This window comes from Salvelinus alpinus, chromosome 10, assembly GCF_045679555.1.
Source record: "Salvelinus alpinus chromosome 10, SLU_Salpinus.1, whole genome shotgun sequence".
In the NCBI taxonomy this organism is placed as follows: Eukaryota; Metazoa; Chordata; class Actinopteri; order Salmoniformes; family Salmonidae; genus Salvelinus; species Salvelinus alpinus.
This window is the reverse complement of record NC_092095.1, coordinates 58,429,706-58,718,063: the sequence shown is the minus strand read 5'-3', so window position 1 is coordinate 58,718,063 and position 288,358 is coordinate 58,429,706. Positions and strand designations below refer to the sequence as shown.

Below are 288,358 nucleotides of genomic sequence, written 5' to 3'. Positions count from 1 at the left end.
ATGTTAGCGTACGTACCTAACGCTAACTAGAGGCCAAACTAGCAAGCAGGCTAACAATCATCAGCTCAAGTGAATAAATGCCAGATAAAAAATAAAAAAGTGAATGTCACCAACATTGAACATAGGGTTTAGATTGCATGTCTTAGAGGTATAGTTAAGGATCAACCCAATTGTGAGAAATACTGCATTGTTGAACGTGAAGCACCGCCATCGTCACCAACCATTATCACCCACCGGCCTCCATTTTACCCAGAGATTAGACAACACACGCAGTTACAGCTAACGTAGTTAGCGAGCAAAGCTAACCAGCTAGCTTGGTAGCCACGACTGCATTTTCAGACTCGTTCTACTCATTTCTACGTGTTATAGATATGAACACACAAAAATAAATACAGAAAACTCACCTGCTGTTCTAGACCGTGTAAATTTTCGACGGCCACATGACTCATAACTAAAGAATATTGAGGAAAAATGTTGTCGTCGAGAAGGGATCTCTTTGTTTGCCGGTTTGTCGACGTCCCTTAGGTTTCGCTCGTCTTTTCTTCTTTTGTCAATTTCCGAATGAATGAACCTTAAAGATACAGTTGATATATATTACTGTAAATTATTTTTGCTTATTTTCATGACACTATAGTTAGGTGGTCTAAAGCCTTTAAACCGACAACGCTTACTAACTGGTGGTGGTGCGTGTCGTTGTGTAATGGAAGCTAGAAGCAGGAACCCAGAGCGAGATTTTATTGGTTGAGACAACCACAAAGAGCAGAGGACATTGCGCATATCGCGACATTTTATCACCCTTTCCAAAAAGTTTTTAAAAGTCTGGCTACATTTGTATAATTTGCTTTACTATTTCATATTCAATTGTGATGTTGTAAAAATCGACAGCGTCATAGTTGAGTTAAAGATATTCAGTAGTATATGACAGTCAATACCTCATACAGTATCAGTCAAAAGTTTGTACATACCTAACATACTCATTCATTCAAGTCCTTTATTTTTTCCTATTTTGTCCATAGAGAAAAATACTGAAAACATCAAAACTATGAAATAATGGAATCATGTAGAAGTGTTAAACAACTCAAAATCTATTTTAGATTTTTCAAAGTGAAAAACATGAGCTGGCGCACACCCAAAATAATAGTTTGTGTGGAGGTGCTGACTAACTGCGAATAAACTATAAACTATCAAAATAAAGAAAGTCGCACACTCCATGTATAATCTCCCATCAATTTAATGGGTATTTACCAACGTTTCGGCATCACTGTGCCTTCCTCAGGGTAATGTCATGAATTATTGAACCAGGTTATGTAGACACACTACAATTAGTGTAACCAATGACAGTAGTGAGATTTTTCAAAGTAGCCACCTTTGCCTTGATGACAGCTTTGCACACGCGTGGCATTCTCTCAACCAGCTTCACCTGGAATGCTTTTCCAATAGTCTTGATGGAGTTCCCACATATGCTGAGCACTTGTTGGCCGCTTTTCCTTCACTCTGCGGTCCAACTCATGCTAAACCATCTCAATTGGGTTGAGGCCAGGTCATCTGATGCAGCACTCCATCACTCTCCTTCTTGGTCAAATAGCTCTTACACAGCCTGGAGGTGTGTTGGGTCATTGTCCTGTTGAAAAACAAATGATAGTCCCACGAAACGCAAACCAGATGGGATGGCGTATCGCTGCAGAATGCTGTGGTAGCCATGCTGGTTAAGTGTGCCTTGAATTCTAAATCACTGACAGTGTCACCAGCAAAGCACCCCCACACCTCCTCCTTCATGCTTCACGGTGGGAACTACACATGCGGACCAAAGGACAGATTTCCACCGGTCTAATGTCCAATGCTCATGTTTCTTGGCCCAAGCAAGTCTCTTCTTATTGGTGTCCTTTAGTAGTAGTTTTTTGGCAGCAATTAGACCATGAAGGCCTGATTCACACAGTCTCCTCTGAAGAGTTGATGTTGAGATGTGTCTGTTACTTGAACTCTGTGAAGCATTTATTTGGGCTGCAATTTCTGAGGCTGGTAACTCTAATGAACTTATCCTCTGCAGCAGAGGTACTCTGGGTCTTCCTTTCCTGTGGAGGTCCTCATGAGAGCCAGTTTCATTACAGTGCTTGATGGTTTTTGAGACTGCACTTGAAGAAACTTTCAAAGTTCTTGAAATGTTCCATATTTACTTACTTCCATGTCTTAAAGTAATGATGGACTGTCATTTCTCTATGCTAATTTGAGCTGTTCTTGCCATTATATGGACTTGGTCTTTTACCAAATAGGGCTATCTTCTATATACCCCCCTACCTTGTCACAACACTACTGATTGGCTCAAACGCATTAAGAAGGAAAGAAATTCCACAAATTAACTTTTGTTAAAAGTTTATCTTCAGGCTGTATCACATCCGGCCGTGATTGGGCGTCCCATAGGGCGGCACACAATTGGTTTGGCCGGGTTTGGCCTTCATTGTAACTAAGAATTTGTTCATAACTGACTTGCCTAGTTTTTTTAAACAAGGCACACCAGTTAATTGAAATGCATTCCAGGCGACTACCTCGTGAAGCTGGTTGAGAGAGAGTATGCAAAGCTGTCATCAAGGCAAAGGGTGGCTATTTGAAGAATTAACACTTTTACTACAGGATTCCATATATTATATCATAGTTTTGATGTCTTCACTACTTTTCTAAAATGTAGAAAATAGTCCAAATAAAAACCCTGAAATGAGGTGTGTCATATTTGTTAATCTTTTTTTTTTTTAAGAAAGCCTTTTAGTCAATCACCAACCTACTCTTTTTGTAGTATTCCCCTGCTGTTAATCCAGGTGTTTCACATTGTGACATAACAGGTGGCTGCCTGAAGGCTACTGTACTGACACTCCTTGTTATGTGAATGCAGGGTCCCAAAATGTAGGTGTCCTGAAGTCTCTGCCAGAAGTTCTGGACTTTTATGGCACAGGAGGTAGTGTGCATGGTGGATGCATCGAAAACATTAAGGTCACTGGCTCGAGGTTTTCCTGGCTGCATTGGTTTTAGTCAGATAGGCCTGAACACTGGTGCTGATAATTCTAGTCATGACTGACTGTCATATTAGGTAGAGATCGAGGAATGGATGACAGCTGTAAAGTCTCATTATGTCAACACCACATCCCCTTTGCCTTTCTAACAGTCCTTGAGAGAATCTCAATTGCAACTCCTCGCCCCCATTGGAGGAGAAGGTCAGAGGGGAGGGACCTCTGGCTTTCTCATCCAATTACTTTTGAGGAGGCGGTGAGGAGAAAGGAAGCGAGGTGTACGCAATTGAGATTCTCCCCTTGACATTCCTCCTGTGGGTGAGAATGCGCTAGAATAAACAGTGCCTGAGAGAATAGATGCCAGACATTGTTGCTTCAAAAGCAGATCTAGTATCAGTTTTCACCTACTGAAGGAGGATAGGGCTGGGGTAAAGTTGGCTGACTGTGGATCAGTGGCCGGAAGCCTACTGTGGCAGACCAGCTCATCCCTTCAGAGCGTCTGCTCAAAGTGGGGTTTATAAGCTGTGTTGTAAAGCTTGTCTGTTTGGTTCATTAGATTGACAAGTACAAGGTTAGAGGGGGCATAAGAAATAATATAAAGTAATTTCCTCTCCCTTGACTCCTCCCCTTTATCCATGCCAATCTAAAAAAAAAAAGACAGGTGAAAAAAAGATATATATGTAGGTTCCTCCTTGCATACAGGGCATAATAATTCAAAAGACCATTTATTTGTCCTTTTCTTAAAGTATAGTTTTACAGTGTGGTGTGTTTGTAGAGTGCTCCAAGGCAGATGGGGGGGGGGAATAACCATCCATGCATGTGTCACACAAAAAAAACGAGAATTATTCAAACAAAATAAGAAGGCAGATCTGATCCTGAAATAACAGCTTACACTAAGAAAATGCCAAAATAAACAACAACAAAAAACAATCTGTAAGGCCTTGCAGTCTAAAAAAAAATGGAAGTGAGAGGAGAGATGACCTGTAGTGCTTTAGGACAGGGCCTGGAAGGATGACATCAGTCCATACAGCATTCTAACCACACCCCCTCATTAGGTTAGAACCATCTACAGTCTTGTCCTCTCAGGAGGTTCCCGGGTTGCCCCTTTTTTCTCCCCAGTATGCTTTTTGTTTGGGGGACGGGGGGGGACCGGTTCCCTCCTCACTTTGCTCTTCCACAGCTTGTCTGTATAGGCCACAGTTTTAGCAGACATTTTGTGTCTAATCCATTGCAGTTTCAACCCAGTCCCTTGGGGTAATGCCATTTACTGTTGGATAATCCACTCAACGAGATATTGTTTCGTCACTGTCACGTATGTCCTGATGATTTTTTTGTTGTTGCGTGCATTAGGTATTTACAATGTACCAGATGAAATATGAAACCACTACAATGTAAAGATTGCATTTTCCATGTATTCTTGGTAGTGGGCACACTGCTGTACAGACAAAAACAGCAACTTCGAAGTGTGAACTGTAGCTCCAGAATTCAAAATCACACCATGGCCAAAACTATTGTTAGCAAAAACAGTTCAGGGCAGATGGAACTCAAAACAGTTATTAACAAAGTGTTAACAAAAAAATAAAAAATAACTGGACCAAAAAGTTCCTCTTCAATTACTTTCTACTTCCTTTCAAATCAGCAAAAACAACATCTAGGACATTCAAATAAAATAGCCTACGATTCTTCATATCAAGGGCTTCTTTTTTTGCAGGGATTTTGCTAATTTCAGACAATTCTCCGAGTAAAACAAAAAAGAAATTACAACAAACCACACATTCATGTTACCAACTGAAACACAGCCATCTACTTTCGTTGCAGATAGAATCCTAAAATAACAATCAGAAACGCTGGGCGAGTCAGTTAGCTTGTTTACCAGCAGTTACTGTAGATCATGACCCTGCTTTAGAATGCTTCTTCTGTTATTCTCAACGGGCAGACATTTGTAAGACTGTAGCTGTGTTCAAGTAGGACGAAAAGTGGAAGGGAAAAAAGTAAGAAAACCAAGAAGCAGAGTTCTTTTCACTTCAAGTGAGCAGAGATTAAACAAGCCTTCACCCACCCTGCCATTGTCAACTGGTGCACACGGGGTGATACCGGTTTTAGTTCTTTATTCAACATGTCCTCACTGCGAGAGGCGTTTGAAACCTACTATAGTATAGTGGTGGAACAGATGACTGCATCAACCAAGACCCGGTCAGCCAGTGACAGGCCAAACCTCACCTCCATGCATTGACTACAAAGCAGAGAAAACAATAGAAACGCTTATTATTTTCCCCATTTGATTTGACGTTGGTCTTCCTTTTCAGTTTTGAAGTCACATACTAGGGGCCAATCCAGGACAGCCTTGCTGCATCATCGCTGTAGGTTGGGAAGGAGGTCGAGGGAAGGAAGGTTTTAACGATTCCAAAACATTAACATACTATGTACACCTTCCCGTCACCATTTTGTTTCACTTCCTGTACACACATTGCACACAGATCATTGTCTTTCATCTCAAAGTTTCTCAAAAACACTGTACACACAACCCTGCAGACAGGGGTGTTTTTTTTCTCTGTCAGCAGTGACGTGTCTCTATGGGGCAGAGAAAGAGTAGGTCGAGACTCTTCCCACTCAAAGTTCTAGAAATCATAGAATTCCAATTCTACGATAGAAACAGAGACACTTGAAGAGCTTAATTGGCCCGATCCAGAGGGCAGGAGTCAAGGGTGACAAAGAGGACGCTGTTCCTCCTGGAGAGAAGAGAGCGCTCCGGCCTGGGTCTAGTCTTAAATCGACTGTTTGATCAACCGATCAATGAACTGGGTGTCTTGAAGGTATTGAGTGATATTAGTGTGCACAGAGATTTGGGGAGGTGAGTTGCAGGTTAAGGGGGTAGGTTGCCCTCGTGTCATGTTGTTACTCTTTTGTCGTCTGGACAGCGGGCGGGGGCGCCACGGGCACCACCTCCTCTGTGGTGCTCTCCCAGCTCTCCTGTGCTCTCTGTGGGGGCCGCTGGGGCGTGTTCATGTGCTGGGCAGCCGGACCCGTATAGGGCTGGGCGTGGGGGTGGTTGTTCTGCTGCAGAGAGACATGGAAACAGGGAGAAAGACGTGTCAGCATTCAATATGAGCATTCTGTCAATTCTGGAGCAGTGCCATACAGTGTGTGTGTGTGTGTGTGTTACCTGCTGAAACTGCGTGGCAGGAGCAGGGTTATGGGGGTACAGCGCTGTGTCCTCGGGAGGGGAGGAGTCGTGATCTTCTGTTGCCTCCTGATCATCTGGCTCCTGAAAGAAATACAGACAATGGAATCAGCCAAGGAGAGCTCTGTTACATTACCCCACACACACATACTGACAAAACATGCAAACACCCATCCCACGTGCACACACCTTCCGTACCTCCTCGGGGCAAAGTTCGCAGGCCTTGGCCAGGGTCATGCGTGCGGAATGCGAGCGCTCCAGGAAGTACCCGTTGGAGGTCTCGTTGCTCTGGACGGGGGGAGACCAGTTGTTGTAGGTGTACTGGGGGTTCCCTGTGTAGGGCCTCCTCTCCAGCTCGTCCCCCAGCCACTCCACCGCCCACGTCCACTTACGCTTCAGGTCCCCGTTACTCTGGGAGCACAACAGAGAGAGACAGTTCTAATGTTAACACAGTTCTATTCCTGATATCCAGACACAAACATACTGTACATACTTGAAACACCATTCTAAAATGACTGATCTGGTAGGCAGAGAGGAGATAGAGGTGACTACCATATCTAGTCTACTATTGTCATGTTTACCTGTAGTATCTGGTAGGCCACAGTACAGTTGCTGAACAGGGCCACCATGCACTTGATACACTGGTAGGCCCGTTTCTGGTAGTGGTTCTTAGAGCGCTGAATGGTGTCAAACAGGCCGTCCCTATCGTCTGGTATACCCTTCAGCACGTTGTGGATCCTGTGGGTCTGCCAGGAGTCCTCTATCAGCAGTATCTGCAGCAGCAGGTCCAGGTAAGGCCTCAGCTCGTACGTGTAGGAGTACGCTACCTAGGGGTCGAGACAGGTAGACGGGTGAGGGAAACGAAAACGCTGTGCGTGAGTGAGAGTCATCAGTGTTAACCCCTTACCTGCCAGAGCAGCTCAGACAGCACGGTAGAGGAGAACTGGGGGTTTTCCCAGCAGCTGAAGCGCAGCAGCTTGACTGTCTCCTCAGAGTTGCTGCAGTCCTCGATGATCTTCTTCACGTAGCTGGTCCTAACGAAGAGGATCTCTGACACCAGCTGTTGCAGGGGCATGATGGGGGTGGTCAGGTTGGCGTCTCCGTACGGATTGGCCAGGGCCGGGTTACCTAGAGGACAGTGAGATACATTTATATCTATTTGGACACTTCGCTTTATTCTAAGAACGCAAATAAGAGTAAAGAAACAGGAGAGAGAGAATGACAGACAGTGAACCCGAGAGAGAGAATGGAACCATTAGAGAATGAATGAAACACAGAGAGAGAGAACGAGAGAGAAAGAAAGGAGAGCAGAAGAGACAGCAACCACAAGGTGGTGACAGAGAGAGTGAAACATACCATTGATGGAGGACTGCATGCGTGTGGAGACATCACAGCAGCGCAGTAGCTGGGAGACCACAGCGTAGAGCTTGGTCAGTTCTGCATACTGGTACTTTATGGGAGGGCCAGGCCCCTCGTCTAGAGCCACCAGCATGAAGGTAGCAGGGACACTCAGCTTCAACAACTGGGTCTTCTCTGCCAGACCTGGGGAGAGAGGGAGAGAAACCATGTTTTATTCCAGCAAGAAACAAACCAATAGTGTTTCTCCTGCACACGCACGTCGTCTTACCCAGGTTGGCGTACATGACGAAGAGGTTGAAGAACTGCTGCAGGTGTCGGCCGTGCTCTGACACCTCTCTCCTAAGCAGGTTCAACACAGCCCTCAACAGGTGATCACTCAGACTCAGGTTATCACAGCCCTGATGCAGGAGGTCAAAGGTTACAGGTCATTTTTTTATTTACCCATGCACCCCCCCATCTAACAAATATATATATATTTTTCATACAGCATTTCTGCTACATATGTACATACATTTAGCATCCATGGGACTTTTATAGAAAGCAGTCACATAACAATACATTACCAACCATAAACTCTTTAATCCCGCCCCTCAGCCACTCTCAGCCCATCCCACCTATCACCATAGACCACCCTCGTTTGGTTTCCATATGCCATATATTTTTTAATTGTGCTGTTTAACATAATTTTCTAACCTTTCTAAAACGTATAGTATCCACAGGTTGTGAGCTAAAGATGAAAACCTTTCCTACGAGTATTATACACTGCTCAAAAAAATAAAGGGAACACTTAAACAACACAATGTAACTCCAAGTCAATCACACTTCTGTGAAATCAAACTGTCCACTTAGGAAGCAACACTGATTGACAATAAATTTCACATGCTGTTGTGCAAATGGAATAGACAAAAGGTGGAAAATATAGGCAATTAGCAAGACACCCCCAATAAAGGAGTGGTTCTGCAGGTGGTGACCACAGACCACTTCTCAGTTCCTATGCTTCCTGGCTGATGTTTTGGTCACTTTTGAATGCTGGCGGTGCTTTCACTCTAGTGGTAACATGAGACAGAGTCTACAACCCACACAAGTGGCTCAGGTAGTGCAGCTCATCCAGGATGGCACATCAATGCGAGCTGTGGCAAGAAGGTTTGCTGTGTCTGTCAGCGTAGTGTCCAGAGCATGGAGGCGCTACCAGGAGACAGGCCAGTACATCAGGAGACGTGGAGGAGGCCGTAGGAGGGCAACAACCCAGCAGCAGGACCGCTACCTCCGCCTTTGTGCAAGGAGGAGCAGGTGGAGCACTGCAAAATGACCTCCAGCAGGCCACAAATGTGCATGTGTCTGCTCAAACGGTCAGAAACAGACTCCATGAGGGTGGTATGAGGACCCGACGTCCACAGGTGGGGGTTGTGCTTACAGCCCAACACCGTGCAGGATGTTTGGCATTTGCCAGAGAACACCAAGATTGGCAAATTCGCCACTGGCGCCCTGTGCTCTTCACAGATGAAAGCAGGTTCACACTGAGCACATGAGCACGTGACAGACGTGACAGAGTCTGGAGACGCCGTGGAGAACGTTCTGCAGCCTGCAACATCCTCCAGCATGACCGGTTTGGCGGTGGGTCAGTCATGGTGTGGGGTGGCATTTCTTTGGGGGGCCGCACAGCCCTCCATGTGCTCGCCAGAGGTAGCCTGACTGCCATTAGGTACCGAGATGAGATCCTCAGACCCCTTGTGAGACCATATGCCGGTGCGGTTGGCCCTGGGTTCCTCCTAATGCAAGACAATGCTAGACCTCATGTGGCTGGAGTGTGTCAGCAGTTCCTGCAAGAGGAAGGCATTGATGCTATGGACTGGCCCGCCCGTTCCCCAGACCTGAATCCAATTGAGCACATCATGTCTCGCTCCATCCACCAACGCCACGTTGCACCACAGACTGTCCAGGAGTTGGCGGATGCTTTAGTCCAGGTCTGGGAGGAGATCCCCCAGGAGACCATCCGCCACCTCATCAGGAGCATGCCCAAGCGTTGTAGGGAGGTCATACAGGCACGTGGAGGCCACACACACACTACTGAGCCTCATTTTGACTTGTTTTAAGGACATTACATCAAAGTTGGATCAGCCTGTAGTGTGGTTTTCCACTTTAATTTTGAGTGTGACTCCAAATCCAGACCTCCCCAAATTTGATTTCCATTGATCATTTTTGTGTGATTTTGTTGTCAGCACATTCAACTATGTAAAGAAAAAAGTATTTAATAAGAATATTTCGTTCATTCGGATCTAGGATGTGTTATTTTAGTGTTCCCTTTATTTTTTTGAGCAGTGTATTATTTAGTGACTACAGCTTTCCAAATTGCCCAATCCTGCTATTTGTAAGGTTAATTTTAATTGCACGTTATGATTTTTTAACCATTCCTTGAACCTGTGACCAGAAACAAGCTACATTGTGGCAATACCAGAATAAATGATCTATTGATTCTGTCTCTTCGCAGCAAAGTCTACAGAGCTGAGATTGTTGTGTGCCCCATATATATAGCATTCTGTTGGTGGCAAGAATTGTATATAATTTAAATTGAAAAACAATAAGTGTTGAATCAAGTGTCGTTTTTTGTACCATGGAATCGGTACATCGAAAATCTCTTTCCATTTATTTACATCCTGTATGGCACAGCTGTCAACATTTTTGTCCTCAAATGAAACTGGTATATTTTTCTATTTATGCCAGTTCCTTTCAGTCAATTTCTATCTTTAATATATGGCAGACATACAAGTTCCCTACGTTCTCCCTTTTCCACTTGCCTCCTCCATTTTTGTGGTAGTGCAGTTGGTTGCAAACTTGGATTGAGCAGATATTGCCATATATTTTCGATAGCTGCATATGTGACATAACTCTTCCGTTTCTAATCATAATATCATTAATAAATATAATACTATTTTTAAAACATTTTTTCCATAAAGAATGTTTTTTTATTTTTTTATAATCTATATATTTGAGTTTAACCATAACATTTGTTCTATCTTTTCTGGAGGATAAAACTGAAATTGTAACCAGCTTTGTATGGCTTGTTTAACAAAGGGCAATACTTTAAACAAAATTTCATTTTCAATTAATCAAAAACGAGAATTTGTCATCTGTATAAACGCCGAAAGTCAATTTTTTAACAAAGGATGAGCCTTAATCTACTGGAGAACCATTTTGCGTTTAAGTAGAACATAAGTGAAGCTTTTAGTGAGCGGTTTAAAGCGTTAATATTTAATCATTTTAGCCCCCCAAAGTGATATTCATGATATAAATAGGTACGTTTAATTTTGTCTGGCTTAGCATTCCAAATAAAAAAAAATATTTTTTGCTCATATGATTTTTAAAAACGAGTCGTCTGGAGTAGGCAGTGCCATTAGTAAGTAAGTAAACTGTGATAGGACCAAAGAGTTAATCAATGTGATTTTTCCATAAATAGACAAGTATTTACCTCTACATGGTTGCAGAATCTTATCTATTTTTGCTAACTTTCTATTGAAATTGATTGTGGTAAGTTCATTAATATTTTTTGAGTTGTGAATACTAAGTATGGTCATTAGTATTACATCACACCCACACACCTTCTCTACTCTTTCCCTCCATCTCTCACTCCCCCTTTATCTCCCTCCCTCCCCCCCTTTTCTCCCTCCGTACCTGTGTGGACCCCTCAGGGGAGCTGGCGGGGGCGGGGCATGGCCCGTCTGCCAGGGAGAAGTGTGCGATGAAGACGATGAGTTTGGCGAAGGCTCCCCGGACCTCGGCACTGGGACACTCCAGCAGGTACTCAGAGAAACGCGTGGGGTACGCAAACAGAACGTTGTTGGCAAACCAGCAGCGGACGTTCTTACTGTGGCGTAGCAGGATGCACAGGGCGTCATACCTGAGAGAGGGAGAGAAGGTGGGGGAGGGAGGAGAGTAGACAGAAAGAGGGAAAAGAAGGAGAGACGAGGGAAAGAGAGTTACAAGGCTGTCTTGCAATATAAAGAAAGCACACACTTTCTCCCTCTCACAGACAACCCACTCACCAGTCACCGGCGGGCCCCCGGACTACTTTCTTAGTGTGAAACCCGGTGCTGAAGAGGAACCTAGCTGCTAGCTGGATGCTGATCATGGCTATCTCCTCTGCCTCTGGCAGCAGGTGGTCCTGACCCGGGGGAGGGTTGAGGTAGACGCTGTTGCAGGTCAGCAGCTTCTTGACGAACTGGAAGTACTCCAAGCTGTACTGCATGCGGCTGTGCATGAACTGGACATTCTGCTTCCTCACACTGCATTCAATGGCCCCCGGCATCGTCACCTGGGAGAGGAGGGGGAATTCATTAGTACGGTTATGAGCATTACGTCATTATACACACAAACAGACTCATTCACACCCACAGGTTCTTGCCTCTGCACTTTATCACAAACAAATACACACTATCACACACAGACAGTCCTGATCCCCACCTGTCGTGGTGTAGTGGGTGACACAGTCAGCTCTGAGATGCACCTGGCCAGCTCTCCGTCTGCCTCCACTGCGGCCCCTCCTTCTGCTGCGTCCATCCTCTCATAGAACAGGATGTAGGCGTTCCACCATCTCTTCTGCCTCCTGTAGGACATCTTCTTCATCATGTGGTCAAACACCTCTCCCATGTACTCCCCCCCGAAGCACTGGCTCTTCATCTCCTCGTCGTCGTCCATCTTGCACTCCGTCACGTCGCCGTCGTCAAACTTGTACCAGCGCTCCTTCTGCCCGCTGTCGGCGCTACCGCCGTCTCGCTGGCTGATATAGGAGTAGTAGTGGCCGCCGCTGGCCTGGCCCGAATGCACCAGCACCCCCACCAGGCGGTACTTAGAACTGCAGCCTGGTGGGTCGGGTTCCGATGGTTCGTTCTGCATGATCATCTGAGAGGAAAAGAAGGAGGGAGGAGTGACTGACTAGAGACAATGTTTGGACTAATGATGAGTTTCCTTGCCAATGATGCTTCTGTTTACTTTTTCGGGGTTCAGGCCATGGTTTCTGTTTAGAACTTTGTGAAACATTTATAGAGCTCTAATACACAAATCAAATTTGATATAAAAGTAATCTACCTGGCTCTCCGGGTTGCCGTCGTCTCCCTCCAGCTTGGCCACCCCGGCCACAGTGTAGGGCTCCATGTCCAGCTCCCTGGGGAACTCAAAGTAGTCGTTGAACTTGATGGCACACTCCCTCTCCCAGTCGTAGTCAAACCTCTTTAGCTGGATGGCCAGCACTGGAGGAAGCTTCTTTATCAGCAGACGCTTCACTGTGTCCACCTGTAGTGGATAAAACAGAACAATAAGAAATGTCATCCTAAAGTATGAAAACAAAGGACTGAGTACGCAACAGGAATGATGAAGGACAGGAGAAGAGTGAGGTACCTTCTTGTTACACTTCTCACAGTGGTATGCGTTGGCTCCCTCCAGCAGGTCTCCTTTGACGTACTGCTCCATAGAGTCCAGCAGGTTCTGGTGGTTCCTGATGTCCACGTTCAACGTGGTGAATGACTCCTCACACTCATACCTGGGAACAAGATGGTGGAACAGTTTCACTTATTATGTTTCATGCCTGTGATAACTGAGAACTATGTGGTGCCATTTTGCGTCACTAACCACGTTTCCATCCACATTTCTGAGAGTAGTCATACCGTATATACACACACTTAAAAAAAAAAAATTGATCACGACAGCTAGTTCCAGTACAATTTTATAAATGGCGACAGATAATTTGTTCGTTCAACATGGTGGGATCTTTGTTAAAAATGTATTATGCGAGAAATGGCGGTGGAAACATTTATATAATAATCATCATATGGAAGTAAACTTGGAGTCATGCGATGACACGGTGTGGGGTCCTCCCACTACGGTTCAGGAAACCATGCAGTTTATTAGGCTACAGACTAAAGGTGATGAGCTTGACGCTCCTTTCCAATAAATATCATGGGTCTTATTCTGGTGACAAGATGATAAATGCTTGACTGCCATTTTACAAATAAAAAAATGTCTCTCGCTTCTCCATAATAATGTCATCATGTAGACTAGCCGACCCACACTGACTCAGAGCTGTAAGCTAGAGCACACATATCAAGACCAGAGTAGGCACATTGTCTATTTAACACAACAGTTTTTGTGACAAAACTATTGGTCTAGTGGAAAATCCAATGGAAACACATTGCACTTCAGATTTTTATTCGATACACGAGAAGTTATGCGAAAAAGTACATTTTGTGTGCACTACGCCATCACGCACTGATTTTTTCCAAAACAAGTCCTTTGGTGGAAATACCACACAGGTGGGAAAAAGCATTTATTTTCTTTATGCAGGTTTTAGAATATTCTCATAATAAAAATATGGAGGATGAGTAGTCGTTCATTTGGTGCCACCAGTGTTAGTAAGTGGATGAAAATCACTCACCTGTGTGGACAGTCACGGCAGATTTTCTGGTCGGCAAAGGAGCCTCCCAGCACCTTGCTGAGTATGGAGGCGTGGCCCATGGCCTTCAGAGCCTCATCAAGACTGTCCACTAAAGAGTTGAAGAACTCCAGGGCATCGTGCTGCTCTCGCAGATTCACCGGCTCACCCCATAACCTACAGGAGAGAGAACGATAGAGATAGCTCTCAGTCTTCCAAGACCGTTTGTGTGAAATTGGTTTCAAAATAAACAGCTTGTAATCTGTATACCACTACATTCCTTGACATTTCATTGTTTTACCTCAGCCTGCTATCGTTAGCTCACCTGAACTGTTTCCAGAAGCCTCGGGGTACGTAGTACTGCAGTCGGGAGGAGGCCAGGTGACCAAAGATGACCTGTAGGTGGCGTAGCACCCCGATGTTGTACTCCTTCCTGTCCTCCGACTTACTCAGCGAGGGCTTGTCGTCAAACTGTTGTTGGTAGGCGAACACCTCGTCCCGCGCCGTTCCGTCTGCATTAGTCTGAGGAAGGAAAGTAACAATACACCGGATGGATTATTTAAGTTCAAATTGTACATCTTGGTTCTTCTACACAACATCCGTAAACACTCGGTAATATGAACTTCAGAGGGATTTCATTTCCCTAGTCCCTTAGCTCTATACCAAGTGGTGGGCCTGCCATAAAAAGCATCTCAGATTGTAGCTTTAAGCGAGTCATTTTGCAATTATTCAATCTGAAGAGTGAATACAGTTTCGATTGATTCCCAGTCAGCCCGGTCACCTCGCTCTCCTGCTTCTCGTCCCCGGACAGTTCATCGTCCACGTCGGTGCCGGTGCCCTCCACGGCCAGGACGCCGTTACGGATGGGCGGGATCATGTAGAGCTGCTGGATGACTGAGTTCATGTAGCAGGTGGCCCCCGCGTTCTTCAGCCCCACAAAGCCTTTGGTGGGCCGCGGGCCCACTGGGGGCAGGTATTCCCACTCTGTCAGAGCCTCACAACCTGAGAGACAGGGAGAGAGTTGTTCAACGTTTATCCATTCTACATATATGATCAACACAACAATGAATATCAGAAAAACATTTATAATTCATTGGGGAGAGGTACAATTTACCAGTATAGATAGAGGAACAAGTGAAATAAATAATAATTAGGAATTTCAGATTAAGTGACTATGTAGTACATATCTGTGAGTGTATAGTTGGTGTACCTAGGTAGTACATATCTATGAGTGTATAGTTGGTGTACCTAGGTAGTACATGTCAGTGAGTGTATCAACGATCTGCTTGAGGTTCCGGACACAGCCGACCGGCAGAGCCACCAGCAACTCGAAGCCAGCATTGATGGAGGCGGGGCTGCTACAGACAGGGATGGCCTGCTCCGTAGGGAACTCCCCACTCTTCACATACTGCAGGTACACGTTAGATGCCGGGAAGATGAAGTCATCTATCAACTCCTGGAGAAAGAGTGGGGTGAATTAGCAGAATGGACAAAGCATCATCCTATGGTGGCTTGTCCTGTGACTATATTGAGTGGACTATTTGGCAACCATATTGGATTTCATAAACAACACAATGACCCACCTTTATGAGGTTGGCCCCACCCTTCTCACAGCCAATGTAGTACTTCTTCTCTGGTGTCTGGAAGGCCAGCAGCTCCTTGGTGACCCCCAGGTGACCTTCTAGAATGGTCTCCTCCACCCCCGTCTCTCCTGTCCGCTTCACCTCATCCTAATGGTAAAAGCACCAAACTGCCATTTAGCGGTAATATTTATGAGAGATATGAAAGCCCATCTTAGGTCTTCTCTAAACTACACCATATTAAACTTCATTTAATTTTCTAACAATGAAAAGACTTCTTGTACAATACCCTGATCTTCTTGAGCCAGTCGATCTCGTTGTTGAGCAGCGCCTCAGCGTTGGGCAGGTTGATGTTGCTGTTGTAGGCGTAGTTCAGCAGGTGCCTCAGCAGCGTAAAGTAGTCCCCTGCGTGCTTCGCCCTCTCCTTCGCCGTGCTCTGGAGGAGCGAGGAAGGATACGGGTTACAACAACAAGGGGTCCCAATGGAGTGGGGTGAAGAGTTTCAGTGTGTTACATTTCCTCCTCTAATGATGAAGGCTGGGATTGAGAGATGGTAAGCTGATCCGAGGTCTGGCCTTAAGGGCAACTTCTACCCAGAGGCCGAAGAATGACTATTGTGTCAGTAGGGGAGAGTGAAGAGATGGAAGGATACTCACCCCTAAGACGGTGAAGAGGAGGGTGATGAAGAAGAGGAGGGGTCTGTGTCCCATACAGCACCTAGTGGCCATGAGGAAGAACTGCTCCTGAGCCATCTGACGAACTGACCTGGAGACAGACAGGAAGATGACAACAGGTTCATTTCACTGTCAAAAGGTGCTTTTAACATCGTCTGATGACAGTTTCATATTGGCTTGTTTTTGTGAGATTAAGTTCGAACACCAAGGGGCGGTTTTCCCGACACAGATTAATCCTAGTCCTATACTAAACTCAATGGAGAATCCATTGAAAATGCTTTTCAGTCCAGGATTAGTCTGTGTCCAGGAAATGCCCTGAATGAACGGATCCACAACACAGACATAGATTAACAGCCAGATGCAGACATACTTGCTGTGGCAGTGCAGTAGCAGGTCTATGATGTAAGTCTGCCAGGCCTTCTCCTTACTGAGAGTGTCCAGAGCGGTGGGCAGCAGGGCAAAACACAGGGTCATGATCTCCAGCGCCTCACAGCACACCATCTCATCCTCCCCGTCCGGCTCCTTACCCGCATTCGTCTGTAGAGGTGATGAACACACACCGCTGTGAGTTTATAGAAGACAAAGAAACTCTCCATACAAACCCCTAGAAGTCTGCAATACACACCTTAAGAACCAAGCACACACCATCTCAGTTTAGAAAGGGTTTTACCTTCTCATAGATCTGACTGATCTCTTCATTAGAGCTGAAGACCAGCTGTACCGTGCCACAGCCTGAAGCCCACACGATCTTCTGCACCGCCCGGATCACACAGAGGTCTGGGATGTACTTGGATGCTTGGAAGAAGTTCTGGGAGTTCGGGGGCAGTGACTGCCAAAAAAAGTGAGCAGACGTTTACGGTCTTACTCTTTTAGACTAGCCGTTGTTACCCGGTTGAACGCATGTGTAAGCACTCGTCTCAATAGATAACGCTGTCTCACCTCGTCAGAGATCTGTTGGGCCAGTCGTATGGCCACGTTGCGGAGCATGCACTCAGAGGCGGGGTTGGGGATATTCTGTAGAGCACTCTGGAGGACCAAGGCCTGGTCGTGGGTCGCCTGGTTGATCTGGAGAGGAACAAAAACAGAAGACAGTGGATTAAGAACACCAGTCATATTCAAGCTCATTCAACTACACAGTGAAGGTACATTGAGGTGATCATGGTCTGTCCATTCGGGGTCTGGTAACAAGGGTCCTGCTACCCTCACTGTTCTGCACTCATCTAAGCTGTAGTAATACAAGGTTTTCCCCGTATTTACAGAGGTAATATAACGGCAATACAAAAGCGTTATTTACCGGTGACGCGGGGCTGGTCCCCTCCACTACGGGCTGGCAGGCCTCGGCCACAGCTTTGACGTGTCCGAACCCCACGGCGGTCAGCAGCAGCTTGGCGATCTTCAGGGCATTGAGGTACGCCCCCCGTCGCGTCTCCATGTCGGCCGACGGCAGGAAGTTGTTCCTGGTGAGCATGCTCAGTACGAGCGGGAGGCCGCCGCTTTTCAGGAAGTTGTACTGGAAGTCGCTGGCGTCCTCGCCGAGGGTGCCGCTGGCCGGCATCAGCAACGCATACACCACCTGTGGAATCAATCCAATCAATGAAACGTGGCAGGAGGATGTGAAGAGGGTAAGGGGTAATGAATTGATCACGTATACCACCACATACACAGTGGTGTGTGTAACCAACCTCAGTGAGGTAGAGGACTTGTGAGGGCGAGGGGCCAAAGAAGCGGGAGTCCAGTGTGGGGCTCAGGCTGTTCTCTCCCAGCTTGGCATGATCCAGACAGATAGCGCGCAGGTTCTCCACGGTACCGTTGTCTACACACAGCTCAACCAGAACATTAGTCAGTCAGGACAAATCATTTCAAACCACAGTAAGAGAGAGAGACGCAGAGGAAGGATGAGAGATGCTGTTTTGGGGCCACAGTATAATGAGAAAGAATGAGAGCGTGAGCGAGAAAGACAGTGTACCTGGAGGCATAAGCTTCATGAGGAGCCTGGCTCCGTCTCGCAGCAGAGGCATGTTGAGGGTACAGCCCAGGTCTGCGACCTGCCACAGGAACGAGATGTAGCGCAGGTGGAGAGACATGATCTACAGAGAGGAAGACGTTACTCAGGAGAAGACGACACATTTGACATTTGTCAGATGAGGAAAGGTGTGTGTGTGACTTACCACTCCAGGCAGGCAGCCCTCCACCTCTGGGTTGGGCCCTTCGCTGAAGTGGTTGCCGTGGTTACTGGGCGAGCCAGTGGAGGAGTCTGAGGAGCTGTCAGGACTGGAGGGCACGGTGGCACTCACCTGGGTCAGCTTGGCTGTGATCAACTACACACACACAATATACCGATTTGAACCAAACGCTAACAGATACACTGTGCTTTCATCATCTAATCCTAGTGGATTAGTGATTCCAGGACGGAGTCAAATTGTATTTAAACACATCGGAACTAAGCCCCAATTGAAAACCAGAGCATGGGCCATTGATTACGAAATGACTTGCTCACTGCTTTGTCCTTGAGGTTCAGCTGTCCAATCAGCTTCCTGTCATCCGCCGGGTCGACGACCTCCCCGCCAATGAAGAGCTCTATCTTGGTGTGCGTGGCGTTGGCCTTGATGCGTGTGAGGATGCCGCGGCGCACCGAGCCGATGGTGTCATTGGTGTGAGACCAGATGTCCATGTCATCCACCTGACGACCCTGGTTAGGGAAACGCACAATCAACGTGATGTGCTTCCCCCGGAACGCCCTGAGCGAGAGAAAGGGGAGAAAGAAAGAGAGGGATTGGTCAGTCAAAATATTGGCGCTGAGACGCTGACAAACTAAGTTAGACCTCGCTTTCACAAGTGTGTGTTGGAGTGAGTCCGTGTGTGTGTGTGAGCCTCTCTCCTACCTGGACATGGGCAGTATGGACCTCTCCTCGTGGTAGTCGCTGTCACACTCGTTGATGTACTCCTTGAGCACGGTGAGCACGCGAACCATGCGGATGGCCTCCTGCCGGGCACAGTTGATGCTGTCCTTGTCCCCGTCTAGGACACACAGCGTGTCGTACGACGCCTTCAGACGGTCAAAACACAACTGGATGAAGTCCTCGTGGATCTCCACCTGGTTGACCTGCAGCTTGGGCCCCAGGTTGGTGTAGATCTCCTTCAGCAGGTCGATGGCTCGGCTGGCGATGTCATCAGTACCCTGGATCACCACCTGGTAGAACAATGCAAAGCTGTTTTGTGCACTCTCCTCCTCCAGGATTAATCCAGGAACCAGATTGTTGTCTATAAAAGCTTAAAACTCCTCTTATCGCTGTTATAACTCGAATGCCTCCCAAGGTAGTCCAGTCCTATGAGCTCCAGGTTTTACAGTATGTTCAGAAAGCTTTATAACATTTATAAGCTTTTTAACACTCACCCTCCACAGGTAGTCCAGTCCTATGAGTTCCAGGTCATCCATCATGTAGGCCCTGCGTTTGGCCACCAATTTGCCCTCGCGGCAGTTGACGGCCTTGAAGAACCTCTCGAAGCACTTCATGCCGTTCTCCGTGAGCAGGGACGGGTCCAGCTGCAGAACATTGTTCTCAAAGAAGTCCTTGTTGATGTCCGGGTCCAGGTCTGGCTCATCTCCCATTAGCTTAGAGTACCTAGAGTTGGAAAAGACAGTATAAAGACATTATAAAGGCTCATACTTGCTTATAACAAATGATAAAGTATGATCCCAGCAGGCTTTAAGTGAAGTGCTACCAATAACATTTGAGTTGAACTAACCTGGAATAATTCAAAAGGGAAATCATATTTAATATACATCAAAGACTGGTCTAAAGAAATGTGTACGTACCACTTGAAGCACGCCTCCCGGTCACACAGGAAGACGGCGCTCTCAGCCAGACACCTCCAGATCTGCTTGGCCTGAGGAGCACATAGCCACAACTGTCCGTCCTTCAACAGGAACCTGGAGAACAAGATGGTTCAAAGCAGTTAGACACTAACAGAGGACTCAGAATGGCCACTTTCATTCCCACAGACGGAGAAATGCCTCGCCGCCCAGAAAAGCAGTCAAGGGTCATTGTTTTCATCCTGAGATACCTGTAGACAGCTGCCTGCCTTACCTCAGGAAGTTGAGCCTCTCCTGGACCTCCTGAACATGACTGTAGCGACTGCCCACTCTGACCGTCTGAGGGTCAAAGTCTGCGTGTTCAGCTTTGGAGAACGGTCTCATGGTCTCCATGTAGGCAGACAAGTTCTCAGCCACCAGAGTGACCAGGGCATGGTTGTGCTGCAGCTGGTTGATCAGGTCATGACGATAGAACACATGAGGACTCCTCTGGGTCTGACTGTATGGGGAAGGGAGAGGAAAGGGAAGGAGAGAAATGTAACATTTCATCACAAGCTTTGACTCAATGGGAAAAAGAGATGAGACGAGAGAGAAAGGGAGAAAGACGGGGAGGTGGAGAGAGTCTTTTGTTACCTGAGGTTCTGAGGAGCTTCCCCAAACAGGCTGCAGATCTCTCTGATCTGCTTCAGGGCAGGTATGACCCACTTGTCGTTGGTGCGCAGCTCCTCGATGAAGCGGTCTATCCACTGGATCTTCTGGGTGTCTCTGTCCTGTTGGAACACACAGAAGCACAGAGCAGGGTCCTAGTCATTAGGGACCATCGTAGCAAAACATTTTGCAACAGAAAACAAAAGATTCTCATTTGACAAGTTCAGGTAGAACGTCCCAGTTTCAGTCTGTTTTCTTCCATTTGGTGCCTAATGAATACAACCCAGTAGCAGTAACAGTAGTTTTACCTGAGAGCAGCTGTAGTCCAGTATCTTGATGTGTGCACTGAGGGCCTGGTCCATGATGTCCACGGGGACGTCGTCACTGTGAGCCAGGTTCCACAGCAGGTTGAGCACCTTGTGGGCCATCACTCCATCCTTATCGTCCTCCGCCAGACGACGGATCAGCTCCAGCAGCTTCTCACGCTGCTTCTTACTCGCATTCGTCCAACTCTCCTTGAAGCAATCAAAGAGATGGTCGAGCTGCTCTGGAGAGAAGTCCCAGGCCAGTTTGGCCAGAAGGTCATGGACATTCTTCACTATGGCTTCGTGCTTACCAGCCTGACATAGAAACAGACACAGAAGACACTTAGGCATGGTTCTAAAAACAACCCCTTCCTTTTTATAAAGGAAAAGGTCTCTCTTGCAAAATATATATTTTTCACAAATGAGAATAACCTGTATAGGTTCAATGAATAGGAAGTACATTACAATTCAAAATGGAGCCATCCCCATATTGCTTAGACCCATTTTTCCATGACACGTTTAACTCAGTACCTGCGCTGCCCAGATGTTGTCCAGGTCCTGCATGGTGAGGGCTTTCTCCTTGATGACGAAGCGGAGTATCTTCTCTAGTTTCTCTACGTACTGAGGCTGGTGGAGGCTGTCCCTCAGCACGATGGAGAGGATGTGGTTCTGCTGGATCCACTCCTGAGAGAAAGGGAGAGAAAGACAAACGTCAGGCATAGCAGTTATAAATGAGAACGTGTCCTCAACTTGCCTACCTGGCTAAATAAAGGTGAAATAAATACAAATAAATTAGCATTCCTGTGGAGAAATTCCATGTCCAATTCCACTGACAGGAATTGACTATTAAACTCTGATGAGCAATTTAAAAGCTCTATACAAATCCAGTCCATTATCATTCATAAGGAGTAACTGTGGTGACTCACCGCCATGCGTTCTGCCGTCAGCCACTCCTCCTCCTCGGGGTTGCCATGCCGATGCGTGTAGTAGGACACGCTGGAGATGACCTTGTTGACCTCATTCAGAGCGTTCATCTTGCCGTTGAATGAGGAAATCTGCAATAACCTGGGGACCAATCAACAAATGAAAAGCATAAACATCTTATCGAAAAGGAAAATTCCACCCAAAAGCTATCTTTTGGTATTTGTTTCATTAGTCCATTGTTGACAGTCCCAAAATGTTTTGCATGTCAGAAAAATACCAGCTGTATTTTGAAAGTTATACATCTTGAAAAATGTTTTGCATGTCAGCAATCAAGTTTGGGATTATGTCAACAATGGACTAATGAAAGAAATATCAAAACATCGTTTTTGGGTGGAGTTTTCCCTTAATAATAAAACAGCAGCTGACTGGCCAAAACACTCGTCATACGAGGTGCTCAAACCCCAATGTGACAGTTTTAATTCTATACAATAACAACCTAAAAAGACAACAGCTGAAGGAATCTCACCTAAGGATCATTTTCAACCTAAATATCTCCAAGTTCTTGACGGTCTCCTCCTGACCGGGCACCCTGGAGGCCAGGTTCTTCAGGGACTTGATGATCATGGACAGGGCATCGTTCTTGGCCTCGTTCTTGGCCTCCTTCTTCAGCTCCTCGTCCGTCAGGTTCTCCAGGAACTGAGGAACCATCTCGATCACTGGCAGGAAGTACTTCTTCACTGTGTGCAAGGTCAGGAACTCATAGCACTGGCCGAACGGCCTGGAGGGAAGACATACACGGGTTAAGACACGCACACGTCCCTTACATTGGTCCATCTGAATTTAACATACTTGATGAGGGCAGCGATGATCTGTACGTTGAGTGCCTGTCCGCTCATGAAGCGGTCGTGAAGAGTCTGAAACCCGTTCAGTGTGCCAAACTTATTAATCAGGTCCACCAACCAGCCCTGAGAGGGAGATGGAGAGAGAACAATGAATGGCTAATCAATGACGACAGATTTACTCATGTTGAAAACTTGGATATACTGTATCAAGCGAGGAATCCTGAGTGAGCAAGGGTGAGTTGGGGCCTACCTTGGGTGAGCGAGGGTCGGGTGGGCGGGCGAAGAGCTCGTCGTCAGCCAGCGTGGCCCCGGTGGGGATGGTCTCAGAGGGCCGCGTGCCGTTGTAGATGTGGAACTTGCAGTGGGGGTTGGTGGCTGTGGCCAGTAGCTCCAGTAAGGGGAACCAATCCTGAGGAAGCTTGGTCACACACAGCTCCACCAGCCGGTGTGTGTTGGTGATGATACACCTCTGTGGAGGGAAGGACAATCAGCTGTAGTTCAAACAGGAAGTGCTAGTGTGCGCACGCACGCACGCACACACACACACACGAGGCCCTTACATGGATCTCAAACTTCCACCCGCTGACAGCCTCGTCTGTGAGGATCTTAGTGAAGGAGATGGTCAGGCCGTCCCTGAAAAACCTCTGGCACGCCTCACACTTCACATCAAGCCCTGCAGAAAGAGGCAACGATTAAAGGCAGAAAACAAAGAGATCAATAGAAGACAAATTAAAAAGATGTTGTCCTATACGGATGTATATTGTATACGATGGACACACCTTTTTTACATAAGTCTATAGCAGCTTCAAGTAGAACTTCTAATTCCCCCTTTGGCAGGACTGGGACTACCCATCGGGGCCTGTTGATCATGTCATCCAGCTTGGCCAGGTCAGTGTGAGGGAAGGCAGGCTCCTCCTCCTCCAGAGCAGGGGCAGAGTCTCCTTGGCCCTGCTCCTCCTCCGCCGCCGGTGGGCTAACAGGAGACGGCTCCGTGGACGACGGGTTGGGGGACACAGCAACGGGGACACCGTCTGCAACGCGCACACACATTAATACCAAGCATACTACAGACGCTGATTAAAAGAGATGAACGCTAGTCGGGAACACACACACAGTGAGGAAGGTAGGTAATTAGCCTTGGAACTTCACAGGAAGCACAAAGTCAAACAAACACAATTCATAGAGCATGAGGGACTAAATTCATTTAAAAAAACATCAGATTATAAATAAAGCTTATTCAATTATGTGACAGTAACTAGACTTACATCAGTGATCCTGTCCACAGCTCAGAAACACTTTTAAATGACAAAGAGCTTCTCTCATTGGAGAGCAGCCAGCTGTGGCCTCAACATGACTCATGCCGTTTCATACTAAAGATGAACTCCTACTACTGTCCTATGCTCCTCATGGGGCGATGGGCCTAAGTCAGTAAGTACTAAAGCATATGGCAGATCGCTCCATATTAGTCAGTCAACTTCACGCAGACATACAGTTGATATGCGGGTAACCTTGTTCACTGATAATTGGGAAACTATCCACAGATAGACACACGTCACCGCCACACTCACCTGGGCCTGTGTGGGTGGGGGCTGGCTCTGAGAATCAGCGGGTGCCTGGCCCTGGCTATCATTGCCCCCCACGGGGGAGCCACGGGTGGTGACCGTCATGATCGACACGGGGCAGATCTTGGCAGTCTTGTCCGCTTTAGGAGGCCCTGGCCTGGGGGGGAATCACTGCCTGGGTAGGGAAGGAGAACCAGAGGCCGGCTGAGAGGGAACGCTCCGGCTGCTGAGGCTCAGGGAGGGTTGCAGAGACCATCGCAGAACCTGTGGGACAGAGACAGGGGGAGAGAGATTTAGAATGGAATGGTTGATGCCCCATTTTTCCCATGCATTTGGGACTGAGGCATGTGCAATTCAGCTAATCTGTGTACAATCTAGTGAACATCACATGGTCAACTTCAGACCACTGTTGAGGTGTAAAAATAGCTGAGAAACAACACAGGTGCATCCAAAGGCCATGATTCCACAGTATGTTTGCAAGACAGGAGTCTTCAACTAAGCAAGACCAATTCAAATGACTCTCGCTCTGCCACTATCTGGGTCTAGACATTAAAATGCTAATACGCATGCTTGACAACGGGGTGGAATTATTACACAGACACACTCTAGCCCCAATACCGACAGACAGAAACCCCCCCCCCTCCCCCAATGCCATCACCTCTCCTATTTCCAGTTTAGCTGTGCTGTCTATCAACCATACGCCACACTGGCCTATTAATAGTAATTGCCCAAAATTATTAATAATATCATATTGGATTGAAATCAGGCCATCTATGCTTGGCTGTCAGTGCCACTGACAAAGTTGCGGTAGTCCAACAACGTGTCCCAGTACTGTAACAGTGTTTCCCAACTCCAGTCCTCCAGTAGCCCCAACAACACACATTTTTGTTGGAGCCCCAGACAAGCACACCTGATTCAACTTGTCAACTAATCATCAAGCCCTCAATGAGTGGAATCAGGGTTTTTTGTCCAGGCCTATAAGAAAAATGTGTGATGTTAGGGGGTACTGGAGGACTGGAGTTGGGAAACACTGAACTATAACATAAGTGAGTCTGTGTAGAATATTGACCTTACACAACAGCAGAGTGACAAAGCAAAACATCTTAAATCAGTATGAGTCAGGATGGAAGAGATAGCCTAACAACAGGTTTAGGGCCTGAGGCTCCTTCAATCCACTCAAGTGCCTATGAGGTAACATTAAGATTAGGGGCTAGGGTTTCTGGGTAGGAAAGGTCTGTGTGTCTAGTTGTGAGACACTGGAAGTCTTGAGACACATTAAGACAGTCTCCAGCTGAGTTGCGATCCTCTGGGCTCAGTTTACAGGTTTATTATTGGCCGTCTTCAGTTTCCCGTCTTCAGATGTATCCGCTTCCATCTAATGGAAGAGGTTAGTATTAGGGAAGGGGAATCTGATCCTAGATCTGTGGTTTGGGCCGACTTCTACCTCAAGCATCATCAGGCAAGCCGGCAGGAGTCGGCTACAGCTGACAGCTACAGTGTGAATGGAAGTTAACAAGCCAATAGTAATCACTGACCCAAGGAGCAAGAACGGTTGAGGAACCAATCAGATGAAAAGAAACCTTGAGTCTTGAGAAAGCACATGACCGGGCCATAAACCAGGGTTTCCCCAACCCTCTCCTCAGCACCCCAAGACGTTCCACATTTGTGTTCTAACCATAAACTGGCACACCTGATTTAATTAGTCAAGGCTTGATGATTAGTTGAATAACTGAATCAGTGGTGCAAGTTTAGGATTAAAACTAAAATGTGAAAACTTCTGGGGGGGTTGAGAAACACTGGTTTTCAGCTTGCTGAAAATATAGTAATTCCAGCTGGCCCAGCTGCCATGGCAGTGTGTATACACAGCTAGTATGCGACAAGTATTCAGGTCATCATGGTCAAGGCTTAGTTTTGCTGACTTGAGTAAAACTTGAAGTGAGCATAGCTAGGTCAAAACTGAGGAAACGCAAACCTTTCAGGTGGAATGAAGTCATTTGTATCCGGAAATGCACAAAGTAAGCATATTACCAGGCCTAAAAATCGGAAACAATGACTTATATTGACAATGCCTTGCTTGCAAATAACTCAAATCTAATCTTTGTCAATAGATCCAATGCCAGCCCCCACCTTGGCTAGTCTCAAAAACCGACACTAGGCAGAGGCAACTAGGGTCGGGTTGTCAAGACTGCCCTTGGCTACACCTTCAGTTTCCGTTTTGGAGACAGTTTGATGCAGACAGACATGTCAAGACATTTGGACATTTCTTGTGACAGCCGTTGGTTTACAAGGAGCTTGGCACAAAGGAAAACATTATTTAACGACAAATGACAAGGTTGCTTGCATGATGTGTGTGAATAAAAATGTACTTGGTCCTAGGCTTACTAATCATTCTTGTCACGATCCGCTATCCTCACCAGAACCTCTTTCTGTGAGGACACGTCATTGAGTAACATTGTGCAGCTAACTAATTAAATCACGTTATTTGGGGAAAGGAGTATAAGGAAAACTTGATTTAGTTACAGCAAACAACTCTATCTCAAAATAAGTGTCACTGTCACATTGTATGATGTATTCTAGATATGAGAGACCGCTAACGAGCCAGCAACTATCTAACTACACTTGCTAGATTACGTAGCATTAGCCAAATATTTCAAACAATGCGAAAATAACCAGCCTGCAAACACTGCCTGGAACACGGTTAATTGATGTGAAAAATAACTTAATGCAACAGGAGTCTGGACGATAACTAATGCATAACGTTAGACAAGGCCTGTAACGTTAGCTAGCTAGATACTGACAAGCATTGCAAGGGCCTTCTCCTTATTCAACATCGGTAGTAGCGCTAACGTGCTAGCTAGTTAACGTTAGCTAATGGCGCTGCCGTCGCCAGGGCCACAACAATCAACAGTCTGTGTGCATTGATAGGTTGTTGATCAAACACCAGCCCATATCTGTCAACACCACTAGTCCAAGAAGTTAGCCAACATCTTGTCTGGTTGAGACTGACCTTGAACTAGTTATGTGGAAACCGTTATATTTCAAAATCCAAACAATTAACAGGTTGGTATGGTAAACGTCAGCCATTTTGCCACAGACAAAAATAATAGCTAACTTAACTAGCCAACGTTACATACAGAAACAAACCGGCATTTCAGCATTCATTCTGTCGATGTCAGGCACCTTGCTTGCTATTACTCTCTCTTTATCCAATGAAAAGCATATGTGTAACGTTACACCTTGTAGCTAGACAGCTATAACGTTTCATTGTTAATGATTACTCAGATATGTCGTTATCTAGCTATACTAGCCAGTTAGCACCATTGTTGCTAGCTACCCAATGTTACTTACCCCAAAATTTGATGCAACTTCCTTGAGTTGACTTGTCCTGTCTATGAATCTTTCTATTCTGGGTTTCGCTAAGTGTCAACGTGTGTTACATAATATTTTCATGCATGCATCCAGATCTGCTACTATGATCTCTCTTCCTTGCTTATTTTTTTGTCTGCACTTGGGTGTTTTTCCTGCGTCACCATCAACCCCCCTCTACTGTAGTCTAGCACGTTTCCCAGCCAGTCCGTGGTAAGTGCAGCTGACGGAGGCCGTGTTCGAGAGGATCAAAACCGTCATGTATCATGGGTAAATTGTGACTTACTGACTGATCTACAAATAATAATGAGCAGTTATTTACGATGTAAAGTTCTTTGTAGATCAGTCAGTCGGTCGTCGCCTGCACTGTCAGCGCCAATGTCGAACAAGCCCATTAAGGTAACGTTTTACAATTAAAGTGATAGTTCACTTCACATTTTGTTTGTCAAAAAGGTGCCTTCAGAAAGTATCCACACTCCTTGACTCTTCCCAAATTTTGTTGTGTTACAGCTTGAATTTAAAATGTATTAAATTGAGATTTTGTGTCACTGGCATACACACAATACCCAATAATGTCCACGTGGAATTATGTTTTTAGACATTTTTACAAATTAATACAATTTAAAAGCTGAAATGTCTTGAGTCAATAAGTATTCAACATATTTGTTATGGCAAGCCTAAATAATTTCAGGAGTAAAAATGTGCTTAACAAGTCACATAATAACTTGGATGGACTTACTCTGTGTGTAATAATATTGTTTAACATGATTTTTAAGACACTGCATCTCAGTGTTAGAGGCGTCACTACATACACCCTGGTTCGAATCCAAGCTGTATCACAACCGGCCGTGATTGGGAGTCCCATAGGGCGGTGCACAATTGGCCCTGCGTCGTCTGGGTTTGGCCGGTGTAGGCCATCATTGTAAATAAGAATTTGTTCTTAACTGACTTGCCTAGTTAAATAAAACATACAATTATCTGTTAGGTCCCTCAGTCAAGCATTGAATTCTAAACACAGATTCAACCACAAAGACCAGGGAAGTTTTCCAATGCCTCGCAAAGAAGGGCACCTGGCCACTTTTCATCTATCAGTGAAGATCTGTGGACCGACCAAGGTCCACTGTCACCCAGGAGCCTGTGTCCATGACATCAACTCCCTCCTGCCCACGGTTCTGGCCAACTACTCCCATATTGACACCATCGTCACTCACGTAGGTTTTAACGACCTTTGTTTTAAGCGATCTGAGGAACTGAGTGAGGACTACAAACATTTTTAAACACCCTCGCTAGCACAGGGAAGAGATTAATTCTCTGGCCCCCTCCCGTGCTACTGAAGGGTTTCAGAAAGTTTCAGTTTACTCTTTGCCCTGAATGAGTACATGAAGAAACTTTGCAATGACAGGAATGTCTCTTTTTTCCCAGTAACATCGCAAACTGTTTTGGTAGTGCTCCAGTTCTCCCTGTCAGAATAAGCTACAGAGGACTTGGAAATCATATCAACTCCTGCAGAAAAGGCTCTATGGTTATTGTGAGTAACCTAATTGATGTTCCTTTAACTCCGCCTTCTAGTGAGTTTATTCAAACTGTTATCTCCTACCATTCTGATAAAACGTGGTTGTAATGATAATCATTTGGTTTTTATTCCATTGGTCACCTCGAGGCAGATGGCATTGAATATGGCGCTTTTAAATGTTAGAGCAATCACAAGTAAAAACCTTTCTTGTGAATTACCTAATTACTGAGCGCAAAGCTTATTGCATGTTACTCACTGAAACATGGCCGTCATCAGACTGTAGTGCTGCTCTTATTGAAGTCTCCCCCCGGACTACAGCTTTTCATGCTCTATCAGAAAAGGGAAAAGTGGAGGGGGACAGCCTCTATTTTCAGTAATGCTCTCAGCTGTAAGGACTTTTCGTTTGGCGACTTTGGGTTTTTTGCGCATCATGCTATACTGTTTAAATGTCAGCCACCAGTGCTGGCCATAAGACTCAATAGGCCACCAAAGCACTGCCCACTTTCTTTATTGATTTATCTGAACTATTGTCTATTGGTCTTGAGAACTATGATAAAATCATTGTGTTGGGCGATTTTAATATTCATGTTGACAAAGAGACTGACTCCAAGGCCATTCAACGTATTAATCTTTTAAGCTCTATGGACTTTATCCAACATGTTACTGGGCCCACCCATAACCGCGGCCATTCTCTGGACCTGGTTATTACCAAGGGGCTTTCTATTGACATATCCTCCATTGTTGGTGTTGCTTTATCTGATCACCACTTTCTATTTCTTGCTACCTTGTTGCCCATAGCACTGAACGCATTATTAAGAAATGCTATCTTACATTGCTGCAGATTTTTTTGAGTGTATGAACAATTCTCGACCACCTCTTGTGATTATTTAGTTTATAACTTTAATAGCAAATTAAGGGCAACCATTTCCACTGCTACGCAGACGATACACAACTTTACATTTGTGTGTCACCAAAGGATTTTAGCTCCAAGGATAAATTATTAGACTGTATTAGTGATTTAAATACTTGGATGGCTCACAACTTCCTCCAGCTAAATCATCATAAGATCAAGGTACTTATTGTTGGAGCCAAAGCACAAAGAGAGAATCTAGCCGTACATTTTAATTCATGGGCAATAAAGATAAAACACCAGGTAAAAAACCTAGGTGTTATTTTAGATTCTGAACTAAATTTCTAATCACACATTTGGAATGTGACCAAAATTCATTTTGCTGTATAAATAAAGCTTGATTGGATTTGATTTGACCTATTGGTAGATGGGTAAATTTTTTAAAAAGCAGACATTGAATATCCCTTTGAGCATGGTGAAGTTATTAATTACACTTTGGATGCTGTATCAATACATCCAGTCACTGCAAATATACAGGCCTCCTTTCTAACTCAGTTGCCAGAGAGGAAAGAAATCTCTCAGGGATCTGACCATGAGGCTAATGGTGACATTAAAATAGTTAGAGAGTTTAATGGCTCTGATAGGAGAAATCTGAGAATGGATCAACAACATTGTAGTTACTCTACACTACTAACCTAAATGACAGAATGAAAAGATGGAAGCCATTACAGAATAAAAATATTCCAAAACATGCATCCTGTTTGCAATAAGGCAAAAAAGTAAAACTGCAAAAAATGTGGCAAATACATTAACTTTATGTCTTGAATACAAAGTGTTATGTTTGGGCAAATCCAACACAACACATCACTTAGTATTATCTTCATATTTCCAAGCATGGTTTTATGGGTAACCTAAAACACAAGGCCAAATATACGCTGGAGTTGCTTACCAAGATGACATTGAATGTTCCTAAGTGGCCTAATTACAGTTTTGACTTAAAATCGGCTTGAAAATCTATGGCAAGACTTGAAAATGGCTGTCTAACAATGATCAACAACCAACTTGACAGAGCTTGAAGAATAAAAAAAAAAAAATGGGCAAATACTGTACAATCCAGGTGTGCAAAGCTATTAGACACTTACCCAGAAAGACTCACAGCTGTAATCACTGCCAAAGGTGACTCAAGGGTGTGAATACTTAAATAGAATAATTAGATATTTCTGTACTTAAATTTCAACACATTTGCAAGAATTTCTAAAAACATGTTTTCACTTTGTCATTATGGGGTATTGTGTGTAGATGGGTGAGGTTTAAAAAATATATTTAATACATTTTGAATTCAGGCAACAGACTTTGACAACAGACTTTCAGCACACTTATAGGGAAGGACACTCAACAAGCACAGCGCTTACACAAATGACTGATGATTGGCTGAGAGAAATTGATGATAAAATGATTGTGGGGGCTGCCTTGTTAGACTTCAGTGCAGCTTTTGAGTCTGCTGGAAAAGCGTATGTGTCATGGCTTTACACCCCCTGCTATAATGTGGATAAAGAGTTACTTGTCTAACAGAACACAGAGGGTGTTCTTTAATGGAAGCCTCTCAAGCATAATCCAGGTAGAATCATGAATTCCCCAGGGTAGCTGTTTAGGCCCCTTGCTTTTTTCAATCTTTACTAACAACATGCCACTGGCTTTGAGTAAGGCCAGTGTGTCTATGTATGCGGATGACTCAACACTATACACGTCAGCTACTACAGAAACTGAAATGACTGCAACACTTAACAAAGAGCTGCAGTTAGTTTCGGAATGGGTAGCAAGGAATAAGCTAGTCCTAAATATTTCTAAAACTAAAAGCATTGTATTTGGGACAAATCATTCACTAAACCCTAAACCTCAACTACGTCTTGTAATGAATAATGTGGAAATTGAGCAAGTTGAGGTGACTAAACTGCTTGGAGTAACCCTGGATTGTAAACTGTCATGATCAAAACAGTTTACAACAGTAGCTAAAATAGGGAGAAGTCTGTCCATAATAAAGCCTTCTTAACAACACTATCAACAAGGCAGGTCCCACAGGCCCTAGTTTTGTTGCACCTAGACTACTGTTCAGTAGTGTGGCCAGGTGCCACAAAGAGGGACTTGGGAAAATGACAGTTGGCTCAGAACAGAATAGTTTCAGAAGGCACTGTATGTTGTGCCCATATGAATGGTAGTAATCATTGAATAGTCTAGACTTGTTTTCTGGTGGAGTGACAACAGCTACTTTCAAATGAAATAAAACAGAGAGAATTTTAGCAAAATATGGTGTTCTGTTTCTAAGAAAAATTACTGAACATAAATGTACAACTAAATTTTACTCTCGTAAGTGCTTCCTTATGAACCTGGATCTGAGGGCAGTTATGGTAACTAACATCTACAGTATTTTCATAGACCTAGATAGATATTTCATAGACCTAGATAGATATCTTCATAGACCTAGATAGATATTTCATAGACCTAGATAGATATCGTCATAGACCTAGATAGATATCTTCATAGACCTAGATAGATATTTCATAGACCTAGATAGATATTTCATAGACCTAGATAGATATCTTCATAGACCTAGATAGATATTTCATAGACCTAGATAGATATTTCATAGACCTAGATAGATATCTTCATAGACCTAGATAGATATCATCATAGACCTAGATAGATATTTCATAGACCTAGATAGATATCTTCATAGACCTAGATAGATATCTTCATAGACCTAGATAGATATCTTCATAGACCTAGATAGATATCTTCATAGACCTAGATAGATATCTTCATAGACCTAGATAGATATCATCATAGACCTAGATAGATATTTCATAGACCTAGATAGATATTTCATAGACCTAGATAGATATCTTCATAGACCTAGATAGATATCTTCATAGACCTAGATAGATATTTCATAGACCTAGATAGATATCTTCATAGACCTAGATAGATATCATCATAGACCTAGATAGATATTTCATAGACCTAGATAGATATTTCATAGACCTAGATAGATATCTTCATAGACCTAGATAGATATCTTCATAGACCTAAATAGATATCTTCACTATCTGGAATGAACCTAGATTGAATGGAAAGGAATAATGATAAGAAACAAGTGCAGGCCTATTCTATCCCTATTTGTTAATAACATCAACACAGAATAGAGTACAGGATTCATTCCATGCCATCCTGTTACAGTGTTCCAGTGATGGTGAATGTTAAGGCTGGCTTCGTCTCCATCAATAATAAATAGTTGAAAGAACAATGTATAAACACTGCACATTTAGTCAATAAATGAACATCCTTCAATCAAACAAATGCAATAAGCAATAGGCCTATAGGGCTATTTAATTCACAGGAAGGGTTGAACAGGATATCAAGCACAGGTTATTATAATTTTTGTTTGTACTTTTTACCCCTTTTTCTCCACATGTTCGTGATATCCAATTGGTAGTTACAGTCTTGTCGCATCGCTACAACTCCCGTACCGACTCCAGAGAGGCGAAGGTCGAAAGTCATGCGTCCTCCAAAACAAGACCCTGACAAGCCACACTGCTACTTGACACACTGCTCGCCGAAAGCCAGCCACACCATTGTGTCGGAGGAAACACCGTACAACTGGCGACCGTGTCAGCGAAAAAGCACAGGTTATGAAGGATAGTGAAATGACATACAAAATAAATAACATTGTTCCATAAGCCACTGTTAAATATGTCCATGGAGAATGAAGAGGCGGGCTTTACACTACATAGTTTTTAGTGCGACTCTGTGAGAGACTTGGAGATAAAGTCTGACAGGGTACCAGTGTCCGCCCGGCTCCTGATGACTTCCCTCTCCCTGTTGGTCCAAACCGCTCTGTAGAATGGGGTGATGCAATATTCCTCACTAATTGGTCTCCTGTGACCAGTCCCTTTTCTTGATGAGCCGATCTCTGTTTCACCGCCTCTTTCCTTGTATGGTTTTCCATATTTTCACTGCCATCAACCTCGATGTTGGCGCATTCGGAGAGATGAGGGTAGAAACTACCCCGGTCTGATGTTGGCTCTGATAGGGACGCGTGAGGAGGAGTGAGTTCTCTTGCCAAGTCTTCATGGTGATCCATGCCCCAGAGTGCGCTTTCACACAACATCCCTGTGTAGAACAAGACAGTAAATATAGTATGAGTTTATACTGTATGTTCCGCTGTAGTTGAAGTGTTACTCGAATTACAACTGAAAAGCCTCCATGCTCTAAACTGTATTTTCGCTGTGTTTTAGTACCTCTACCTTATCAGTTACACCATTGTTATTTCATTGCTCTACATGTCAAATGACTCACGCTGATTACAAAACCCATATAACACAAAAAGCGTTGAGAATGGCTGGGATTTGTTGTCGATTGTAAAAACTCAGTATTTAAAGAAATAAACGTTCAAGGTCTTACCTGCTTCTCCTTTGGCAATGCTGCACTTGATTCAGCTGTAGGCTATTGATTATTCTCTTCCTGAAGTTACACCAGAGATGGTCTGGGAATGATTTCTCTGCTGTCTCTGGATACACACCGCGCATAAGCACTTTACTGATGGAGGGGATTTCTTTTGGAAAAGTACATTGAATTAAAGATTAACAGAAAATACTGCCAACTGTTATGATCATTGTAAAATAAAAATTGCTGTGACGTAATGTCAGAGCAATTTTAAGTTAGTTAGAAAAAGTAGTTCACGTGTTGGTTCACTCCAAATCAATGTTTGTTTGATTCCAAATCATCTTGATATTTGAACATGAACGTTACTTTGATCCTGAGCAAATCCACCTTTTACAGCAATGATCAAAGTAACTTTGCGTCAGTTTACACTTTATTTTAGGGAGCCATATAGAAAGCATATCAGGAAGTATTCGTTTTTACAATTTTGTGTCTTGTCTTGTCTTGTGTTACACGTGATGTGTTGTGACACTTGTAAAATTTTATTGCGGGAACAACAGCATTTATAGCTCGTGGGAAAGCATAGGCAGCGCAATCATAATTGTTTCTTTGAAAGCGTTGGGATTCAGAACACAACAGTGTAGTTTATATTGCCACTACAAAATGCAGGGCCTAATCTATGTGTTCAGTCATGAAAACGCTCGGAAAAGACAGACATCTAAACTTTACAACTGTTTATGGTTTTTGCAGACTATGTCAAGTAATAATATATTAGAAAAATAAAATAGCTTCCTTTTGCATCCAAGGACTGAAATGCGTTATTTACTTAAAATACACCATATTCCTATGAGGCTGTTAACCCTTAATCTCACATGCAGCCTGCAACATTGACCTGGACACTATTTCAGGACCACGGACAAGGACTTCCAACCAATAAAAGTTCAGGCAACTGTGTGTTCTATACTACTGATATACAGACCTACAAAACAATTAGGAACACCTTCCCACTATTGAGTTGCAACCCCTTTTGCCTTTAGAACAGCCTCAATTTGGTCGGGGTATGGACTCTACAAGGTGTCGAAAGCGTTCTACATGGATGCTGGCCCATGTTGACTTCATACTTCCCACAGTTGGGTTAAGTTGGCTGGATGTCCTTCTAGTAGTGGACCATTCTTGATACAGATGGTAAACTGTTGAGCGTGAAAAACCCAGCAGCATTGCAGTTCTTGACACAAACCGGTGTGCCTGGCACCTACTACCATCTCCCGTTCAAAGGCACTTAAATCTTTTGTCTTGCCCATTCACCCTCTAAATGGCACACACATACACAATCCATGTCTCAATTATCTCCAGCCTTAAAACCCCTTCTTTAACTTGTCTCCTCCCCTTCGTCTACACTGATTGAAGTGGATTTAACAGATGACATCAATAAAAGAACATGGCTTTCACCTGGATTCACTTTATCATTTTATGTAATATTTTGTACACAGTGTATATTGTATCCACAGGAGGTTGGTGGGACCTTAATTGGGGAAGACAGGCTCGTGGTAATTGCTGGAGCGGAATAGGCAGAATGGTATCAAATACATCAAACGTGTGGTTTCCATGTGTTTGATGTCATTCCATTCACTCCGTTCCAGACATTATTATGAGCCGTCCTCCCCTCAGCAGCCTCCACTGATTTTATCATCTACCAAGAGAAAGAATACACATTGAGAATAATAAAATAATTGGAAGAATTGAAGACAGGATTCATGCAACAAGAAGATGGGACTGGATGCCATGCAATGTCTAATTCTCACCATATGGTGGCAGAGTAATTCCATCGTGTGCGTGTGTGTGTGTGTGTGTGTGTGTGTGTGTGTGTGTGTGTGTGTGTGTGTGTGTGTGTGTGTGTGTGTGTGTGTGTGTGTGTGTGTGTGTGTGTGTGTGTGTGTGTGTGTGTGTGTGAGAGAGAGAGAGGAGTTAGGGGTTCTGTACATAGAGAGTACAAACCAGGAGGACGAGGACAGAGAGATACCAGAGAGATGGTGAGTACCAAGATGTCTGTTTGTTGATTTTAACATCAAGTCATTCTAGTTTTGCTTTAGACAACTATGATATCTCATATCGCTCTCTTCTTCTTCACTGTTTGTGTTCGCAGTACGGATTCATAAACACCTGTCTGAAATCTCTGGTCATTGAGAAATTTGGTGAAGAAACATGGGAGAAACTGAGGTCTGGTATTTTGTGTACTAAGTAACTGTTGATGTAAATTTGAAACGATTCAGGACATGAGTATGCCAATTCTCTCTATCTCTTCAGGACCCTGGCAGAGGTCCAGGACACGTTCATGACTTATGAGATATACGATGATGTCATAACTCTGCGTCTGGTGCAGGAGGCATGTACTATGCTGGGTAAGTACCAATCTCTACGTTCTTCACAATTCTATAACAGTGTTTAATCTTGAACCAGAAACACAGGTCAGTGTTTTTGATACCCTTATATCAGTGGTTAGGAGTGTCTACCTCCTCGTGGGAGGGGGTGTGTAAGGCCAGGTGTTAACAATGTCCCTGCTGAGGCCCTCCAGGTGAGGTCAGGTGTTAACAACGTCCCTGCTGAGGCCCTCCAGGTGTGACACAGGTGACCCAAGTGTGGCCCAGGTGTCCTGTACCCGAGGGGTCACCCCAGAGCCTGTGGACATGACACGGTGTCAGGGTTAGAATTACGGGACAGTCTACAGTCCCAAACTAAGGGGAGAGATAGGCACCATTTAGTTTGACAGTTGTTGATGATATAGTGATGACAATGATGATGATGTGGTGGTGTTGTGGCCACAGACATGTCTTCTGAGGTGGTGCTGAAGCTTTTCGGGGAGTACTTCTTCAGCTTCTGTAAGATGGCGGGGTACGACACCATGCTGCGTACGCTAGGGGGGAACCTGGTGGAATTCATTGAGAACCTGGATGCCCTTCACAGCTACCTGGCTCTCTCCTACCAGGTGACCTTCTCTTTACGGCCTCTACAATGGATCATCTACTACGTATTTCAATCCATTAGAGCCCAGATTTAAAAAAAGATGATGTATGCAATAAATATCCTTCTTCCAGGAGATGAACGCTCCCTCTTTCCGTGTGGAGAAGAACGATGATGGGAGGATGTTGCTTCATTACTACTCGGACAGGAAAGGCCTATATCACATTGTGCCAGGTACGGTAATCATCCATACCTAAAATGTACCTTTAATCCAAGGAGGTTATCTCTTTTCTCTCTGTGCAGGCATCATTGAGGCGGTGGCCAAAGACTTCTTTGACAGCGAAGTGAGCATGACCATCCTTAACCAATCAGAGGAAGACGAGCGCACAGGGAAGAAAGAGCATGTGGTCTTCCTGGTCTCTCAGAGGAGCAGAGGGTCAAAGAGGGATTTCCGGCCCCAAAGAGAGAAGGAGGTAACCAAGGAGGATGAGGAGATTGATAGGAGGGTGAGAAGTTTATTTTTTTATTTAAATTTGTCATGATTCAAAACAAGAGTCAAGTAGCAGTGTTTAACTATTACATGTTTTATAATGGAATGAAAATAGAATTATGTCTAGAGGGTTAAAAAATAAGAGCAAAGTAGTCTACACCCAGCAGACACTGTGGCCTCCAGGGGTTCAGTGTGAGATCTCTGGTGTATTCCTCTGGTCTGGTAACAGCATCAGGCAGAGGCATTGGAGAGGATGAGAGCCAGGTGTGCCAGTCTGCCCCACTGCCCTGCTGGGAAAAGATCACGCTGGGACATGGTTAGGAGCGTTGTCATGTTTGGAAAAGGTTGGGCTCTTTCTTTACTTGAAGTGTTTACTCCAAAAGCAAAGTTTGCTGGACGCTTTCATGTTGATATGAGAACATCTAATGAGAACGATTCTTCTGTCCCCCCCCCCCAGACAACCTTCTGAAGTCGTTCACACCCTGCTACCCAGATAAGCTGTGGATGGAGGAACAAGCATTCTGCAATGCCTTCCCTTTCCACATTGTCTTTGATAAACAGGTAAGGCAACTTGTATCTTTCTAAGTTTATGCAAAACGATAATTAAGCAGCTATTAGTCCTATTGGTACATTGTTACCAGTACTCTTCTCTGTGTGTGCCCAGCTCAAGGTGAAGCAGACTGGGATTAACATCCAGAAGTTTGTCCCTGGGCTGCAGACGATGGACATCCGTCTGGATGAGTACTTCAGCATTGTCCATCCGCAGGTGACCTTCAACATCGAGAGCATCAGGAAGTTCATTAACAGCCAGTTTGTCCTGAAGACCAGACGGGAGATGGTGCCACTGGCCTCTCAGCATCAGTCCATGCTCAAACTCAGAGGTTCAGTCAAACTCCCCTTCTCTGATCCGATGTCTGATTGTGCAGGTTGGCTCTGCATTGTGTCCATGGTATGACTGAATAACGCCCCTGTACCCAGGTCAGATGGTGTGGATGGAGTCTCTGGGCTGTATGGTGTACCTGTGCTCCCCGAAGCTGCGCAGCCTGCAGGAGTTGGAGGAGAGGGGTCTGCACATCTCCGACATCGCCCAGCACGACACCACCCGGGACCTCATCCTGCTTAACCAACAGCGTCTGGCCGAGATGGAGCTGTCCAATCAGCTGGAGCGCAAAAAGGCACATACATCTCTCCTTCTTTGTCCGTTTCTCATCTCACTGTTTTCTCATCCTCTTTGTCTATCATGTTGTAATTTCATAGGAGGAGCTGAGGATCCTCTCACGCCACCTCGAGACGGAGAAGAAGAAGACGGAGACTCTGCTCTACGCCATGTTGCCTCGCCACGTAGCCAACCAGCTGAAGGAGGGCAAGAGGGTGGAAGCAGGTACGATGGCAATGTCTGGCTAATTCCATATCTACCTGGTCCTCCAGACAGGGCCAGCATATCTGCTACCTTTTATTTTGTTCTACTCTTCAAATGAGCTAGAAGACCTGTGTAATGAAAAATATGGCCATTACAAACATCTCTGCTTCACCTTTCTCCCTCTATTTCAGGTGAGTTCCAGGTGTGCACCATCCTGTTCAGTGATGTGGTCACCTTCACCAATATCTGTGCTGCCTGCGAGCCCATCCAGATCGTCAACATGCTCAACTCCATGTACTCCAAGTTCGACCGCCTTACCAGCGTCCATGACGTGTACAAGGTATACAGAGAGAAAGAGCGAGGTACATGAAGGGGTAAATGAAAGGTTGAATGAAGGAGAGGAGATAAGGGAAGGAAAATACTTTAGATTATTGAGATGCAGCCAACCTTTCAACGAGTGCTATGAACGCCTCGGCTCTTCCAGGTGGAGACTATTGGAGACGCCTACATGGTGGTGGGTGGGGTTCCCATTCCAGCTGACAGCCATGCAGAGCGGGTGGCCAACTTTGCCCTGGGTATGCGTATCGCTGCTCGGGAGGTGACCAACCCTATCACTGGGCAACCCATCCAGGTGACTTTATAGTCCAAAATGAGCTGTTCTTTAATGAAGCTATGGAATTGTGATTTAAAGTGACAGTGTGTGTGTGTCTGTGTGTGTGGTGTGCGTGTACCAGATTCGGGTGGGTCTGCACACAGGTCCAGTGCTGGCTGGTGTGGTTGGGGACAAGATGCCTCGATACTGCCTGTTTGGAGATACGGTCAACACTGCCTCCCGCATGGAGAGTCACGGACTGCCTGACCACATACACCTCAGCCCCTTCACATACAGGTAGTGCCAACATGGCTCCCATTCAGATTTGCCAATAAAGTTGGCCGAAGAACTTAGTTCTTATGATTCTGATTCTCTCTAACTATACCTATCTGCAGTGCGCTGGAAGATAAGGGCTTTGACATACTGGAAAGAGGAGAGATCCAGGTGAAGGGGAAAGGCCTGATGACTACCTACTTCCTGCTGCAGAACCTGTGTGTGTCTGAGGACACCATCATGGCCAGAGGGACAGGAGAGCCCTGCGTGTACAGAGACAACCAACAGGGGGCGGGAGAGAGTGAGAGAGGTTAGGCAATTTGGGTTTGTTCGAATTGCTAGCTAGTAGGGAGAAAAAAAAGGTTATTAAACAACAAAATGTGTTTATTATTGGACAAGTTATACAGCCTTTATTACATATCAGAAGATATGAAAGACTCAGTTTCATATGATACAGCCAGATAAAGGAGTCTTTCTTGTCCCATTTAGACACAGAAGAACCAGACAATGTGAAAGAAACGACTGGCCAAACCACGGCATCTGCTTCTTCTTGCAGTGACCTCACCAACGAAGACACACCTTTTCTGGGAGACACTACACCTTTTCAAAAGGGCCATCTCAACGACGTGAACTCACGATTCTGCCGACTGCTCTAAGTATGTGGAGTTGGACTCCATTTGGAAGCACATCATTTGAAAATCTGAGACCATTTAGGAAATGAAATGTTGAACTCCACAAAGGCATGCTAGTTCTGACAGTTTTCAAAGAATCAACAATGTTTCTACACATGCTTGCTAACCCACTGGGCACAGATGTCAATTCAATGTCTATTTAATGCTGGTTCAACGTCATTTCATTGAAATGACGTGGAAACAATGTTGATTCAACCACTGTGTGCCCAGTGGGAAGTTTTATAAATACTGTAGACAAAAAGTGATAAATCGATATCTCAATTTTTTTGTCATTAACATGAGGATGTTTAGATATTATAAACAGGTTGATTCAATCTGTGGGAGACTCCGGGGTGAGCTCTGTGTTGTTGTCGTGACTGCCGCCTGCTGGGGGACACCTGGGGTTGCCATGGGGTGGGGACACCCTGTCGGTGCATCATTGCCTTTTCCTCATTAGCACTTTCCTGGGCCTTCAAATGAGTGTAAATGAAATAAGAGACGAGGAAAGGTAGCAGCCATTATAGAAAAGACAAGCTCCATGTGCAGCTGCTGTCAACACCAGAACTCTGCCATAGCTAATACAAGCCCCCCAGGCTTGTATTCGATAGCAGAAAGAAAGCAGAGAGACAGATCTATTGAATAGAGTTGCTGTAGTTTTGGGCTCCCGAGTGGCGCAGCGGTCTAAGGCACTGCATCTCAGTGCAAGTGGGGTCACTACAGTCCCTGGTTCAATTCCAAGCTGTATCACATCCGGCCGTGATTGGGAATCCCATAGGGCGGCGCACATTTGACCCAGCGTCGTCCGGGTTTGGCCGGGGTAGGCCGTCATTGTAAATAAGAATTTGTTCTTAACTGGCTTGCCTAGTTAAATAAAGGTTACATACATGTTTTATAGTCTGGGGTCTGCTAGACAACAGCAAGGAAAGTCTCCTTTCTCTCCTCTCAGCCTTTCCAGATGCTAATCATGAGTACACAGTAACTGTAATCTGCATAAGGAGGTGTTGATGTGTGATCTTATACAGTCTAAACCTTGTACAGTTGGGATGTTCTTAGACATGTTTAGTTTAGGTCTGGTTCCTCATTTTCCAACTCCCTGTGGCCCTTTTCGCTGACTAAAGTAAACAGATAACAGTTGAGAAAAGGGGTAATGTGGTGTGTGTGTGTGTGTGTCTATGTATGTGTGTGTATGTTGGGAAAGTGGCTGTCATTAACATTTAATTACCACAAATACCAGCGATAGCGCAACAATTGACGCGTGAGTGGGAGAGGTGGAGACTCTTGTGACTTAAGCGCACCTAGGTGCTCCCGAGTGCTACAGCGCTACAGCGCTACAGGCAGCGACACAGAGAGGGGCCCAAATGGAGACAGCAACGTTGCAGTACAGTCCCATGGAGCACCAAACAGAAGCACTGAAGTTGCTACAGAATGTGCGCTCCCACCAAACAGCGATTAGTAGGCCCACTAAACTTGGACTAGAAAAACAAGTGACAACCATCCAAGACTCGTCAGCAGCGGCCCACACAATAGCAGAAAAGGCGCGTGAAAGTGTCATTACGCAGCTAATCGATATTCTAACCCAAATACTCACAGTCGAGGAAGAAATCAGTCAACGTTCGTTTCAGGATCTGAGGACATTTCTGCGTCCTAAAGTGAGTGTTTTATCCCTTATATGAAATTCTAATTTCTTGGTGAGTGATGGTGTGCATCTGCTGGTTTGCATAATTTGTAAAAAATGTTTGATATCTTTCTATTTGGTTGATAGGCTAGAGATTAGAATAAAAATGATTATGAATGAGAAAACAATATTGTATGGTATGGATATCAAAATATTTTGTATATGTTAAAAAGAAACACTGAATTTGTTATGACTGACTCATGTTGGCTAGACGTAAAAGCTTACCATACGCTTCCCAGTCGAAACAGTTCACGGATATATTATGACGACGTTCTTGTGACGTTTTGGTCTTTTTTTTCGTGAAGGGTATAATTGCAGACCACAATTAGGGGCGTTTTCTTGATATCAAGTTACACCAATTGATGCTAGCCATTGGTCTGTGGCTGTTATTTTATTGTAACGACCCTGGGTTTATAAGCGCGGAAATCGACTCTGCCGCTCGAGCATGCTTTTGCGGCACAGTCGATAGCGCGCCGGACCTCGGGCTAGGAGGTCGAGGGTTCGAGACCTGCTCCCTGCCTGTTTCATTACATTATGTCGGGACAACAGCATTGTAGCTAAGCCTAACCCTTTTCCTAACTTTAACCGTTAATTATCCTAGCCTTTATTTTTTGTATTGTAAAGCAATTCAAAATGTCAAATATAGAAAGAACAAATAGTATACAAACAACATTCCTTGTTGGCCCTTGTTGGCTCTTACCAGAGTTTCTTAACGGTCGTCACTAGTTACCACAGCCACAAAGTCCTCAAAGTCCTCCCCCTATGAAGGCTTCATATTTCTACAATGTCTCTTCTTAAAATGGGATTTTGAACCTAACCATAACCACATTGCTAACCTTATGCCTAACCAAAAACTAAGACCAGTTATAGATCATTTGTAGTCAGCAATGGAGTGATTGCTTCCTACAAAAGCACAAAACATGTACATTTCTAGACATATTTGAAAGCAAATCTAGAGCCGATTCTGTAATAATGGTATGTTAATTATAATGCATTTTATTTTGTAAAGTGGTTTCTTGCATCAAACAACAAGAACATTTTCAGTCACCTCCTTGTCTAAAGGACAAGTTGATAAACAGGTTAATGTCAAACCCAGATTTAGTTTTTCAAAGGTCTCATGGAATGTAGGCCTACATTGAACACAACACATTGGCTGCTACTGTAGGCTGAATGATAGAACAGCCATTTCCAAGTTAAAATGTTATGGAATGCATTTTCTCAGTTGTTTTTGATGGTAGGCGACACTGGTAGGCCTATATTATGATCAAATAGCCACAGTAGCTTACTTGACCACTGTCTGAAACTGTAACTTAAAGCGGGTACAGCCTCAGTGTTCACAGTAAACTCGAGCTGGAAGTTGAAATTTGTTCAGTGGCAAAAACATTTTGAGGAAACATTGCTTCTCTTACTTTATTAGTTATCAAATATTTATGTGGATTAGTCCACATTAGTTATCCTAAACTGCGATGTAAACAAATCATCTGTGGCAAGAGCCCATCAGTCTAGTCTGACTAGTTTTCATGCACATTATTTCACTAGAGAAATACTGCACCAAACATCTAGATGTAAATAGACATTAAAAAAATTCAATTTATAACAGATTTCTTGATTTACCTTAAAACTGTATGGAGATTTGGTTTCATCAGCCAAAATCCATCTCGCTCTATCTTCTCCCACTGCCGGCCACTGGGTTTCCTCTCATCACCATATTTGGTAGTGAGTGGAAATGCTAACCTGATACTTCACATATATACTTCCGGTGAAATATCTGGCTCATTGTTCTATCTGTGGCTCTACTCTCTCCACCTAGGAAAGCATAGAGCTGAGGAACATCTGTATGCGCATGGCAATGAGGGACTCTGACTGTCAGAAGGACCGGGACCTTAGAGATCTGCAGGACTGTTTAAAAGCCATGGTGGACAGTCTGGTGTCTTCTCTCATCAACATGAACCATCCCGTGGCCATTCAGACATCATGCACGCTTGAAGAGATATATCTGAGCTTCCCTGAAATCTGAATAGCTAATATCTCACTTTACCTAATCTCAGGGTTGATAGCCTATTGTTCACTTGAATGTACTTTTTAAATAATTTATTTTATTTCAAATTATTGGAGGTGCAACTATGTAGGCCTACTTTGTAAAAAGGAATGTCAGAAGAAATGATACTGGGACAAAAATGTGTGTTATGCAAAGTGTTTTATACAAATCCTCCTTAAAGGCCTGAAGTTTCTGTCAATTTGAAAAACCTACCAGGAATTCCAGTTCCCAACAGTTGTGTACTGTAGACCTGCCCATGGTGGGTTGGCCTTTCCAAAGTATAATTATGTTTCATTGGGTAATAAACATTGATTGAATCGTTGTATGAAGTTGTTGCTTCACATTTTCGTGGATATATGTTTAGATCTGACCTTTTATACAAGGCGTGACTAAAACGGCTATGTGGATGGATGAGAAGCATGGGCATGCCAGCACACTACAGGGTGGATCCAAGCTGTTGTCACCAGATGGCGCTATTTATCAAGGAAGTAGTTCAAATCCATTATCTCAGTAGTTTGTGCTAGCCCAGCACTAAAGCACCTGATTCAACTAATTTACTATATATCAAGCCCTATAGCCCTTGTTTAGACTTTGTGGATCCCAGGACCAGGATTGAAGAGCACTGCTCTTAAGAAATAGTGGTTCTTAAAAGGCTACAAGTTGTAAAATGTTTTATAGTTAGACAGTTTTTTGATAGTACTACATACTCCTACTGTAGATAGATACTGCATTGAAGCAAGTTAGTCGACAGCCCTATCAAATATAGTTGTGAACGCGAGTTCTAATACCGGGTCGGCCGTTCACGGGTGGACTCCATTACACGGGCACATACAGAACTCTAAGCTTGTGACACATCATGTTCTCAGGGTCTCAGACGGTCCTAGACGGCTGAGTCAGGAGTCAGGGCTTGGGTCAGGGCCCACCATGTGGTGCGTGGGTGTCTGGAGCAGTCTGCAGTCTGGCGTTAGAAGTTGTCCCAGGATGTATGGACCCCCATCCCACTCGTTCCACTCTAGCATGTCTCCATTGTTTCCTAGGAGTTCTAGATAAAGTGCAAGATGATTAATTAAATAATTAATTAATCCATTGAGTCATCGTCTGTAATCTGAATTTCATTTATCACCAGTTGTGGCTAATTGAAGACAATGTAGCCTGGCAGGTAGCCTAGTGGTTAAGAGCGTTGGGCCAGTAACCAACAGATTGCTGGTTGGAATCCCCGAGTCATCAACAGGGTGAACAATGTGTCCTTGAGCAAGGCACTTAACCCTAATTGCTCCTGTAAATCGCTCTGGTTATTAAGAGCGTCCGCTAAATGACATTAATGTTCTGTGTACGTGTGTTGTCTTTATGTACACTATGTATTTGACTAATAGGTAATGACAGCCTTCTGAACTCTGATCCAATCTTTACTGCAACTCTGGAAGTATTACAAAAAGTATCCTTTCTTTTCAAATGATATTCTCTAAACCCTGCACCTGTATGGAGTGATGTGATGTGTGTATACTGTGTCTGTGTCCATTTGAATGGTTCCAGACAGCACCTGTGTGATAGCGGGAGAGCCATGCAGTGACTCACGATTGTGGGAAAACTGTCTGTTCAAGAATCAGTCCCACAACAGCATAGGACTGTGGAGGTGCTAGACAGTGGGCAGTAGGTGGTGGTCAGAGGGAATTTCCCACCCCGGTTTGATATGGGTCTAGATAGGCCCTGACAGCTGATTGGACCTGTAACATGTTCTGTTTTGGTAGTTTAGTGTTATCCCTGTAAACCACATAGAGGGTTGTTGAAACGTCCTGGCAGTCTCGGTACCATTATCGAGTTTCTACGTCTAGCTGAATGAAATCCCCGGGAAGAGAGTCACCGACTGACGGACAAGTCACGAGTCACCTTCTCCTCTCCTGGGGTGGGAAGGGTGATGTCATGGCTTAGATGTTGGTTGCCATGGTTGCTGCACACAGAGCGTATCGATGTGTGTGTGTGTGTGTGTGTGTGTGTGTGTGTGTGTGTGTGTGTGTGTGTGTGTGTGTGTGTGTGTGTGTGTGTGTGTGTGTGTGTGTGTGTGTGTGTGTGTGTGTGTGTGTGTGTGTGTGTGTGTATAAATGTATGCGTGGGTGGGGGACTGAATTGACTAGTGGGTTTTTGTCCATGATGTCATTCTTGCAGGGTGACTTTGGCATGTGTGAATATGTGACTGATTGGGATCTGCTTTTTACCCCACAGAAGCAGTCCAAGAAATGACGTGCCTGCTTCTTGTGTACCCTCCAGAGAGACTTAATAATGATTTGATTTATAACCCAGAGATGGTCATTTGATCAGCCGCACACCTCAACCCCTCATGCCCTCATGCCTCTCTCCCCTTCCTCCATCACTCCTCTAAGGCGCCGTTCACAAAGGTACCCAATTCAATTCTCACTAATTGGTCTTTTGACTAATCAGATCAGCTCTGAAAAAGAGCTGATGTGAAAATATCTGGCTTGATTGGTCAAAAGACCAATTAGTGCAAAAAATATCAGAATTGGGCTGTCTCTCTCAATTCAATTCAAAGGGCTCCATCTCTTCATCTCTCTCTCTCTCCCTCTATCTCTCTCTCCATCTCTTTCCATCTCTCTCTCTCATCTAGCTCTCTTTCCATCTCTCTCTCTCATCTCTCTCCCTATCTTTAGCTGGAGGGTAGTAAGGCTAGTACAGAGTCAGTGTACGCTTTTAGGAAGGAATCACATTCATTCTCATTAGATCTGGATTATGTCAGATGGAAGGAATCACATTCATTCTCATTAGATCTGGATTATGTCAAATGGAAGGAATCACATTCATTCTCATTAGATCTGGATTATGTCAGATGGAAGGAATCACATTCATTCTCATTAGATCTGGATTATGTCAAATGGAAGGAATCACATTCATTCTCATTAGATCTGGATTATGTCAAATGGAAGGAATCACATTCATTCTCATTAGGTCTTGATCGTGTCATATGGAAGGAATCACATTCATTCTCATTAGATCTGGATTATGTCAAATGGAAGGAATCACATTCATTCTCATTAGATCTTGATCATGTCAGATGGAAGTGGAGGGAGCATGACAGGGCAGAAATCCATAAAACCCAAACCACCCCCAGGCTTCATGATGACCTCATACAGATACAGAACACCCTGACGCCATCAGTCTGTCAGTCTCACCTTCACTTATTGAGGGGCAGGGCCGGCTCTAGCCTTTAGTGGGCCCTAAGCGAGATTTGGTAAGTTTTAGATTTAATTTCTTGCCATTCTACCCATTTTGCCATAGGTGTAGAGAAAATGTTGCAGTTTTATAACAGATTACATGCAATTCTACCCATTTGCCATGGGGCGGAGAGAAAACATTGCATTTTTATGACAAATTTCATGCAATTCTACCCATTTGCCATGGAGTGGAAAGAAATGGTTGCAGTTTTAAAGCAAATTTCCTGCAATTTCACAATTTCTTTAATGACTTATGCCATGCTAACATGATATCTGAGTGAGAATGACTAACAAAATTAATGGGGCCTCCTGGAGGTCAGGGCCCATGGGCAAGTGCCCTGTGTCCCCGGTCGGTATTCGGCCATGACTTACTACAAGTTTAGATACCATTCAAATCATTGTTAGCTGACATGGCTAATGGAGTGACTGACATACAGTAGCAAGAGAAAAACTGCTGATGCACAACTACATTTCAAAATTGCACCTGCTGTATTCTAGTATTCTTAGTATATTCAATAGTAAGTGGAGACCCCGGGGGCCCTAAGCAACCGCTTATGTCGCTTATGCTTATATCGCTTAGGACTTTGGCCCTGTTGAGGGGAAACATCTAATGGACATGAAACAGCTAGAGACGGTTCATTTAGATTAGGATTTAGAATAGACTACAAGGGAATCAGTGAGTCAAGTTTCACTGAGGGGGTTTTCCGTTTGTTGTCGTGTATTAACAGTAGTAGTTCCTTATTTTTAGTCGAGTACACTACCATTGCTAGCCAAGCAAAACTTTATGACTCTTATATCACTTTGTTTTCCCAAAGCAACTGCAAGAACAGATCCCAGCCCAGGTCTCTAGGGACTCACTGGTCTCAGTCTTTGTTTAGTCTACTACTGCACAACAGACAAAACACACCACTGGGGACGAGATGATGAGACAATCACTCGTCACTTCACTTCTGACCTCTCAGCTCTCTCAACACTATCTTTACCAACCGATACTGAGCCTAGTATCTGTGTTGTCATGACAACGGTATACGCTTACAAGAGATTTCCATGTCAACGGATGAATACGTGACAAGAAGCCTCAATGTGTATCTCTGTGTTTAACAATCCAGCAACGGTCGCTTAAGGTCGCTGCAATCATGAACCTTTGTTGCAATCATGATTTTTTTGTGACCTTACAACAAATAATGGTTTCTATGCTGACCCCAAAGACATCTGTGACACAGGAGACCAGACCCGGTCCACCAGTAGACCCCGGTCCACCAGTCGGAAAACTCACTCTCTGCACTAAAATGCCTGTCACACGATCCAATTTTCCAATCAGAGTGATTGATAACCTTGTCTATACCAATCACCCTGAGGGGCTCATTGTCTCATTCAGCAGATTAACAAAAGTCAGTGAGATGATACATTTTCTTTTCACTCAGTCAGTCTGCAAAGCGATGATATCATCCTATAGAATGAGTGTAATAAATGCTATGACAATATAGGTCCAGTATTCATCCCAGTAGTTCTATAATATACACTCATGGCTCATCTTCTGTTTTGATAAGCATTGCATTGCTTCAAAACACCCATATTGATTTGAAAACCATGTTGAACTGTTGTAAAAGGAACCAATGAAATGTATGACTGGGGAATAAAAGAGCAACAATCCAGGGAGATAATCAATGTCAGTTCTCTCAGTCTGAGACGTGATGATGTCACCCTGTTCTGTAGAGTGCAGTGGGAAGGATAAACTGAGGCAGACTGATAGACGGTATTTATCTCATTAGCTGTTTTTAGACTCAGGAATAATTTCAGACTCTGGGGATCAGGGTGAATTACAGGGGCATTCCAATTAAAACCTCAGACCTCAAAAGAACCTTCAAATGCACACACACACACATGCACACACGCACGCACACGCACGCACACACAAACACATGGTTTTTAGGTCAACCTGAGTCAATGTGTATGAAGCCCAGCTTGGGACATCATACCAACACTACTATCTTATATTAGCAGATAAACATTCTCCCTTCTCTTTGTCTGCCACAGACTGAATGTAATTTCTCTCCCAGTGCATTTGTCACAAAGGATGCTCATTCAGACATTCACAGTATATACACCAGGGAGGGGTCAGTTAAACTAATTTAGACAACAGTGCTAACTATCCACGCTTAATTGTACCATATATATACTGAACAAAAATATAAACGCAGCATGTAAATTGTTGGTCCCATGTTTCATGAGCTGAAATAAAAGATCCCAGAAATGTTCCATGTGCACAAAAGCTTCTTTCTCTCAAACTTTGCCAAGAGAATCCATCCACCTGACAGGTGTGGTATATCAAGAAGCTGATTAAACAGCATGATCATTACACAGGTGCCTCTTGTGACCAGATCCTGAGGACCATTTATTTAAGGTATCTATGACCAACAGATGCCTATCTGTATTCCCAGTCAAGTGAAATCCATAGATTAGGGCCAAAACATTTTTTTTTCAATTGACTGATTTCCTCATATGAACTGTAACTCAGTAAAATCTTTGAAATTGTTACATGTTGCGTTTACATTTTTGTTCAGTATATTTGGGTGACGACATTCCTGGGATGCTTTGTGGCTCTGTGTCATCACACCAGGAGCAGTTAATTGTTGGGAATGACCTCATCAGAATGCTGAGGTGATTGTATTCCTGTTTGACTGTCTTACGTTCTTGCGGTCAGGAACGTAAGACAGTCAGTAATGAATTCCGAGGTTGAGGAATGAATGGAGAAATACAGGCTTAAAGACCCCAGACTGCGACCGAAACGTTGACAGTCGGAATGAACGGCAGGATGTGTGGGTCATGTCTCATTAGACATTGCAGGTTAGTGTGACTCACTGAGACCCCAATAACTACTCATACACACATGCGCGCACACACACACACACACACACACAACACAACACACATACCACTGATATACAGACAGGGTATTGTGACCTGTTGCTCTTAGGTGACGTGAGACTTAACCGGTAACATGTCTTCCAAGAGGCCCAGAAGACTAACTGATTTTATTTTATATGTGGCTGTTTGCTAACAGTGTTGTATTCTAGGTTTCTAATTTCTCCCTGCCGCTCTCCTCAGAGGCTTTTTGGATATGTTTGCTGCAAGTCTTAATTGCGGTTGAGAACAGTTTATGTAAGAAGAGACATGGAAGAGTTTGTTGAAAACAATAATTACCGAGGCAGTTTGTAAAATGTAGCGTGAGATAGTTCATCTAACAAGGCCCATCTTTGATGATGTTCTCTCCTTAAAGTAACTGTTCAGTGTTTCCAGATTTCTATGCAATACGACCTAAAATGAACTACAATATGAGTGAAATCGTTTTCCTTTCAAACAATTGTAATGAAGTATGTTTAAAGATTTTATGTGTTTGAATGGTGTGGGCGTACCACAACAACAGAATGGTGTGGGCGTATACCGGTCGTTAAAAATATTTACGTGAGTAAACCACTGATTGGCCTGCTCAGCCAATGAGCCAACATGACATCATGTTCTATGAGGGAATAGCAAGCATTTTTTAAATGTTCTGTTTGAGATACAAGTTTTGAGGTGGAGTTTTTGAAGTGTTTTTTCTCCAATATATGCTTTGGCCACATATGAGTATAGGAAAAGTCAACAACATTATTTGGGTATGAGTTAACAGAATATGAACTTTTATAAGTATAAGCTAAGGAAACATGTAAACCTTCATGTACTGTAACTCACCAAGCCTTTTGGAAATGTGCTGAGGGCTTATGTCAGCATTCATTTAGTTTTTTGGTTGTAAGTCACAAATTGACGCTGGCCTGTTTTTCCAAAGGAAATATCAAAGGAAATGTGTTCTGTTCTTTCAAAATAAGGATGTTGTTCAGTACTACAAGTCACAGGTCACATACCTTTGATCCATCATGAAACAAAATAAAAGATTATGGAAATAGTTCCACAAACAACAGCCTGTTCTACTAACAACAGCCAGTTCTACGAAACATTTACTGTAGAGGTTGGGGGTCAGAAAAACAAGGCAGTCTTTAGGTATGAGAGAGAAAATACCTCTGTGATGATTTAGAGAATACCAGACATTCCATTCACGCTTTCCATTCATTCCTTGGCAGAATGTTGAGGCGACATTAGACACGGGCTCATCGTTATGAATGCACACACATACACACACACACACACACTGGATCACCCTGCATTCTTTCCTAAAACTACAGTAGGCCATTCTTCCTGCCTATATTTGGTCGAGTGAAGAAGGGAATACCCTGTGATGACATCATGACTTTCTCCTGCCAAAGGGGAGTTTACAATCCGGAGGAGGACTTTGTAAAGTAAACTACATCTGTATGTTTTTCCACCTGACATTCATTTGAATGGTTATCAATTCAAAGTTGCTTTTCCACTTAAATAAACCATGTTGATCTGTTAGTCAGAATGAAGCATGAAACAGTGTATACTGCAGTATTATAGATTCACCATGCATCTCAAGAAGACAGGTCATCAACCGTGCAGGGATGTTTTGGTGGGTTATTCTTTTAGCTCTGTCTTGGTCTTGGCAGGCATTTTCCACACTTCAGAGCTCCTAATGTAAACCTTGGTTGGTTTGAAAACAAACAAACAGCAAAGCCAGAGATTATAATCAGGGTGAATGTGGAGTTTAACAGCACTCAGATTCAACTGTTGTTTTTCCATTCTCTGGACACGCCCAATCCCGGAGGAATATGGTGATGCTGGCTCTTTTGTTGCGGGGTGGGCGGTGGGGAGGGTTGGAAAGCGGGGCTGTCTAGGGAAGTTTGTGGCCTGTCTGCCACTTTTTGGGGCACTGACCAATGGAGCCGACCAAGGGCTGTATGCCTTTTAATGCCAAATAGTTTCCCCCTCTACTCTGCTCTCTGCCCTTGTTCACTTCTTGTCACAGATCTGGCTAAACCAAATAGGTGAATTGCAATATAGCCTCAGCTAGGTGGACCTATCGCTAACTTACTTGAAGGGAAGTGACGGAGAATAGAGGGCATAGGAGGAAAGGGAGCAACTTTCGGGATTGAGACGAGGCCCTGGGCTTGAGAGCAGTGAAGAGAGAGAAAAAGGCCTGTTATTTCCCTGGCGCCCACGGGACTGAGCGGTGTGAGGGAAGGAGGGAGGGAATGACGCCTGTCCTTTAATTAACTTCTACTACAACTCCATCATCCACTAGAAACCAGCAGCAGCAGGCTGGTTGGGTACACAGATCAACAGACTGCTGTACTGTGGAAATGGTTTGTTTTCTAGTTGAGCTGTAGGCTATATGGCTATAATAATATTGCTATGAATTTGGTTTATTTGCTATTTAAAAAAGTACTTTAAACACTTAAATTAACAATCATGTGGATTTTAGAACTGTGTACACTTCTATTGGTTCTATTTCTATATTTGGAGTTCCCAGCCTCTCTAACCGACTCTCAGGATAAAGACTCCCTTTGTTCTCTTGCAGACATAAAGAGAGAGCGAGAAAAAATACGCGTTTTTTTTAGGAGAATATAAAAAGGAAGGCCTCCCGTAGTTCCTCTCAGACAGCTACTGTCACGGCGCATTACTAGCTTTCCCTGAAGATGAAGACATCGGGCCAGCGTCAGAGAGAGAGAGAGAGGTGGAGAGAGAGCGTCCACCTACGCCTCCATGTACAGTGAATGATTCACTCACCCATGGTGTTAGTAGCTCTTCAGAGATATTGTAATAGAATGACTTCAAAGCTGCCCTGATCACATGGTTGCCTTTCCCTAGCCTTGGGGTAAACAAGCTAGTTAGCTAACACCAAGTTAATAGGCCATGCCATTGAAGCCATTAAGATTAGTGGGCTTTACACACGGTGTTGGGCAATGGAGACATGTGGTAGTACAGTAATGTCGGTGGTTAAGAGACAGACACTTTGGGCTGTGGTGCACCTAAAGTGGTGCACAAGGGGGGCGATGATGACACTGCATGGTGAGGTCATTAAACATGACATCATTGTCTGGACAGCAGCCAGGAGAGATGGTAGGCTTTCATCTCTCTCTTTCTCTCTCTCTCTCTCTTTCTCCTCTCTCTGCGCCCATTTCTCTTAAGACAACACAGACTACCTCTGTCAATCAGTCTCTATTTTCTGTCTCTCTTTCTATCTCTTTGTTTTCTCTCTCTTTCTTTCTTTTTAAGTGTCTATATTCGGTGTAGCCATTTACCTAGCCAGGCTGCCTGACTGCTTCTACATTCAACAACGAGTTAGCCCAAACAGAAACGGAAAAGACTCTCAGGAAACCAGGCAAGCCACTATTCATACTTCTCCTCAATTCATACAAGTTGGGATTCACCCCTGAGGGCAGATTGTGACTGTTGGGCCTCTCTGGACTGTGTTCAGAGTCACGCGATGGGGGCAATGGTCCCCTCCAGAGGCCAGTGGCCCCCCTCTATTTATACAGAGCCCTGTTCTGGTGTGACGGGTGCTGTTGTCTGTGGCCTGGCTCTGTGAATAACCAGCTTTCTCCTCTGTAGGACCACCATGCTAATAGGGAGCATGGGTTATAGGGGGACAGAGGGGCACTGTGGACTGGGCGCTAATGGAACACGCTAATAGAATGTTAGACTGATCCTCTATCTCTTTCTGTCTCTTACACTCTCAATAAAGCTTTTTATCTCTCTTATTATTCTCAACCACACTCTCTCCCTGTCTTTCTTTTGCTTTCTGTCTCTTTCTCTCTTTCTTTCTCTCTCTCTCTCTCTCTCTCTCTCTCTCTCTCTCTCTCTCTCACATACTCTCTCTCTCTCTCTCTCTTTCTCTCTCTCTCTCTCTGGCATGTTATCCTTCTTGGATGTCTGCCGACATACAGTATGGTTGCATAGGTTTTTGATGTACTAACACACACACATACACACACACACGACTAATGCCATTAACGCGTGCCCAAACTTGCGCCATGCGTCAGATTACTTCGACTGGGTGGAGCATCTGCTGAACGAGGGAATATTCCAGAAGTCAGAATTTCAGGCATTTGCTGTCGTTTGCTCCGGCACCTTGGTTATGTAGGCAGGGAGCAGCTGCTGTCATTACAGACACTGTACTCTGTGTGTGTGTGTGTGTGTGTGTGTGTGTGTGTGTGTGTGTGTGTGTGTGTGTGTGTGTGTGTGTGTGTGTGTGTGTGTGTGTGTGTGTGTGTGTGTGTGTGTGTGTGTGTGTGTGTGTGTGTGTGTGTGTGTGTGTGTGTGTGTGTCTTTCCCTACCAACGGCTTGGGAGAAACACTCTTGCTGCATCAACCAGCCACTCCCACACAGGGAGGAATAGGAATAGGATGATGTTGACCCCAAGCCACTGATCTTTGTGTTTTATATAGAGTTTTTATTTACGTACATTTCCACATGAAGTAACAGAAAACTAGTACTAAAAAAACGAACCTAATTGGTCCATAAAAATGTACTCATAACAGAATACCTGAGAGACTAACTACAGGTTTATAACCATAATTAAAACTAAGGTTTGGTTTGGACTACATAGATATGAGACTACTTTTAAAACCTGACGATGTTCTCAGTATCAACACACAGACACACGTTATTCCCCATATCGCCTCTCACAGCCCCACACTGCACTTGCTGGACATTCCCCAAACTTAAAGAGTTAAGATCTGGTGACAACTTGTTCTGGCTTTATTTCTGTACATCGCGTTTGTCGGCCATATTTGTTTATGCTGTGGTGTCTGGTGATCACAACCCTGGATCTGGATTCTGTGTCCTGTTTTGTGTTGCATTGACGGGTTGGGCTACTGCTACTGCATGGATACTGTTAGGCCCAGTCCTAAAAGAAACTCTAGAACCTTTTCTCCCTACAGATGTAGGATCTTAAATTGATCAGCCTGTTGCAAGAGAACTTTCCTGCAGCCTCAACGCAGGGGGGGATTTAAAACTTGTGGTTTATTTGGGGTTTAAAATGTATTCTGAAGTTTGTAATTTCCACGGTTAAATTGCGGTCTTTTCCCTTCCAAAGAATGTATCAACCCCTACAAAAATGTATATTAATTATAATCCACATAATAATTCAAATGTCCTGATGCTGCAGGATTATTTTCTGGCTCAAATTAAGATCCTACATCTGTAGTTCCACCCTATGGTGTTTGTAGATCTGAGGGAAGTGGATAGTTGTAAGCAACATGGTGGAAGTTACCCAAGTCCATTTGTAAGACTAATAAAATCCTTACTTTATTGCTTAAACCTATCCAGCCCCTTCATATTTGAAATCACTAAATGGGAAGGGGCCTATGGCTAGAGGATAGGTCTCAGTATGGAAAGGGATGGGGACTAGTGTAATCGAAGAGGGTAGCAACTAGTCCTTTATAAATAGACAGGAAGCAAGCACACGTGGAATGATTGCTCAGAAATGCAGACAAACATTTAACCTGATGGGACATGAAGAAAGATAAAGATAGACAGAGAGAGATAAAGATAGACAGAGAGAGGGGTTGAGAGGTGCACAGGGGACATAGGACACCTTTTGCTCCTGTGTTGTCTTGTCTCCATGGACTTTAGTCCACCATTTTTACCTTATCAGTTGCTTATACAGAAATGAGCTTCATTATCTTCTTTAGTTTTCATAAACTAATCTATACTGAACAAAAATATAAACAAAACATGTAAAGTGTTGGTCCCATTTTTCATGAGCCGAAATTAAAGATCCCTGGATACCACGAATTTGCGGAGAAAAATGAAAAAAAATAAGAACAAAAAAGTTTTTTTTACATCCTATTAGTGAGCATTTCTCCTTTACTAAAGATAATCGATTAACCTGACAGGTGTGGCATATCAATAAGATGATTAAACAGCATGATCATTACACAGGTGCACCTTGTGCTGGGGATAATAAAAGGCAACTCTAAAATGTGCGGTTTTGTCACACAACACAATGCCACAGATGTCTCAAGATTTGAGGGAGCGTGCAATTGGCATGCTGACTGCAAGAATGTCCACCAGAGCTGTAGCTAGAGAATTTAATGTTAATTTCTCTACCAACATTGTTTTAGAGAATTTGACAGTACATCCAACCGGCCTCACAACCGTTGACCACGTGTAACCACGCCAGCCTAGGACCTCAACATCCGGCTTCTTCTTGTCTGAGGAGGGGGATGGGGGTGCTGAGTAGTATTTATGTCTGTTTGTGAGGAAAAACTCATTCTGATTGGCTGGGCCTGGCTCCCCAGTGGGTGGACCTGGCTCCCAAGTCGGTGGGCCTATGCCCTCCCAGGCTGCACCCCTGCCCAGTCATGTGAAATCTATAGATTAGGGCCTAATGAATTTACATCAATTGACTGATTTCCTTCTATGAACTGTAACTCAGTAAAATCTTTGAAATTGTTGCATGTTGCGTTTATATTTTTGTTTAGTATATACTTTATTCATACAGGGGATCCCCCACTCTACCACTTCCACTGAAACATGGGCTTTTAGTTGTCCCTGTAAACTGGGTAAATTTCAACACCATTGAATGTAGGCTATGTTTGTTGATAGGATCCACTGTCATGTTTTGTTTCACTTATGGGACATCAACTGTTTCTGAGGTTGGCCTTTTGCAGATACTGTGGGTCTTCTGTTGCAATAGTAGACATGTCTGTCATCTCTGATGCCTTTTGTCGATACAGACACATCAGAGAAAGTGATGCATCAGTTTGTCTGTATGCCATGTTGTTACTGTACTTTGGTAAGAATGTAGCCCAATTACTCAGCTGTAGTTGCAAGTAAAGTATAAGATAATGACTGAATTGTAAGAAAACTGGATGAATTTATGTTTCAAATTCGTTCCATGTAGAGTAAATAAAGTATTAAACATGAATACAGTCTTCGGGTCGCACGCGGACGGCAGGTGTCATAGATTAATGCGGGATTTAGTAATAGGCATGATATTTTACAGTATTTTATCCATAGTCCTATAATGAAGATTTGGATAAATGAAAAACACCTTTGTAAGATCAATGTTCCATTACATAGGCCTCCGATACATTACATACATTATTTCAAGGATTAAAAGGGTTCATAGACTATAACCTATATAATGCATTCCAAATATTAGCTTATTGTTATTTAAATGAAGACGACAAATTCAGAGTTTTGTTTTCCAACACATTTTTCTTTTCGATAATCAGACCGGGCTAACTTATTTCAGTGAGCACGCGAAAATACTCTTCCAAGCAGAGTTGATGATCGTTTGTTGAGTAGCCTTACTGTGTCTGACTGCAAATATTTTCGAAAACGAATTGTTTCTATTTCGTGTATATTCCTATCAGATAGACTTTCAGCCTATAGCTATAGCGTGTACATTAATTGAACTGTAATGAAACAAATTATGTTTTAATTTAACAACTAGCTAGAAATGTACTACATTTCATGTAGCCTAAGTAGTGTGACATCAAAATGTAACATTAAAATAAATTATTTCAAATAAATTAATAAACTAAGCGTGAAAATGTATATCATTTACGACTAAACACATGCACCTTCAAAATACTAAGTTTTGCTCTTACAATTTTGATCACAGAAAACGAGAAACAAAGTGATGATATTGAAAATGTGTGCTACACGGAACGAGAAGGATGTGGACAACTGTAAAAATTGAAAAGATTAAGGCAATTCCACCAACAACACTTTCACCTGCTATTTCATTGTATTAAGCAACTTTAAAACGACATTATCAACGAATGGAATATTTTCATCATCATTGCAATGCAGTGCAGCCAGCGTTCGTTGGCGTTGACGCGCGAGATACAATTCCCCACTGTAGGGCCTCGGCCTATCCAACCACGCAAAATTACGCCCCAAATAGTTCATAATACAGAGTTAAAGAAAAAGCCTGACAGCTCCTGACGACCAGCGGTGGAAAAAGTACTCAATTAGAACCTTAATAGAAAATGACTCAAGTAAAAGTGAAAGTCACCCAGGAAAATATTACTTGAGTAAAAGTCTAAAAGTATTTGGTGTTAAATATACTTAAGTATCAAAAGTAAATGGAATTGCTCAAATGTACTTAAGTATCAAAAGTAAAAGTACAAGTATAAATCATTTCGACTTCCTTATATTAAGCAAACCAGACAGCACAATCGTCCTTTTTTATTGGATAGCCAGGGGCACACTCCAACACTCAGACATAATTTACAAGCAACGCATTTGTGTTTAGTGAGTCCGCCAGATCAGAGGCAGTAGGGATGACCAGGGATGTTCTCTTGGTAATTATGTGAATTTGACCATTCTTGTCAAAATGTAACGAATACTTTGGGGTGTCAGGGAAAATGTATGGAGTTAAAAGTACATTATTATCTTAAGGAATGTAGTGAAGTAAAAGTAAACGTTCCATAAATATAAATAGTAAAGTACAGATACCGAAAAAAACGACTTAAGTAGTACTTTCAAGTGTTTTTACTTAAGTACTTTAAACCACTGCTGAAGACTATAGTCATCACTTAACCGAACTTCGAAATGTGACTTCTTCTCTCCCCGAGGCGCACGTCTTTGGAAGAGGGCTCGCCGATTATGGTTTTATAGAGATGGGGGGTGGTGGTTGCGCTCTGTCTATATATAAAGTCGATGGAGGATGCGTTGATGTATTGGTTCGTGTGTATTATCTCTTGTGTCGGCTGAGGTCAAGTGATCTCCCTTTTTTCTTCAAATGCCTTCGCCCCGCCTCCCTCGCAAAACTAGCGCTATGGGGTAGCTTATAAATAGGCTACTACAGTAGTAACAAAAGAATAGAACTTCCTTGAAGCGTGATGTCCGGCTGGTTAAACTCACTGGAATATTATGTTGTTTCAATCCGCAGCTTCCTGTGCACATTGGGAAGAGTCTGAACGGGATCATTGGCTATAGGCTACCGTCTCCAGGTGTCATACGCGCAGGTAAGTAGTACGATGTCTACTCATTTATTCTCACTCAGTCGGTCTGTAAACATTTTTTTTGTCAAGTCGGTGTGTGACAGTTGTTGTGACCGTTATTCTCACTCAGTCGGTCTGCACATTTTTTTGTCATCAAGTCGGTGTGTGCAGTTGTTGTTATGATCGCCGTGTGTGTTCCTCAATAAATACATTGCTTGAAATAGCCTACCTTAAAATATTATTACATTTCATAAATTACAATTATACTATAGCCTGTACACTTCCTTATTTGTATTTGATGTGGAGGGTCGACTAATTACAATAACAATGACCTCGTGTAACAGACAGTAGACTCAGCCACAGGAGAAAAACAACTTTTGAGGCATCAACAACTAGATCAATTTAAAAACGGGTTAAAAAAATAAAAAATAAAAAATAAAAACGGGTTACATCATCAACCGTAACCAATAAGAGGCGGGACTTCCGTTTCAGTTGCGGTGGAGTTCTCCACATCAACTGCTGTTTTATCACTGCCAGAGCCTAAGAAAATATGTAATAAGTGATAGAAATAAATAGAAATTATTTAAAAATATATACATTATATTATATAATGCAACAATACATGGGCTTGTCAATCTCAACTGTTCATTTCTGTATTATCAATAGTGGTGCTTAGGGTAGACCGAGGCTAAATTAACACTTTTTGCCTTTTACTTATTTCTGAAAAGATTGAGTTAGATTAATAATATTTTTATACAAACAACACACATGTCTCAGCTACCATTACACACTGTAACTAAGTTTCTAGGAATACACAGACGTTTACAGTTCAACGAGAGTGGCGGAAGTGAAATGTTACAAGTAAATGTAACATGCTGCAGGGTTCAATGTAACGTTCTCTTCAATTGTAAAAATAAGTGGTAATTGAAAAATGTTATGATTTGAAACTGATATTTAGATGGAAATACACTAAGTTGTCAAAAATATTTTGATTACATTTTTTGGGCATGTCATATTGGCCAACAACTAATTATCAGCATTCAAAAGTATGACCTGTACTTAAAATTTTTTTTTATTATCTTAGTTGTACTAGGAAACTTGATGTAAAGAAGTGAAATGTTATATCATTATGTGAATGTGTCTAAATACCATATAAAATACCAAATTATAAAATGTTTCATTTGACCACCAATTACTAATTTTATTCTAATCTCTTTTGAAAAAAAATAATACAATAATTATTGTCATCAACTAATCAAAAGATCTATTCTTACGGATAAATTATATATGATTAGATACATGGGGAATGTTCCACTGGTCATAACAAATGGAGGCATCAAGACTATTCACGTTAGGCCTCAAAACACTTTTTGGTCAATAAAATAAAAAATGATTGACTGGTGCTCCTAAAACGTCTCAGGTATGTAGAGACATTAACCAATTATTAGCACATTGAATAACAGCTTTCTAAGTGGTTTATGTAGCTGTTACAACTGACCCTGTGCATACTACCACTTGTGCCATAAAGGCCCATACTTCATGGCAGAGGACGCAGCATGCTGTTATTGTTCCATGACCATACTATCCTAACCTCATTGGCTTTTCTTGTCTTGTTTCAGATAGAGGAGAACTCTAGTCATCCTTCATACCCAGCTGATGGGTATGTGTGAATGTGTTAGTGTAGATGTGTCAGGCCTTGCAGTGCTGAAGCAGCACAGAATGGTTTGTGGGTAATACAGGGATACAGGCTGTACTGTGCTGTTGCAGTAACGCCTGGAGAAACATGGAAAAAAAGGATTGGAAGAGTGAAAGCAATACACAAATAGTTCCACCTGCTAAGCTAAGTCCTGGAGTGCCACGGTGTATGCAGGCTTTTGTTACAACCCAGCTCTAACACACCTGATTCAACTAATTGTGGTTTAAGACCACAATCAATTAAATCAGGTGTGCCGGAGCAAAAGCCTGCATACACCGTGGCCCTCCAGGACCAGAGTTGCCCAACCTGTGCTTATAACCATACTATCCTCTCAGACCTATGATAAGTGTCTAAGGCAAGGGCTTGAGAGTTCAGACTGGGTACAAGAGAGGATGGCTGTGGTGTTATGTGCATGTCTGTGACAACGTGAGCGAAGCCTGGACATCCGAGGCTTGTGACCGCCATTCTGTGACTGGCTGCCTTGCTGTAGCAGCACGTAAATATTGGAGTTCACCACTGCTGAAGCCTCCAGTATTGACGGTGCTGTTGAAGCAAAGCATTGCCGTTCGACATCAGTCTATGAGCTACCTGGTTGAATTAAACAAATAGTTTATTTTTTATGTTTTATTTGTGTTCTTGATCAAATACATTCTCAATTCTATTTCAATTTAGAGAATTGTACTTTTGGAAATAGGAAATTGATGTCAAATAAAATATACTGTATAAAATTGAGACTAATGGTGAGGTGAAGCATATTGACATTATGGCCCTCAACATTATTATCCTTTGTCGCCATCTGCTGGTCAATCCAGTCTGACTCAGAGAATGGATCCATCTCAATAGTCTGAAGTCCACTGATATTACAGAACTGGACATGGAAAGGGAACCACTTTAGACTTTTGAGATGCACCCTGACACCGAGTTCACTTTTTCTTTCCTTCACCAAGCAGGCTCTGTGTGTCCTCTCTTCTGAGATGTTCTGCCCTGGGGGTTTCACTCAGTACAACGATCTGGGTATTCCTGCTCCTTTCAAACATGTAGCATTCAATCTTCTCCTCTTGGGAAACTGTCCTTGTGTCGATCAGGCGAAACCCATCCTTCAGAAGGGTGTCTACCAGCAGGCCCAGGACGTTGGTGCTGTTGAGAAGCTTTCTGTCATCCGGCTCAATAGTTACAAACCTGTAAGAGTAAAACAATGCAAGTTTGGTCTTTAAAAACTGTGCATAATATAGTGCTTTGAATAAACATACAAGAGTTATTACAGATCCAGTGTTTCCCCTAACATTACACAGTCGAGTGCCTATACACTAGGCAGCTACCTGCTCCCCCTGTCCCCCTCCTGCCCCCCGGACTTCTCACTTCCCCTCTGCTGCTCCTCCAATGTACAATCCCTCAGGGACATTCTACCTGCCCCAATGGACATTTACCCTGCCCCCACCCCCCAATGGACATGTATTAGTGTTACAGTTGTAAATATGTGTATATTTTAATTATTATTTGTATTGTTTCATTCACTTCTCTTTTTGACCTGCACTGTTGGAGCTCGGAGCTTAAGAATTTCGCTGTACCCTGCAATTACATCTGCAACTCTGTGCATGTGACTAATAAACTCATCATACAGTATGGAGCCCTTGAGGAATTGGCCAATGGGAGACACTGAGATGGGTATAATAGCCTACAGGTGAGTGTAACTTCCCCTCACCTGGCAGAGAAGTCGTCCCTGGCTAGTTGGTCAGTCCCACATTGGAACACCATGTCGTGGTGAGAGGGTCTCTGGACCGGTACAGGATGAGGTGTGCTGGAGTTCTGAGGCAGGTGTGAGAAATTCCCATTCAGATTTGGATGTGTCACAAAAATGGATATCCTTGTCGCCAAAGCCTCCAGAGTTTTGTTGTTGGAGCAGAATATTTGGAAGAATCCGTGAGTTTCCTGGACAGAGAAGCGCAATTCTAGAACCTCAACTCTGGATCGATGGATGTTCCTCTCAACCCAAAGTGCCAATGGATACAAACCATAGAACTGTGCTTCTTGAGCCAAGCCATTGTAGTCAGAGAATTCTGCTGGCAAGGTGATTTGACCTGTCCTCATATAATCCAGGATGTATTTAAAGAAAGTCCAATCTCTATCTACAAAAACTTGTACACTGATAACTTTAAAATCTGTGTCTTTGCCATCCAGGATCCTAGCTATTCTTGAGTCTTGGTGTCTTCTGAGAGTTGACAGAGTAGTGGTGAATTTTTGACCTCCAATATTGAATGATATTAAGTCCTGGGCACTCATGTTTAGATGACTGACAGTTTAAATCATTGCAGACAAGAATGGGTCTAAGGAGAGGAGTGGTATTCAGTGAACATATCCTGGCAACACCAACTGTAAACAAAACAAATCTCATGCTAGGTGAGTGCAGTCACATAACTTCAGTTGGAGAGGCTGGTGACAGTACAGAATGTTACCATCAGGGGCTAATATGAGCCACAAATTGAGATTGATCATTGAGCCCCAATGGAGAAAATTGAGTAATAAAACACAGGAGGTTGGAGGCACCTTAATTGGGGAGGACGGGCTCTTGGTAATGGCTGGAGTGGAATAATATCAAATAAATCAAACAAATGGTTACCATGTGTTTGATGCCATTCAATTCATTCGGTTACAGCCATAATTATGAGCTGTCCTCCCCTCAGAAACCTCAGGTGGTACTAAAGTTACTAAATGGAGTAGTGAGGTTGGCCGCCCAGGTGGTTGGTTTGGCTCCAGACAGTAGACATTGGTCTAAAGTTACATCTACATTCATTCAACATGGGATTAGCATTATCCTTTTTTTGTTGCATTGTTTTTTATGTTTTAGCTTTGTGTCTCTTTTATTCAGACTACCCTCCTGTCTGTTTAGTAAAGTAAATGACAGTGAGTGGCACTTAATCTGCACTCATCTGAAAAAACAGGAGGGGTAATATGTGAGAATATGTTTCTGTAGTTTCCCCAAGTTCAATATGATAATGTTTATTTAGTTGTAGGTAGTAAATTAAAGCAATACTAAACAACAAAATGTAGTAGTGATTTTGTTTTTTGTTCAAATATTAGTGTAGCTACATTTGTGTGGATTAACAGTAAAGTCAATTCATTTTTTGTTTAATGTGTGAAGCATTGATCTTCAGTGATTCTTCATAATGAAGTCCTCCCTTTGGGCTCAAATCAAACCTATCTGTCAACAACAGCAAGCAATCAGTGTAAAGTAGCCAGCCATAGCATAGTTGATTAGCAAGTCGTTTGGTAATAATGTACAGTATCTTCATTTGAGACTAAAAAACAACTGGATATATTGCAGCAATTTAAGGGTATCAACTAGTAACATTGCGCAACAATGTTGCAAGGAAGTCGGTTACACCAGGGGATGCACACATACTAGCCATAGGTCCTCCTCCCCCAATTGACAGGATTCCGTGGCTCCTCCTTGACGAGATTATCCCATCGCGGTGTATCACGTCTGGCCAGCCACCCTTCGGCAAAACAGCAGTACGTTTTCTCTTTTCCCACCGGAGCTTCAAGCGCAGGACTAGCTAAACATCCCGAACACAGACAGTAATGGCAGAAAACGCCGACTTGGATAACCACCGAATTAAGAGCTTCAAAAACAAGGGGCGCGATGTCGAGGTGAGAATCTAGCTAGGCTAACGTTAGCTGGCTGGCTAACTAGCCGTTAGCAACGAGTGCTAGCGAACACTCGGGTTTACCTAGCTCTCAATTCGGTTTGGTTGCTGCAGTATTCATTGTCCGTCCTTGTTGACGTTTTCTTTTTCTATAATGTGTCGCTGGTTATGATATATCATCCACATTCACTAACTAGCTAAAGTTTATCATGCGGAGCGGGCGCGGCTTTCGCAAGAAGGCCTGCTAGCTAGCCAGGAAAGTTGCTAACTCTGTGCTAGCAGCTAGCTAGGTTGTGAGAAACATATATTTTTGGAAATTAACTCTTTTGGCATCAACTAAACTAAATGAAAGTAATAGTTATAATTGGTAAAAGGCACCAGACAACTAACTATCTTGATGTTGGTCATGGGCATGACATTTGATATTTCGAGTTGGCAAGTCAGTCACTGTAACTTAACTGAGCTAGATACACTTACCAGCTAACCAAACCAGCTAATTATAGCTAGTTGTATGTGTCAAAATGGGCGGATGATGCACATTAACTGTTACAAAACAACTAGCACAACTCAACTTCCACGGCTGCAACAGCTGAGATTCAGCGTTATTAATCAGTTTATAATAATATACCCAGCTAACTAACTCATATGTGAATAAACAGCTTGCAATTCAATATCCCAGTGACCGCAGGGTGGGTGTTTAACAAACAGTGAGTTAGAGCAGTTGCACCATAAACACCATAGCACATCTGGAACTAAAGCTAATGATGCTACTGTCACCATGCAGCGGTCTAAGGCACTGCACCTCAGTGCTAGAGGCGTCACGACAGACCCTGCTTCGAATCCAGGCTGTATCACAACCTGCGGTGTTTGGAGTCCCATAGGGCGGTGCACGATTGGCCCAGCGTCGTCCGGGTTTGGCCTGGGTAGGCAGTCTTTGTAAATAAGAATTTGTTCTTAACTGACTTGCCTCCTTAAATAAAGGTAAAATTAAAACCCGATACTCGATGATTAGGGCCACACATTTAATTCAAAGGGACATGCCATTTCCCTTGTATCTGTATTGATCACACATCCTTAACATAAATATTCCACTTTTGGGACTACATAACATGTTGACTATCCCATATTCTTATGTATTAGAAACACAGTAATCTCGGATGGAGGGCATGATGGATTACTGTCCATCTGGTATGTGCTATATTGAGCGGAGAGGAAACAGAAGTGCGACATGGTTGTTTTGGGGCCAGTGTGACTTGCACATGTCTGACGACCCACCAGCCCCGCTGACAAGCTTGCAGCAGCTAAGCCAAGAATACGAGATGGATCACTTGTTGTCAGAGACGAAAGGCCTTGTCCAGATACAGCCCCTATCCTTTAAGCACAGTAACCTATCAGATCTATAGAAGTGCCCCAGGCCAGGGCAACACACACTCACCCTGCTCCTATGGTGCTGAATTCTACTGCATCAGAGAGGACACACACACACACACAGCATCTTCAATGAGATTTAGGCTGTGTTTAGACTTCAAGGAATGTTAAAAGCTGTAGGTTACAGAACCACAGAGGGCCACAGTGACTGCCGTGTATGACGTTGTTACAATACAATAATAATCCCAACATATAACAGGATACTCCACAATCAACATTGGCTATGCAGAATTAGTAGTATTCAAATGTAAAGAAAGGTTGAAGACCTCTGGTGTGTTGTCCAGGAGCTGAGGCAGTCTTCCCTCTCACAGGAAGTCACCCTCTTGTCCCAGCATGGAGTGTCCCAGAGAAATGCCTGGAATTCTATAGATTTGATCGATCGTTGTTGAGTTTCAGAGGTCTCTGACTACCTCCTACCAGCTGGCCAGCTGAGCCACTCTCGGGTGTTCTCTCATGGCTGATTCACTATCCTCCCTAAACACAGTTCCCACAAAAGGCAGTGTTGACAAAACATTGTGTTCCGTCTTCAATAGATGGAGCGTTTCAAACACATACGGAACCACATCAGATTTTTACTGCGACCTTGAGTTCGGGTGTCAGGGCAGGGTTTTGCCAGCAGCAGCGGGTCACACCTTTGAGTTGGTGGATAAACGTAAACAGAATCATTGCTTGCATGAGGGAGGTTACACAGCGTTAGTAATATGAACCAGGATGCCCCGACTGGCAATCAAGTTAACATGATCCTCTGCCGCCTGTTGCCAACATGCAGCAGTACACTTGTAATCTAAAGCCCAGTCTGTAAACAAAATGGAGCCAGTTCCAATTGACTAACACTGCATGGGGTTTGTTTGAGTGTATGGGCTGTCTTTTTAATGCTCCAGTAGTTAGACTCTTCTCTGACTGTTCTCCTCTCTCTTACAGACTATGCGAAGACATCGCAATGAAGTGACAGTGGAGCTGAGAAAGGTGAGCCGAGCATCTCAATTGACTGTTTTATAGTTCAGCCGCATCCAATGGACTAATCCATTAGCCTATTTCTGCTCCTTCCCACACTGAAATTTGAAAGGCTAGATCTCCACTCTATCCTCTTGAGTTTCACCCTTCACCTTTCCCACCCTACCACACCTCTCTGGTCTCTGTTTGTGTCCTGGCCCACTCCACAGATGCCATTCCAGGGCTGCCGTGTCTGTCATGTACCTCTTCTTTTGGTATGCGTGGCACAACAGACAGGCACTGTCATTTTAATTGATACATGCAGGTCCTTTTTCCAGCCTGTTAAGTCTCTCTGGGACTTGGATGTTAGGTGGAAGCAGGGTTATATATGTAATTCATCTTTATTTTGATGGGAAATGTTGCAGTCTCTTTATCAAATAGGCGGAGACAGTCTGCTGAGTCGTTTTGTTTCTAAATAGGTATGTGTGAGGAAACTACCCCCCCTCTTATGCTCAGGTTGTTGTTGAAGAGTCAGGATGCCTTGGCTGTATTTAGGTCATCCCTCTCTTGCTCTCCCACCCTGTCAGAGAGGCCGGACTGGTCTTACCCCTCAGCCTTGGAGAGGGTTTCCCTCTCCTGGCCTGCGGAAGCGCAGAGCTCTGGCCAGGGGCCATTAAGCAGGTTCATCAGACACACAGGCTTGTCTTGGACGTATGACTCTATAACAGCTTTTCTGGGTAGAACCATGACCATTCCTCTGGATGTATGACTCTATAGCAGCTTCTCTGGGTAGAACCATGACCATTCCTCTGGATGTATGACTCTATAGCAGCTTCTCTGGGTAGAACCATGACTATTAGAGGGGATGGTGCCAAACTGAATTTAGGTCAGCGTCTGGGGGGGACTTTCATTCCACTGGAATATGACTCTGAGCTAGAGCTGAGATGATACAATAAAAATGATTGACACCGACCATACCGGTCACTTATTACAGGCATTTAGCTGATATCGTTCATTACGATAAGAAGCCTATATTAGAGAAAAGAGAAGTTTGAAATCAAATACATTTGCTAAAATGGGTGATTTGAGAAAATGTACAAGCATCATACTAGTAGTTTAAAGGATCATTTTAAACTGTGGTGTACATCAATGTTCTGAACTTATCATTATTGCATCAATTCAGACAATTTATTGTGGTATGGATTTTTGTCCATATCGCCCAGCTCTACTCTGAGCCCTTGGTTTTTGCACTAAGGCCCCAACGTGTCCTCTGAATGCGACTTGCAGAAGTGTTTCAGGAAATCTGAGCTGACCAGCAGTTTTGTAGAAACATATATACAGGCCTGTATGATTTGACGAGAAGTGCGAGAGAACTTCTGTTTCATTCTGCTAAAAAGCCATGTCCTACCCTTACAGAAGAGCAAACCACTAATGTAGGATGAGTGCCACAGCAGTTCTCTCATATAGCAGTATGTGTGCTGCAGAAGGGAACCGTCTGTGCAGAGATGGATGCATTCCTCCCTCGTGCTATCTGCCACTAACGTCACTGGGAGGTTATGGGAGCAGTCTTAGCCTGTAGGAGTCAAGCAGGGAATCTATTCCCTCACTGTGTGGGTGAATGTTTCCAATAGCATTCACTCCTATATTCCTTCTAGGATTAAACACTTAAAATGTATATATATATTTTTCCCCCAGAACAAACGAGATGAGCACCTTCTGAAGAAGAGGAACGTTCCACAGGAGGAGAGCCTGGAAGACTCAGACATAGACTCTGACTTCAAAGGGGTGAGTCAGTCCTCATTATCTCTCACACTACGACTTCAAGTTCAGGAATGACAGGAATATGTTTCCTAGCTCTAACCTTGCAACATGTAAACGCGTAGCTACAGAAAATCTCACAACTCTAGTTTTTTGTTTTGCAGCAAAATGTAACATTGGAAGCCATCTTACAGGTAAGCCTGCATTCTGTCAGTGTTGTTGATCCATCCCGTACATACATCTTGAACTGTTGGAGCTAATCTTGTGTTCTCGCTCTCCTTCCTGTCAGAATGCTGTCAGTGACAACGGACTCATCCAGCTCAGTGCCGTGCAGGCAGCCAGAAAACTCCTGTCCAGTGACAGAAACCCCCCCATCGACGACTTGATTAAGTCCGGCATCCTGCCCATCCTGGTCAAATGCCTGGAGAGGGACGACAAGTAAGTCTGCTTTATGGGGGGAGGAAGAGACTGTATGGGTCATGGGGCACCTTTGCCCTGGAAGAGTAATTGAAAGATGAGGGTGGTAAATTGCCCCTGTGGTAATTCTGTGTGATGCCCCCATTCAAAAGTCGGAGAAGTGCGAAAGGAGAGAAGGCTGAAAACCGGAGCGTGAATGAGTGGGTAGACTAGCCCCGTATGTGTCAGACTGCTCTCTCTCTATTCTCTCTCTCTCCATTGTCTCTCTGCATTCTCTGTCATGCTCTGGGGCTACTGGTGTGCCCTCCCTCTCCTCCGCATGGCTGAGCTGATGTGAACACTGTAGCAGGCTGCAGACACACAGACGGATAGGAGAGAAAGTGTGTGTTCCGCTCTACTGCTCTAGCGCTGCCCCACAGCTGACAGCTCTGTCTCTTCAGTGATGGGGAGCGATTAGGGGGGACTCCCCTGGACAGGGGCTGGTGGATGGGGGTGGGATGAGGGGGAAAATGGATGGACTTAATGTGCAGGGTGGGGTGTCAGGCTTGGACAGGCGCAGGGCTGCTGGAGACGTGGGGGATTTATGTGTTTTGTAGACAGGGGAGGTTGGGTGATAGAGGCAGGAGCGTGAGGCAACGCCAGAGAGAGACAGAGAGAGAGATAGATAGATATACACACACTACCGTTCAGAAGTTTGGGGTCACTTAGAAATGTCCTTGTTTTGAAAGAAAGCAAATTTTTTGTCCCTTCAAATAACATCAGATTGATCAGAAATACAGTGTAGACACTGTTAGTGTTGTAAATGACTATTGTAGCTGGAAACGGCTTATTTTTAATGGAATATCTACATGGGCGTTCAGAGACCCATTATCAGCAACCATCACTCCTGTCTTCCAATGGCACGTTGTGTTAGCTAAACTTGGATTATCATTTTAAAAGGCTAATTGGTCATTCAAAAACCCTTTTGTAATTGTTAACACAGCTGAAAACTGTTGGGCTGATTAAAAAAGCAATAAAACCGGCCTTCTTCAGACTAGTTGAGTATCTGGAGCATCAGCATTTGTGGGTTTGATTACAGGCTCAAAATGGCCAGAAACAAATTACTTTCTTCTGAAACTCGTCAGTCTATTCTTGTTCTGAGAAATGAAGGCTATTCCGTGCGAGAAATTGCCAAGAAACTGAAGATCTCGTACAACACTGTGTACTACTCACTTCACATAACGGTGCAAACTGCCTCTAACCAGAATAGAAAGGAGTGGGAGGCCCCGGCGCACAACTGAGCAAGAGGACAAGTACATTAGTGTCTAGTTTGAGAAACAGATGCCTCAAGTCCTCTACTATTTAATGAAGCTGCCAGTTGAGGACTTGTGAGGCATCTGTTTCTCAAACTAGACACTGCAATGTACTTATCCTCTTGCTCAGTTGTGCACTGGGGCCTCCCACTCCTTTCTATTCTGGTTAGAGGCAGTTTGCGCTAACACAAGGTGCCATTGGAACACAGGAGTGATGGTTGCTGATAATGGGCCTATGTAGATATTCCATTAAAAATCTGCCGTTTCCAGCTACAATAATCATTTACAACATTAATAATGTCTACACTTCATTTCTGATCAATTTGATGTTATTTTAATGGACAAAAATGTAGCTTTTCTTTCAAAAACAAGGGAATTTCTAAGTGACCCCAAACTTTTGTGTGTGTGTGTGTGTATATATCCAAACTTTTGTGTGTGTGTGTGTGTGTGTATATATATATATACACACACACACACACACACAAAAGTGTGGGGTCACTTAGAAATTCCCTTGTTTTTGAAAGAAAAGCTACGTTTTTGTCCATTATATATTTTTGTCCATATATATATATATATATATATATATATATATATATATATATATATATATATATATATATATATATATTAGACAGGGGTGGGGGTTAGTGGTGATGCAGGTTGATATGGATTGTTGATCATTAGCCATGTGCTGTTGATGGGCTTATTGGTCGTGTTTTGTTGTCTGGGGACAGCTTCTGTTTGTCTCGTCATATAGCTAGCCTCATTTACTCTCTCCTCTTCCCCAGTCCCTCTCTCCAGTTTGAGGCTGCCTGGGCATTGACCAACATAGCATCAGGGACGTCACAACAGACTCAAGCTGTTGTCAAATCTAGTAAGTAGTTTCTCGTTCTTCTGTGTCCCAGTTTCAAACTGACCCATCAGGCATACATAATGGACCTGTCTATATGAGCCAACCTATCCATCTGGTTCCTGGTATAGAAACGCCTGCTCTCAACTGTCTTCCCCATCTCTCTGTCTCTTGTCTGCCAGACCCTCACTCTACCTCTTGTCTAACTAATCTCTCTCTCTACCTCTAATTTATGTCTCTCTCTCTACATCTAACTGATGTCTCTAACTGATGTCTCTCTCTACCTCTGTCTAACTGATGTCTCTGTCTCTCTCTGTTGTCTGCAACGTTGTCTAACATATGGGTCTGCCTTTCTCTCTACATGTCCAGATGCTGTGCCTCTATTCCTGCGGCTGCTACAATCTCCTCACCAGAACGTATGTGAACAGGCCGTGTGGGCGCTAGGCAACATCATCGGTGAGTGATGGCTCACACACATGCATACACACACACACACACACTGCCGATGCCAGTCAATGACACACCTGTGTTCTTCCCGTGCAGGCGATGGGCCGCAGTGCAGGGATTACGTAATCTCCCTGGGCGTGGTCAAGCCCCTGCTGTCGTTTATTAACCCCTCCATCCCCATAACCTTCCTCCGCAACGTCACCTGGGTCATTGTCAACCTCTGCCGCAACAAGGACCCACCACCCCCCATGGAGACAGTACAGGAGGTAAGACAGACAGAGGTGTGAGACCCAGCACAGTCATTCAATCTAACTGAATTTCTTTGATATCCATCTTGTCTCATCGCTGCAACGGGCTCGAGAGAGGCGAAGGTCGAGTCAAGCGTCCTCCGAAACATGACCCGCAAAACCGCGCTTCTTAACACCTGCCCGCTTCACCTGGAAGCCAGCTGCACCAATGTGTTGGAGGAAACACCGTCCAACTGACGACCGAAGTCAGCCTGCAGGCGCCCAGCCTGCAACGAGTCGCTTTAGCGCGATGATCCAAGTAAAGCACCCCCGGCCAGTCCCTCCCCTAACCCAGACGACACTGGGCCAATTGTAAGGCAGGGACTCCTGGTCACGGCCGGTTGTGACACAGCCTGGAATCGAACCCGGGTCTGTAGTGACATCTCAAGCACTGCGATGCAGTGCCTTAGACTGCTGCGCCACTCGGGAGGCCAATCTGACTGAATTATGATCTTCACATAGACATTTGTATCGTAAATTTTAGCTGAACCCTTTGCCCAACAGTTCTGGCTGTGTTCCATGTGTTTGGCTCTGAGGACAATCAGACGATGGGGGGTTTGATATGGGAAAGTGGTCTGGCCTGGTTCTGGAGGTCTGCAGTGTCTGCCTGCTGAAACAGAAAACACCCTAGGTCGTGTCTGTTGATCTGCTCAATAGAGTCGCCTCATTATTAATCCTCCACTCATTATGCCTGACTCTCTCTCCTCTCTACCTCTTCCAGATTCTACCTGCTCTCTGTGTATTGATATACCACACTGATATAAATGTAAGTATCACCCTACTATCACAGCAGCAAAGCTAGTTGCTTTGCCATTTCCTATGGAAATTCCCTGGTTCTAACGCCGTCCTCTCTCTCTGTGGTCAGATCCTAGTGGATACAGTGTGGGCCTTGTCCTATCTCACAGACGGAGGGAATGAACAGATCCAGATGGTCATCGACTCGGGGGTCGTCCCCTTCCTCGTCCCCCTGCTCAGCCACCAAGAGGTCAAAGTTCAGGTATGTCTGCTTCCTTTCCCTTGATTGGAAGTAGGATTAGGGCTGTTACGGTGACCGTATTACCGCCACATCAATGGTCATTAGTCATGTCCGCAGTCAAATGCCACTTGACCGTTAGTCAGGGTAACTAGGCTTCTCAAGCTCTGATGCTGCTGCTGTTCATTAGTAGCCTACCAAACTTGCTAACTGCCTGGTACTTAGCACTCTATTGTCCCTCTAATCACTCTGAAATTAATGCAAATGTATTTGAAAATCTAATCAAACACTTCATGAGAGCTCATGTTGCGCAACATTTTCATAGGCTATGCAATTGCGTGAGAAAACAGTGATGGCTTCTATTAAAAAGAGGATCCCATCAGCTTTCTATTGGCTAGGCCTACTATATTTATTTCTCAACTTTCCTAATATTAGGCACATTGCTTCTCTTTACAACAGGAGTATAGCCTACCTGCCTGGCATGAAAATAAACCACGGGGAAAGCGTCCTTCATTCGCTATACAAGTGCATAGCTTGCATAATTTTTTTCCCCCTACACCTGTTTTTTTTTTTAATTGCTCAACACAGAATAGCCGCATTTGCAAACAACTTAAATTGTTTGGAGAAAATATCCTTTCTTTAATTTAGTTATGTTCAATTGTGTTCTTCATACTATAAAATAATGCCATGGAATTCTAAGTAAATCTAGTCTGCTAAACTAGTGTAGCCCACAGCCATATGGCATAGCCAGGTCAGGACCTAACATAAGGACAACTCGGGAGTATGCCATTCTGTTCTTCTGAAATAGACTACATTTTCTTTAGAGCTGTCTAAAATAGTGGATTTATTGTGAAGGTGTAGGCTATATTACATTGATTTATTAGATGTTCCAAAGGTCTGCATCAGTGTCTTGTAGGCTATGCGTGGAAGCCAGGAGATGCTAAATGTGTTTAAGTAAAGGTCAATTACCGTGTGAATGACCGTTTATTTGCTTGACAATCACCGGCTGACAAAATTTCATGACCGCCTCAGCCCTAAGTAGGATGAAGTCGCCCCTACTCTGATCTAAGGTCAGTTTCCAGTTTTCCCTCTAATGGTTGAGGTTAGGCTTGTGGGAAGGGTAATATACCTGGAACTTACTGTACGGAATGTGTGACGTCATTAATAACCACCTATGATGTCATATCCTGTAGACTGCAGCTCTGAGGGCAGTGGGGAACATTGTGACGGGGACAGACGAGCAGACGCAGGTGGTGCTCAACTGTGACGTCCTCTCGCACTTCCCCAACCTGCTCACACACCCCAAGGAGAAGATCAACAAGGTAACAGCCACACGTTTAGATGCTTATGGTGGCATATGTTTGTTTTGCTGTAACTAAGTCCTGTACCGTTGCAATGGGATGGACCCCAGTGTCGTTTATTTCCAACAGTATCTATACTTCTGTGTAACGGTCTCAGTCGTACTCATGTGGTCCATGGTGTGCGTGTCTGTGGGTTTCTCTCAGCTGAATGGCTTCCTGTGTGTGTGTATCCCTCCCGCCCACTAGGAGGCGGTGTGGTTCCTGTCCAACATCACAGCAGGCAACCAGCAGCAGGTGCAGGCCGTCATCGACGCTGGCCTGCTGCCCATGATCATCCACCAGCTGGCTAAGGTGAGTCACTGAGCCCTTATGTAGCCCTACGAAGCATTATGTAGCCCAAATGTCCTTGTGGAGATCTGTAAGGAACACTACCCTAACCACTGACAACCTCTCTCTGTGTTTGTCTGCAGGGAGACTTTGGCACACAGAAGGAGGCAGCCTGGGCCATCAGCAACTTGACAATAAGTGGAAGAAAAGATCAGGTATGTTCTACCAGGGCTGTTTCCATCAATACCCAATCCATACAGCGTTGTGTTTTATATGGTCCTGATTGGCTGGTTAAGTTCACCTGTCTGTAGGCAAAGCAAGGCCCTGAGGCTGATCTGCTATGTTCTACCCGACCCTATAGGTGGAGTACCTGGTGCAGCAGAATGTGGTTCCTCCGTTCTGCAGCCTGCTGTCTGTTAAGGACTCCCAGGTGGTTCAGGTGGTCCTAGACGGCCTCAAGAACGTCCTCATCATGGCCGGGGACGAGGCCAGCACCATCGCTGAGATCATAGAGGAGTGTGGAGGTCAGTGTGTGTGTTAGAGGGGGGAGTGCTTGTGTGTCAGTTCACCATGTTGCCATTGTATGACAGTGTAGTGTTGCTACTGTGAAGCACACATTCTAGATTGATTCACTGTGATGGACTTTCATGCTAATTTCTCTCTGCCCATCAGGTCTAGAGAAGATCGAGAACCTTCAGCAGCATGAAAACGAGGACATCTACAAACTAGCCTTCGAGATCATCGACCAGTACTTCTCAGGAGACGATGTGAGTACCTCTGCTCTGACAGAAGCCCTACAGTTTGCACACCGTTAGAACCCAGCGCTGTCCTGACAGTGCTGTGCTGGGTGTAGGATGTGTGCTACAGAAACGCAGGGCCTTTTTCCTCCACTTCCTCTGTCAATGGGGTAAGATGGAGGAATCGGCTATAGGCCTTGCTACATAATTCTATATAAAATCGAATGAAAAATGAACCTATGTTTTCTGTAGTGACAATGAATCTCGTCTCCACTCTGTGTGTTTGTTCATCTATGGCACCACCTTGATCCATTTCTTTTCCTTCTCTCTTTTTAGATTGACGAGGATCCCAGCTTGATCCCCGAAGCCACTCAGGGCGGAACCTTCAACTTTGACCCCGCCACCAACCTGCAAGCAAAGGAGTTCAAGTTTTAAAGGCAATCGTCCACCTAGTAGGTCTAACTCTCTAGCTGCTCTGAACCCTCCAGTCACCTCCTTCCCAACATCAATCACTGACTCACTAACAACAACAGTTCAAGCACTGAAGGAAGGATCATTGTTATCCATCTCTTTTCAAGCATCTCACAGCGATGCTTATAAATGTTCCAGAAAGAGAAAACGCCTCGTCCGTCATTCCTGCAGTTGCCAAAAAGTTGCTATTATCCCCTCTTACTCAGACATGTTCACACACACATACACCCTGAAGAGACTGAAGTCATCTGTGTGCATGGACCAATGATCTTGTTCTACCAATCATCATATCAGCAAAGAAGAGGAATGGTCTCATTTAAAGGCGTGCTCTTTCTCTGGAGTCTGGTCTCATGGTCTGGGATCAGAGCACGTTGGGCACAGCGACTGAAGACACTCAACCTCCGAGTTAATTGACTCTTTTGAGGAGTACGGACAGCATCTAGGCCGTCCTTTGTTAAACATTCTAATTGATGACCTCATCAAAGGGCTGTTAATTATTCAGTCCTCATTGAACTACAGTTTTTTTGGAACAGAACATTGAGAATGAATGCTCTCAAAACCCTTCTCAGAGGGTAGAGAAGTGAGCAGTCGACATATACCCAAGTGGACTGAACAGAATTCAACAACCACCCACCACTATAATATTATCCCTTTTTCCTTTTAGTTGTGAAATCATCATGAAAAACAATGGATTTAAAGTACAAAAAATATATATTTAAAATTATGCAACAGGGAAATTCTGAAATGAATAACAAGGAAGACTTTGTAGCATTGATCTATGGATGGCTTGCTGGTGGAATGGTTTTTGGGTTGAGAGGAGGGGGAAGGGGAATGGAGTTGAGCTGGAACCAAACGCACCTCTCCTCAGAACCTCTAAACTGGGTTTTGGATCAGTCCCTCTTACCAGGTTCTATCCTCTGAACGAGAAACCCCTCAACAACGAATAAGCCTTAAAAACCAGGCTTCAACTGGGCTTTTCCAAAAGACACATCTCTTGCAGGGGAGACATATCGTCGGACATTGAATTTAATGACTCAAGAATTTGAGGAAATATTTTGGAAAGTTATATCGGTAGAGGGACAGAGAAAGACAATGTAACACTGATTTCATCTGTGTAGATTCCACATCTGCAGTTTCTATTCAGTCTTATGCACACTTCAGAGTCACCCCTCCCTCTGCTTACTGTGTGTGGAAAGCAATGTTTGCTTCAATAAGTCAAAGCTATGGTTGCATTGCAATGGTCCATTGACCATACAGTTGTTCTATATGCTACATCTAATTATACAATTTAAGAGTATTTCCCCAACTGTCTGAAGTTCGGTCTGTACAAAGCAGCTGCATTTTGCCAGTCATCCATCGATCGGTTCACTTTGCGAGGCTGTAATGTTTTTACTGTTAAAAGATTAACAGGGAAGTTTGTTTTTAAACGTGTAACGTGACCGATGACTTGATTGAAAATTCTCTTGTGAACTGGACTTTTGTCTTGATTTCCCTCAAGCATTTATTTGTGAAAGGACCGGAAAAAACTAAAATTACATTTGGACTAATGTAGTTATGTTTTGGCTGCTAACTACTGAGAAGGAATGGGGATTATTTCAGGGGAGCAGCCCACGCCTTTTTGGACTAGCCATTCACAACTGATGAACAAAGTCTAGCTGGTGTACAGTCATTGATCTAGATTCTAGAGACATAGAATGAGAGCCACTTTAAAGAATGGAATTTTTTGTCTTGTATCAGAAACTGATACAAGCTTATGCTTTTGGGCAAGATTTTTACTTGCTAACGAAACATGTACTAAAGACGAAAAAGCAACAGATAGCATTTTGGCCTCTGTCTTACTTTTTATACATTTTAGAATCCATATCTCTTTAAGGTGGCTCACAATGTTCCTTTCAACTCTTGTGCATATTAAAGAAAATGAGTTGAAATCCATTTTGCCTTTTGTTTTTTAATTTTGGTAACTTATGTTTATTGCACTAGGTAGACTGAGAACCATGGCAAATGCACACTGTTTATTTGGATCCCCATTTCGTTTTTGCAGAAGCAGCAGCTACTCTTCCCGGGGTCTACAAAACTGATAGAGAAGGACAGTCGCACACATGTAAAATACCAGTGGTGGAAGAAGTACCCAATTGTCACACTTGAGTAAAAGTAAAGATACCTTAATAGAAAATGACTCAAGTGAAGTGAAAGTCACCCAGTAAAATAATACTTGAGTAAGTCTAAAAGTATAGGTTTTAAATGTACTTAAGTATCAAAAGTATAAATAATTTCAAATTCCTTATTATGTAAACCAGACAGCACCATTTTCTTTTTTTCTTAAATTTACGGATAGCCAGGGGCACACTCCAATACTCAGACAATTTAGAAATGAAGCATTTATTTAGTGAGTCGGTCAGATCATAAGCATTAGGGGTGACTAGAGTTGTTCTCTTGATAAGTGTGGGAAATTAACAATTTTCTGTCCTGCTAAGCATTCAAAGGGTAATGGGTACTTTTGGGTGTCAGGATAAATGTATGGAGTAAAAAGTACATTATTTTCTTTAGGAATGTAGTGAAGTAAAAGTAGTCAATATGAATAGTGAAGGACAGATACCCAAAACTACTTAAGTACTTTACACCACTGTAAAATACGATATACAAACAATATAAAAAGTTTGACTATTCAAATATACTATGCTTTATTTATACTATTGTCAATCGCTGTCCAATCTGCTGTCCGAGGTCCTGATTCCTGACTCTCCTGGCTTAATCTACATTCAGCGTGGCAAGATGGTCGACTGACCGCTCTAACAATTTCGAAAGGCTTGCGGCAGGCGAGAACATTCTAGCCAATGAAAGTGCAGAGACCCGTGTGAACTGGCACAACTGATTTAAAAAAATCGTCGCAATGTCACGTGCAGGACACAAGTACACTCTTATTAACTTAAGTATTATGAAACTTATATTTGATCAAATAAGCCTCACCTATAAAATTAGCAATTAACTTGTATCTTCACTAGATTCGACACTCATTGCTGCCCCCCTCCCCCATACAAAAACTCACTTGGTCTGCTTAAACGCTTATTTTCACGCGGACATATTTTGGGCGGAGTCGACATTCGCTTCGCCTCTGGTTCACCAACTTCAGCTCCCCCTTAATTTTCTTTTAGGAGGGCCCACAAGTGTAGATTTATCCGACAGCCAATCCTGTACTTCTCACAGCGTGACACTGTGGGTCAGGGGGAAGACGACTACGGAATCCATTTGGGACAAGACCATAGAGAATGATAGAGGCCTCTAAGTGGCCCAAAATATTTATTAGGATGGGAAGTGCCATTGAGGACTTTCACCATTGTAATGAAGTCAACTGGGTGGGACTTACAACTTCATTGAATGATCCCGCCTGGGGACTCTGTTAGCGTCATGTCCAACCGGGTCATCAGGACGGATCAGCCAATCATGAAAAAAATGTACTACTTCAAAATTGAGATTGAAAGCATCGGCAGGGCAGGCAGACGCTATAATGGCACAGATACAAAGATGAGTCCTCTATCTAGCTTTATGGACGAGACAATAGTTGCAAGTTCAAAGAGTAATTTGCATGGTTTGAGTCGAGTTTTCTGTGAAAATGGTATCAGCGGCGTTTAAAGAAGCCCAATCGCTCTTTACTCCCGTGACGGTTTATTCTCTGCTGGCCTGCGCCGCTCAATTCGCCGTGGGATACATCCTCGCGCAGATATGGGGAAGAAAATGCTCTGGCACTGATAGATGGGTGCTCGTGTGGCTTTTCTACGACGCAATTGTTCACATTACCTTGGTGAGTGTGTGACGTGAGTGAGAAGGCGTTGTCAATATAGAAAGTTAATTTGCAGCTCTTATTTGGCTCTTTCTACTGTTTGTTCATACAGGAAGGACCCTTTGTTTACATGTCACTTGTTGGAACAGTGGCAACTTCAGACAATATTTTTAAGTTAATTTGCAGCTCTTATTTGGCTCTTTCTACTGTTTGTTCATACAGGAAGGACCCTTTGTTTACATGTCACTTGTTGGAACAGTGGCAACTTCAGACAATATTTTTGCTGAACTTTGTAAGTAGGCTACCTGTGCAATGTAAAAAAGATATATACATTTTTTTTTAAATGGATTAAACAAAATAATTTATAGTACTGTGTATTGAACATGTTTTTTATCATGCAAAATATAAATTAAATTAACAATGGTGTGTGTTTGAGATGGGCTTTGGAGCCTGGTTGTGGGGAGACATCTAGTGGACATAGTATTAAAATGCTCACATTAAACTGAATAATATACAGGCATGGACTATCAATCACGGTTAGTGCTGGAGTAGAACAAAAACGTGCACCCTCTGGCCCTGGGGTCCCCCAGGAATGAGATACTGCTCTAACAGATATCCTGTCCATGTAGGGAAGGAGTATGGAAAGGCAGATGAGCGCTGGCTCCACTCTGACCCCACCATCGTCTCCTTGGAGCTGCTGACGGTGGTCCTGGACGGCATCCTGGCGCTGGTGCTTGTCTATGCCATCGTCAAGGACAAACACTACAGGTAGGAACACTGGTACTAAATATGCTTCATTCTCAGGCTTTTCTCATGCTTTATGCCATTCATTTCTATATTGGAACCATATTTCTTTATGGAGAACACTTATTATATTCAGAATTGTCCCATTACACAAACAAGTGTTTACATCCCATAGCAAGTCACAATTTACATTTTTATAGCGTCTGTCTTCAGCATGTGATGTGTTGAATGACCTATTACCATATACATAGATGCATTTGGAAAGTATTCAGACCCCTTTTGTTACAGCCTTATTCTAAAATTGATTAAATACTGTTTCCCCCTCAATCTACAAACAATACCCATAATGACAAAGCGAAAACGGGGCAAACATTTTTTTAAACATTTATTAAATATAAAAAGATACCTTATTTACGTAAGGATTTTTTGCTATGAGACTCGAAATTGAGCTCTGGGGGCGTCCTATTTCCATTGATCATCCTTGATGTTTCTACAACTTGATTGGAGTCCACCTGTGGTAAATTCAATAGATTGGACATGATTTGGAAAGGCACACACCTGTCGATGTCCCACAGTTGGCAGTGCATGTCAGAGCAAAAACCAAGCCATGAGGTCAAAGGAATTGTCCGAAGAGCTCCGAGACAGGATTGTGTCAAGGGACAGATCTGGGGAAAGGTACCAAACATTTTCTGCAGTGTTGAAGGTTGCCAAGAACACAGTGGCCTCCATCATTCTTAAATGGAAGAAGTTTGGAACCACTAAGACTCTTCCTAGAGCTGGCCGCCCGTCCAAACTGAGCATTCAGGGGAGAAGGGCCTTGGTCGGGGAGGTGACCAAGAACCCGATTGTCACTGACAGAGCTCAAGAGTTCCTCTGTGGAGATGGGAGAACCTTCCAGAAGAAAAACAATCTCTTCAGCAATCCTCCAAATCAGGCCTTTATGGTAGAGTGGCCAGACGGAAGCCACTCCTCAGTAAATGGCACATGGCAGCCCGCTTGGAGCATGTGTAACTTTAGTACGTCCCCTCGCCCCGACCTCGGGTGCGACTAACTAGCTAGCCATTTCACATCCGTTACACATGCCAAAAGGCACCTAAAGACGATCAGACCATGAGAAACAAGATTCTCTGGTCTGATGAAATCAAGATTGACATCTTTGGCCTGAATGCCAAGTGTCACGTCTGGAGGAAACCTGGCACCATTCCTATGGTGAGGTATGGTGGCAGCATGATGCTGTGGGTATGTTTTACAGTGGCGGGGACTGGGAGACTAGTCAGGATTGAGGGAAAGATGAACGGAGCCAAGTACAGAGAGATCCTTGATGAAAACCTGCTCAGGACCTCAGACTGGGGTGAAGGACTGGGGCAACAGGACAACCACCCTAAGCACACAGCCAAGACAACGCAGGAGTGGCTTCAGGACAAGTCTCTGGATTTCCTTGAAGCCCAGCCAGAGCCCAGACTTGAGCCCGATCGAACATCTCTGGAGAGTCCTGAAAATAGCTGTGCAGTGACGCTCCCCATCCACCCTGACAGATCTTGAGAGGATCTGCAGAGAAGAATGGGAGAAAAACACGTGTGCATTTGCAAAAATTTCAAACCTGTTTTTGCTTTGACATTATTGGGTATTGTGTGTAGATTGCTGAGAACCCCCCCCAATTTAATCAATTTTAGAATGTGGCATTAACGTAACAAAATGTGGAAAAAGTCAAAGGGTCTGAATAGTTTCCTAATGCACTGTACATGGAAAGTATAGCCTGGGCGCAAGTTGGTTATCAGCCTACGTAAACTTGTCATTGTTTGTTTTTAATCTCAACGGTCAACATGTGTTTTTAGCTTGTCTTGTTGTTGCACAATCTGTCTCCCCGGGTGAATAGTTCTCCATGTTTGTTTTCAGGCACTTTGTCCAGATCACGTTGTGTGTGTGTGAGTTGTACGGAGGCTGGATGACCTTCTGTCCAGACTGGCTGGCAGGCAGCCCCAACCTCAACACAGACCACTGGCTCTACTTATGGATCTACCTGGTCTTCTTCAATGGGGTGTGGGTGGTGGTGCCTGGACTGCTGCTGTGGCAATCATGGCTGTCACTCAAACGACTTCACCTCTCCTACCAAGCCCCGAAGAAGCAGAAATAGACATTATTTTGTATGTACATAATAGGCATTAGCACGCCCACTACACAGAAAAGCCTGGCTACACACAAATAATAATGCCATTTAACAGACAGACATTTACATTAGGTTTAGCATGTTTTATTAGTTTATCATTAATATAAATAAAGTTATGGATCTGCAAACAAAAGTTAGTTTCCCTAGCTATCTTTCCCCACATCTCCACAGTGTAACAATACTCTCCAGTCTCCCTTAGCAGGCACATTTAACTGCTGTGATGTTAAGTGTTAAATCTCAACCATGTTGATCGCACAATTAAAATGCCCAAATATGGATCCTGCGCTTAGTTCATAATTGGATTGAGATTCCTGGCTCTTCCACAATCATTGTTCCGTTATAATCTGCATTTCAAATGGCACCCTATTCCCTTTATAGTGCACTACTTCTGAGGTACTTTAATATTGTTCTAGTTTAAGGTAGTGCACTATATAGTCAGTATCTCCGACTTGTCAAGAGTCTCTCACACAGTGATATCTCCACTGACGTGTCTCCTCTCAGCTCCTCTTGATGAGTTTGGCCACAGAGAGGAAGGCTTGCTGGAGCCCCATTCCCTTCAGGCCGCTGCATGCCTGGATCTGCCAGGCTCGGTCTTTGTAGCTGGGCAGCTCCAGCTGGTTGGACACCTCTCTGATGTTCATGGTGTTGGGGAGGTCCTTCTTGTTAGCCAGCACCATCAGAGGTATTCCCTTCATGTTGTTGTCGGACAGGACATTCTTCAGAGCCTTCTGAGCGTCCCCTATACTGGCCCGGTCACTACTGTCCACCACGAACACCATAGCCTTACAGCCCTCCAGGTAGTACCTGCCAATTATAGAACTAGGGTAGTGTCTAGCTAATGATATTGCAATTTTAGCAAGTCATTAGTTGAGGATAAAAGGTTATTCTATTCCAGTACTCTACTAACCTGATCATGGGACTGGAAACAGAATGTGCATTTGTTCTAGACTTTAACTGTCACACCTGATTAAACTACACTGAACAAAAATATAAACTCAACATGTAGTGTTGGTCCCATGTTCCATGAGCTGAAATAAGATCCCATACATTTTCTATACGCACAAAAAGCCTCATCTCGTGCACAAATTTGTTTACATCCCTGTTAGTGAGCATTTCTTCTTTGCCAAGATAATCCATCCAGCTGACAGGTGTGTCATATCAAGAAGCTGATTAAACAGCATGATCATTACACAGGTGCACCTTGTGCTTGGTACAATAAGGCCACTAAAATGTGCAGTTGTCACAAAATTCCACAGATGTCAAGTTGAGGGAGCATGAAATTGGCATGCTAACTGCATAAATGTCCACCAGAGCTGTTTCCAGAGTATTGAATGTTCATTTCTCTACCATAAGCTGCCTCCAACGTCATTTTAGAGAAATTGCGTCCAACTGGCCTCACAACCGCAGACCACGTATAACCCCGCCAGCCCAGGACCTCCACATCCGGCTTCACCTGCGGGATCGTCTGAGACCAGCCACCCAGACATTAGCTGAAACTGTAATAAAGCCCTTTTGTGCAGGGATTTTTTCCCCCCCGATTGGCTGGGCCTGGCTCCCCAGTGGATGGGCCTATGCCCTCGCAGGCCCACAGCCCTGCCTAGTCATGTGAAATCCATAGATGAGGGCCTATTTAATTCAATTGACTGATTTACTGTGACTAAGTAAAATTGTTAATTGTTTATTTTTTGTTCAGTCTAATAACAGGCATTATGATTAGTGGAATGAGATGTGTTTGTAGTACTGGGCTAAAACAGAAATAGAATAGCACAGAACCAACAACTCACCTCCAGTTGGCCCTCATCTCCCTCTGTCCGCCCACATCCCACACGGTCAAGGCCGTTTTCTTGTTCAAATCCAGGGTCACCACGTTGAAGCCCACGGTGGGGGAAGTATCCATCACCAACCCTGTCTTGAGCCTGAAGAGCAGGGTGGACTTCCCAGATGAGCCCAGGCCCATCAGAACAACCGTGGGAGTCCTCTTGATGTCCCTCTTGGATAGAAGCAGCCCCATGACAGACATACTTGGCTAGGCAAAGCAGGGTCTGAGGTAGAAGGTAAAGAGGAAGTACGGCAGTCCCACCTCTGCTTCTGAACAATGTTGGGTCTTCCTCGGTAGTCACTGATTTGCATCCACAAAAGGAGATTCGGTGATATGTGCAACCAGTGGCTCTTCTCGATTTTTAAATAGTTTTTGTATTTTTGTCTGGGAGTAGGTGTGAAAGCGTCAGGTGTGCCCACTTGCTGCTGCCCTCCAGTGACTAGAGACTCACTCAACGTGAATAAAACTGAGTTTGAGTTTCAGAATAGAAACATGGTCACATGAGAACCAGTCTTTTCACATTCTTCTTTTAGAGGCTGTACCAACAGGCTTTCTCAGTTTCTCTATACTCAAAAGGCATCCTCCCTCATTGCGCAGGTCTAGGGTTTGATTGGTGAAAGCAGTGGGGTGATTATTACCGCAATTGGGCCTATGTTTTTTTAATTCTTTTTTTTTAAACACCAGAGGGCTTTAAACTGTTCTTCTTATTTCCCATTTCTTGCGTTAGGAGTTGGCAAGAGAACAATAGACTGGCACCCCGGCTAGGCGCATGTGTCCTAAAATCTTCTCAACCGTGGACTCTGCCCACGGAGTCCGCCGATGACCTAAACCAAGCGCACCTTCTTTCAGCCCATGACGTCAGTGTGTCCATCTGGACCAACGATTTGGACTGGGGCTCGAGCGCAAAACTATCGCTAAACTCAACTGTTGCTTGGTACGTTTGGCATCCTTACATCAGCGACGACAACAACGAAGTGACAGCTTTATTCTGGTAATCGTGCTTTCAAATCATATTTACTTGAGGTAGGTTTATTAATAGGCGAGAGGTTAAATGTGTATTTCTTGTTTTTCTCCTCAGTTTTCTTGATGATATGGAGCGATGCTTTAGGTACAGTAACGTTACAACTTGCTAGCTATTAGTCAGCGCTTAATCTAGCCAGCTAGGTGCTAGGCTAGCTTGCTTTGTAGATAGCCAGCAAAGGGAGACTGCCATGGGTGCAGCCTTCAACGTAGCGCATCGCTAGCTTGACCAGTCACTGTTAGGTGAACGACCATGTCGCAAGCTAGTTTGCTACCTGGCAGAAGGTAAGCTAACTACTGTTAGCCAGCTAGGAGGCTAATAAATGCCGCATCTGTTGTGGCTGAGATTCACGATTGTAATCCCAATGGTCAACAGAGTGCCTGGCCAGAGATGCGTTGGCTCTGCAGTACTTACGTAGTTAGCTACCTAGCTGGTCATCCAGTTATTTAACCAACTGTATGAGACAGTTAAAAGATCTGGATGGGAACGTTTGCCAAATAAAGTAGCCATTCCATCTCCATCTGCATGTTGTCTGTATGGCCCAATACTATTTAAAACCATGTCGATATCATCGTGAGAATCCAGAGATGGCATTATAAAGTCCTGAAGTCATGTCTAATTTACTGCTTTGAGCAATTATTAACATATTTATGAATACCTTCATTGAAACCAGGGTACCTCACCACTGAGGTTTAGACTAAGACAGTGTTTTGTACGTGTCTGTCTTTGATGGTTGTCTTGTAACAGTGTTAGCGGGGACAGTGGTGGCCTCACAGCCCCTGCTTCTCCCTCCCCTGTGCCCCCCGCCCTCACCCCGACCCCCCCACCGCGGAGAGCCAGAGTGAGGTACCCAGCCATGGTGGACGTGGGGAAGTGGCCCCTCTTCACCCTGCTGGGGGCTCAGGAGGTCTCCTGCATCAGGCAGGCCTGTGTCTTCGGAACCTCAGCCAACGAAGCTATCTACATCACCCAGGACGATGAGGTGAGACTGGGGGTGTCTCGATTGTATAGAATAACTTTATAGTTTTTATGTAGTGCAGATCTCTCTGGAAAGCAGTGGAAATGGTTACTGAGTGGAGTTTCTTGGTTAAATAAATATAATTACATGTAATGGCATCCTCTCCCTGCCTTTTCATCTTTGTCGCTGATCTCCCTGTAGGTGTTTGTGTTTGGGCTGAACTGCAGTAACTGTCTGGGGACAGGAGACAGTCAGAGCACCATGGTCCCTAAGAAACTAGACTTCCTCCGAGGCAAGAAGGTGGTCAGTCTCAGCTATGGCAGTGGACCACACGTCTTACTGGCCACAGAAGGTATGCTGCCCATTGCCTTACCTGTTTTTACCACCACCAAATGGCAACGTTGGCACGTTACTAGAACTTTACCAAAAGCCAGTATAATTGTCATAGTGCAGCTTACTTAAATAGCTCTGTGTTACTTTGGTGCGTTTGTCTCTCAGGGGGAGAGTTGTTTGCCTGGGGGCACAATGGATACAGCCAGCTGGGCAACGGGACCACCAACCAGGGGGTGTCACCCATCCTGGTTTCAACCAACCTGCAGAACAAGAAAATAACACACGTGGCCTGTGGGTCCCATCACTCTCTGGCCCTGACACACGATGGAGAGGTGAGGGGATAGAAGAGAGGAAATACTTTTACAGGGGAAGAGGGAAAGTCCTTTTACATGCACTTGTAATCCTGAAATAAGCCTGTGTCTTAATGCTACTGCTACAGTACTACTGCTAGGTACATAATGTTTAAGAGAATAAAAACACTGTTGATGAACATGAGTGGAGTATTGGTGGAGGTCGTGTGTAGCCTGTCAGTGTGTGGAGTGGACTATGGAACCATGTCAGGTTCAAGTTTTCTAACCAGAGCTGATCAGTGGTCACTTGTCTTGGCTGTCTGTCTCTTTAAGTGGTTTATGTTTGTCCCAGCAGCAGGTTAGGGAGGTATTATCTCAGTTCACTGTGTCCAGGCGGGCTGCATCTAACCCAGGCCCACTGGCCTGGTCTCACACACGATCTGTTCACTGTGTCCAGGCTGGTTGTATCTAACCCATGCCCACTGGCCTGGTCTCACACACGATTGAAGAGTTGATGTAGAAATTACTAATGATTTCCAAAAGTAGATATTTAGGGCTATCTTGGATGTGTTGAAATATATGTTACTCAGCACTGTAAAGGGATAGTTACAACATTACCTAATATCATGGTTACCTAGGATCACTGGTCACAAGGTGTGATTGTGTATAGGGTTGACAGTCGGTGTGTATATGATTGTATCTGCTAGGTGTTTGCGTGGGGTTACAACAACTGTGGCCAGGTGGGTTCAGGTGCCACAGCCAACCAGCCAACCCCCCGCAGGGTGACCAACTGCCTGCAGGGTAAAGTGGTGATGGGCATTGCCTGTGGACAGACCTCCTCCATGGCTGTGCTCGACAACGGGGAGGTGAGAGACCAAGCCCATGGGAAGGATGGGTTTATATTGGATAGTTCCCTCCGGTCCAGTGAAAGTCAAAGCAAAATGTTATATAGCACCATATACATAAAGGAAGATATTGCTGACTACCGTGGCCTGTGTGTGTTGCAGGTGTTTGGCTGGGGCTACAATGGGAATGGCCAGCTGGGAGTGGGCAACAACGGTAACCAGCTGACCCCCTGTCGCCTGGCAGCCCTCCAGGGTCTCTGTGTACTACAGGTAAGACTGGACAGTAGTGTACACTACTACCACCTGTATGTCTCTGTCTGAATCGTCTACTCATGTCTACTTCAACTCAAACTAATACAAAACAGAATTGAGCCCAGAGCCTTGTTGCTGTCCACTCCCACTGTGTAAAACTCTTCAGGACTTGTCTTCTAGATCGCGTCAGGCTACGCCCACTCCCTGGCTCTAACAGACGAGGGCCTGCTGTATGCCTGGGGGGCTAACACTTACGGACAGCTGGGTACTGGCAACAAGAGCAACCAGCTCAGTCCTGTACACATCATGGCTGAGAAGGAGAGGTAAGGGAGTGAACACACTCATAGGATTGTGATGTAACTCTGGTGGCTGCTACCGCCCACTAAAAGCCCCAGTTGATACTGTCATCTTTCAAAGACTCATGGTTAGTTCTCTTTTCTCTTCGTCTTCTCTGTTGTATTCCATCCAGTGTGGGTCCATACGGTAATACTGCATAGTCCAAACATTGGCTCACACACCAGATCTGGAATAATCTGTCTCTGAGTTTACATTGTCCCTGTCACAATGAAGCAAAACTAGAATGGAGGGGAGAGAGGGGCCATTATGTTGTGGGCTGGGGTACAAATGGTTGTGACACTTGACAAGCATGAACTTTCACTGAAAACATGCAAACCAGTTATTGAGATTTAATTCGGAATAGATCGTGGACATTTGTCATGTTCATTTCTATCTCTGAACGTTGTGTAACATGTCATAACACTCTTGAATGAGCCTCAGGTTGGCCTTGAGATCAAGCTACAAGACAGAGGGCACAATAAAACCAGCAACCTTCTGTGTCCATGGAATACGGTCATGGCTAGACAGGATACAGTTTATGTCAAATTGACGTCAAAGTATAATATTTTAGCTAACACTAACCTGCTACGTTAATTTTCCTAACCTGCTGCGAAAATTCAATTCTGACATAAGCTACACTACATGACCAAAAGTATGTGGACACCTTCTCATCAAACATCTCATTCCAAAATCATGGGCATTAATATGGACTTGGTCCCCCCCTTTGTTGCTATAACACCCTCCACTCTTCTGGGAAGGCTTTCCACTAGATGTTGGAACATTGATGCGGGGACTTGCTTCCATTCAGCCACAAGCATTAGTGAGGTCGGGTACTGATGTTGGCCGAATAGGCCTGGCTCGCAGTCTGCGTTCCAATTCATCCCAAAGGTGTTCGATGGGGTTGAGGTCAGGGCTCTGTGCAGGCCAGTCAAGTTCTTCCACACCGATCTTGACAAGTCATTTCTGTATGGAACTCGCTTTGTGCCTGGGGGTATTGTCATGCTGAAACAGGAAAGGGCCTTCCTCAAAGTTGGAAGCACAGAATGGTCTAGAATGTCATTGTATGCTGTAGTGTTAAGATTTCCCATCACTGGAACTAAGGGGCCTAGCCCCAACCATGAAAAACAGCTCCAGACCATTATTCCTCCTCCACCAAACTTTACAGTTGACACTATCCATTGGGGCAGGTAGCTTTCACCTGGCATCCGCCAAACCCAGATTCGTCCACCTGACTGCCAGATGGTGAAGCGTGATTCATCACTCCAGAGAACGCGTTTCCGCTGCTCCAGAGTCTAATGACGCTCCAGCTGACGCTTGGCATTGCGCACGGTGATCTTAGGCTTGTGTGTGGCTGTTCGGCCATGGAAACCCATTTCATGAAGCTCCTGATGAACAGTTATTGTGCTGATGTTGCTTCCAGTGGCAGTTTGGAACTCGGTAGTGAGTGTTGCAACCGAGGACAGATGATTTTTACGCACTACACGCTTCAGCACTCGGCAGTCCCGTTCTGTGAGCTTGTGTGGCCTACCACTTCGCGGCTGAGCCGTTGTTGCTCCTATATGTTTCCACTTCATAATAATAACAGCACTTACAGTTGACTTGGGCAGTTCTAGCAGTGCAGAAATTTGACGAACTTACTTGTTGGAAAGGTGGCGTCCTATGACAGTGCCAAGGTTGAAAGTCACGGAGCTCTTCAGTAAGGTCATTCTACTGCCAATGTTTGTCTATGGAGATTGCGTGGCTGTGTGCTCGATTTTTATACACCTGTCAGCAACAGGTGTGGCTGAAATGGCCAAATACTGAAATGGGTGTCCAGATACTTTAGTACATATAGTGTATATCCCATCTAGTTAAATTCATGGAACACCAGCGACTTCAGCAGTGTCCTGTCATTCTTCCTTCTCTTTTTGTGTTTCCTGTCTTCGTCTTAAAGGAGAGAGGTTCGCCATAGGCAGCAAAAGGACAAGGGAAAACACGGAAGAGGCGTGGCACAGAGAGACAGAGTAGGGAGACGTGTAAAGAAACAATGCACTCAAGAATCACAGAACTTCTTATAGCGGTCAAAAGACACAGGAGAGTACTGTTACTTGGTAGAGTGTGTGTGTGTGTAACACACTCCCTCCCTCCCCCCCAGCAGGATAGTGGAGATTGCGGCGTGCCACTCCACACACACATCTGCCTGTAAGACCCAGAGCGGCCAGGTGTACATGTGGGGCCAGTGTAGGGGTCAATCCATCGTGCTGCCACACCTCACACACTTCTCCTGCACTGATGACGTCTTCGCCTGCTTCGCTACGCCGTCTGTCATGTGGAGGCTACTCTCCATGGGTGAGTTAATTGAATCATTTATTAAATGTTATTTAAAGGTGCAGTATGTAACTTGGTTATAATATGTGTTTTTTTCTTTTTCTGATCTCTAAGTAGGAGGTTCCCCTAACCAAGGGTCTAGGATAACCCTCTCTCACACACACACACACACACACACACACACACACACACACCATGATTCCCAGCTAAGGCGTTGTGTTCTGTCGTAGAGCATGATGACTTCCTGACTGTGGCCCAGTCTCTGAGGAAAGAGTTCGACAGCCCTGAGACGGCTGACCTCAAGTTCAGCGTGGACGGGAAATACATCCACGTACACAAGGCTGTGCTCAAGATCCGGTATGTGAATTTTTGTTTAAAAAAAAATAATATTTTTTTAAACTGCTGAAGCAAGCGCACACATTTTCTTTTAAGTAATGTAGCTTTTCTAGTTTTAGCCTTTCCAACAGGACCAACCAGGTACAATAAAACCTGTCTATAGACGTAACACGACAACATAAGTGTCCATTGTTTCTGTCAGGTGTGAACACTTCCGCTCCATGTTCCAGTCCCACTGGACAGAGGACATGAAGGAGGTGATTGAGATCGACCAGTTCTCCTACCCCGTCTACCGCTCCTTCTTGGAGTTCCTCTACACTGACAACGTAGACCTGCCCCCAGAGGACGCCATCGGTGAGTTGGACTGAAGCAGGAATCCTGTTTAGGATCCATACGGGGCCCCAGAATCAAAACAAATGACTTTATTGCGTTAAAGTCCATCCATAGGAAAGCCGCTGTGTGTACGAACTATGTCTCTGTTTCAGGCCTGTTGGACCTGGCCACATCCTACTGTGAGAACCGTCTGAAACGTCTGTGTCAACACATCATTAAGAGAGGAATCACCGTGGAGAACGCCTTCTCTCTGCTCTCTGCTGCCGTGCGATACGACGCTGAGGTGAGACACACTGTGACTGTCACTACTAAGGGTTAACCGCTCAGATTCTTACTGGTTACCACAAGCTTCTTGAGGCTGCCTTCTACGAGAGACGTTAGCCGTGTCATTATGGACATATTAGTCAGATGACCTCGTATACCATCTTATACATATTTAGGTACTGTATACCAGGGGTAGGGAACTAGATTCAGCCGCGGGCCAATTTTTGATGCGTAGCGGATGGTCGGGGTGCTGGAACATAATTATAATAAGTTGTACTCTACAAATTGGATAAAACTAAGCCCCAAAATAGATTTTTATTTGAAAATAATAAAAATACCTTGATTACCTTACGTTAAACAATTTTTTTTCTGGATTCCTGGTGACTTTACAGTCTTTTCTGACCCAAAACTAAGGGTGCCCCAAAAAATCACTTGGGGGCCGGTTTTGGCCCGCGGGCCACTTGTTGCTGACCTGCTGTATACTGTACCCGTGTTCATACTGTGACTGGATGTGATCGCTTCCCTGTAGGACCTGGAGGAGTTCTGCTTCAAGTTCTGTGTGAACCACCTGACAGAGGTGACCCAGACTGCAGCCTTCTGGCAGATTGATGGCAACATGCTCAAAGAGTTCATCTGCAGAGCCAGCCGCTGTGGGGCCTTCAAAAACTGACTGACCACTAACCAGCCCCGAAGGAAGGACGAGGAAAGGGCTAGCATGAACTGGTTTGGCTTGACACTACTTGGCCATGGTAGAAAGGACAAAGAAGGAAATGGTATGAACATGGAAACGGCTAGCTTGAACCGGATCTCTAAATTGCCATATTATTAATCCATTGAGACAATGTCTGGCGTGGTCATCTGGTGACTATGGCTCACCTCGTTACACAGCCAAAGAAGCCAAAGCCAGTCCCTGCCTATGCACCTAATATTCCACGCGGACAGGTGGCACTGTGGGGAGGAAGTTCCTTTACCAGTCAAAACAGTGACATCAAAGTTCATTGTCTGTCACTGCATGTTTACAAACCTGCTAAATGCATCAGACTGCTCATTTAGCGTCAGTTTAATTTGAGGACCATAGATCTAGCTTAAGATGGACACTGTTACATGCCTGACAATGTCTGGTGACAGCCGAGGCAGGTCATGGCAGTCAACCCCCCAATTTGCAGATTATTTTATTTTTTTGCATCAAAGCTGTGTACATTGCTCTACTGTTGAAGGGTTGGATGTAGCTGGCCAGAAATATATTTTACAGGGTTTGTGGATGTTTTGAGGAAATGACAGTTTCAATATGAATTGTTAATATGCTGTGTACTGACAAAGTAGAGCAGAGCTTGTCATTTATTCATTCAGGCACGTTAATTCTCGAGACTTGAGATGACCATGGTGATGCAATGCAACAATGAGCAGGAACTTGGTTTTCAACTCTTCAGTTCTTTTACCAGACAGAAAACAAAACATTTGGACCATATACAACTTGTTACTCTTTGAACTTTTTTATTCTTACAAAAATAGATATTATCTAAATTGTTTACTATTACTTATTGCATTCCTTTGGTTGAGATTACCCAAGCATTTCCAATCATTCTGCTGCTTTGAATATTGTTTTAATGGTTTAACGTTCATTACTACATTCTAATTTACTTTGAAGCGAGTGTTTGTACTGAAATTTAAATTCAACGCATTGTATTCTTAGATTATAATTTTTTCAGAAATAATTTGTTGCTTATGTTTATTTTTGAAATATTTACAATTATTTAGGATGGAAACAGTTGCTATTGGTGCCACAATTCAACATGTTTATCGACTTGCAAGTCATGAGATGCAACCACTTTGAAATAAACAAAACTACATTATTGTATACAATTCTGGATGATGCATTAGAAATGACTTCACATATTCTTGTTTTGAACATTCATATGAGCAATGACAGATAATTACAAACATGTCCTTATGCTGCCATCTAGAGGCCATCACATACATTCTCTAATCCTAGAGACACTAGCCTAATGAATATCATTCTTTATTATAAACTGGGTGGGTCAAGCCCTATGCTGATTGGCTGATAGCTGTGGTATATCATACCCTATACCACGGGTATGACAAAACATTTCTTTTTACTGCTCTAATTACGTTGGTAACCAGTTTATAATAGCAATAAGGCACCTCAGGGGTTTGTGATGTATGGCCAATGTACCACGGCTAAGGGCTGTGTCCAGGCATTTCGTTGTGCCTAAGAACAGCCCCTAGCTGTGGTACCTCCACGGGCCTTATTGTTTAAGATTATCACGTCATGAATGAAATGACATACTAATAATAGAATGCAGATGTAATCTGACAATTGTTTTTTAATTGCAACCAAGAATGCAGAACATATACAACAAACACTGCGTTTGACATTTCTGGGAGTTAGGTGCAAGACAAGCTCCGCCTATTTGTTCCACGTCAGAAGATATAGGGCCTAGCTTAGCTGTTCAGAAACCTACAACATCAAATCATCATACGTATTTGCCTTGTCTGGAGACGTTCGCTACATTTTACATTCAATTGATTGAATGGCAACGACGGATACTGTACAGTCGAACCAATATTTGAAACCAACCTGTGCCGCTTCATGCAACTGTAAAGGATATCGCGATGTAAGGGAAGCCAGCACACAAACCGACACCAAAGTACAAGGTGAGGCTACTGCGCTGTCAGTTACTGGCGAGTTGACAGCTTTACAGAGAATGCTGCGAAGGATTTTACTGTTCGATATAATATTGCTACTCCACACGGAATAATGAGCTTTGAGGCATATTAAAAATTAAGACGTAATTGTGTCACCGTCTAGGCTTTTATTAGTTTAAACCCACACGTCTGTAGCCTACCTAGTGACTGTCGAGAAACGTTCAAATGGGATCCTTGGGAAGTCCCAACTGTCTGACGTCACCCCGTTGAAGATTTTTTTTTTTATTATATAAAAAAATATATATATATTAACAAATATCAACAAACAAAAGAGGAATAGTCACATGCAAACAAGCATACAAAAAAACTATTTACATTGCCAGGAATCCTAAACAAACAAATCATATTCATGAATAATACAAGTTCGAATTGTCTTTTTGTTTTTAATTTTAGTTAAAGTAGTGCCATATTGTTTAAACTCATTTATAAAGTGAAAAAAGTTAGGTTTTGAATTAGACCATTTGTGAATATGAAATTTACCTAGTATTATTAGCAGTTGAATTAAATATACTACATCTTTATCTATGTCAGAATTTCTGAAATTAATCATATCAAAACCATTAAATAGTACAACCAGTCCTATTTTTTTTTTTTTTTTTTTTTACAATTCTGTCACCCCATTGAAGTTGAAACTGAAATGGTAGCGGTTTCGTGTAGTGACGTTCCAAGGATAACGTGACTGGTTCTGCAAAGAGGTCTTGAGCGTTATGGCACCGGACAGGTAAGCTGTGCTTGCTCTGTAATAGTAGGGTTGCTGGATCAAGCATCCGTTTGGTTGTTCTCCCCTATGAATGCCAGAGTCACATACATGTTTTGAAGAGAAATGTACTGGCCAACAGTTTCACATTCTATGTCAGTGCTCCAGAGTTGCAGTGGGAAGAGGAAGCAAATGTCTGCCCAATGTTTGCTTTAACCTAAATAATTTATTTGAGCTCAATGTGTTATCACTTGGGAGCTGCAAAGATCTAGTGGACAAAAACTCACTTGCCTTCCCTGTTTGTAATCCTGTTTTTCTATGGTGTGTTTTTAGGTCATGGACCCAGGCTGTCCAAGGTTAACCTCTTCACCCTGCTGAGTTTATGGATGGAACTTTTCCCCAAGGAGGAACCAGAAGACATAAACCAGAATGACTTTGTAAGTTTGACCTACAGTGCACTCAGAATGTATTTAGACCCCGTCCCCTTTTCCACATTTTGTTATGTTACAGCCTTTTCCCCTCACCAATCTACACACAACACCCCATAATAACAAAGTGAAAACAGGCTAAGAATTTTTGCAAATGTATTAAAAATTAAAAAACAAATGCCTTATTTACATAACTATTCAGACCCTTCGCTATGAGTCTTGAAATTGAGCTCAGGTGCATCCTGTTTCCATCGATCATCCATGAGATGTTTCGACAATTTGATTGGAATCTACCTGTGGTAAATTCAATTGATTGGACATGATTTGGAAAAGCACACACCTGTCTATATAAGGTCCCACAGTTGACCGTGCATGTCAGAGCAAAAACCAAGACATGAGGTCGAAGGAATTGTCCATAGAGCTCAGAGACAGGATTGTGTCGAGGCACAGATCTGGGGAAGGGTACCAAAACATTTCTGCAGCATTGAAGGTCCCCAAGAACACAGTGGCCTCCATCAGTCTTTAAAAAAAATATATATATTTTGACCTTTATTTAACTAAGCAAGTCAGTGAAGAACAAATTCTTATTCTCAATGACGGCCTAGGAACAGTGGGTTAACTGCCTTCTTCAGGGACAGAATTACATTTTTTACCTTGTCAGCTGGATTCGATCTTGCGACCTTTCGGTTACTAGTCCCAACGCTCTAACCTGCCGCCCCATTCTTAAATGGAAGAAGTTTGGAATCACCAAGACTCTTCCTAGAGCTGGCCGCTCGGCCTTGGCCAGGGAGGTGACCAAGAACCCGATGGTCACTCTGACAGAGCTCCAAAGTTCCTCTGTGGAGATGGGAGAACCTTCCAGAAGGACAACCATCTCATCATCACTCTATCAATCAGGCCTTTATGGTAGAGTGGCCAGGCGGAAGCCACTCAGCCCACTTGGAGTTTGCCAATAGGCACATAAAGGACTCTCAGACAATGAGAAACAAGATTTTCTGGTCTGATAAAACCAAGACTGAATTCTTTGGCCTGAATGCAAAGCATCACGTCTGGTTGAAACCTGGCACCATCCCTACGGTGAACAGTGGATCTGCAGAGAAGAATGTGAGAAACTCCCCGAATACAGGTGTGCCAAGCTTGTAGCGTCATACCCAAGAAGACCTGAGGCTGTAATTGCTGTCAAAGGTGCTTCTACAAAGGTATGAAAACGTATGTAAATGTGTTATTTCAGTTTATTTTTAATACATTTGCAAACATTTCTAAAAACCTGCTTTTGCTTTGTCATCATGGGGTATTTGGTAGATTGATGAAGAACATTTATTTAAAAATAAATTTTAGAATAAGGCTGTGATGTGGAAAAAGTCAAGGGGTCTTAATACTTTCCGAATGCACTGTATAGCGGCCATTACATATTGTTGTTAGAACGTTGGGCCAGTAACCGAAAGGTCGCTAGTTTGAATACCTGAGCAAACAAGGTGAATAATCTGTTGCTGTGCCCTTGAGCAAGGCACTTAACCCTAATTTGCTCCAGGGGCGCTGTACTACTATGGCTGACCCTGTAAAACAACACATTTCACTGCACCTATCAGGTGTATGTGTCAATTTTTTTTATATTTATATAGATAACATGCAATAAATGACCATATTGAGCATCATCAATTATATGATATGCATCATCACTTTTCTCCCTTATCTCCTGTCTGTTTCTCTGTGTCAGACGCGGGGTACAGGCCTGGTGGTGGTTCGGGACCAGAGGGTGGTGGGTCTCCACTGCTCCGGTCCAGAGCTCCACGTGGGGCAGGTAGCTGTGATCAGACACGGGCCCAGGCTGGCTGCCTCAGACCTCTACTTCTCTAGGAGACCCTGCGCTACCTGCCTCAAGATGCTTATCAATGGTGAGGAGATATATATACACTGCTCAAAAAAATAAAGGGAACACTAAAATAACACATCCTAGATCTGAATGAATGAAATATTCTTATTAAATACTTTTTTCTTTACATAGTTGAATGTGCTGACAACAAAATCACACAAAAATTATCAATGGAAATCAAATTTATCAACCCATGGAGGTCTGGATTTGGAGTCACACTCAAAATTAAAGTGGAAAACCACACTACAGGCTGATCCAACTTTGATGTAATGTCCTTAAAACAAGTCAAAATGAGGCTCAGTAGTGTGTGTGGCCTCCACGTGCCTGTATGACCTCCCTACAACGCCTGGGCATGCTCCTGATGAGGTGGCGGATGGTCTCCTGAGGGATCTCCTCCCAGACCTTGACTAAAGCATCCGCCAACTCCTGGACAGTCTGTGGTGCAACGTGGCTTTGGTGGATGGAGCGAGACATGATGTCCCAGATGTGCTCAATTGGATTCAGGTCTGGGGAACGGGCGGGCCAGTCCATAGCATCAATGCCTTCCTCTTGCAGGAACTGCTGACACACTCCAGCCACATGAGGTCTAGCATTGTCTTGCATTAGGAGGAACCCAGGGCCAACCGCACCGGCATATGGTCTCACAAGGGGTCTGAGGATCTCATCTCGGTACCTAATGGCAGTCAGGCTACCTCTGGCGAGCACATGGAGGGCTGTGCGGCCCCCCAAAGAAATGCCACCCCACACCATGACTGACCCACCGCCAAACCGGTCATGCTGGAGGATGTTGCAGGCTGCAGAACGTTCTCCACGGCGTCTCCAGACTCTGTCACGTCTGTCACATGTGCTCATGTGCTCAGTGTGAACCTGCTTTCATCTGTGAAGAGCACAGGGCGCCAGTGGTGAATTTGCCAATCTTGGTGTTCTCTGGCAAATGCCAAACATCCTGCACGGTGTTGAGCTGTAAGCACAACCCCCACCTGTGGACGTCGGGCCCTCATACCACCCTCATGGAGTCTGTTTCTGACCGTTTGAGCAGACACATGCACATTTGTGGCCTGCTGGAGGTCATTTTGCAAGGCTCTGGCAGTGCTCCTCCTGATCCTCCTTGCACAAAGGCGGAGGTAGCGGTCCTGCTGCTGGGTTGTTGCCCTCCTACGGCCTCCTCCACGTCTCCTGATGTACTGGCCTGTCTCCTGATAGCGCCTCCATGCTCTGGACACTACGCTGACAGACACAGCAAACTTTCTTGCCACAGCTCGCATTGATGTGCCATCCTGGATGAGCTGCACTACCTGAGCCACTTGTGTGGGTTGTAGACTCCGTCTCATGCTACCACTAGAGTGAAAGCACCGCCAGCATTCAAAAGTGACCAAAACATCAGCCAGGAAGCATAGGAACTGAGAAGTGGTCTGTGGTCACCACCTGCAGAACCACTCCTTTATTGGGGGTGTCTTGCTAATTGCCTATAATTTCCACCTGTTGTCTATTCCATTTGCACAACAGCATGTGACATTTATTGTCAATCAGTGTTGCTTCCTAAGTGGACAGTTTGATTTTACAGAAGTGTGATTGACTTGGAGTTACATTGTGTTGTTTAAGTGTTCCCTTCATTTTTTTGAGCTGTGTATATATATATATATATATATACACACACACACACACACACACACACACAGAGAGAGAGATCACTTGTAAAGTCTTGTCTCTTGTCTGTCATCTCCAGCTGGGGTGAGCCGCATGTCCTTCTGGCCTGGTGACCCTGAGATGAGTCTGCTAGCGGTCAGGCCTAATGGGACGGACTCCACTTCCCAGGAGGCCATGCTGGACGCCATTGCGTCCGAGAAGCTGAAGTCCAACAGCCGGCCCCACATCAGTGTAGTGGTGCAGCCCGTGGCCCCTGGCCTGCAGCAGTTTGTGGAGGAGACCTCCAGGGGGTGTGACTTCATGGAGAGGGTGTCGGGGGATGACCCCGAATTGGACGCTGGGGACTTCTACTGGAAGCAGAGGAGACGGAACCTGGACACTTTCTCAGAAGAGTTCCTAATCCCACACGAACAGTGCCACCGTGACATTCTCACCAAAATAGGTCAGTAGTACAATCATTCAACCATACTTGTTAGCTAGCTTTTGTTCACCGGCTAGCTGTATTTGGGCTATATTGGCTAACTCAAGATGGGTAGGTTTGAGGATCTCCTTTGCTCAAGAGGCCATGTGCCACGCCATCTGTTGTGTAGATTCTGTTAAATTAATATAAACAGTATGTTTAACAGATGAGGATTTGACACTGTCTTGCTACAGGTCTGGAGAACTTCTGTATGGAGCCGTACTTCTCCAACCTGCGTCAGAACATGAGGGAGCTGGTCGGTGTTCTGGCCTCAGTAGCTGCTAGTGTGCCTCTTCTCCAGCATGGATTCTACAGGAAGGACTCCCAGCCTGCAACCTCGGAGCAGCCCCAGCCTCAGGGGGTGTCCCAGGAGATTGCCAGACACTGCATCGTACAGGCCAGACTGTTGGCCTACAGAACAGGTATCGGAAATATCTGTTTGAGTAATCTGGCTAGTATATAGACTACTATTCAAACTAGGAAGTCATTTTGTAAAGGTGACATGTCACCACATTTTGTGGGGAATCACATAAAGGAGTTCCAAGTAATAAAAATTTAAAAAATGCAGGAGAGAAGACTATTGTTATGACGAGACTATTGTTATGACATAACGTCCCATGGTTGACTGCACGTTTGTTGGAGAGATGTGTTGCCCTGGGGGGGGTATCGGGTGAACAGAAAGTATCCCAAAAGACATTCTAGTTTCATTAGTGGTTAGCGACAGCTACTATGAAAAGGAGTTCTCTGATTGGTTGGTCAGCCGATCACTCAAGAAATCAACATTTTATTTTTTGAAAGGGTTAATTATATGTTCATGTTTTAAGGCTAACAGGACAAGCTGTGATGGGTGGTTCAACCTGTCTGAAGGTTGAAACAGATGAACATGTCTGAGTGTTACTTGTTTGTTGATATTCCAGAGGACCCTAAGGTTGGGGTTGGTGCTGTCATTTGGGCAGAAGGGAAATCAGTGAGTAAACCATTATTGTGTTTTCTAAGCTCATAACTATACATGAATATTATGTATTTTGCCTCTGTAATATAATGACAAAAATAAAGTGGAAAGGCTGGTAACAAAGATTTCAATGTGAAAAATGAATAAGGTCAAACTGGCATTCACTGTGTTCTGTGCTCACCTGTTTTAGGGTGGTTGTGATGGCACGGGGCGGCTGTACCTGGTGGGTTGTGGGTACAACGCCTACCCAGTGGGCTCAGAGTACGGAGAGTACCCCCAGATGGACAACAAACAGCAGGACCGCCAGAGGAGAAAGTACCGCTACATCATCCACGCTGAGCAAAACGCACTCACCTTCAGGTCAGGAGGAGAGGGAAGACATGGGCTCCATCTCAATACTCCTAAGTGACTTCCTCCCCTTATATCCACCCTTCATCTCCACTGATATGAGAGGACAGGATACAGATGTAGGAGCTTAATTGCAGCAACAGGAAATGTGAATTATGTGGATTATAATTAATGGACATTTTTGTAGGTTTTGATACATTTTTCTTAAGGTATTGACATTTTTAAAGTGGAATTGGCAAACTTCAGAAGCCTTTTTAAACCTCAAATACACTACACATTTTACATTTCTTGCCTTGCGGGAACATTTTTCTGCAACAGGGTGATCAAATTAAGATCCTACATCTGTAAATGAAGGAAATACAGGGAATGTGTACATGGGTATATTTGCTCTTGACCTGTCCAGTCCTTACAGGTCAGCGGAGATGGCAGAGAGGAAGCAAGGAGGTACATCCGAGAAATCGGACCAGGGGGCAGGAATTAGTAGCTGGGCATGAGGATTTATGACGTAAATAAATGTGATTGACTGTCGTTTCTAGGAGTGACGAGATCCGCGAGGAGGAGAACACCATGCTGTTTGTGACTAAGTGTCCGTGTGATGAGTGTGTCCCTCTGATCCGAGGAGCTGGGATCAAGCAGATCTACACCACTGACCTGGACAGCGGTAAAGACAAGGGAGACATCTCCTACCTCAGATTCCACGGCCTCCAAGGAGTCCTGAAGTTCATTGTGAGTACCTACATTGATTGACGGATTAATAGTTTTTCTATGGGTGTAGCAGCATCTCAATAGTCTATTCCTCTCATATTTTCTTCATCTGTACTGATGAGGGAAAAAACTGGATGGATTCCTCGTAGATGTTTTCCATTCAGCTTTTACCTATCCTTGTGTTTTCTTTGTTAGGCTATTGAGGTATACTTATAATAGTGCTTTCTACAGATGCAATTTTCCTAGTGTGTTTACATGTTTTCATCACAGTGGCAGAAGTCCTCTCTGGCCAGGAGAGCCTCTGAACATGCTGGTCTTCATCTAGCCAGTGAGTTGTCCTTCTTTGTACCATTAGTTAACATGACATTTGTAGAGAGTGATGTCACGTCTTCTCCTTCTCTAATAAACTCAGCAAAAAAAGTAACGTCCCTTTTTCAGGACCCTGTCTTTCAAAGATAATTTGTAAAAATCCAAATAACTTCACAGATCTTCATTGTAAAGGGTTTAAAGACTGTTTCCCATGCTTGTTCAATTAACGAACATGCACCTGTGGAACGGTCGTTAAGACACTAACAGGGACACATTATTCCAATTGTTAGTCACATGTCTGTGGAACTTGTTCAGTCTATGTCCGTTGTTGAATCTTATGTTCATACAAATATTTACACATGTTAAGTTTGCTGAAAATAAACGCAGTTGACAGTGGGAGGACGTTTTCTTTTTTGCTGAGTTTATATTGCCATTCGCGCAAATGTAATGTGCATGCCGCCACCTAATCACCACAATACTGATGACGGATCAGCACTTCTAACCGTCTCTGATTTGACTGTGCGATGTGTCCCACCTCTGACCATGTCTTGTTATGATTACAGATGGATGTGTGGGGAAGCATGGGAGACAGCCTGAACAGGCCCTTCAATCCAATAAGAGGTTACGGTCAGCAACAAACCCAGACCGTTCCCCTGTTTGTTGAACAATGGTACCTGTAGCTTTCAGTCTGGTTTCACCAGGCTACGGTCCCCAGGCTCTTGTTGGCATTGGAAACGTTTCATTTATCCAATCGCATATTGATCAGTGATTCAAGTAAGGAAGGATGCATTTTAACAATGTTGGAAATTCAAAGGCCTCTTTATACTCCCCTGTAATGGACAGTTTCAAGGAGTAAACTCAAGGTGATTTTAAAGGACTGACTGTATAGATATTTTAAAAAAGTTATTGCAAGGCTTGTATGTATAAGTGAACTGTAAATGTGTGTTTCCTAATTGTTTGTCTGAGGAGTTTACAATGAAAGTTGTATGAAGGCTACTGTTGATTGTAGCTTTAAGTTTACTATAGTTCTTCCAGACTTGAAGAATCCAAGTCACATCCCAGCCAGTGCAGGCTACCGCCACTATATTGCACTTTGCCTCAAAGGATAATAACTCCTAGACCCATGCAACTGTGCTTTGTTTTTTTGTTACATGGTTGGCTCCTACATCCTTGAATTGTTTCATCCTGTTTTGCCAAACTGCTTTTAACTGATAACAATAAGCATCTAGCAGCAAAAAAACATGACAAACCAGGAAAACAATGTATGCATTTCTTTTATTGGTGTTGTGGTACAGTAGTATCAATGTGATTACATTTTTTTTTAAATGAAATCCCATGGTTGAAAAGGGTCAATATTACTTTAGTACAGTATGTTAAGTAACTCTGTTTTGGCTTGGGTGTAAGTTCCTACTGATACAGCCTGAATCTTTTAAGTCTCTTATTTTAATCCAACGTCACAGTTTATGCCATTCGAAAGCCCCGTTTATACCTGGTGTTAACATGGGTCCTGTGTCTTGATATTGTCCATATTCTGATTGTGACCATTTCTAGACCTGTGTAGAATATTACAATTATTGATGATTCTTCCTACCTCCAGAGGTCATCGAGGACTAATTGTATCTTGATATCTTACAAGTGTAAACAGATCTGGATTGTCAAACTATTTTAAATAGTCCCTCTAAAATCAATGATTCAAGGGATCAATATGTCTTAACATTGGGAATCTCATAATTTGAATACAGGGAGGGACTAGGGTTCAAAATATCACTTTTGAGAAAGGTCATTGGCATGGCAAGACTTGAACCTGTGACCTTGTGGTCCTAGTCCACAGCACCAGCGGGTGGGAGGGCATCATTATTGTTCTTGTACATTTTATAAAGCTGTTCATTCCTTTCGTCGTTTTAGTATGTCAGATATGTACTAAAACATTTTAGGTTGGAAAACAAAAGCCGCATTGGGATTCAAACTGGCAACACCATCTGTCGCAACCTGTTTAACACCCTCCCACAAGCACTCCACCTCCCTGAAACACTTGTCTTTACTTGTAAACTCCACCCACTGACATGTCACTCTAAGCTCTGCCCACTGAACTTTCATCCAACCAATCAATTTGTCCCCGGCTACCTCGAGAGGGTCAGGAAGATCTGTTCACAATTAATTGTCTACACTGGTCTAGAAATGTGGTCAAGATCAATATTGCATGTTAGCACCAGATATAGAACAGGGTTAGAATGACTGAGTTTCACCAAAACGACAAGGGCATTGAGGTTACTATCCCTTGTGTGTGTCAAGTCCAATCTACCAATTGCAATTTAAAGAACAATCACTTGTCCGTGGCATGGTGCCCATCACATTTATTATTCAATATTACATTGAAGAGCCATATTAATTAGTTCATATTTTCAATTTAGATGTGATCGTAACTTACAAATTCAAACACCACGATTAAAATATGCATTGGCTCAATTTGTCTTAAGTTTTAATTTAGATTTCCCCAAAACAAGCTACATAAAAAAAGAGCAAGATGCTTCTACCTTATCCAGTTTACTGGTATGTTAACTTTCCTGGACAATCATAGTCCTGGCCTCCTCGTTCCTAGTTTTATGATGCAATCAATGAACTGCAACAAGTTCTCAAAGTAAAATATTCCTTCAACTGCACAACTCAAATATAGTGAGTTCAAGGTTCATTGCTTAAATCACGACTAATATGTTCAACCAGACCATATTTTTCTAAATAAGAATTAAGCTCCGCCTAGAAAAGTATTTAAAATACAAAAAAAGGAAAGACAAAGACACCTCTGTATGTACCCCTACTGTTAATGTGTTCCACCAACCATCCCCCTCCACCATCTAAATAAGAAAACAAGTTAAAAGAAATCACTTTCGTACAGAAAAACAATCTGAGGATTTTTCTGTCACCCGCAATGGCACTCACTTATGGGTTAAAACCAGCTTTTATACACAAGACAAACTTTTTTTAATCATCATGATAGAATCCTGTTGAACAGGAAACTACTTCATCAGCTTAAAATAAACCAAAAAGGAATACATCCTTTAGCGTTGAATGATACAGAAAATGCTACCAGCCATCTGTGGAGAATCAATTATCAAAACTATTGATAAGTCATATTCTATACGAAGGTTAGCAGTAAAATAATGGCCCTGCTGATCACCAGACATCTAATATGTTCCTTGTAAGATCACATTTAAAGTTGTCATGTCAGAGGACCTACTACAGCGTTGAAACATAACTTAAGTGTAAATAGTGGAAGTACAACCACAGGAGTAAGACTAGCAGGGAGTCTGAAGAGGAGTTTTACGAAACATTTGAGAATACCATTTAGATCCTCTAATAGAGAAATAGCAATTCCTTCTATGATTCTGGATACTTCAGTTGTACTGTGGTTAGATTAGGAGAGTATTAGAAGTCAGAACTATCTAGATGGCTCGTGCCTGCAAGTGGCAATGAAAAGAAGAGAACATTTTCCAAATAATATTTGCGCAATTAAAGTGATGACCAGTGGTCTCCACAGCTCACTCAGCCAATCACCTAGAGGTCTCTAACCATTGGTTCCCCCCAAGAGAGGAAATCCCCTTCCCGTTTTGGAACACTACACACTAATAATAAAAGGGTTAATTTAAAAGTAAAAACAATGAAAAAAAATCTGTGATTAAGAACTATTCTCAGCAATGTTTAAGGAACCAAGAAAAAGACAATGTCTTTGATATTAATAAATTGAATCATTATTGTCAATGTATTTTTGTCGACAATAAAAAGTAAAGGTTAGGGTAAAGGTCATAACTAAGGGGAAGGGTTTTGGGGACGAATGGGGGTAAGGTTTTAAGAGGCGGGTTTCTTTAGGTCTCGGATCTGTTTGATTAGGTAGGTCTTCTCGTCGTTGAATTGCTCGTCGTCCATGCGGTCCTTCTGGAAGTTGCTAAGGAAGTCGATGAGTTTGGGCTGGTTCTTCAGCAGGATGTCTATGATTGGCTGCGTCTTGTTGGGGTTCGCCACAAACACCTGGGTGGAGGGGTCAGCCTGTCAGCACTGTACATTACATTGATATCGGCAATTACATTCTAGTAAGAACCCAATGGTAATGCCATGGAATGTTTGGGGCCAACATGGGTGCCAGTTTGCCAGACTTTGTATATGAACGGCTCAGGGAACGGCTTTTGTGTCGTACCTTGAAGACGTGGAAGGCCTCAAATTGTATGTTAGGGCTCTTGTCCCTCAGTAGGTTCATCATCAGCTTCAGGTTCTCAGGCTTGCTGATGTACCGGGTCATCACTGTGAAGTTATGCCTGTCCAACAGAAGCTCTCCCAACAACTACACAAACAAAGACCAGAGTATGCAAATGTTTACTATGAAGTGAGATAATCAACACCATAATAGCATGCAAAGTTTTAGTCTATAAATAATCCATGTAAAATGTGAATAATAGAACACACCTTTAATGACTGTCTCTTTGTCACATAGTTATCAGAGTGTAATAACTTCTCATACTGGTCAAAGATCTGCAAAGATATAAAGGAACAGGCTGAGGGGTGGCTGCATCTCAACAGTCAGAAGTGGCTCAAAATAAATTCACAATATGTTTTTTTTAAAATAAATGTTCATAGAATTAACTTGGTGTTTCAGATAGTTAAATGGGATGGAATGTCTATTGAAGTTGATATATTTTCTAACATCTCTCAGGTCTGAAATGGCCCTTATCAGGTGTGCTGTTTGGGCCAGTCTGTGTGTGAGAGATAGGCCTCAAGCGGCCTTTGGCATGAAAGCAGCCTTCTGTAACCTAGTGCGGCCCAGTGTAGGGTAGTGTCTGGCCTGTAACCCGAGCAGCCTCCAGCCGGCCTGTCTGCTCTCCCCTGGGGTCTTCCCTGAGCCCCACACTACAACCAACAGACACAGTGGTCTTATGCAAGCGGGGAAAGCCAGTGACCACAGATGCCTGGAGTGTGTGGCTAGTGTGTTAAGGGTGCTATAAATGCACTCATTCATTGTAGAGTATGGGTCATCAATCAACATGTTTTGTTTATCGGCACACACGCACTTCAGTGTATTCATCTGGTAAATGGCAATGAGAGTTCGAGTGTGTGACGTCGTAAATGCATTCATCCATTCCTTCATGAATTCTGTCAAGAGGCAGAGGGTGGATGGTGTAACAACAAAAAAACATTTTCTTTCCATGAAGTCCATCTGATAAAGGTAAATGCTCCCAGGGCAGCAGAATGTTGAACATGTCACTTACGGCATCATAATTCTGTTCTAGATATTCAGCTACCAGGACCTTGTGTCTTGTGAGCAGGTCCTGTGAATGGGGGAGGAAACGTGCTCACTTTAATTCACACAAAAACAAACATTGTAGATTGCATATCATCTGCTGCATCGAATCATTTCTGATCTATACATTTTGTCAACTCTCAAACAAATAGGCATGGACAGATACAACAGTAATGTAAAGATTAGCATATCATCACGGGCCCATCCTAGTCTTATTAATATGGGTTTAATACAAGGTTTTTCCAGGACCCAAAGATGCTTTCAAATCTTGTGTAATCTGACCTTGAAGGTGGCGAAAGCGTCTGAGGCGATGTCGAAGGTCTCCATCTCTACGTAATTGAAGAAGTCCTGGAAGTGTTCTGAGTGGAGAACCAGCTTGGCCAGTGGCTCGTGTCTGATACACTCCCTCAGCATGATGCCACAGTTCAGCGCCGACCCAGGAGTCTCATACCTGCAGGAAGAGGGACACACGCAGACGTCACTGAGTATCATACCAATGGCTCTGGTCAGCTTTGGTACATGAAGAGAGAGAGAGTGTGTGTGTGTGTGTGTGTGTGTGTGTGTGTGTGTGTGTGTGTGTGTGTGTGTGTGTGTGTGTGTGTGTGTGTGTGAGAGAGAGAGAGAGAAACTCACCCTTTTTGCAGCACAAACAGCACCTCTTGGTGAGAGCAGAAGTACTCGACGGTGGGGCTGCGGGTGCCGATCTGCCTCCGCAGGATGTTGTTGAAGATCTGACACACGTCCTTCTTCCCCTGGGGACATGCAATGGAAAACGTTTAAAAACGGTGCCTAATGAATTGGTGCCTAATGAACACGACCCTGATGGTCCGGCTTTGGCTCAGTCTCACCTCAAAGTCGATGACCTGCAGGTTTTCCACCAGGGAGATGAGCAGGCCGCTGTTGTAGAGCTCCTGGGCCAACTGGGCCACCGTCTCTGTGTGAGGCTCCTTGTCACCGGTCCCATATAGTATCTCCTTCATGGCCACAAGACACTTAGACACCTCCTCTGATGCCTGGGACAGGGACACCAGTTAGACACACAGGCACAATATGTACTTCTAACAGTATTGCTGCTAATAATGTTATGCTGTTTATTAAAAAAAAACTGCCATGGTATTATACTTGAGTTGACCACTAGAGGGAGACATTTAATTGACTACCTATGGAGGTACATCTCTGTAGACACTTATGTCTCAGCCTCAGGCCCAATCACAAGACACATTATTATTGACTTGCTCTGGATATCAGCATTGCATATGACAGGAGTGGACTGTATTGAGATCACTATAGCCGGGCTGTGTGTGGAAGCAGCCTGGTTAGAGCTGAAGCAGTTCCAGCACACAGCCAGGTTACTGCGAGTTCTGTCTGGACAGAACTCTCTAACAGTCCCGTGGTGGCGAGGGCCTTTACAGCTGGGTGTCAATGAAGGAACGGCCAGGCAGCGATGCTACTTTCACAGCCCAGTGTCAGCTAGAGGCGCACCGTAATAATAACCACACCAACTGACTGATCGGATCAAATAGAAGAGGTACACCGAGGCCCCAACAGCAATGTTACACAACACCTGCTTGTGGGCCTTTTCTAAGGGAAGTACTGGTTTGTGTGGTGAGGACTATTATAAGGACTTGTGTTGTAAGGATTTGTTTAGTGAGGATTCGTGTTATGAAGATGCGTCACACCTTATCTGTTTTCTTGTCATGTTTGACCAGGATGGCCATGTTCTCCTTCAGAGTTCGGACGATGTCGGCGGGATTCTTGTGGGATTTACCGAATAGCGGCATGGTGGCTGGGCCTCTCCTCGTGTCTCTCCTGACAGCCTTAAAAACACACACAGGACACACACATTATACCCTATCTATCGATAACATATAAGTTACACAACTGGGTGGTTCGAGCCCTGAATGCTGATTGGCTGACAGCCGTGGTATATCAGACCGTATACCACAGGCACGACAAAACATGTATTTTTACTGCTCTAATTACATTGGTAACAAGTTTATAATAGCAATAAGGCACCTCAGGGGTTTGTGATATATGGCCAATATACCACAGCTAAGGGCTGTATCAGTGTTGTGTCATGCATAGGTATATTGGCCATATACCACACCCCCTCAGGCCTTATTGCTTATTTATACCGTCCGTCCGATTGAAACTCTGTTTTTTCATGCTAAAAAAAACAACTATCAGTGGCAGATCATTTATTTAAAAAGTCCCAATTCAGAAAAAATGAATTGGAAGATGTGATGCTTCTCATTTTCTCAGATAGGATAGGACACGGTTTTGATCTGAGAATCCTTCAGGAGAATACATACACACACTACCGTTCAAAAGTTTGGGGTCACTTAGAAATGTCCCTGTTTTGAAAGAAATGTCCCTGTTTTGAAAGAAATGTCCCTGTTTGGAAAGAAAATCAATTTTTTTGTCCATTAAAATAACATAAAATTGATCAGAAATACAGTGTAGACATTGTTAATGTTGTAAATGACTATTGTAGCTGGAAACGGCTGATATTTCATGGAATATCTACATAGGCGTACAGAGGCCCATTATCAGCAACCATCACTCCTGTGTTCCAATGGCACGTTGTGTTAGCTAATCCAAGTTTATAATTTTAATAATAGGCTAATTGATCATTAGAAAACCATTTTGCAATTATGTTAGCACAGCTGAAAACTGTTGAGCTGATTAAAAGAAGCAATAAAACTGGCCTTCTTTAGACTAGTTGAGTATCTGGAGCATCAGCATTTGTGGGTTCGATTACAGGCTCAAAATGGCTAGAATCAAATAACTTTCTTCTGAAACTCATCAGTCTATTCTTGTTCTGAGAAACGAAGGCTATTCCATGTTTACAAACACTACAGGAACAAGTATCCGTACCCATTGAATGCAGTGATCACAATATAGTGGCTATATCCAGGAAAGCCAAAGTTCCAACAGCTGGCCTAAAATTGTGTATAAGAGATTTAGCTGTGACTTATGTGGATGATGTTAAAAATATTTTTGGGTCTGATGTGATTAATGAGTAGCATCCAGACGCTGCACTTGATGAATTTATGAAATTGCTTCTTCCAATTATTGTTAAACATGCACCTGTTAAGAAACTGACTTAAGGCTCCATGAGGAATTGAAAAACCCTATGGTTGAAAGAGATTGGGCAAAAGGAGTGGCTAATAAGTCTGGCTGCACATCTGACTGGCTGACTTACTGCAAATTGAGAAATGTGACTAAACTCAACAAAAAGAAGAAACTGCATTATGAAGTGAAGATCAAAAATATAAAGAATGATGGAATAACTTTAAATAAATTTATGGGCAGAAAGACAAATTCAACTCCATCTTTCATCTAATCAAATGGCTTATTCATCACAAAACCATTTAATTTTGCCAATTATTTTGAATCATTACTTCATTGGCAAAGTGGGCAAACTTAGGCAGGAAATGCCAACAACGAACAGTGAGCCATCATATTAATGCATAAAAAAAACAAAATAATGAAAGAAAAGCATTGCAAGTTTGAATTTTGTAAAGTTAGTGTGGGAGAGGTGGAAAAAATTAATGTTATCGATCAATAATGACAAGCCTCGTGGCATTGACAACTTAGATGGAAAGCTACTGAGGATGGTAGGGGACTCTATAGCCACTCCTATCTGTCATATCTTTAATCTGAGCCTAGAGGAAAGTCTTCGTTCTCAGGCCTGGAGGGAAGCCAAAATAATTTACTTATTCAAACAGCAGACCTATAAGCTTGCTCCAAACTGTTGGAAAAAATTGTGTTTGACCAAATACATTGCTATTTCGCTGTAAACAAACTAACAACAGACTTTCAGCATGCTTATAGAGAAAGAAACTCAACATATACTGCACTGACAAATGATAATATGAAGATTGTGGGAGCTGTACTGTTAGATTTCAGTGCTGCCTTTGATATTATTGACCATAAACTGTTGTTGAACCCCAGCTCAGCCTTCAACCTCCGTTCTAAATCCACGATATGGCAATCTAATATAAAACAAGGGTTTTCTTTAAATGGAAGCTTCTCTAATGTCAAACATGTAAAGTGTGGTGTACTACAGGGCAGCTCTCTAGGCCCTCTACTCTTTGTTTTTGAAAATCCCAAATTGTTTGCATAGTCAATTTACACAAGCTCTGACACACACTTACCCCACCAGACATGCCACCAGGGGTCTTTTCACTTTCCCCAAATCCAGAACAAATTCAAGAAAACGTACAGTATTATATAGAGCCATTATTGCATGGAACTCCATTCCATCTCGTATTGCTCAAATAAACAGAAAACCCGCTCGCCCCTATTTGACCTAGATAGTTTGTGTATGCATTGATATGTAGGCTACTTGTGCCTTTATTTTTTTTATGTAGTTCTGTTCTTGTCTATTAATGTTCTGTATTATGTCATGTTTCAAGTTGTGTGGCCCCCAGGAAGAGTAGCTGCTGCTTTTGCAACAGCTAATGGGGATGCTAATGAAATCCCAAAATACCACTGCGGTCCAGCTCATCCCAAACCATCTTAATTGGGTTGAGGTCAGGTGATTATGGAGGCCAGGTCCTGTAATGCAGCACTCCATCACTCTCCTTCTTGGTCAAATATCCCTTACACAGTCTGGAGGTGTGTTGGGTCATTGTCCTGTTGAAAAACAAATGATAGTCCCACTAAGTGCAAACCAGATGGGATGGCATATTGCTGCAGAATGCTGTGGTAGCCATGCTGGTTAAGTGTCACCAGAAAAGCATCCCCACACCATCACACCTCCTCCTCCATGCTTCATGGTGGGAACCACACATGCGGAGATCATCCGTTCACCTACTCCGCATCTCACAAAGACAGAGCGGTTGGAACCAAAAATCTCAAATTTGGACTCCGACCAAAGGACTGATTTCCACTGGTCTAATTTCCATTGCTCGTGTTTCTTGGCCCAAGCAAGTCTCTTATTGGTTTACCTTTAGTAGTGGTTTCTTTGCAGAAATTCAACCATAAATGCCTGATTCACACAGTCTCCTCTGAACAGTTGATGTTGAGATATGTCTGCTACTTGAACTCTGAAGCATTTATTTGGGCTGCAATCTGAGTTGCAGTTAACTCTAATGAACTTGTCCTCTGCAGCAGAGGTAACTCTGCGTCTTCCTTTCTTGTGGCGGTCCTCATGAAAGCCAGTTTCATCATAGTGCTTGGTTTTTGCGACTGCACTTGAAGAGTTCTTGAAATGTTCCGAATTGACTGACCTTCACGTCTTAAAGTAATGATGGACTGTCGTTTCTCTTTGCTTATTTGAGCTGTTCTTGCCATAATATGGACTTGGTCTTTTACCAAATAGGGCTATCTTCTGTATACCTTGTCACAACACAACTGATTGGCTCAAACGCATTAAGGAAAGAAATTCCACAAATTAGCTTTTAACAAGGCACACGTGTTAATTGAAATGCATTCCAGGTGACTACCTCATGAAGCTGGTTGAGATAATGCCAAGAGTCTGTAAGCTATGATCCCTTATTGATGTCACTTCTTAAATCCACTTCAAATCAATATAGATGAAGGGGAGGAGACAGGGTAAAGAAGGATTTTTAAGCCTTGGGACAATTGAGACGGATTGTCTATGTTTGCCATTCAGAGGGTGAATGGGCAAGACAACAGATTGAAGTGCCTTTGAACGGGGTATGGTAGTAGGTGCCATGCACAGTGGTTTGTGTCAAGAACTGCAACGCTGCTGGGTTTTTCACACAACAGTTTCCTGTGTGTTTCAAGAATATTCCACCACACAAAGGACATCTAGCCAACTTGACACAACTCTGGGAAGCATTGGAGTCAACATGGTCCAGCATCCCTGTGGAACGCTTTCGACACCTTGTACAGTCCATGCCCCGAAGAATTGAGGTGCAAGCCAATATTAGGAAGGTGTTCTTAATGTTTTGTACACTCAGTGTATATCACACATTATAAACTGGGTGGTTCGAGCCCTGAATGCTGACAACTGTGGTATATCACGGGTATGACAAAACATATTTTTACTGTTCTAATTACGTTGGTAGCCAGTTTATAATAGCAATAAGGCACCTCGGGGGTTTGTGGTATATGATCAATAAACCACAGCTAAGGGTTGTATCCAGGCACTCTACATTGCGTTTTTGCATAAGAACAGCTTTTAGCCGTGGTATATACCACACCCCCTCGAGCCTGATTGCTTAATTATACCATATATCAGTGTACCACAGGCATTTCTCCCCTTACTTGCCATGGGGTGCATCTCAATAGTCTGAAGTATCTTCTTCTAATCTCCTCTCGTTCATCTACATTGATGTGAAATAAACAAACAAAAGCCTGCATCCCCTGTGGGTGTCCCAGACCAGGACTGAAGAACATTAGTAGTGATGGAGGAGAGGAGACAAGGAGAGGAAGGCAACTGTATTGAGATACACCCACAGAAAGAAGAGTGCAGTCTTCCCCCTGGGATCTAGCAGTGATTTATAAAAGGGCATAAGCAATACCGCTTACGCTGAGTCAGACTACACTCTGCACACCTCACTGCATTCAGCATGGTTGTCATGACGACAAAACAAAAGGCAGCCAGACGACAGATAATAGGTGTGTGCGTTTCATCACTCAAGAGGATGTCTCAACAATGTGCGTCCGAAATACTGAAATAGCCTACTCATGGCCAGTGTAAAGTTAGGCCAACTCCGTTTGAGATTTAGGATCCCAATGGTTCGCCATGTTGGCACCTAGAGTTCTAATACAGTTTACATTCTACGAGAGAGAGAGAGAGAGGGGGTGAGTGAGAGTGGGGGTGAGTATAACTTGTGACTGTTAATCCTTAGTGCTGAGCGTGACGGTATTACCTCCATTCCTCCCAGAACAGAACAGACAGACTGATGCCAGGAGCTTGTCACTTTGATCACAGTCCAGAGCAGGAGACTAGTCAGTGGACTGCATCGCTCACAGCCTTGCACATCATGTAGAGCAGATGGGATTTCCTATTCCTATTTTCTTCATGCAAGAGAATGTCTGTTCTACACTATCCATTTCTATCTGGATGTTTGGTATGCTTGCAGTCACCCCTGAAAAAGCTCCAGCGCAAAACGCAGGACAGTGAACCCAAGAAAATCCTATTCCTATCCCACTCACTGACTACAAGCAAGAAAGGAGCCCCCTCTCTACCTCAACCCTGCTCTCCCCACCCAGACCTGCTCAGAAAACTGCATTTCCCATGAAGCTGTGAGGTAAACACAGTATAAGTAGTATCTTTGTCTCTGCATTGTTGGAAAAGGACCTGTAAGTAAGCATTTCGCTGTTAGTCCTACACCTGTTGTTTACGAAGCATGTGATGAATGACATTTGATTTGATTAATGCAACTTTAATAACAACCCATCAATCAGAATTAAACAGGAATGAGGCTAAATGTCTCTGGACAGGCAACTGCATGAGTTCATAATGGAAGGGATAATCCTGATTCAGACACGCCACAACATGCTCAACCAGGAAATAAAAGGCTGCTAGCCTACTTTATAAACATACCACGAAGCCTACGGATATGAGGAGCGATTGGATGAAACTAAGGGGCCTGGATGTAGCCTAGGCGTAGTTGGACACAATTCACAGACTTGGGTTCATTATCGGACCTCTAGTAACAGACTAGGGGCCTACAGTATGCAATATTTTACAAATAAACTGATTTTCCCTGGATTATCTGTAACCTTAACCTGGTCTAATGTAGCCTAGAAGGACATAGTTAGGTAACAAAAATATCCTATCTATACAATCTACAGTATATGTGATCCTTTTTAGAGCATGGTGCTTGTGATGCCAGGGTAGTGGTTTCGATTCCCGGGACCACCCATACGTAAAATATATGCACGCATGACTAAATTGCTTTGGATAAAAGCATCTGTTAAATGGCATATATTTATATTGATTTCCCCCATGCTAGATTACGGAGACGTAATTCATAGATCGGCAGGTAAGGCTGCTCTCGAGTGGATAGATGTTCTTTACCATTCGGCCATCAGATTTGCCACCAATGCTCCTTATAGGACACATCACTGCACTCTATACTCCTCTGTAAACTGGTCGTCTCTGTATACCCGTTGCAAGACCCACTGGTTGATGCTTATTTATAAAACCCTCTTAGGCCTCACTCCCCCCTATCTGAGATATCTACTGCAGCCCTCATCCTCCACATACAACACCCGTTCTGCCAGTCACATTCTGTTAAAGGTCCCCAAAGCACACACATCCCTGGGTCGCTCCTCTTTTCAGTTCGCTGCAGCTAGCGACTGGAACGAGCTGCAACGAACAATCAAACTGAACAGTTTTATCTCAATCTCTTCATTCAAAGACTCAATCATGGACACTCTTACTGACAGTTGTGGCTGTTTTGCGTGATGTATTGTTGTCTCTACCTTCTTGCCCTTTGTGCTGTTGTCTGTGCCCAATAATGTTTGTACCATGTTTTGTGTTGCTACTGTGTTATCATGTGTTGCTGCCTTGCTATGTTGTTGTCTTAGGTCTCTCTTTATGTAGTGTTGTCTCTTTTGTCGTAATGTGTGTTTTGTCCTATATTTATATTTTATTTATTTTTAATCCCAGCCCCTGTCCCCGCAGGAGGCCTTTTGGTAGGCTGTCATTGTAAATAAGAATTTGTTCTTAACTGACTTGCCTAGTTAAATAAAGGTTAAATAAATACATTTAAAAAAATAAGGAGGAATCCTTTTAGCCTTTCCTAAAGGGAGTGGTTGTATTTCTTGTCATGGGCCTAGAACAGCAAGGTTGTTATCCTATACTGACACTAGAGCTGGGACGATAAACTGAAAATGATCGACACCGACCACTTATCGTGAACATTTTGCTGATATCGGTCATTACATAAATAACCTATAGGGTCCTACTAGAGAAATGGGAATTATGAAATTAAATAAGTTTGCTAATATGGGTTATTGTTTATGGGACAAGTGATTGCTACAACATTCAAAGTAGTTGTAGTAGTTTTAAGGGTAATAAAATAAAAAAATAACTGTGGTACACATTAAATGTTATAAGCGTATCGTTAAATGTATTGTTATCATGATAATTCAATGAATTTAGCTTGATATGGATTTTTGACCATATCGCCCAGCGCTAACTGACAAGCTGGTATTACAATTAAATAAACTTACCTCATCTAACCGACACGCTGGTATTACAATTAAATAAACTAACCTCATCTAACCGACACCCTGGTATTACAATTAAATAAACTTACCTCATCTAACCGACACCCTGGTATTACAATTAAATAAACGTACCTCATCTAACTGACACCCTGGTATTACATAGCTTATTAAATTAACCTCATCTAACTGACACCCTGGTATTACATAGCTTATTAAATTAACCTCATCTAACTGACACCCTGGTATTACATAGCTTATTAAATTAACCTCATCTAACCGATACCCTGGTATTACATAGCATATTACATTAACCTCATCTAACCGATACCCTGGTATTACATAGCATATTACATTAACCTCATCTAACTGACACTCTGGTATTACATAGCATATTAAATAAACTAACCTCATCTAACCAACACCCTGGTATTACATAGCATATTAAATAAACTAACCTCATCTAACTGACATCCTGGTATTACATTAACCTCATCTAACTGACACCCTGGTATTACATAGCATATTAAATAAACTAACCTCATCTAACTGACACCCTGGTATTACATAGCATATTACATTAACCTCATCTAACCGATACCCTGGTATTACATAGCATATTAAATAAACTAACCTCATCTAACCAACACCCTGGTACTACATAGCTTATTAAATAAACTAACCTCATCTAACTGACACCCTGGTATTACATAGCTTATTAAATAAACTAACCTCATCTAACTGACACCCTGGTATTACATAGCTTATTAAATAAACTAACCTCATCTAACCAACACCCTGGTATTACATAGCTTATTAAATAAACTAACCTCATCTAACTGACACCCTGGTATTACATAGCTTATTAAATAAACTAACCTCATCTAACTGACACCCTGGTATTACATAGCTTATTAAATAAACTAACCTCATCTAACTGACACCCTGGTATTACATAGCTTATTAAATAAACTAACCTCATCTAACTGACACCCTGGTATTACATAGCTTATTAAATAAACTAACCTCATCTAACTGACACCCTGGTATTACATAGCTTATTAAATAAACTAACCTCATCTAACCAACACCCTGGTATTACATAGCTTATTAAATAAACTAACCTCATCTAACTGACACCCTGGTATTACATAGCATATTACATTAACCTCATCTAACCGATACCCTGGTATTACATAGCATATTAAATAAACTAACCTCATCTAACCAACACCCTGGTATTACATAGCATATTACATTAACCTCATCTAACCGATACCCTGGTATTACATAGCATATTAAATAAACTAACCTCATCTAACCAACACCCTGGTACTACATAGCTTATTAAATAAACTAACCTCATCTAACCAACACCCTGGTATTACATAGCTTATTAAATAAACTAACCTCATCTAACCGATACCCTGGTATTACATAGCATATTAAATTAACCTCATCTAACCGATACCCTGGTATTACATAGCTTATTAAATTAACCTAACCTCATCTAACCGATACCCTGGTATTACATAGCATATTAAATAAACTAACCTCATCTAACCAACACCCTGGTATTACATAGCATATTAAATAAACTAACCTCATCTAACTGACACCCTGGTATTACATAGCATATTACATTAACCTCATCTAACCGATACTCTGGTATTACATAGCATATTAAATAAACTAACCTCATCTAACCGATACCCTGGTATTACATAGCATATTAAATAAACTAACCTCATCTAACCAACACCCTGGTATTACATAGCATATTAAATAAACTAACCTCATCTAACTGACACCCTGGTATTACATAGCATATTACATTAACCTCATCTAACCGATACCCTGGTATTACATAGCATATTAAATAAACTAACCTCATCTAACCAACACCCTGGTATTACATAGCATATTACATTAACCTCATCTAACCGATACCCTGGTATTACATAGCATATTAAATAAACTAACCTCATCTAACCAACACCCTGGTACTACATAGCTTATTAAATAAACTAACCTCATCTAACCAACACCCTGGTATTACATAGCTTATTAAATAAACTAACCTCATCTAACCGATACCCTGGTATTACATAGCATATTAAATTAACCTCATCTAACCGATACCCTGGTATTACATAGCTTATTAAATTAACCTAACCTCATCTAACCGATACCCTGGTATTACATAGCTTATTAAATGAACCTCATCTAACCGATACCCTGGTATTACATAGCATATTAAATAAACTAACCTCATCTAACCAACACCCTGGTATTACATAGCATATTAAATAAACTAACCTCATCTAACTGACACCCTGGTATTACATAGCATATTACATTAACCTCATCTAACCGATACCCTGGTATTACATAGCATATTAAATAAACTAACCTCATCTAACCGATACCCTGGTATTACATAGCATATTAAATAAACTAACCTCATCTAACCAACACCCTGGTATTACATAGCATATTAAATAAACTAACCTCATCTAACTGACATCCTGGTATTACATAGCATATTACATTAACCTCATCTAACCGATACCCTGGTATTACATAGCATATTAAATAAACTAACCTCATCTAACTGACACCCTGGTATTACATAGCATATTACATTAACCTCATCTAACCGATACCCTGGTATTACATAGCATATTAAATAAACTAACCGATACCCTGGTATTACATAGCTTATTAAATAAACTAACCTCATCTAACCAACACCCTGGTATTACATAGCTTATTAAATTAACCTCATCTAACCGATACCCTGGTATTACATAGCATATTAAATAAACTAACCTCATCTAACTGACATCCTGGTATTACATAGCTTATTAAATTAACCTCATCTAACCGATACCCTGGTATTACATAGCTTATTAAATAAACTAACCTCATCTAACCGACACCCTGGTATTACAATAGGCATATTAAATAAACTAACCTCATCTAACCGACACCCTGGTATTACATAGCTTATTAAATAAACTAACCTCATCTAACCGATACCCTGGTATTACATAGCATATTAAATTAACCTCATCTAACCGATACCCTGGTATTACATAGCTTATTAAACTAACCTCATCTAACCGATACCCTGGTATTACATAGCTTAATAAATGAACCTAACCTCATCTAACCGATACCCTGGTATTACATAGCTTATTAAATGAACTAACCTCATCTAACCGATACCCTGGTATTACATAGCATATTAAATTAACCTCATCTAACCGAAACCCTGGTATTACATAGCATATTAAATTAACCTCATCTCACCAAATATCTAGCATTGGTTGATTAGATGTGAAACTGGAAAATAGTTGATCTACAGCCAGACAGGTTAGCTGACAACGTCACGAAAACAATGCACTAACTCTTTTTGACTCTATGCATACACACTGGACTCTACCCACACAGACACTCCAACACATACACACGCTCACAGGCACACTGTCGCCACACACACACACACTCATCACATATCATCTATCCTGTTAACAAGTCACTTTACCCCTACCTATAAGTACATATCTACCTCGATTACCTCGTACCCCTGCACATCGGCTCGGTACTGGTACCCCATGTATATAGCCAAGCCATCATTGCTCATTGTGGATTTATTCCTTGTGTCACAATTTGTTCTACTTTATTGTATTCTGCATTGTTGGGAAGGCCCCGTAAGCATTTCACTGTTAGTCTACACCTGTTGTTTACTAAGCATGTGACAATAAAAAGAAGTTTACATGTCATCGATCCATTGATTCTAAGCCAACCCCGCCTGTTTTGCTCCATGGTTGCGAATGCATAGATTTTTTTGCTAAACAAGCTATAGGGAGTCATTTATGGAGCTATAGGGAGTCATTTATGGAGCTATAGGGAGTCATTTATGGAGCTATAGGGAGTCATTTATGGAGCTATAGGGAGTCATTTATGGAGCTATAGGGAGTCATTTATGGAGCTATAGGGAGTCATTTATGGAGCTATAGGGAGTCATTTATGGAGCTATAGGGAATCATTTATGGAGCTATAGGGAATCATTTATGGCGCTATAGGGAGTCATTTATGGCGCTATAGGGAGTCATTTATGGCGCTATAGGGAGTCATTTATGGCGCTATAGGGAGTCATTTATGGAGCTATAGGGAGTCATTTATGGAGCTATAGGGAGTCATTTATGGAGCTATAGGGAGTCATTTATGGAGCTATAGGGAGTCATTTATGGAGCTATAGGGAGTCATTTATGGAGCTATAGGGAGTCATTTATGGAGCTATAGGGAGTCATTTATGGAGCTATAGGGAGTCATTTATGGCGCTATAGGGAGTCATTTATGGCGCTACAGGGAGTCATTTATGGTGCTACAGGGAGTCATTTATGGCGCTATAGGGAGTCATTTATGGCGCTATAGGGAGTCATTTATGGAGCTATAGGGAGTCATTTATGGAGCTATAGGGAGTCATTTATAAATTATGAGAATGGTTACGGTAGTAGGAGAGAGACTGAAGCAGGAGAGGAGAGAGGTACTGCCCTTCACAGGGCCTGACATGATTCCATCTCCATCAGTCAAGATGGAGTCCAGTCCCAGAGCTCCATGAACAAACACACTCACAACCTCATCACAGAAAGAATAGAGACAGAACAACTCAGAACTCTCAGACTGAATGCAAACGGAACCCAGACAAAACAAAAAGACTGATAGAACACTCCAATGGGTTGTTCTATTTCAGGGAATGTTCTGCAGCCATTTTGCCTGTTATCTTTATCATCAAACCACCATCATCATTCTGGCCTCTAATCACCTCTAACCACAGATAGAGGGTCAGATATTTTCCAACCCCTAATGGTGAAGGCTATGATTGGGGGTAGGGTAATCTGGTCCTAGATCTGTGGTTAGAGCCAACACACAGTACATGGTGCTGCTGCTGAAATAAAACTCCCATAAGGCCTAGAGTTACCTAAAGTGTCACTGAGCATCATGATTGTCCCTGCACTGACTACATCACTGATGACATAAGCCTATGCAGCTTGTCAGACATGTCATAGGGTACTCTTTAAAAAAAATGGTGAGACACAATCTATCCTATGTGAGGTGCAGTCTGGGTGACAGTTGTTCGCACCTGTTCTAAGATTGTGAATGTTGGTAGCCAACCTGACACTTTCAAAACATACATTTACATCACACATCCTGTCTAATGACACGGGCTGTCTGATTTAAAAATATGGAGGCACAAATAATTATGCATTAAAGCTGGAGAACACCAAACTAGTCTGGCTGGATAAATACATAAATAAATGAATAATAACAAAACAAGGAGCCAAACTAAAAATGTAACATGTTAGGTCAAGGTCCAATGTCTTTAAATTAAGTAATTATTTATAAGACGAACATTTCAATCAAGTTGTTACTGTATGCGTAATAGAGAATGACAGCTGGCTAGACAGAATAGCAGCCTATGCGACGGTCTCTCTCCGTCTTCACTGTTCATTGGTGTTCCTATCCTACTGCACGGAAAGCTAAGCTCTGCTAGTGTTAAAGCAAAACAAACACTGTACAAACAAAGCCAGACTTGACACATTCGATGCGTGACATTACGCATACACACTCTACTTGTCCTGTGTGTTAAAGGACCATCAAACATGTTTAGGGAAGAGCGTTCCCGGATGAAAGCTTCACAAGACATGTAGATTAATGTAGACACGCAGAAATAAAACAAATAAGCCATGTGCGAATATGTCAACTATGGGATACACCCGTTTGGGGTTTTAAACTCCCTTTATCAGAATGGATGTCACATGCATAAATCGGACCGTTTTAGCAGCTAATGGTTTTACAGAAAAGCAGCTAAACAGATTGGCAATGGCTGCATTTAATTAAAGTAGAAAGATTGTTTCAAACTTGAATCGATTGAAAACAATGTTAAGGGCAGCGTCAATTTGAAACATTTGAACAATAATCGTGGGATAAAATTGCCTAACTTTACCTAGCTAGCTATCTCGTAAGGATCTAATAAATTACGAATACTTACGGTGCAAGAGTCTATTTTGTATTTTTTCTCTCGGATGTCTTAGCTGCTGTCTCGATTCTCAATGTAACCGAGCAGCTTTTTCTGGTCACGCCAGCGGTGTGTTGTATGCTGGGCAAAACGTCAGAGGAATATGTGTATGTGCGAATTAAAATGTACGGAATCTTTTAAGAAGGCAGTGCAGAATTCCATTTGGTCTGATTCGATATGAGCCACAGTCCCGGGATAGGCGGCGCACACTGAATATTTATCTACCAGCCCATTGGTCCTTTCCCCTGTGACTTTGAGGGATTTTCATATCCGGATCACAATAGTTTTTTTTTTTTTTTTAGATTTCATGGATAATAGCAGCTATGCTCTAGAAAAACATGCTCGAACGATTTTTTGATTATGGCTGTGTTTTTTTGTGTACAAATTATTATTTGTACACAAAAAGGATTATTATCAGGATTATTTCCCATTATAAATGGGAAAAAGTCAATTTGACCCTTAAACCGGTGAAAAAAGATGGCCCGACTGTAGGTTTATCAGTTACAGCTCACAAAACAGGTATTCACCAAACCTCCGCGAACGCTGGAAATCACTCTTCTAGAGTTTAGCAACTAGGGGTGAATCAATCTTTTCTAGTAATATACACTCAATAAAATATTTTTGGTAGAAGCCTAACTTGAGTTGTGCGTGGTGTTTTCTATTCATATACTGTACTGTTTTTATGTTATGTCAAAATCACAAAAAGATTGAAAATATTAAACAATTTCAAATGTATACATTTTCAAACATGTCTAGGCTGTGAGTGTGAAAATCGACATTAAAATAAGACAGTTTGTTTTAAATTATTTAACGTTGCAGCTACTAACGACCACACAGTGAGCAATGATTGGCTACATCATTTAATGATATCTGATGGTTTTATAAAGAGAAAAACAAAGTCATTGGATTAAAGCAAAGAATGCTTGTCTTTATTCAGCAGCTTTAATAATACACCTCAGAGATACATATTTACACATATACACAGATATGAATGCATATCATTAATTATATAAGATCTGTATCAATACTTGTTACCGTAGGAAAATAAAGAACTAAATCATTCGGCAAGGTGCTGCATAACAATGTGACACACAGTAACAACATTGTCATCTCACTGGGTGCAAATCGAAAAATATATACAGTAGAACAATAAGTTATAAAAACAGTTATAACTAAAACGGTTATAACCAAAACAGTTTAAAACCTTTTATTGTGCGTGCTGAAATTTGAGACAACCATCATTCTGAGTTGAACTCTCAGCACAGGACGTATAGTTAACCTCCATCTTCGGTTTTCAGTGTACAGACTGCATTCTCAAATGAGGAAAAGGATGATATCTCTATTAATATATGTCCTCTCAGGAGTTTGAAGAAATGACCATGGAAACATGCCCCGCCAACCAATTAATAAAATATCTTTGATATACTTAGACCCACGAATACATATCCATGGTCCTCATACACAACATACACATATTCAATGAAAAATACGAGGTATAGGATAATAATATCTGTACACATCTTTCTCAAATAAATGAACTTATACACATTGATTAACGCATACAAACAATTCATTTTAAGTTTATACTCTCTGGTACAGTACACAGTTATTTCAACATCAATCGACCTGACATGAATCTTTTTATGGGAATCTCAATCTTCAGGGGATTTCTGTGTAGTGTATAAGATTTCACTTTGAGCCAAGAGAAAATGATTCAGAAGAACATCCTGAGCACTGTTATTGTTGAAGTATCTATGATATCTGACCGTCCTGTAATATCACCCCTGCCTAAAGAACACCTGGTAGTTTAAAGCCCAGCTCTCTCAGATCACTGGGAACAAAGCCAAGAGTTCACTAATAGCTCAGACAGCACAGGTGGAGGAAGAAGAAACAGGGAGGGAGGGAGAGGGACTGGAAATGTACTGGAGGGCCTCTGGACAAAGCCATAGATATACAAAGTTGACCAAACTCAAAAAGTATTTCTTGACAATTCCATTCTAATTTGCATTCTTGCTAGAATGTGATTGTCTCGACACTTTTACAGTTTAGTTTGTCTTGGGGGATCCAGTAGAAACATATGAAATATAAATCCATCTATTTTTAAAGTCACTCAGGAGAGGACTGAGGACATACTGAGGAGGTTGACTGCCTGACACAGAGAAACATTATGACACAACTGGTTACCAGAGTCCACAGGAGAGAGACTGAGGCGTCTGTTTGTTTGTCTGTTGAAGTGTTTTCAGTAGAGGAGCTCCTGGCCTCATATCACTGTCACCTTGTTGGAGTGGGAGGAGCGGTACCACGCTAGGCTAACAAAGCCTGCCTGTGTGTGTGTGAATGGAGCGGGTGTATCCTTCCTTGTTCATCTCTGTCAAACAGGTAGGGGAGAGGCCTGAACTTCCTGTTCTCAATGTGTGCTCGCCTTCAATCACAGTAAAAGACTAGGACACTACCTCTTCTCCCTGAGAGTAGAGTATGTTCAGAGGAAAGCAGTCCTTCATTACCTTCCCTTCACATTGACAGATAAGCAGCTATTAGACTGCTTTCTGCTACATTCCAGGCAGCCTCCACTTCAGTATGAGTGAAGTATCTATGGACTGTAATGAAAACTAACGTGTGCAAGCATTTCACTGTAAAGGCTACACCAGTTGTATTCGGCGCATGTGATAAATACAATTTGATTTGAACAGTAGTAGAGGGGAAAAGTGCACATGTCGTTTTAACAGCCAACCACTGGGTGGCGCTGTAGCTGTGTCTCAGGGCTTAGATGGGGTGGGACTTTAGGGCTTGATGTCAGAGAAACTTGTGTAGGTTTCACTGCAGCTGGAGGAGGTGCTGAGGTTGCCAGTTACACTGCCCTCTGTAACACAACAAAACACACACAAGTTAGTTTCCATTAGAGTCTACAGATACTTCTAAAACAAACTAAAATACAGACACACTCCTGTTACTTTTCAAAATAGCTATTTGGGTTGCAAGATACAGTTCCCTCTTGCACAAACCGAGAGAGAGAGACTGAAGAGAAAGAGGCAGACAGACAGACAGATGGAGCCAGTGTACCTGAGCTGCAGAGGGACTGCGAGGACTTGGACTCTGTGATGAGGGTGAGAAGGTTGGCTGCTGCTACCCAGCCATCTTTGTTGCTCCCCAAGTTTCTAACAAACCACTGTCCGTCATCTCCCTCTTTAATGAGCTGCACCATGTCTCCACTCTTCACTGACAGGTCCTGAGGTCCTCCTTTCTCCTTCTCATAGTCCACCACCACTGTGAACCTGTCGCCGACAGCCTGGGGTCACAGGGTAAAGGGCAAAGTTCATATGTTTGCGTCCAGTGTGTCATGTTACCATGTGTGTTGCTAGGGAATAACAAGTAACTTTCACAACATGTTGTAGACATGTTGGCGACCATGACTCACCAGCTTCCTGCCTCCCTCATCCTCAGGGTCAGAGTTCATGGGGTCCTCGGCGCTAGAGTACCCATCATGCACTTCTGGCACGTCCATGGAGAAAGAGGCCTTGTTCCAACCTAGGGGGAGGAGGGAAGGAGAGTAGGAAAGAGAGAAGGAGAGTAGGAAAGAGAGAAGGAGAGTAATAGAATTCAGCAAACTCGATTTGATATCTAGATTAAGATTTAACAGTGGCACCAAAAATTCCAAGACACATCCAAGATAGATTGCAATTTAGAGAACGTTACTGTCATGGAATGTTTGATCCCAACATGGAGGATAGTTTGTCAAACTAGAGAAAGGGAGTGACACTCAAGAGGAAAGGAAGAGTGGATACTAACACAATCGTACACAAGACAAGGTGATATGTACAGTGATAGGGGACGTGTGTGGTGAGAACTTGATGCAAACATATCCATTGACAGAGTACACTGTAAATCCTCAAACAGAACCACAAGAACCAGATTAGAACCCAAAGAACGTGATTGAATAACCAAGAAGAACAGACGTGGAGTCCTAGCATCCAGTGAGACCTAGATCAATGCATTGTGATCCGTCAGAAACATAGACACACAGCAACCAACACGACAACACATGCCACAGAGAGAGACACACAGTTTGCCTTACAGTAAACAAACAACCCAAATCAGTATTTTCCGGCTGTGAATATCACACAGATATTCAACAGCAAATCTCAGAGAGAAGATTTGTCTGTGATTGTGGAACAAGCTAGTGATTTGTGACTATGTGTTGGGGGGTGTGTGGAAGAAGCAGAGCAGGGTCCAGGCCAACCACACAGTGCAGCAGCGTGTTCCTCCCAGGCATGTTGTCACACTACCTCTCCTTTTGGCCTGTAAGAGACTAGAGGTGCTGAGCCACTTGGCCCTGCTCAGAGTGATGTGAGGAGTCTGACCAGGCTCTGAGGAGAAGAAGAGCAGTCAGCAACATCGTCCAGGTGAACGCTGTGTCTGCCACTCAGGTGGCTTTGAAGTACACAGGTGTAGGTTGACTCATCCATCAAACTGTCTTACAAAGGCCTTTGAGACCAACAAAGCATGTCATAGATTTTTCACTTGTTTCAATCAAGACATTGTTGTATGCATCTTCTGTGTCAACGATCGTCAAATTTGAATTCTCTTATCTGGTTAATCTCCATGTTGCAGTCCCTCGTCAGTCCAGTGTCTTTAGCTAGACAGTACCAATGCACTCAGCGGGCCCTGGTGGCTGAATGTCTTACATTGATCTACCACAATTCATTCCCTCTCCAGTTTACTCAAATAATGCTTGCATGATGGTCACACAGAGATATATTTTGGGATGATGGGGAGTTGACATGGTGCTGAGATGACTACAGTGAGGGAGAGTCAGGATGGCTGGATGACTACAGTGAGGCAGGGTCAGGATGGCTGGATGACTACAGTGAGGGAGAGTCAGGATGGCTGGATGACTACAGTGAGGCAGGGTCAGGATGGATGACTACAGTGAGGCAGGGTCAGGATGGCTGGATGACTACAGTGAGGGAGAGTCAGAATGGCTGGATGACTACAGTGAGGCAGGGTCAGGATGGCTGGATGACTACAGTGAGGCAGGGTCAGGATGGATGGATGGATGACTACAGTGAGGCAGGGTCAGGATGGATGGATGGATGACTACAGTGAGGCAGGGTCAGGATGGATGGATGGATGACTACAGTGAGGCAGGGTCAGGATGGATGACTACTGCGAGGGAGGGTCAGGGTGGCTGGATGACTACAGTGAGGGAGGTTCAGTATGACTGGATGACTACAGTGAGGGAGGGTCAGGATGGATGGATGACTACAGTGAGGGAGGGTCAGGATGGATGATGGATGACTACAGAGAGGCAGGGTCAGGATGGATGGATGGATGACTACAGTGAGGCAGGGTCAGGATGGATGGATGGATGACTACAGTGAGGCAGGGTCAGGACGTATGGATGACTACAGTGAGGCAGGGTCAGGACGTATGGATGACTACAGTGAGGCAGGGTCAGGACGTATGGATGACTACAGTGAGGCAGGGTCAGGACGTATGGATGACTACAGTGAGGCAGGGTCAGGACGTATGGATGACTACTGTGAGGCAGGGTCAGGATGGATGGATGACTACAGTGAGGCAGGGTCAGGATGGATGGATGACTACAGTGAGGCAGGGTCAGGATGGATGGATGACTACAGTGAGGCAGGGTCAGGATGGATGGATGACTACAGTGAGGCAGGGTCAGGATGGATGACTACTGTGAGGGAGGGTCAGGGTGGATGGATGACTACACTACAGAGTCAAACACAGGTATGACATGGACTAGATAGAATACCTTTACACCCAAAGGGAGTTGGGTCACTCTTAATCTCGTGGCGTTTGGCTTTATGGTCAGGGCTAAGGAGGGATCCTGTCGGCCGAAGAACAGAGACAGGAGAGAAGGAAACAGAGAGAAATGATAAAGAGAGCAATAGAAAAACAGCTGTGAGAGAGGGAAGAGCTTCCTGAAACTGACTAGAATAATTAGCTACTTGCTAATACTATTGGAGACATCTAAATAATGAGGCTGGGGGACAGGCCTACTAAAACAGACACTAATTCTAATATTTGATGTATTAACCGCAAACTATACTGTAGTATACCTGGTTGAGAGAATACCATTGGTAATGTTAGACTTTTACCAGCAGGGTGAAGAAATTCTGCAAAGGAAAGCATGCCAAAATATCAGTCTTCAAAAGCCCTGATGCAGTCGACTACTGGAAAGGATGTGTCCTGTCTAAAATCATATCAGGGGGTTAGGTTAAGAGAGCTTGGGGTTGACTTCAAAATGGAGAACATATCTTTGCCATATATGATGACGACAACATGGGGGCTGCCTCCAGGACACTAGTGTTACCTTTCTGACTCTTCAGATTGCTGAAGCCTTGAAGGGTAAAACGCTTTTTAGCCACTGATGCCCTGTCAGTGGTGGGACTGGTGACTGTCTCCTCTACAACCACGGTAGAGAAAGAGGGACAGGAAGGAGAGACAGAGTAAAGTGGTTTGAAGAGGAAAAGAAGAGAAAGAAAGCTCAGATTAAAGGAGGAACAAGGAAGAAGGAAGTAGGAAAAGATTCAAGGACGGCTTGGCTACCTAACCAGACGAGGGGGGGTCACTAAAACTGCAACAGAAGTTTGCGTTCTTGTCATGAGCATTTGATAGAAGTAAAAAACATTTTCTTTACTCAACAAAATAGGGCAACTCACCTTTGTGTTTTGGGGAGGAGGGGGAGTTGGGGTCAGAGAAGACAGCATCTGTCTTCTTCTCATCTCCCTTCCTCACGCTCTTCTGACAGTTCCTAAATGGACTAAGAGGGAGAAACAAACAGGTGAAAAAGAGAAGAACCAACCATGTTGATTCCTTCTCTCTAACTGGCTCTAGCCATGGTCTCTCTGTAAAATCTGACCTGAGACACATCGGTGGGCTGTTGCTGGTTGGACTGGGAGACATTGTGTCTGACGCCTTCTTTTGACTAGATTCTGGAACAAATCATCACAGTTACTAACAGAACACAGACACAACAACAGAGAATTTAGCATCCAGATGTGTATCACCTCTGGAATGTGTGTGCGTGTGTCTGTAATGCCGCAGATCCCCCATCTTACCCCTGCAGGCCTTCAGCTGGCCAGTCAGAACCTTCCTGATCTCGTTCAACCAAGATGTTTTGATCTCAGGTGTCGCAGCCTGGATGATAAACACCTCCTCTCTGGAATTACACCAGATCTCAAACTTCTTGTTGTCACCCTTGGCGCTCTCCGTGATGCCCACCGCACTCATCTGTTTGAGAGAACCAAAGAATTATACACTTCGATTTCACTGTTGAACTCATAACATACTAAAGATCCAAGTAAAAATCCAAGGAGAGCCAGCCAGACAGCCAGCCAGACAGACTGGCAGACAAACTGCCAGAAAGTCAGTCAGGACATTGAGGAAGTGTTTGAAGCTGTACGAGGGGGCTTTCTTGTAACCCTCCCCCAGACAGTGAGCCAGCCAGCCAGACATTAACAGACTCACGTTGAGGGAGTGTTTGAAGCTGTAGGACGGGGCTTTCTCGTAACCCTCCCCATTCTCCTCCCGTCTCTTACAGAAGAGCAAGGCTTTTTCATGCAGGAACAGGTGTCTCTGCATGGGCTTGAAGCGGGCCAGGTCCTTGACCTTAGCGTGACCTTTCTTGTGTTCTGTCCACACGCTGAACGACCCCTGCATTAGCAGCCTGCCCAGCTCCGTCAGGCTCCCCTGGGGATCAATAAATTAACACAATCAATCACAAGTAGGACAGATAACTGAGCGTTGTCTGTGGTACAGAAGATGTTACACGGTTGGTTAACTTTTTCCTCTCCACCCTAAAGCATGAGGAGAATAGGGGTGTCGTGGTTAGCTGACCTCATATCCTGTGATGGCGATGAGGTGCATGGAGTCGTTGACGGCCTTCAGGATCCCCAGGATGGAGGACAGCGCCTCCTGCAGGTCCTCTGAACCCTCACAGCCCTTACTGTACTTCAGTAACTCCTTCAGTATCAGCTGGTATTTGGTTATCCTCTGGACTGGCTTGAGGAGGTACGAGTCCAACCCCAGTTTGTGTTCCAACTTTCTCTGGCACTCCTTCGTAAAAACAAACAATCACACATCAATAAAACATTTTTTTTTTTTTACAAGCTTACAGTATACTGAGCTTGAGGATCCTATCCAAGATACACTGAGGGCCCTGGAAGAAAGGTGAAAGGTTACCTGGAAGAAGGCGCAGTCGGAGCACTGTCTCCACAAGCTCTCGGAGCGAGGTTTGTTCTGACAGTACTTCTCATAGATCTGCAGGTCGCCCATCCTCTCCAGGAAACAGCGTCCCACCAGCTCAGGGACGTCTGTGTAGGTCTCCAGCTCCCTGAGGAATGTCCTGATGAGAGACACAGACAGACAGCGGGATACAGGTTAGTACTACCGAGGTTGGGAAGCACTGGGGGGGCTTGAGGTAATGTTAACCAAATGAAATATTGTTAAAATTGGACCCTATAAATCGATATGGTTGAATGAATGTGCCTCTTCTGTAACAGCTGTTCACAATGACAGGACATTTCTCAGTAAACATTATGTAACATGGGTGTTGCAGTGGAGTAAAAGTCACCTCTTGTGGAACTGGTAGATCTCTGGCATGTTTCCAAACAGGACATCCTTCCTGTTGAGCAGCGCACTGGGGAGGAGGTGGGCCATGGCTGGGTTGTCCATCTCTGCAGCATAACCCTGGAATAACAACATATACTAAAATGTTAACACAGGACAATCTGAAAATGCACATCTGTGATATGTTTTTGTTGAAAATTGACTTAAATATATATATTACTACATTTAGGACAGTAAGTGAAGTAGTGGCGACCTCTAGTGGTCATAAGTGACACACCTGCAGTACACAGAGTAGCTCCTCTACGTACGCCCTCTCAGTCTCCAACAGCTCGTTCATTACATGTCTGTAGGAACAGAACAACAACATTCTATTTAACATCAACATATTGTATTATTATTAGAGGTCGACCAATTATGATTTTTCAAAGCCGATATCTATTATTGGAGGACCAAAAAAGGCCGATACCGATTAATCGGACGATTTTTATATATATATTTGTAATACTGACAATTACAACAATACCGAATGAACACTTATTTTAACTTAATATAATACATCAATAAAATCGATTTGGTCTCAAATAAATAATGAAACATGTTCAATTTGGTTTAAATAATGCAAAAACAAAGTGTTGAAGAGAGTAAAAGTGCAATATGTGCCATGTAAAAAAGCTAACGTTTAAGTTCCTTGCTCAGAACATATGAAAGCTGGTGGTTCCTTTTAACATGAGTCTTCAATATTCCCAGGGAAGAAGTTTTAGGTTGTAGTTATTATAGGACTATTTATCTCTATACCATTTGTATTTCATATACCTTTGACTATTGAATGTTCTAATAGGTACTTTAGTATTGCCAGCCTAATCTCGGGAGTTGATAGGCTTGAAGTCATAAACAGCGCAATGCTTGAAGCACAGAGAAGAGCTGCCTGCAAATGCAGGAAAGTGCTGTTTGAATGAATGCTTACGAGCCTGCTGCTGCCTACCACCGCTCAGTCAGAGTGCTCTATCAAATCATAGACTTAATAATAACATAATAACACACAGAAATACATTAATATGGTCAAATCCGGAAACTATCATTTAGAAAACAAGACGTTTATTCTTTCAGTGAAATACAGAACCGTTCCGTATTTTATCTAACGGGTGGCATCCATAAGTCTAAATATTGCTGTTACATTGCACAACCTTCAATGTTATGTCATAATTATGTACAATTCTGGCAAATTAATTACGGTCTTTATAGGAAGAAATGGTCTTCACACAGTTCGCAACGAGCCAGGCGGCCCAAACTGCTGCATATACCCTGACTCTGCTTGCACAGAACGCAAGAGAAGTGACACAATTTCCCTAGTTAAAAGAAATTAATGTTAGCAGGCAATATTAACTAAATATGCAGGTTTAAAAATATATACTTGTGTATTGATTTTAAGAAAGGCATTGATGTTTATAGTTAGGTACACATTGGTGCAACGAAAGTGCTTTTTTCGCGAATGCGCTTGTTAAATCATCACCCGTTTGGCAAAGTAGGCTATGATTCAATGATAAATTAACAGGCACCGCATCGATTATATGCAAAGCAGGACAAGCTAGGTAAACTTGTAATATCATCAACCATGTGTAGTTAACTAGTGATTATGTTAGATTGATTGTTTTTTATAAGATAAGTTTAATGCTCCTTACCGTGGCTCTTTGCTGCACTCGCATAACAGGTAGTCAGCCTGCCACGCAGTCTCCTCGTGGAGTGCAATGTAATCGGCCATAATCGGTGTCCAAAAATGCTGATTACCGATTGTTATGAAAACTTAAAAATCGGCCCTAATTAAATCGGCCATTCCGATTAATCGGTCGACCTCTAATTATTATTTTGATAAACTATACCAAGTATGAAATATCTAACTATCTTTCTAACCATCTCTTTTCAATTGTGTTTCACAAGAGTATTAATTGATATAGTTTTTTTCATATTTATTTTTTTACCCCCTTTTTCTCCCCAATTTCGATCTGGTCTGATCGCTGCAACTCCCCAACGGGCTCAGGAGAGGCGAAGGTCGAGTCATGCGTCTCCCGAAACATGATCCGCCAAACCGCGCTTCTTAACACCTGCCCGCTTAACCTGGAAGCCAGCTGAACCAATGTGTTGGAGGAAACACCGTCCAACTGACGACCAAAGTCAGCCTGCAGGCGCCCAGCCCGTCACAAGGAGTCACTAGAGCGTGATGAGCCAAGTAAAGCCCCCCCCCGGCCAAACCCCCACCTTACCCGGACGACAATGGGCCAATTGTGCGCCGCCCTATGGGACTCCCAGTCACGGCCCGGTTGTGACACAGCCTGGGATCGATCCTGGGTCTGTAGTGACGCTTCAAGCACTGCGATGCAGTGCCTTAGACTGCTGCGCCACTTGGGAGGCCGTTCATTGATTTATTTTAAGGCATTTCAGGCTATAGTATGACATCATTGACCTTTGACCCCTGACCCTACCGTCGGAGCACAGCCAGGTTCTCCTCCTCCTCAGACAGAGAGCCGTGTCTGCTGCTGCCGTTCTGCACCTGGACCTCCACTATTCTGCAGTTTTCTACGTTCAAGATGTTGTCCTCTGCATTCCTCGTCTCTTGACTCCTGTGAGCTACAAGAAACAGAAAAACGGAACAAGAAATACTCATCTGAACTTCAAACAACCAACAAAAATGTCATTTCAATCAATCAATGATATATTGTCGGGGAATTAAATATTGTTTAAGGCGCAGTTCTTACATGCCACTAGATGGCAATGAATGGATCAGAAACAGGAGAGGCTGCTGCTGACCTGCAAAACAACTCATCAAAATGTAAAACTGACCCTTACCTCAACCAAACCCTAACCCAATTTGAACCTATTCTGAAACAAAATATTAGGAGTGTCCATATAGCCTTTTCCATCAGAACCAGAGAGGAAAGGGTAGAGTCAGAACCAGAGAGACAGGGAGGGAAAAGACAGAGAAAGAACCAGAGAGACAGGGAGGGAAAAGGTAGAGTCAGAACCAGAGAGACAGGGAGGGAAAAGACAGAGAACGAACCAGAGAGACAGGGAGGAAAGGGTAGAGTCAGAACCAGAGAGACAGGGAGGAAAGGGTAGAGTCAGAACCAGAGAGACAGGGAGGAAAGGGTAGAGTCAGAACCAGAGAGACAGGGAGGAAAGGGTAGAGTCAGAACCAGAGAGACAGGGAGGAAAGGGTAGAGTCAGAACCAGAGAGACAGGGAGGAAAGGGTAGAGTCAGAACCAGAGAGACAGGGAGGAAAGGGTAGAGTCAGAACCAGAGAGACAGGGAGGAAAGGGTAGAGTCAGAACCAGAGAGACAGGGAGGAAAGGGTAGAGTCAGAACCAGAGAGACAGGGAGGAAAGGGTAGAGTCAGAACCAGAGAGACAGGGAGGAAAGGGTAGAGTCAGAACCAGAGAGACAGGGAGGAAAGGGTAGAGTCAGAACCAGAGAGACAGGGAGGAAAGGGTAGAGTCAGAACCAGAGAGACAGGGAGGGAAGGGTAGAGTCAGAACCAGAGAGACAGGGAGGGAAGGGTAGAGTCAGAACCAGAGAGACAGGGAGGGAAGGGTAGAGTCAGAACCAGAGAGACAGGGAGGGAAGGGTAGAGTCAGAACCAGAGAGACAGGGAGGAAAGGGTAGATTCAGAACCAGAGAGACAGGGAGGAAAGGGTAGAGTCAGAACCAGAGAGACAGGGAGGAAAGGGTAGAGTCAGAACCAGAGAGACAGGGAGGAAAGGGTAGAGTCAGAACCAGAGAGACAGGGAGGGAAGGGCAGAGTCAGAACCAGAGAGAGAAAGACAGAGAAAGAACCAGAGAGACAGGGAGGGAAAGACAGAGAAAGAACCAGAGAGACAGGGAGGGAAAAGGTAGAGTCAGAACCAGAGAGACAGGGAGGGAAAGAGAGAAAGAACCAGAGAGACAGGGAGGGAAAAGACAGAGAAAGAACCAGAGAGACAGGGAGGGAAAGGGTAGAGTCAGAACCAGAGACAGGGAGGAAAGGGTAGAGTCAGAACCAGAGACAGGGAGGGAAAGAGAGAAAGAACCAGAGAGACAGGGAGGGAAAAGACAGAGAAAGAACCAGAGAGACAGGGAGGGAAAGGGTAGAGTCAGAACCAGAGAGACAGGGAGGGAAAGAGAGAAAGAACCAGAGAGACAGGGAGGGAAGGGTAGAGTCAGAACCAGAGACAGGGAGGGAAAGACAGAGAAAGAACCAGAGAGACAGGGAGGAAAGGGTAGAGTCAGAACCAGAGAGACAGGGAGGGAAAGGTAGAGTCAGAACCAGAGAGACAGGGAGGGAAAGGTAGAGTCAGAACCAGAGAGACAGGGAGGGAAAGGTAGAGTCAGAACCAGAGAGACAGGGAGGGAAAGGTAGAGTCAGAACCAGAGAGACAGGGAGGGAAAGGTAGAGTCAGATGGTTATGACCAGTGTGACATGTGGAGCAGAGTGTGGTACTCACAAGGAGGGGACATGGGGAACTTGATGATGGCTTCAGGCCTGGGAGCCACTGGCTGGACGGGCCGTGTCTGTTTGGCTGCCAGCTTCTTCAGACTGACCCTCCTCTTCTCAAACATCTCCTGCATGGACACCTGCTTTTGAAACACCTTCTCTACCTGCTCCTGTTAACACACACAGAGGGGAGGGAGGGTTAGATGCTGACATTTTAAGGGTGTAGCTCAATAGTCAAAAACGTCTTCCTCTCCTCGTCTCTATTCAATCGCTTGATTATACTTAAACCAGAAGTCTTTCTTGACCACGTTGAGAGGGGAGGAAAAACATCTCGACCTCCTGGTCAGGTCTCGTGTTCAAAACAACTGGCCCACCAAATACAATGTTTTCTCATGTAATGTATATCTGGTGCCTCCATGGGGCGCCACCTACCCTGAGCTCTGGATTGAGGATGGAGTCATAGTCCCTCCAGATGGCGTTGAGGTCGGTGATCTGGTGTTGGGCGGCCGTGTCCAGGTACTTCTCCAGCTCCTGCAGCGCAGCCTCTGCCCCGTCCTGAGACTGACATCTATCTACCGGCTGGGAGGCAAGGAGGTAGATCCCTTCCTCACACCACCTCGATGCCTAGGGAGGGAGGGAGGGGAGAGAGAGAGAGGGGTTCATTATACCACAGGTCAGAGGGAGAATGAATCCTTGACTGGCTGAACTCAAACCCTAACTCTTATACCTCTACACTTATCATACATCAGAAAGATTCCATCAGCTCTCACCTACTAGAGGGCTACATTGACCAATCACCCGGTTACTGATCCCCATCTAAACCAGGGGTTGCCAATGTTTCCATGACCCTACTTCTCCCCTCCAGCCCTCACCTTCTCCAGACAGTGGTGCAGCTCCATGACCCTACTTCTCCCCTCCAGCCCTCACCTTCTCCAGACAGTGGTGCAGCTCCATGACCCTACTTCTCCCCTCCAGCCCTCACCTTCTCCAGACAGTGGTGCAGCTCCATGACCCTACTTCTCCCCTCCAGCCCTCACCTTCTCCAGACAGTGGTGCAGCTCCATGACCCTACTTCTCCCCTCCAGCCCTCACCTTCTCCAGACAGTGGTGCAGCTCCATGACCCTACTTCTCCCCTCCAGCCCTCACCTTCTCCAGACAGTGGTGCAGCTCCATGACCCTACTTCTCCCCTCCAGCCCTCACCTTCTCCAGACAGTGGTGCAGCTCCATGACCCTACTTCTCCCCTCCAGCCCTCACCTTCTCCAGACAGTGGTGCAGCTCCATGACCCTACTTCTCCCCTCCAGCCCTCACCTTCTCCAGACAGTGGTGCAGCTCCATGGCCTTACTTCCCCCCTCCAGCCCTCACCTTCTCCAGACAGTGGTGCAGCTCCATGGCCCTCAGGAGGAGGACCTTCTTGGTCTTGAGGAAGGAGGTGACCTCATCACACACGGCCCTCAGCTCACTGCACTTAGGCAGGATGGAGTCCTCAGCGTAGTGAGCACTCTCAATCAGCCCATCCCCCTCAGTGGCCAGGGCCAGAGCCCAGTCCAACACATCCTGGAGAGAGAGACACACAGGCAGGTGAGAACACACACACACACACACACACACGACTACTACACAATAAAACAAAATAAATATGAACAAAGCAGTCATAATGGAAAGCCATTAAATCCATGTTACTTCCTAGTTGCCTCTGAAATAAGGACCTATACATAACAGCCAACTCCTCATTTTACACAACGTATACAGTCTGTAAAGATTTCACTGTGGATGTTCTGGGCCTTATCGCAGGCATTGTGGATTCAGTTCATGTCCATATATGTGATGGGAATGTAGAATGAGGGAGCAGGCTGTTTCTGTGGTGCAAAACCAGAACTAGCAGTAACACCATCCACTCTACCACCACCAAACCCAGCTGCAGAACCTCCCCCACACAACCCTCTCCCCCCGTACGCTCTTCCCTCCCTCAACACTGCTGCCCTGCAGCCCTGCAATGGTCTGGGCCATTGAGGGCAACAAGCTCTCTTTCGACATACACACACACACCATGTTTTCTAGTCACATAAGGACTACAGCAGTAATGTATGTGTGAACCAACCAATAGAGGTATGGTCCACTGCACGTGAGTCATCTGTAAAGTCAATACTGTCATTGAGATGAACAGGGTCTATAATGTACTGGGGTACAACGAGAGCGGAAACAGGATACGACCCATGTCAGCTGGTGGAATCTCATCATTTCAAGTTTCTACATTCATTTCACTCATCGTGTTTTGGATCTGTTAGACAAGTTGATGAGCTATGGGGAGGATGACGTGTGCTATTGGGATGAAGTGTGTGTGTGTCTTACGCAGGCCTTCTCCTCCTGGCTGTTGAGTTCTCGTAGGATGTGTTCTGCATGGGCGGGACTGATGCCAACCTCCGAGAACGTCTCTACCCGCTCTGACACCACATCCAGCTGGGCACGCACCTGAACACACATGGTGAGGGACAGGTAGTCAGAACAGACACACTCACATACTACACACACACACACAGACAGAGACACACGCACACACTACAAATTGACAAACAGTCACTGGGACTACATCTCCCATGATGCTCTTATGTCCCTGTTCCCCTCACCTCACGGAAGTAGTATTCAAAATGGCGGAGCTGCAGACACTGTTCCAGCTTGGTCTGGTGTCTCTCCCAGAAATCATCAAACGCTGTCTCTGTCTCATCCAGCTGGCCCAGCAGTCTACACACGGATGGAGGAAGAACGGTAGACGTATGAAGGGATGGAGAGAGAGAGATGGATGGAGGGAGAGAAAAATGGAAAGGGAATGAAGTGATGGAGGAGAGGAGAACCTGAGTCAAAGGAAAAAAAGCTAACAATGGTATTTCAGCTTGGATCTCAAAGTATCACTAAGTGAAACCAGAAGTACCTATTCATTGAAACCAAACCAAGTCCTGTGTTTAATCAAATCCCTTACATAACCTACTCCTCCAAGAGCAGAGCACTTTACAGTATAACCAACATAATGTTTTGGGTTATGAAACACTGCAGTTCTCTTTCCTTTGTTCTACCAATTATGCTCTGCAGCTGTGAGTGCTGCCACTATGCATCCTATCCCCATACTCCCAAAATACACCAGAATGGCACAGGGGCAGATTTCACTGCAGCGCGGCAGAACACAGCCTAGAAGGTTCAGGGTCATGGTGGGAGATGAGAGAGTAGAGTTCTAGGTAACTTCTAGCAAGACACACACCACCATTGTTACTAGAGAACATGAATCTTGACTGTTCCATAACCAGTTGGACCTCAGGATATCTCTGTCTTCTTTCCTATCTCTGTTGTTCCTACTGTACCCTGTCCCTTTCTCAACCTATTTCATTAGCATTAAAGGGACAGTTCACCCTAAAATTGATATGGCGCCAAACTTTCCCATTCATTTAGGATTGAGGCATACATACAGATTTAGTATGATCTAAACAACACAACTTTAGACCACTTCTGAGGTATGAGAGTACCTCTAAGCCTGACCCTTGACCCCTGTCCCTTCTGACCTCTGCACGGTGGCCAGGTTCTCCAGCTCGTCCTGGTTCATTGTATAGTCGGGTTCTCTCTGCAGGGGCTCGTTGATGCTCTCCAGGAGCCGGCCCCCCTGGCCCAGGGCCACACACAGGTCCCCCTGGGAGAGAGACAGGACATGGACACATCCGTTAGAGGGATCTACCATTGGACAGTACAGAGTATACAGTCTCAGCTACAGCCAAAGTCTGTTCTTCAGTATATCTTTCCCCTGAGAAACACAAACATCAGGAACAAACCAGGAATTGAATGTTTAATCGTGCCTTGAATTTCAAATTAATTGACCTCAACACTATCACTTAAAACATGGAGTTTTTGGTATAATAGTAATAGTCTGTATATTAATGACTTGGTCCCTCCATGCCCTTACCTTCATCTGTCCCTTCTTCTCGGTGTGTGTGGCCAGCAGGTTGGACGTGGCCTGGGTGTTGTTGGGTAGCTCGGTCTCGGCCAGCTCCGTCCCAAACGACTGCAGGGTCTGTGCCGTGGTCTTCACCATCAGAGCAAAGGCCTCGATAGCCTGAGGACCGGACAAACACAACCCAGTTGTGTCATCACTGGTTATAAACACACACACATCCCATTGAGATGGGGCGGACTAATGGGAGAGTTTAGAATGAGTTCAGTTCAGTGCGCAGATATCAGGTTAGGATTGGACCCTATGTATTCTGTCAGGGGTCTGGTGGGAAGGGTGTGGTAGTAGGGTACTCACGGTGCGGTGTGAGATCCAGGTCTCATGGCAGTAATCCTGGGTTCCTCCCAGCTCCTGGGGCAGCTGCGTCCGGTCGATGTAGGCATGGAGCTCCGTCACAGAGCTCAGCATCACCACCTGAGACATAGGGAGTCAACACACATTAACCTACATATGAGACGCATACAAACGTCCACTAACGTCCTCACATCAGACGAGCACGTGCACATGCATATAAAAAAACATACCGGCACCTTCATCTTGAACTCATCCCTGTTGAACTTGAAGAAGATGTCGGAGAGCGTCCGCTGGAATAAGGTGGAGGGCCGCAAGACCAGAACCAGCTGTAAATTCACTGGGAATGAGCCCTGTGGAACACACACATTCATTACTTTGTGTTGTTATTGTTGTTGTTGGGGGATAAACGTTCAGAAGTCTTAGGGAATTCATTGATACAAATTAAATTAACATACATACACATGCCTTACTGGAAAGAGTGGTAAATCAGGGTAGTGATTCATCTTGGTGAGCAAATCCAGTGGCCTTGTGTTTTAGGTTATTGTCCTGCTGAACTGAATCAGGTTTTCCTCTAGGATTTTGCCTGTGCTTAGCTCTATTCAGTTTATTTTTATCCTACAAAACTCCCTAGTCCTTGCCAATAACATGATGCAGCCACCACCATGGTTGAAAGTATGAACAGTGGTAGTCAGTGCTGTGTTGGATTTTCCCCAAACATAACGCTTTGTATTCAGGACAAAATTAATTTCTTTGCCACATTTTTTAGCAGTTTTACTTTAGTACCTTAATGCAAACAGGATGCATGTTTTGGAATATTTGTATTCTGTACAGGCTTCCTTCTTTTCACTCTGTCATTTAGGTTAGTATTGTGGAGTAACTACAATGTTGTTGATCCATCCTCAGTTTCCTCCTATCACAGCCATTAAACTCTGTAACTGTTTTAAAGTCACCATTGACCTCATGGTGAAATCCCTGAGCAGTTTCCTTACTCTCCGGCAACTGTGTTAGTGACTGGGTGTATTGATACACCATCCAAAGTGTAATTAATAACTTCACCATGCTCAAAGGGATATTTAAATGTCTGCTTTGTCCATTTTTAGCCATCTACCAATAGGTGCCCTTCTTTGCGAGCCATTGGAAAACCTCCCTGGTCTATGTGGTTGAATCTGTGTTGGATATTCACTGCTCGACTGAAGGACCTTACAGAAAATGTTATGTGTGGGGGTACAGAGATGAGGTAGTCATTTAAAAATCATGGTAAACACTATTATTACACACAGAGAATCCTTGCAACTTATTATGTGACTTATTAAGCACATTTTTACTCCTGAACTTATTTAGCCATGCCGTAGCAAAGGGGTTGAATACTTACTGACTAAAAACGTAATTCATTTTGACATTATGGGGTATTGTGTGTAGGCCAGTGACACAAAATATAAATGTAATCAATTTTAAATTCAGGCTGTAACAACAAAATGTGGAAAAAGTCGAGAAGTGTGACTACTTTCTGAAGGCACTGTAAGCCAGATTGTTAGTGGCTTGATGTAACAGGAGTTGTGAATTACTCTGCTCTACAGGGGGGTCTTCAATCGCAAGACTAGCTAGAGTAGGACAACCTTCCTCAGCCTAGGGCACACAAACAACACTACCCACAGTAGAACCAACATACCCACAGTGATGTAGCATCACCACACTCCGCTGCTGCTGGCTACAGCTGACATATATAGCAGGCTGAGTGGACATAACACTGATCCCTGGAGGAGTGGAGGGGGTAGCGCTACAACTAACATCACTGGAGGTGCAGCCAAAAATATCTAGTGCATGTTATAAAACAGGTGCATCTCGCTCTTGTTTTATAACAGGTACTTTTATTGAATTCTTTGGGTTGAAAATACTGAGAAGAGATTTCACCAGAAAACCTAGAATCCACACAGCAACTGACAGCCTGAATATAGCCTATTGTCTGATTGGATGAACCAGAGCCATATACACACACATACATACTGTACATACGGTTACAGTGGGGAGAACAAGTATTTGATACACTGCCGATTTTGCAGGTTTTCCTACTTACAAAGCATGTAGAGGTCTGTAATTTTTATCATAGGTACACTTCAACTATGAGAGACGGAATCTAAAACAAAAATCCAGAAAATCACATTGTATGATTTTTAAGTAATTAATTTGCATTTTATTGCATGACATAAGTATTTGATACATCAGAAAAGCAGAACTGAATATTTGGTACAGAAACCTTAGTTTGCAATTACAGAGATCATACGTTTCCTGTAGTTCTTGACCAGGTTTGCACACACTGCAGCAGGGATTTTGGCCCACTCCTCCATACAGACCTTCTCCAGATCCTTCAGGTTTCGGGGCTGTCGCTGGGCAATACGGACTTTCGGCTCCCTCCAAAGATTTTCTATTGGGTTCAGGTCTGGAGACTGGCTAGGCCACTCCAGGACCTTGAGATGCTTCTTACGGAGCCACTCCTTAGTTGCCCTGGCTGTGTGTTTCAGGTCGTTGTCATGCTGGAAGACCCAGCCACGACCCATCTTCAATGCTCTTACTGAGGGAAGGAGGTTGTTGGTCAAGATCTCGCGATACATGGCCCCATCCATCCTCCCCTCAATACGGTGCAGTCGTCCTGTCCCCTTTGCAGAAAAGCATCCCCAAAGAATGATGTTTCCACCTCCATGCTTCACGGTTGGGATGGTGTTCTTGGGGTTGTACTCATCCTTCTATTCCTCCAAACACGGCGAGTGGAGTTTAGAGCAAAAAGCTCTATTTTTGTCTCATCAGACCACATGACCTTCTCCCATTCCTCCTCTGGATCATCCAGATGGTCATTGGCAAACTTCAGACGGGCCTGGACATGCGCTGGCTTGAGCAGGGGGACCTTGCGTGCGCTGCAGGATTTTAATCCATGACGGCGTAGTGTGTTACTAATGGTTTTCTTTGAGACTGTGGTCCCAGCTCTCTTCAGGTCATTGACCAGGTCCTGCCGTGTAGTTCTGGGCTGATCCCTCACATTCCTCATGATCATTGATGCCCCACGAGGTGAGATCTTGCATGGAGCCCCAGACCGAGGGTGATTGACCGTCATCTTGAACTTCTTCCATTTTCTAATAATTGTGCCAACAGTTGTTGCCTTCTCACCAAGCTGCTTGGCTATTGTCCTGTAGCCCATCCCAGCCTTGTACAGGTCTACAATTTATCCCTGATGTCCTTACACAGCTCTCTGGTCTTGGCCATTGTGGAGAGGTTGGAGTCTGTTTGATTGAGTGTGTGGACAGGTGTCTTTTATACAGGTAACGAGTTCAAACAGGTGCAGTTAATACAGGTAATGAGTGGAGAACAGGAGGGCTTCTTAAAGAAAAACTAACAGGTCTGTGAGAGCCGGAATTCTTACTGGTTGGTAGGTGATCAAATACTTATGTCATGCAATAAAATGCAAATTAATTATTTAAAAATCATACAATGTGATTTTCTGGATTTTTGTTTTAGATTCCGTCTCTCACAGTTGAAGTGTACCTATGATAAAAATTACAGACCTCTACATGCTTTGTAAGTAGGAAAACCTGCAAAATCGGCAGTGTATCAAATACTTGTTCTCCCCACTGTATATACACTCCCCTATGTATTTACTTGGACAGTGAAGATAAAAGTGCATTTTCAGTTAATTTTGGTGGTGTTTATAGGCATAAAATTACACCCCCCCAAAAATGCTAACCTCCCCTGTTATTGGTAATGGTGAGTGGTAGGCATGTTTTGGGGGCATGATCTCATTAACGTAGAAGTGTTCAGAAACATATTCTATTCTTATTTACAGTAAAAGTGACCAAAAAAATGACAATACGTTATTTACCATTAATTTCTATTGGGCACAACAATCTGAAACACAGACAAAACAAACTGCAAATGCATCCAAGTTTATTGAGCCTCAAGCTTGATGTAGTCACTGCGTGCTAGGAATATGGGACCAAATACAACCTTAACTAAATCCAAATACTTATGACACCTTCAAATTGGGGGACTTTCATTTCTAAACGGTAAAACAGATACAGTGCCTTCAGAAGGTATTCATACCCCTTGACTTATTCCACATTTTGTTGTGTTTCAGCCTGGATTTATCTCACCCCAAATCCAGATACAAGATGTAATCGCCGTCAAAAAGTTATTCTACAAAGTATTCACTCAGGGGTGTGAATATTTCTGTAGATTAGAGATTTCTGTATTTCATTTTCAAGAAATTTGCAAAATCTTCTAAAAACACATTTTCACTTTGTCATTATGGGGTATTGCGTGTAGGTGGGTGAGAAAAAAAACAGGATTTAATCCGTTTTGAATTCAGGCTGTAACAACAAAATGTGGAATAAGTCAAGGGGTATGAATACTTTCTGAAGGCACTGTATGTATGAAAATACCCTCAAATAAAAGGTGACATTCTGTACTGTCGCCTCATATTAAACATTTGATCTCAAATCCAAAATGCTGGAGTATAGAGACAAATTAAAAGTTTTAGCTTAACTGTTCAAATAAATACAGTTAAGGTTTGTAACCACAGTAAAACCTCTGCAAATCACAATTCCAATTAGCAGCATAAGGCTCTATTTCAGCAGTGTGATGTCATCTCATATTGCCAAACGACTGCTTCCCAGAGACTAGCCCACTACATCCACACACAGCTGCTCACCAACCCTGCAAGACCACGTTGCCATGGAAACTGCACTCCTTGGGAGAAAGAGATGAGGTTCCACACAGCGACGGTTTCCACGTCTGTCACACAGCCAGTCTATTTTTTATTAATTAATTGCATCTAGTAAATAAAGGACTGCTCTTTCTCACTGAAAAAAAATGTGTCAATGACCAGGTTTCGAACCTGGATCTCAAAAGACTGCTTTAGCCCACTGAGCTAAAGACCTAGGCATTTGCTCGGGGAGCTAACACGTGTCTTCAGGTGTCAGGCAAGGTCACTCAAATCTGAGTGCATTACTGAACTACCACCGCAAAATCAATGAAGAGATCCTGAGAGATAAAACGTGTTCATCTTCATTACCTCTCATTATTTATCTCCTAATCAATAATCCAGCGCACAGTCACACTGTCTATCCTGCACATGACACTCAAACAAATGACTTGATCTGTTTGGGACTGATGCTGTATGGGACTGGAGCAAGCCTGCTGTGATTGGAGCTTGACTGTTATTAGGCTCCTCCTCTCAGTAGATTTGAACCCTATTTGCATATAATATGGCCCTTTTCTATCACAGTAACCCATCAATATTTTTGGAGAGCTTGGAGTTTGCTGACACTAAAATCCTAAAAGCACTTTAACAGCGGGCGGGCGGACGTTAAAAACCATTTAATGAGAACATGGAACGAGGGGCTGCTTCTTGACCATCAAACTGTGATTTCCATAACAATACCATTCCACGTAGTCCACTCTGGTATATCCAATGAAAGCTCATGTTACACCCAGCTACACAGTATATGATATACTGTAGGAAGTAATAATGGAACACATATTAGAATAAGGATTTTCACTGGGGTCTGTCGGGAGGGAACTCACCCCATCCACCGCTAACGTGTAGCAGCACCCACTTAGATGATAGGTGGTGGCCATGTTGTAACAGAACACTCAAACCACACATCAGCTAGCTGTTACGGTGGAACAGCTGATTTGGTCATTTATTCGGAACATGTTTTTCGATCTCCGATGTCATTCTGTAGGGAGTACCATATAGACAGAACACTGATCAGGATAACCTTGACATATGTCAGCTACAGAGGAAGATGCATGGCCTCCAGCCTACAGTATAACAAACACAATCACGAGATATGCCATCACACACACACACACACACACACCCCGTCCTTTCACTAGGAAGCCCCTACAAACAGATACATACACAAGCACACACAGACCAATATATCTGAGTAGCCTGCCACCACTACTATCTCTTCCCCATCACACCCAGCTGAGTAGCCTGCCACCACTACTATCTCTTCCCCATCACACCCAGCTGAGTAGTCTGCCACCACTACTATCTCTTCCCCATCACACCCAGCTGAGTAGTCTGCCACCACTACTATCTCTTCCCCATCACACCCAGCTGAGTAGTCTGCCACCACTACTATCTCTTCCCCATCACACCCAGCTGAGTAGTCTGCCACCACTACTATCTCTTCCCCATCACACCCAGCTGAGTAGTCTGCCACCACTACTATCTCTTCCCCATCACACCCAGCTGAGTAGTCTGCCACCACTACTATCTCTTCCCCATCACACCCAGCTGAGTAGTCTGCCACCACTACTATCTCTTCCCCATCACACCCAGCTGAGTAGTCTGCCACCACTACTATCTCTTCCCCATCACACCCAGCTGAGTAGTCTGCCACCACTACTATCTCTTCCCCATCACACCCAGCTGAGTAGTCTGCCACCACTACTATCTCTTCCCCATCACACCCAGCTGAGTAGTCTGCCACCACTACTATCTCTTCCCCATCACACCCAGCTGAGTAGTCTGCCACCACTACTATCTCTTCCCCATCACACCCAGCTGAGTAGTCTGCCACCACTACTATCTCTTCCCCATCACACCCAGCTGAGTAGTCTGCCACCACTACTATCTCTTCCCCATCACACCCAACTGAGTAGTCTGCCACCACTACTATCTCTTCCCCATCACACCCAGCTGAGTAGTCTGCCACCACTACTATCTCTTCCCCATCACACCCAGCTGAGTAGTCTGCCACCACTACTATCTCTTCCCCATCACACCCAGCTGAGTAGTCTGCCACCACTACTATCTCTTCCCCATCACACCCAGCTGAGTAGCCTGCCACCACTACTATCTCTTCCCCATCACACCCAGCTGAGTAGTCTGCCACCACTACTATCTCTTCCCCATCACACCCAGCTGAGTAGCCTGCCACCACTACTATCTCTTCCCCATCACACCCAGCTGAGTAGTCTGCCACCACTACTATCTCTTCCCCATCACACCCAGCTGAGTAGTCTGCCACCACTACTATCTCTTCCCCATCACACCCAGCTGAGTAGCCTGCCACCACTACTATCTCTTCCCCATCACACCCAGCTGAGTAGCCTGCCACCACTACTATCTCTTCCCCATCACACCCAGCTGAGTAGTCTGCCACCACTACTATCTCTTCCCCATCACACCCAGCTGAGTAGCCTGCCACCACTACTATCTCTTCCCCATCACACCCAGCTGAGTAGTCTGCCACCACTACTATCTCTTCCCCATCACACCCAGCTGAGTAGCCTGCCACCACTACTATCTCTTCCCCATCACACCCAGCTGAGTAGCCTGCCACCACTACTATCTCTTCCCCATCACACCCAGCTGAGTAGTCTGCCACCACTACTATCTCTTCCCCATCACACCCAGCTGAGTAGCCTGCCACCACTACTATCTCTTCCCCATCACACCCAGCTGAGTAGCCTGCCACCACTACTATCTCTTCCCCATCACACCCAGCTGAGTAGTCTGCCACCACTACTATCTCTTCCCCATCACACCCAGCTGAGTAGCCTGCCACCACTACTATCTCTTCCCCATCACACCCAGCTGAGTAGCCTGACACCACTATCTCTCCCCCATCACACCCAGCTGAGTAGCCTGACACCACTATCTCTTCCCCATCACACCCAGCTGAGTAGCCTGACACCACTATCTCTTCCCCATCACACCCAGCTGAGTAGCCTGACACCACTATCTCTCCCCATCACACCCAGCTGAGTAGCCTAACACCACTATCTCTCCCCCATCACACCCAGCTAAGTAGCCTGACACCACTATCTCTCCCCATCACACCCAGCTGAGTAGCCTGACACCACTATCTCTTCCCCATCACACCCAGCTGGGTAGCCTGACACCACTACTATCTCTTCCCCATGCTGCTCATCTCCCTAGCGGGTTCCATCTCTCTCCCACACCCCCTCCTCCTCCTCCTCTCCCTCCCCCTGCACGCCCCCTCCTTCTCCTCATAGCCCAGCCCCTTTACTTCCCCCTGCCTCCCTCCTCCTCTCCATAGCCCCTCTACTTTCCCCCAGCCTCCTCCTCCTCTCCATAGCCCAGCCCCTCTACTGCCCTCCTTCCCCCCTGCCTCCTTCCTCCTCCTCTCCATAGCCCAGCCCCTCTACTGCCCTACTTCCCCCCTGCCTCCCTCCTCTCCATAGCCCAGCCCCTCTACTTCCCCCCTGCCTCCCTCCTCCTCCTCCTCCTCTCCATAGCCCAGCCCCTCTACTGCCCTACTTCCCCCCTGCCTCCCTCCTCTCCATAGCCCAGCCCCTCTACTTCCCCCCTGCCACCTTCCTCGTCCTCCTCTCCATAGCCCAGCCCCTCTACTTCCCCCCTGCCTCCCTCCTTGTCCTCCTCTCCATAGCCCAGCTCCTCTACCCCCCCGCTTCAGTACTATGCAGTGCAGTGCCTAGGGGTGAGTAATGACACCAACCCTCTGCTCCTCACACTGCAGGCCCACAGGGGCACAGTCACAAATCATACTGGTAATCACAATCAAAATCACAGACACTGCATGCTTGAGGGTGTGAGTGTGTGAGAATGTATGTATGTATGTATGTAGGTATGTATGTATGTATGTATGTATGTATGTATATGTATGTATGTATATGTATGTATGTATGTGTGTATATGTGTGTGTGCGCGCGTTTGCCCTCGGGGCCACCACACTGATACTGTACTCTACTAATCAGCAGGTTTCCCCAGCCTGTTTACACACTACTATCACTGTAGGGAAATCAATGAATACACACACACTTACAGAGGACGACAATGTTAACAGCTCAACACCAGCCTCCTCCCCTCCCTTGTCACATGGACAGAGCCAATGGGCTGGAACGGGCCGTTATGGCTGGAACAGTCTATTATTACTGGGGGGCTGACAGGCCCATATAAGGAGAATGATGGAGACATTATGGTTTGCTGATGGGTGAGCTAAAAGGTTAACATTTGTCAATGTTATATTTATAGAAAAGTAATATTTCTGTTTTGTTTGTCTGTTTCATAACTCTGCATTCATTACCAACATTATGAAGAACACAGATGTGAAGCCTGTATCAAGTTATTATGATGGTGATGCCTTAATCAGCCTATCCCCTCCCTAGTCCAATCATCCTATCCCCTCCCTAGTCCAATCATCCTATCCCCTCCCTAGTCCAATCACCCTATCCCCTCCCTAGTCCAATCACCCAATCCCCTCCCTACTCAATCACCCAATCCCCTCCCTACTCAATCACCCAATCCCCTCCCTACTCAATCACCCTATCCCCTCCCTACTCAATCACCCTATCCCCTCCCTACTCAATCACCCTATCCCCTCCCTACTCAATCACCCTATCCCCTCCCTACTCAATCACCCTATCCCCTCCCTACTCAATCACCCTATCCCCTCCAGCCACAGCTGTTGAGCTGTCACAGCCTGTACCACATGCAGTGAGAGGACAGACAGACAGACAGAGACAGACAGAGACAGACAGAGACAGACAGAGAGAGAGAGGACAGACAGAGAGAGAGAGAGAGGACAGACAGAGAGAGAGAGAGAGGACAGACAGAGAGAGAGAGAGGACAGACAGAGAGAGAGAGAGGACAGACAGAGAGAGAGAGAGGACAGACAGAGAGAGAGAGAGGACAGACAGAGAGAGAGAGAGGACAGACAGAGAGAGAGAGAGGACAGACAGAGAGAGGACAGACAGAGAGAGAGGACAGACAGAGAGAGAGGACAGACAGAGAGAGAGACAGACTAACTATTTGCACATCATTACAAGAATGTATATAGACATAATGACATTTGAAATGTCTTTATTCTTTTGGAACTTTTGTGAGTGTAATGTTTACTGTACATTTTTTATTGTTTGTTTCACTTTTGTTTATTATCTATTTATTTGCTTTGGCAATGTAAACATGTTTCCCATGCCAATAAAGCCCTTAAATTGAAATGAGAGAGAACAAAAGAGAATTAGAGGAGCATGTGACAGAGGAAGAGCGTACAGTAGAAGAGAAGACAGAAGTGTAAAGGGTGATTATTACTAAATATTTGATCAGATTGTTCTGGCAATTCTAACATAGAAACTTCATTGGGAGGAAGGATGTTCAACAAGCTTTTTACATTCACAAAAGGTTTCCAGTCGCCCAGCACATCTCTAACACCTGTTACAGTGTATGTCCTAATAGATCTCACACACACACACACACACACACGGTGGGTTACTCACTGCAATGCGTAGCAGGGTCCCCTTGACGGCGGTCCATCTGTCTTGGCGGCGGTCGATGACCAGGATGAAGCCCACTCCAGACGCCGTCTCACTGCAGGAGAGCGAGACACGGTCACCACAGCAACATGGATGTGTGTGTATGTTACCAAGGTTACATGGATGTGTGTGTATGTGTGTATCCTCCTAATGACCTGCTCCAAGATCACAGGCTACCCACAGGCAGTGGCATTAGAAGAGCCCGCTCAATCCCTGTATGTATGTGTGTGTGTGTGTGTGTGTGTACAAAAATACCAGGAGAGTGTCGCTGGCAGCACACGTTTACATCTCAGTCAATTAGCAGATGCTCTTAACAAGAGAGACAACCACACACACAGAAATGTGAGAGAGTCAATGCTGCTGAGGGGGTCCATGTACATCAACCCAGCCAGGAGAAAAACCATCATCCATCCATCACCCTGCTGTGCATGCACACACACACGGTAAAAAACACACTACCAAAATGTAGCCTCTTCCTCAATTCCTCAATTTAGCCTCTTCCTCCTGCCATTGATGTCACACGACAGGATACGTCTGTTATTCCCAAATGTTATTCCCAAAACCTCCTCAATAGAATGTCATCTCCTTCTCCCATTCCTTTTCTCTGTTCTTCCGGTTTTCCCTCTCTGCAGATCCCGTTTGTTAAGCACCAGCGTTCTGTTTACAGCTCTGATAGAACGGGAGCCAACCGCCAAGAACCCCCCGAGAACAACTCTCCTCTGCCTACCCGCTTCTCTACACCAGCCAATCAACTCAGCCCTGCATCTCCTGCGCTCCCCCATAGCCTATCACAGAGCAGCATACGGGTGATGGACAGCGGTGGCGGGAGTGTGTTTGAATGGCTCATGAGCAGAGGGGGGCGGGACATCTGATGGAGAATGAGATGGGATCCACCCCCCTTTATCTGGTAGGTGGGGGAACTGCAAAATGTCATTAATTCAATTGCCACCATGACAGTGGTGCGCACACACACACACACACCTTTCTTTTCGCTTTAGCTATAGAGCTCTCCCCCCCCCCCCCCTCTCCGCTCAGCAGCATGTGTGTTGGCAGTGAGGAGAGCACAGAGGTAAAGGACAAGGAGGAAGCCATAGAGATAGGGAGAGAGAGATTTATAGAAATAAAGGTAGAGAGATGAACAAAGAGAGGGAGGGAGAGGACAGAGAAAAAGGAGAGGAGAAAGTGAGAGAAAGAGGAGAGAGCATGCATCTTGTGAGATAAAACAGACGGTGATATGATTTTATCCAGTGGTACTAATCAGGACCGTCCATAGGGCTGAACTGGCAGCATGATGGATGTTTCTCTATAGGACACAGTGTTAAATACAACACTCTGATTCAGAGATAAACTCATAGTAATTAAACACCCAGGACACCCCGTCTATACCCCCACAATACCCCCTCTTTCATATCTCCTCTTCCAGCTCCCTCTTTCTACCCCCTTACAGTCACTCACGCTTTCGGTCTGGCGAGCGTGCTAGAGAGAGAGAGAAAGCAAGAGTGAGTAAGTAAGCAAGAGAGAAAGGGAGAGGCACAGAGAAAGAGAAGGAAAGCGAGGGAATAAATGAAAGCAAGCTAGAGAGCACAATAGAGAAGGAAAGCACCCCTCCTCTCTCCTCTCTCTCTCTCTCTCTCTCAATTCAAGGGGCTTTATTGGCATGGGAAACATATGTTAACATTGCCAAAGCAAGTGAGGTAGATAATATACAAAAGTGAAATAAACAATAAAAATTAACAGTAAACATTACACTCACAGAAGTTCCAAAAGAATAAAGACATTACAAATGTCATATTATGTATATATACAGTGTTGTAACAATGTACAAATTGTTAAAAGCACAAAATGGAAAATAAATAAGCATAAATATGGGTTGTATTTACAGTAGTGTTTGTTCTTCACTGGTTGACCTTTTCTTATGGCAACAGGTCACAAATCTTGCTGCTGTGATGGCACACTGTGGTCTGTGGTATATCACCTAATAGATATGGGAGTTTATCAAAACCGGGTTTGTTTTCGAATTCTTTGTGGATCTGTGTAATCTGAGGGAAATATGTGTCTCTAATATGATCATACATTGGGCAGGAGGTTAGGAAGTGCAGCTCAGTTTCCACCTCATTTTGTGGGCAGTGTGCACATAGTCTGTCTTCTCTTGAGAGCCAGGTCTGCCTACGGCGGCCTTTCTCAATAGCAAGGCTATGCTCACTGAGTCTGTACATAGTCAAAGCTTTCCTTACGTTTGGGTCAGTCACAGTGGTCAGGTATTCTGCCACTGTGTACTCTCTGTTTGGGGCCAAATAGCATTCTAGTTTGCTCAGTTTTTTTGTTAATTCTTTCCAATGTGCCAAGTAATTATCTTTCTGTTTTCTCATGATTTAGTTGGGTCTAATTGTGTTGCTGTCCTGGGGCTCTGTGGGGTGTGTTTGTGAACAGAGCCCCAGGACCAGCTTGCTTAGGGGACTCTTCTCCAGGGTCATCTCTCTGTAAGTCATGGCTTTGTTATGGAAGGTTTGGGACTCGCTTCCTTTTAGGTGGTTGTTGAATTTAACGTCTCTTTTCTGGATTTTGATCATTAGAGGGTATCGGCCTAATTCTGCTCTGCATGCATTATTTGGTGTTCTACGTTGTACACCGAGGATATTTTTGCAGAATTCTGCATGCAGAGTCTCAATTTGGTGTTTGTCCCATTTAGTCAATTCTTGGTTGGTGAGCGGACCCCAGACCTCACAACTATAAAGGGCAATGTGTTCTAACTGATTCAAGTATTTTTAGACAGATACTAATTGGTATGTCGAATTTTATGTTCCTTTTGATGGCATAGAATGCCCTTCTTGCCTTGTCGCTCAGATCATTCACAGCTTTGTGAAAGTTACCTGTGGCGCTGATGTTTAGGCCAAGGTATGTATAGTTTTTTTGTGTGCTCTAGGGCAACGGTGTCTAGATGGAATTTGTATTTGTGGTCCTGGCGACTGGACCTTTTTTGGAACCCCATTATTTTGGTCTTACTGAGATTTACTGTCAGGGCCCAGGTCTGGCAGAATCTGTGCAGAAGATCTAGGTGCTGCTGTAGGCCCTCCTTGGTTGGTGACAGAAGCACCAGATAATCAGCAAACAGTAGACATTTGACTTCATATTCTAGTAGGGTGAGGCCGGGTGCTGCAGACTTTTCTACTGCCCTCGCCAATTCGTTGATATATATGTTGAAGAGGGTGGGGCTTAAGCTGCATCCCTGTCTCACCCCACGGCCCTGTGGGAAGAAATGTGTGTGTTTTTTTGCCTATTTTAACCGCACACTTGTTGTTTGTGTATATGGATTTTATAATGTTGTATGTTTTTTCCCAAACACCACTTTCCATCAATTTGTATAGCAGACCCTCATGCCAAAGTGAGTCGAAGGCTTTGAAATCAACAAAGCATGAGAAGACTTTGCCTTTGTTTTGGTTTGTTTGTTTGTCAATTAGGGTGTGCAGGGTGAATACGTGGTCTGTCGTACGATAATTTGGTAAAAAGCCAATTTGACATTTGCTCAGTACATTGTTTTCACTGAGGAAATGTACGAGTCTGCTGTTAATGATAATGCAGAGGATATTCCAAGGTTGCTGTTGACGCTTATCTCACAGTAGTTATTGGGGTCAAATTTGTCTCCACTTTTGTGGATTGGGGTGATCAGTCCTTGGTTCCAAATATTGGGGAAGATGCCAGAGCTAAGGATGATGTTAAAGAGTTTTAGTATAGCCAATTGGAATTTGTTGTCTGTATATTTGATCATTTCATTGAGGATACCATCAACACCACAGGCTGTTTGGGTTGGAGGGTTTTAATTTGGTTCTGCAGTTCATTCAAGGTAATTGGAGAATCCATCTCTCTCTCACATCAGAGGTACATGGGGCTGGAGGGAGGCAGTATCCATAGGAGAGTTGTCTGCTTTATGAACACCCCCTGGTCTTAGTAACATGTGAGCTCATGATCACACATATCATCACCCAGTCACACACCACAACTGAATATATACATCTCAGGTAGAACCTCATTCATGCATTTGATACAGATGGGTTCCCTCTGGCTGTAATGAATGGATAGTATATGATACTATATTACTTAGAAATATATGTTTTCTTTCTTGTTTTGTCAATTCAAATTTGTCTGGAATTACATCTTTACATGACAAACTGCTTCCATATAGCAGCTGAGCCCTGGAGTCTTTTAACTAACAGACCCCATTAGATACAAAGGGAGTCTCTTTCATTAACACCTCCACCTCCTGTCCTCCACACCAGTCATGCTCCGTCTCTCCAAGCCCCCCCCCCCCCTCCGGCCAACTCCCACAGGAGTCAGGGGTCAGGGGTTAAAGGTTTCACCATTAGCTAATGGGGAGGGGAGGATATGGTCCATTTTATTACTTTTTTTTGTTGTTATTCAACATTTGTTAATATCAGGAATTCCTATTGAGATATCGTGGGATATCTGGCCAAGAAGATAGTTCCTGTATAGAAACAGGACTAGCATAACGTCCAGGACATACACCTCATGTGCCAGGACATACACCTCATGTGCCAGGACATACACCTCATGTGCCAGGACATACACCTCATGTGCCAGGACATACACCTCATCTACCAGGACATACACCTCATCTACCAGGACATACACCTCATGTGCCAGGACATACACCTCATGTACCAGGACATACACCTCATCTACCAGGACATACACCTCATGTGCCAGGACATACACCTCATCTACCAGGACATACACCTCATCTACCAGGACATACACCTCATGTGCCAGGACATACACCTCATGTACCAGGACATACACCTCATGTACCAGGACATACACCTCATGTGCCAGGACATACACCTCATGTACCAGGACATACACCACATGTACCAGTTGCAGCAACGTTGAGGTGTAATATAGATGCCAACTATAATGGTAAGAATACAGTCCTGCATAAGACAAGTTCACTTTGTTGTAGGGAGATTCATTGTTCTGTTCAAACAAAGGATCTGTGAAAATAGTTCTACACTGACATCTGCTGGTAGCCTGTTACCACACCACTTCCTCAACTATACAAAGTAATGACAAGTTCAAGCATCAGTGTGCAATGCATTGTGTGTGTGTGTGTGTGTGTGTCACCTGGGCACACTGGTCAGGTAGGTCAGCACGTTGTGGAACTCTTCCTCCTGGAGCTCGCCAAACGCAGGGAATTCTGGGAACACGATGATGGGACTGCCGTTCTCAGCTCGGCCCCCTGCGAAAGAAATTGGGGACGTTTGATTGATTAATTGATTAAATTTGTTCAACAAGGAAATCATTTTGCTCTCAATTATAAAGCACGTACAAACCCCCATATCCCCCTTTCAGACCCCCACAGAATAGACAGTGACAAGCTTTGGAATCCTTTTATTTAATGTGTTTTAAAACGTTCATCTACATCATAATGTCCATTATTCTTCTGATAGAAATAGCTAACCCACCCCAGTGGAATGAACACACAGAGCAGCGGTTCAAGCCTCTCCTTGGGGACCCACAGCTGTTCCATGTATTTTAACTATTCCACAGCTAGCACACCGGATTCAACTTGTCAGCTAATCATCAAGCCCATTGTGAAACGTCTGGGGGTCCCCGAGGAGAGGTTGTGAGAACCACTGACCCAGAGGAATCATGTGACGGTCTGAGTGACGGTCTGAGTGGGGGAGGGGAAGATTAAAGGATGAGATATAGGATCCATCTTCTCCCACAAAGCCTGGTGTTACTGCGGCTCTGCAGGCTGCAATAAGTCTCTTCTATTTTTATTCTTCCTTTTTAACTCTGCGTTGTCGGCAAAGGACTCGCCAGTAAGCGTTTCACGGTAAAGTCTACACCCGTTGTATTCGGCGCCTGTGACAAATCAAATTTGATTTGATTTGATTTAGTGCTAGAGGAGGGTACAGGGAATGAGAAATTAACAGGTGTGAGTAGAGACAAAGAGACAGACGGTCTGTGTGAATCTCTGCACCAGCCGTGCCACTAGAGCAGAACCATAGCACTGTGCCCTGATCCATCTGGTACCATGTGTGTATGTGTGTCAGGCAGACACCTGCCTGAGTAGGCAACTAGAGGAGGACCAGAGGTTAATGATTACAACACAAAACAAGGCCTGGAGACACATACAACCTCCAGGGTAGAGGACATACAGAGAGAACAGGGAAGGAACAGTAACACAGCAGGAGTCTTTAATGACACAGCTAAAACAGTATTGCTGCGTCACACTCTCACCCACTGGGCTTGGAGTCAATCTAGTGGCGTACCTAGGCTGTAGCGTAGCAGTATGAATAAGAAATAGACCAAGGGTCATCTTCATCAGACTTAGCTGTGTGCTCATATGACTCCTCATCAGAGGGTGGGCAGCTGTCATGAACACACACACATACATCACCCCTGGCAACCACAGAGTTATTAAAACACACTGACAGAGAGATGTGAAGACAAATAGACTCTACACAGACTGTACACAACCTAAGAACAGGTTCCGGGCAAGACATGTAGCAGCAACCATAAAACATAGACAGTTAGGAACTGAAGCTCGTGCCATTCAGTTAGAGACACACACACACACACTCTCACACTCTCAACGGGTGGAGTGTTAAATTCAGTCACACACTCAGCAGCCAATCACAGCAGCAAATAGTGTCACACACACTTGGCTCTTCCAACCGTTGCCGGGCCAGGTTGCCAAGTGGATCGCCGTGTCGATTAATTATTCACGGGCCGTCTCCGTGCCGTTATTATCCGTGGTAACCCGACGTGGGGCCCTATCTGGGTTGGCATCGCCGTAGTAACGGAACAAACTGAGTTGGCCAACTCTTTGGAAATATGGGTCTGGTGTAGAACAGTTTCCCTCAGTTTTCCCCTAAAAGGTCAGGTCGTTACAAAAGTCTTAGTTTAGTTAAGTCATACAACAGAAATCAGGTTGAAAAACACTGCTGTACTCTATCTGGCAGCCAGAGTGCTATTCCTGTACTTTTATAAATAGGAAAATGCTGACGGATTATGTTTTGATGTTTAGGCCAGCTACTTCACTCAGCTACTTCACTCATACAGTGTGATATGATTGTTGCTCCATCAGAGGCTGTCAGCTTTGGGGATGGTTCACTGTTATAAGCTTCTGCCATATTGCTTAAGCGTTTTCCATCTGTGAAGGGAGATCTTCAAGGGCCTTGGCATAGCGTTGGGATTGGCTCACTCGGATGTTTGGGATTGAACCACTATGAGAGGTAACTATGAAGGAGGGAGCGATGGAGGGAAAAGAAAAAGACTGACCTGAGAGGAAAGCAAACCGTTTCCTGAGGTCAGGATCGATGTCTGCAGCAAACAGACGATCACTCTCCTGCTGCATGATGTCATCTGGAAGATAAAAGAGACAAAAAAACATCAACTACAGTTACAGTAACATACCGTATTTACAACAATAGATGACAGTTACAGTAACATACAGTATTTACAACAATAGATGACAGTTACAGTAACATACAGTATTTACAACAATAGATGACAGTTACAGTAACATACAGTATTTACAACAATAGATGACAGTTACAGTAACATACAGTATTTACAACAGATGACAGTTACAGTAACATACCGTATTTACAACAATAGATGACAGTTACAGTAACACAGTATTTACAACAATAGATGACAGTTACAGTAACATACAGTATTTACAACAGATGACAGTTACAGTAACATACAGTATTTACAACAGATGACAGTTACAGTAACATACAGTATTTACAACAATAGATGACAGATACAGTAACATACAGTATTTACAATAAAATATGACAGTTAGTAACATACATATTTACAACAATAGATGACAGTTACAGTAACATACAGTATTTACATTAATAGAGCATAGGATTAGTCACACAGACACCTGGAATGACATGACAGAGAGAGGAGCAGAGGACCCACTGACCCTTTTCTCAAGGAGAAGTCCCCCTAAATCCCCCCTTTCCTCCAACTTTCAGTCCCAGTCTCAGTGAGGAAGCGAGAGGGGGAGGTGAGGCTGAGGGGAGGAGGAGAGAGGGGAGGAGAAGAGAGGGGAGAGGCGGAGAGAGGGGAGAGGGGCTGAGGGAGAGGCTGAGGAGAGAAGGAGAGAGGCTGAGGAGAGGAGAGGCTGAGGGCAGGAGGAGAGAGAGGAGAGGCTGAGGAGAGAGGGGAGGAGGAGAGAGGCTGAGGGGAGGGGAGGAGGAGAGGAGGAGAGAGGCTGAGGGGAGGAGGAGAGAGGCTGAGGGGAGGAGGATAGAGGCTGAGGGGGAGAGAGGCTGAGGGGAGGAGAGGCTGAGGAGAGGAGGAGAGAGGCTGAGGGGAGGAGGAGAGAGGGGAGAGGCGGAGAGAGGGGAGAGGGGCTGAGGGAGAGGCTGAGGAGAGAAGGAGAGAGGCTGAGGAGAGGAGAGGCTGAGGGCAGGAGGAGAGAGAGGAGAGGCTGAGGAGAGAGGGGAGGAGGAGAGAGGCTGAGGGGAGAGAGGCTGAGGGGAGGAGGAGAGGAGGAGAGAGGGGAGAGGCTGAGGGGAGGAGGAGAGAGGCTGAGGGGAGGAGGAGAGGAGGAGAGGAGGAGAGAGGCTGAGGGGAGGAGGAGAGGAGGAGAGAGGGGAGAGGCTGAGGGGAGGAGGAGAGAGGCTGAGGGGGATAGGGCAGTATTATTTCCTCCCCTCTCCATGCACAGTGGATTATAATAATCTGTTTTGGATTTCTCCTTGAGAAGTGGGTCAGTGGGTCTCTGCTCCTCCCCTCTCTTCTCCTCACTGAGACTGGGACTGAAAGTTGGAGGAAAGGGGGGATTTAGGGGGATTTCTCCTTGAGAAGTGGGTCAGTGGGTCTCTGCTCCTCCCCTCTCTTCTCCTCACTGAGACTGGGACTGAAAGTTGGAGGAAAGGGGGGATTTAGGGGGACTTCTCCTTGAGAAAAGGGTAGGTGGGTCCTCTGCTCCTCTCTCTGTCATGTCACACAGGTGTCTGTGTGACTAATCCCATGCTCTATTAATGTAAATACTGTATGTTACTGTAACTGTCATCTATTATTGTAAATACTGTATGTGCCTGTCTGTGTGAGTGAGTGAGTGAACGAGAGAGAGAGAGAGAGGGTGAAAGGCTAGTGGAAAGAGGAGGGTTGTTTTGGGGGTATGGTAGTGGTCCTGTGAATTGACAATGCTGTGTGTGTGTGTGTGTGTGTGTGTGTGTGTGTGTGTGTGTGTGTGTGTGTGATGCTGTGTGTTGGCTGGCAGTAGGGGAGTGTACTGGTGAGAGATGAGGGTGGTTGCAGGGGGTAGTGTATGGTGAGAGGTGAGGGTGGTTGCAGGGGGTAGTGTATGGTGAGAGGTGAGGGTGGTTGCAGGGGGTAGTGTATGGTGAGAGGTGAGGGTGGTTGCCGGGGGTAGTGTATGGTGAGAGGTGAGGGTGGTTGCAGGGGGTAGTGTATGGTGAGAGGTGAGGGTGGTTGCAGGGGGTAGTGTATGGTGAGAGATGAGGGTGGTTGCAGGGGGTAGTGTATGGTGAGAGATGAGGGTGGTTGCAGGGGGTAGTGTATGGTGAGAGGTGAGGGTGGTTGCAGGGGGTAGTGTATGGTGAGAGGTGAGGGTGGTTGCAGGGGGTAGTGTATGGTGAGAGGTGAGGGTGGTTGCAGGGGGTAGTGTATGGTGAGAGGTGAGGGTGGTTGCAGGGGGTAGTGTATGGTGAGAGTGGTTGCAGGGGGTAGTGTATGGTGAGAGGTGAGGGTGGTTGCAGGGGGTAGTGTTTTGTGAGAGGTGAGGGTGGTTGCAGGGGGTAGTGTATGGTGCTGCTGGCATCATGTGTGCTGAGGGATGGGATCAGAGTACTAAACAATCACACAGTTCAATGGGTTTCTCCAGCTTTAGTATGATCTGTAACAGTCACTGAAGACATTGGCCAACATCTTCTGACATCACTGGTATTTTCCGGGTCTTTATGCCAGGGATTAAACATGCACACTTTCCCACTACCCTCCTCCCTCCCTCCATCTTTTAGTGTGTCTAGGCCCTGCCTGGGAAACAAATCCCACTGATTGTCCCAGTAAAAGCCACCGATGTTTCTCACACCAGGGCAGAGTGAACCACAAAACCAACCATCTACCCACATAGGCTGAAAGAGCATCAAAGGATCACCAAGGTATATTGAGACATTGATGGTTGCATGAACACCAACTCTCACACAAACGGGAGAGAGAGACCATTGTTCCAACAACAGTAGCATCTCCAGGATAAAGAGCTTATAAAAACACCCCTCAGGTGTTGAAACCCTCCGCTGCGTAGTAACTAACTCTCTTGCCAGCAAAGCGCTGTGTGTTTACTCTGTCAGTGGGTCATTAAACCAGGCTTTTCATCTGTCTAGATATAGCCAAGGTGCAGTGGCGACCCGTCATTCAAGGGGTGGTTGCAGTTTTGAGCACCACCTGTTTAGCTAAAAAAAATGATGTTTTGCATGTTATTTATACCTTTCGCATATCAGTTTGCAAACAATGTTAAAAATAAATGTTCTGAATTATGTCGCTGTACCTTTAAAAAATGCTGAACAAATAGTTATATTGACTGTCTGTCCTAGCTCGCTCATTAATGTCTTCATAGAAATTGCCTCTTATCCGCTCGTCGTCCCATTTGTACATCTCAATTGTCAACAGAAACCACATTTGTTTAAGCAAGTCAGCCATATCAGCTATGTGTTTTTAAAGGGCAGTAAATGAGGCTGAATGAACTGTTTTGCTGCCAGACAAGGCTCTGCTGATAGCCAGGTGTAGCAGTGGTAAGGATTCACTACATGGTGCTGAAAAGAAAGCTCTTCTGTTGGGACAGCTCTACTGTATGTAGGCCCTAACAGTTTGTGGGCACCGTTTGTCACCGTTATAGTGCAATTAATGTATTGTGTAGTGTGGCTTTGCTGGCATGCATATATATATATATTTTTTTGAGTTTGCCCTACCAAGATTTACATGCTAAAATCGCCACTGCCAAGGTGAGCTTAAAAAAATACTTTTACTCTTTATTCTTAACTCATTTTAATAAAAACAATTTGCAGTGATGCTCAATTGTTTCTAACTAATGCTTATGTACCTGTTTGGGTTTTATACCATGCTCTCCCAAATCAACCACCATCAGTATAAACCAGAAAACCCTGTGGTCACGTTTCAGGAGGGACCGACTTCAGGTCTCAGGGAAGGTGACGTCAACCTGTCAGGCTTAGCTAGCTCCAACCAGCTGGAGCCGGTAAGACTAGCATCCACACAGTGAGTGGGTCCATAGGGATCAAGGTTGAGAAACACTAATGCAGTCTATTCTAGAACCATAGACATGCATGTTGGCAGTCACTGTCAGTATTCAGTCTGATGTTGGTGTAATGCATCAGGACAGCTCAGTCTTACAGCCCTGGGCGGTAGGTAGGTAACAGCTCAGTCTTACAGCCCTGGGCGGTAGGTAACAGCTCAGTCTTACAGCCCTGGGCGGTAGGTAACAGCTCAGTCTTACAGCCCTGGGCGGTAAGTAACAGCTCAGACTTACAGCAAGCTGCCACTACAGTCTTCCCTCAGACTCTTACCCTATAAACCCAGAGTTAGTTAGTTTAATAGCACGGTTAGGATAACACTAAGGCCCAAACCCAGACCCAGAAACACACACACACACACACACACACACACACACAACCTAGAGAGAAGCTGCCACAGAGCGAAGGGTGTGTGTGAGTATATATTTCTAATTCTCTAATAAATCTAAATTAAGTTTATACAAACATGTCTTCTAAAAATAGACCTTACAGTACTTCTCTCTCTGTGTTTACCCCTCTTTCTTCCTGGTATTAGAGGTAAGGAACGGCTCTTTCAAGAGCATCTCTAACCCATTCAGTTCCATTGAGAACTAAGGGCCCTACCCTCCTCACTGAGTGCATTGCATATGATGTGTAGAGACGTGTTCAGTCTCGTCACTGTGGTCTGTGAGCGCTCCAACTGAGACCCGGAGAAAAGCCACCAAAACAGGCCTGTGCCAGCCAGGAAACTCTTAAGCAGCACAAAACCACACAACACCCCCAACTTCCTCCCAACCAGGCCCCACGTTTTGAGGTTGATGGGAGCCAAGATCAGTAGATGGGAGCTTAATCAGTGAAGGTCAAGGTTTACAATGTTGAGGATAGAGCTGACATGAAAACAGACAGAATCATTTATACTCTATGCAAAACATTTCTATCATGTAAGGTTTTATATCTTGTCATATTCCTTCCTGTCTGGTAACTATTGTATAACCTCACAGATTACATCTCAGATCTGGATGGATGACAGCTCACAGAGAAGAGGGGGAGAAAAGGGGAAGATGAGGAGGGGGAGAAAAGGGGGAAGAGGGGGAGAAAAGGGGAAAGAGGAAGAGGGGGAGAAAAGGGGGAAGAGGGGGAGAAAAGGGGAAAAAGGGAAGAGGGGGAGAAAAGGGGAAAAAGGGAAGAGGGGGAGAAAAGGGGAAAAAGGGAAGAGGGGGAGAAAAGGGGAAAAAGGGAAGAGGGGGAGAAAAGGGGAAAAAGGAGGAGGGGGAGAAAAGGGGAAAAAGGAGGAGGGAGATACTCCATTGAAAGGAGGCCAGGGTTCTATTACTAATGCCTACATTGTTAATGTGGAGACCTGGCTCTGGTTGAGCTGTGGGGACTGGGAAGACAACTACACAGCTCTTTCCAGTAAAGGAGATTCTACACAGGCCTCTCTCCACGTTCCTTCTATGCGTTTTATCGAATGCCATCAAAGCTACAACAAAAAAAGATCCGACCAACAGTTCTTGTTGAGTAGTTTACAATGCATCTTCACTCCAGTCATGACATTCCTTTCACATGATCGTGTGACCCCACTGACACAAAAGTTCACCACCAGTTTCACACATGCACCAACATGGTAGTTACCATGCCTCTGTGCAGTAGACAGAGTGCTACTCCCTCTCCTGTCCCATGAATCTCTTTGTTCGCTCATCATGTTCCCACAAGCAGCAGGCGGTAAAACACATGTTAGCAGCCTGGAAAGACCTCCTTGCCTTTACACGTCTGGTCTGAAGGACAAAGTCACGATCACAGGTGGTACAGTCCTTGATGTCACCCTTTGAAAAATACAGTATAATCACCCAGTCTGAAATTAACCCCTAGACCCTAACCCCTCCCCTTTATTTAACCCCTACAGCTAACCCCTGGTCCATGCAGTAACTTCATGTGTTGTTGTGGTATGTGGTGTATGGGCAGGGTGGGCAGGGCAGTCTTGGTATGTGGACTGAAAGGCAACAGATTGTATTGGGGATGTGGAAGTGTGTGTGTGTGTGTGTGTGTGTGTGTGTGGGGCGTGGAGCGCCATGCTGTGTGGAGTGCCATGCTGTGTGGAGCGCCATGCTGTGTGGAGCGCCATGCTGTGTGGGGCGCCATGCTGTGCGGAGTGCCATGCTGTGTGGAGTGCCATGCTGTGTGGGGTGCCATGCTGTGTGGAGTGCCATGCTGTGTGGAGTGCCATGCTGTGTGGGGTGCCATGCTGTGTGGGGTGCCATGCTGTGTGGGGTGCCATGCTGTGTGGAGTGCCATGCTGTGTGGAGTGCCATGCTGTGTGGGGTGCCATGCTGTGTGGGGTGCCATGCTGTGTGGAGTGCCATGCTGTGTGGAGTGCCATGCTGTGTGGAGTGCCATGCTGTGTGGGGTGCCATGCTGTGTGGGGTGCCATGCTGTGTGGGGTGCCATGCTGTGTGGAGTGCCATGCTGTGTGGAGTGCCATGCTGTGTGGAGTGCCATGCTGTGTGGAGTGCCATGCTGTGTGGAGTGCCATGCTGTGTGGAGTGCCATGCTGTGTGGGGTGCCATGCTGTGTGGAGTGCCATGCTGTGTGGAGTGCCATGCTGTGTGGAGTGCCATGCTGTGTGGAGTGCCATGCTGTGTGGGTATGAGCTGGTGATGGAGCTAACTGTTGGTGGTGGTGTGGCAAGAAGAAGGGCAGCTGTGTGTGTGAGTGAGAGGACAAGTAAGGGATGAACAGCCATTCCACAGCTGTGTGTGTGTACTATTGTGTGTGTGTGTATCATTGTGTATGTGAGGGGAACCCAGTTCTATTATGGTATTACAGTCTGGGTTTACCAGGTCCCCATCTGCCATGGGGATAACAACACACACGACAATAACAACTGGGTCAAACGGCCACCGTTGCCCTGTTGCCATGCGTGCTCACTGTGTGTGTGGATGCCCTCTGCCCAGCCCATAAATCTCTGGATACGATTAAATCTGTAATATTTCTACACGATGAGCTGCAATATGTGGCTACTGTTCAGTCTTTGTCAAATCCTTTTTGTCATGGAGCGTCAGGTGCCAACATGGTGGCTAGTCTGCTGCACTGTAAACTACACTATATATACACAGCAGTATGTGGACACCACTTCAAATGACTGGATTCGGCTACTTCAGCCACACCCATTGCTGACTGGTGTATAAAATTTGGCACACAGTCATGCAATTTTCATAGACAAACATTGGCAGTAATATGGCCTATGAACTCAGTGACTTTCAACCTTGGCACCATCATAGGATGCCACCTTTCCAACAAGTTAGTTCGTCAAATTTCTGCCCTGCTAGAGCTGCCCCGGTCAACTCTAAGTGCTGTTATTGTGAAGTGGTAGGCCACACAAGTTCACAGAACGGGACCGCCGAGTGCTGAAGTGTGTAATAATCAGCTGTCCGTGGTTGCAACACTCACTACAGAGTTCCAAACTGCCTCTGGAAGCAACGTCAGCACAAGAACGGTTCGTCTGGAGCTTCATGAAATGGATTTCCATGGCCGAGCAGCCGCACGCACACATGCCTAAGATCCCAATGCGCAATTCAAAGCGTTGGCTGGAGTGGTGTAAAGCTCGCCGCCATTGGACTCTGGAGCAGTGGAAACGCCTTCTCTGAAGTGATGAATCACGCTTCACCATCTGGCAGTCCGACGGACTAATCTGGGTTTGGCGGATGCCAGGAGAACGCTACCTGACCCAATGCATAGTGCCAACTGTAAAGTTTGTTGGAGGAATAATGGTCTGGGGCTGTTTTTATGGCTCGGGCTAGGCCCCTTAGCTCTAGTGAAGCTCTTAGCGCGACAGCCTACAATGACATTCTAGACCATTCTGTGGTTCCAACTTTGTGGCAACAGTTTGGGGAAGGCCCTTTCCTGTTTCAGCATGACAATGCCCTCGTGCACAAAATGAAATCGGTATGGAAGAACTTGACTGGACGGCACAGAGCCCTGACCTCAACCCCATTGAATACCTTTGGAATGAACTGGAACACCTACAGTCAGCCAGGCCTAATCGCCCAACATCACTGCCCGACCTCACTAATGCATGTCCCCACATCAATGTTCCAACATCTAGTGAAAAGCCTTCCCAGAAGAGTGGAGGCTGTTATAGCAGCAAAGGGGGGACCAACTCCATATTTATGCACATGATTTTGGAATGAGATGTTTGACGAGCAGGTGTCCACACACTTTTGGTCATTAGTGTAAATCTGTGTCTGTGGGCTAGCCCTGAGAGATTGGAGGAAATGGGCACAATGTCCTTCCGCTTGGCCAGCGGACCAGTCTCTGTGTGTTGACAAGCATATCTCTGTTACTGAATGGAAGTAAGAGACAGACAACACACCACTGTTCATCACCCTCTCCACTGTCTCACGCTACCACACACACCAGATATTCCAAGGAAACAGAACATCTCTTTAGGACACCTCGAGTCAAACTTTCCCTTGGTTTGACAAAGGAGAGATTCCAGGGATGTGTTTTTACTTGTACTGTAAAACCTCTCTTGGAGCTTAATAGTTCAGGAGATGGAAGTGGGTTCACCGTATTGATCAATGTCAACTCAGGTGTTAAATAAAAAGCATGAGCTGGTGCACACCCAGAGAAAATGATGTAGAGGTGCTGACTAACGGTGAATAAACTGTAAGCTATAGAAACAAAGAGAGTCGCACACTCCATATGTATTAACCTCCCAGTCATTTATTGGGTAAAAAAGCACCAACGTTTCAGCATCACTGTGCCTTCTTGATGGTGGGAGAAGCCCTGAAGAAGGCACAGTTAAGCCGAAACGTTGGTGCTTTTTTACCCAATAAATTACTGGGAGGTTTTATATATATATATAAAACCTCCCAGTAATTTATTGGGTAAAAAAACTGTTTCGGCTCTCTTTGTTTCGGCTTAACTGTGCCTTATATATATATATATATGGAGTGTGTGCGACTCTCTTTGTTTTATACCTCACGTGTTTAAGACAACATGTTAACTCATGACATGAGCCAGGGAGAATATACTGAGAAAAAGCGCTTCCTTAAGCTCCCGGAAAGGATTTGAAATATTTTTGGAATCAATTCAAACCAAAGCAAAATACAACAACAAAACAAACTGCTACAGTTTTATCAGATGAATGGACAGTCAATGAAGAGGAAGTGTTGGCATGACAACGTGGCACAGATTCCTGCTGGTGCTGCCCATGTTATGACCAAACCATCCAGATTGGCAGATTGGTAGAGAGCAAAGACTCTCCGTAGTGAGGGTGACTCTTCCGTCACCCTCACTGCCTCTTCCATGTGACGTGGCAGTGAGTATGACACCGGCGGTGCCAACTGCGAAGGTTCGGTGTTGAGGGGCTCGGGTGAGTTTAAACCCACATTATCCCAAAGCCTGTCCTTCTGGCAGTGGAGAAACAGAGACAAGACACTCTCACTGTGCAACGGCCTGGGTGTGCACAGCATGCAAATTAAAACAGCCACTTTGTAAAATATATGGGGGGGGGATGTTTTCATTCGAATTCTCTTGTTGAACATTTACTAGAATCTAGTCCTGATTGCTTGGCGCAGGGCAACAAACACAGTCATTGGGAGTTGAAGATTGTTAGTAACCAGATACCAATCAACTGCTGGGACAGTATTTCCATATATGCAAATAGAGTAGTTTTGCAAGAGGGAGGGACAGATTTAGATGTTCCACACGGAATGACAACAAAGCTAAAATAAAATGTAAAAGCAAAGTGCATTAAACTGAAGTACAACTTCCTCACCTCTCTGACAATACCGTTCAGTCACACACACAGCTGCACACGCACCGTATTCTGTCACGTGCACTGTCAGTCACAAACACCGCCCCCCTGCCACACAAACATCTTACCTGTTATCAAGTTGAGTTGCAGCCACATCCTGGTGATGTCATGGCAGAGCAGGGACACTCGGTTGAGGGCCATCCTGTCCCCCCTCTCCCCCCGGGAGAACACACACACACACACTCTCAGAATAAGCAGTCGTGTGAGCGACAGCCGTCCATTTCTCCACAGCCTGAGTGCTGAGACTTCAGCCGTACACTGAACGCTCCGTCACTGGGCGGCACACACACACACACACACACTCACCACACCCCCATCCCTCCCCCTGTCTCCATATACACACTCAGCCAGACTGGGCTCAGTTTCAGATTACACCTCCCACTGATCCCTCTCTCCCAGGTACTGAAAGAGCGTAAACAAACGACTCAGAGAGAAATAGACAGACGTAGAGAGAGAGAAATAGACAGACGTAGAGAGAGAGAAATAGACAGACGTAGAGAGAGGAGAGAGAGGAGAGAGGAGAGAGGAGAGAGGAGACGGAAAGAGAGAGTAGCCAGATGTAATTCCCTCAGATAAGCCTATACATGTGCACCTCACACATCTATAATCGGTGTGTAAGCTGGTCTGGGATCAGATCAAGGGGAGATAAAGACGAGTGACAGACAGAATGTGGTTGGTACCAAAGCCATCGTCCCTCACACAGCCCTCTGGAGGACCCCTCTCTGTCTGATATATCTCAGTCAATCAGGAGCCAGGGCCTGGGTGATGATGTCACAGAGCAGCTGCCTGTATGGGACTGCTTCCAGCTCAATGCCACCTATGACATTTACTGGCCTTTTATGCAGCCAGAGATAGGGAGAGGGATGTTGCCCCCACTGATCTAGGGTCAGTTTTGTGTTAAGCTGATCCTAGATCTGTCACACACACACCACACATTTGTTTTACTATCCTTGTGGGGACAAAACAATTCCCTAACCCCTAACCCTTAACCCCAAACCCTAAAACGGGTCGTTTAGGAATCCAAAGGGGTCAAAAGCCATCCACGGACCCCCCACACCAATCCCACATCAACAACGAGTATTTAGTATCAGTTCTGTGTCTGACAAGTAGTATGGAGTTCTGTTTCTTCATCCTATGTAATGTATTCTCAGTGATTTTTTTCTTCTTTTTTCCCCTTGTTCAGAGAAATTAGTAATTGTATTTGTTGGGTATATTTCCCATCCTACATAGATGGTGCTGTTCCTGCTATTTAAAGAATCCCCACAGCCATTGTTAAAGGGATGGTTCACCCAAATTACATATTGGTTTTCTTAATGTATAAGCAGTCTATGGACCAGGTATGAGAGCAATCCATGCTTTGCTTTTGTTTTCAAGGTCACTGTTTCAAATGCTAACTTTTTTGCATTTGTGTCACAAATCCAACGCAAGTCAATGGTACCGACACAGAGTACAATACATTCGGGAACACCTGCTCTTTCCATGACATAGACTGACCAGGTGAAAGCTATGATCCCTTATTGACGCCACATGTTAAATCCACTTCAAATCAGTGTAGATGAAGGAGAGGAGACAGGTTAAAGAAGGATTTTTAAGCCTGGAGACAATCGAGACATGAGTTGTGTATGTGTGCCATTCAGAGGGTGGATGGGCGAGACAAAACACTGAAGTGCCTTTGAACGGGGTATGGTAGTAGGTGTCAGGCACACCGGTTTGAGTGGGTTAAGAACTGAAATGCTGCTGGGTTTTTCACACTCAACTGTTTCCCGTGTGTATCAAGAATGGTCCACCACCCAAAGGACATCCAGCCAACTTGACAACTGTGGGAAGCATTGGAGTCAACATGGGCCAGCATCCCTGTGGAACGCTTTTGACACCTTGTAGAGTCCATGCCCTGATGAACAACTCAATATTAGGAAGGTGTTCTTAATGTTTTGTACACTTAGTGTATATTAGCATTCACACACACACACACACACACTGCAGGGGAAGGGCAAGGGACCCAGTGTGCCACACACAGAGAGCAGGCAAACAGAAGAGAGCCATTACTGCTGGGACTGAATAAACCAATAGGTTCTGTATTCAGAGGAAAAACACACATCTTTACAGTTCCACACTTTCCCTCTCCCTCCCTCACACACCATCCGTCTGTTAGCCTAGACACTACAGAGAGGAAAACATGTTGTAGTGAAAATAGGAGGACAGCAAAACCTTGATGAAACAGAGGGCACATTGGAGGGAGGGAGAGAAGGGGGTGACGAGGGGGGTGTGAAGAGGGGCGAGAGAGAGAAAGGGAGGAGCTTGTAGATTTCTCTCCCAGTCTTCCCTTTTACCAGCTCTGTTCTAGACACTCCGAAGACACCAGGTGATCTGGACCCCTGACATTGACCTCTAGTCCGCAGCTGTTGTCTCCTGACCCCCCTTGTGAAGTGTGTGTGTCTGTGTGGTGTGTGTGTCTGTGTACTTAGCCATAGATCTACAGAGTTTTGATACTTTTACTGCCAATGAGGCAAACCGTTAGAAAATCTGAAATGCAGAATGTTTACAGTCAGTGTTAATTGCCGGTGGTCCTATCTGCTGAGCCTCTCCTTGACATAAAAGTCCAGAGGGACTTGGTACATGTCATGGATCACAGCTAGTGAGATAGTGAAGCAGTGGGCTAATCTCCTCAGGAAGTAATACGAGACTCTAGCTGAGACGGTTACACACAGACGAGCACTGTGTGGGAAATCCCCTTAACTCACTACACAGAACTCACTACACAGAACCCATCGCACATGGTAATCAACCCCCCCCCCCCCCCACGCTACAGCCATCCAGACATCCATCCAGACATAGGAGACAACCGTCTGTCTGGCCATGGTGGAGAGCACAGTCATGTACTTCCTCTGCTGTTCTATTTATATTGTCATTGTGGTCCTTTATGAGACGGCCACCTAGTGATGAAGTCATGTATCTGACAGTGCTACATGTTTCCACATGACTACAGAACAGATTAGGAGGCCCCTCTACATACAGGATGTTGTATAATCCCAGGCAGAATTCAGACAGGGTGGCATTAGGTTTTTCATTTAATGTAAAAACTGAATTGACTGAGAGATTAGAGATAGGGACGATGGGGTTAGAACGGTAAAATGAATTGGTTTCATCCCATCTCTCTCTCCAGTCTGTGTCCTATAGACTCCCACAGTCCAATACATCTAGAGACAGAGTATTACCAGCAACCTAGCCTCTCTCGTCAGGCTGGTTCTGGCTCCCAGACTACAGCAGACAAATGCTGTGGTTTCATGGGATAATATAAAAGGATCATTTTACCTGTTACCGTCTGTCTTTCTGCCCCAGGGCCACTCCATCCCTCCCTTTCAATCGTTTCCCCGTCCCTTCCCCAATACTTATCTACCTCCTGTTACACAACATTATAATAACGTCATAATGAACATGCCAATAACATAGGTAATGCTATCTGAGTTATTGCTACGCATAAATATGTGTACAATATGCATCACTTCAATTACTTTCGAAAGACATCCATCCAGTCCCTACAGTAATTAGTCAAACACATCTGATGTCAGTCAACAGGGACAGACTCAGGAGTAAACAAGCTTGCATCCCAAATAGCTCTCTAGTCCCTATACAGGGGGTCAAAAGTAGTGCACTATAAAGGGAATAGGGTGCCACTTGGGAAGCACACCAAGTGTGTCTGATCCAAATCCTTTTACATCGTCTCTCTGCCGGCGTAGTGATGAAAATAGACTGCCGTTACTGTATTTGTCCCCATTATGAGAAGACAGTCCCAGGAAGCAGGAAGCATATGGAGAGTCAGCCTGTCAGCTGTTCTACTGTATTATGGGATGGCTGACAGCCTTCCTGTCACATGGTCCTACTGTAGGGGTGCGTCTCATCTCATATATCTATACTGACCTGATAACTGATATGAAATCCAGGGCAGAAGGTGGGAAGTAGACAGGGACAGTGTGTGACACTGAACGCTGACTCTAGGAAAGGAAGTGGTAGTTTATAAACGGACAGTTTCCTGTGGCTGCTGGATTGCTTTGGGACACATTAGGCGTCTATTCACAGGGCATGGTGCACAACAGACCGGTCAGCATTTCATTTCCAAGAAACAGATTGTTAGGCAACTTAGTTGTGACCCATGCCTGGCCTACTATGTTGTAAATTGTAAACATTGACACCCCTGGACTAGATGCTTCTGTCAATGTTTACAATGTAGACCAATCTATTGGTACGATGCTCTCGGTTAGTTTGCATTACGTGCAACACTTGTACCTGTGTGATGCAGCTGAATAGTTTGTGTACATTTGAATAATAGAGGATTGATTGTCTTGTTGTTGACTGATGGAACTAAATCCATGACTAATAGCAGCTGGAGCCAGGTACTATTAACGTGACTTGATGTTAGTGTTATGGGTGGGGTTCCCACGGTCTCTGAGGCAACTGTGAAGTGTGTGTTTGTGTGTCCATTATGTGTGAGACAGAAGCTGGTCCAAACATACTAGCTTTATTCTGGGTGGAACTTGTGGACAACTGAGCTTAGTACTTAGGCCACAGGTGTCAAACTCTTTCCACCGAGGGCCAGGTGTCTGCAGGTTTTTGGTTTTCCCCTTTCAATTAAGACCTAGACAACCAGGTGTGGGGAGTTCCTTACTACTTATTCCATCAATCAAGTACAAGAGAGGAGTGAAAACCTGCAGTCACTCGGCCCTCCGTGGAATGAGTTTGACACGTGATCTAGGCGGTTGATAAACTTGTAATTTACAACGTGACTGATAACATGAGATTAGTGCTGACCGTTGGCAGGCCTGTTCAGTTGAAGGAAGTAATTGTTGTGGTTGATAAACATGTACTGGTCCTTTTAGTGGCCTGTGATGAAACAGTGGGTCTGCGGGGCATGGTGGAGACTGGACCCAGACTAACTGCTCTGATTGACTGTTTATGCCGGGCTTTCCCCGTCTCTTTATTCAAACACCATTTGTTCCCTCCCCCCCATAAACTTACCAGGAAAAGCAACATTGAGGTGTGACTTAAGGCCTGTGGAATCTGTGTAGGAGTAAGAGAACAGCCACCTGATGCTGACATGATCTCAGGGGGATTTCTAGAGCAGGAACACCGGGACATGTAGGACTCATAAGACAATAGACCATCCACTGAGTCAATAAAGGATTAGACTTGTCTCTAGTTTAGTTGTCAAACCATCGGACAGGAAAACACCTAAAAACTAAATGTTGCTTTTGAGATCATTTATAGTACAAGAGAACAACAACCAATCTTTCATATTTCCTTTCTCTGACACTGTATGTGTATTTGTTTACCAAAGGGACTGGCTGGTCACTCCCCGTCTCCGTCTCTCTGTTTCTCAACCTCTCTATATCCCCATATCCTTCTCCGTCACTCTATGTGCATCAGTTCAGAATGCCAGACGGTCATTAAGGCCAATTAGCTTGTTCCTGCCCACTCCCAGTCACGTCCGCCTCACCAGCAACCTGGGTGGTGCTACCAGGGCAGGCGGGCTTGTGTCCTTATCAAGATATCTTACTCGGAACCTGGGCGTCGTAACACATATTTGGGATAATGATTAAATAATCATACTTCCAACATTCATCATGTATAAAACACTATCAATAGCCTGACACACCTGGGATTACCAGCTGTGGGGATTAGTATACGACTGCATTGAAAGACAGACAACTTGGGAAAGGAGGGATGGAAGAACAGATGGCGGACAAGATGGAAGGGAAAAACAAGGGAAGGAACAACAAACAAGAGAACAGGATAGAGGTAGAGAGAGCACAGCCAAAACAATCAGACAAGCAATTCAGTCAACCTAATGTAACACCTATTGCACACGCCCTGCTCAATCATAAAGAAACATCGATAGCATCCTATCAGGCACGGACAAAAAAACACCATTATCCATGCCACTTCTTAGCAAGACAAACACTGAAATCTTACCCGAGTCTGACAGAGAAAGCATCATCACATTACTGTAGCGGAGTCAAAAACAGTCTTTCACAAGCACAATACTAAAGGACGCACACAACAGTATACACTGGACTCGAGTAACACGAGTTGGATAAAGGATAGGACAGGAAGGGGGTAGCCTGTTCAGTATCTAGAGATGCTGACGCTGCAGAGCGCTACAGAGGGGTCACAGTGAGGTTCAGAGGTCAGGGAAAGGTCACCGCTGGGACGAGCATACCGAAATCTACACTGACAGATAGAGAGGGTGTTCTATGGGATGAAAAGGAAACTGAAATATAAATGACTAGGAATCATGGTCATGGGATTGAGGTGTAACAGAACAAAAGTGGCGGAAAATGTATCGGGACAGTTTTCTGGACACAGATAAATACTGGTCCTGAAGATTCCATTGAGAATGATTTCTAATCCAGGCCTAGCTTTAATCTGTCTGGGAAACCGGCCCATAGTGTGTTGTTAGGGCTGAATCCTACCATTAGATCCACACTTGAAACTCTGACTTTTAACTAAATCATGCATGGATGTCAGTGGAGGCTCCTCAGAGGAGAAAAGGGGAAGACCCTCCTCCTCAGTGAATTTCATAAAAATAAAAAGTGAAACATGAAAAAACCTATACTTTTAAAATAAAACTATACTAAATGTATCCAAATATGTGTCACCAAATAATTGATTAAAACATACTGCTTTGCAATGAAGGTCTACAGTAGCCTCAACAGCACTCTGTATGGTAGCACCATGGTGTAGCCGGAGGACAGCTAGCTTCTATCCTCCTCTGGATACATTGACTTCAATACATAACCTAGGAGGCTCATGGTTCTCACCCCCTTCCATAGACTTATACAGTAATTATGACGACTTCCAGAGAATGTCCTCCAACCTCTCAGAGCTCTTGCAGCATGAACTGACATTTTGTCCACCCAATCAAAGGATCAGAGAACGAATATAGTACTGAAAGCATAAGCTACAGCTAGCTAGCACTGCAGTGCATAAAATATGGTGAGTAGCTGACAGAGAGAAAGACAATAGTTGAACAGTTTGAACAATTACATTTCTTCAAAAATGAAGGAGAAGCAATAGAGAGAGGGAAAGAGAGCTAGCTATATTTTTTTTCACTTTCACTTACTTAGCTAGCTAGATTAGCCTATTCAAACACCCGGTTCAAATTGAGAAGGCTTCTATGTTAGCTAGTGGGCTATGGCTATCCAACACTGGAACTCTTCCAAGTCAAGGTAAGCCTTTGGTTTAATTAATTTATTGCCACCAGGGCCTGCTGGTGTAACTGAAAGTACTTGCTGACTGTACACTGTACTGCATGATTGTAGCGGGTTTACTAATGTGATAGTTCTATTAGCTATGTTGACTATGACGTTAGATAAAATGGTGACAACTATGTAGGCTGTGCGTAGTGGTTATGATATGAAGCTTTGGCTTGTAAAGTTTTTTTTTGCCTGGTCACAGACAGCTGATGTGTTGTACTAAAGTCCACAAGCGAAGGGAAAAGGTGAGAGAGGACAGCACGTAGATGCGAGAAGGAATTACAACAAGCAAAGTGATCATGCTGTTTGTATGTGGCTGCTATGAAAGTGAACTGTGTTTGCGTGTGATTAGGAGTGTATTCATTCCGCCGATTCTGTTGAAAAACGTTTCCCAAAACGGAAGCAAACGGAATGAAATGGGGATAAACATACCCGAATTTGTCCAATAGAAACTCTTGTTTGCAACTGTTGGACTAAGGATTATGCCCTAGATCAGCTAGATGCAGGCAAGAGTGTACAAGGCGATTATGAATGTGTTACTGTCTGTCACCTTGATTACAAAAAATTATCATCTTGACCTGTGCACCTGTTGTAAACTTTCATTCATAGGCTAGGTTGTAACAACCTCATGATGGGTATAGGGACATTAGAGTATCATGTAGTAACCTAAACCTATCAATGTTACATTGAACTGGGTGAATGGAATATGAATGACAGTCATCCAACATGCTGTAATGGAAATAAGGTCATACTCATAAAAAAATGAATTGACCTCCCTCATCTTAAACGGCTCCGACCACCACTGATTGATGTCAATGGGAAATTAATGCAGAAATGTGAGTGGCATACAAAGACTGAAATTATGTGGAAATATTGGCACCGTCTAATGCCATCCAATAACATGGTGCCCATCTTTCCTGTTTGTTTAGGACGGGCGCCTGCAGAATTCTCTCTTTAGCGAGTTCTACCCAGTAGACGGCGGGTGGAAAACAATCTCTGAAGCTCAACTTCAGACGGCTTCAGAGATATAAGAACATCTGACAAACTTTTGGTTTCGGGCTGAACTAAACCTTTAAATAGCGTCCATTCCCTGACAGCATGACACAGCAATCCAAGTCCCTGAGGTGCACATCAATGAGGCTAAAAGTAACTCTTGTATTTTTTTCAGTTTAACAGACTTTGTAGTCCAAGGCAGGGTGAATGTTTTATGTCAAAATATTCAGGCAAATATGCACTCTAATAGTATAGCTCAGCTGGGATTTGCATTAGCACTGACTCCCATTATCCTTTCCTACGCATATTCAGCAACACCCTGAGCAAATAAGGATATAACCATGTAACAATTACCAGTGAACACAATAGGGATTTCCAGACACAGCTTGCCTTGTGCAATAAAACTGACTACAGTGAAAAGGAGACACACCATATAGGTCCTGCATCCTGGCACATAAAACATTCAGATCAGCCTCATCCAGTAATGCAATATTTCAGAGTTGACCAATAGGATGATGTTGAAGTCAGTGCTTATTAGTGCCATGATGAGAAACTCCACCAAGCATTACAAGGTTATGTACTGTATGTTATTACACTCTGGTGGGTGGCTGAACAGACCCTTTAACACTGTAAACATACAACCCTGGGTAATACACACACAGTACGGTACACAGAGGTGCACGATGAACACACAAACACACTTTCACCACTGTTTCAAAGCAGTGAGAGTAAGAGCTAGCTACGCATGACACACACATACTCACTATGCAGCCGCTGACAGCTCTGTGAGAACCGGTAGAAGCTCTTCACTTCCTCCAGAGAGATGTGGACACATCCTCCTCCTCCTCCGTGTCCGCTGGACTGCAAACGCACCTCCATCTCATCCCTCTCTCCCATCTTCTCTTTTTCCTTCATATTCTCATCACTCTCTCCCGTCCTCATCACCACCTGTCACAGAGATATGAACCAGTGCTGCTCTGTCATCCCTCTCTTCACACCTCTATATTATGATGTCCCTCCCTCCCTCCCTCCCTCATCCCCTCTCTCCCTCTCCTTCCAAACAGCTGCAGTAAAAATGAGTAGCTCTCAACGCTTTGTCGGTCTTTCTCTCCACTTCACCTTGTGTGTCCTGTGTTTTTTTTAACCTTAAGAGCTATGCCTCCACACACACACACACACACACACACAGTTTCACTTCTGCCATTGAGCTGGATTTACCTGACTGCCTTACTCAGCTACAGTGCAACAGAAACAGACCTCTCCACCGTAACCACACAACAAGACTCCTGTAAGGTTTCAGTCACATTGTAGACATCTCTTACTCAGCTACTCACAATAAAGAGTATTCTGACAGGGAGGCTGAAACAAAACACAGTACCAGCACCTACAGGAAACCAACCCACACTGGCGCTTTTACAAAACCCCCTGTCCCAACCAACAGAGCTACCTGAATCATAGAACACAAACACAACGAATCAGAGTCTTCCAACGTGACGTTAACACTTGAACATTACTAACCTGAAACAAACCAAAAGGGAATATTCCACTGCCACTCACAGAACCACTGACCTCGGGCCACTGACCTGAGCGCTCCTACAGCTCTGTCTCAGACCAGCAGCAGAACCACTGACCTGAGCGCTCCTACAGCTCTGTCTCAGACCAGCAGCAGAACCACTGACCTGAGCGCTCCTACAGCTCTGTCTCAGACCAGCAGCAGATCCACTGACCTGAGCGCTCCTACAGCTCTGTCTCAGACCAGCAGCAGATCCACTGACCTGAGCGCTCCTACAGCTCTGTCTCAGACCAGCAGCAGAACCACTGACCTGAGTGCTCCTACAGCTCTGTCTCAGACCAGCAGCAGAATCACTGACCTGAGTGCTCCTACAGCTCTGTCTCAGACCAGCAGCAGAACCACTGACCTGAGTGCTCCTACAGCTCTGTCTCAGACCAGCAGCAGAACCATTGACCTGAGCGCTCCTACAGCTCTGTCTCAGACCAGCAGCAGAACCACTGACCTGAGTGCTCCTACAGCTCTGTTTCGGACCAGCAGCAGAACCATTGACCTGAGCGCTCCTACAGCTCTGTTTCGGACCAGCTGCAGAACCACTGACCTGAGCGCTCCTACAGCTCTGTTTTGGACCAGCTGCAGAACCACTGACCTGAATGCTCCTACAGCTCTGTCTCAGACCAGCAGCAGAACCACTGACCTGAGCGCTCCTACAGCTCTGTCTCAGACCAGCAGCAGAACCATTGACCTGAGCGCTCCTACAGCTCTGTCTCAGACCAGCAGCAGAACCATTGACCTGAGCGCTCCTACAGCTCTGTTTTGGACCAGCTGCAGAACCACTGACCTGAATGCTCCTACAGCTCTGTCTCAGACCAGCAGCAGAACCATTGACCTGAGCGCTCCTACAGCTCTGTCTCAGACCAGCAGCAGAACCATTGACCTGAGCGCTCCTACAGCTCTGTTTCGGACCAGCTGCAGAACCACTGACCTGAGTGCTCCTACAGCTCTGTCTCAGACCAGCAGCAGAACCACTGACCTGAGCGCTCCTACAGCTCTGTCTCAGACCAGCAGCAGAACCATTGACCTGAGCGCTCCTACAGCTCTGTCTCAGACCAGCAGCAGAACCATTGACCTGAGCGCTCCTACAGCTCTGTCTCAGACCAGCAGCAGAACCACTGACCTGAATGCTCCTACAGCTCTGTCTCAGACCAGCAGCAGAACCATTGACCTGAGCGCTCCTACAGCTCTGTCTCAGACCAGCAGCAGAACCATTGACCTGAGCGCTCCTACAGCTCTGTTTCGGACCAGCTGCAGAACCACTGACCTGAGTGCTCCTACAGCTCTGTCTCAGACCAGCAGCAGAACCACTGACCTGAGCGCTCCTACAGCTCTGTCTCAGACCAGCAGCAGAACCATTGACCTGAGCGCTCCTACAGCTCTGTCTCAGACCAGCAGCAGAACCATTGACCTGAGCGCTCCTACAGCTCTGTCTCAGACCAGCAGCAGATCCACTGACCTGAGCGCTCCTACAGCTCTGTCTCAGACCAGCAGCAGATCCACTGACCTGAGCGCTCCTACAGCTCTGTCTCAGACCAGCAGCAGATCCACTGACCTGAGCGCTCCTACAGCTCTGTCTCAGACCAGCAGCAGAACCATTGACCTGAGCGCTCCTACAGCTCTGTCTCAGACCAGCAGCAGAATCACTGACCTGAGCGCTCCTACAGCTCTGTCTCAGACCAGCAGCAGAACCATTGACCTGAGCGCTCCTACAGCTCTGTCTCAGACCAGCAGCAGAACCATTGACCTGAGCGCTCCTACAGCTCTGTCTCAGACCAGCAGCAGAACCATTGACCTGAGCGCTCCTACAGCTCTGTTTCGGACCAGCAGCAGAACCATTGACCTGAGCGCTCCTACAGCTCTGTTTCGGACCAGCTGCAGAACCACTGACCTGAGCGCTCCTACAGCTCTGTTTTGGACCAGCTGCAGAACCACTGACCTGAATGCTCCTACAGCTCTGTCTCAGACCAGCAGCAGAACCACTGACCTGAGCGCTCCTACAGCTCTGTCTCAGACCAGCAGCAGAACCATTGACCTGAGCGCTCCTACAGCTCTGTCTCAGACCAGCAGCAGAACCATTGACCTGAGCGCTCCTACAGCTCTGTTTTGGACCAGCTGCAGAACCACTGACCTGAATGCTCCTACAGCTCTGTCTCAGACCAGCAGCAGAACCATTGACCTGAGCGCTCCTACAGCTCTGTCTCAGACCAGCAGCAGAACCACTGACCTGAGTGCTCCTACAGCTCTGTTTCGGACCAGCTGCAGAACCACTGACCTGAGTGCTCCTACAGCTCTGTCTCAGACCAGCAGCAGAACCACTGACCTGAGTGCTCCTACAGCTCTGTCTCAGACCAGCAGCAGAACCACTGACCTGAGCGCTCCTACAGCTCTGTCTCAGACCAGCAGCAGAACCATTGACCTGAGCGCTCCTACAGCTCTGTCTCAGACCAGCAGCAGAACCACTGACCTGAGTGCTCCTACAGCTCTGTTTCAGACCAGCAGCAGAACCACTGACCTGAGTGCTCCTACAGCTCTGTCTCAGACCAGCAGCAGAACCACTGACCTGAATGCTCCTACAGCTCTGTCTCAGACCAGCAGCAGAACCACTGACCTCGGGCCATTGACCTGAGTGCTCCTACAGCTCTGTCTCTTCTCTTCTTATTCCAGCAGCAGAAATGGCCAGCTGCCATCCTGGCCCAATCACACACAACAGAGACTATCTAGTGTACAAAACTTGTGAATGGAGGCCAGTAGTTGTAACTACAACACTATAGGAAATACTCAGCATTTTGCCCTCTACAACCGTTTCAGCTCTTCACACGGTGGTTCCAGAGAGGTTATCCATTAAATCAAATTTTATTGGTCACATACATGTGATTAGCAGATGTTATTGCGGGTGTAGCAAAATGCTTGTGCTTCTAGCTCCGACAGTGCAGTAATATCTAACAAGTAATATTTAACAAATTACACAACATATACCCAATACACACAAATCTAAGTAGGAATGAATTAAGACTATATACATATGGACGAGCGACGTCAGAGTGGAACGGATACAGTAGAATAGTATAGAAAAATAACTGAATATAAACTACCATTCAGACATTGTTAATGTTGTAAATTACTATTGTACCTGGAAACGGCTGATTTTTAATGGAATATCTACATAGGCCCATTCAGCAACCATCACTCCTGTGTTCCAATGGCACGTTGTGTTGTGTTTTAGCTAATCCAAGTTTATCATTTTAAAACGTTAATTGATTATTAGAAAACCCTTTTGCAATTATGTTAGCACAGCTGAAAACTGTTGCATTGAAGGCATCCTGTCGGGCTGTGTCACCGCCTGGTACGGCAACTGCACCACCCACAACCGCAAGGCTCTCCAGAGGGTGGTGAGGTCTGCCCAATGCATTACCGGGGGCTAAACTACCCTCCAGGACACCTACAGCACCTGATGTCACAGGAATGCCAAAAAGATCATCAAGGACAACAACCACCCGAGCCACTGCCTGTTCACCCCGATATCATCCAGAAGGTGAGGTCATTATAGGTGCATAAAAGCTGGGACCGAGAGACTGAAAAACAGCTTCTATCTCAAGGCCATCAGACTGTTAAGCAGCCATCACCAGGCATAGACTAGGAATCACTGGCCACTTTAAGTAATGGAACACTAGTCACTTGAATAATGTTTACATATCTGGCATTACTCATCTCATATGTATATACTGTTTTCTATACTATTCTACAGTATCTCATTCACTTAATAATGCTTATATATCTTGCATTACTCATCTCATATGTTATATTTTTTATTTATTTTACCTTTATTTAACTAGGCAAGTCAGTTAAGAACAAATTCTTATTTTTAATGACAGCCTAGGAACAGTGGGTTAACTGCCTTGTTCAGGGGCAGAATGACAGATTTTTACCTTGTCAGCTCGGGGATTCAATCTTGCAACCTTTCGGTTACTAGTCCAACGCTCTAACCACTAGGCTACCTGCCGCCCCATATGTACACTACCGTTCAAACGTTTAGGGTCACTTAGAAATGTCTTTGTTTTTTAAAGAGAAGACATCAAATTGATCAGAAATACAGTGTAGACATTGTTAATGTTGTAAATTACAATTGTAGCTGGAAACGGCTACAATAGGCCCATTATCAGCAACCATCTCTCCTGTGTTCCAATGGCACGTTGTGTCAGCTAATCCAAGTTCATAATTTTAAAAGGCTAATTGATCATTAGAAAACCATTTTGCAATTATGTTAGCACAGCTGAAAACTGTTGTTCTGATTAAAGAAGCAATAAACTGGCCTTCTTTAGACTAGTTGAGTATCTGGAGCATCAGCATTTGTGGGTTCGATTACAGGCTCAAACTAGCCAGAAACAAAGTACTTTCTTCTGAAATTCATCAGTCTATTCTTGTTCTGAATAACTAAGGCTATTCCATGTGAGAAATTGCCAAGAAACTGGAGATCTCGTACAGCGCTGTGTACTACTCCCTTCACAGAACATCGCAAACTGGCTCTAACCAGAATAGAAAGAGGTCCCGTTGATGTGGATAGGGGGGTGCTCCCTTTGCTGTTTCCTGAAGTCCACGATCATCTCCTTTGTTTTGTTGACGTTGAGTGAGAGGTTGTTTTCCTGACACCACACTCCGAGTGCCCTCACCTCCTCCCTATAGGCTGTCTCGTCGTTATTGGTAATCAAGCCTACTACTGGTGTTTCTTCTGCAAACTTCATGATTGAGTTAGAGGTGTGCTTGGCCACGCAGTCATGGGTGAACAGGGAGTACAGGAGGTGGCTGAGCAAGCACCCTTGTGGGGCCCCAGTGTTGAGGATCAGCGGCGTGGAGGTGATGTTTCCTACCTTCACCACCTGGGGGCGGCCCGTCAGGAAGTCCAGGACACAGTTGCACAGGGCAGGGTTCAGACCCAGGGCCTCAAGCTTAATGATGAGCTTGGAGGGTACTATGGTGTTGAATGCTGAGCTATAGTTAATGAACAGCATTCTTACATAGGTATTCCTCTTGTCCAGATGGGATAGGGCAGTGTGCAGAGTGATGGCAATTGCATCGTCTGTGGATCTATTGTGGCGGTAAGCAAATTGAAGTGGGTCTAGCGTGGCACATAAGGTAGAGGTGATATGATCCTTGACTAGTCTCTCAAAGCACTTCATGATGACAGAGGTGAGTGCTACGGGGCGATAGTCATTACGTTCAGTTACCTCTGCCTTCTTGGGTACAGGAACAATGGTGGCCATCTTGAAGCATGTGGGGACAGCAGACTGGGATAGGGAGAGATTGAATATGCCTGTAAACACACCAGCTAGCTGGTCTGAGCATGCTCTGAGGACATGGCTAGGGATGCCATCTGGACCGTCAGCCTTGCGAGGGTTAACACGTTTAGATGTTTTACTCACATCGTCCACGGAGAAGGAGAGCCCACAGTACTTAGTAGCGGGCCGCGTCGGTGGCACTGTGTTATCCTCAAAGCGTGCAAAGAATGTGTTTAGCCTGTCTGGAAGCAAGACGTCGGTCTCGGCAACAGGGCTGGTTTTCCTTTTGTAGTCCGTGATTGTCTGTAGTCCTGCCACATACGTCTTGTGTCTGAGCCGTTGAATTGCAACTCCACTTTCTCTATTCTGACGTTTAGCTTCTTTGATTTCCCTGCGGAGTGAATAACTACACTGTTTATATTCTGCCATATTACCAGTCGCCTTGCTATTGTTAAATGTGGTGGTTCGCGCTTTCAGTTTCGCGCAAATGTTACCATCTATCCACGGTTTCTGGTTAGGGTAGGTTTTAATAGCCACAGTACATAGTACAGTGGGTACTACATCTCCTATACACTTCCTTATGAACTCAGTCACTGTATCCGTGTATGCGCCTAGATTATTTCCACACGCTTTCCGGAACATTTCCCAGTCCACGTGATCAAAACAATCCTGAAGCGTGGATTCCGATTGGTCAGACCAGCATTGAATAGTACGAAGCACGAGCACTTCCTGTTTGAGTTTCTGCCTATAGGATGGGAAGAGCAAGATGTAATCGTGGTCAGATTTGCCAAAAGGAGGGCGGGGTAGGGCCTTGTAAGCATCCCGGAAATTTGAATAGCAATGGTCGAGAGTCTTAGTAACGCGAGTTGACAGCCTAGTCCTCAGATTTGCGTTGTTAAAATCCTCAGCTACAATAAATGCAGCCTCAGGATATGTGGTTTTCAGTTTGCATAAAGTCCAGTGAAGATCTTTGAGGGCCGTCGAGGTTTCGGCTTGAGGTGCGATGTAAACGGCCGTGGCAATAACGGAGGAGAATTCTCTTGGGAGATAAAATGGTCAGCATTTAATTGTGAGGTATTCTAGGTCGGGTGAACAAAATGACTTGAGTTCCTGTATGTTCCTAGAATTACACCATGAGTTGTGAATCATGAAAACCCCCCCCCGCCCTTCTACTTGCCAGAGAGATATTTATTCCTGTCTGCGCGATGTACTGAGTATCCTGCTGGCTTTACTGACTCCGACAGAGTATCCCGAGAGAGCCATGTTTCTGTGAAACAAAGTATGTTACAGGCCCCGATGTCTCTCTGAAAAAGAATCCTTGCTCTAAGCTCATCAACTTTGTTATCCAAAGACTGAACATTAGTGAGTAATATACTCGGAAGCGATGGGTGGTGTGCGCGCCTCCTAAGTTGAACCAGCAGGCCGCCTCAAATGCCTCTCCTCCGCCGGCGATGTTTTGGACCGGCCTCCGGAATAAGTTAAATTGCTCTGGGGAGAGTGAACAAAGGATCTGCTCCAGGGAAGTCGTATTCCTGGTCATAATGCTGGTAGTTCTGGTGAGTTACCGCCGCTCTAATATCCAATAGTTCTTCCCGGCTGTATGTAATGATACAAAACATTTCCTGAGCTAATAATGTAGAAAAAAAAAAATACTGCAAAGTTTTTTAAGAGGAAGTCGCGATGCTGCCATCTCCGTCGGCGCCATCTTCATCAGCTAGATATCAGGGTCAAGTGAGGCAATGAACTCTCGAAGGGCAAGTACTGCACTTCATTAAACCACCCAAGTAGCTGCAGGGACATTCCTGTAGCAGCCATTTCAAACTGACGGTAGCTTTCTGTAAACACAGGCCGACAACAGTCTTTCACACACACACAGACTTATGCACGCACACACACAGTCCGCAAAAGAACACACCACAGAAGCACACCCAGGGTCCGAAGCACACACACACACAGCCTCCTAACCTGTGTCCCGGCGGTCCCAGTAGGTGCTCTTGTGTCTGTAGCTATAGCTGACAGCAGAGGAAGAGAGGGGTGGGACCCAGGAGATTGGTGGTCTTAAACAGCAGCCAGCGCTGTGCCCCCTCCATCCCCCATCCCGGGTCCCACCCCTCTCTTCCTCTGCTGTCAACCGGACGTACCACCACTAAGATGTGTTCCCCAGTCACACACACATTAGTTCCAGATTCAGAGACTTCTCAACATCAGGACTCTTTCTTTCCTCAGTCAACTCTATTGCCTTGGCCTACCACATCTGATAGCATGATCTGCAGGCATAAACTGGGTATTCCTCCACACAAGATGTGTATTCTCCACCCCCCTCTTATCACAACTGCGATTTACAGAGCCATTCACCCAGTACAATGTCACTGGGTAGTCAATGGATCTCTGATGCCTATCTTTCACAAGCATGCTCTATGTGCGACTCTCTCGGTCTGTCTGGGGAAACACTTCATTATCACACAACAGAGCCAACACTCGAGACAGACAGAGGGAATGGCAGCTACTGTACACCAGGCATTTATTTAATTATGGAAAATGTTCAGAGTTGTAATAGAAATGTATGGTCTATGACTGACTGAGGTTATTTCCCCATGATAGGAAGTTAGAAAGTGCCTTGTCTGCACAATGTATCTCCATCTGCCTGGAATATAAATTGAGCTGAATTTTTCGACCAATTTTGAGGTATGTAAACTTCTGACAAGCTTTGATTTTGGTGTGAAATACTCCTTTGAAAGGGATAGTTCTCCCAAAGCTAGTCCATGGACAAGGTAAGACAGCAATCCAATCCATTGTGTACCAATCCATTGCGGTTTAAGGCACTGCACAGCGACTCCTGTGGCGGGCCGGGCACATGCACGCTGACACGGTCGCCCGGTGTACGGTGTTAACTCCGACACATTGGTGCGGTTGGCTTCCGGGTTAAGCGGGCATTGTGTCAAGAAGCAGTGCGGCTTGGCTGGGTCGTGTTTCGGAGGACGCGCGGCTCTTGACCTTCGCCTCTCCCGAGTCCGTACGGGAGTTGCAGCGATGGGACAAGACTAACTACCAACTGAATACCATGAAATTGGGAATAAAAAAAAAGTGTAGAAAAATATATATTTTTTAAAATGTCTCACGGGCTGGATTACGAAAACACTTTCATCCTTGCTCTGCCCAAACACTTAGTCAGACAATACCAGAAAGCGTTACAGCCTGAATTCATAAACGGCTCTTTTAGACGATGGAGCCCCTCTGATTACACTGCTACTGTAAACTAGGTCAACATCGTGCAGTAAGGACAAATAATACAATGACTGTAGGCCATTTTCACTCTCTATGCTAATTAGAAGCCATGGGTCATTGATTGTGATGCACAGAATCCCTCTCTGCAGCCCCGCGACAAAGTGGGAAAACATTCATTTGCAACCAGTCACAAATCAAGGAGATTAGAATTCTTCAGAACACAGCTCTTACAGTTAAGAATCAAGTCATTATGAGCTGCAAATGGGAACTTAAGAAGATAATATGGAGATTCACCTCTAATACTGTACATGAAAAAGGGACTATTACTTAATTGATAATCATTCATGCAATCCCTCATTGTTTCGCTAGGCCGCTGTGTGTGATGCTGAAGGCATGAGGCTGCACCCCTCATGTATTAACCATGCGTTTCATGTGGTCACTCTCACCTAGTTCACTATGCATCATTGTCCTACACTTTATCATCTGCCAGATGATCACGCCCACAGGTTCATCACAGGGTCAGTAGGGACCTTCCAGAAAGTAATACAGAGACACAGATCCATTCCCTCAGGGACTTTGACACACCTAACATCTCATATTCAGCCAGAATTCACAGGTCGGGTGTAAACTGTACAAGAACACCACTAAAAGTGTCCTGTATAGCTAGTATATATCATCAACAGAGGATAAAAACCAAAGTGTGGTAAAAGCTAAGGTTGATCTGAGTGTTATCAAACCTCTCTGCTTCAAGATGGCTGCTGCAGGCCAGAACATCACATTTGAAGAACAGCAACAATGACCTAGTTATTTCTGTTTTATTTAGCAGGCGCTCTTATCCAGAGTGACTTACAGGAGCAATTATGGTTAAGTGCCTTGCTCAATGGCACATCGGCAGATATGTTCACCTAGTCAGCTAGGGGATTCGAACCAGCAACCTTTCGGTTTGTGGCCCAACAGTCTTAATCGCTAGCAGTTACACTTCACACATCAAATGTGAAGCACTGCGGTGTACTTCAGTACATGATGCACTGTAATTGTGCACCTCATTTATAGCCTGCACCTACAGGCTACTGAGCTGGGAAGTAGTGCCCTTGTGACATGCAAGGCTGCTTCAGGGACCACACACACTTGCATTCTCTCTGGCTGTGTGATGTGGCTGCCGGCTACACCAGAAGGAGAGTTCGATTCATGTCATCTTAAATGGTCTTTCACCCCCTGCTCCACTCTGCCTGCCAGTGACTGTAGTGGATCAGACGATGCATCTATGGATCAGAGTTATAAAGCATTTGATTAAATATACTGATCCCGAGATCAGCTAATTAAGTTAACCACCAGCAACAGACACACAGGCACCAGAACACAGACAACAAACAGGGATACTAATGAAACAAAGTGAGTTAGTGTAAAGAACAAGGACACCATTCATCTCAATGGGGGGGGGGATAGTGTCATGGGTCTTGTGACGTGTCCAAATAAAGCCAGGCTGCAGTGAGACATCCACTGACATTGTGACACCTCTCCTACCAAATATATTCTACTTAATAAAGCTGCTCTGCTCTGTGACTGTCTATTCTACTCAACACACAGCAAAATGCATGAGAGCTGACTACGTATCATATTGTGGATAGAAAAGTGAATCCACGGTTTCACAGATCAACATGATCGATCAATGAATCTACTAAACGTCATTATCTCGCATGTATTGAGCTACACTGCCACCACGTGGTTAAATACTCAAACTCATTCTACCTCAAATATCTCAAGACAGCCCTTGTTGGAAGTGTCTAGCTAGTACAAGTGTAGCTACAACTACTACTGTATACTCCAGTTATCTGTAATAGTGTTTGTTTTCTAACCATGACAGTTGTCTAAACATGATTTACTTACTAGATTCAAACAAGCGGGAATTGACATTGACAAGTCTGAGTCAAGTTCTACCTACATAGAAAACATTATCTGAATTCTGCCCCGTTTATGTCGACTACTCTCCAAGTTTACTAAAATCACTTCGATGTTAACGATTTAAGTAAACTTACCTGCTATATCGTGGATTTCCACTGTATAACTTCACATGCGTTCTGCTGCGTTCTCGAACTCCAGCACAATGGCCAGGTCACATGCATCCTTCAAACTAATTAGGCCTCAACTCAATGCGTCCAGCAAGGAAAAAAACTCACCGGGAGCGTGATGTATTAAATTAAATTTATTAGAAAATACGTTTTTTAGACAAAGGCCCTCTTATAATCTACTTACAATGCACCCCTGATGCTGACAAAAAAAACGAAGTACAAACTGTTAAAAAACTTGACTTTATTATTAAAGAGATGACAGGATGTTTGTGTCCATGGCATGTCATTTCTATACATCTGTGCTATACAATGGACAGGATTTACAGACAGAGGTCTTCCGGTAGCATCTTCTCTTGGCACGCCCTGATGATAACTTGTGATTGGAAAGAAAGACAGGGGAGCCTGCTTGGAGGGGTTAAAACACTAAAGGGTGCATCTCAAATGGCACCCTATTATGTATGGTGCCATTTAGGACGTTTAGGACGCAGCCAATAGCTTCATTGCCTCCTTCCCTTCATCTGCTCTGCAGACAGGTGAATGAAAGCAAGTCCTGGTAAGCGTCTTCCATGTCGCCTTCAGATCAGTGAAAAGGGAAGGGAGGCGAGGAAGCCACCTCTGACTATTGAGATGCACCCGAATACTACAGTATACTCCCATCATAGGAGGGTTTTGAAAGGCTAGTTATGTCACCATACAGTCACCATTCCACGTGTAGCTTCTTCAAGGTTTAATGTCGCAGTATGACAAAAGTATTTTCCCAGGTTTGTCTGAGTGGTCAAGAGAGAAAAGTGGCATAAGTTGGGTGCAACACGTTTGACAAATCTGTCTTGTACAATTAAGGAATTGAGCTGGTTCAACATGACAGTTTGACATGCAGAACAGAGGCCACAGTCTGCAAGGAAAATCAAAAGAAACCCAGTTAAATAATACAAAACATGAATAAAATCCTAACGTCTGTCCGTCTTTTAGCCTTAGGGGCTGTGGGCATTGTTTTTGAATCTCTTTAGAGAGGTGGGTGGGAGCCTGCTGTGTTGGTTCCATAATACAGTTGTTAAACAGCTATACCAGTGTTTATTAACAGTTATAAAACACACCGCAGACTTTAAGACACTGGTATGAAAAACGTCAGTAAGAAAAACTAAACAAAATATTCACAGAACATGTAAACAAACCAATCAAATCAAGACATTCTGTTCATTATCAAATGTACAATATGAAATTCACACGGTGATGGTAGCCTATCAGACACCTCAAAGAGGTGAGGGTGAACACAGCTGGATGCTGGAGGCAGAGTACTAAAATGACAGGCTTCTAAAACCACATCTCCCAAGAGGGGACTGTGAAAGAGTGGGAAACGTGGATGTGTGTGTGTATGGTGAATTGAGCGTGTGTGTTTGTTTGTGTGAGTCATTTGCCAATGACATTGGGGGAGCAGCATACCACCCTGCATACCACTGTTGGCTTGCTTCTGAAGCTAAGCAGGGTCGGTCCTGGTCAGTCCCTGGATGGGAGACCAGATGCTGCTGGAAGTGGTGTTGGAGGGCCAGTAGGAGGCACTCTTTCCTCTGGTCTAAAAAAAATATCCCAATGCCCCAGGGCAGTGATTGGGGACACTGCCCTGTGTAGGGTGACGTTAAACGGGTGTCCTGACTCTCTGAGGTCATTAAAGATCCCATGGCACTTATCGTAAGAGTAGGGGTGTTAACCCCGGTGTCCTGGCTAAATTCCCAATCTGGCCCTCAAAACCATCATGGTCACCTAATAATCCCCAGTTTATAATTGGCTCATTCATCCCCCTCCTCTCCCCTGTAACTATTCCCCAGGTCGTTGCTGCAAATGAGAACGTGTTCTCAGTCAACTTACCTGGTAAAATAACGGTAAAATAAAAAAAGGAGGCAGGGTTTCAAAATGTTCTGTTTGTTTATGTCATAGTGAAATTAATCCGAGTTAGCCCTATTTGTCTTGAGGTGTTAAAATGCAGGGCCAAATGGAATCTGTGAAGTCACCACTACATCATTCAAGACAACTGGAAATTCAGAAAAAAACTAGGTCAAATCATGACGTCAGTGATCTTCAGGTCGGAAAGTCGGAGCTCTGGAAAGAGGCCCGACCGAGTTCCCGAGTTGGATGACCGTTCAAAACAATTTTTCCCAGTTGGAGCTTGTGTTTTACCGAGTTCCCAGTTGTTTTGAACGCACTGAAGTCGGAGATTTCAGAGTTCCTAGTTGTTTTGAATGCGGCATTATCTCCACCTGGCTCTATTATGATGTCATCGCAACAGATTCTGTCTGGCTCTTTTGTGATGTCCTCACAACAGATTCCATCTAGCCCTACTTTGATGTCATCTTCATGTCATATATAAATACTATCAAGGCAGATTCCGTGTGGCTCTCTGTCCCTATGTTGTGACATAGTGGTGTGCGTAAGGTCAGATGTTGGAGGGCCGTCGGCCCCTGGTGGCCCCCAGTGAGGCCCTCAGACGGGGGTCTCTGGCCCGGTAGTGCTCGTTGAAGTCCAGTCTGAAGCTGAGGAAGCGCAGGCTCTCGTCTGGACTAGTCATTATCAGCACCAGGAACTGCTGCACTATGCCCTGAGAAGGAGCACAACCAACCACAGATATTATACACTGAACACTACCACAGACAACCAGACGGTCCTATCCACTGAACACTACCACAGACAACCAGACGGTCCTATCCACTGAACACTACCACAGACAACCAGACGGTCCTATCCACTGTACACTACCACAGACAACCAGACGGTCCTATCCACTGAACACTACCACAGACAACCAGACGGTCCTATCCACTGAACACTACCACAGACAACCAGACGGTCCTATCCACTGAACACTACCACAGACAACCAGACGGTCCTATCCACTGTACACTACCACAGACAACCAGACGGTCCTATCCACTGAACACTACCACAGACAACCAGACGGTCCTATCCACTGAACACTACCACAGACAACCAGACGGTCCTATCCACTGAACACTACCACAGACAACCAGACGGTCCTATCCACTGAACACTACCACAGACAACCAGACGGTCCTATCCACTGAACACTACCACAGACAACCAGACGGTCCTATCCACTGTACACAGACAACCAGACGGTCCTAACAACTGTACACTACCACAGACAACCAGACGGTCCTATCCACTGTACACAGACAACCAGACGGTCCTATCCACTGTACACTACCACAGACAACCAGACGGTCCTATCCACTGAACACTACCACAGACAACCAGACGGTCCTATCCACTGAACACTACCACAGACAACCAGACGGTCCTATCCACTGTACACAGACAACCAGACGGTCCTATCCACTGTACACAGACAACCAGACGGTCCTAACAACTGTACACTACCACAGACAACCAGACGGTCCTATCCACTGTACACAGACAACCAGACGGTCCTATCCACTGTACACTACCACAGACAACCAGACGGTCCTATCCACTGTACACTACCACAGACAACCAGACGGTCCTATCCACTGAACACACCACAGACAACCAGACGGTCCTATCCACTGAACACTACCACAGACAACCAGACGGTCCTATCCGCTGAACACTACCACAGACAACCAGACGGTCCTAGTTTAAGCCACTGTAGCAGTGAGAAGAGAGTAAGACCCATACCTGGTAGAAGTGTGTTAGTATCCGCAGCTGAGAGCGCATTTTTGGTATGGTCTCCTGGAACTCTTGGATCCTCCTGTTCTCCTCTGCCTCCTGTTCAGCCGTCACGCCCCACTCACCCTGAAAACACACACACAGACAGGCAACATTAGGTGTCAAGTTTCAGAAGGAACTTTGTTGCTGCAGCATCAGTGTGGTATCAAAGTGTGGTACCAGAAACCTTAGACCCACTCCAATTTGCATACCGCCCAAACAGATGCACAGACGATGCAATCTCTATTGCACTCCACACTGCCCTTTCCCACCTGGACAAAAGGAACACCTACGTGAGAATGCTATTCATTGACTACAGCTCAGCGTTCAACACCATAGTGCCATCAAAGCTCATCAATAAGCTAAGGACCCTGAGACTAAACACCACCTTCTGCAACTGGATCCTGGACTTTCTGACGGGCTGCCCCCAGGTGGTAAGGGTAGGTAACAACACATCCGCCACGCTGATCCTCAATACAGGGGCCCCTCAGGGGTGCGTGCTCAGTCCCCTTCTGTACTCCCTGTTCACTCATGACTGCACGGCCAGGCACGACTCCAACACCATCATTAAGTTTGCCGATGACACAACAGTGGTAGGCCTGATCACCGACAACGACGAGACAGCCTATAGGGAAGAGGTCAGAGACCTGGCCGTGTGGTGCCAGGACAACAACCTCTCCCTCAACGTGATCAAGACAAAGGAGATGATTGTGGACCACAGGAAAAAAAGGACCGAGCATTCTCATCGACGGGGCTGTAGTGGAGCAGGTTGAGAGCTTCAAGTTCCTTGGTGTCCACATCACCAACAAACTAACATGGTCCAAGCACACCAAGACAGTCGTGAAGAGGGCACAACAAAACCTATTCCCCCTCAGGAGACTGAAAAGATTTGGCATGGGTCCTCAGATCCTCAAAAGGTTCTACAGCTGCACCATCGAGAGCATCCTGACTGGTTGCATCACTGCCTGGTTTGGCAACTGCTTGGCCTCCGACCGCAAGGACCTACAGAGGGTAGGGCGTACGGCCCAGTACATCACTGGGGCCAAGCTTCCTGCCATCCAGGACCTCTATACCAGGCGGTGTCAGAGGAAGGCCCTAAAAATTCTCCAGCCACCCTAGTCATAGACTGTTCTCTCTGCTACCAGACGGCAAGCGGTACCGGAGCGCAAAGTCTAGGTCCAAGAGGCTTCTAAACAGCTTCTACCTCCAAGCCATAAGACTCCTGAACATCTAATCAAATGGCTACCCAGACTATTTGCATTGCCCCCCTCTTTTACACCGCTGCTACTCCCTGTTGCTATCATCTATGCATAGTCACTTTAATAACTCTACCTACATGTACATATTACCTCAACTAACCGGTGCCCCCGCACATTGACTCTGTACCAGAACCCCCCTGTATATAGTCTCGTTATTTTACGGCTGCTCTTTAAATTACTTGTTACTTTTATTTCTTATTCTTATCTGTATTTTTTTTAACTGCATTGTTGGTTAAGGGCTCGTAAGTAAGCATTTCACTGTAAGGTCTACACCTTTTCTAGTCGGCGCATGTGACTAATAAAATTTGATCTGAAAGAGTAACCAGTGCCATCTCTTCACTTCAGTAAATGAGTAACTAACACCCATACTAAACTGTTACAGATTCCCGCTCTATGACCCCAGAATTTTCCCCATAGAGACATGACCTTCAATGTCTTCTCTACTCACATACTTCTCATTCATGTAAACACACTCAACGGCCAATATTTAAAGTTAATATAAAATCCAATATCCCCCATCACTGACCAACAGCTTCTGTCACCCCAAACCCTCTTACCTTGGACCTCAGTCTTATTTACAAGCTATTAAAAGAGAAACTTGGCAAACGCAGAGGCTGTGTTTGTTTTTCTAACACTTAGAGTTTAATAGTCTGATGCTCAGGGCCTGTTAAATCAATAAAATGACAACAACACCAGCATGGCCAATGGCCATTAAGGAGGGAACTTGAGTTGGCCCCTGGCTGGGTTCCAGACGACTTAGAACAAACAGGACATGGGACTCTGTGAAGACTCTACATGGCCCTCCAATTGCGCTCTATAACCAGAATTATTATAAGTAGTTGAATTAGGCCAGTACACACCGGTACTGAATACCAACACCTCAAATGTTCTACTGCTTGAGTACCGGCACCTCTTATAGAATATTGGCTTTAAAATATTGCAGAGTACCGGAACCTAAATATAAACAGTGCAGCTAGGGCTGTGGCGGTCACGAAACTTCATAAGCCGGTGATTGTCAAGCAAATAACTGCCAGTATCACAGTAATTGACCGTTAATGAACATTAACACATTTAGTATCTCCTGGCTTCCACACTGATGCAGACCTTTGAACGTCTACATTTCAAAAAGTCTAATGTAATGTAATATAGCCCACACTTTCACAATAAATCCATTATTTATTTTAGACAGGTCTAAAGAAACATGATATGAAGAAAATGTAGTCTATTTCAGAAGAACAGAATAGCATACTCTGAGTTGTCCTTATGATAGGTTCTGATCTGGCTATGCCAAATGGCTGTGGGCTACACTAGTTTAGCAGACAAGATTTGCTTAGAATTCCGTGGCATTATTTTATAGTATGAAGAATACAATTGAACAAAGCTGAATAAAATGTTAATGATACTTTCTCCAAACGATTTGAGGGAGTGCCCACATGCGGCTATTCTGTGTTGAGCAGTGAACAAAGAAACAGGTACTCCTTAATTTAGAGTTATTTATGTACCTTTAGTTGTGATACAAATGTTGGGCTGTATGTTTTGATTTTTTTATATATTCTAAGGCTGCATGATCTGACTAATGATGATTTGAGAAAAGTTGCTTGAAAGGCATGAGCTCTGCTTTGTTTTTTTGTGCAGGCTGTACACACTTCATCAGTCTCTCATTCACAATTTGACAAGCACTTGATAATGACTCGAATTTCCCGGCGGCATCCCCTTTGTGTGGCCGTAATGCCCCTAAAAAAAGCTCCTCTAACTCACATGGCTCTCTGTCACGTGATCTAGTCTTTCTCACAGGCTACAAGTGAAGACCGACACATCGGGGACGCAACTGCGCCCATCCTTATCTAATTACGAGGTGCATATTGAAGATATTGGAAGAACTGTCCACATTTACTTTTCATCAGCCAACAAGATGAGTAGGCCTAAGGAACAGCAAAAGCACTAGCCTATGTCAATCTACTATCCCCCATAGTACAAAAGTTGACATATTCTATATTTTGTGTGAGAAATAAATATTCCAAACAGTCTGGGACAGTTGTGGGATGCGATAGATCCCAAATGAATACAACCACTCGCATCAAAAAATACTTTTTTACGCAATGAGGCTGATGCAACCGAATGATGCAATTAAATAGCAAAAATGGAGGACGCGTTTATTTTCATGCCAGCCAGATAGCTTATATTTACAACAGGAGTATAGCCTATGTGCTTAATATTAGGAAAGTTTAAAAATATATATATATAGTAGGCCTAGCCAATAGAAAGCTGATGGGATCCTCCTCTTTTTAATAGAAGCCATCACTCTGTTTCTCACGCAATTGCATAGCCTATAGAAATGTTACGCAACATGAGCTCTCATGAAGTGTTTGATTAGATTTTCGAATACATTTGCATTAATTTCAGAGTGATTAGAGGGACAATAGAGTGCTAAGTACCAGGCAGTTAGCAAGTCTGGTAGGCTACTAATGAACAGCAGCAGCATCAGAGCTTGGAGAAGCCTAATTACCCTGACTAAACAGTCATGTGGAATTTGACTGCCTTCATGACTCGTGACCGCCGGTGTGGCGGTAATACGGTCACCGTAACAGCCTTAAGTGCTGGCACCCATTTCAGTCCACTTCAAGCCCTGATCCTTCTACCTCAGAATCCCTCTGCTTCTTCCGCTCCTCGTACTGCAGCCGCAGGGTGAGTTCCTCCAGGGCAGAGCGGTACAGAGAGTCCTGGGCACTCTGGAACTCTATGATCTGGTCAAAGATAGCCCTTAGCTGGTTCAACAAGGACTGGAGAGAGGATCGCGGGAGAGAGGGGGGAGAAGGAGAGAAAAACATTTTAGATTAGATTAGAGTTTATTAGTCACATGTACAGGGTCGCAGATGAAATAGCTGGGTACAGGAAAATTCTTAAAGGGATACTTAGAGATTTTGGCAATGAGGCACTTTATCTACTTCCCCAGAGTCAGATGAACTCGCTGATACCATTTGTTAAGTCTCTGCGTGCACTTTGAAGGAAGTTGCTAACTACCGCTAGCGCAATTGCTAACTAGCGTTAGCACAATGACTAAGTCAATGGGTATCTGCTAGCATGCTAGTAGATACCCATAGACTTCCAGTCATTGCGGTAAGACTAGTTAGCATTGGGTCACGAAACTACCTTCAACTTCCTTCATATTGGACACAAAGACATGAAAGTTTATCCACAAGTTCATCTGACTCTGGGGAAAATAGATAAATGAGCATACGTGTGTGTGTGTCTCACCCTGCTGTTGGTGTCCAGTAGGCAGCGGGAGATGACAGAGTCTAAGAATCCTTCGTGGGCAGCGATGATGTGGTCTAGATCCTGGGCCTTCTCTACCTTGTTCCACAGCTCATCCCAACAACACTCTAGCACCTGTACACACACACACACACACACACACAGCCAGAGACCCAGACAGCCAGAGACCCAGACAGCCAGAGACCCAGACAGCCACAGACCCAGACAGCCACAGACCCAGACAGCCAGAGACCCAGACAGCCAGAGACCCAGACAGCCAGAGACCCAGACAGCCAGAGACCCAGACAGCCAGAGACCCAGACAGCCAGAGACCCAGACAGCCAGAGACCCAGACAGCCACAGACCCAGACAGCCAGAGACCCAGACAGCCAGAGACCCAGACAGCCAGAGACCCAGACAGCCAGAGACCCAGACAGCCAGAGACCCAGACAGCCAGAGACCCAGACAGCCAGAGACCCAGACAGACAAGGGAGGAGGGCGAGTGTGAGAGGAGTGAGAGGACTAGAGAGGGAGAGGCTAGGTGAGCCCAGTGGTCTCTAGATAAATGAATGAAAAGTGTGGCCCCTGACCTCGAAGGTGATGTAATACTGCATCTGGTGGATGAAGTGGACCATCTCATTGGCCAGGATGTGGCACTGGTGCAGCACGCCAGACAGCTCTGTAACACAACATCTAACATGTTACCCTGGCTGCCTTATCTACAGCTCTTCGGGTACACGACTCCCTCTGCTGGAGGTGAGAGGGATCTACATGGTTGTGTGTGTGTGTGTGTCCGTTCTCACCTGGCATGCTCTTAAGCAGCTTGGCGTTGCACATCTGTCCCTTCCAGATGTCAGTGAGGATGTACTCCATACGCTTGGCTCGCCACAGGAAGTTGAACACCCGCAGGTAGTGGCTCATGCACTCCCGTGTGAACACCTGCCACAGCCAGAACCAGCGAGAGAAACAGAAAGCAAGAAGAGAGAGACAAAGGAGACAGAGAGAGAGAAATGAGAGAGAGAGAGAGAGAGAGACACACACACAAATTAGACAGAGAAAGACAAAGGAGACCGAGTGAAGAGAGAGAGAGACTGCGTGAACACCTGTCACAGGGTAGCACAGCATTTACACATGTTCTCTCGCCACCTCACAGAACAACACAAAACCAGCCAGCACTTGACTTCATCTAACATGGTTGACTGGTGGCCTGTGAATGAACATGTATAACAGAGCAGAAAGAAACAACGTTCTGATGCTCCAGGTGGGCTTTTATGGATGAATGAAGAGAGAAGATGAGAAGCTTATTGGATTGTTTGCGAGGGTGTGTGTGTGTGTGTGTGTGTGTGTGTGTGTGTGTGTGTGTGTGTGTGGAGCGAGACAAGGCAACACCAGATAGGATGGTATGTGTATGTATGTAAAGTGCTGTGGTTACCGTGGCGATAGGACCCTCTACGTGGTAGTCTAAACTGAAGACGTCCCAGCCCGTATCCCCGGGAGACACCTACAGAAGGAGCACAGATGGGTTGATGACCAGGCTGTAGTTCAGAGGGATAACATGGTGCCAAGTTGACAGTTTGAAATCCAATAGGTAACTCTGACACGTGTACATCCAGCATCCAGACATCAACCATCTAGGCTTCAGCTCAGAGGGCTAACACAGTCTTGAGCCACGTGTTACCAGGTTGTGTTTCAAAACCGTGACTCAATACCGTGTTAGCCCACTGAGATAAAGCCTATGACAGTAGTAATGGTATGAGCTGTAGCCTATGATAGTAGTAATGGTATGAGCTGTAGTCTATGATAGTAGTAATGGTATGAACTGTAGTAATGGTATGAGCTGTAGCCTGTGATAGTAGTAATGGTATGAGCTGTAGTAATGGTATGAGCTGTAGTCTATGATAGTAGTAATGGTATGAGCTGTAGTCTATGATAGTAGTAATGGTATGAGCTGTAGTAATGGTATGAGCTGTAGTCTATGATAGTAGTAATGGTATGAGCTGTAGTCTATGATAGTAGTAATGGTATGAACTGTAGTAATGGTATGAGCTGTAGTCTATGATAGTAGTAATGGTATGAGCTGTAGTCTATGACAGTAGTAATGGTATGAGCTGTAGTCTATGATAGTAGTAATGGTATGAACTGTAGTAATGGTATGAGCTGTAGTCTATGATAGTAGTAATGGTATGAGCTGTAGTCTATGACAGTAGTAATGGTATGAGCTGTAGTCTATGATAGTAGTAATGGTATGAGCTGTAGTCTATGACAGTAGTAATGGTATGAGCTGTAGTCTATGATAGTAGTAATGGTATGAACTGTAGTAATGGTATGAGCTGTAGTCTATGACAGGAGTAATGGTATGAGCTGTAGCCTATGATAGTAGTAATGGTGTGAGCTGTAGTAATGGTATGAGCTGTAGCCTGTGATAGTAGTAATGGTATGAGCTGTAGTCTATGATAGTAGTAATGGTATGAACTGTAGTAATGGTATGAGCTGTAGCCTGTGATAGTAGTAATGGTATGAGCTGTAGTCTATGACAGTAGTAATGGTATGAGCTGTAGCCTATGATAGTAGTAATGGTATGAGCTGTAGCCTATGATAGTAGTAATGGTATGAACTGTAGCCTGTGATAGTAGTAATGGTATGAGCTGTAGTCTATGATAGTAGTAATGGTATGAGCTGTAGTCTATGATAGTAGTAATGGTATGAGCTGTAGTCTATGATAGTAGTAATGGTATGAGCTGTAGTAATGGTATGAGCTGTAGTCTATGATAGTAGTAATGGTATGAGCTGTAGTCTATGATAGTAGTAATGGTATGAGCTGTAGTCTATGATAGTAGTAATGGTATGAACTGTAGTAATGGTATGAGCTGTAGTCTATGATAGTAGTAATGGTATGAGCTGTAGTCTATGACAGTAGTAATGGTATGAGCTGTAGTCTATGATAGTAGTAATGGTATGAACTGTAGTAATGGTATGAGCTGTAGTCTATGATAGTAGTAATGGTATGAGCTGTAGTCTATGACAGTAGTAATGGTATGAGCTGTAGTCTATGATAGTAGTAATGGTATGAGCTGTAGTCTATGACAGTAGTAATGGTATGAGCTGTAGTCTATGATAGTAGTAATGGTATGAACTGTAGTAATGGTATGAGCTGTAGTCTATGACAGGAGTAATGGTATGAGCTGTAGCCTATGATAGTAGTAATGGTGTGAGCTGTAGTAATGGTATGAGCTGTAGCCTGTGATAGTAGTAATGGTATGAGCTGTAGCCTGTGATAGTAGTAATGGTATGAGCTGTAACCTGTGATAGTAGTAATGGTATGAGCTGTAGCCTGTGATAGTAGTAATGGTATGAGCTGTAGCCTGTGATAGTAGTAATGGTATGAGCTGTAGCCTGTGATAGTAGTAATGGTATGAGCTGTAACCTGTGATAGTAGTAATGGTATGAGCTGTAGCCTGTGATAATAGTAATGGTATGAGCTGTAGCCTGTGATAGTAGTAATGGTATGAGCTGTAGCCTGTGATAGTAGTAATGGTATGAGCTGTAACCTGTGATAGTAGTAATTGTATGAGCTGTAACCTGTGATAGTAGTAATTGTATGAGCTGTAGCCTACCTCCAGCAGGCGTACGTCCAGTCTCTTGAGGATCTCAGCGTTGTCATACTGGGCGTTGGTGGCCCTCACGGCTGTCTCCAGGATGCCTGTCAGGTTGTGCTGGTACAGAGTGGTGGCTGGGCGGGCCAGCTCTGGTCTGAAGGGACAAACACTAAGGTCAATATATATGACGTACAGGATGGGGTGGGTGTGTGTATTTGTGCGTACCCCTCTGTCTGTACACCTGTGTGTGTGTGTGTGTGTGTGTGTGTGTGTGTGTGTGTGTGTACTAACTTTAGCAGGTCCATGAGGTGGCGTATGAAGTCTCCCTGGCCCAGCAGCAGGTATCGTCTCATGGCCTGCAGGTGCTCCAGCAGCAGATAGTTCTGGTTGAGGACATTCAGCAGGTACTTGCTGGTTTCAAAGTAGGCTGCATCTATCTTCCCCTGGAACGCACCCTCCAGGTCTGATAACAGCTCTGCAGCTACAGAGAGAGAGTTATTATCTGTGGTCATTATGTGGGTACTGGAGTTGGCACTACATGATGCATATTAAACTCATCTCTCAGACCGTTTGCTGAACTCTGTATCTATAATTCAAGATAGAGTCTGCATCCAAAATAGCACCCTATTCGCTTCATAATGCACTACCTTTGACCGGGGGCTTCATAATGCACTACCTTTAACCCTTAAGGTTATGGTTAAAAGTAGTGCACTATAAAAGGGAATAGGGTGGCATTTGGGACAGACAGGGTAAAAATACAACCCCTCCCCTTCCAACGCCAGTCAGTGTGCAGTCATTCCCCTCAAGGACGAGGCTAAGGAAGGAACTGTAAAACCATTGATCAGCGACGGAGAGAGGAGTGAGACTAAACCCAGTCGATACGACCGTAAGTACCATAACAGTACAACCAGTTCTGATGCCAAACAGATCAATGCAGCTCTGCTCTCACTAGCTACAAACACTACTATGGCAAGACCAAGGCTTCTCTACTCTGTCGGAAGACACTGCCTGCTCAATACACACTCTCTGGAGGTATATTATGTAGAAATGTGTACCAAACACCAAATGCCAGTGTGGTATTAAGCTAGCCCCTTTCACAGTGTGTTGGGGTGGGGGAGAGAGGTCAGAGAGCGTACCATCTTTGGGGGAGTCTGTAGACTTGGAGGCCGGGGTGATTTTCCCTGGTGAGGTTCTGTCATGGCACACCTGATGCAGGAAGTTAATGGACTTTCCAATGAGCAGAACCTACAGAGACAGAAGAGAAAGAGAGAGCGAGCAAAAGTGACATGTGAATGCAAAGTTTGTATTTTTTTACGTTGAGGATAATTGGTGTTCGTGTGTGTGTCTACCTTGCGGGCCTGGTCCATGGTGATGAAGGTGGGTATCATGGACTTCCTCAGTGAGTACTTGTCGTGCCACAGTCTGTCTGTCTTCACCGTGGGGTCAGACGCCACAAAGAACTGCAGGGAGAGGAATCCCCATCATAATCACACTTTAAAAAGACAGGACTCAACTATATCCGAACAACACAGGAGATTACTACAACAATGGTTACTTATTACAGTAATGGAAAGAAGGTGAATGGTGGTTCCATCTCTCAATCATGATCTTAATCGTCACTGAGCCAGTGGTTCAACTTGAAAACCAAAATGGATGCCGATAAATAGACATCAGTGTTACAAGGTGAAGACTTCTCTCCTAGGGGGTACAACAAGGGGGATTGAAAAGCCTTTTAGTAAACAAAAAGTATATATCAAGTTTTATTTTCATTTCCGCTCTTCTTGTCATAATGAGTGTTTACAGTCTAACGCCACCTCCCAGCCGCCCCCTGGGCTGACAGAGGTGCCTGTAAGCTTCAGAGCCATCCCCTCATTCCCCTCTGCTGGGAAGGAACAGCTCCATAACTATCACTTATGCTTGCTACAGAGAGGGTCAATACAGGGGGCTTAAATAGTGTGCCCTTTGAAGCGTTCCCTTCTGAGAATAGCTCGGCAGTTGGTCTTGAAAGCCGCTACAACTCTCCTGTGCTCTGTGCTCGCCCAATCAGCACTTAGTCTCAGGTAGACGGAGTCTGAGAGGGCGATTCAGCAGCAGGTGCATTAGGACTAGATTCACGGCCTTCTACTGTCCTGTAGTTGTGGAGACAGGGAGATGGATGGAGAGCAAGGACAGAGATGGGAGGAGAAAGAGAGGGCCATCACTCAGTTCCCCATTACCGTCCTCTCATCCATCCTCATTTGGAAGGCCGCCGTACCCCTCCCCTTTCCCTCCATCTCAGCTCAGAGATTAACCTGTCTGACGTCTGTCTGAGTCCACTTCAGCCTGAGCTCAGCTACTACCATCCGGACTCTGACCTTGACAAACTAATGGAAGTGTGTGTGTATTATATTTAAGCAATAAGGCAAAATGGGGTGTGGTATATGACCAAAATACCGTGGCTACGGGCTGTTCTTACGCACAACGCATTGCGGCATGCCTGGACACAGCCCCAGCCCTAGCTGTGCCTTATTGCTATTTTAAACTGGTTACCAACGTAATTAGAGCAGTAAAAAGAAATGTAAAAGCTGTCATCAAGGCCACCCTAGTTTAAGAAACAGATGCCTTACAAGTCCTCAACTGGCAGCTTCATTAAATAGTACCCGAAAAACACCAGTCTCAACGTCAACAATGAAGAGGCGACTCCGGGATGCTGGCCTTCTAGGCAGAGTTCCTCTGTCCAATGTCTGTGTTCTTTTGCCAATCTTAATAAAAAAAATGTATTGGCCAGTCTGAGATGTGGCTTTTTCTTTGCAACTCTGCCTAGAAGGCCAGCATCCCGGAGTCACCTCTTCACTGTTGACGTTGAGACTGGTGTTTTGTAGCCTGTAATCGAAACAACAAATGCTGATGCTCCAGATACTCAACTAGTCTAAAGAAGGTTTTATTGCTTCTTTAAATCAGAACAACAGTTTTCAGCTGTGCTAACATAATTGCAAAAGGGTTTTCTAATGATCAATTAGCCTTTAAAATGATAAACTTGGATTTTCTAACACAACGTGCCATTGGAACACAGGAGTGATGGTTGCTGATAATGGGCCTCTGTACGCCTATGTAGATATTCCATTAAAAATCAGCCGTTTCCAGCTACAATAATCATTTACAATATTAACAATGTCTACACTGTATTTATGATAAATTTCATGTTATTATCATGGACAAAAAATGTGCATGTGTATATATATATATATATATATATATATATATATATATATATATATATATATATATACATACATACATACACACACACACAGTTGAAGTCGGAAGTTTACGCACACCTTAGCGAAATACATTTAAACTGAGTTTTTCACAATTCCTGACATTTAATCCTAGTAAAAATTCCCTGTCTTAGGTCAGTTAGGATCAGCACTTTATTTTAAGAATGTGAAATGTCAGAATAATAGTAGAGAGAATTATTTATTTCAGCTTTTATTTCTTTCATCACATTCCCAGTGAGTCAGAAGTTTACATACACTCAATATCAGTATACTCAATATCAGTATTTGGTAGCATTGCCTTTAAATTGTTTAACTTGGGTCAAACGTTTCAGGTAGCCTTCCACAAGCTTCCCACAATAAGTTGGGTGAATTCTGGCACATTACTCCTGACAGAGCTGGTGTAACTGAGTCAGGTTTGTAGGCCTCCTTGCTGGCACGCGCTTTTTCAGTTCTGCCCACAAAGTTTCTATAGGATTGAGGTCAGGGCTTTGTGATGGCCACTCCAATACCTTGACTTCCTTAGGCCATTTTGCCACAACTTTGGAAGTTTGCTTGGGGTCATTGTCCATTTGGAAGACCCATTTGCGACCAAGCTTTAACTTGCTGACTGATGCCTTGCGATGTTGCTTCAATATATCCACATCATTTTCCTCCCTCATGATGCCATTTATTTTGTGAAGTGCACCAGTCCCTGCTGCAGCAAAGCAACCCCACAACATGATGCTGCCACCCCCGTGCTTCACGGTTGAGATGGTGTTGCAAGCCTCCCCCTTTTTCCTCCAAACATAACAATGGTCATTATGGCATAACAGTTCTATTTTTGTTTCACCAGACCAGAGGACATTTCTCCAAAAAGTACAATCTTTGTCCCCATGTGCAGTTGCAAACCATAGTCTGGCTTTTTTATGGCGGTTTTGGAGCAGTGGCTTCTTTCTTGCTGAGCAGCCTTTCAGGTTATGTTGATATAGGACTCGTTTTACTGTGGATATAGATACTTTTGTACCTGTTTCCTCCAGCATCTTCACAAGGTCGTTTGCTGTTGTTCTGGGATCGATTTGCACTTTTCGCACCAAAGTGCGTTCATCTCTAGGAGACAGAACACGTCTCCTTCCTGAGCGGTATGACGGCTGTGTGGTCCCATGGTGTTTATAGTTGCGTACTATTGTTTGTACAGATGAACGTGGTACCTTCAGGTGTTTGGAAATTGCTCCCAAGGATGAACCAGACTTGTGGAGGTCTACAATTTTTTTTCGGAGGTCTTGGCTGATTTCTTTTGATTTTCCCATGATGTCAAGCAAAGAGGCACTGAGTTTGAAGGTAGGCCTTGAAATACATCCACATGTACACCTCCAATTGACTCAAATGATGTCAATTAGCCTATCAGAAGCATTTAAAGCCATGACATTTTCTGATGTTTTCCAAGCTGTTTAAAGGCACAGTCAACTTAGTGTATGTAAACTTCTGACCCACTGGAATTGTGATGCAGTGAATTATAAGTGAAATAATCTGTCTGTAAACAATTGTTGGAAGTATTACTTGTGTCATGAACAAAGTAGATGTCCTAACCGACGTGCCAAAACTATAGTTTGTTAACAAGAAATTTGTGGAGTGGTTGAAAAACGAGTATTAATGACTCCAACCTAAGCGCATGTAAACTTTCGACTTCAAATGTATGTATGTATATATATATATACAGTGGGGAGAACAAGTATTTGATACACTGCCGATTTTGCAGGTTTTCCTACTTACAAAGCATGTAGAGGTCTGTAATTTTTATCATAGGTACACTTCAACTATGAGAGACGGAATCTAAAACAAAAATCCAGAAAATCACATTGTATGATTTTTAAGTAATTAATTTGCATTTTATTGCATGACATAAGTATTTGATACATCAGAAAAGCAGAACTTAATATTTGGTACAGAAACCTTTGTTTGCAATTACAGAGATCATACGTTTCCTGTAGTTCTTGACTAGGTTTGCACACACTGCAGCAGGGATTTTGGCCCACTCCTCCCTACAGATCTTCTCCAGATCCTTCAGGTTTCGGGGCTGTCGCTGGGCAATACGGAGTTTCAGCTCCCTCCAAAGATTTTCTATTGGGTTCAGGTCTGGAGACTGGCTAGGCCACTCCAGGACCTTGAGATGCTTCTTACGGAGCCACTCCTTAGTTGCCATGGCTGTGTGCTTCGTGTCGTTGTCATGCTGGAAGACCCAGCCACGACCCATCTTCAATGCTCTTACTGAGGGAAGGAGGTTGTTGGCCAAGATCTCGCGATACATGGCCCCATCCATCCTCCCCTCAATACGGTGCAGTCGTCCTGTCCCCTTTGCAGAAAAGCATCCCCAAAGAATGATGTTTCCACCTCCATGCTTCACGGTTGGGATGGTGTTCTTGGGGTTGTACTCATCCTTCTTCTTCCTCCAAACACGGCGAGTGGAGTTAGACCAAAAAGCTCTATTTTTGTCTCATCAGACCACATGACCTTCTCCCATTCCTCCTCTGGATCATCCAGATGGTCATTGGCAAACTTCAGACAGGCCTGGACATGCACTGGCTTAAGCAGGGGGACCTTGCGTGCGCTGCAGGATTTTAATCCATGACGGCGTAGTGTGTTACTAATGGTTTTCTTTGAGACTGTGGTCCCAGCTCTCTTCAGGTCATTGACCAGGTCCTGCCGTGTAGTTCTGGGCTGATCCCTCACCTTCCTCATGATCATTGATGCCCCACGAGGTGAAATCTTGCATGGAGCCCCAGACCGAGGGTGATTGACCGTCATCTTGAACTTCTTCCATTTTCTAATAATTGCGCCAACAGTTGTTTCCTTCTCACCAAGCTGCTTGCCTATTGTCCTGTAGCCCATCCCAGCCTTGTGCAGGTCTACAATTTTATCCCTGATGTCCTTACACAGCTCTCTGGTCTTGGCCATTGTGGAGAGGTTGGAATCTGTTTGATTGAGTGTGTGGACAGGTGTCTTTTATACAGGTAACGAGTTCAAACAGGTGCAGTTAATACAGGTAATGAGTGGAGAACAGGAGGGCTTCTTAAAGAAAAACTAACAGGTCTGTGAGAGCCGGAATTCTTACTGGTTGGTAGGTGATCAAATACTTATGTCATGCAATAAAATGCAAATTAATTACTTAAAAATCATACAATGTGAGTTTCTGGATTTTTGTTTTAGATTCCGTCTCTCACAGTTGAAGTGTACCTATGATAAAAATTACAGACCTCTACATGCTTTGTAAGTAGGAAAACCTGCAAAATCGGCAGTGTATCAAATACTTGTTCTCCCCACTGTATATATATATGGTGTGTGTATAATATATATGGTGTGTATATTAAATATATGGTGTGTGTGCGCGTCACCTCATGGTAAGTGTCCTCCAGCTCTCCATCGTAGATCCAGCGATAGAGGAAGTTGAGGATGGGATGTGACACCAGGCTGAGGATGTGCTGCACCAGAGCTCTCATCTGAGGGTCCCCTGTCTTCCCATAGGCATGGACCGCTGACGCCAGTTCACCTCCCTTCCTCCCTACACACACAACATTTCAACCACACACACTATTTAAATGGATACTTGATGGTACCAATCATCAGGCACCACAGACACACACACACACACACACACACACACACACACACACACACACACACACACACACACACACACACACACACACACACACACACACACACACACACACACACACACACACACACACACACACACACACACACACACAGCTCTACCTTGGCAGAAGTCAACGAGGGCAGCCAGGGTTTTGAGGCGGACTTTAGGGTCGTAGGTCCAGACTAGGAGACGTCTGAGGGTCAGACTGCACTCCACTCCCAGGTTCACTCCCTGGTCATCCTCCACCTGCAACTGTCAAACACACCTTTACATGTCCTGTGGCCTACATGGGTTTTTCCTCTTGAAGGGCTAAGAACAAAGTTCATTCACTTGGAATAAGGCGGTACAGTGTTGAGAGGTAGAGAAAGGTGTGTGTCTTACCTGTGAGTGCAGCACTGCCAGAAGTCTGTAGTATTCCTTCAGTTCCTGATGCAGGGAGGCACAGAAGCTCTGTCCCACCAGGCCGAAGGCTCGGTCCAGACTGCGCGAGTCAGTGTACTTCCTGATCTTGTTGTGGAGCCAGCCCAGCTCAGCCAATCGGCTACTGGTGTCCCTCAGAGACTTACAGAGCACCACCTAGGGACACACTGGAGAAGTTACGACAGGAGAATGCACACGCAGGCACACACAGGCACACACAGGCACAAAATACAGGGAATACTGTGAATATCTGTCAAAGTAACCCATTTAATCTGTGAAGGGGTTGCCAGGTTGGTAGTTAATTATCCCCGTGTGTACCATCTGTCCTGTATGGCTCCCCACAGACACGAGACACTCACAATCGGAAAACGGGCCTCTCCTGCTGCCAGGTTACCATTCAGTCACTACACACATGTACGCCACAACCCCCCAAGACTACAGCAACACCAAAGGAACAGCAGCTCCGCTCTTCAGCCCAGAATCATGAATAGGAACACATCAGCCGTATTATTACAGAGCCCTTTGCCAGCTGGAGGACCATTCCAATTCAAGGTTCATCCCTTTCACACCAGTTGGTTCAGAATTAATTTCACTTTTTTAAAATGGTAGTCAGCGTGGCCCTTGTTTCACAGATTGAAGACATTCGCCAAGAAGCCTGGAGCCCAAACTGTCTGCAGTGTCTCTCTGCTGACGGAGTCGTCTTATGAGGACGAGGTGTTGATACTCACCTTCTCTACTTTAGACAGAATAATAAAACATGATTGTCTCTAGTAATGTTCCATTTCTGTATTCTGTTCTAATTATTCCGGAAACCGTGTTAGATTGAATAGGGCTTATAGCGTAAATGATGACTTCAAAAAGACCTCAGGAAACACCCTTGATGGCTAGATTTGGCTCCAGTGTTCTCGTCTGATACAGTGCTCCTAGGCCAGCGCATTGACAGCAGGCTATATAGAACGCTGAGAAGATGTATAGCTGAAACAGGTCGACTGTAATTTGTAGGAATATTAGGGAGGGAGGAAGGGAGGAAAGTTGTAATGAATACTTGATGGATGATAGAGGGACGCCATCGATGTGGCTCCTAACCAAAGAGCCAACTATTGATCTGTCGAAGCTTTTTACCCCTTTTAGAAACAGATCATCAGCCTTGATGTCAGCAGCACTACAGCTGAATCTGAAAAACGCTGTCGGTCGGCCGGTTCTACAACAGCCATGATGTCAGGGAGTCAGCTAGCGATGAAACAGGGTAATCTGTCAATAACTGGTCTAGCTAGTATGGATGGAAGTACGGCGCTGTCTACATTAAATATTTGAGTCATTTAGCAAGACGCTCTTATCCAGAGAGACTTACAGGAGCAATTAGGGTTAAGTGCCTTGCTCAAGGGCACAGACAGATTTTTCACCTAGTCAGCTTGGGGATTCAAACCAGAGACTTTCGGTTTCTGGCCCAACGCTCTTAACCGCTAGCCTACCTGCCATGGTGCGTCTAAACACAACATGTTGACTAACTCTAACATATGCGCAGTGTACGAAACATTAGGAATACCTGCTCTTTCCATCACTTGTTAAATCCACTTCAATCAGTGTAGATGAAGGGGAGGAGACAGGTTAAATAAGGATTTTTAAGCCTTGAGACATGGATTGTGTATGTGTGCCATTCAGACGGTGAATGCTCCAGACAAAAGACTTAAGTGCCTTTGTACGGGGGTGGGGGGTATGGTAGTAGGTGCCAGGCACACCAGTTTGAGTGTGTCAAGAAGTGCAACGCTGCTGGGTTTTTCACACTCAACAGTTTCCCGTGTGTATCAAGAAGGGTCCACCAACCAAAGGACATCCAGCCAACTTAACAACTGTGGGAAGTATTGGAGTCAACATGGGCCAGCATCCCTGTGGAACGCTTTTGACACTTTGTAGTCCATGCCCTGATGAATTGAGGCTGTTATGAGGGCAAAAATGGGGGGCAACTCAATATTAGGAAGGTGTTCCTAATGTTTAGTACACTCAGTGAAAGGTCAAATAGCTTATGAAGTTGGGACATCAGTTTTTGCATTCGTCAGGGAAATATTTCAGGAACACGGGGCACAAACTGAAATACCAAAGACACCTTGGCATGGACATTGTTCACGTATGAACGAATGTTCAAGTCACCTTGGAGTCGATCTTGTAGCAGTTGTCTGTGTTGCTCATCTTAATGAACTTGCCGTCGATCCCCTGGAAGACATACAGGATGTCTCGGACCAGCGCAGCCTCACCAACCTCCGCTGGAGAGGAGAAGAACAACAACAACAAATAGGACAACATTAACGAAAGCCATAAATGTTACAGTACCAGTTAAAAAGGTTTGGACATCTACTCATTCAATTGTTTTTCTTAATTTTTTACTATTTTCTATATTGTAGAATAACAGTGAATATGTCAAAACTATGAATGAACACATATGGAATCATGTAGTAAGCAAAAAAGTGTTAAACAAATATAACATATATTTTGATTTGTTTAACACTTTTTTGCTCACTACATGATTCCATATGTGTTATTCATATTTTTGATGTCTTCACTATTATTCTACAACGTAGAAAATAGTACAAATAAAGAAAAACCCTGGAATGAGTAGGTGCTGTATCTCTCTGTATATCTATTAAAGTCAGGCCCCAACCCTGTCAGAGGAGCACCAAGACAAATTAAATACCGGGAGAGCAACTAAACATTTATGAAATGAGCCAATTATGTGAGGTGGTTCTTACTGCAGAACAGGAACATTTCATTGCAGACTTGGTAAATTTCCATCCAAACTAATCTCTTTCTGTGTAATATTGAGTATTCAGTTTGCAGAGCCACTGTGCAGAGAGCAATGGCTTTTACCATTACATGCCCCCTGCCCAACTTCTGCCTACGTTACAAAATGTCCTCCAACCGTGAAGCATGTCCCAACAACGCCATGTAGTTTCATACACTAAAAGTAGGCCTATACATCCCAACAATGTCTGTCCCCACCCCCAACTCACCAGTGAGGTCCCCGTCATGGCGTGGCCTGGGGGCCCGGGTGGACAGGGGTGGGGGGCCGAGCGGGGCCCGTGAGGTAGGTGCCAGGGCGGAGGTGTTCGGGAGGGCCCACGCCAGCCGAGAGCCCAGCTGCTGCCCTGCTGTCTGGGGTGGGTGTCTGGAGAGTGCACACACAGAAATGTTTAATGGATCATTTTGTATGTTTACATCCGTGTAACTGTAGACATTTTTTCTCCCCCTCGACATGCATAACTCTTCCCCTATACATGTTGGTTGTCCTAATGCTAACTGTCTTGTAGGACCATTACCATTAATAGCCTGTTAATGAGGGACTCTTGCCTTTCAACAGCAGAGAATGGCTTTAGAGTCACGCCACCGTAGCGATGCCTCAGCTCCAAATGACTTTTATAGTGTTGATGATGCTCCACTCAACCACCCACTAATCAGATACGTACCCTGGCACTAGACGAGTATAGCCAGACTAATTATACACAAGTGCTGGTGGGGTTGTGGAGAAAGACATGCATAATTGATGCTCACAACGGAATGGAAATATCCTGCTACAACAAAAGGCTACAAAGAAAGATATTTTTTTAAACATGTCCTACTAATTTAAGACACCTTCATATTCTGAAGGTTCATTGGTTATGCAGGTGCGGTGCTGAGCTACAACAAACGCATGCACTCCCTGTGAGTCCACAGGAACAAGACTGGAGAAAGTCTAGAGTCATGTACGACTGACTATGGAGTCCTGGGTGCTGACCGGACAAACCGGGTTCCATCAATTGGTCTTACCCGGCCAGCAGGGGCTGAGGGGTGGGTGTGGGCCCGTTGAGGGAGTACACCCCCAGGCTGCTGATGCCACTGGTGCCCATGCTGGTGGAGATCTGGGAGCCCCCGGGCCCCGAGCGCTCGGGGTAGCTGAGGGGCAGGCTCCCGGGCCGAGTGCAGTAAAACGGGGTGGAGTGGGCGTCCCGGGGGAGGGCCTGAGCAAACAGCGCCCCATAGCTGCCAACCTGGGAATGACACATGCTATCAATAAATCAATGATGTATCAATTAAATAATCAAATGTGGAATAATATGGAACATTTAATAGAATAGCTATTTCTGCTATTAATGGAGTTCTACAGAACTAACATGGCCACAATGGAATTACTGTTTGTGATGATGCAGTCTGGAGGATTATAATGCTTTAATTTTCTGTATCGACAGTACCAGTCAAAAGTTTGGACACACAAAGGTTTATCTTTATTTCTACTATTTCCAACATTGTAGAAAAATAGTGAAGACATCGAAACTATGAAAAAACACATATGGAATCATGTAGTAAACAAAAAAAGTGTTAAATAAATCAAAATATATTTTATATTTGAGATTCTTCAAAGTAGCCACCCTTTGCCTTGATGACAGCTTTGCACACTCTTGGCATCTCTCAACCAGCTTCATGAGGTAGTCACCTGGAATGTATTTCAATCAACAGCTGTGCCTTGTTAAAAGTTCATTTGTGGAATTTCTTTCCTTCTTAATGCGTTTGAGACAATCAGTTGTGTTGTGACAAGGTAGGGGTGGTATATAGAAAATAGCCCTATTTGGTAAAAGACCAAGTCCATATTATGGCAAGAACAGCTCAAATAAGCAAAGAGAAACGACAGTCCATCATTACTTTAAGACATGAAGGGAAGTCAATACGGAAAATTCCAAGAACTTTGAAAGTTTCTTCAAGTGCAGTCGCAAAAACCATCAAGCGCTATGATGAAACTGGCTCTCATGAGGACCACCATAGGAAAGGAAGACCCAGAGTTACCTCTGCTGCAGATGATAAGCTCATTAGAGTTACCAGCCTCAAAAATTGCAGCCCAAATATATGCTTCACAGAGTTCAAGTAACAGACAGATCTCAACAACTGTTTAGCGTGAATCAGGCCTTCATGGTCGAATTGCTGCAAAGAAGCCACTACTAAAGGAGACCAATAAGAAGAAGAGACTTGCTTGGGCCAAGAAACACGAGCAATGGACATTAGACCGGTGGAAATCTGTCCTTTGGTCTGATGAGTCCAAATGTGAGATGTTGGGTTCCAACCGCCGTTTCTATGTGAGAGTAGGTGAACGGACGATCTCCGAATGTGTGGTTCCCACCGTGAAGCATGGAGGAGGTGGTGTGATGGTGTGGGGGTGCTTTGCTGGTGACACTGTCAGTGATTTATTTAGAATTGAAGGCACACTTAACCAGCATGGCTGGTGATGCAGTGATACGCCATCATATCTGGTTTGTACTTAGTGGGACTATCATTTATTTTTCAACAGGACAATGACCCAACACACCACCACGCTGTGTAAGGGCTATTTGAACAAGAAGGAGAGTGATGGAGTGCTGCATCAGATGACCTAGCCTCCACAATCACTCGATCTCTACCCAATTGAGATGGTTTTGGATGAGTTGGACTGCAGATTGAAGGAAAAGCAGCCAACAAGTGCTCAGCATATGTGGGAACTCCAACAAAACTGTTGGAAAGGCATTCCAGGTGAAGCTGGTTGAGAGAATGCCAAGAGTACAAAGCGGTCATCAAAGCAAATGGTGGCTATTTTGCAGAATCGAAAATCGAAAATATATTTTGATTTGTTTAACACTTTTTTGGATACTACATGATGCCATGTGTGTTATTTCATAGTTCTGATGTCTTCACTATTATTCTACAATGTAGAAAATAGTCAAAATAAACAAAAACCCTGGAATAAGTAGCTGTGTCCAAACTTTTGACTTGTACTCTATATATAGCTATGGTTAGTGTGTGTGTGTGTGTGTGTGTGTGTGTGTGTGTGTGTGTGTGTGTGTGTGTGTGTGTGTGTGTGTGTGTGTGTGTGTGTACTATGGTGTAATGACAAGTATACCCACCCTGGACGGTTTCCTGGGGTCCTCACAGAGACTGAGCAGCAGGTATAAGACGGACCACCTGTGTTTCAGCACCCCCTGTTAATGGAAAGCAAAACACACAGATTCTCAATTGGTTCTCCTTTCAAAGCCAATACAAGTATGCATATGTACCAGGGTATTGGAACAGAAGACTGACCTGAGTCTGCAGCTTTCTGTGGAGCTCAGAGAACAGGGCTGCGTCACTCTCTCTCCTCTGCTTCAGCACTGGAGAACCAAAGGACAAGACAAACAGAATCAGACCCCTAAATAAACAGACATAGACCAATTTCAAAAACACAAGTTGATTAAAAGGGGCTCAACTCCACTCCGAACAAGGGTAAGTGCTGTTTTTTTTAAACTTGACTATGCTTAGCGATCGATAAGATGGTCATTAGTGGCCTTACTCCGACTACAAACTAAATGTATTGAGATGTATTATTATGGAGACTCTTAACAACCGTATTTCTTTATTGTCAAATGTACCTTTAACACGAGACAGAAAATCTCTACTGGGAAAACAACAACAAAAAGACCACATTAACAAAGGATGCATGTTTGCAAAGGTAACAGAGAAGGTTCAAACCAGTGATGTGCAGATGCCACTTTCGACTGTTGAGATGGACCCTCAAAGAGGATTCACTCAGCAAACCTGTCCAGTTTAGGTCACTCACATTATTGTCTCTAATAATAGGTCATAGGTCACTCACGTTCTTTTTTGATCTTCTCTGACACTAGGAACTCATCCCTCTCAATGGTGGGAGCATAGTTACTCCCGACGACTCTCACAGCATACTGGAACTGGTGGGCTACTTCAGCTGAAATGTGAAATAGGGTTGAGTTGAAGTACTGAGCATGGAATATCGGCTTTTCATAAACCATATGGCACTACTAGTGAATGAATCTTTCAGACTGGTTCAAATCTTACAGATGCAAAACGTTTCCCCTCAATCAGTAGCTAGCTCCCAATCTTACACTTTCCGTTAGTCACAAAACGTGGCGAAACATGCCTTCAATTGTGCAGGCAATACCACTACATTTACATAGAAAAATACCCGAAATGTCCCTTGTCTGTCACCAATGTTTCAAATATATATATTTGAACTTACTCTGCCGATTGTCTATGGTTTTGGTACTTGAGACAAAATATCCACAGGAAAGTATTATTAAATGACTTTAAAGCGCGGGTCTGTGTGTGTGGCAATCATGTCATGTGTTTACTCATGATCAAAGGCACGTGCACAAGACGGTAAGTACATGCATACTAACAGGTGTTTACATGGTGTTGAGCATGTGCCAGGTGATAAAAAAATGTAACTTCAGTACCTGCGCTCTAAAGTCGGGTAAACAATACTTTCGGGTGAATATTTTGTCTCATATTTCGAGCAGCTGATAGACTAACTGCACAGACAACCGGTATAGTAAGTTCAAACGTAATTGTATTCAACATTCTGGCTTGTAAGGAAAATGTCCACGATTGTGCAGTGCTTTGTTTCAGACTGTATATCAAGAATTGGTATCAAAGTCAGATTTATTAGGCACACTTTCTGGCAGCCTGGCTAACTTACTTGAACAAGGCGTGGTTGTACTGTTGTCAACCGTATCTGCAGCTACCTATATCTAGCTATGACACACTTTTGGTAATTAGCTAGCTAGCTAAAGCCTTGGATGTAGCCATCACCTAAATACAAATAAGGGTCGAGCTAACGTTAGTTAACTAGATGGCTAGCTAGCTGGGGTCCATACATAGCCTACCATCTCTGACTTGGCTGGCTAGGTGTACAGTTACTAGCTAGCCTAAGCTAACTAGTATTGGCTGTCACACAAACTTGACTTAACTAAAAACGTAGTTAGCTACTGTAGCTAGATGGCGCGCTGAACGTTGGTATCCAACTGTTACATCAGCATCACTGTTAAATGTTAGCTAGCTAGCAACAGACCAGGCTAGCTGCACATAACCGCGCCTGGGCAATCTAACTAGCTAGCATCATAGCTACCTTCGCTCTTCCCAGTGATCCTGCAGCAGAGACTTTGAAGGAGGACGTTGGGGGACTTTTGATCTAGGGCAGCCATTGCGTTGCAGTCTTTTATTTTCCTTATCAGACACCAGCGATACTACTGGATGCAGTTGTACCCACTACGATTGTTCTTGCTTTGGGTTTCCACTCTCAGTAACAGCCATTTTAACGGAACCCGCCGAAAGCGTCCTGACTGGAGGCGTTGCTAGCAAGAAGAGATAGGGAAAATAAATGAAAATATTACCCTCCAAAACAAGGCAATGGCACTAAAGGTTCCCATCTCAGTTGTTCCTAGCCTTCGCCACATGCTTATGGTGGTCAAATTGTAAGCTAAGTAGATAGCTAGTTGACTGTTAATTTTGAAATACATTTTCAATGTTAATTTAAAATTATTTTATTGGAATTAATTGCAATGAAATACAGCCGTATCGAAAGACAGTTATTTTGCATATTTGCATTTCAGAACCAGGAGAGTGGACAGTTCCCAGACTTGGGGTACAAGGCAAGCATTTCATGACCCAAGTAGTGGACCTCTCTCTCTCTCTCTCTCTTTCTCTCTCTCTCTTTCTCTCTCTCTCTCTCTTTCTCTTTCGCTTTCTCTTTCTCTCTTTCAATGGCTTTGTGTCTCTAATATGGTCATACATTGGGCAGGAGGTTAGGAAGTGCAGCTCAGGTTCCACCTCATTTTGTGGGCAGTGTGCACATAGCCTGTCTTCTCTTGAGAGCCAAGTCTGCCTACGGCAGCCTTTCTCAATAGCAAGGCTATGCTCACTGAGTATGTGCATAGTCAAAGCTTTCCTTATGTTTGGGTCAGTCACAGTGGTCAGGTATTCTGCCACTGTGTACTCTCTGTTTAGGGCCAAACTAGCATTCTAGTTTGCTGTTTTTTTGTTAATTCTTTCCAATGTGTTAAGTAATTATATTTTTGTTTTCTCATTATTTGGTTGGGTCTAATTGTGTCACTGTGCTGGGGCTCTGTGGGGTCTGTGTTTGTGAACAGAGCCCCAGGACCAGCTTGCTTAGGGGACTCTTCTCCAGGGTCATCTCTCTGTAGGTGATGGCTTTGTTATGGAAGGTTTGGGAATCGCTTCCTTTTAGGTGGTTGTAGAAATAATGGCTCTTTTCTGGATTTTGATAATTAGTGGGTATCGGCCTAATTCTGCTCTGCATGCATTATGTGGTGTTTTATGTTGTACACTGAGGATATTTTTGCAGAATTCTGCATGTAGAGTCTCAATTTGGTGTTTGTCCCATTTAGTGAATTATTGGTTGGAAAGCGGACCCCAGACCTCACAACCATAAAGGGCAATAGGTTCTATAACTGATTCAAGTCGCTCTCTCTCAATTCAATTCAATTAGCTTTATTGGCATGACACTGTCCCTCATTATATGGCAGGCAGCAATGTAGTGCGATGCCAGCCCACACCTCTGCGTCCTCCCGCAAAAGGACGGTTAGCCTATCCTCATCAGAGAGGTCTTTGAAACCTTGAGAAAGGGTTTCAAATTTGGGGAAATGACACTCTCTAATTGTTTTAAATTTGTGACATTTTGTCAGGAAATACAGCTCTGTTTTGGGTTCTGCTGTGGTGCAGCGGTTGCACAGCTGATTGATTGGATGTTCTGGTCCTGAGGCTTCAGTGTGTTAGTAGAGCAGGTTTGTGAACTCTCTTTCTCCCTCTCACAAACACACACACACTTTTTGATTTAAGTTTATTGTAGCCTGCACGTGCCAAAATGAATTAGGCTTTATGGTCCATAACTTTACCACGGTGCGCTGCCATGCATTAATGGGGAATTTGCCATTCCATTTTGTTTCTAACTCTTAGTGCAACAGTTTTGTGAATTAGTTAAGAACATCTATAGGATTGGACCCTTTTTCCCCCAATTTTCACCTAAAATGACATGCCCAAATCTAACTGTCTGTAGCTCAGGCCCCGAAGCAAGGATATGCATATTCTTGGTACCATTTGAAAGGAAACACTTTGAAGTTTGTGGAAATGTGAAAGGAATGTAGTAGAATATAACACATTAAATCTGGTAAAAGATAATACAAAGAAAAAAAAAACTGTTTTGTATTTTTTTTGTTTTGTACCATCATCTTTGAAATGGAAAAGGTCATAATGTATTATTCCAGCCCAGGTGCAATTTAGATTTTGGCCACTAGATTGCAGCAGTGTATGTGCAAAGTTTTAAACTGATCCAAGGAACCATTGCATTTCTGTTCAAAATGTTGTATCAAGACTGCCCAAATGACCCTAATTTGTTTATTAATAACTTTTCATGTTCAAAACTGTGCACTCTCCTCAAACAATAGCATGGTATTATTTTTCTGTAATAGCTACTGTAAATTGGACAGTGCAGTTAGCTTATATTCTTCTATATATATATATATATATATATATAGTCTTTCTGCCAATATCAGATATGTCTATGTCCTGGGAAATGTTCTTGTTACTTACAACCTCATGCTATTCGCATAAGTCTACATTAGCTCAACCATCCGCAGGGGACCCACCAATCCTGAAGAAGTTTTAAGCGATTCTGCTGAGAAAAGACATGAGCATGCATGCCTGACCGAAACTGATACATTCCAGTTGGTAAGTGTGTGACACTAGAGTGCGCAAGCGCTTACGGCTCCCAGTGACGTAGCCTATGATGGAAGAAAAACTGTTATTTCCCACAGCGGAGAGCCAAGAAGATTACCGGCGCGAGGAAGGTGAGCGAGAGAAGGCAGGAGAGGAAAAAGAAGACGCTACTTCTGACTAGTAGAAGTAGGGGACTTTGCGTCTGAAACATTAGGGGAAAAGAATACCGCACTGGCTGCTGAATCATAGACTAACATGTCAGCATATGAATGAAACCATAACTATGAAAGCGCGTGGGCATTTGAGCTTTACCTTTCATAGAGAGACCAATAGGTGACTGATCGTATAGGATTACAATAGTCGCACCCAGACTATTATAGTTCTTAAGCAGAAAAGGGGGACCGTCCGAAAGTCATGGAGTATAGAGTAGAAATAAAAAATTAGCTAGCGTCAAAAGATTAAAGAAGACGGCAATAAAGAAATTGCTTGGAGCAGCTGGAACCTGTTAAAGAATGGATTTTAGCTCTATTCGCAAGTTCATCACCAGATGGGTAAGTAGCCTATTGCACTGAATTACTTGGAATCCATTTGGTTGTGCCAAAACAAAAGTATATGGGGTTTAGCCTACTATTGCATAGTACTATTGCATAGTAGGCTACCAACTTGTTGGTCAGGTGGTTGCGGCTTTACAGTCTATTCTCAATTAAACATTGTTGCGTTTCTATTAACAATTGTGCGTTTCCATTTCCCATGTTGCCCTTTACACTCGTACCCATATACCGGTTGAAATAGCAGATTTATGCACTAATAAGCTCCTAAATTGGAACGTAGTGGCTGTACATGAACACGCTATACATGACGTCAGAGCTCTGGCTCTGCACTTCACAGCGCTGTGTGGGTTTAGACTGACAGCCTTTATGAATTTGAGTACCACGCACGACAAAAAGTTGCCCCTATCCCACCCGCTAATTGGGCAACATTTGCAAAAGTTTTGTTGTCTGAATAAATTAAGATGACTTAATCTATTTGGAAATATGAGACATTGAGGATTATAGTAGCTACCGCTTTGAAGCAAGCCAATCGGCTGCGCTTTGAAGCAAGCCAATCAGTGAGTCCAAATGTGAACTTCACATGAATGTGAACTAGACAAAAATGTCGTATACAGTGTCAACGTGTATGATCATTATGTTTGATGTACAGTTACAATTGTGAAGAAAATTTGTCTTGGCACACACACCTGAATACACTAATAACTCCTTTCTATGTACACCAAAATTACGATCTGTTTCTCTGAATTGCCTTGTGAAAGCTGTTAGATCGTATTTTATAACTTAGCCAGTCATGTTGCAATAGAACAAGCTTTCAAATCATGCCCACCTGACCTAGATTGCGATTTATAACGGACCGTTTTTGGGTTGTGTAAACAACAACAGCAATTGTGTGATGGCGGCGATTCAGGGTTGTGTTCCAAATGAAAGAATTACAAGTGTGCTTGCTCTAGTTCCTCAACGTTGCAGCTAGCGGAGCAAAAAAGTACCTTATAGTTGAAGACTTTGGAGAGGTGTGGCGACTTGGAGACACCAGTTAGTCCTCTCACTCAAACCCTTGTAATGTTTTTGTTTTATGTTGCACCTACCCCACATTTTCCAGGAATAGTCTTATCAGGTTACTGAATGTGTCCAGAGTATTGTCCAGAGTATTTTCAGATTTCGTTATCAACAAATGTGGCGTAAATGTAAAATGCACATACAATCAAGTGTAATGTTGGATTTTTTTTCTTCTCAGGTGAGCTGAGAAGATAATTTTCTTCAAACTGTTCCCTTTCAGTTGCTACAATGGTTATGCATTTTAATATTTCTTCTGTAAGAAACATTTCAATTTAGCCCTATCCATATCGGCCAATTCCCTAGAGTGTAAAAGGTTAAATAGGCTACATTATAACTATTAAAATAAATGAAGCAAGGAGTTTGTAATTGGTCTGTTTAAACTTTTTGAATTGCACAGTGTCACTATCGTCTTGACTCTGTAAGGTGAAGTATGGACTCACGCTTAGAATACGGAAAGAGCAAATCATCATAGTTGCATTTAAACCACAATTGAAGTCTATAGGGTTCTACAATTGTTTCCTCGAGCTTAACAGAGTAGTCACTTGTAGCCTATTAGAATTGTGTATTTCATTTATAGCCTAGTTGCCGACAAAAATCATTTGTTGATATATATTTTTCTTCTGTCATCACCAGGAACCTGTGCTGACTGCTGATACAGCATCAATGTCACCTCATGTCTTTTTCATTAAATAGATTATGATATAAGCGCACATTAGTCGGCAGATAGGCTAAAGTCAAACTGATGTGCGCAATGACAGACGTAATTGACAGCACACGCCAAACCATCAATTCAGAATGTTTTAATTTAGGAAGAATAATGATTGAAAACTGAACGATTGACTGAAATGTAAACATAACAATAATGGAATTTAACTCATGAGGTAGAGTCCCCTGGTAAAGTTCTGTAAAACAACAACCCAAGAGTGCAAATACACACTTCTACCAATTTATTTATGTTCTATGTTGCATGTTAAAAGATGAAGCAATTTTTCCCCCGATATCCATAAACCACCTGTTCATAAGTTTACATCAGAGGAGGCTGGTGGGAGGAGCTATAGGAGGACGGGCTCATTGTAATGAATGGAATACATGGAACGGATTCAAACATGGTTTCCATATGTTGGATGTGTTTTGATACCGTTCCATTTGTTCTATTCCAGCTATTACAATGAACCCATCCTCCTATAGCTCCTCCCACCAGCCTCCACTGGTTTACCTAAAGCAAACAAACACTCCTTCTGTCTTTATGACCAGGCAGGAACACATCCTATTACCACACATTAGACCATATGACTAGCGTAGTTGTGTGGAGAATTACGTAATCCAGTGGTTTTAGGGCTGATGTGTGCTGCTGGGGAAATCAATAGGTTACAGCGGAGCCTATGGGCTGTGGGTTATCCAGTTCAGTACAGTAATGCGTGTTTGGCGCTAATCCAGAGGGCTGCTCCAATGAGCCCACGGGGTCCGAGGCATTTGGAGAAGCTTATGGACATATTACTGACTGTAGCCAATAACTGAATGAAGGAGACATAGTGTGGTGCTCTCAGGTATTAAAGGGTAGCTGCCCAGTGCACACACCTGGCTCTCTGGGTTTAATGAGTTTACTGCTTATAGATCTGAATTGTGGCGGAGAGAAACTTCAGTTTATTACATTTTGTGCCTCAGTGATTATTTGTGATGTTTCACATGAAGTTGGAACACTTCAATAACATGGCATCTTTGTCTCAACAACAAAACTACACGGGACATCAATGGACTAGTCGGGGTATACATGCGAGTCGCCCAGCGCGTCACCTCTGAAGGCCATTGACTGTAGCCGCGTGTTGAGACGTGTGTTTATCAGCAAACAGACGGGCTGACAGACAGACAGACTCTGATTCACACAGCCTCGCTCTGTTGAGGGATGATGGGCGTGAATTAAAGAATAGCAAATAGTGACGTCGTCTTGGTGATTGGCTACAAACCTACACCCATAGGACTTCACTACATACATGACTATTGAATAACATACTGTAACTTTTGATGGGCATCAATGGTGTCTATTAGAGAGCGGTCCCGTGATAGTGAGTAGAGGGAGAGATGGAGGCAAGCCATTGGATGCAGTACGCACTGGGTTAGTTACATTTACATTTAAGTCATTTAGCAGACGCTCTTATCCAGAGCGACTTACAAATTGGAAAGTTCATACATATTCATCCTGGTCCCCCCGTGGGGAATGAACCCACAACCCTGGCGTTGCACGCGCCATGCTCTACCAACTGAGCCACACGGGACTACAGTTAGTCACGAGGGGACTGTGGAGAGAGCGAGAGTGTAATGTGTAACGAAAAGCTCGGCCCCCCTGAACTTTGATATAATGCGTAGTAATGCTGTCTGGCTTTAGGAGAGAAGAGGAGGAGAAAAAGAGGAGAGGAGAAGATTTTTACACACACACACACACAGTTATGCAAGTGTACCTTTTTTAGGTTGACAATTTCAAATTGTCATTCCCGCAAAAGTGTTCAAAGGCAGCACTGTAATCTTTGTAGCTGTCAGTTTGCACAAGGTGCCCACTGTTCCTCTCCTGGTCGTCTTTTTATGCATTTTTCCATCATCTCCTCCTTGTCAACATGTCCTCTTCACCCCCACTTTGCCTATGATATATTGGTGGGTTATGAAACCCAAATACTAATTCATCCATAGAGCTGAAGCCATGAGTGAAATCTTACAGTGATGAGGCTCGTTGTACAGACTTTTTTCTGTGTGTAGCACCATGTTTTGGGCTCATCCCCTGACAATGGCTTGTTATTGATAAATACATTATTCATTTGGGGTAATTCCCTCGGGAACGTGTTCTGCCTCGGGGGAAATCAGCCAGGACACAGGAATCAGGACATTATCAATGATTCTGTCATCAGTCTCAGCCAATGACATCTGTTCGCTATTCAATTATTTGGTTCCCGCAGCAGCTACTCTTCCCTATTCCTGAGGGTTCACTCAAAACACAAGTACAAAATCATACACAGAAACATAGCAACATAGCATAGAGACAGTAATGTATTATTCATTAACACGAAGGTGAGCGATGAAACATGTATGAAGCAGATCGGGCGACCGACAGACACATAGGAACAGTAACACACTGGTCAATACTAGTAAGGTGGGACAGAGCCTGAAACTCTCAGGCCGTGGCTGTCTGGCTGCTGACTAATCTGCTCGTCTGGACAGGAAGTCTCTCTCCTGCTGACTTCCTGTCTCCTGGGGATTAGGTTAGGATTGGGGGAGCTCTCTCTCTCTCGCTGTCCACTTAGATAGATAATCTCCTTTATACTCGCCAGGGGGAGGGACCTTAATGAAGCATTAGAACCATGTCATGATATAATGGGGTCATGTTGTTGAGAGGTGAATATACAGACATGTAAATTATCATATCTGACTGCACAATGGATCTCTCCAACTGGGACAAGAAGATATTGAATTAATTTGCTTTGAAAGGGAAACTCATGAGCATGTAATGTTACCATTATGTAATGTAGCCTACACTCTGTTACATTAGATGTACTGTATAGCATGTTCTTAGTGTTGAATTATTCCTGATAGTCAGTAATACAGTACTACAGCATCTGTGTCCACCAGTGGGATATTTACACAGGATCTACTGCCTATATGGTGTTGTGACTGTTGTGCTGTGTTTCTAGGGACAGAACGGGACAGGAGGGACGTTTTGGGATTAGTAGGATCTGAGCTAAACGGATAACAGGCCATGACACCACTTGTAGTTAGACTTAGGATCCGGTCAGGGGTTTCTAAAGATCACACAAACATTTTATCTGATCAAAAACATTTGTTTTGTTGTTGTGTAAATTACATCAATTCAAAAGCTGTACTGTACATTACAATATGATGTAATATGCTTGGTCTCTTTAAAACCATTTTTCTGAGATAAAGAAAAAAAAGCTCATTTCCTTGATGTAGGCTTGCTGCATGAAAAATACTATGCAACTCTCAATGGACATGAGTACGTATTTCTCCTGATGACCTCACTCATAGAGCTTCGACCAAGCTTCCCGTATTGATCTAGCTGTAGCCAGGTTAAATGGCGGTATTATGACTGTGTGAGCTGTGTAATCACAGTGTTATCACACCTCACACCTCTGTGTCTCTCGGTCCAGTGTCTTTCAGCCAGGTGGTATTAACATATGACTTAACACCCTCATACTGTACGTGTGTCTGTCTGCCTCTCTGTGCGGACAGACTGAGCTACTTCTTGAACAGGGATCCACAGAGCTCCTCCTTAATCCATTTTGTCTTGTTGCTCTCCTTTTAATTATCCGGTTAATTCCTTTCCATCCAATAACATTCTACTTTCCATTCATTTGGTTCCAACATGGTGCCCATCATAATTCTAGAATCTCAAAGCTGACCACCAAACTCTGTATATCTTTGGCCCTGCCTATAACTATTGAGCTGCTACAGCTCCAATATTACCAACCGTACTGCTGAGTATTAACCTACACAGGGAGGGCCCTGTGGACCAAGATGCTGATGATGGATTGCAGGGATTTAATGGAGCAGAAAAGGCCACATCAGGAGAGATTGAGCCAGTGAGTGTTTGAACTTGGTAATGTTCCACGTGTTGGTTCCGGGCCCTTGGATAGGAACACTAAAGAGTGCTGATAAAGGGGGGCATAACCCTTAATGCTGTCCCCCTCAGAGAATCACATCTCACTACACAGCACACACTCATTCTTTAGAGATCATACAGAGACAGGAACATTGCTCAGGTGTATCTCAATAGTCTGAAATGGCTTTGGGCTCAATTCAATCAAATCTCAATGACAGTACTCTTTTTCTTTTATCAGTGTTTTGTTATTAGGTCACTGGTCCCAGAGCCCAGAGGGAGCTGCTCAACCTGTTCCATGTGATCCAACTGAAACGGTTCTAATCTACAGTGATGTCAGGATGAAAGCAGCCCAGCACGACACATTCATAAAACTGAATGTAGATAGAAATGTGATAGAACACTGTGTGATAGAACATTGTCCATTCTACACAATACATTTCTATGTGGATGGATCGTTCAGGACATTCTGTCCTAGAGAACAGAGCCCCTCTACCTATCCACAGCAGTGTCAGAGGAGAATGAGCCAGCCTAGCACAGCAGACAGTGGTGATGTAATAGCAATGGATGGTGGATGAGCGTTTGTCAGTTTGATAGGACCTTAGTGAAGTGAAGCGTGAAAGTCCTCACTGTTCGAATAGGAGAGATTCTCAACTTCTAGACTTGATGAACTGCACGCTCAGCCCGGAAATACATTATGAGAGAGAGAGAGAGCTTGACATTCCCTTTGATCTATTATGACTGATATTAATCAGATTATTGACGAGCAACTAGTTACAAAATGGACGTCCCTCCTCACGGTCCCCTGCTGGGATGGAAATGAGGAGCTAATGGTTAAATAATTGTCAGAATTCTTGAAGAATGTGCCATGACAACTTGGAGACACACTGTCTGTCCTTGGAATAAATTGTGTGAATGAGTGTAAGATGGAGAGAGGGTGGTGTCTTGAGCCTCCTTGAAACAGACTGTCACTGAATAAAAGAGGAAGAGATGGAGAGAGGAGATGAAAGAGAGGGGGGAGTGGCTGAGGGCACAGGTGGCAGCTTTATTTCACGGCTGATAGGGAGCTAATGAAACACACTGAGGCGTAGTACTATTTTATCCACTGTGTCAACACCATAGGTGAGAGCCGTGGTGCAGCGTACCATAATATAGATCCTCCTCCTGTTCCCACAGTGACGACCAAGGACATCAGGGTTCATGCAACCAGCTCTCTGGCCCGTGCCCGGACGAGCGGAGCGTAAAATCAGTGTGTGTGATCCCCTTTAAAAAAAACTTTTCAGGGTTATAATGGAGCACAAAGACTAGTTCGATTTAGAAGTTAATGGTTGGTTCTATAGACGTCACGCTGCTGATGTGTTTAGGCTGTGACCTCTGACCTTTCAACATTGGTTGTCGTCATAGAAAACATGTTAAACACTCATGTGATTGACTGTCTATGGTTTGTCTGTCATACATAATGTACAAGAAAGGTCGTCTGACAAGTAGAACAAAAACATGGCAGTCTGAATTTTAACTTGGTCTTCATCACTAGGATGTGTTCTCTGCAGCAGAAAACTGATAGTGTCAAAGTGTCCTTCCGTTTTGAAATGGAAAACACACACCATCTCCTATTAATCAAAGATAATTATATTTTCCTGAATTGTACCATGTTCTAACAAGATCCTGCTACAACTCTGTTGTCTCTGATCATCAGAGGAAGACCTCAGTCTCATAGAGGAAGACCTAAGTGTAGACAGAGGGATTTGTTTCCCTGGAGAACTGGGTCATTGGATCCTCATGTGACCGCCCACCAGCCAGGAGGCCTGGGGTGAGACAGCAGCATTACACACAAACACTCAGGAAAAGGGGAAAGGTTTCGCCGACTGAAGCCGGTAACGAGAGAGAGAGAAGGGTTGGGGAATGAGAGAGAGGCTTTAGAATAATGTGGTGATGGAAGTCAAATTGAATTGTCTGGGTAATAAAAACAATCTCTTCATGCTCTGAACTGTGGTTGAGTGGATTGTGAGGACATGGAAAGTGCTGGAATGGGGGCTTTCTGAGGTCATTGTGTCACCACTGACTAAAGTAGACTTAAATATACTGAGTGGACAAAACATTAGGAACACCTTCCTAATATTGAGTTGCCCCCCCTGCCACAGAACAGCCTTAATTCATCAGGGCATGGACGCCTAAAAGGTGTCAAAAGCGTTCCTAGGGGATTGTGTCAAGTTGGCTGTATGTCTTTTGGGTGGTCGACCATTCTTGATACACACGGGAAACTTGTGTGAAAAACACAGCAGCATTGCAGTTCTAGACACACTCAAACAGGTGCGCCTGACACCTACTACTATACCCCGTTCAAAGGCAGTTCAATATTTTGTCTTGCCCATTCACCCTCTGAATGGCACGTGTACACAATCCATGTCTCAATGCTTAAAAATCCTTCTTTAACCTGTCTCCTCACCTTCATCTACACTGATTGAGGGGGATTTAACAAGTAAATTAATAAGGGATCATAGCTTTCATGCAGAGCTGCTGTGAAGGAAGTTGTCAAAGAAGTGAGTTTGTGTGTATACAGGAACTCCCGCCCCCACCTACCGTCAACCAATCATTATAGCTATATGAAACCTCACCCTGTGCAATTGGGTCCTGGGCTTCCTGACGGGCCGCCCCCAGGTGGTGAAGGTAGGAAACAACATCTCCACTTCGCTGATCCTCAACACTGGGGCCCCACAAGGGTGCGTGCTCAGCCCCCTCCTGTACTCCCTGTTCACCCATGACTGCGTGGCCATGGGTGATGTCGATTACGGCAGCCCCCCACACCTCTCTGATTCAGAGGGGTTGGGTTAAATGCGGAAGACACATTTCAGATGAATGCATTCAGTTGTACAACTGACTAGGTATCTCCCTTTCCCAAACTACCTGCCCTCCAGGACACCTACAGCACTCGATGTCACAGGATCATCAAGGAAAACAACCACCCGAGCCACTGCCTGTTCACAACGCTACAATCCAGAAGGCGAGGTCAGTACAGGTGCATCAAAGCTGGGACCGAGAGACTGAAAAACAGCTTCTATCAAGGCCATCAGACTGTTAAACAACCATCGCTAACATAGAGTGGCTGCTGCCAACATACAGACTTGAAATCATTGGCCACTTTAATAAATAGATCACTAGTCACTTTAGTAATGCAACTTTAATAATGTTTACATATCTTGCATTACTCATCTCATATGTATATACTGTATTCTATACCATCTACTGCATCTTGCCTATGTCGCTCTGTTATTGCTCATCCATATATTTATATTCTTATTCCATTTCTTTACTTAGATTTGTGTGTATTAGATAGTTGTTGGGGAATTGTTAGATATTGCTGCACCGTCAGAACTAAAAGCACAAGTATTTTGCCACACTCGCAATAACATCTGCTAACCATGTGTATGTGACCAATAAAATTTGATTTGATTCACCTGGTCAGTCTGTCATGGAAAGAGCAGGTGACCTTAATGTTTTGTACATTCAGTGTATGTATGTTTGTGTATATCTGTCATATCCTGTGATCAAATATCACAGATGGTCGTGTTCGTTGTCCACGTATTGTGAGTGGGTCGAGGCACCGTAATGATACAAGTATTACAATTGGCTTAATCGCCTAATCTGATCTCACAAAGACATTCTTTTTCAACTCTTACTTTGCAAGCTCCGTGAACTTCAGAACAGATTTCCATTGTTTCAGTATCACTTCCCTACCATGTCCTTTTGTCTCTGCGTGCTTAGAAATTCCTCAGCCTAGGCCTGTAATCTGCTAAATGATCTATTTAAAGATAGCTGGCTCTTGCTTGGCAGCCTTTTGTCTATCAAACGCCTGGTGAGGTGAGTGGATACAATGTGCCCACAGATCGATTTGAAGCGTTTAGGAGAGAAGAGGGAGGCTGCTATCAGGCTGCTGTCAGTGATCTGACGGAGAGGTATTGGGTTGTTATGCCTGGCTGCACGTTGAGTGAGTGTGAGAGAGATTTCTGCTAGTCAAAACAATTCAGCTTCAAGTCAGAAAAAAACAACCTCAACTCTCTCCGTTCAAAACTTTTAATGGTATCGATTTTCAATGTTTTCATTCAAACTAATTAAATAAAGGGTTAAAGTCAGAGCCAGAGCTGTGACTGTGGTCTGTGTTGTCCCCTATCTGGCTCCTAGCTCTATGACAGGGAGGTTCCTGACAGGTCTATGCTATTTTTGGTCCTGGCTTTAGCTGTTGAATGTTTCATAGGTAGTAGGAGATTGACTGACTGGCTGGCTGACTGGTGCTGCTAAGGTGAGAGTGTAGTGAAGTGATGCCACAGGGCCAACACACACACACCTGGCTCTAGTCTGGAGGATTAGATAACACCACAGACAGACAGCCTTAAAGGCTCTGTATGGTCAATCTGACGTCTGCAGTGGCTGTACAGCATTTACTGAGATACGGCCTCTGCAGAAGTCAGGGCATTTATACTTCTTACGCTTCGCAGAGCTGTTGTGAAGGAAGTTGTCAAAGAAGTGTTTGTGTTCATACAGGAAGTCCCAATCATGTCAATGCGGAGCTTTACGGAGCCCTCCGTATTGTTACAATATGTGGGCGGTGCACGGCGACGTAACCTTTTACACTGAGACCAGAGAGACACTTTCACTGTGACGCTCACACTTACACCTCCGCTAGGTTTTTGAACACAGCCCTGGACTTAGAGTTGACAGGTCTATTTTTGGCATTTCTGTTTTGGCGTCTGTTCTATTGTCATTTGATACATTCTTAGCTACTTTGATTTAATCAGGGGAGTGAGACCAGGGTTCATTTTCAATGGTGGCCTGAGACCACAAAGCAAAAGATTTAAAGAAATATAACAAGTACATTACATTAGAACATCAGCAACATCACAGCCTTCATTAACAAGTTACTAAATCAATCAGTCAAAACTATTGCACACCTCTGTGAACTCATTCATCATCAGGGTTTCAAACTGCCCTAGTGGCACCAGGGAATCTAAATGTAATGAGTTTTGTAAGTGATTCCAAAAATGTGGAGCGTGAGAACTGAAAGCGGATTTACCTAATTCCATGGAGACCCGAGGAATCTGAAGAGTTAACCAACCCCGTGAACGGGTTTGGTATCTCATTAATTTATATGTTGGAAGCTTGTGTAGTTTATCAAGTTTGAATTGATGGGAGTGGAGGTATAATCAAACCTGGCTGAGCACAGAGCTCTGAGGTGTTCCTCACAGTGCCCGTGTTCAGTAGAGCTGGGCAGATTAGGTCTTAACATATTTACCCCTGCTGAAGGGTCAGCTGGTCTGATCCCACCACACAGGCAGTCCCCCATCACATGACTAAGGCCTGTGTGATCATGTGACTGTTTAGCCCAGAACAGAACTGCCTCTATGGTGTAACATGCACACTAGTGTGACCATGTAGATGATCAGTCATGGGGAGCTTTGTTAGGATTCATATCTGTGTTCAACGGTTTCCAAAGGCTAAAATCTTTCGGCGACAACATATTGAGTTTTTATGTGCACTTGGTTTGAGTGTTGTCGGGTTGAGTTGGGTGTTTTCCTGTGTCTGGAATGCAGTGCATTGTGTGTGTGTGTGGTAGCTTTAGACAAAGGGGGTTTGTTTGAGGAAGTCACACAGAGACCATGTGAGTGGATGACTGGCTGCTGTGGCCGTCCTGGGATTAATGTTGCTCTCTCAAACACACTGCCTCTTAGGCCTGGAAAACACACACACAGAGACGATAGCTGGGGAGACCGAGCAGGAAGAGAGAGGAGAGGACCAAACCTGGCACCACTCTACAGACGAACAGAATAGCTGCAGTCACACAGCCATTCCTGGGAGTCATACTGCTTGTGAAGCCACATGAACGCACTGATAACCTGCACCTTTGTTATTCTGCACCTTTTCCACTTGACTTTAGTAATGCATTGTGATGGAAATGTTCTGTGTGTATCCAATCGTATGTTTAGAATAATGCTGCTTTCTAATAACCTGTCATGGTTGGGTTCATGCGAGTGACAGATTGACTAAGCAATTTGGCAGTATGCCCAGAACATTGCTCTGGGAACCAAAAGGAGTATCTCAGTTTCAAGGTAAGAAGACTTGTGTGGTATCAGTCAGTTTCATGCAGGAACCAACCATGCTTATTTGACTTGTTTGTGTAGCAGTATAAGAAGAAAAATGGTACCCCTTTTTCTCCCCAATTTCTTGATATCCAATTGGTAGTTAGTTTGTCCCAACGCTGCAACTCCCGTACGGACTCGGGAGAGGCGAAGGTCGAGAGCCGTGTGTCCTCCGAAACACGACCCAGCCAAGCCGCACTGCTTCTTGACACAATGCCCGCTTAACCTGGAAGCCAGCCGCACCAATGTGTCAGAGGAAACACCGTACACCTGGCGACTGTGTCAGCGTGCATTGCACCCGGCCCGACACAGGAGTCGCTAGAGCGCGATGGGACAAGTACATCCAGGCCGGCCAAAACCTCCCCGGACGACGCTGGACCAACTGTGCGCCGCCCCATGGGTCTCCCGGTCGCGACAGAGCCTGGACTCGAACCAGGATCTCTAGTGGCACAGTGCCTTAGACCACTGCGCCACTCGGAACTCCCCTTTTAAAGTTTCATCAGGCTTGTATTGAGTTTGTGAACCTCTTCGTCCGTGATAATACAGATTGCATAATTTACTTGACATTAGTAATGAATCATACTTTGAGGAACAGGATTTTTGTTTCCCGTCCAAGCATTGACAGAGAAACAGCGTCTGTCAAAGTGTGCCATGAATCAGTAGGATAATATGATCAGTCTTCTCCCCATGTAGCAGACGGCCAGACGGCAATTCATGGAAATAGACTAATTAGTCTGGTTCCGTCCTGCTACACCCTAATATCCACCACTTCACACCCCCTGGAGCCTGTCTGGTCCTGCCTGGGACAAAACACAGCCTTGGGAACACTCAGCTCTGGACTGACTTATAGCCCTGGGACTGGGACAAGTCGGCCTCTACAATAACAAAGCGCCTGGGACGCTGGGACTTAGGTGTTGCTGTTTCCTATCACTCTGTGCTAAACATAACCTCCGAGATGGCTACGATATCATCTTGTGCCATGGTCTGTGTGTGTAGTGTCTCCTGGAACAAAAGGAGGAAGTGAGAAGAGGATTTATGAGGAGATGGTGTAGCGAAGGCCCAGGAGGTTTGGGCTAGTATAGCTTAGCATAGCCTCGTCCTCTGTCCTACCCTCTGTAGCATGGAGGAAGGAGTTTATTAACAGAGTGATTCAGCAGCTGTCCTGTACTGAGCCTTACAACAGACTACTTACTGTATGACACCATGCATGGTGCTGTCCTGTACTGAGCCTTACAGCAGACACCAGTATGACACCACGCATTAAAAAAAAGTACAAATTATTTCACATTTATTTAACCAGGTAGGCTAGTTGAGAACAAGTTCTCATTTACAACTGCGACCTCGCCAATATAAAGCAAAGCAGTTCGACACATACAACAAAACAGAGTTACACATGGAATAAACTAACACACAGTCAATAATACAATAGAAAAAGTCTATATACAGTGTGTGCAAATGAGGTAGGATAAGGGAGGTATGGCAATAAATAGGCCATGGTGGCGAAGTAATTACAATATAGCAATTAAACACTGGAATGGTAGATGTGCAGAAGATGAGTGTGCAAGTAGAGATACTGGGGTGCAAAGGAGCAAGATAAATAAATACAGTATGGGGATGAGGTAGTTGGATGGGCTATTACAGATGGGCTATGTACACGTGCAGTGATCTGTGAGCTGCTCTGACAGCTGGTGCTTAAAGTTAGTGAGGGAGATATGTGTCTCCAACTTCAGTGATTTTTTTTTTTCAGTTCGTTCCAGTCATTGGCAGCAGAGAACTGGAAGGAAAGGCGGCCAAAGGAAGAATTGGCTTTGGGGGTGACCAGTGAGATATACCTGCTGGAGCGCGTGCTACGGGTGGGTGCTGCTATGGTGACCAGTGAGCTGAGATAAGGCGGGGCTTTACCTAGCAAAGACTTGTAGATGACCTGGAGCCAGTGGGTTTGGCGACGAGTATGAAGCGAGGGCCAGTCAACGAGAGCGTACAGGTCGCAGTGGTGGGTAGTGTATGGGGCTTTGGTGACAAAACGGATGGCACTGTGATAGACTGCATCCAATTTGTTGAGTAGAGTGTTGGAGGCTATTTTGTAAATGACATCGCCGAAGTCGAGGATCGGTAGGATAGTCAGTTTTACGAGGGTATGTTTGGCAGCATGAGTGAAGCATTCTTTGTTGCGAAATAGGAAGCCGATTCTGGATTTAATTTTGGATTGGAGATGCTTGATGTGAGTCTGGAAGGAGAGTTTACAGTCCAACCAGACACCTAGGTATTTGTAGTTGTCCACATATTCTAAGTCAGAACCGTCCAGAGTAGTGATGCTGGACGGGCAGGCAGGTGCGGGCAGCGATCGATTGAAGAGCATGCATTTAGTTTTACTTGCATTTAAGAGCAGTTGGAGGCCACGGAAGGAGAGTTGTATGGCATTGAAGCTCGTCTGGAGGTTAGTTAACACAGTGTCCAAATAAGGGCCAGAGGTATACAGAATGGTGTCGTCTGCATAGAGGTGGATCAGAGGATCACCAGCAGCAAGAGCGACATCATTGATGTATACAGAGAAGAGTGTCGGCCCGAGAATTGAACCCTGTGGCACCCCATAGAGACTGCAAGAGGTCCGGACAACAAGATCATTTTAGAAAGTGAGGGTCCAGATTGTCTAGCCCGGCTGATTTGTAGGGGTCCAGATTTTGCAGCTCTTTCAGAACATCAGCTATCTGGATTTGGGTGAAGGAGAAATGGGGGAGGCTTGGGCAAGTTACTGTGGGGGGCGCAGGGCTGTTGACCGGGGTAGGGGTAGCCAGGTGGAAAGCATGGCCAGCCGTAGAAAAATGCTTATTGAAATTCTCAATTATTGTGGATTTATTGGTAGTGACAGTGTTTCCTAGCCTCAGTGCAGTGGGCAGCTGGGAGGAGGTGCTCTTATTCTCCATGGACTTTACAGTGTCCCAGAACTTTTTTGAGTTTGTGCTACAGGATGCAAATTTCTGCTTGAAAAAGCTAGCATTAGCTTTCCTATCTGCCTGTGTATATTGGTTCCTAACTTCCCTGAAAAGTTGCATATCACGGGGGCTATTCGATGCTAATGCAGAACGCCACAGGATGTTTTTGTGTTGGTCTGGAGAGAACCAAGGGCTATATCTGTTCCTGGTTCTACATGTCTTGAATTGGGCATGCTTATTTAAGATGGTGAGGAAGGCACTTTTAAAGAATAACCAGGCATCCTCTACTGACGGGAAGAGGTCAATATCATTCCAGGATATCCGGGCCAGGTCGATTAGAAAGGCCTGCTCGCTGAAGTGTTTTAGGGAGCGTTTGACAGTGATGAGGGGTGGTCGTTTGACCGCAGACCCATTACGGATGCAGGCAATGAGGCAGGGATCGCTGAGATCTTGGTTGAAAACAGCAGAGGTATATTTGGAGGGCAAGTTGGTTAGGATGATATCTATGAGGGTGCCCGTGTTTACACATTTGGGGTTATACCTGGTGGGTTCATTGATAATTTGTGTGAGATTGAGGGCGTCAAGCTTAGATTGTAGGATGGCCGGGGTGTTAAGCATGTCCCAGTTTAGGTCACCTAGCAGCACTGGAGCTGTCCTGTACTGAGCCTTACAGCAGACTACTGTATGACACCATGCATGGATGATGTGTTATTTAATTAACACTAGGCCACACATTCTATGAACCACATGTGTGGAATGCAGTTAGTACCTAGGCCTATGTTTCATCATGCCCCAAATGTCATTTCACTGCAACATTACAATTCCATATACGTAGCTGACTAAAAGACTTGCTTTATGTGCAACTATGATCATGTAAAAATGTAGTGTGACCATTGCTTTTGATTGAATAGGACAGGAGTGGATATGTAGGCTGAGTTACTGTAGCCTCCCTCAGCATAAGGCTCTATAGACAGATCCCTCTACCTCTGTCAGGTGGGCTTTTATAAAGAGCAGCTGCTACTGTGTTCTGCCCTGGTGACCCCGATAGACACAGAAGTAGGTGAATATCTGGGAATATCTTTCTCTATGAAACTCTGTCCCCAGTGAATAACCGGCATGTTAATAATACGGTGCTGATGTAGAGTTTATGTTGTAGCGTTAAGCCACAGTAACGAATAGGGAACATATGTGGTTTGTGTAGCAACGCGGAGTCATACGCCTTTTTCTATTGTCTTTTTAATGCAACAGTCCCCTTCAGTGTGCAGGAGTATTGATGATATGTCAGCAGTGTAGTTATGGCATTCCAGAGTTGGGCTGGTTCAGTGGGACATAAAGACTAATGGGAACCTGGAGCAGGTATTACGTAATAGCCACACCCTGGCTTCCTCTCCTTTCCTTGTCTCCTTTCCTCTTCAACGAGATGAAACAACTGGGACAGGCGAGAAGTTTTCTCCAAAGACAATCTCTCATGGACTGTTTACACGCCTTAGTTCACTGTTAGCTCATGGCTGGGAAACAGTGCAGTGTCATGCAATACCATTCAACTGGAAAACTCAAGTGTGTCTGTGTGTAATGAGTGACTCAGCTGGTAGTACTATAGTTCTCTGGGCTCAGCACTCTGTCTCCCACAGTAACAGTGGGGAGGGGATGAGGGGAGGAGAGGACGGGAGGGGAGGAGAGTGTACCTGCTGTTCCATGTAGTAGCTCCTAGCTCGACATTTTATTTATTTTATTTAACCTTTATTTAACTAGGCAAGTCAGTTAAGAACAAATTCGTATTTACAGTGATGGCCTACCTAGAGGCAAAAGGCCTCCTGCGGGGATGGGGGCTGGGATAAAAATAAAAAAAAGTGTTTATATATACATATATAAGGACAAAACACACGTCACAACAAGAGACAACACTACATAAAGAAAGACCTAAGACAACAACATAGCATGGCAGCAGCACAACATGGTAGCAGCACAAGACATGGTACAAACATTATTGGGCACAGACAACAGCACAAAGGGCAAGAAGGTAGAGACAACAATACATCACGCAAAGTAACCACAACTGTCAGTAAGAGTGTCCATGATTGAGTCTTTAAATGAAGAGATTGAGATACAACTGTCCAGTTTGAGTGTTTGTTGCAGCTCGTTCCAGTCGCTAGCTGCAGTGAACTGAAAAGAGGAGCGACCCAAGGATGCGTGTGCTTTGGGGACCTTTAACAGAATGTGACTGGCAGAACGGGTGTTGTATGTGGAGGATGAGGGCTGCAGTAGATATCTCAGATAGGGGGGAGTGAGGCCTAAGAGGGTTTTATAAATAAGCATCAACCAGTGGGTCTTGCGACGGGTATACAGAGATTACCAGTTTACAGAGGAGTATAGAGTGCAGTGATGTGTCCTATAAGGAGCATTGGTGGCAAATCTGATGGCTGAATGGTAAAGAACATCTAGCCGCTCGAGAGCACTGGGGATGACAGTAAATTATATTACCTTCTATTACCTCTGCACATTGATCATTACAATCCTGCCTCTCCATTTATCAATTACTACAGTCCTCCAGTTCAGGCTGACACTGGAGAAGGGAGTGGTTATTAATTTCCCCTCTCTCTCTTTCTCGGTTACTCTTTCCTTATTTATCTGTCTCTCTGCATCTCTCTCTCCTTTTGACTCTCTCTCTCTCTCTCTCTCTCTCTAGCCAGTTGATGTTATGTTTCTACAGAGGTGAGTTCAGGTGAGGTGAGGTCACAACACAGGTGCAGGACTGGAGCTGAACACGTAATCAGCCTGAGATCTCTCAACTGGTGGAGTCAAACCAAACACACTGACACAGGCACGTATGCTCGGGCACTGTTGTTCTACGCGCTGGAGAGGGTGTTGATTTCAGATTACCACACGGTTACCTAGAATGAGTCACACCAACCATCTCAGTTCACCTCAGTTCACATGGAACACAATTCTGACACGGTTGGTAGTTTTGAAAATCAGCCTGGCATCCAGACAGAGCCTGATGATTACTATAATAGCAGGAACAGCCATATGAAGAAGCTGGGGAGGCCTGATCTCTCAACACGGTTGGCACGGTCACATTTTCAAAATGCAACAGTCAGTGAGGGACGACAAAGCCCTGGGGGATCTCACACCGTCAGCCTGGCCGCTCGTCCAGATTGAGTCTTATAGACTGCCTGCCTGCCTGGCTGCCTCCCTCTGCTCTGCTCTCAGGGTTTTAAGTGATTATAGTTTGATGTCGTCTACTTTACATGGCCTCTCACACACACACACACACACACACACACACACACACACACACACACACACACACACACTGGGCCACGAGAACAAAATGGCGCCGGAGGAGATGGCCGCCGTTTTACGGTCTCCTAACCAATTGTGCTATTATGTGTTTGTTTTTTTTGCGATATTTGTAAATTATTTTGTAAATAATGTTTCTGCAACCGTATTTTACGGAAGAAAAGAGCTTCTGGATATCAGGACAGCGATCACTCACCACGGATTAGATGAAGATTTCTTCAACAACAACAAGCAGGACTCACACGATATTCTCCAAACACCCCACAGGGCAGACATCCCAATTATTCGCAAAAGGAAGAGACGCAGAGGACGAAGAGCCGGATGCCTCGTCCGGACCCGCAGAAGGTAACTAGGAAAGCTGCCGTTACCGTCAATATTACTCGCCAACGTGCAATCATTGGACAACAAACTAGACGAGGTACGATCATGAATATCCTACCAACGGGACATCAAAAACTGTAATATCCTATGCTTCACGGAATCGTGGCTGAATGACGACATGGATATTCAGCTAGCGGGATACACACTGCACCGACAGGATAGAACAGCACACTCCGGTCAGACGAGGGGGGGCGGTCTGTGCATATTTGTAAACAACAGCTGGTGCACGAAATCTATGGAAGTTTCTAGATTTTGCTCGCCTGAAGTAGAGTATATTGTGATAAATTGCAGGCCACACTACTTGCCTAGAGAGTTCTCAGCTATACTTTTCATGGCTGTTTATTTACCACCACAGACAGATGCTGGCACTAAGACCGCACTCAGTCAGCTGTATAAGGAAATAAGCAAACAGGAAACCACTCACCCAGAGGCGGCACTCCTAGTGGCTGGAGACTTTAATGCAGGGAAACTTAAATCAGTTCTACCAAATCTCTATCAACGTGTTAATTGTGCAACCAGAGGGAAAAAAATTCTAGATCACCTTTACTCCACACACAGAGACGCGTACAAAGCTCTCCCTCGCCCTCCATTTGGTAAATCCGACCACAACTCTATCCTCCTGATTCCTACTTACAAGCAAAAATTAAAGCAGGAAGCACCAGTGACTCGGTCTATAAAAAAAATTGTCAGATGAAGCAGATGCTAAACTACAGGACTGCTTTGCTATCACAGACTGGAACATGTTCTGGGATTCTTCCGATGACATTGATGAATACACCACATCAGTCACTGGCTATATCAATAAGTGCATTGAGGACGTCGTCCCCACAGTGACTGTACGTACATACCCCAACCAGAAGCCATGGATTACAGGCAACATTCGCACTGAGCTAAAGGGTAGAGCTGCCGCTTCAAGGTGCGGGACTCTAACCCGGAAGCTTACAAGAAATCCTGCTATGCTCGTCGGATGTGGCAGGGCTTGCAAACTATTACAGACTACAAAGGAAAGCACAGCCGCGAGCTGCCCAGTGACATGAGCCTACCAGATGAGCTAAATCACTTCTATGCTCGCTTCGAGGCAAGCAACTCTGAGGCATGCATGAGAGCATCAGCTGATCCGGACGACTGTGTGATCACGCTCTCCGTAGCTGACGTGAGTAAGACCTTTAAACAGGTCAACATACACAGGGCTGCGGGTCCAGACGGATTACCAGGACGTGTGCTCCGGGCATGTGCTGACCAACTGGCAGGTGTCTTCACTGACATTTTCAACGTCCCTGATTTGAGTCTGTAATACCAACATGCTTCAAGCAGACCACCATAGTCCCTGTGCCCAAGAACACAAAGGCAACCTGCCTAAATGACTACAGACCCGTAGCACTCACGTCCGTAGCCATGAAGTGCTTTGAAAGGCTGGTAATGGCTCACATCAACACCATTATCCCAGAAACCCTAGACCCACTCCAATTTGCATATCGCCCAAACAGATCCATAGATGATGCAATCTCTATTGCACTCCACACTGCCCTTTCCCACCTGGACAAAAGGAACACCTATGTGAGAATGCTGTTCATTGACTACAGCTCAGCGTTCAACACCATAGTGCCCTCAAAGCTCATCACCAAGCTAAGGAACCTGGGACTAAACACCTCCCTCTGCAACTGGATCCTGGACTTCCTGACAGGCCACCCCCAGGTGGTGAGGGTAGGTAGCAACACATATGCCACGCTGATCCTCAACACTGGAGCTCCCCAGGGGTGCGTGCTCAGTCCCCTCCTGTACTCCCTGTTCACCCACGACTGCATGGCCAGGCACGACTCCAACACCATCATTAAGTTTGCTGACGACACAACAATGGTAGGCCTGATCAACGACGAGACAGCCTATAGGGAGGAGGTCAGAGACCTGGCCGGGTGGTGCCAGAATAACAACCTATCCCTCAACGTAACCAAGACTAAGGAGATGATTGTGGACTACAGGAAAAGGAGCACCGAGCACGTCCCCATTCTCATCGACGGGGCTGTAGTGGAGCAGGTTGAGAGCTTCAAATTCCTTGGTGTCCACATCAACAACAAACTAGATTGGTCCAAACACACCAAGACAGTCGTGAAGAGGGCACGACAAAGCCTATTCCACCTCAGGAAACTAAAAAGATTTGGCATGGGTCCTCAGATCCTCAAAAGGTTCTACAGCTGCACCATCGAGAGCATCCTGACCGGTGGCATCACTGCATAGTCACTTTAACGATACCTCCATTTACATACTACCTCAATAAGCCTGACTAACAGGTGTCTGTATATAGCCTTGCTACTCTTTTTTTCAAATGTCTTTTTACTGTTATTTCTTTACTTACCTACACACACACACACATACCTTTTTTTTCTCGCACCATTGGTAAGTAAGCATTTCACCTGTTGTTTTCGGCGCACGTGACAAATAAACTTTGATTTGATTTAATGGCTGCTGAAACATCTGGCCAACCACGCTGGCTGTGCACACGCACACACATCCTCACTAGCACGCACATCTGGCCTACCATGCTCCTGGGCTCAGTAAAGCCTATTAGCTGTGTTACCAGGACCAGGAGGCTGGCCCCTATGGTCCCACAGAGAGGGGAAGGTATAGACAGAAACACCATGGTAGATCAGGCCTGTTTTGCATTCCCCTTTCCCTTTGCAAATCACTCCAATGGGTAGCTGTACAGTATGTGAAAGAGCCACATGGTAAAGAGTAGTGACAGCATATTAGCTTCATATTGTTTTGCATCATGTTGTTATACACAGTGACCCTGAGGCCGTGGCAGTAAGGCAGTATTTGTATTCTGGATCAGTCTGAGCTTGTTTGGTAGGGCTGTTTATCTCCAGGCAGTACAAGATGCTGACAGATGGAGAGCACAGCAGGGGTGTAATCTGTGGGGTGTAATCAACCCACAGACAGAGTACAGTAAGGCCCATCTGCAGAGCTACAGAGTGCAGCTAACTATCCTCCATTTTGACTCGGAACGTTCCATGACAATAACATTCTAAGTGGTCTCTCTACAATTTGATTGTTTTGGAACCACAGAACTTTTCCAAAGCTTGGACTGAAAAACGGAAAGGTTACGGTTTTCTCAGGGGTTGTCAAGATTCTAGTCATCTTGAGTAGGACTCCCTGGAGATCTGGTGATTTACAGTAAGTTCTAAATGGCTCGGACAGAGAGAAAAGAGAGAGTGGAGACAACAGAGGAACACAGGTACCTTGGAAGCAGTCTGTGGTCAAAATCCTTTTCTCCTTGGCTTCCCTTGCCTGCCAACACATTCCTCTCCTAATCTCTGGAGCAACAGGGAGACCAGAATCGCACACACATACGCATACGTATGCACACACTCATTCATGCAGTCACACCCATGCGCGCACACGCACGCACGCACACATACACGCTGTGTGTTGTGTGTCGGCATATCGTTTGACTTGTTGCCCATGTGACAATGCTATTTACCCAGCTCTTGTCTCTGCCTGTCTTCCTCCCTGATATTTCAAGCCTGCGAGACGGTCAGCTATTGAAGAGCTGGGGACTGGACAGTAGAGATTCTCCTTATCTCTCTACCTCAGAACCGACATTAAATGACAATCTCTATTCTCTGTTCCATTGTTCCTAGCTACCTAGTGTTTCACCCTCTGTGATGGTGACGTAAATAGATCACCACTTGTATCTGTTTTTATCAGTTCTCCAGCTAGTGTTTCTGCTATGGCTATATGGCCGGAAGTGTGGGTGTATTGTACAACACACTGTTATCTTTCACACGCTTTCACACAACCTTGTGTAGTGGGGGACAGTAACACACTTTAACAGCCTGTTTCTATCTGAAACCCGTCTAACCACAACAGAGTGTTGCTGTGCTGCTCGTTGCCCAGTGAGTGTTGTTGGATTGGTCCCTGGTCTCTGTGTGACTGAAAATGGACCAGCAGGCAGTCATGTCCAAGAGTGAGTGAGGCTGAAATGTAATCTCCCCCGTTAAACCCCTACTCCCCCCCCACTCCCTCCTCTCCCCCTTAATGCTGCTGTCAATAGTCAGCATGTATCTTCATTGATGCTTCCCATCAAATATTAACACGGCGTCTCCCTTCTTTATATTGCTCGCTCTCTCACTCTCTACCGAGGAGGCATTACAACATTTAAGTGCCTGTGTATTAGAATCCAGGAATTGTCCCAGCAGTGGGGGATGGGTTGTCCTGCACTTGCTGTTTACGACAATTACAGCACTGTTTCCACCAGTGTAACTGTTACTGTCACTGTCTAGTATAGTAATTGTAATTCACTAAACACATTCCTACACTTACAGTACCAGTCAAAAAGTTGGACACACCTACTCATTCAAGGGTTTTTCTTTATTTGTACTATTTTCTATATTGTAGAATAATAGTGAAGACATCAAAACTATGAAAGTATTAACCAAAAAAGTAACCAAAAAATATATTTTAGATTCTTCAAAGTAGCCACCCTTTGCCTTGATGACAGCTTTGCACACACTTGGCATTCTCTCAACCAGCTTCACCTGGAATGCTTTTCCATCAGTCTTGAAGGAGTTCTCACATATGCTTAGCACTTGTTGGCTGCTTTTCCTTCACTCTACGGTCCAACTCATCCCAAACCATCTCAATTGGGTTGAGGTCAGGTGATTGTGGAGGCCAGGTCATCTGATGCAGCACTACATCACTCTCCTTCTTGGTCAAATAGCTCTTATACAGCCTGGAGGTGTGTTGGGTCATTGTCCTGTTGGAAAACAAATAATAGTCCCACTAAGTGCAAACCAGATGGGATGGCGTATTGCTGCAGAAAGCTGTGGTAGCTATGCTGGTTAAGTGTGCCTTGAATTGTAAATAAATCACCAACAGTGTCACCAGCAAAGCACCCCCACACCATCACACCTCCTTCTCCCTGCTTCATGGTGGGAACCAAACATGCAGAGATATCTGTTCACCTACTCTGCGTCTCACAAAGACACGGCGGTTGGAACCAAAAATCTCACATTTGGACTCATCAGACCAAAGGACAGATTTCCACTGGTCTAATGTCCATTGCGCGTGTTTCTTGGCCCAAGCAAGTCTCTTCTACTTATTGGTGTCCTTTTAGTAGTGGTTTCTTTACAGCATTTCGACCATGAAGGCCTGATTCACACAGTCTCCTCTGAACAGTTGATGTTGAGATGTGTCTGTTACTTGAAGTCTGTGAAGCATTTATTTGGGCTGCAATTTCTGAGGCTGGTAACTAATGAACTTATCCTCTGCAGCAGAGGTAACTCTGGGTATTCCTTTTCTATGGTGGTCCTCATTAGAGCCAGTTTCATCATAGCGCTTGATGGTTTTTGCGACTGCACTTGAAGAAACTTTCAAAGTTCTTGGAATTTTCCGTATTGACTGACCTTCATGTCTTAAAGTAATGATGGACTGTCGTTTCTCTTTGCTTATTTGAGCTGTTCTTGGCATAATATGGACTTGGTCTTTTACCAAATAGGGCTATCTTCATTTACACATATAAAATATATTTTGATATGTTTAACACTTTTTTTTGCTTACTACATGATTATGTATGTGTTATTTCATATGTGTTTTGACGTCTTTATTTTATTATATAATGTAGAAAATAGTAAAAATAAAGAAAAATCCTTGAATGAATATGTGTGTCCAAACTTGTGACTGGTACTGTATGTCCCATAGAACAGTGGTTCACAAATTGGTGGGTTGGGGTAACCATAATGGAGTTTGACTGACTACTTTTGGAATGAGATTGTGGACTGGAAACTGGTTAGAAATGTGATTCTGGTTGACTTGGAAGGTCACAGGAAACTACTTCAGATAAACCATATCAAAACAATCACTGCCAATTAATTCACAAAAGGCTTCTGGGAATAGCGTACTCACCATTAGGGAATGGGGCTAAATGTATCCTCCTGCTACTGAACAGTGACAGGAAGTCCTTGGTTATCAAAAGGAAGCGCTGACTGATCTTTTAAAGGGGCGGCCAGCGAGAAGCAAGGAGAAAGTCAATGCGTCCTGTAAGTGACGACGACAGAGAAAAGGCGGCCACTTTATGTCTAAGAGCAAAAGGTTCTCCATTGATTTTTGTCTCCCCATGTTTTTCCCTTTAACTATAAATACGCTCCCGTCCTGAAACCTGACCCAGCACTAACTATTAAAACCTCTAGAATAGAAGATGTCTAGTATTACATCCGACTCGATCAGAAGTCGGCCTTAATCATGGGACTTTGATTTTATTAGACGCAGACAGGTCTTAATGCAAAATGTCTTCAAATTCTAAAAGCTTAAATGTAATCAATAAAAGAATGTTGTCGGCTTAGCACTATATAAACGGTTGTCTGTGGCGGGAGAGAGAGAGGGGCTGGGCTGGAACAGAGACTCAAATAAGGTTAGAGATGCATTACCTGGGGAGGGGACATTACAGAACACTGAGCTCCTGGGAGGACGATTGAACTGTCATCTACAGTATGATAAAGCGCATAATAAAGCATTACTCTGCCTTCTTAACAACGCTATCAGCAAGACAGGTCCTACAGGCCCTAGTTTTGTCATCCCTGTACTACTGTCCAGTTGTTTGGTCAGGTGACACGAAGGACTTAGGAAAATTACAATTGTCCCAGAACAGGGCAGAGCGGCTGGCCCTTAAATGTAGACAGAGAGCTAGCATTAAAAATATGCAAGTCAATCTCTCATGGCTCAAAGTGGAGGAGAGATTGACTTCATCAATACTTGTTTTTGTAAGAAGTGTTGACAAGCTGAATGCACTGAGCTGTCTGTTTAAACTACGAGTACACAGCTCAGATACCCATGCATACCCCATAAGACATGCCACCAGAGGTATCTTCACAGTCCCCAAGTCCAGAACAGACTATGGGAGGCACACAGTACTACATAGAACTATAACTACATGGAACTCTATTCCACACTGTACACCTTATAGAACAGCTGGACTGTGAAGAGACACACACACACATGATAACATACGCACTATACACACACATACACATGGATTTTGTGTTGTAGATATGTGGTAGTAGAGTAGGGGCCTGAGGGCACACGGTGTGTTGTGAAATGTGTTGTAATGTTTTTTAAATTATATATAACTGCCTTAATTTCACTGGTCCCCAGGAAGAGTAGCTGCTGCCTTGGCAGGAACTAACGGGGGTCCTTAATAAATACAAATACAAAAGCAATGAGTGGCACTTTCAGGGTCAGAGTTCACCCAGACATAAAGGTTTTCAGATGTTTTTCATACATCCAAGTCTACAGTAAATACCCAAATGTTTCAGGCCTCAGGCGAGTGAGAAATCACACCATCTAACTCCATTCAAATCTTGATATTACAAATGAATTTGACCGTGCCAAATTGTATTGAATATTTACCAGCATGATTTAGAGTATCGGTCACTGACGAACAAGGCCATATGGTAAACTGAGCAGACCATGAACAGGCAAATGGAGTGATTAGAAGAGGTCACTAGCGGGCCACGGGGCCTAGTGTGAGAGAACAGAGGAGTGTGTTAGAGCATGAGGAGAGGTTTGATTAAAACCCAGTGAAGAGACTATACTAGGCCAGTGGTATAATGGCATGCAGTGCTTAAGTTCCAAATGGAATGCTGAAAAGGTCAGGCTGACCCTGCAGTCAGAGATCTAATCAGTGATTGTTGTGGACTTACTCACCAGCGATCCTCTAGTCCAGTGATTCCCAACTCCAGTCCTCCAGTACTTCCAACAACATACATTTTTGTTGTAGCCCCAGACAAGCAGACCTGATTCAATTCTTTAAGGGCCTGATGATTAGTTGAATAAAGTCAGCGTATCTGGGACTCCATACAAATGTGTACTGTTGGGGGTACTGGAGATGGGAAACATTGGACTAGAGTATAGTTTGTTGTGGGCTTCCTCGCCGTCATTGATTTGATCTCTCTGACTGCAGTCAGGCTGACCTCTTTCAGCATTCTATTTGCATAGCATTATACCACTTACTCTGCTAACCAGAATGACCCCTGGTTGGGGATGACCATGTATGGAATTACAAGTATCAATGGTTACTGAATCTGTATTCCTCTCCCACTTGATGTTTCAGTAAGCAAGACCCCCAACTGTCTTAGACCCCCAATTATCCTACACCCCCAACTATTCTAGACCCCCATCTGTCGTAGACCCCCAACTGCCCTCATTACTAGATATGTTTTATGAATCCAGTTTGTTCCTCATTCCATGCTCCTTAGTGGGACTGAGTGGTTCTGTACTGTAGCAACAGTGTTGTCTTTGTTAGAATGGAGGAAGCCCAGCTAGCACATAACGTTCTGAGAACCATACGTTTCTTAGAGCTTGGTGAGAGAGTGGTTGTCCTATGGTTATTTTGCATTAAACATTCCCATAATGTTTCCTTGTGATTCTATTAAAAGGTATGTTCTCAAATTGTTCCGAGAATATTAAGAAGTAACGTTCCTCTATGGGAATTTCAGTACTTCAACATAATGTTTTCTCCAGGTTTCCTCATGGTTGTATTAAAGGGTCATGTTCTCAGAATATTAAGAAACAATTCCATAAAAATAAAGAAAACATTAGTAACGTTCAAAGAACGTTGTAGGAATGTTATTTAAAAACATTTACATTCCGTTCTCAGCGTCAACAAAACTATTTGAATCTGTCCTCTATCTTAAGTGATTTTAATGAGTGTGTGTTTCCTTTGAAATAGGGTTTGAATAGTCTAAAATGAACAGCTTTGTATGAGTAAAAAAACACATGGCCTGCTAGCTGCATCCTGGTGGCACAGTGGACTAATTCCATTGATAGAAAGCAGAAGATCATTGGTTTGAATCTCACTAACGCCATGCCACAATAAAAATGAATGTGTTTGCATGATTAATGCCTAATCACATGAATTTCCATGTGTCCTATCTGTGCTGGGAGTTCAAAACCATTAAACTAAGCTAGCAGTGTTATTAAGTCTTATTGAAACATGTTCTTAGAACGTTATTTAATTGCCTTAAAATAACCTAGAATTTCCATTCTCAGATCGTTAATAAAACCTCCCAGGAAAACTTTCAGGGAACCATAGATAAACGTTCTCAGAACCTCCCTGCAACCTAAAAATGTATGTTCCCAGAAGAGGCAAAATTTTCACTTCCATTCTCTGAACGGTAAAAAAAAAAATGCTTTAACCATCAGGAAACTCATGGCTTTTTTGGTCCCACAACTTCCAAGGAACCAAAAGTGCCAGCTGGGAGGAAGCAGATGGGGTGAGAGAGAGAGATGTGTGGGAGAATAGGTCAGGAGGCAGATGGAGAGAGAGATGTGTGGGAGAAGAGGGCAGGAGGCAGACAGAGAGGAGAGGAGTGGGTGAGACGAGAGTGTTGTCAGCATCTCCAGACTCAAGCTAACCAGTCTATCTATATGTGCTCTCCTATTCTCTCCTCCATGAGAGCACCAGAACAGACTGTGTACTATCAGCAGACATGCCATGATGACACGCCATGTACAAGAGATAGTGGTCCTGTACCAATACCAAAGGCACTCTTCCCTTCTCCCCCACTTAGTAGTCTAATCACAGATCCCACACCTTACTGGATGGGTGAAAACAATGTAGAGGAACTCTTATTATCACCTATCCTGTCATGTTACGTCAGTGTTTACTGGTTCTCGTCAGGCAGGGAGGATGTGCAGTATTTATGCGTGGGCTTGTACCCTCATTAACGTTTCCCCCCCCCTCATGTTCTAACAGGAACATGAGTTTGTGTCGTTAATGTGCTATTTCTTAGAGGATATATTTTAAAGCCCGGGGAAAAAGTCTGTTTTGGAAGAGGGAGGTTTTTTAGAATAGAATATAGAATAGATCTTTATCATCCATAAAGTCAATAGGTTCATTTGGTTCTAGTTGTGTGGATGGCTCAATGGCTGCGGTCTGTAACCGTTGTTTCTCTGGTTGAGGGTGACTCCCTTTCCTCTGTCAGGCAGAGGACAATACAGTGTTCATGGTAGAAGCTGCCTCCTCTCTCTCTCTCTCTCTCTCTCTCTCTCTCGCTCTCACACCCGCTCTTTCTCTCGGGACTCATCTGAGATAGGGAGTGGTGTATGTCTGAGAGTGAGCTGAGTGAGCAAGATAAATGTTGGGATTGTGAAAAGGAAAGAGAAAGCAAGAGTGTGGGCTGACCGTGAGAGAGAGCGGACCAGCTCTTATCTGGGGAGAGGAGATCCCAGCTGTTCTCAGTCTGCTGCTGATACACACAGAACAGAAGGCTGCTCCTCTCTCCTCTCTCTTCCTCATGCTAGGTCTTCTCTCATCTCTTCTGCTGCTCAGATCACTGAAGCAGGCCAGCTACGGCTACATCTCAGTAGTCTGTAGTGGTATCCTCTTCTCCACTCTTAACCCTTTGATTGGTGAACCAGCATCATGAGGATACTAGAAGACTTTGCCACTATAGAATATTGGGATCTACCCCCAGAATCACCAGTCAAAGGGTAAGGAGACTAGAAGAGGGTGCCACTATAGACTACTGAGATGCACCCTTGGATGGCCTGTTTCAGGTCAGATAAGACCAATTCAAACCTCCTTAGGCTCAATGATCCAGAGGTGGAGTCTCCTCCTGTCCTGTCTGAGGTGTTTCAGACAGGTGAGCTCAAAATAGCTGAACACTAGTGGGGGTGACCAGAGTAGTCTAGGAGACTAGGAGTGCTCAGTGACTTAACCCAGCGAGACATGGCTGGAAACTTGGGCACGTTGCTAGGGAAAAACAATCCTATTCCCCGGACACAGCTGTAGTATAGTAATACTATGGTATGGAGACAGCTGTTGTATAGTAATACTATGGTATGGAGACAGCTGTTGTATAGTAATACTATGGTATGGAGACAGCTGTTGTATAGTAATACTATGGTATGGAGACAGCTGTTGTATAGTAATACTAGAGAGAGAGAGAGAGAGAGAGGTGTGTTCTTTGTTCAGTCTTTAGGCTGCATTCCTCTGTGAGACACAGGCTTGTGCTCAGGAGCCAACCAAGGTAACAGGAGAACTTATTCAGGGACGAGAAAAGTGAGTAATTCACTTAAATACTGAATCTCTGGTATTCTGCTAGCGCGTTAGACCCTAGCTAAACACAAACTAACGTGTTGACTTCCGAATTGACTCCTAATTCCTATTTTCTCCAAAAAATGAAACTTTTATTGAATGAAAATCTGGTTCTATGAATGAAATCATGTCGGGCACAAGGGCTGAATGTTTTAATAGAGAGACACTGCCCAGGATAAGCTAAGTAAAAAGGTTACGTTTTGTTACAGTACATTGTGATGCAACAACAATACTGTATGGTGAAACTGTAAGCCCAATTGTCCCTGTGTCATTTAGCAGACACTTTTATGCAAAGCGACTTGCAGTCATGCGTGCAGACATTTCTATGTATGTGTAGTCCCGGGACTCAAACCCACTATCCTGGTGTTACAAATGTGATGCTCTGCCAACTGAACTACAAAGGACTAATTCATTAACAAGAGCTAACGGATGTTTAATCTGCTTGGCCGATATATCACAGTGCCCTCTGTGGGTATAAATAATATCTAAAGGGATGTTAGCCTGTACTCGCCCCACTTACATAACCGCTAGCTAAAGATGCTAATGCTACACATGCTGGCTCAATGTAATCCCTGTCTAATGGGATGGATGGGTGGACCCGTGGTGCGGTAGGGGCATTCTGAGCACAGTTTCACCGGCCATACTAGGAAACCACACTCATCACCTCACACTGGCCTCTTATGAACCACGGCTTACCAGAGCCTGGATGGCTGAACACATTTGCTTGTCTTACAGGTCATACTGAAAAACCACACTGGCCACTCTGACCTTTTTAACAGCTGAGGTTTGATTGATTAGGTATGCAGAGTAGCAACCGTTCAGGTGTTGATAAGATCATTCCCTGCAGCCTCTGTCTGGCTCCAGTGAGTTAGTCTACAGAAAGAACCAGGTCGAACTGTATCTAAGGCTAGTGGAGCTGTATCTTAGGCTAGGTAGACTGTATCTTAGGCTAGGTAGACTGTATCTTAGGCTAGTGGAACTGTATCTTAGGCTAGTGGAACTGTATCTTAGGCTAGTGGAACTGTATCTTAGGCTAGGTCGGACTGTATCTTAGGCTAGGTAGACTGTATCTTAGGCTAGGTAGACTGTATCTTAGGCTAGTGGAACTGTATCTTAGGCTAGTGGAACTGTATCTTAGGCTAGGTCGGACTGTATCTTAGGCTAGGTAGACTGTATCTTAGGCTAGGTGGAACTGTATCTTAGGCTAGGTGGAACTGTATCTTAGGCTAGTGGAACTGTATCTTAGGCTAGGTCGGACTGTATCTTAGGCTATGTTGACTGTATCTTAGGCTAGGTCAGACTGCATCTTAGGCTAGGTCGGACTGTATCTTAGGCTAGGTCGGACTGTATCTTAGGCTAGGTGGAACTGTATCTTAGGCTAGTGGAACTGTATCTTAGGCTAGGTGGAACTGTATCTTAGGCTAGTGGAACTGTATCTTAGGCTAGGTGGAACTGTATCTTAGGCTAGGTGGAACTGTATCTTAGGCTAGGTGGAACTGTATCTTAGGCTAGGTGGAACTGTATCTTAGGCTAGGTGGAATTGTATCTTAGGCTAGGTAGAACTGTATCTTAGGCTAGGTGGAACTGTATCTTAGGCTAGGTGGAACTGTATCTTAGGCTAGGTGGAACTGTATCTTAGGCTAGGTGGAACTGTATCTTAGGCTAGTGGAACTGTATCTTAGGCTAGGTCGGACTGTATCTTAGGCTAGGTAGACTGTATCTTAGGCTAGTGGAACTGTATCTTAGGCTAGGTCGGACTGTATCTTAGGCTAGGTCGGACTGTATCTTAGGCTAGGTGGAACTGTATCTTAGGCTAGTGGAACTGTATCTTAGGCTAGGTGGAACTGTATCTTAGGCTAGTGGAACTGTATCTTAGGCTAGGTGGAACTGTATCTTAGGCTAGGTGGAACTGTATCTTAGGCTAGGTGGAACTGTATCTTAGGCTAGGTGGAACTGTATCTTAGGCTAGGTGGAATTGTATCTTAGGCTAGGTGGAACTGTATCTTAGGCTAGGTGGAACTGTATCTTAGGCTAGTGGAACTGTATCTTAGGCTAGGTGGAACTGTATCTTAGGCTAGGTGAACTGTATCTTAGGCTAGGTGGAACTGTATCTTAGGCTAGGTAGAACTGTATCTTAGGCTAGGTGGAACTGTATCTTAGGCTAGGTGGAACTGTATCTTAGGCTAGTGGAACTGTATCTTAGGCTAGGTGGAACTGTATCTTAGGCTAAGTGAACTGTATCTTAGGCTAGGTGGAACTGTATCTTAGGCTAGGTGGAACTGTATCTTAGGCTAGTGGAACTGTATCTTAGGCTAGGTGGAACTGTATCTTAGGCTAAGTGAACTGTATCTTAGGCTAGGTGGAACTGTATCTTAGGCTAGGTGGAACTGTATCTTAGGCTAGGTGAACTGTATCTTAGGCTAGGTGGAACTGTATCTTAGGCTAGGTGGAACTGTATCTTAGGCTAGGTGGAACTGTATCTTAGGCTAGGTGGAACTGTATCTTAGGCTAGGTGAACTGTATCTTAGGCTAGGTGAACTGTATCTTAGGCTAGGTGAACTGTATCTTAGGCTAGGTGGAACTGTATCTTAGGCTAGGTGGAACTGTATCTTAGGCTAGATAGACTGTATCTTAGGCTAGGTGGGACTGTATCTTAGGCTAGGTGGAACTGTATCTTAGGCTAGGTCGGACTGTATCTTAGGCTAGGTAGACTGTATCTTAGGCTAGGTGGAACTGTATCTTAGGCTAGGTGGAACTGTATCTTAGGCTAGTGGAACTGTATCTTAGGCTAGGTCGGACTGTATCTTAGGCTAGGTAGACTGTATCTTAGGCTAGGTAGACTGTATCTTAGGCTAGTGGAACTGTATCTTAGGCTAGGTCGGACTGTATCTTAGGCTAGGTCGGACTGTATCTTAGGCTAGGTGGAACTGTATCTTAGGCTAGTGGAACTGTATCTTAGGCTAGGTGGAACTGTATCTTAGGCTAGTGGAACTGTATCTTAGGCTAGGTGGAACTGTATCTTAGGCTAGGTGGAACTGTATCTTAGGCTAGGTGGAACTGTATCTTAGGCTAGGTGGAACTGTATCTTAGGCTAGGTGGAATTGTATCTTAGGCTAGGTAGAACTGTATCTTAGGCTAGGTGGAACTGTATCTTAGGCTAGGTGGAACTGTATCTTAGGCTAGGTGGAACTGTATCTTAGGCTAGGTGGAACTGTATCTTAGGCTAGTGGAACTGTATCTTAGGCTAGGTCGGACTGTATCTTAGGCTAGGTAGACTGTATCTTAGGCTAGTGGAACTGTATCTTAGGCTAGGTGGAACTGTATCTTAGGCTAGTGGAACTGTATCTTAGGCTAGGTGGAACTGTATCTTAGGCTAGGTGGAACTGTATCTTAGGCTAGGTGGAACTGTATCTTAGGCTAGGTGGAACTGTATCTTAGGCTAGGTGGAATTGTATCTTAGGCTAGGTGGAACTGTATCTTAGGCTAGGTGGAACTGTATCTTAGGCTAGGTGAACTGTATCTTAGGCTAGGTGGAACTGTATCTTAGGCTAGGTGAACTGTATCTTAGGCTAGGTGGAACTGTATCTTAGGCTAGGTCGAACTGTATCTTAGGCTAGGTGGAACTGTATCTTAGGCTAGGTGGAACTGTATCTTAGGCTAGGTAGAACTGTATCTTAGGCTAGGTGGAACTGTATCTTAGGCTAGGTGGAACTGTATCTTAGGCTAGGTGGAACTGTATCTTAGGCTAGGTGGAACTGTATCTTAGGCTAGTGGAACTGTATCTTAGGCTAGGTGGAACTGTATCTTAGGCTAAGTGAACTGTATCTTAGGCTAGGTGGAACTGTATCTTAGGCTAGGTGGAACTGTATCTTAGGCTAGTGGAACTGTATCTTAGGCTAGGTGGAACTGTATCTTAGGCTAAGTGAACTGTATCTTAGGCTAGGTGGAACTGTATCTTAGGCTAGGTGGAACTGTATCTTAGGCTAGGTGAACTGTATCTTAGGCTAGGTGGAACTGTATCTTAGGCTAGGTGGAACTGTATCTTAGGCTAGGTGGAACTGTATCTTAGGCTAGGTGGAACTGTATCTTAGGCTAGGTGAACTGTATCTTAGGCTAGGTGAACTGTATCTTAGGCTAGGTGAACTGTATCTTAGGCTAGGTGGAACTGTATCTTAGGCTAGGTGGAACTGTATCTTAGGCTAGATAGACTGTATCTTAGGCTAGGTGGGACTGTATCTTAGGCTAGGTGGAACTGTATCTTAGGCTAGGTCGGACTGTATCTTAGGCTAGGTAGACTGTATCTTAGGCTAGTGGAACTGTATCTTAGGCTAGGTGGAACTGTATCTTAGGCTAGTGGAACTGTATCTTAGGCTAGGTGGAACTGTATCTTAGGCTAGGTGGAACTGTATCTTAGGCTAGGTGGAACTGTATCTTAGGCTAGGTGGAACTGTATCTTAGGCTAGGTGGAATTGTATCTTAGGCTAGGTAGAACTGTATCTTAGGCTAGGTGGAACTGTATCTTAGGCTAGGTGGAACTGTATCTTAGGCTAGGTGGAACTGTATCTTAGGCTAGGTGGAACTGTATCTTAGGCTAGGTGGAACTGTATCTTAGGCTAGTGGAACTGTATCTTAGGCTAGGTCGGACTGTATCTTAGGCTAGGTAGACTGTATCTTAGGCTAGTGGAACTGTATCTTAGGCTAGGTCGGACTGTATCTTAGGCTAGGTCGGACTGTATCTTAGGCTAGGTGGAACTGTATCTTAGGCTAGTGGAACTGTATCTTAGGCTAGGTGGAACTGTATCTTAGGCTAGTGGAACTGTATCTTAGGCTAGGTGGAACTGTATATTAGGCTAGGTGGAACTGTATCTTAGGCTAGGTGGAACTGTATCTTAGGCTAGGTGGAACTGTATCTTAGGCTAGGTGGAATTGTATCTTAGGCTAGGTGGAACTGTATCTTAGGCTAGGTGGAACTGTATCTTAGGCTAGTGGAACTGTATCTTAGGCTAGGTGGAACTGTATCTTAGGCTAGGTGAACTGTATCTTAGGCTAGGTGGAACTGTATCTTAGGCTAGGTGGAACTGTATCTTAGGCTAGGTGGAACTGTATCTTAGGCTAGGTGGAACTGTATCTTAGGCTAGGTAGAACTGTATCTTAGGCTAGGTGGAACTGTATCTTAGGCTAGGTGGAACTGTATCTTAGGCTAGGTGGAACTGTATCTTAGGCTAGGTGGAACTGTATCTTAGGCTAGTGGAACTGTATCTTAGGCTAGGTGGAACTGTATCTTAGGCTAAGTGAACTGTATCTTAGGCTAGGTGGAACTGTATCTTAGGCTAGGTGGAACTGTATCTTAGGCTAGGTGGAACTGTATCTTAGGCTAGGTGGAACTGTATCTTAGGCTAGGTGGAACTGTATCTTAGGCTAGGTGGAACTGTATCTTAGGCTAGGTGAACTGTATCTTAGGCTAGGTGAACTGTATCTTAGGCTAGGTGAACTGTATCTTAGGCTAGGTGGAACTGTATCTTAGGCTAGGTGGAACTGTATCTTAGGCTAGATAGACTGTATCTTAGGCTAGGTGGGACTGTATCTTAGGCTAGGTGGAACTGTATCTTAGGCTAGGTGGAACTGTATCTTAGGCTAGGTTGACTGTATCTTAGGCCAGGTTGACTATATCTTAGGCTAGGTTGACTGTATCTTAGGCCAGGTTGACTGTATCTTAGGCTAGGTTGACTGTATCTTAGGCTAGGTTGACTGTATCTTAGGCTAGGTTGACTGTATCTTAGGCTAGGTTTGACTGTATCTTAGGCTAGGTGGAACTGTATCTTAGGCTAGGTAGAACTGTATCTTAGGCTAGGTGGAACTGTATCTTAGGCTAGGTAGACTGTATCTTAGGCTAGGTAGACTGTATCTTAGGCTAGGTGGAACTGTATCTTAGGCTAGGTAGAACTGTATCTTAGGCTAGGTGGAACTGTATCTTAGGCTAGGTGGAACTGTATCTTAGGCTAGGTAGACTGTATCTTAGGCTAGTGGAACTGTATCTTAGGCTAGGTAGACTGTATCTTAGGCTAGTGGAACTGTATCTTAGGCTAGTGGAACTGTATCTTAGGCTAGGTGGAACTGTATCTTAGGCTAGGTGGAACTGTATCTTAGGCTAGGTGAACTGTATCTTAGGCTAGGTGAACTGTATCTTAGGCTAGGTTGACTATATCTTAGGCTAGGTTGACTGTATCTTAGGCCAGGTTGACTATATCTTAGGCTAGGTTGACTGTATCTTAGGCTAGGTTGAGGAGTGATATTGCCACTATGGTGCATTTGTAAGAATGCAGGAAGGATGGTTGAAGACAAAGTTTCCAGTTCAGGATATTTATTAACTAATTAAAAAAGGCACCGCAAACGGACGCAGGAGCACATGGGCGGTAGGATGGCGATATGGAATGGCTTGAAAGGCCGGTAGGTAAAGTTTTGGTCTGGAGGGAATATAAAGGGGACATAGATACAAGACAAAGTGGCATAACTAAGGAGATATGCAAAGTATAACATGCTAACCAAACAAAGGACATGACCAATATCCATGGAACAGGATATACACTATATTCAGACAAAGGAAGTATTCTAAGGAAAGCATTATATAGACGCTCTGATTGGCAATAAACATACAGGCTAGAAAGTTAGCGTTAGAATGCCCAGCTCTAATTGGAATGCAGTCAATGCTAACCCAGTTCACTTGGGGCATGCCCGGGGGATTAATCAAATCCCCTCAGTGTCTCTCTGTCTGGGCTTGTCCAGCTTCTTGAGCTAACTCACTGGTGATAAACAGACATGGGCAAACATGTAGCACTCTACTGGACGCAACCCATTTAGTTACTTAAGGCTCAGCGAGTAAGGAAATTACTTTAAGATTATATTTGATTTCCCTCTTTTTTTATTTTTTATATTTGATTCTGTTTGATCAGATTCTATTCTATTTGACTATTCCAGACAGGTGTGAGATCAGTGGGTTGACCTTCCTATGGTGTTGTGGTGTGTGTTTGTATATAGGCGTGTGTCATAGTTAGTGTTGAATGGGAGAGTTATTGTAAGGTGGAAGGCTTGTAGCCAACACTCATTTATCATTCCCCACCCGGTTACATGACTCAGAGCACTTACTCACTGTTACTGGAGGTCTGTTGTGTTGTGTTTGTTAGGTCGCCAGTTTATTACGCTCAACACAGTCATTTATACGGTTTGCGACCGTAATGCTATTGTGTCTGCCAGACTGTCTCTGCATTCTACAACACTAACCATGTTTGGTGAGACAAAGACATGTTGGCTGGAGCAGGAAACAACTGCCTGACAACCAGCCAGTCAGGCCCCCAGCCAGGCAATGAGGCTACATTTGTTGCCCCTGTGTCTTCTCCTGTCCTGTCCTGACCTGCCCTGATTTGTCCTGTCATGATCTGACCTGACCTGTGTGCTGACCTGGCATTGACCTTTGACGTCTTGACCTCTGTGCAGTGTGCTGGAGAGGAGAACTGGGTGGACACCAGGACGGTGTACATCGGAAACAAGGAGCCCCCACCGGGGGCGGAGGCCTACATTCCCCAGAGGTACCCCGACAACCGCATCATCTCCTCCAAGGTGAGAACCACAACCATGCTACAACCACATTACAACCACGTTATAACCACGTTACAACCATGTTATAACCATTTGCTGTTGCTTCCCTTTCCACAGTACACCTTCTGGAATTTTGTTCCGAAGAATTTGTTTGAGCAGTTTAGAAGAATTGCCAATTTCTACTTCCTCATCATATTTCTTGTCCAGGTCAGATCTTGACTGGTAGATTCAATTTGAGTCAATTTAAGGCTTAGTTGGCAAGAAATATAAATCTGGCAAATGCAGAAGTTTCAGATGACAATAGATCATTCTCTCTTTCTCTCTCGCCCTCTTCAGTTGATAATTGACACTCCCACCAGTCCCATCACCAGCGGACTACCTCTCTTCTTTGTCATCACTGTCACGGCCATCAAACAGGGCTATGAGGACTGGCTCAGGCACAAAGCAGACAATGCTATTAACCAGTGTCCTGTGCACGAGGTGCAGGATGGGAAGGTGACCAGGAAACAGAGTCGTAAGCTGAGGGTACGTATCATCCTACAACTGAAAATGACCAGGGATCAAACCTGGGTTCTTTGGATCAGGGGTTGGCAAACTTTCTTGCTTCATGACCCACAAATGAAGGTGTATTTTGAGTCGCGACCCACCATAAGGGTTGAGCAGAGAAAAAACATAAACAGACCAAAGACTAAGTATCTTTTCTACACACCTTATATTTGGTTTTAATTGTTTACATTTCCAATTTTTTAAGTAAAATGTTTTGCAATGCACAACAAATGTCATCCCGAAACCTACCTGGACCCCCAGTGACCCACACGTGGGTCCGACCCACAGTTTAGGAACCACTGCTTTAGACAACTCAAGACTGTGTTATCCTATTGAGCTAAAGACATCTCTCTCACGCTCTAACTTCCAACCCACCCATTCACCCTTCCTTCCTTCCTTCCTTCCTTCCTTCCTTCCTTCCTTCCTTCCTTCCTTCCTTCCTTCCTTCCTTCCTTCCTTCCTTCCTTCCTTCCTTCCTTCCTTCCTTCCTTCCTTCCCTCCCTCTCTCCCTCTCTCCCAGGTGGGTGATGTGGTGCTGATCAAGGAAGATGAGACGTTCCCCTGTGACCTCATCCTTCTCTCCACCAGTAGGGAGGATGGGACCTGTTTTGTCACTACAGCCAGTCTGGACGGGGAGTCCAGTCACAAGGTAACACTACACTCTGACTGAGAGAGAGGAAGAGGGAGATGGGAGAGGTGGCTGAGGCAGAGATAAAGAAAGAATGGGATAGAGTTGAGGGAGAATAGAAGAGTGAAAGAGAGCGAGCGTGGGAGACAGGGGACAGAGAGGAAAGAGTGAGTGAGTGAGTGAGTGAGAGAGAGGGGTGAGTGTGTCTGTGAGGGATATAGAGAGATGGAGCGAAATGGAGAGAGAGATTTTGTATTCTGTTTCATTAGAGGGGTAGTGTGAGATGCATCTTGGCTCGTTGTGTTCCTGATCTCGCTGTGACTCTCTCCATCCCTCCACAAAGACCTACTATGCTGTGCAGGACACTAAGGCCTTCAACACAGAGGAGGATTTCAATACTCTACAGGCTTCTATTGAATGTGAACAACCACAACCAGACCTCTACAAGTGAGTGACAACACTGCACACAACACTGCATCCAGACAATCAGTACTGGTTGTAAACAATGCAAAACACACCAACTCACACATGCATTCCCTCTCTCCTTGGACAGATTCGTGGGCCGAATCAATATTTATTCGGACAGAAACGAGCCCATTGCGAGGTAAATCCATACCCAGGAAATTGACTCCAAATTCAGGAAGTCATTGCTCGTGTGTTTGCACAATAAAAAAAAAAAGTGTATTCTAACAGAGAAGTGTATTCTGTGTTTGCTTCAGGCCTTTAGGATCTGAGAATCTACTTCTCAGAGGGGCGACACTGAAAAACACACAGCACATATATGGTAAGACACTACACTGGGTGACCTTGTAATGACATCACTAATAGAATCTAAAGACACTACACTGGGTGACCTTGTAATGACATCACTAATAGAATCTAAAGACACTACACTGGGTGACCTTGTAATGACATCACTAATAGAATCTAAAGACACTACACTGGGTGACCTTGTAATGACATCACTAATAGAATCTAAAGACACTACACTGGGTGACCTTGTAATGACATCACTAATAGAATCTAAAGACACTACACTGGGTGACCTTGTAATGACATCATTAATATAATCTAAAGACACTACACTGCGTGACCTTGTAATGACATCACTAATATAATCTAAAGACACTACACTGGGTGGACCTTGTAATGACATCAGTTATAGAATCTAAAATAGATTCCTAGTTTTCATTCATATAATGGGTTTGGAATGTTTAGAGGTTCCACTCCAAATCATTAAGTTCCTGTGTTCACACTGTGGGTTGTATATTGAGACCAGCTGCTGAGTCCTGTACAGACCTGTATGAGTGAGAATATTACAAACTGTCAAGCAGGAATGCAGTCAGTACACTGCATGAGATGACATGACTGCAAGCCAAGTCTTATTATGAAATCAGATGAGTGTGATGGGAGTTGATTTCACAGATAATTGTAGAACACCATGATAGTATTCAGTACCGGCAGAGACTTGTCAGATCTGACTGATGTTATTGTCATCAGGGCTGCATCTCAATATTACAAAGTCGTTCCCTTCCCTAGTCTCTTTCCTTCATCTTCACAGATGTGAAATGTCTCCCCAAGTTGACCCTCTGGTTTGTGTCTCCTAGCTGTTGCCATCTACACCGGTATGGAGACCAAGATGGCGCTCAACTACCAGTCCAAGTCCCAGAAACGCTCTGCAGTGGAGAAGTAAGGCCCACCAACATGTGTTTTCTACTTTATGATGCATGTTTACCATGTTTCCAGACAGGTTCACTTAACGTTGATTGCCATCTAATTGCATCATATCCATTTCCCCCTAAAGACCCGTTCAGACCGTCCACCCTTCCTGAAGACATTCTTATGTAATTTCCTCTGCATCTGTCTCCCCTCCTTTCTGTCATCCCTCCTCTCACCCCTCCTCTCTGCCCCCCCCCCCCCTCTGTCGGTCCCCCCTCTCTGTCTCTACCCCCCTTTCTGTCTCTCCCCCCCCTCTGTCTCCCCCCTCCTCTCTGTCCCACCCCCCTCTCTGTCTCTACCCCCCTTTCTGTCTCTCACCTCTCTCTGTCTCCCCCCCCTCTCTGTCTCCCCCCTCCTCTCTGTCTCCCCCCTCCAGGTCAATGAATGCGTATCTGATAGTGTACCTGTGCATCCTGATCAGCAAGGCTCTGATCAACACAGTGCTGAAGTATGTGTGGCAGGCTGACCCGGACAAAGACGAGCCCTTCTACAACCAGAAGACTGACACAGAGAGGCAACGCCATATAGTAGGTTATAAAACTACAATCATTTTTATGCAATAGCTGATGTTTTTTTCACCTCTCACGTTCCCTTTCTCTCTCTCTCCCTGTCACCTCTGACTGTCCCTCCTCCCCCCTCTCCCTCCTCATTACCTCCCTCCCTCCTCTCTCTCTCCCTGTCACCTCTGACTGTCCCTCCTCCCCCCTCTCCCTTCATACCTCCCTCCCTCCTCTCTCTCTCCCTGTCACTTCGGTATATAGCCCACCCAATTTACCTACCTCACCCCCCATACTGCTTTTATTTATTTACTTTTCTGCTCTTTTGCACACCAGTATCTCTACTTGCACATGATCATCTGATGATTTATCACTCCAGTGTTAATCTGCTAAATTGTAATTATTCGATTTATTGCCTACCTCCTCATGCCTTTTGCACACATTGTATATAGATTCTCTTTTTCTACCATGTTATTGACTTGTTTATTGTTTACTCCATGTGTAACTCTGTGTTGTTGTCTGTTCACACTGCTATGCTTTATCTTGGCCAGGTTGCAGTTGCAAATGAGAACTTGTTCTCAACTAGCCTACCTGGTTAAATAAAGGTGAAATAAAAAAATACTGACTGTCCCTCCTCCCCCCTCTCCCTCCTCATACCTCCCTCCTCTCTCTCTCCAGTTGATCCGGGCGTTCACAGACTTCCTGGCCTTCATGGTGTTGTTTAATTACATCATCCCCGTGTCCATGTACGTTACCGTGGAGATGCAGAAGTTCCTGGGGTCCTACTTCATCATGTGGGATGATGAGATGTTTGACGAGGAACTGGGAGAGAGGGCTCAGGTTAACACATCTGACCTCAATGAAGAACTGGGACAGGTAGGCTATACACACAGTACACACAGTACACACACACACACTCACCACTCTTACCTGAATGTGTGTGTTTTCCAGGTGGAGTACGTGTTTACAGACAAGACAGGCACCCTGACAGAGAACAACATGGAGTTTATAGAGTGCTGTGTGGACGGCTATGTTTACGTCCCTGATGCCATCTGTAATGGACAGGTCATGCCAGGGGCAACCAGCATGGACATGATCGACTCCTCACCTGGACCAGGGGGCAAGGTGAGACAGAGAGCCTCACTGTCACTTGATGGACTGTACGAATATGTACAGGACAAGTTACCCCTCCCTAACCACTGATGCAGGGTCAGACATTGTTTCATTCCCCAATGAAGACGAGCTGGATACTAACAGCTTTTACCTGGATGTCCTGGGTGAACCGTAACCCTATGAAGACCAGCTGGATACTAACAGCTTTTACCTGGATGTCCTGGGTGAACCGTAACCCTATGAAGACCAGCTGGATACTAACAGCTTTTACCTGGATGTCCTGGGTGAACCGTAACCCTATGAAGACCAGCTGGATACTAACAGCTTTTACCTGGATGTCCTGGGTGAACCGTAACCCTATGAAGACCAGCTGGATACTAACAGCTTTTACCTGGATGTCCTGGGTGAACCGTAACCCTATGAAGACCAGCTGGATACTAACAGCTTTTACCTGGATGTCCTGGGTGAACCCTAAACTCAGAGTGACACTGATACCTTCTCTAAGGATGACACATTCATCCATCCAGGGATCCAGTGTCTCTCACACACACACACACACACACACACACACACACACACACACACACACACACACACACACACACACACACACACACACACACACACACACACACACACACACACACACATTGCTGTGTGCCAGGACTAGAGAGGGCCGCTTCACTCCGGTGACCAGCCTGTGCCATTCCTTTGTCTTCTGTGTGTCTGTGTGTACGAGGACTAAGAAGCAAGATCTTCAGGAAACATGGATTGTGTTTTACTATGGATCCAAATGATGTATTCAAACGTGTATGTTTCCTGTATTTATGTGTTTATACGTGTGTGTGTGTTGTGTGACGTGTTCTCTGTGCTTGGCTTGTCAGGAGTCTGAGGAGTTGTTCTTCCGGGCGTTGTGTCTGTGCCACACGGTACAGGTGAAGGAGGAGGAGACAGTGGATGGCATCAAGATGGGTATCCACCAGAACAAGGCCACCTCCTTCTACATATCATCCTCTCCTGACGAGGTGGCACTGGTGGAGGGCATGAAGAGGTGACTGGCTTGACACTCACACAATCACATTCACTCACTCACCCAAATACTCTCACTCACTCACTCACTCACTCACTCACTCACTCACTCAATCACTCACTCACTCACTCACTCACTCACTCAATCACTCAATCACTCAATCACCTGCACTCACTCACCCAAATACTCTCACTCACTCACTCACTCACTCACTCACTCACTCACTCACTCACTCACTCACTCACTCACTCACTCAATCACTCAATCACTCTCACAATCACCCACTCAATCACCCACCCACTCAATCACCCACCCACCCACTCAATCACTCACTCACTCAATCACCCAATCACTCAATCACTCACTCACTCAATCAATCACCCAATCACACTCACTCACTCAATCACTGTCGCTCAATCACTCACTGACTCGTGCACACACACACACACACACACACACACACACACACACACACACACACACACACACACACACACACACACACACACACACACACACACACACACACACACACACACACACACACACAAAGGCAGAAAGTCTTTTCTACTCCCAGGCATTTGAAATGAACTAGATAGATAGATAATATACAGTGTATTTGGAAAGTATACAGACCCCTTCCCCTTTTCCACATTTTGTTATGTTACAGCCTTATTCTAAAATTGATTAAATAATAGTTTTTCCTCATCAATCAACACACAATATCCCATAATGACGAGGCGAAAACAGGTTTTGTATTATAAATAAAAAAACAAAAATACCTTATTTACATGAATGTAATCCATTTTAGAATAAGGCTGTATGTAACGTAACAAAATATGGAAAAAGTCAAGGGGTCTGAATACTTTCCCGAATGCACTGTATAGCCATTCATTTAACTGCTGCTCCCCTGTTCTGACAGTAATGGTACATTCCTCTGTCCCCCAGGCTTGGCTTCACCTATCTGCGGCTGAAGGACAGTCACATGGAGATTCTTAATAGGGAGGATGAGGTCGAGAGGTCAGTGTGTGTCCATTACTCCAGCCATGGCCTGTGGGCATCAGTTTATCTTTGTGTGTGTGTGTGTGTGTGTGTGTGTGTGTGTGTGTGTGTGTGTGTGTGTGTGTGTGTGTGTGTGTGTGTGTGTGTGTGTGTGTGTGTGTGTGTGTGTGTGTGTGTGGTCAGTAACCCAACCTCTTTCTCCCTTTCTCTCTCTTGCATCCAGGTTTGAGCTGCTGGAGGTATTGACCTTTGACTCTGTGAGAAGGAGAATGAGTGTTATCGTCAGGTCCACCACAGGTACTGTACTATAGTACAATTACTACCATTATGATACTAGAACACAGAAACTAGAGGTACTGTACTATAGTACAATTACTACCATTATGATACTAGAACACAGAAACTAGAGGTACTGTACTATAGTACAATTACTACCATTATGATACTAGAACACAGAAACTAGAGGTACTGTACTATAGTACAATTACTACCATTATGATACTAGAACACAGAAACTAGATGTATCTGTGTGGGAGTGGCTGGTGCTTTTTATAGATGAAAGCAGTCATTACTACGGCAACCCAGTCATTATTCTGTGTGTGTGTGTGTGTGTGTGTGTGTGTGTGTGTGTGTGTGTGTGTGTGTGTGTGTGTGTGTGTGTGTGTGTGTGTGTGTGTGTGTGTGTGTGTGTGTGTGTGTGTGTGTGTGTGTGTGTGTGTGTGTGTGTGTGTGTGTGTGTGTGTGTGTGTGTGTGTGTGTGTGCTGTATGCTAATAGAGAGGGCCATATGTGTGCTAGGAGGTCAACAGGCAGAAGGCATACTAATGACGGTAGAGTCAGTCTCACTGAGGAACATCTCTAGTGTTGTCTGCCACACACTGCTGCAAACTAATGATGCTTCTCTCTGCTAATGAGGAACCTGTTTTAACTGTGTGGTTGTCCACAGGGGAGTACTACCTGTTCTGTAAAGGGGCCGACTCCTCCATCTTCCCCCGGGTGATCTCTGGCAAGGTGGAGCAGGTCAAAGCCAGAGTGGAGCACAACGCTGTGGTAAGGACACACACACATACAGCCACTATCAGACACTAGAGGCCGTTGTCCTAAAGTAGCTCCAAAATCACACTTCCAGAGTTGTTGTTCTCAAATGCATGCAGGTGTATATTGTCATATGGCTGTATGGTAGACCCTGCTAAATGCTATCTGATTCTTGTATCTTTTAGTGGTAGTGTCCTTACTTAAGATGTTGGCCACCAAAAGTTCCAAGACAGCTGTATATGGAATGTAACTGAGATGGTGATTGACTGTCATTATGGAGTGTTTGGTGCCAACGTGAAGGTAGTCTACTGATTGCTGTATGTCCGTGGCTCTGGCCCAATCTCTCCAATGCCACACTGACAGAATCAGGACAGGCTGGTTGCCAAGGATGACATAATTGTGATGCAGTTTGGGTTGCCGTTGGCAGCGGTGCCGACCCGTTTCTGTTGACTGTCAGGGAGAATGTGTTTCCCTGGTTACGTTACAATGGGATGGCCAGTGGTGAAGCTGGTGTGAACCAGACTGGCGCTGAGAGAATGTCAGAACTGAGGTCTCACTGTGTGTGTGTGTGTGGTGTGTGTGTGTGTGTTTGTTTGTGTGAAAGGTCAAGGTCATACGTCTACTGACACAGACTAAACTGGTATGGAAACTGCCCAGTGAGACATCCCTCGATGCCAGTCTGTGCAAACTGCAGCTTTTTGTAACCCACTGCTCTGTCAGTGATGTCATTGACTGTTTTTAATGGGGAAAAAGAACAGAACAGTGGAATAATTGTTATTATCGGATTGTCAACTGCAACATCAGTGTCCAGTAATCATATCAAAGCATAACATAATTATCTCTCGCTCTCTCTATTTCTCTCTCTCTTTTCAGGAGGGCCTACGGACACTGTGCGTGGCGTACAGGAAGTTGAGCGTGGCTCAGTACGAGGAGACGTGTCACCTGCTGAACAGCGCCAAGCTGGCCCTGCAGGACCGAGACAGGAAGCTGGCCGAGGCCTATGACCTCATTGAGAAGGACTTCATACTGCTGGGGGCCACCGCCGTGGAGGACAGGTGACGTTCTGGAACCACAGCAGCGTAGAATCATACAATCTACATTGTCTTTTCTACCCAATTCTATTTATATATTCATGGGGCCACCGCTGTCGAGGACAGGCACCGATCTAGAATCACAACGTAGAATCAGAACCACTATCTTGTGGATTTTAGATCTATTGGTTCTACTAATTATATTTCTATAATCTGGACAGAAGAGTTATATTAAGGGCAATCCTCTTTTGAGCTAACAATGTATGGGGCTAGAGAGACGGAGTAGATTAGCAACTGTAGAGTATTTATTTTACTGCTGCTCTTTAATTACTTGTTACTTTTATCTCTTATTCTTTTCCGTATTTTTTGAAACTGCATTGTTGGTTAGGGGCATTTCACTGTAAGGTCTACACCTGTTGTATTTGGCGCATGTGACTAATACAATTTGATTTGATTCAACTGAAAGTCAACCTCACTCTCCAAGCCCTAGTTTGCATAGTTAATTATTGACAATCGGACTCACTGACCCGGTCTAGGATGTTAGCTATTAAACGAATCACATTGTTGAACTATAGGGCTGACCATTCCTGTAATGATGTTAGCTATTGAACGAATCACATTGTTGAACTATAGGGCTGACCATTCCTGTAATGATGTTAGCTATTGAACGAATCACATTGTTGAACTATAGGGCTGACCATTCCTTTAATGATGTTAGCTATTGAACGAATCACATTGTTGAACTATAGGGCTGACCATTCCTGTAATGATGTTAGCTATTGAACGAATCACATTGTTGAACTATAGGGCTGACCATTCCTGTAATGATGTTAGCTATTGAACGAATCACATTGTTGAACTATAGGGCTGACCATTCCTGTAATGATGTTAGCTATTGAACGAATCACATTGTTGAACTATAGGGCTGACCATTCCTGTAATGATGTTAGCTATTGAACGATTCACATTGTTGAACTATAGGGCTGACCATTCCTGTAATGATGTTAGCTATTGAACGATTCACATTGTTGAACTATAGGGCTGACCATTCCTGTAATGATGTTAGCTATTGAACGATTCACATTGTGGAACTATAGGGCTGACCATTCCTGTAATGATGTTAGCTATTGAACGATTCACATTGTGGAACTATAGGGCTGACCATTCCTGTAATGATGTTAGCTATTGAACGATTCACATTGTTGAACTATAGGGCTGACCATTCCTGTAATGATGGCACGTGTTCTTTCCCAAAGCAGCCTGTGAACCAGTAATATTAGTTAGCTGCAGTCTCTCAGGCTTAACCTCAACATGAACCTCAACATGAACAGTAGCGTCAGTAGTGAGTCAGTCAATATGTTGTGTGTGTCAGTCCCCAGTGCAGCCAGCTAATGAGCAGTTAACCACATTAGAGTTCCACTGTTATTGATCTCTGCCAGACATCCATAGCAGCTGATGAAGTGGGGTCTCTTGCTGCTCTTCTGTCTGTCAGCACAGACGCATGCTGAAGCACCAGATCTGGTATCAGGTCGGCTTCACAGCCCATCACTCTGCCTTTCTCTCACACACTTCGCTATCTGTCTATCTGTGTGTTAGTGTTAGTGAGTGTGTAGTGTTTTAGTCTCACCATCTTCCTTCACATCTGTCTTTGTGTGTGCATGTTGATGCGTGCACGTGCACGTGTGTGTGTGTGTGTCTTTCTGTTTTTCTGTCCGTTTGTTTTTCCGTCCGTTTGTCTGTGACTCCTGGGCTGTGGTAGTAATTAGCTGGTTGGCAGGCAGCGACGGTGTAGGGAGCTGTGAATCCTATCTGCACTGCAGCTTCGTTATAGACTTCCCTGCTCTGTGACGTTGGACTGCTGCTGCAACAAACCAGCTCCCCACTCCAGCTCAACACCCCAAAGCCAATTTACTGTACCAGTGGAGGCTGCTGAGGGGAGGACGGCCCATAATATTGGCTCTAACGGAGAGAATGAAATGGCATCAAACACATGGAAACCACACATTTGATACCATTCCACTAATTCGCTCCAGCCATTACCACAAGCCTGTCCTCCCCAATTAAGGTGCCACCAGCCTCCTGTGTACAGTCGTGGCCAAAAGTCGTGGCTCAAAATCCTCTTGAGGATTGACCACAAGTTCTCAATGGGATTAAGGTCTGGGGAGTTTCCTGGCCATGGACCCAAAATATCGATGTTTTGTTCCCCGAGCCACTTAGTTATCACTTTTGCCTTATGGCAAGGTGCTCCATCATGCTGGAAAAGGCATGATTGTTCGTCACCAAACTGTTCCTGGATGGTTGGGAGAAGTTGCTCTCGGAGGATGTGTTGTTACCATTCTTTATTCATGGCTGTGTTCTTAGGCAAAATTGTGAGTGAGCCCACTCCCTTGGCTGAGAAGCAACCCCACACATGAATGGTCTCAGGATGCTTTACTGTTGGCATGACACAGGACTGATGGTAGTGCTCACCTTGTCTTTTCTGGACAAGCTTTTTTCCGGATGCCCCAATCAATCAGAAAGGGGATTCATCAGAGAAAATGACTTTACCCCAGTCCTCAGCAGTCCAATCCCTGTACCTTTTGCAGAATATCAGTATGTCCCTGATGTTTTTTGTGGAGAGAAGTGGCTTCTTTGCTGCCCTTCTTGACACCAGGCTATCCTCCAAAAGTCTTCGCCTCACTGTGCGTGCAGATGCACTCACACCTGCCTGCTGCCATTCCTGAGCAAGCTCTGTACTGGTGGTGCCCCGATCCCGCAGCTGAATCAACTTTAGGAGACTGTCCTGGCGCTTGCTGGACTTTCTTGGGCGCCCTGAAGCCTTCTGCACAACAATTGAACCGCTCTCCTTGAAGTTCTTGATGATCCGATAAATGGTTGATTTAGGCGCAATCTTATTGGCAGCAATATCCTTGCCTGTGAAGCCCTTTTTGTGCAAAGCAATGATTACGGCACATGTTTCCTTCCAGGTAACCATGGTTGACAGAGGAAGAACAATGATTCCAAGCACCACCCTACTTTTGAAGCTTCCAGTCTGTTATTCGAACTCAATCAGCATGACAGAGTGATCTCCAGCCTTGTCCTCGTCAACACTCACACCTGTGTAAACGAGAGAATCACCGACATGATGTCAGCTGGTCCTTTTGTGGCAGGGCTGAAATGCAGTGGAAATGTTTTTGGGGGATTCAGTTAATTTGCATGGCAAAGAGGGACTTTGCAATGAATTGCAATTCATCTGATCACTCTTCATAACATTCTGGAGTATACGCAAATTGCCATCATACAAACTGAGGCAGCAGACTTTGTGAAAATTAATATTTGTGTCATTCTCAAAACTTTTGGCCACGACTGTACTGTACTTAACTACATTTAGATAGTGAGTGATACTTTTACAGTGTAAAACAGAACTACACTATGTTTTAACAACGGTATCTTACTGGAGATAGTTGGTGTGGGACTTTTATTCTAAACTGTTTGTCTGCTCCATTCCATTCTACTTTTATTCTAAACTGTTTGTCTGCTCCATTCCATTCTACTTTTATTCTAAACTGTTTGTCTGCTCCATTCCATTCTACTTTTATTCTAAACTGTTTGTCTGCACCATTCCATTCTACTTTTATTCTAAACTGTTTGTCTGCACCATTCCATTCTACTTTTATTCTAAACTGTTTGTCTGCACCATTCCATTCTACTTTTATTCTAAACTGTTTTGTCTGCACCATTCCATTCTACTTTTATTCTAAACTGTTTGTCTGCACCATTCCATTCTACTTTTATTCTAAACTGTTTGTCTGCACCATTCCATTCTACTTGTATTCTAAACTGTTTGTGTCTGCACCATTCCATTCTACTTGTATTCTAAACTGTTTGTGTCTGCACCATTCCATTCTACTTTTATTCTAAACTGTTTGTCTGCACCATTCCATTCTACTTTAATTCTAAACTGTTTGTCTGCTCCATTCCATTCTACTTTTATTCTAAACTGTTTGTCTGCTCCATTCCATTCTACTTTTATTCTAAACTGTTTGTCTGCACCATTCCATTCTACTTTTATTCTAAACTGTTTGTCTGCACCATTCCATTCTACTTTTATTCTAAACTGTTTGTCTGCACCATTCCATTCTACTTTTATTCTAAACTGTTTGTCTGCACCATTCCATTCTACTTTTATTCTAAACTGTTTGTCTGCACCATTCCATTCTACTTTTATTCTAAACTGTTTGTCTGCACCATTCCATTCTACTTTTATTCTAAACTGTTTGTCTGCACCATTCCATTCTACTTTTATTCTAAACTGTTTGTCTGCACCATTCCATTCTACTTTTATTCTAAACTGTTTGTCTGCACCATTCCATTCTACTTTTATTCTAAACTGTTTGTCTGCACCATTCCATTCTACTTTTATTCTAAACTGTTTGTCTGCACCATTCCATTCTACTTTTATTCTAAACTGTTTGTCTGCACCATTCCATTCTACTTTTATTCTAAACTGTTTGTCTGCACCATTCCATTCTACTTTTATTCTAAACTGTTTGTGTCTGCACCATTCCATTCTACTTGTATTCTAAACTGTTTGTGTCTGCACCATTCCATTCTACTTGTATTCTAAACTGTTTGTGTCTGCACCATTCCATTCTACTTTTATTCTAAACTGTTTGTGTCTGCACCATTCCATTCTACTTTTATTCTGAACTGTTTGTGTCTGCACCATTCCATTCTACTTTTATTCTGAACTGTTTGTGTCTGCACCATTCCATTCTACTTTTATTCTAAACTGTTTATGTCTGCACCATTCCATTCTACTTTTATTCTAAACTGTTTATGTCTGCACCATTCCATTCTACTTTTATTCTAAACTGTTTGTGTCTGCACCATTCCATTCTACTTTTATTCTGAACTGAACTGAGCTCCATTGACTGCTGACGACCATGTACAGCGTTGCTCCATTGACTGCTAATGACCATGTACAGCGTTGCTCCATTGACTGCTAATGACCATGTACAGCATTGCTCCATTGACTGCTGATGACCATGTACAGCGTTGCTCCATTGACTGCTGACGACCATGTACAGCGTTGCTGCATTGACTGCTGATGACCATGTACAGCGTTGCTCCATTGACTGCTGATGACCATGTACAGCGTTGCTGCATTGACTGCTGATGACCATGTACAGCGTTGCTCCATTGACTGCTAATGACCATGTACAGCGTTGCTCCATTGACTGCTGATGACCATGTACAGCGTTGCTCCATTGACTGCTGACGACCATGTACAGCGTTGCTCCATTGACTGCTAATGACCATGTACAGCGTTGCTCCATTGACTGCTGCCTGACTTTATGTTGCCTGTTCTCCAGGCTCCAGGACAAGGCAGCGGACACCATCGAGTCTCTCCAGAAGGCTGGGATGAAGGTGTGGGTGCTGACCGGAGACAAGATGGAGACGGCGGCGGCTACTTGTTACGCTAGCAAGCTGTTCCGCCGCTCCACACAGATACTGGAGCTGACCACCAAACGCACCGAGGAACAGAGTCTACATGACGTTCTGTTTGACCTGAGTAAAACCGTACTCAGACAGCATGGTAGCATGACCAGAGACACCTTCTCAGGGTGGGTGCCGGGATCCCAACACACACACACACACACACACACACACACACACACACACACACACACACACACACACACACACACACACACACACACACACACACACACACACACACACACATGCACTTGGACGTGTTTAACTATACTTGTGGGGACCCGAAGTCCCCACAAGAATAGTAAACATACAGACATTTTACCAACTGGGGACATTTTGTTAGTCTAGGGGGGTTTAGGGTTAAGGTAGAATTAGGGTTAGAATTAGGTTTAGGGTTAGAGGTTAGGGAAAATAGGATTTTGAATGGTTATAAATTGTGTCCCCACAAGGTTAGTTAAAGACTTTGTGTGTTAACTTGTGTATCTCTGTGTGTGTCCAGTCTGTCTGCTGACTGTGTGGACTACGGTCTGATCATCGACGGGGCTACCCTGTCTGCGGTGCTGAAGCCCAGTCAGGAGGACTCCAGTCAGGGGAACTACAAGGAGATCTTCCTGGAGATCTGTAGGAACTGCAGCGCTGTGCTCTGCTGCCGCATGGCGCCCCTCCAGAAAGCACAGGTAGCCGAGTTATTTCAAACGACACGTTTCTACACCTGTTTCTGACCAACATGACTTTGGTGTCATGTGTTCCGTCATGGCTAGATTAAGTGAAGGATGCACTGACACAGTCTGATGGAGTGTTGAGCTGGTTGATGTTTTACCTCTCTACTGGACTCCACTACCTCCCTCCCTCCCCCACCTCTGGTCTCTGGTCACCAATTAGTGCCACTCCAGACTTTTGCCCCTCTCTTGCTCTCTCGCCACTCTATTTCTCTCCGACCCATTACCTTTCTGTCTTCATCTCTTCTCTCTCTCTTTCTATCACATTAGACCCCACCTGTCATAGCAGACGTTATTTGGGACTGAGGAGTTACAGTATATTATATTCAGCTCTGTCTGATATGACTGTCTCTATCTTTACTGAGGAGTTCTATTGAGCTCTGTCTGATATGACTGTCTCTATCTTTACTGATGAGTTCTATTGAGCTCTGTCTGATATGACTGTCTCTATCTTTACTGATGAGTTCTATTGAGCTCTGTCTGATATGACTGTCTCTATCTTTACTGAGGAGTTCTATTGAGCTCTGTCTGACTGTCACTATCTTTACTGATGAGTTCTATTGAGCTCTGTCTGATATGACTGTCTCTATCTTTACTGAGGAGTTCTATTGAGCTCTGTCTGATATGACTGTCACTATCTTTACTGATGAGTTCTATTGAGCTCTGTCTGATATGACTGTCTCTATCTTTACTGAGGAGTTCTATTGAGCTCTGTCTGATATGACTGTCTCTATCTTTACTGATGAGTTCTATTGAGCTCTGTCTGATATGACTGTCTCTATCTTTACTGATGAGTTCTATTGAGCTCTGTCTGATATGACTGTCTCTATCTTTACTGAGGAGTTCTATTGAGCTCTGTCTGACTGTCACTATCTTTACTGATGAGTTCTATTGAGCTCTGTCTGATATGACTGTCTCTATCTTTACTGAGGAGTTCTATTGAGCTCTGTCTGATATGACTGTCACTATCTCTTACTGATGAGTTCTATTGAGCTCTGTCTGATATGACTGTCACTATCTCTTACTGAGGAGTTCTATTGAGCTCTGTCTGATATGACTGTCACTATCTCTTACTGATGAGTTCTATTGAGCTCTGTCTGATATGACTGTCTCTATCTTTACTGAGGAGTTCTATTGAGCTCTGTCTGATATGACTGTCTCTATCTTTACTGAGGAGTTCTATTGAGCTCTGTCTGATATGACTGTCTCTATCTTTACTGAGGAGTTCTATTGAGCTCTGTCTGATATGACTGTCTCTATCTTTACTGAGGAGTTCTATTGAGCTCTGTCTGATATGACTGTCTCTATCTTTACTGAGGAGTTCTAATGAGCTCTGTCTGATATGACTCACTATCTCTTACTGAGGAGTTCTATTGAGCTATGTCTTATATGACTCACTATCTCTTACTGAGGAGTTCTATTGAGCTCAGTCTGATATGACTCACTATCTCTTACTGAGGAGTTCTATTGAGCTCTGTCTGATATGACTCACTATCTCTTACTGAGGAGTTCTATTGAGCTCTGTCTGATATGACTGTCTCTATCTTTACTGAGGAGTTCTATTGAGCTCTGTCTGATATGACTCACTATCTCTTATTGAGGAGTTCTATTGAGCTCTGTCTGATATGACTGTCACTATCTCTCACTGAGGAGTTCTATTGATCTCTGTCTGATATGACCGTCACTATCTCTTACTGCACAATACCACCCTTCCCTCTAGTTCTCCTCCGCTGTCCTAGGAGGCAGAGGATTATCGGCTGTGTCTTAATATGGACTGACATTCACATAGGAAGTTTTACTACTACATGTATCCTCTCTGTCACGTTAATATACAGTGGTTCGTTTCATATAACAATGTCTGTAGGTTTAGCTCTAACTCTCTTTACAAAGATTGTCTGTATTAGACATATCTTCTTTGATGAATTACAGATTTTAAAAAACGGTTATCTCACTGATCCTGAAACGTTGTGTTGCCAGATTGTGAAGCTGATCAAATCGTCTCCAGAACACCCAATCACGCTAGCCATTGGAGACGGGGCTAATGATGTTAGCATGATCCTGGAGGCTCACGTGGGCATCGGTTAGTATTACCCTGTTCACTGGAAATGGACCTCTTTTCAATAAAATTATTTGAATTTGAATACGATTTAGATTGGTTGATTTTATATATATATTTGAATATAGTTTTATATATTTTTATTCATGTATATGACTCGCATAACAAATGGTAAAAGCGCTCAGTCATGTCATCCCCTAAGGCATCATGGGTAAAGAGGGTCGCCAGGCAGCGCGGAACAGCGACTACGCCATCCCGAAGTTCAAACACCTGAAGAAGATGCTGCTGGTTCACGGACACTACTACTACATCCGCATCTCAGAGCTTGTCCAGTACTTCTTCTACAAAGTCAGTGTTTTCTCACTAAATGTAACATAGAACTACTGATGATTTAAGCATTAAAACATTATTTTGTTTTTCCTCAGAATGTCGCCTTCATCTTCCCTCAGTTCCTCTACCAGTTCTTCTGTGGCTTCTCCCAACAGGTACATAAAAGATGTGCCCAAAATTGTAGTACTTTAAACCATGACTTTGTGGAGAAGTTTAAATAGTTTTTCTCTGGTTAAGAATGCATGACAAATGAGTAAGATATAAATATTGTTTTTAAATGACTGATCTTGGTTGTTCTCTACCATCCTGTCTCTCTCCAGCCGCTGTATGACACAGCCTATCTGACACTGTACAATATCAGCTTTACCTCTCTACCCATCCTGCTCTTCAGCCTCATCGAGCAGCACATCAACATGGACATCCTCAAGAAAGACCCCTCCCTCTACAGGTACACTACATGACCAAAGTATGTGGACACCTGCTCGTCGAACATCTCACTCCAAAATCATGGGCATTAAATATGAGGTTGGTCCCCCCTTTTTGCTGCTATAACAGCCTCCACTCTACTGGGAAGACTTTCCACTAGATGTTGGAACATTGCTACAGGGACTTGCTTCCTTTCAGCCAGAAGAGCATTAGTGAGGTCGGGCACTGATGTTGGGCGATTAAGCTGGCTTACAGTTGGCGTTCCAATTCATCCCAAAAGTGTTTGATGGGGTTGAGGTCAGGGCTCTGTTCAGGCCAGTCAAGTTCTTCCACACCGATCTCGACAAACCATTTCTGTTTGAACCTCGCTTTGTGCACAGGGGCATTGTCATGCTTAAACAGGAAAGGGCTTTCCCCTAACTGTTGCCACAAAGGTGGAAGCACAGAATCATCTAGAATGTCCTTGTATGCTGTAGCGTTAAGATATCCCTTCACTGGAACTAAGGGGCCTAGCCCAAACAGTGAACAACAGCCCCAGACCATTATTCCTCCACTAAACTTTACAGTTGTCACTATCCATTTGGGCAGGTAGCGTTCTGCTGGCATCCTCCAAACCCAGATTCATCTGTCGGACTGCCAGATGGTGAAGCGTGATTCATCACTATAGAGAACGTTTTTCCACTGCTCCAGAGTCCAATGGCGGCAAGCTTTATACCACTCCAGCCGATGCTTGGTAATCGGTGATGTCAGCTGTAGTACTGCAGATTGTAGCTTCTATCAATGTAATTGTCTGCATCATTTCAAATCCCCCATATATATTTTTGTATACATATTTTTCAAAATATATTTTCCTTTATTATTTTCCCCTAACCCTACCACCCCTCCCCTATTGGAGTAAACTAATGGACAACAACACTTAGGCTTCTACTTCCAGCTTATACATACTATATAAATTATACGGACACAATGTACTTTACAATAGTTATCTTTTGTTTGTTTTTAATCCCATCCTTCAGCTACCATCAATCTGTGATCTTAGACTTGTGTGCGTCTGCTCGGCCACGGAAACCCATTTCACAAAGCTCCCGACGAACAGTTCATGTGCTTATGTTGCTTTCAGAGGCAGTTTGGAACTCGGTACTTAGTGTTGCAACCGAGGACAGACTATTTTTATGTGCTACGCGCTTCAGCACTCAGCCGTTCTGTTCTGTGAGCTTGTGTGCCCTACTACTTCGTGACTGAGCCGTTGTTGCTCCTAGACGTTTCCACTTCACAATAACAGCACTTACAGTTGACTGAGCCAGCACTAGCAGGGCAGAAATTTGACTAACTGACTTGTTGGAAAGGTGGCATCCTTTGACAGTGCCACGTTAAAAGTCACTGAGCTCTTCAGTAAGTCCATTCTACTGCCAATATTTGTCTATGGAGTTTGCATGGCTGTGTGCTTGATTATATACCCTACCGTTCAAAAGTTTGGGGTCACTTAGAAATGTCCTTGTTTTTGAAAGAAAAGCTATTTTTTATTGTCCATTTAAAATAACATCAAATTGATCAGAAATACAGTGTAGACATTGTTAATGTTGTAAATGACTGTTGTAGCTGGAAACGGCTGATTTTTAATGGAATATCTACATAGGCGTACAGAGACCCATTATCAGGAACCATCACTCCAATGGCATGTTGTTAGCTAATCCAAGTTCATCATTTTAAAGGCTAATTGATCATTAGAAACCCCTTTTGCACAGCTGAAAACTGTTGTTCTGATTAAAGAAGCAATAAAACTGGCCTTCTTTAGACTAGTTGAGTATCTGGAGCATCAGCATTTGTGGGTTCGATTACAGACTCAAAATGGCCAGAAACAAAGCACTTTCTTCGGAAACTCATCAGTCTATTCTTGTTCTGAGAAATGAAGGCTATTAAATGTCCTCAACTGGCAGCTTCATTAAATAGTACCCGCAAAACACCAGTCTCAATGTCAACAGTGAAGAGGCGACTCCGGGATGCTGGCCTTCTAGGCAGAGTTCCTCTGTCCAGTGTCTGTGTTCTTTTGCCCATCTTAATCTTACATTTTTATTGGCCAGTCTGAGATATGGCTTTTTCTTTGCCACTCTGCCTAGAAGGACAGCATCCCGGAGTCGCCTCTTCACTGTAGAGGCGACTCCGGAATGTTGAATGTTCAGCTATTCATTAATAGCTGAACATTAATTTGAAGTTGTGTCCACATACTTTTGTGTATATAGGGTAGGTGCTACCCACCAACTGCCTGTCCCAGCATGCAATAGTGTGATGTGATACATTTCTGAAGACTGTTAGAAAATCTCACATTGGTAATGTTCCTCAGTTGATCTCTTCCACAGCGTTTCCTCAGATCATACTGAGCAGATAATTGTAAAATCCTATCAGCTCTTGGCAAACTGTGACTGCCATCTCTCTCCTCATATGAACTCTGTTACTAAACAACATCCGAATTCACATTCTCAAGATGTTGTCGTTACAAGATAATAATAGAATCACGTAGACACACTTGTTTGTGAATCCATATATACAGTGTAAAGCTCACATTGTTCAGTGGTGTTGCCAGTAAATGTTTGATGTTTTTGTTTGCTTTTCCTCTCTCTGCCTGGTGACAATCAATACTCCATTTTCCTGCTAGCTACCTATGGGTAATTGTGTGGAAAATTTAGACCGACAATGCAGCAGGCAGAAAGGCATCTGACTGGCGTCAGGTCATTCCTCCATGCCTGGATTTGTCAGCTAACTGTTAAATCAATGGTGCCTTGCTCACGGTTGTGGTGGAGGAATGCTGTTTTAGTTCTGGAGACTAATAGAAAGTGGGATTGCTGTTAGCTTGGAATTCTTCTAGTTAAAGGGACAATTAATTCACCCCAAAATCTAAATGTGTCAGATATTAGTATGAATTGAAAGGAATCTACAAATGAATGGGAAAACAATAGAACCATCTAATTAAATCCCCAAATACATGGTATATAGACTAATGTAATGCAAGAATTATGCTCAGATGTCTGGTCATCAGATAATATGGATCTCTTGTCTCCTCTCTATAGGGACATAGCTAAGGACTCCCTCCTATATTTACTGTATATAATGTGTACTGTAATGTTTCCTCTCTACAGGGACATAGCTAAGAACTCCCTCCTATATTTACTGTATATAATGTGTACTGTAATGTTTCCTCTCTACAGGGACATAGCTAAGAACTCTCTCCTATATTTACTGTATATAATGTGTACTGTAATGTTTCCTCTCTACAGGGACATAGCTATGGACTCCCTCCTATATTTACTGTATATAATGTGTACTGTAATGTTTCCTCTCTATAGGGACATAGCTAAGGACTCCCTCCTATATTTTCTGTATATTTGTATTTATTTTATTATTTTTTATTATTATTTTACCTTTATTTAACTAGGTCAGTTAAGAACAAATTCTTATTTTCAATGACGGCCTAGGAACAGTGGGTTAACTGCCTTGTTCAGGGGCAGAACGAGTTACGGTACACATATAATGTGCACCGTAAAGTTTCCTCTCTAAAGGGATATAGCTCAGAACTCCCTCCTATATTTACTGTATATAATGTGTACTGTAATGTTTCCTCTCTACAGGGATATAGCTCAGAACTCCCTCCTATATTTACTGTATATAATGTGTACTGTAAAGTTTCCTCTCTACAGGGACATAGCTAAGAACTCCCTCCTATATTTACTGTATATAATGTGTACTGTAAAGTTTCCTCTCTACAGGGACATAGCTAAGAACTCCCTCCTATATTTACTGTATATAATGTGTACTGTAATGTTTCCTCTCTACAGGGACATAGCTAAGAACTCCCTCCTATATTTACTGTATATAATGTGTACTGTAATGTTTCCTCTCTACAGGGACATAGCTAAGAACTCCCTCCTATATTTACTGTATATAATGTGTACTGTAATGTTTCCTCTCTACAGGGACATAGCTAAGAACTCTCTCCTATATTTACTGTATATAATGTGTAATGTAATGTTTCCTCTCTACAGGGACATAGCTAAGAACTCTCTCCTATATTTACTGTATATAATGTGTACTGTAATGTTTCCTCTCTACAGGGACATAGCTACGAACTCCCTCCTATATTTACTGTATATAATGTGTACTGTAATGTTTCCTCTCTACAGGGACATAGCTAAGAACTCCCTCCTATATTTACTGTATATAATGTGTACTGTAATGTTTCCTCTCTACAGGGACATAGCTAAGAACTCTCTCCTGCGTTGGCCCATTTTCATCTACTGGACCTGCCTGGGGGTGTTCGACGCCGTCGTCTTCTTCTTTGGTTCTTACTTCCTGTTCAACAACAGCACCTTCACCAGCAACGGACAGGTAAAGACACCGTCGCCGTGGCTACTGTAGTACTGCGTTAAAGAGTATATGTTGGTGTGAAGTTATATAATGATCATCTGATCATACTGCACTTCTCCAAGCCCATGTCAAGTGTTTATTTTCCTGCTGTGAAGGAGTGTCCAGTGAATGTGATGTGGAGTGGCTGATTGTGACTGTGGGTTATGAGTGAGTTCACTGGTCACACACAGGTTGGATCGACGTTGTTTCCACGTTTTGTGGAAAACGTAATTGTCATCAATGTACATACTTTTCATCAAGTTTTGACTCAGCTTTTACCCACAATTCAACATGGACCTTTGAGTTCATTTGACATTGAATACATGTTAGTGAACAACATTCTAAAACTTCAGTCAGAACAGCTGTCGTCTGTGGAAGGTGTGGTGATTTTAGGTAAATGGATGACATAAGATCTCCTGGCCTGCAGATTCACCTGTGATCCTTTGCATAAAACCATGACCGGATCTCCCATTCATATCTATGAAAGGAGAGCATGTTGAGTCTGAGGACATCTTTCTCTGTGCCGTTTCTCCTTTTATATTTCTTCATTTATATCACTTTAACCTTTTGGATTGCTTTGATTTGCCTGTTTTTGCTTTATTTCCTTTGAATATCAGATGTTTTAGTTTTCTGGCTTCCAGTTCTTTCTTTTATTTTCTTCCTCTTCCTCCTCCTCTTCTTCTCCTCTTACCTTTATGTTGCTTGTTCTTTATGCTTCTCGTCCTCTCCTCAGCTAATGACAACCAACACACAGATGGTAAGCCTGTCCCGATCTGTCTGTCACCCGGGTTTAGTTTTAGTTGGACTGTTTCCCCGCCCCACTTCCTCCTCCACTGCCCGTCACATTACGTAACCAAACCGCCCGTCATCACCTCATCCAATAGGTATCCCCTCATATCCAACCCCTACTGCCTGTATAGGCCAATGAGCTGTAGGTATATTAGTGTAGTAATAGTAAACCCATACTCCAACTCCACTCTTGTCTCATTGTGTAGTTGCCGTAGTCCAGACTTCCTCATGTTGTTTGTCTGTCCGGTACAACAGTGGTTTCTGCTCGTAGACATCCAGCATGGATGGTGGTAGAGAACGGCTCATATTGAGTCTTTAGGTCAGGGTTTTGTTTCCGCCCAGCATTAACACACCTGTTGTAGATTATCAACTAATGCTATCGATCTATAACACAATTGATCTGGTGTGTTAGAGCTGGGCTGGAACAAAAGCCTGTACGCGCCGCGACCCTCCAGGACCAGGATTGGCTACCCCTACTCTAAGATGTCATCTCCTGTCAGAACGCAAGGCTGAAGACTGTAAGACTGGCTCAGGCAGCAGTGTATTGGAGCTTAGGGTTCACACTGTTCCACCCATACACTATAGACTACAGTATGTGACAAAGGAAATGAATGGCCAAGTACATTTGACGGATATTGTTGTATAGGACATGTCAGGTTGGATATTTCATAGTTATGCAATTTGAAACAAAATGGCCGTCTGTGGCGCTGACTAGACTTCTATCTCTAACTTATTGTCTTGGTGGTATATTTGGCAGAAAAAAGGAAAGGAAGAAAACAGGAAGTTAAAACAACACAGACCGAAGGAGTCTGTTTTTCAAGGTTCTCTTCTATCACTGCATTTCATTGGCCCTTGCAGTAAATTTTAAGAAGCAGCTCATTTTGACTGTTAAAAGGATAGTTCTCCCTCAGTCAAAGTTTGTCAGGTGTATTCATACATTGGGGTGAATTGTCCCTTTAAGCCCCCTTGAGGAAAGCAGGTGGGTTACTGTGTTGGTAGGTATCTTCATGTTGTTGACCCTCATCACCGTTGGTTTGGGTATTAGCATTCCATCAACATCACAAGCTATTTGAACGTACAGGACATGTTTTATTTGTAAAAATATTTATTTTATAGACACATTTAGGTAATTTCAGGTTATTCTGTACTTTAAATACAGAATTAAGAGAAATCGTGCACATATTGTTGCTGTTTTAATAAAAGCAGCTTGAAAATAGTTTAATATCCATTTTCCATCTCTGCACTGGTTTGACTTCATATTACTGAATGAAAAAAACATCTCTGGAAAATACAACTAAACTGTGTGATTTTTGTATTGATTAATCCTGGATAATTGCTCATTTAAAAAGCTTAACATAGCCTCAAACATATGTAGTAATGCAAAGGAAATGAGTTAGTCCAGGCTGACTGTAATTACAGTAGCATACTGTCCTCTGAAATGGCTGCATGTCTAATAGTATGTGTGATTTCTCTCTGTAATACCTTCCTCTCCACAGATGTTTGGTAACTGGACGTTTGGGACTCTGGTCTTCACTGTGCTGGTGTTCACAGTCACGTTAAAGGTACAGTAACATCCTACCCATCACCACCGCTAAGGCACTACTTTACAGTAACATCCTACCCATCACCAACGATAAGGCACTACTTTACAGTAACATCCTACCCATCATCACCGCTAAGGCACTACTTTACAGTAACATCCTACCCATCACCAACGATAAGGCACTACTTTACAGTAACATCCTACCCATCATCACCGCTAAGGCACTACTTTACAGTAACATCCTACCCATCACCAACGATAAGGCACTACTTTACAGTAACATCCTACCCATCACCACCTCTAAGGCACTACTTTACAGTAACATCCTACTCATCACCACCTCTAAGGCACTACTTTACAGTAACATCCTACCCATCACCACCGCTAAGGCACTACTTTACAGTAACATCCTACCCATCACCAACGATAAGGCACTACTTTACAGTAACATCCTACCCATCACCACCGCTAAGGCACTACTTTACAGTAACATCCTACCCATCACCAACGATAAGGCACTACTTTACAGGAACATCCTACCCATCATCACCGTTAAGGCACTAGTTTACAGTAAGATCCTACTTATCACTACTTTATGCTAGATGTTAAAGGGACTCAATATTAGAGTGAGTTCTACTGCTTTGATTTAATTACCAGTTGATAGTCTTTCTCTATACCTCTCTTTCTCTGTCTCTCTGTTTGTCTCTCTCTCTTTCTGTCTCTTTCTGTCTCTTTCTGTCTCTGTCTCTCTCTCTCTCTCTCTTTCTGTCTCTCTCTCTCTCTCTCTCTCTCTCTTTGTCTCTGTGTCTCTCTCTGTCTCACTGTCTCTCTCCATCTCACAGCTCGCCCTGGACACACACTACTGGACGTGGATCAACCACTTTGTCATCTGGGGCTCGCTGCTTTTCTTCGTCATCTTCTCTCTGCTATGGGGAGGCATCATTTGGTATGTATTAGTATATCATATTGTTTTCTGTTCTCCATGTTACCCGGGGAAGTACTATGTGTTTATGCAGATGTTATAAACATAGTTATAGGTGAAATAGATATTGTCTTCTCGGTCTCCCTACCAGGGGAAGTACTATGTGTTTATGCAGATGTTATAAACATAGATATAGGTGAAATAGATCTTGTCTTCTCGGTCTCCCTATCAAAGGTTGTACTATGTGTTTGTGCAGATGTTATAAACATAGATATAGATTAAATAGATCTTGTCTTCTCGGTCTCCCTACCAGAGGTTGTACTATGTGTTTATGCATATGTTATAAACATTGATATAGACAAAATAGATCCTGTCCTCTCTGTCCCTACCAGAGGATGTACTATGTGTTCATTGAGAGGTTCTAGATGTATAATAACTAGATCCTCTCTCCTCTCCCCAGGCCCTTCCTGAACTACCAGAGGATGTACTATGTGTTTATTCAGATGTTGTCCAGCGGTCCGGCCTGGCTCAGCATCATCCTGCTCATCGTCACCAGTTTGCTGCCTGACGTGGTCAAGAAGGTCGTCTGCAGGGCCCTGTGGCCCACCACCACAGAACGCATCCAGGTGGGCGAGCACACACACACGCAGACACACACACACACACACACGCATTATGCACAGAAGTACATGCACACATGCTTACATTTGCATACACACTCTTGGTTATATGTTTAAAATCAGAGGATTAAATGTGCATTGTGTACATACGGTATATCTTATATATATATATATATATGTATCACCGTGACTTTAGCTGTATGCTGCCTGTGGATATATTCCAGCTCTTCTTCAAGTAAGTGAGCTGTTGAAACAGTGTGTAGTGTTCACTTCTTCTTAAACAACTCATCTGGAGGGAAACACTGTATAACCTGTTACCCATTCTGAAAGGCTGAGAGTTGTCTGTCTGGCTGTCTGGCATTTCTCTCACTACTGAATGAGCCATTTGTCTCTACTGTGTGCAGTGATTCCTCTGACCTCTCCCTACTGACCTCGGTTCACCTCGCCATGACCCAGAAGAGCTTCCAACACCCTCCTCTTTCCTCTTCCTGAAATAGTGATTGATGGTGAACATCAAGTGTTTTTTAAGATACAAAGTGTTCCTTTTAACACTTCTCTCCTCTCCTCTGTCCCTGCCTGCCCTCTCTACTGGCCTGTGTGACCTTTAACCTCTACCCTCTGACCCCTCTGACCTGGCTCTGTCTCCTTGGGAACGGCAGACAAAGCGGCCATGTCTTACCTCTGAGCAGTCCACCATCTTTATGCTCTCCCAGACTTCAAGCAGACTCAGTTTCTAACCCAACCACCTGACTAGGAGGTCAGGTGACCCTCTCTCAACCTATCCGCATGCCCTCTCCTCCCTCTGTGTCTCTGCATGGACATGTAGTGGTGAATGCTTACAGGTGCCTGTTGACTTGCATGTCCGTGCCGTGCATTAAGTGTACCTTGAAAGAGCGTTGGTTAGAATGCTCATTCATAAATACAGAAACAACGTATCTGACATAAAACAGATATTTGAAGCCCCTTCAAAATGTCAAGTGTCAGTCTTGGTGTGTGTGTGTTTGTGCAGATCTATCTATGTTGAATGTGTGTGTGTTTAGATCTATGTGTGTTGAGCGTGTGTATCTTGCTGTCCACAGCGAATGAGGGCTGATAGAAACTTTGATGGAGTTATGACCTACAGCCGGGACTCCCTGCTAGATGGGGGGGTTTCCCTGTCCACCTCAGAGGCCTAGCCTCACCACGGTAAAGACAGGAGGGACCGACTCTGAGTGCGGTGAAGCGTGCGGTGAAGAGTGCGGTGAATGGCTGGGAGAAGGGGGGGGGGGGGGGCACTGACAGACTGTCTAGTCCCAGATGAAGTTTTAAGCATTATGCCATCAGTCTAAGAGTTGTTCATTACCCTAATTAATTAAATATGTTTCCTGGTAAAGCTATCACAACTAGTTAAACATATCAAATAGGTGTCATTCTCTTTTTGAATGCTGAATACATTTATCATCAGTGCCAAAGCAATTGTTTTGTGACAGCGGAACAAGTACTATTTTAAAGTAGAGCACTTACCCCCTCCAAGTGTTTACAGAAGGTACTGCATCCTGTGTTTAGTAACGAGCTCAAGGTAACACAATCGGCATCAGCTAAATGAGTAGGATGTCAGGAGATGCGTGGCTCCCCTGTAGTGTACTAAGTCTCTGGGCCAGACCTCTCCTTAATTAAACAATGTAGTCCGTCTGTTTAGCCTGTGAGGTTAGACTCCTGTCCTGACCAGACGAATTCTCAATATATCCCAAAGTCCCAACTGAGTTAAGCAGAAGGCTAATACTGCTAGGATCTCCCTCCCCTGCCTAACACCATATGGTCTGGCTTGGGCCCTGTTCCTATACATTTAGAATACATCCTGAATTCGTTCCTCCACCTAGAGGTAGTCAGCACTGAATTGTGTATGGTTGGATAGGTGAAAGCAAGATTTAGAATCTAGCTTTCACCAATCCACAATAGGTTTGATTGATGTTTAGTGAATCCAGTTGTAAGCTCGGCAGAGTGACATGTTTGTCTGAGACTGAACAGCCGTATTCACCTTGATGTTTTCTGAGGACATGCTGCTTTGACTGACCGTTCCCTTCTTCAGTTTGCTTATGTTTTGCTCCCTGACATCTTTTGCTAACAGGGTCTGGTGTGTTTGTGTTGATGTGGTTTTGGGGTAGTGGTAGTGGTGGGGTTTGTCGTCTTCTGGGGCCCACCATGTGGTCAATCCTGGTTCTGGCAGACAGCAGAGTGTCGTATGCAGGCTTTTGTTCCTACCCAGTTTAGACTCACTGGATTAAATAAAATGTTTTGTTAATTAAAGACCACGATAAGTTGAAATAGTTGAAATGGTTGAATCAGGTTAATGCTGGGCTGGAACAAAAGCCTTCACACACCACACCCTTGAGGACCTGAATTGGCTACCACTTACCTTGATCCAGGTAATAACTCCTCTCTCCCTCTTTCCTCTCTCTCCTCCCATCTCTCCATCCCTCCCTTACAGAATGCAGACAAGCTGTACAACGGCCAGCTATCGCAGTTCACACCGCTGGCATCTCTCCACGCGCCCACGCGCAGGAGGGCCGACCACCAGAACCCCATTCCCAGAAGGTCTGAACCCTTCACCAAAAAACTCATGTTCACCCACTGGAGGGGCGGGCCCGACTACTGCACTTTCACCCCACTCCTCCGATTCGCCGGCAACTCCCGTCACTCTAGGGCTGGCTATGCCCACAATGGGGCAGGGCCTGAGACCTCGGTGTAGTCTAGAGTGGAGTTTAGTCTGATTTAGACTGGAAGTCTAGACCAAGATTTCAGTGTTGAGCAATTGACCACTGGAACAATCTGTCCTCTAGACAATAGATACCTAATCTAGACGCGTACAGTTACCAATGTCATTGTGAAAAAGCAAACGAACACCAAATACACACAGAAGGACGATCCACATGATCGACAGTCCTAGGGCTGTGTTGTTAGCACAAGGAGCTGAGTGAACTGAACAGACTTGGCTCCAGGCAAGCAGTGCCTGTGGATTGGTGGAAAGGGCCTTGGACCCCTCAGACCCACCCTGCAGTGTGTGTGTGGGTGTGTGTGTGTGTCACTCCCCCGTATCTGTCCGTCAACTGTCTGTCAGTGATGATGTCATTTGAAGTGTCATAAAGCAGGGATGCCCAGTATGAATGGAAGATGTTCAGAGGTATTGCATGTGCTTTGACTGACCACACTTTCCTGTTTTTCTTTTGTCTTTTCCTCTCTTCCTCTCTCTTTCTGTCCTGCTTTTTATAGAACAAACTGGTGTTGCCTCTGTGCATATCTCTTATCCAGGAACACGCCATAAGACACTAGTCTCTTCCAGTTCAGTTGTAAGTGGCTAGGCCGTGATAGGGGTTTATCTCTACTGGACTAGAGACAGTTCTGTGTGTGTAGTATCCCGTGTCATAGACTGTCCTTGTGTCTACTGTAGAGTGATGTGAGTATACCTCCATTCCCCCTTGTAACTGTCCCATTTCCTGATGGAAGCTGAGGCATCCTGACTCACGTAGTGCTAAGGAAGTACAGTGGGAAACCAGTATGCATAGAAATCCTTTTCCGCCTTAACATCTACACAGTGTTTCCTTTGAAATACACAGTAGTCAGGAACCAAAGGATCAGAAAATACTTTTTCAATGGCTTGCCTTGTTGGTTATTGCCTTACACTGAGACTGGGTGGGACAGAGGAAGAGAAATTCTGCCTTACACCACACCAGGATTGGTGGACAGTATTAAATAGGAGAGAGAACCTACTTTGTTTCTGGGCTTTAACGTTGCCCATGTAGATATCTAACATCTCTCACACTCAGATCTGAAGCCTTAAAGAGCAGTGGATCTCTGTTACAGAAATACAACATGTAGAATGTAGACATTATGCTGAGCTGCTTTGTTCTGTCCCTTGGCATAAATAATATAGAACATACCCATAGAAGTCTCACACGATGCAGAGCCTCATGAAGGTGTTATAAGAGTGTTATAATTCTCTCACTAGAGTCTGTCAGGGTTCTTAACATCTCATCTGTCACTGTGTGCTCTCTCCCTCCCTCGGATCTTCTCTGATGCTTTTATGTTTCATTTTCTCCTCTTTCTTCATGTGTTTTTTTTACCTCTACCGTTTCTCCTCTTGTTCCTTTTGAAGTGATGCTCGTGTGGATCTGTCCTCTCGAGCCTCACTACATCTCCTCCTCCTCACTGCCGCCTCCTCTCATCCTCCACTCCTCCTCTCATCCATTCATCCATTCACTCCTTCATCCGGCCATGCATCCCTCCATCCGTCTCATAAGAACACAGTCTGTGTGGTGGGTGTAAGGAGAGCGAGAACGAGAAAGGGAGATGGAGGGGGGACTGTACCAAAACCAAGGTTTTTCTAGACACATTTAGCTGCTTGACAGTAGATGTCTTTTGGTCCTGTGGTGCATTGTGGGATCTGTTCAAACCAAGAGGAACAAAAGTATATGGATGTCCCATATATAGATAAGGATGTTGTTATACACAGTATTTGTGTGTGTGTGTGTGTGTGTGTGTGTGTGTGTGTGTGTGTGTGTGTGTGTGTGTGCGTGTAGATGTCTGTTTCATTGAAAGCAGCAATGATATTTAAGATGGGCGTCTGTTATTAGGTGGTATTATGAATCTTCACTGAAATGTAAAGACACTGAACATTACACCACAATCAGAACTATAACACTGGACATTGCTATGACGAGGTTTACAAATAATGAATGAATTAGTGAATGATTCATGAATGAATGATTACAATGGATGACTAAATGATGAGTGACCGGCTGTAAGGAAGTGGATGACTCCAAAAATGGGGAGAACTAGTGTTTTTATCAGCACTTCTGTGGTCATCTGTTAATGAGTTAGAGGATGAATGAGACTGGTACTGAGACAGTCGTTTAGGGTGTTTATAATGTTGTCTGACTGGTTTGCATGCTCTGCCTCTGTCATACCACTGGATGTAATGAGCTTCTCTGTGTGTTTATGAATCAAACAAGCATAACTTCTCTTTCTCTGACAGTTCAACACTCTCCAAACTGAAATATGATGCCTCTCTCTCTAAATTGCTTTCATGTCTCGTTCCAGTCGAAATCTATTCCGTTAAAGCTTGAAAACTTGAAGCAAACTATGCTATTATAAGTTGACTGTATTGTCTAGAATTGATTGTACTGAGATTCTTTGTTTGATATTCTGTGTAGCATTTTGTCTCTGTTAGGTTTCCTGTTTGAAAAGGCCTAGAGCTCAACTCAAATGTCAGTTGGTTTGGAGGAAAATGTTGGTTTTGTGAGCGACAAACCCTCAGAAAGATGGAGAAAGAGAGTATGTGCATTTTACTGTTTTAGTCCTGTAGGTGTTGCTGACTATGCTTCAGAATATTGAATGTATAAGAAGCCTGCTCCTTAAAGCCTGTCATTATGACATATATCTGTGTTTTAGGATCTTAGTCATATCAGCAAACAAGGATGGATGCTATTGAACAAAACTCCCACGTGTTCAACTGTGAGCTGGCTTGTTGCTGTTAGAATTATGTTGGACAAACCACCACAGTACATCAGAACGTTTCCATGATCCAGAAAGGAAATGATCACCAAATACTGACACGTAGTAAGAATGTAGTGTTTTTCAGGCAGCGACCCTGTTCTGATCAGAATGCTCTCATTTTAGGTATTTTTGTATATCTTAGAAAAATCCTGTTTTGTTACTTTTGTATTCAGAAGGGGAGACCTGTATTTATTTAGATAATTAATATTACGTTTTCTAACAACCAAAACAGCTAGAGAGGAACTGTCAAAGACAGAAGAGGAAGCAACGTTTTTTTTCTGGTTCAATGAATGTCAATTAACTAAGCAGACCAGACCGAGTTGCTATTGCATTGGTGTGTATGGGAAACACACCCAGTTAAGTAGACCGTAACATGCCATTTCTTTCAACGGTAAACAGCCTGAGTGAACTATCTTAATTTAACCACCATCTTTGCAACTGTCACGGGGAAGAGAGACATCACGCAAATGAAACGATATAGCTTTACAATTCTGCTTTCTGTCAATTTAATATACTAAGAAATGCAAGTACAATTGTCTCTTCTGTGTTCCTGCACTGAAATAATACATGTTTCTCGCATGAAATATGGGTTTGTTTTTAAAGATACTTTGAAAGCCATTGACTATGGGATAAGGTGTGACCAAATGAATAACTATAGTAGATGTTTATTGTTCTAATATATAACTTTACTGACTTAGTATGGCTTGAACTTTACAGCCAGCCTTTACAGTTTAACAGAATGTGTATTTCTCTTATACAATGCATCGGCACATAGCGTTATGACATCACTCATAACTTTGACTATATTTAAATCTATGTATACTTCTGTACACTCCTTAAGGTGTGTATATATATATATATATATATATTACTGTATGTAGTAAAGATAATTCATGTACAGTTTTGGGGTCTTTTTCTATACAGTTTTTAACAGATTGATATCTGTAGATACATGTGGATTTTTGCCAGCCTTTCTGTAGCTATCAATGGCAAACAACTAATTGTACATCTGCTTGTAATAAAACCAAAAATAGAACATGAGTTTGTTGTTTTTGAAAGAAGATTATGAAAGAACCATTAATCTTGCAGTGTTATTAGCCTTACTATTATAATATTTTGTCCTATTATATTCAATATTCAGACATTTTCCCATCATGCACAATACTTACACTTCACCCAACAGCCAGGTGGTGGTGCTGCAGTCTGCCTTATTATGGGCTGTATGCCCAAGACCACCCTTAGCGTTGAACAGAGGCTGTGATAACTCATTAATGTTCAAGATGTCATAATGATTAGAACGACCGTGTGAGATTTGATTTGATTTGGACATCCTTTTCAGTTTCCGTCAATTTTGTATCCTCTACCGTCCTCAGGCTTCTGGATCTGAGATCTGTCAATCTGTCTGTCACGGATAAAGAGTATCTAGGCCAGCGCTCTTTATGGCAGAATTTAAGACTTCCAGAATCCTGTATTTGTGACGCTTTTATGCTGTTGAAAATAAGTTGTTAGGCTCATATTAATTTAAAGAGGAAAAAGACAGTGAACTAAGTCTATATCCTTACATTTATTTTCACACTTCAAACATGAATTATCCAGCACATTATTCCTAGGACCCTCATATTTTGTCCCTTGTAAGTAGTATTGGGGGAAACACTTGTGGTGTTTTTGAATGTGCTGAACATGAACACGGCTATGTGGAGGGAGAGGGGTTCTCCTCTTTGGAGCGCTCCCTGCGCCGCTGTGTGCCAGGAAAAGGTTTTAACGTACACTTAAAAAACGCTCTCAGCTCCTCACATCCCTGAGGATGGATATCTGACAGCGGAAAATAGGATTTACCCAGAACTGAGAGATGGAGACGGAGAGAAGGGAGGGATGTGGAGGGAGAGGAAGCCAGAGAAAGG

At 44.2% G+C, this 288,358-nt stretch overlaps 13 protein-coding genes and 1 long non-coding RNA gene across 41 annotated transcripts in view; 8 read left to right on the top strand and 6 right to left on the bottom strand.

Annotated features, from left to right (window-relative positions):
- The window catches only part of ddx3xb (DEAD-box helicase 3 X-linked b), a 20,328-nt gene extending 18,378 nt beyond the window's left edge, over positions 1-1,950 (bottom strand). For 2 of the 6 annotated variants that reach the window (XM_071329961.1, XM_071329960.1), the window contains exon 1: positions 405-1,946. In XM_071329961.1, coding sequence (XP_071186062.1) covers positions 405-449 — 45 coding nt within the window. In that variant the 5' untranslated portion in view covers positions 450-1,946. Of the gene's footprint in view, positions 1-404 lie in introns of all 6 variants that reach the window. The other 4 variants (XM_071329959.1, XM_071329963.1, XM_071329962.1 and 1 more) reach the window with 4 other exon arrangements.
- Positions 1,951-3,676: 1,726 nt separating this feature from the next.
- LOC139532414 (ubiquitin carboxyl-terminal hydrolase 9X-like) lies at positions 3,677-27,916 on the bottom strand. Of its 2 annotated transcripts, none has more exons than XM_071329968.1 (42): positions 27,658-27,916; positions 24,312-24,573; positions 23,527-23,778; positions 23,308-23,420; positions 22,998-23,216; positions 22,755-22,870; positions 22,432-22,683; positions 21,908-22,046; positions 21,513-21,665; positions 20,985-21,296; positions 20,662-20,798; positions 20,303-20,527; positions 20,032-20,145; positions 19,609-19,837; positions 19,097-19,404; positions 18,712-18,952; positions 18,383-18,532; positions 18,181-18,301; positions 17,897-18,027; positions 17,509-17,787; positions 17,154-17,279; positions 16,885-17,043; positions 16,585-16,751; positions 16,197-16,305; positions 15,830-15,976; positions 15,544-15,690; positions 15,209-15,416; positions 14,742-14,962; positions 14,286-14,482; positions 13,964-14,137; positions 12,931-13,072; positions 12,622-12,825; positions 11,998-12,435; positions 11,580-11,848; positions 11,209-11,434; positions 7,808-7,937; positions 7,537-7,722; positions 7,088-7,308; positions 6,762-7,007; positions 6,370-6,591; positions 6,163-6,264; positions 3,677-6,056 (listed from the first exon to the last, which is right to left on the bottom strand). In XM_071329968.1, the coding sequence occupies exons 2-42, from the start codon at positions 24,412-24,414 to the stop codon at positions 5,895-5,897; spliced, it is 7,797 nt and encodes a 2,598-aa protein (XP_071186069.1). In that variant the 5' UTR covers positions 24,415-24,573; positions 27,658-27,916; the 3' UTR covers positions 3,677-5,894. The 2 variants fall into 2 exon arrangements, with proteins under 2 accessions (XP_071186069.1, XP_071186070.1); XM_071329969.1 differs by having other exon boundaries at positions 6,379-6,591; positions 27,658-27,915.
- On the top strand, positions 25,511-26,685 carry LOC139532415 (uncharacterized). The gene is made up of 2 exons (XR_011666563.1): positions 25,511-26,324; positions 26,418-26,685. It is a non-coding gene; the product is annotated as an uncharacterized lncRNA (long non-coding RNA).
- Positions 27,917-33,341: 5,425 nt separating the features above from the next.
- On the top strand, positions 33,342-42,161 carry LOC139532409 (guanylate cyclase soluble subunit beta-2-like). Its single transcript, XM_071329958.1, has 16 exons — positions 33,342-36,505; positions 36,619-36,692; positions 36,780-36,874; positions 37,298-37,458; positions 37,568-37,667; positions 37,737-37,906; positions 38,159-38,267; positions 38,381-38,484; positions 38,588-38,804; positions 38,902-39,098; positions 39,181-39,304; positions 39,475-39,623; positions 39,768-39,914; positions 40,018-40,172; positions 40,271-40,458; positions 40,638-42,161. The coding sequence occupies exons 1-16, from the start codon at positions 36,503-36,505 to the stop codon at positions 40,802-40,804; spliced, it is 2,160 nt and encodes a 719-aa protein (XP_071186059.1). The 5' UTR covers positions 33,342-36,502; the 3' UTR covers positions 40,805-42,161.
- A 22,591-nt stretch (positions 42,162-64,752) lies between these two features.
- On the top strand, positions 64,753-78,108 carry kpna3 (karyopherin alpha 3 (importin alpha 4)). Of its 2 annotated transcripts, none has more exons than XM_071329951.1 (16): positions 64,753-64,959; positions 67,305-67,349; positions 69,012-69,101; positions 69,239-69,268; positions 69,364-69,512; positions 71,572-71,657; positions 72,003-72,089; positions 72,177-72,346; positions 73,089-73,133; positions 73,233-73,364; positions 74,534-74,662; positions 74,888-74,992; positions 75,112-75,183; positions 75,330-75,492; positions 75,641-75,735; positions 76,042-78,108. In XM_071329951.1, the coding sequence occupies exons 1-16, from the start codon at positions 64,891-64,893 to the stop codon at positions 76,138-76,140; spliced, it is 1,566 nt and encodes a 521-aa protein (XP_071186052.1). In that variant the 5' UTR covers positions 64,753-64,890; the 3' UTR covers positions 76,141-78,108. The 2 variants fall into 2 exon arrangements, with proteins under 2 accessions (XP_071186052.1, XP_071186051.1); XM_071329950.1 differs by having other exon boundaries at positions 71,572-71,659; positions 71,999-72,089.
- A 1,171-nt stretch (positions 78,109-79,279) lies between these two features.
- On the top strand, positions 79,280-83,143 carry ebpl (EBP like). The gene is made up of 4 exons (XM_071329956.1): positions 79,280-79,975; positions 80,177-80,246; positions 80,584-80,722; positions 82,595-83,143. The coding sequence occupies exons 1-4, from the start codon at positions 79,787-79,789 to the stop codon at positions 82,830-82,832; spliced, it is 636 nt and encodes a 211-aa protein (XP_071186057.1). The 5' UTR covers positions 79,280-79,786; the 3' UTR covers positions 82,833-83,143.
- On the bottom strand, positions 82,934-84,885 carry arl11 (ADP-ribosylation factor-like 11). The gene is made up of 2 exons (XM_071329957.1): positions 84,650-84,885; positions 82,934-83,669 (listed from the first exon to the last, which is right to left on the bottom strand). The coding sequence occupies exons 1-2, from the start codon at positions 84,883-84,885 to the stop codon at positions 83,363-83,365; spliced, it is 543 nt and encodes a 180-aa protein (XP_071186058.1). The 3' UTR covers positions 82,934-83,362.
- Positions 84,886-85,546: 661 nt separating this feature from the next.
- rcbtb1 (regulator of chromosome condensation (RCC1) and BTB (POZ) domain containing protein 1) lies at positions 85,547-93,822 on the top strand. 8 transcript variants are annotated; one of them, XM_071329944.1, is made up of 13 exons: positions 85,547-85,675; positions 85,763-85,792; positions 86,468-86,687; positions 86,865-87,015; positions 87,162-87,328; positions 87,994-88,152; positions 88,294-88,401; positions 88,564-88,706; positions 90,854-91,047; positions 91,257-91,383; positions 91,565-91,716; positions 91,848-91,978; positions 92,489-93,822. In XM_071329944.1, exons 2-13 carry the CDS (start codon positions 85,776-85,778, stop codon positions 92,627-92,629), a joined length of 1,710 nt encoding a protein of 569 aa, XP_071186045.1. In that variant the 5' UTR covers positions 85,547-85,675; positions 85,763-85,775; the 3' UTR covers positions 92,630-93,822. The 8 variants fall into 8 exon arrangements, with proteins under 8 accessions (XP_071186045.1, XP_071186043.1, XP_071186050.1 ...); XM_071329942.1 differs by having other exon boundaries at positions 86,453-86,687; XM_071329949.1 differs by lacking the exon at positions 85,763-85,792 and having other exon boundaries at positions 86,459-86,687.
- Positions 93,823-94,381: 559 nt separating this feature from the next.
- On the top strand, positions 94,382-104,571 carry cdadc1 (cytidine and dCMP deaminase domain containing 1). 3 transcript variants are annotated; one of them, XM_071329953.1, is made up of 11 exons: positions 94,382-94,635; positions 95,717-95,820; positions 97,529-97,706; positions 99,411-99,773; positions 99,986-100,213; positions 100,709-100,758; positions 100,934-101,103; positions 101,628-101,817; positions 102,067-102,124; positions 102,669-102,746; positions 102,984-104,571. In XM_071329953.1, exons 1-11 carry the CDS (start codon positions 94,512-94,514, stop codon positions 102,992-102,994), a joined length of 1,554 nt encoding a protein of 517 aa, XP_071186054.1. In that variant the 5' UTR covers positions 94,382-94,511; the 3' UTR covers positions 102,995-104,571. The 3 variants fall into 3 exon arrangements, with proteins under 3 accessions (XP_071186054.1, XP_071186053.1, XP_071186055.1); XM_071329952.1 differs by having other exon boundaries at positions 102,669-104,571; XM_071329954.1 differs by lacking the exon at positions 94,382-94,635 and adding an exon at positions 95,331-95,407 and having other exon boundaries at positions 102,669-104,571.
- Positions 103,362-122,870, bottom strand: cab39l (calcium binding protein 39-like). Its single transcript, XM_071329955.1, has 9 exons — positions 122,610-122,870; positions 109,072-109,209; positions 108,241-108,405; positions 108,026-108,144; positions 107,675-107,843; positions 107,361-107,420; positions 106,561-106,626; positions 106,295-106,438; positions 103,362-106,128 (listed from the first exon to the last, which is right to left on the bottom strand). Exons 2-9 carry the CDS (start codon positions 109,171-109,173, stop codon positions 105,949-105,951), a joined length of 1,005 nt encoding a protein of 334 aa, XP_071186056.1. The 5' UTR covers positions 109,174-109,209; positions 122,610-122,870; the 3' UTR covers positions 103,362-105,948.
- Positions 122,871-123,538: 668 nt separating this feature from the next.
- mcf2la (mcf.2 cell line derived transforming sequence-like a) lies at positions 123,539-187,845 on the bottom strand. Of its 4 annotated transcripts, XM_071329938.1 has the most exons (30): positions 187,740-187,845; positions 176,403-176,586; positions 157,583-157,666; positions 155,417-155,531; positions 150,245-150,335; positions 140,212-140,331; positions 139,985-140,101; positions 139,643-139,792; positions 139,248-139,372; positions 138,324-138,438; positions 138,049-138,168; positions 137,062-137,253; positions 136,127-136,318; positions 135,705-135,864; positions 133,709-133,853; positions 131,509-131,575; positions 131,236-131,351; positions 130,845-131,007; positions 130,500-130,718; positions 130,131-130,352; positions 129,722-129,893; positions 129,523-129,595; positions 129,323-129,423; positions 128,974-129,066; positions 128,720-128,776; positions 128,413-128,487; positions 126,920-127,000; positions 126,052-126,161; positions 125,697-125,922; positions 123,539-125,496 (listed from the first exon to the last, which is right to left on the bottom strand). In XM_071329938.1, exons 2-30 carry the CDS (start codon positions 176,578-176,580, stop codon positions 125,417-125,419), a joined length of 3,759 nt encoding a protein of 1,252 aa, XP_071186039.1. In that variant the 5' UTR covers positions 176,581-176,586; positions 187,740-187,845; the 3' UTR covers positions 123,539-125,416. The 4 variants fall into 4 exon arrangements, with proteins under 4 accessions (XP_071186039.1, XP_071186040.1, XP_071186042.1 ...); XM_071329939.1 differs by lacking the exon at positions 128,720-128,776 and having other exon boundaries at positions 187,740-187,844; XM_071329941.1 differs by lacking the exons at positions 126,920-127,000; positions 128,720-128,776 and having other exon boundaries at positions 187,740-187,844.
- Positions 176,714-179,831, top strand: LOC139532953 (streptococcal hemagglutinin-like). Its single transcript, XM_071331097.1, has 2 exons — positions 176,714-176,734; positions 177,249-179,831. Exons 1-2 carry the CDS (start codon positions 176,714-176,716, stop codon positions 179,829-179,831), a joined length of 2,604 nt encoding a protein of 867 aa, XP_071187198.1.
- Positions 187,846-189,938: 2,093 nt separating the features above from the next.
- Positions 189,939-215,094, bottom strand: tubgcp3 (tubulin gamma complex component 3). Of its 2 annotated transcripts, none has more exons than XM_071329935.1 (21): positions 214,799-215,094; positions 213,512-213,619; positions 212,962-213,029; positions 212,787-212,861; positions 210,688-210,908; positions 209,895-210,049; positions 209,038-209,150; positions 206,851-207,045; positions 206,589-206,721; positions 206,204-206,370; positions 200,928-201,038; positions 200,715-200,823; positions 199,870-200,059; positions 199,597-199,732; positions 197,415-197,483; positions 196,786-196,921; positions 196,573-196,661; positions 195,986-196,117; positions 195,370-195,510; positions 191,442-191,558; positions 189,939-190,362 (listed from the first exon to the last, which is right to left on the bottom strand). In XM_071329935.1, exons 1-21 carry the CDS (start codon positions 214,872-214,874, stop codon positions 190,201-190,203), a joined length of 2,703 nt encoding a protein of 900 aa, XP_071186036.1. In that variant the 5' UTR covers positions 214,875-215,094; the 3' UTR covers positions 189,939-190,200. The 2 variants fall into 2 exon arrangements, with proteins under 2 accessions (XP_071186036.1, XP_071186038.1); XM_071329937.1 differs by having other exon boundaries at positions 206,589-206,715.
- Positions 215,095-217,494: 2,400 nt separating this feature from the next.
- Positions 217,495-287,493, top strand: atp11a (ATPase phospholipid transporting 11A). Of its 8 annotated transcripts, none has more exons than XM_071329927.1 (30): positions 217,495-217,955; positions 254,940-255,062; positions 255,159-255,248; positions 255,378-255,566; positions 256,108-256,236; positions 256,559-256,662; positions 256,769-256,819; positions 256,935-256,999; positions 257,823-257,904; positions 258,311-258,461; positions 259,110-259,307; positions 259,383-259,556; positions 260,429-260,595; positions 261,523-261,594; positions 261,800-261,873; positions 262,522-262,625; positions 263,484-263,665; positions 268,996-269,247; positions 269,622-269,799; positions 271,819-271,921; positions 272,100-272,245; positions 272,323-272,382; positions 272,548-272,675; positions 276,898-277,033; positions 277,785-277,808; positions 279,337-279,402; positions 280,226-280,329; positions 280,766-280,931; positions 281,122-281,160; positions 283,393-287,493. In XM_071329927.1, exons 1-30 carry the CDS (start codon positions 217,917-217,919, stop codon positions 283,651-283,653), a joined length of 3,657 nt encoding a protein of 1,218 aa, XP_071186028.1. In that variant the 5' UTR covers positions 217,495-217,916; the 3' UTR covers positions 283,654-287,493. The 8 variants fall into 8 exon arrangements, with proteins under 8 accessions (XP_071186028.1, XP_071186031.1, XP_071186032.1 ...); XM_071329930.1 differs by lacking the exon at positions 281,122-281,160 and adding an exon at positions 282,005-282,110 and having other exon boundaries at positions 283,393-283,513; XM_071329931.1 differs by lacking the exon at positions 281,122-281,160 and adding an exon at positions 281,585-281,682 and having other exon boundaries at positions 283,393-283,506.
- Positions 287,494-288,358: the final 865 nt, after the last annotated feature.

Excerpts from the sequence above, each read along its gene's own strand:
- LOC139532953 (XM_071331097.1), top strand. The coding sequence starts at position 176,714 with ATGAGTAGCTCTCAACGCTTT. Across the intron at positions 176,735-177,248 it reads TGAGTAGCTCTCAACGCTTT|ACCAGCAGCAGAACCACTGA; the intron begins GTCGGTCTTTCT and ends GCTCTGTCTCAG.
- mcf2la (XM_071329938.1), bottom strand. The coding sequence starts at position 176,580 with ATGAGGACGGGAGAGAGTGATGAGAATATGAAGGAAAAAGAGAAGATG. Across the intron at positions 130,353-130,499 it reads TCGCCATCACAGGATATGAG|GGGAGCCTGACGGAGCTGGG; the intron begins GTCAGCTAACCA and ends ATTGATCCCCAG. Across the intron at positions 127,001-128,412 it reads AACTCCCTTTGGGTGTAAAG|AGCCTGGTCAGACTCCTCAC; the intron begins GTATTCTATCTA and ends TCTTCTCCTCAG.
- arl11 (XM_071329957.1), bottom strand. The coding sequence starts at position 84,885 with ATGTCTGTCATGGGGCTGCTTCTATCCAAGAGGGACATCAAGAGGACT. Across the intron at positions 83,670-84,649 it reads GAGATGAGGGCCAACTGGAG|GTACTACCTGGAGGGCTGTA; the intron begins GTGAGTTGTTGG and ends TATAATTGGCAG.
- tubgcp3 (XM_071329935.1), bottom strand. The coding sequence starts at position 214,874 with ATGGCTGCCCTAGATCAAAAGTCCCCCAACGTCCTCCTTCAAAGTCTC. Across the intron at positions 210,050-210,687 it reads CCTCAGCCCCTGCTGGCCGG|ACACCCACCCCAGACAGCAG; the intron begins GTAAGACCAATT and ends TGCACTCTCCAG. Across the intron at positions 206,371-206,588 it reads CCTCGTTGACTTCTGCCAAG|GGAGGAAGGGAGGTGAACTG; the intron begins GTAGAGCTGTGT and ends TTGTGTGTGTAG.
- atp11a (XM_071329927.1), top strand. The coding sequence starts at position 217,917 with ATGGATTTTAGCTCTATTCGCAAGTTCATCACCAGATGG. Across the intron at positions 256,663-256,768 it reads CCACAACCAGACCTCTACAA|ATTCGTGGGCCGAATCAATA; the intron begins GTGAGTGACAAC and ends CTCCTTGGACAG. Across the intron at positions 256,820-256,934 it reads AGAAACGAGCCCATTGCGAG|GCCTTTAGGATCTGAGAATC; the intron begins GTAAATCCATAC and ends TGTTTGCTTCAG.
- kpna3 (XM_071329950.1), top strand. The coding sequence starts at position 64,891 with ATGGCAGAAAACGCCGACTTGGATAACCACCGAATTAAGAGCTTCAAA. Across the intron at positions 64,960-67,304 it reads ACAAGGGGCGCGATGTCGAG|ACTATGCGAAGACATCGCAA; the intron begins GTGAGAATCTAG and ends TCTCTCTTACAG. Across the intron at positions 73,134-73,232 it reads TATACCACACTGATATAAAT|ATCCTAGTGGATACAGTGTG; the intron begins GTAAGTATCACC and ends CTCTGTGGTCAG.
- ebpl (XM_071329956.1), top strand. The coding sequence starts at position 79,787 with ATGGTATCAGCGGCGTTTAAAGAAGCCCAATCGCTCTTTACTCCCGTG. Across the intron at positions 79,976-80,176 it reads CAATTGTTCACATTACCTTG|GAAGGACCCTTTGTTTACAT; the intron begins GTGAGTGTGTGA and ends TTGTTCATACAG. Across the intron at positions 80,723-82,594 it reads GTCAAGGACAAACACTACAG|GCACTTTGTCCAGATCACGT; the intron begins GTAGGAACACTG and ends GTTTGTTTTCAG.
- cab39l (XM_071329955.1), bottom strand. The coding sequence starts at position 109,173 with ATGCCGCTATTCGGTAAATCCCACAAGAATCCCGCCGACATCGTCCGA. Across the intron at positions 108,145-108,240 it reads TGCAGGTCATCGACTTTGAG|GGGAAGAAGGACGTGTGTCA; the intron begins GTGAGACTGAGC and ends GCATGTCCCCAG. Across the intron at positions 107,844-108,025 it reads CTGTTTGTGCTGCAAAAAGG|GTATGAGACTCCTGGGTCGG; the intron begins GTGAGTTTCTCT and ends CTCTTCCTGCAG.
- rcbtb1 (XM_071329942.1), top strand. Across the intron at positions 88,153-88,293 it reads CTGTGCTCGACAACGGGGAG|GTGTTTGGCTGGGGCTACAA; the intron begins GTGAGAGACCAA and ends TGTGTGTTGCAG. Across the intron at positions 91,979-92,488 it reads CCGTGCGATACGACGCTGAG|GACCTGGAGGAGTTCTGCTT; the intron begins GTGAGACACACT and ends GCTTCCCTGTAG.
- LOC139532409 (XM_071329958.1), top strand. Across the intron at positions 39,624-39,767 it reads GCGTCCATGACGTGTACAAG|GTGGAGACTATTGGAGACGC; the intron begins GTATACAGAGAG and ends CGGCTCTTCCAG. Across the intron at positions 40,459-40,637 it reads GGCGGGAGAGAGTGAGAGAG|ACACAGAAGAACCAGACAAT; the intron begins GTTAGGCAATTT and ends TGTCCCATTTAG.
- cdadc1 (XM_071329952.1), top strand. The coding sequence starts at position 94,512 with ATGGCAACGACGGATACTGTACAGTCGAACCAATATTTGAAACCAACC. Across the intron at positions 95,821-97,528 it reads ACATAAACCAGAATGACTTT|ACGCGGGGTACAGGCCTGGT; the intron begins GTAAGTTTGACC and ends TCTCTGTGTCAG. Across the intron at positions 100,214-100,708 it reads ACTGTTGGCCTACAGAACAG|AGGACCCTAAGGTTGGGGTT; the intron begins GTATCGGAAATA and ends TTGATATTCCAG.
- LOC139532414 (XM_071329968.1), bottom strand. The coding sequence starts at position 24,414 with ATGACGGTCACCACCCGTGGCTCCCCCGTGGGGGGCAATGATAGCCAG. Across the intron at positions 18,953-19,096 it reads TCCATACTGCCCATGTCCAG|GGCGTTCCGGGGGAAGCACA; the intron begins GTAGGAGAGAGG and ends TCTCTCGCTCAG. Across the intron at positions 12,826-12,930 it reads GTGAGAAGTGTAACAAGAAG|GTGGACACAGTGAAGCGTCT; the intron begins GTACCTCACTCT and ends TATCCACTACAG.